The sequence below is a fragment of the Mustela erminea genome, chromosome 4 (assembly GCF_009829155.1).
Source record: "Mustela erminea isolate mMusErm1 chromosome 4, mMusErm1.Pri, whole genome shotgun sequence".
Classification (NCBI taxonomy): Eukaryota; Metazoa; Chordata; class Mammalia; order Carnivora; family Mustelidae; genus Mustela; species Mustela erminea.
The window spans coordinates 47,055,397-47,343,754 of NC_045617.1; the positions used below are offsets into that span (position 1 = coordinate 47,055,397).

Sequence of the window (288,358 nt, forward strand, 5' to 3'; positions counted from 1 at the left end):
TCTCACATGTGAAGGGTTTTGCCTACTGTCTGATTCATACTCAACACAAAATAAAATGCTAGTTATTATCATACTTATCCTCTACTGGGTCAGAAACAATTTTATGTCAGAAACTTCATTTTTTAGTCCAGTGCAACAATAGTACCTGGTATATAGAAAGTATTTAATAAATATCTATTGAATGAACTGAATAAATGGTTCATAGGAGTTCACTGAAACTTTAAAGCAAATTAACAGTAAGATTAGAACAATTAAATCATATACATGGAATCTAAATTAATTCTAAGTATGAACACACATCATCTTTTAAAAAGAGAATTCAGGGAAAGACATACATTTGTCTTGAAAACTGCTTGCTAACTTGTAACTAGCTAAAATTAATTTCCCAGATATTCCTCCACACCCCACACCACCTCTCCCAACCCTGTAACCTACACGTGTGCACACACACACACATGCACATACACACAGAGACACTTTTAACTGGATTATGGGTTTACCTATGCCCTAATTTTGTTATTTTAACAAAAAGTAGACATTGGTGGATTAAAAACAGTGACAAGTTAATTGGCAACTTAAGGTTTCTTTCTGTTCAAAATCCTGTTCACAGACCATTCAGCACTGCAAAAAGTTTGATGTGAGATTTAAAATATATAGTGAACTACGCTGGTCTATGTTTAATATTCCTAATTTAGACAGACATCAAAAATATTCTTAGGGGTTAGAAAAAAGATATTATACCTTCTGATGCAGTAATTCTCCTTCAAGGATCTACTTGAAGGGGAAAATAAAAGATGTAGAAACACAGGGAGGTACAACAGTGCTCATTAGAACCTTAGCTGAAATTGCAAAAAAGTCCTATATTTGTAAAATATGTGACTGCCCTTGTACTTTAAAACCCAGACATAAAATAGTTTTTAATGAAACTAGGGAAATGTTGACAACATTGTAAGTGAAAAGGCAAGATACAATGTGGTATAAACAAATGGCAGTTTATCTCAATAGTGAAGTATTTTTTTCTGTAGAAAAAGATAGCTCATGGTGTTTCTCTCCTGTATTTTTCAAATAATCTACAAGAAACATGCATGATTTCATTTTAAAATGTCCTTAAATGTTCAATACCCATGTGTTTGCCGTGATCTGTAAGAATAACCATAGAATGTCTAAGTGAAAGATAAAGTCCTCTTTGCAAACGGTTCACTAACTGTATTGTAAAGCTTCGAGAAGCTGTCTTATACAAAAAAAAGTATATTTGCAAATTGACCCACCTAATGTTTCAGTCAGTCCAATTCTCCTGTGCGCAAATAGTCACCTTGAAATGTGTATCATGGTTCTCCTTGGGAGAAGACACAGATGTAGGAATAGGACTGTGGGGGTAGAAAACTTAAGTAGGGAAATTTATAAAATTCCACTTTTTAAAAAAGCCTATCTTGATAACATCCTCAGGTTCTTTAAAACATATTATTAAATATTTACCCTTCACAGAAAGTATTATAGTGAGTCCTATGTTAAGGTTCTACTTCCTTAGAATCCTTACATTAACCACATTAAACTGTGAACCACAAATAAATCCTATTACCATGAAATGTCTGCTAAACAGAAACTGCATTTGTTTTTTATAAACATTTACATACAAGTCTGTGATAGAGTAATCGCGATCCCGAAACTTAAGCCATATTTTCATTTTAAATAGCAAAGCAAACCTAACTAATTTCCCATGTGGTACATTAAAAGTCACTCCTGATAGATAGATTTTTCTTAAAATTCACATAAATGAGAAACTTTCTGTGGTCTGTGGCATACATACCACAGTGAGGACATAGGGATTACTACGTTCAGCCCCGCGTAGGTAAAGACAGTAAACTAACACATCACCAGCACGGCTGCCAGGATTTGGCCCATCAGCCCACTGGTTTTCCCGCGTGATAGGGATTTGCACTGACGTAGATTCTCTGTTTGGTCTAGGCCCTCAAAGCATGGATGGCAGCATGCACCTGGAGGAGGCCTCGGCCGGGGGTTAGACCTGAGCATGCAAAACTGACAGTCTCCATGGCCATGAACTTGGTCTCATTTGTTTAATGTTCTCGCCAGCTGAGCTAACTCATTTTTTAAGATAGAATTACACAAGCTAGCACAGCTTCCCAGAGTTTTATTTTTCTTTTAAAAAGAAATACCACCATTAAATTTTCAAAATAGCTCCTCTCGTAGACTCAGAGGAGCTTCATGGTAATATGATTGCTATGAAAAAATTATCTCAAACATAGTGAGGGGCATATTGAGGGGTCTGAAACATAGTAATTTTGAACACAATGGAAGTGAAATTTAGATCAAACCAAAACATTGAATGAGTGCAAAGCAAGAACAATAAAACGGATATATTCACAGCAATTGCCTTTTATATTAGACATGGGAATTCCAAAGATCTGAAGGTAGGTAATTAGTAATGCCATCGTGTGGCAAAAAGAGCATGAGAAGGGGAGTTGGGAACCCTGAAATCTAGTCCTGGTTGTCACTATATAACATAATGATATGTCACAATTATCAGTTTCTTCATCCATAGCTTAGATAATTGGGCTTGACACATCTAAGAGCCCTTCCAATTTTGAAATACTAAGAGTTCTTACTCCTGTCAAAAGTATGTAAATCACGTATTAAATATTTTTTTAAATCTAGATTTTTTTTTAACCATGACCAAGTTAAAGTTAGAGCTGCTAAAACGTTTTACGATAAAACACAAATGAAGCCAGTTTGCATTTTTGAATCATTTATAACGATAAGAACAGAAAAATAATTGTACAAACATCCTCAAAGGGCTGTTTTTCTCCATCTCAAAGAAGACAGGATCACCTGAACAATACAGATTATCTTTTCTTAATTATTTCTAATGCATCATTGCACTATTACTGAAAGATTTTAAAAAGGACATTTTCAAGGTATTTTTTATGTATTTTCTAGAAACACGATTTCCTCCCTTCCCTCTCTTTTACCATGAAAAATCCTTGCACAAGTATAAAAGTGAAACCTGAATCCAGCTAATAAATGTCAGTCTTCACTTTATGGTGCTGCTCTCTGAAGGCTGGATAACTGAATGGATTTTGGAGCAGGAAGAAAGCACAGGCCAAATTGTTTTTAACCTTGCAAATCCTCATGGTTGTCTCTTGTAGTGTAGTATTTGGAGAAAAAATTTAAATGGAAAGCAGAAATGATATGAAAGACTCCCAACCTAGAGCTGCAAAGCCTGTAATGTCCTCAAGACATTACAGGTTAAGCCCTGTAATAGAACATTAGGCCAAAGGGAGAGAGTAAAACAGAATCCCTGAGGAAATAATCACAATTTATTGGGACCCTCTTTTTTATTTTTATTTTTTTTACATCTACTTTAAAGACAGAAAACAAAGATATGTTATTTCTAATTAAATACTGAGCATAATCCATCTCTGCTGCCAATCAAGATACTGTAAAAGAATTTACCAGTTATGATTTACTCATTTATTTCAACCAAGCCTTTCCCCACTTCTAAAAAAAAAAAAAATATGGTTTATTACTTACAGTATCAATCTATGTAGCTCCTTTTCCCTTAAAAAATTTTATTGACTGTGCTTCAAAGTCTCCCTATTTGTCAGAAAAATCCATCAGCCATAAGGTACAAATGTGCCTTACAGGTCACCACTGAATCACAGGAGGCAGCAAAATTGATGATATATATATATTAATGTATCAAACTGAATGGTTACATGGAAAGGGGATGGTTACAATTCAGGGTCAAATAGTGTATTATCCTGAAATCTTGCACTTTAAATAGAAATTTATTGGACATTTTAATAGCTTTTTAAATTGAGGGATTTATCAAGCGCTTACATTTTTAAGTACTTTTTTCTAACTTTCTCAAATGAAACTTGTAAAGGATAAATGAAGGGTGTTTCCGCTGAACCAGCTTTGTTTCAAACAGAGGAAACATGTTTTCCTCAAAACTTTCTTCCTCAAAAACTTATTTTGGTAGGTAATATACTTTAATTTCCTAAATAAATTTTCAAATTTATAAAATAAATTTTTAAAAATGGATTAGGATTAGTAATGCAAAATGGTACTAAAGATCAGTGTTTAAAACACTTAAAGTTATGATACTTTTATTTCATTTTTCTTATATTCCCTTATACTCATTGTATTTATATAGCACCTATCGTCTAAGGAACTCAGACTGCCTTAGGAGTTTACAGACTTAGAGCATTATGATAGCACAATAGCAATTGTTTCCAAACAGTAATATTTTTTGTCCAAGGAATGTTCTATTGCCATGTAATGGAGACTAGCAAGGAGTGATATGACAGGAAAGAGACCAAGAGCAAACTGGGAAGTTTATACAAAGGAAGGAGCAAGGGGATGAAAAAGCAAGAAGTGATAACTTCAAAAAAGCCATTCACCTAACAGGCAAAAACACCTTCACTTTATCCGGGATCCTGCTTCAGTGAGTGAATGAGAAAAACTAGACTAAGGAAATCTGCTGCTTTCCTGGATCTTAGCTAGAGCTTGGTTTTTAACTGCTAAGATTATCATGGGATGAAGAAGAAAAAATTCTTCTAAATAGACTGCAAGCATTACAATTTGTTTTCCACAGAATCAGCAGACTTACCAAAGTCTATCAGTTTATTTCTGAGATGCTATATGTGCCCTTATTTATTAGATATTTTTACTATTTTTAGCAGGTTAATATCTTTATTATTCCCAAGAAATGATGACAGTCAGCCAGTTTATGAATTCCTGGTGAACACTTAAAATGTTTAATGGAATATTAAGTACCATATATTCAACCTTTCCTTGGGTAATTAATTATAGTATCTGAAATAACTCCTGTACATAATAAATACTATATCATAAAATGAGTCTTACAAAACTTAATCTAGTTAGAACTTCATATTCTGACTACAAAGTCTAAAGAAGGAAGATTCATAAATTTTTAGTCCTATTTTCAAAACTTCTCAATTTAACTCAAAGAAGGAATAGGCAAAGATCTCTAGAACCTACCTAAAGGACTGCAATCCTATTTCATTTATAAACATATGGAAATGTTAATTTTATTTCAAATATAAAGCACTGTAGAACATAATCAATTTAAAGAGAAAAAAGGCCTTAAGACTTACTGATGCGAGTTTACCTACACTGTATGTTAAGCAATAATGGCTAATGTCACTTTATATAATAGCTTGGAGAGTAATGGAATTTACTTTTAGGCTTCCTTGGCATACAATAAACTGAAAAAAAAAAAAGAAGAAGAAGAAAATCTTGTCCATTACTGATTGTATCAACTGATTAAGAAATTGCTGTTATTTACACCTACAGTGATTTATTCTTCACACAGGTGTATATACTAATATAAAGTAGAGGTAAGGAATATTTCGATTCCCCAATTCTTAAATATGAACTGAACACAACCTATGATTCATTAAGACACTTGTTTATGGATGTAGGCCTTTGTCTCTGGTTAGTTCCTCAAATTCATATCCTGTCATGACGGTTTCTTAAACATAAAAGCAGGATCTCTGATAAACTATTGACCATGTATATTCTATTTTAAATGGTTGTGGTTTTTTTTTTTTTAAGTATTCTCAAGAAAATCTAAGTTCCAATTTACATTATGCTCAGGAAATTTTTTTAATTTACATTTTTAATCTTTTGTTTTAGAGTATTGTCTTTAAGACACTTCATTTTAAAACATTTGCATTATATTTGTTTCATACTCTGCTCTAAAAACCCATAGAACAAGTTCATATAGAAAGTTTTATGAAGTAAATAATTTTGTTCCATTCTAACAACTTAGCCTAGAAAAAGCTCCGAACTGTGAGCTGTTTATCATACAGAACTCTCCCCTCTTACCAACTTTATAATGCTCTTACAAAATTGTTTCATGAATAGCATTAACTTTCGGACTACAATAAGTCTATTACATGTATATTCACATTCTCTATTTAAATCCTGAAAGGTTCCACCATCTCAAAACTATTTCCAAATTCTATTTACTTAAAACACTACTCCACTTTCGTTTTCAGCTACAAGTAATACCTCAATTACCATCAAAACCAAGACCATTCTGACATCATTGCCCCAATCCTTTTTTTTTTTCCAAATAGCAAACTAGAACACAGCTGTAATTCTTTTAAGAATCTTTATTGAAGTTTTTCTTAACAATTTAGTCTGTTGGATCTCAATGCAGTTTATAAAAAAACTTCAGTATAGTTTCATATAAACTGCAACCAAAAAAGTAGTTTACTCTGTTAAAGAAGTTATCTGAAGTTGCAAGTTATTTTTTTGTAATATGTAGAACAGTAAAATATAAGCATGCTCTCGGATGCAGGTGCTCCTGTGGGCTATGGAGTTACTCTGAAGAGCTTGCTAAGATCTGCAGGCAGTTTATGGAATGCATTTATTTTCCCCACAATTTTGGTACATGAGAATAAAACCGATATTTATGAATAAAGTGTTTTTTTCTCAAAAAGGTTGAGGCAGCTTTTGTTGAATGCTATCTGTGTGGGTACACTGGCTACACCTTGAACTGTACTAAGAGAAACAGCCAGGAGTCCATGTTCATGCTAAAACTCGAAAAATCCCTCCACACGAGTCGAGTTCCAAGAAAAGGAAAAGGGTAAAACACTACGCACAGTTTTTCATCGTCTTACATTAACAGGGCACACCAAAAAACTTCACATAACAAGGGAGCAAATTCCCTTCACTGCTTTCAGTCAAGGTCAGCGGTGTCCACAGTGGAAGGTGGAAGTGGAGCAAGCCTAGGACAGAATAAAGCTTAAGTCTACATCTCATGCATAGCTGTCCTTGTTCTGTCCTCGAATGCTTCTCAGACATCCGAATTAGAACTGAGGTTGGTTAACCTGGGGTCCGCGTTGATTTCGTATCTGTAGTGATACCCTTCCATGTGATCCCTGCAGGCATCTCTGATGTTATGCATCCACTTTTTTATCCCCTTGCGGTTCAAATACAAAACCAATAGGAAAATGGCGCCTATCAGGGCTAAAACAATACCTAGGAAGACATAAGAAGTCTGCAGGGATGGAGGGAGGATAGGGTCACAGTCCAGGTGGGAGCTGTTGAGTTCCAAGAGGGCCCGATTCCTCATTTTTTCCGGGAATGCACAGGTGAGCCTGGCTTTACCCTGCACTACCTCTGTCTCCTTGAGCCAGGCCACCATGTCTGCCATGTGACAGTCGCAGACCCACGGGTTGTTGTCCAGGAAGACCCTGACATGGGGCAGGCTTTGCAACTCGGCCAGGGTGCCATTGTGAAGGACTTTGAGGGCGTTGTCCTCCAGGTGGAGGCTTTCTAGGTGTGTCAGGTTGCGGAAGGACACGTAGGTTAGGCTCACCAGAGAGTTGTTGTGCAGATCCAGGTGCCTGAGGTCGGGTAGTTGGGCTAGAACGTCCCGAGGCAAGTAGAGGAAGTGGTTGCTGGCCAGTTCCAGGCGCTGGAGCCCGCGAAGCGCTTGGCCGGCTCGTAGGGCCGCTGCCACCATACCCTCGAAGCTCCGGTTCTGCCGCCTGTCGTCAGGGGGCACGATGTGGTTCAGCATCAGTTCCACCAGGGGGCTGGGGGCCGAGAAGCTGGCGTTGCTACCCGAGAAGGCGAAGGCGCTGAGGTTGACCAGCGGGTTGTGGCTGAGGTCGAGCTGGCGCAAGCTGGGCAGATGCTCGAAGGCGCCCGCGCACACCTCCTCCAGGCTGCTGCCGCTGAGGTTGAGCGCGGCCAGCTCAGCCAGCGGCGGGCGGCGGGCAAAGGCGCCGGCGGGGAGCACCGCCAGCTGATTGCCGGTAAGGAAGAGGTTGCGCACGTAGGGGGGAAGGTCCGCGGGCACCTCCGTCAGGTTGCGGTTAACGCACTTGACAGTGCGCGCAGCCTCGGAGCACTCGCAGGGCTGGGGGCATTGGCCTGGCAGCGCCGGCTGGGCGGACACCGCCGAGGCCAGGAACGACGCGGACGAGGTGGAGGGCGCCGAGGAGGTGAGAGAGGAAGAGGAGACCCAGCCCAGGAGGAACAGCGCCAGCCGCGCCAGCCATAGCCGCCCGTCCCCTGCGGCGGGGCCCCGGGAACACCCCCCAGGCATCGCGGCGCGGCTTTCCCCGGAGCTGGGCTGGGACGGCGCCCGCCCCGAAGGCTCGGGGACTGGGTCCGGAGGGTGCGGGCCGGCCGGAAGCGTCTGGAGAAAACTTTCCTCTCGTGGGAGCGGAGGAGGGACGCCGCGGCCGGAACTTGGCTAAACCCCTCGCCACCGGGCGTTCCCCTCCCGGGGTCGACTCCCCCGCCCCTTCCCTCCAGAAAGTACGCACGGCGGGTCGGGACTCTCAGCTCCGCGCTCCTCCTCCCGCTCTTCTTCTGCCGCCGCCCCCGGGTGGCACCTCCTTGCCTCTTTTGTTGGCGCCTCACGCTTGATCCGCTCCGGGACCTGGGACAGGCGGGAGAGAAGCGTGAGGAGCGGCGGCGGCTGCAGCTCCCGGAGTTCGGGAACCGGACTCTCCAAGCCCAGTCGTCCCTACTTGGTCCCCGAGACTCCCTCCGAAAGCCCGTCCAGGTTTCGCCTCCCCAGTCCCACGCACATCCTTACCCGCGAGAGGGACGCGTGTCCCGAGACACCCAGCATAAAGTCTTCCTTCTGCCCAGGCCCACACTATATATACCCTTCCAGGCTCCCGACCTCCTCCTTTCCAGATCAGATTCGTCCCCCGCCTCTAACTTCTCGCTTAATCCCCTGCGCCTCCCCGACCAAACTTCTCACTCTCCCAGCTCCTTCCCCCGCCGCCTCCGCGGCGACCTGCCTTCCGGGGTCTCCGCGCCTGCCCGGACCTTTCCCGGGCCAGGTTTGGATGGGAGGGAAGTTTCAGGTTACAGGAGTCTTTTGATCTCTTTTGGTACCTTCCCGGATTAGCAGGAAGTGGAGGACCTTACAGCTGTCGCCCCCCACTCCTCGACCCCAGGCCCGCGCCCCAGCGATCCCCTCGGATCCCAGAAGGGGGTCATTCATCTCCAAAGAGGAGGGGAGAGGCCGCGAACAAAGCGGCTGGGGGACCCTGGGACCTACGCTACTCTCTCTCCAGAGGATGGGAAGGGGCCCGGCGCCGCCTCCGGGTTTTCGCCTTCGCCGCTTGCTCCCCACAGCTCACCTCCGCGCCCGTCACCTCCGGAGACAACTCAGTCCTACCAGAGTCTCCGCGACTTCTCGGCTCCGCGCTGCGGGCGCGCCGACTCTCCTCGCACCCCAGCCCCTGGCCCAACCTCCGCAGCTGGGAAAAACCAACCCGGGGGGCGGGGGGAGAGCCAGGCCTGCCGGAGGGATCTCTCCCTCCGTGCGGCCAACCTTGGCAGCCCTTAGTAGGGGGATTTAAGAAAGGAGACTGGGGGGATCTGGGCCGCGCGCCTCCTTCTGGTAGAAATTAACAAGGATGTGCCCGAAAAGGTGAGGGAATCCCTTTCTCTCCCCCCTTCCCTTGTATCCTTTGGTGGTTTCTCATTTTGCCTAGTGTATTTACCTTGGACAGCAAGAAAACCGCTGGTAAGTCTCGTGGAATTCACCCTGATTTAGGCACCTAGGGCCGTAACAAAATAGATTTCGGCGTGACAGAGCAACGAGAAGCAGCAGCATCAAGAAATGAGCAGAAAATGCACAGCGGCAGCAGCAAAAACGCTCACCAAGCTGCAGGGGAGCTTCAGAAAAGTCTTCCCAGAAAAGTGATACCTTACAAGCCAACTTGAGGTTTCGGTGTAATTCTGCGTCCCCACCTGTTCCGCCCCCGCACTTCTTGGGTAGTTACGGAACTTGAGAACAGAGGGAGCCAACTTTGGGGGGTAGGGAGCGGTTGAAAGGGATTACTGGAGAGGAGATTCATTCTTGATTCATTAGCTTTTCTCCTCCCCAAATTAAAAGCAGAGGGAAAGCACAGCAGCCAAAGCATCCTAGAAAGAAAAGGCAAATAGCAATGACTTGAGTCACCCAGAAAAGTGGATGTAGCAACGGTGTGTCAGTGCAAATTGCCTAAACAGAGCCCACGAGGTGGAGTGGGGGATGGGAGGTGGCCGCTCTTGGAGCACAGAAGTTTGGTCCAGAAGTCTGTTCTCCCAGGGGGTGCGGGGTAGCCTGGGGAGATGGAGAGGATGCCGCTGGGGAAGGGATAGCTTAATTTTTTTTTTTTTTTTTTTTTTTTTTTTGCCTGGAGGAGCTGTTATATTGGAGAGGTTTAGGGTCCTGAAGTCTCCACCCTTGCTCTCTCAGTAACTCTGTATCCCCAATAATTTTCCTGAAAGGGTGAGAAGGTGCTGGTGTTCCAGACCTTCACTTGACAGTTCTCTTCATTTGTGAACGCAAATGGCAAGTAGAGGAAATAGTTGGGAAAATTAAGTTCAGGAAGGTCATATAAAAAAGGAACAAATAAGGAATGCTGAAGTCTGTGCCTGTGCCTTGGGCCTTTAGCTTGAAGAAATGTCCCAACTCTCAAGCCCATGACTGATGAATTTTGTGGAAAGACATTCTGCAGGACCAACAGCAAAAATGGCCCAGGCAAGACCTAGAGGGGTGGGAGGCTGCATAGATTTGTACAAAAAGCCATTTTTGTTAATTTGTATCTTCATGGCTATCTAAATTTTTTTTTACGAGTTTTGCAACAAGAATATGAAACACTTTGAAAAAAATCTCAAAAACTATAGTCATGTTCTGTATCTGTACTGGGCTAGAGGTTACATAAATCTATATGGGCTAAAATTCACAAAACTTTATACACCAAAGAGTGGATTTTACTGTATGATAATTTTTAAAACAAAATGAATTACCCGGGAAAAATTGTAGTACTGCTTTGGCGTGGTATTAATTCAGTTCTGTCTAAAGGGCAAGTACTCAAGGAAAATGGGAAGCACTTTAGAATTTAGAAAGATAATATATCTCTCATCTGATCCTCAAATCAGCTTGGCAATATGGATATCACTGTCTTGTTATTGATGTTACTCTGTTTTACAAATGAAAAAACTGGGGTTCTGGGCCAATAATAACTAGCTTTGACTGAGTATTCTTTCACTGGCTAAACCTTGTGCTGATCACTTTATAGAAATTATCTGCTGTACTTATCATGGCAGTGGTCAGGTAGGTCCTCTTAATCCAGACAAGAAAATTGAAGCCAAAATAAATTATGTAACTTGTTTGCATGAGTGGTGGAGTGGTGGATACAGGGCCAGGCCCAGATTTGTCTGTTTCTCCTACATATACCACATTCCACTTCTGGCAAGGTTGGGTTTGTGCAGTCCTGCTGAGCTACTAAGGGTGAGGAGGAACCAAAGCCTCACCCTTGGTTCTCTTTCCCCTTTTCTCCCTTTTCCTCCTGGCAGCTGGCAGTTGGTTATGGCTATTAAATCGGGACCCAGAAACTTGGCGTCATTTCTAACTTCCTCATTAACTGTGTGTGACTTTTGTATACCTCTGTTTCTTACTCTGTAAAATAGGGCCAGTAATAAAACATCAAGGCATTTCCATTAGGATTGAGATATATACATAATAGACTTAGCAAAACAGCCTGTTATTGTACTCTCCTCAATTCCTCTCCCTCTCAGGATTTATTATGCAACCACTATATGTCTTTAAGTATGCTAATGATAAGAGTACAAGGATGAAGAGTTTATAGTTCTTAAAATAGAATTGCCAGAATTAGCAAATAAAAAAGTGCGGGGCATCCAGTTAAATTTGAATTTCAGATAAGGAATAGTTTTTTAGTATAATTATGTCCTGTGTAATATTTGGGATGTACTTATAACTAAAATAATAATAATAATAATCATCATCATCATCATCCATTGTTTACTTGAAATTCTAATTTAATTGGGCATCCCCTTATTTGATCTGGCAGCCAAGGAACTCATAACCTGGTGGAAGAAATAGAAACTAAAGTTTTCAGTGTACAGCATTGACTGCAATTTGATGTGTGCCTTTCCAATCTCTTCTCTCTTATATATATTTTACTTCTGTTTCTACTATTTTTATATGAATGGGATCATAGTATATGTATTATTCATAATTTTTCTTATTTTAGGACAACTATATATCATTCTATGTCCATACATATAGATTTGCTTTCTTCTTTTTTAAAGACTGCAAAATATTCTGTGCTTTGAATTGTTATACCACATTTTTTTAAAATTACTTATTGAAAGACATTTAGATCAGTAGCTACTTTTTAAAGAAGTTTCCTCCAAGTGAGAAAAGCTTACTAGGATCCATTTTATTTTGATTGTCTTAAGCATTTAATGATCTTAAATTATCATACTTGCCTTACTCCTGACAGCTTGAAAAATTTTTGTGTGAGATGCTATTTCCATGCTCTAGAGCAGGACAGAGGATTTCAGAGCACATTTGTTTCCCACTTATTCTTTCACTCCAAAATGAAATAAAAGGAGAATATGAATGTCCTACTGGAGAAGAATCAATTAGTGTATTTCAATAGGTACTTTGTAGCCTCTAGGAAAATGTCTCTGTACTATCATTTATTTCTATTGTTTCTATAGGACCCACTTTTATTCTAATGACCCAAAAGAAAGTCATTAGTAACTCATTGAAATATTGCTGTTAAGTCCTAGGAAGGCAAGGAATAATGTGTATTTAAAAAAAAAAAAAAAAAAAAGGATGATTGATTATGGCCACCCTCATGAGGCAGAAGAAAGCCCAGTAGTACAGCATGGACAACCATCAACATTTTTTAAAACTACTTCATTTTAGTCTCTGCCTTAAATTAGCAAAATAATTGATAAAGGTAAGTACTCTCAAATCTGAAAAATATCTAAAACAAAATCAAGTATTGGTGACTAACATCAAGCACATATGTTATAAAACCATGAACCAACACTTAAAACCAAACAATCAACATGAGGTTATATATATCCACTCAAGGAAAAAAAAATATTTTTTAAATTGTTAATGAAAAGGTGCCTTGTTAGCACAGTAGGTAGCGCATCAGTCTCATAAATTGTTAATGAAAGAAAACAAAACTCTTTTCATGAGCTGATTCCAAATCACTTTAGGAAGAAATGGGCTTCTTGTCTAAGAGGGTAAATTTAGTAAAAAACTAAATAAAGCTAAATTAAATAAATTAGGTAAAGTTAAATAGAAGTAAAATCTAAGAAAAAAATAAAATACTAAAGATAAATAAAGATAAATACTAAAATAAGATAAATACTAAAATACTAAAGAAAATACCAAAGAAAGAACAAGATAAAATGCTGTAATAGATGGAGACTTAAACTGGATGGAAATACGTGATTCTTCAAGAAAAAATATTGAAAGGTAAATAAATTACATGGCGATCTGCAGAACATAAATAGCTAACATTACAGTAACATTACAGGATCATTCAATTTTAAAAGTGTTTAACTTTTTTTTTTTCTTAAAGATTTTATTTATTTATTTGACAGAGAGAGACACAGGGAGAGCAGGAACACAAGCAGTGGGAGTGGGAGAGGGAAAAACAGGCTTCCCACCAAGCAGGGAGCCCAGTGTGGGGCTCAGTGTGGGGCTCGATCCCAGGACCCTGGTATCCCAGACCCTTCATCTGAGCTGAAGGCAGACACTTAACAACTTAACCACCCAGGAACCCCAAAAGTGTTTAACTTTTTAAGAGCTTACCATATGGCCTCTACCTAGTTGATGCTCTTGGGGTACAAAGTGGATAACAAAAATCCCTATTGTCAGATTAAACTCACTGTGTAGTGGCAGAGGCAGACTATCTAAGAGTTATAAAACATGGTGTGCACCAGAGTCAGGGGCACCGTGGGGAGATTGTCTGAAGAAGGCTTCACTGGGGAAGCAATGCTTAAATAACACTTTGAGTTATTAATAACTCATCAGATCAATGATGGGCAAGTTGGTGGAAAGACTCAGAGAACTTGTTCAGTTAAAGAGAGTACAAGGAGAAGAGCACAGCACACATTGGAAGGAGTAGTACAAGGTCAGATTTGAAATACAAGGTCAGATTGCTTCTCTCCATTCTAAAACGTCAGAGTTCATCCTATAGTGCCTGGGAGCTTCTGACAATACTCAAGATGGGAAATGACAGGACCAGATTTTAGGTGAATTTTTAGATGCATTCTAAAATGTGTCCTTTAGGAAGATCACTTTTGCTATCTGTTTGAAGGATGAAATATGAGCAGAAAAGACTGAGACCAGGACGCCTGGGTGGCTCAGTGGGTTAAAGCCTCTGCTTTTGGCTCAGGTCATGATCCCAGGGTCCTGGGATGGAGCCCCACATCGGGTTCTCTGCTCAGCAGGGAGCCTGCTTACCTTCTTCTCTTTCTGTCTTCCTCTCTGCCTACCTGTGATCTCTGTCAAATAAATAAATAAAATCTTAAAAAAAAAAAGAAATAAATAAAAAAGAAAAAGAAAAGAAAAGACGAGGACAGGGAGAGAATTTGGGAGGTCCAAGTGCTAGTTGTTAACAAAACCCAACTAAAGTAGTGGTAAAAGATTGGCAAGGCAGGAACAGATGACATAGACCAGTAGTTCTTAACAGAGTGACACTGCCTCTGGTGGACATTTTGGATATTTGCAGAGGCATTTTCTGGCTGTCCCTGATTGACATTTCGTGTGTAGAAGCCGGAGATATTAGACATCCTGTAATCAGAGGGATAGTAATATGCAATGAAAAGTTCTGCTTCCCACACGACATTCAAATATCCATCTAGACATTCTTATAGGTGAAAAGCCAGATTTTAATCATCTCAGCCTAGAAACAACTCCATTTTACATAGAAGCTGTAAATACTTATAGTATGATTTTTAATATACACTGAATTTTACAGGAATGAGGCTGCCATGTTCATTGAAGGAAGAACATATATTGCTTTGTTTGGAACGTTACAACATTTTATTTCTGACAGCTTGGCCACTCATGCTATTTGAATCACCAATACAACCCAACTGTATCAGTTTGCATTTGTAGTTATTGCATCCACGGTGAATCTTACTTCAAAATCTCTAATATAAAGAAAAATTGTCACTGTTTATTTGAATATTGGTCTACTTTCTCTTAAATATTAGCCTATTTGTAAAGAGATGGAAGTATATTACCACCACATTAGGTGTTCTAATATAGTTATGCCCAAACATTTATAGGTTATTAATATTATTTAATATTTAAGTATTCTCCTTTAATTTACTCCTTTATATTATTGTTAATATAGTATATACTTAAAATTTATGTGTGAACATAAATTTTTTGTAAAGGGGGGGTTTCATAAAATACTTGTTTTAAAAAGAAAACATTAGTGTTTTTTTTTTTAATTTTATTTATTTATTTGACAGACAGAGATCACAAGTAGGCAGAGAGGCAGGCAGAGAGAGAGAGAGGAGGAAGCAGGCTCCCTGCTGAGCAGAGAGCCCGATGCGGGGCTCTATCCCAGGACCCTGGGATCACGACCTGAGCCCAAGGCAGAGGCTTTAACCCACTGAGCCACCCAGGTGCCCCAAAACATTAGTTTTAAAAGGGATGAAAACAACCTACACAGGTATTTAAGAGATAGACTCTATAAGATGTGGTGACTTATTCAGTATGGAGGTGGGAATACAGACATTTATCATTCTAAAAATTAAAACATTGTAATTTCTGTATTTTCAGTGATGTCCAGGAGAAATTCTAGTATTTCTAAAATGAAGAGTCAAATTTGGCTGTAAGAAGGTGAAAAATACCTAGAGTAAAGGATAAAATAGTGAATTTTGTTTAAAGGAAAATCTACCTGATTTTGTTGAAATTATTTTTTTTCAAAGGAAATTATGATTAAATATTTAAATCAGTGATATTACCTAATACTCTTTTTTCTAATATAAGGTAATTCAACTTTGAAGGTGACATTGAAGTTTTTCCATTTCTGTAGACCTTGCGCAAACTGGGTTCTAAACCAAAACTGGAATACAGTCAAGAAATGGGAACAGTTGCAACTGTAGCCATCATCCAAATTCAATTAATTTCAATTAAATTTAATACAGTTCAATAAATGTTTATTAATCTGCCTTTTTTTGTGGTACTTACTTTGTCTTCCAAACAGAGCCACCTCCAAAGCCAGAAATTCTCCTTTAAAAAATTTCAAATCCTGGCAAATTGACAGACAATCTATTGCGTGTCCATGGCAGAGGTTCAGCAGACAGACTTGGGCCAAATCTTGGATACGAGACCCAAGCTTCTCTAATGTATTTTATAAGTCTCATTCAGTGAGCTAAAGTACATAGGTTAATAAGTTGCCTACTAGAACTGCTTGAAATATTTGAAGCCAGTAAGTGAATGTTTTTCAGATTTACTTTAGATCCCCATATAAAAGCCCAAGAAGAGAGGACTAAATATATTATGTATTTTGAAATAGAGATATATCACATCACCTTGTCAGTGGAAAAAAAAAAAAAAATTGAAGTTGAGTTCAACTAGGGAAACAAAATCAAACCAGTGTCAAATCATACGGCCTGAGTGGTATGGATGATGGTAGAATAAAGGAGTTAGGTGCATAGGTCATGCCAAAGTATGCCTATACTGAACTTGAACTAAAACCTTCTGGAGTGTTGTGTAGCATCAAGAAATACTTGAATTCAAGAATATTGATGTGATGACATTTGTGAAGGGATGATATTCAAAATAGTTTACAATCAGTATGGTGAATGCAAACATGGACTAATAAGTGTTCAATAATCAGACAGGGTGCCACCTAAAAGCAACCAATAGAACTTCATTGGTACAAGTTGCCTGAATGCAAACGTATATAGGATGGATGGATGGATAGGTAGATAGAGTTATCTTATAATCTTAGCAACTACATACCACAGTATGGGCAATCACTTTAAAATTTCCATAATTTCCAAGCTTTACCATAAAGAACTGGAAGCTTCTTTAAAATAAGAAAAGACCCAGTAGTTATGAATAAGCTGATTTAATCATGATTTATTAGATGAATAATTTTGAAGTGTATGATGAGTACTTCTAGGTACTGTACTGAGAACTGAGAATGCAATGGTGAATAAAAGAGGCAAGGGCCCCGTTTTCCTGAAAACTTGTTTCCACTAGTTTATTCAATCAATTTGCAGAAGATGGGAAATCTAGTTTTTTTAATTAAATGTAAACAGTCATTTCAATGTAAATTCAATGTAAATATTTTGTTATTAAATATAGAAAACACATAGTTTAACAAAAGCCTGCTCAGTTTACAAATCTGAACATTTGGCTTCTTTTTCAATTTTCTTTTGCATATAATTAAAGTGTAACTTGGTAAGTGTTGACTTATGTATATACCCTTGAGTAAGGAAAATGAACATATTTATCACCCTCAAAAGTTTCCTCATGACCTTTAATAATCCCTCCATCTCATGTTACCTCCACCCAAACCCACCCCCATGCAACCATACACTATGAGCTCTCTTTTATCTGGCTTCTTTCACTTGCATACTTAATTTAGATTCATCCATGTTATTATGAGTATCAATATTTCATTCCCTCCTTTTTTTTAACTGAGTAGTATTTCCTGGTATGGGTATAGGATATTTTGTTTATTCCTTTACCTATTGATGAATATTCAGTCTGTTTCCAGTTTGGGGCTATTTTATATAAAGTTCTGATAAAAACTCACGTTCAAGTCTTTGTGTGGACATATGCTTTCCTTTCTCTTGGGTAAATAACAAGAGATGGAATGGTTAAGTCATATGGTAGATTCATTTTTAACTTTTTCAGGAACTGCCAAACTGGTTTCCAAAGTTGTTTCACTATTTTACATTACCACCAGTGGCGAAAATTTCCAGTTGGCCCACATATTTCTAATACTTGACATGATTAGACTTTTTAATTCTAGATATTCTGAAAGATGTGTAATAGTATCTCATTTTGCTTTTCATTGGTCAGTGATATTAAGTACCTTTTAATGTTTTTATTTGCCACCTTTGTATCTTCTTTCATGAAGCATCTGATCAGTTCACTTGCCCATTTTCTGAATTGGGCCATTTGTTTTCATGAGACTGAGTTTCATTTTTTTTTTTAAGATTTATTTATTTATTTGAGAGAGAGATTGTGTGCAGGGAGGGACAGAGAGACAGGGAAAGAGAATCTCAAGCAGACTTCACACTCAGTGTGGAGCTGGATACAAGGCTCTATCCCATGACCCTGAGATCATAACCTGAGCTGAAATCAAGATTCCAACGTTTAACTGACTGAGAAACCCAGGCACCCTATGTGATTGAGTTTTAATTAAGAGTTCCTTACATATACTAGTTAACAAGAAATAATAATACACTAGAGCTGTGCAGCTAGACAGATACTGCTGAAACTCCCGATTTTAGGGAACAGTAAAAAAGAAAAATCCCACAATCACTTATGTTTAAAAAAAAAATGACATTTTTAAAGGAAGAAAAATCTAATGATGCCAGAATTTTTTTCTGCTCTATTAGTTGCTAGAAGAATTTGGAGCACCCGGAATAGCCTGAGTTTTTAAAAATACTTTAATTTATTTTTTAACACTCATAATCCCTTTAAACAGTTGAAAATTAAGAAGTAACAAAAGGTATACAAGGAAAAGTCTTTTCACTCCTCCTGCCCCTCAGCTATCTGGATAACCTTTCCACAGGCATCAAAGTAATAGCAGCTTTTCTCGTGTATCCTTCTAGTCATAGGTTATGCACATGTATGCAAATTTATTTTTACAAATGATTTTGAATACTTCACATTGTTCTGGACTTAATTTAACTGAACCGTAAATGTCAGAGACTATTCCTATTACTATACTAAAGAACTCTTTTATGGGTAGATAGTATCCATTGCACAGTGTATGAGCTATCTATTACTGTGTAATAAACCATCTCAAAACTCAGTGGCTTGAAACAATTCTTTGTTTCAAAGAATTGAAACAAATTCTGAAACAATTTGTTGCAGGTACAGTGTATGCACCTGCAGGATTGGATAATCTGAGTTGGACTTGGTTGGTTAACTCTGCAAATCTGGGCTTGCTTGTGTTTATAGAAATTGACTGGCGTGCTCTACTCTAGGCTGAGCCTGACTGAGACAGCTTATTTGAAGACAGTTCCTCTCCAAGTGGCTATTACCTTCCTCCAAAAGATGAGTGGAACAGCCTAGGCATGTTCCATGTTCTTCTCCTGACAAGTGTAGAAGAACAAGAGAAGGCAAGCCCAATCCAGGTAAGTCCTTTTCAAAATACTGTTGGCATTACATCTGTCAGTATGCTATCAGCCAAAGCAAATCATGTGCTAAGGCCAAAGAGCTGGGAATTATATCCCATCCATGGTGGGAGAGCAGTACAGAATGACACAGTGAAGGACTCATATAGAGGAAAATCTGACGAAATGGGGCTATTGTGCAATCTACCACAAACTGATGTGACATAATTTATTTAAACAACCCCATATTAGAAGGGTTTCTGCTCTTTGCTATTACAAACAGTGCAGCAGTGACTAATGAGTGTATATGTCATCTTCACATTTGCCAGTATATCTCCAGGGTAAGTCTTAGAAGTGGTTTAAGGATATGGGCTTTTGTGATTTTGATAGGTATTGTCAAAGCACTACTCAGAGATTATTGTAACAATTTATATTCTCACCAGCAGTGTTGGGACTGTGTTATCATTTTTTCATCCTTGCCAATCTTGCACATAAAAATATAATCTTTGTATAGCTCTAATTTGTATTTTTGTCTCATTAATAGTGAGATTGATAATTTCCTTATATGTTTTAAAAACACAAATATTTCCTTTTAACTCCATATGTTCATATCTTTTGCCCATTTTGTTCCAATGGATTTTTTTTTCTTTTTCTAATTGATTTGTATATATTGAAGAAATTAGCACTTTATTTTTTAAATTAAGGGCACTCAAAAACAATAGCTCCTCAGAATCATAGGCCGGCTAGTTCACTATAGAGAGTTAGAGAGCTAAGAACCCCCTAAGGTCAAAACACATTTCAGAGACTGACCTCAAAAACTACCCCTGCAGCCAGGGCTCCAGACTCATTAAAGGGATATCATTTTTTTTTTTAAAGATTTTATTTATTTACTTGAGAGAGAGACAGTGAGAGAGAGCATGAGCGAGGAGAAGGTCAGAGAGAGAAGCAGACTCCCCATGGAGCTGGGAGTCCGATGCGGGACTTGATCCCGGGACTCCAGGATCATGACCTGAGCCGAAGGCAGTCGTCCAACCAACTGAGCCACCCAGGCGTCCCTAAAGGGATATCATTAATGACTTTTTCTATTAACTGACTTGCTAACTCCATCAGGAAGCCTACCCCCAAGCCGCTGGGAACATCTTCCCTATAGACCCCCACAACTGACCCATAGATAACCCCATCTCACCCACACCTTCTTACCATCCCAACCCCCAGGGCCAGCTACCAGCACATGATTCCTCAGACAGTAAAAAAGAGCCTTTGCAAACAACTAAATGCAGAAAGCCAGCCTGACTCTGTGAGATTGGAACAATGCTCACAAATATGAACATTTCCAGGTGCTACTCTAGGGAAAACATAAATAGGAGACTCTCAGCACCCAATACAGTTTTGCAGGATCAAGAGAGAACAGAGAATCTTAAAACTTCCCCCAAGAGAGAATAATATGTTTGGAGTAGACACATTCATAGAAGACCTCTGAGAAAAAACCTTCAGACTTCCAAACTGGACTGTGACCAATGTAGGTTATGTATGTCTTGAAGCCAGTCAGTAAAGACTAGAAGAGGTGACTCCTTCTTCAAATGAGAAGATAGCAATTCAAGACTTCAAGAACCACACAAAAAAGCAAAAAAAATTACACTACCAAAAGAACATAATTGTTTTCCTGTAAGTGACCACAAATGGAAATCTATGAACTCTCTGGCCAAAAAAATAATTCTCAAAATAATTGTTTTAAGGAAACTCACCAAGCTATAACAGAAAACAGACTACTTACTGAAATCAGGAAAACAATACATGAACAAAATAGGAAAGCCCACAGAAAGATAGAAATCATAAAAAAAGAACAAAGCAGAAAGAACAAATTCTGGAGATGGAGAATATAATGAATGAAATGAAAATGCAATGGTAAGCATCAACAGAAGACTTGAGTAAGCAGAAGAAAGAATCTGTGAACTCAAAGACAAGGTATTTAAAATTATCCAGTCTGCTGAGAGTAAAGAAGAAGAATGAAAAAAAGTGGTGAAAACCTGAATGAATTATGGGACACCATCAGAAAAAACAATATTCATAATACAGGAGTCCCAGAAGCAGAAGAGAGAGAAAAGGAGGCAAAAAGCTCATTTAAAGAAATAAAACTTCCCAAATCTGGGCAGAGATAAGACATCCAGGTACCTGAAGTTCATAGGTCCCCATACAGATAAAACCCAAAGAGGAATTCACTGAGACCCATGATAATAAAACTGTCAAAAATCAAAGACAAAGAGAATTTCGAAAGCTGCAAAAGTAAGGAAACTCCTCTCATACAAGGAACACCCAGCAGACTATGATAGGATTTCTCAGCAGAAACCTTGCATGGGCACCTGGGTGGCTCTTTGGTTAAGCTTTAAAAAAAAAAAGAGACACCTTGAAGGCCAAGGGAGAGTAGGATGTTATATGCAAAGTGCCAACATGAATATTTGAATACTTTGCAAAGTTGTCCTTCAGAAATGAATTTTTTTGAATGTTTTATTTATTTGAGCAAGAGAGAGAGAGCACAAGGAGGGGGAGAGGGAGAAGCAGACTTCCCGCAGGGAGCCCAACATGGGGCTCGATCCCAGGACCCTGGAATCATGACCTGAGCCAAAGGCAGACACTTAACTGACTGAGCCACCCAGGCACCCCTAGAAGTGAAGAATTAAAGACTTTGCCAGATAAGCTAAAGCTGAGAGAGTTTATCACCAGGAGCTCTGTCTTATAAGAAATGACAAAGGGATTTCTTAAGCTGAAATAAAAGGACACTAATTAGTAACATAAAAGCATGAAAATGTAAAACTCACTAGTAAAAGTAAATATATAGTCAAGTTCAGAATGCTCTAATACTATATTGGTGGTGTGCAAATTGCTTAACTCCAGTATAAAAGAAAACAAAGGTATTAAAAACAACTGTAAGTACAATAATTTTTAGTGGACATACAATATAAAAAGATACAAATTGTGGCATCAAAAATATAAAATGAGAGGAATAGAAGGGTAGAGTTTTTGTATGCGATCAAAGTTATGTTGTTAGCTGCTTAAAGTAGACTATTATAAGTTTAAGACGTTTTATGTAAGCCGCATAGTAGCCACAAAGTGAAAGCCTGTAATGGATTCAGAAAAGAAAAAGGAATCAAAGTATACCAGTGCAGAGAATCATCAAATCACAAGAAAGATAGCAAAAGAAGAAGAAAAGAGCAAAGGAACCACAAAACACCCCCCACCCAAAACATTAACAAGATGGCAATAGTAAGTCCCTAGCTGTCGATAATTAACTATAAATGAATTAAATTTCCCAAAGGACAGTGTCACTGAATGGATAAAATAAAAATGAGGTCCAACTATGTGATGTCTACAAGAGACTTATTTCAGCTTTAGAAACACACATAGGCTGAGGCTGGAAGGTGAAAAAAGACTTACCATACAAATGAAAATGAAAAAATAAGATAAACTTCTATAAAAAAAATTAGACTTTAAGTTAAAAAAAAACTCTAACAAGAGACAAAGAACATCATTATATAATAATAAAGAGGTCAGTTCATCAGTAGTATACAACATATATGCACCCTCAATGGAGCACCTAACTAGATTAAGCAAATTTTAACAGATTTGAAGACAGAAATGGACAGTGCAATAACAGTTGAGGACTTCAGTGCCCCACTTTCAACAATATATAGACCATCCAGACAGAAAATATAATAAGGAAATATTGGACTTGGACTACACTTTTGATCCAGTGTACCTAACAGATATACAAAATATCCCAGCAGCAACAGAATACATTTTCTTTTCAAACACATATGGAACATTCTCTGGAGCAGCTTGTATATTAGGCCACAAAACTAGTCTTAACAAATTTAAGACTGAAATCATACCAGGTATTTTTTCCAAACACAATGATATGAAATGAGAAATCAGTAACAGGAAGGAAGATGGAAATTTTACAAATACATGTGGAAATTAAACAATGCACTTCTGAGCAACAAATGGATCAAAGAAGAAATAAAAAGGAAAAACAAAAAATATATTCAAACAAATGAAAATGGAAACACAACATACCAAACTGCAACATAAGCAATTCTTTTTTTTTTTTTTTTTTTTTTTTGGATGATACCCGGATGTTTTTACAAAATTGCTGCTGCAGGAAAACACAATTAGCAGCTACTGTCCTCTGGCTCACTGTGCTAAGCAAGCAGTTCCAGCACCAACTTCTCAGAGAACCTTACAGTTGAGGAGTGTAGCAGAGGTCTTTCCTTGCTAAATGGTAACACCTTGGTAAAGACTTGTTTAGGGAAAATTTCTTTGGTTACCTCTGCAGGGATAGTTGGAAGGACCATCACACTGTCTTCATTTCTCCAGTTAACCAGGGTGTCAACTCTCTTTTCCAATGTGAGCTTGAATGAAATAACTACTTTGAGAATCTCATCAAAGTTCCTGGCAGCGGTAGCTAGATAGAGGATGACAGTTTCAATTTCTTATCAGGACCAAAAACAAACATCACACAAGCTGCCACAGGCATTCCCTGTTCATTCTTCTCTGCTGGGTCCAGCATGCCCAACAGGATAGTAAACTCCTGATTCTTATCATCAGTGATCAGAAAAGGTAACATTTCTGTGGACTTCTCACCATTGTAAGCATTGATACTCTTGCTCCAAGCAAGGTGATCTTCAACATCATCTATTAAAAGAGCTATCAGCTTTAGCATTACTCTTGGTAAATTTTGATGCCAGATTTGCTGCTCTGCCAAGCTTTGTAGTTCACAGTGGGGTAAAGTCTCAAGCATAGGACAAAGAATGCCCTATGTGAGTGACCTCTCAGGGAGGCATGGAAATGGATGTGGCCACAGATAGTATTGGCCTCAAAGCTGGGAGACTTATCCCCAATAAGGAGTCATCCAGCCATAGCAGGAGCAGTGATGTGGGAGGATGAGGCAGTACAACGGCAGGAGCTGCCAGGCAGCTGGTTCTTTTGATGGAAGTCAAAGCAGTTCTAAGAGGGCAATTCTAAGCAAGGCAATAAATGCCTATTTAAGAAAAAAGAAATATTTCAAATTGACAACCTAAATTTATATCTCAAGGAACTAAAAAAGAACTAAGCCCAAAGCTAGCAAAAAGAAGGAAATAACAAAGATCAGAGCAAAAATAGGTAAACTAGGAACTAGCAAGCCAATAGAAAAGATCAATGAAATGAAGAGTTGTTTTTTTTTCCAAAACATAAACAAAATGGACAAGCCTTTAGATAGACTAAGAAAAAAAGAAAAAACAAACAAACAAAAAAAAAAGCCATCAGAAATGAAAGAGGAGATATCCAGCAAGAGGATATAAAAATTGTAAGTATTTATGTACCTAACATTGGAGCACCTAAATACATAAAGCAAATATTAGTGAACATAGAGAAATTGATGGAAATACAATAATAGTAAAGGAGTTTTACCCCACTTACATAACTGAATAGATAACCCAGTTATCTATAAGAAAATCAATAAGGGAATAATGTCTTTGAATGACACATTAGACCAGCTGAACCTAACAGATATGTACAATTCCATTCAAAAAGAGCAGAATAAACACTCTTTTCAACTGCACAAGGAACATTCTCTGGAATAGGCCACAAAACCAGCCTCAGTAAATTTAACAAGACTGAAATTATGCCATACATCTTTTCTGACCACAACAGTATAAAATTAGAAATCAATCACAAGGAAAAAAAAAACTGGAAAAAACACAAACAAATGGAAGCTAAAAACATGGTACTAAACAACAATGGGTCAATGAAGTAACCAAAGAAGATATTACAAAATATATGGAGACAAATGAAAATGAAAACACAATAGACCAAAATTTTTTGAGATACACAAAAGCAGTTCTAAGAGGGAAGTACATAGTGATATAGGCCTACCTCAAGAAACAAAAAAAAAAGCTCAGATAAAAAAACTAAAGTTAAAGGAGCTACAAAAAGAACAAATAAAATTCAGTGTCAATAGATACAAGGAAATAGTAAAGACCAGAGCAGAATTAAGTGACTAAAAGAAAAAAAGCTAAAAAAAGAAAAAGAAAAAAAATCATTGAAACCAAGAGCTGGTTCTTTGAAAAGATAAACCAAATTGATAAATGTTTAGCCAGACTCATCAAGAAAAAAAGAACCCAAATAAATAAAGTTAGAATCAAAAGAGAAATGACAACTGACACCACAGAAATATAAAGGATTGCAAGAAAATGCCCCTAAAATATTATATAAGCCAACTAATTGGACCACCTAGAAGTTGACAAATTCCTACAAACATATAATCTAACAGGGCTGAATCATGAAGAAATACAAAGTCTCATTAGATCTCTAGTAAGGAGATTGAATCAATAGTAAAAAATCTCCCCAAAAAGGAACAGATGATTTTACTGGTGAATTCTACAACACACTTTTTTAAAGATTTTATTATTATTATTATTTTTTTTTTTTTTTTTTTTTTGGCAGAGACAGAGATCACAAGTAGACAAGACAGAGAGGCAGGCAGAGAGAGAGGAGGAAGCAGGCTCCCTGCTGAGCAGAGAGCCCAATGCAGGGCTCGATCCCAGGACCCTGGGATCATGACCTGAGCTGAAGGCAGAGGCTTTAACCCACTGAGCCACCCAGGCACCCCGTCTACAAAATATTTAAAAAATAATAGTAATACTAATCCTCCTCAAAACTCTTTAAAAACTGAAGAGAGGTGAACATTTCGAATCATTTTATGAGGCAGCATAGCACTGATACCAAAGCCAGAGAAAGACACTACAAAGAAAGAGAATTCCACGTCAGTATCAGTGAGGAACATAGATGAAAAAATACTAACAAACTGAATTTATCTGGACATTAAAAATCATACATCATGATCAAGTTAGATTTATCCCTGGGATGCAAGGATGGTTCAATATACACAAATTAGTAGATTAACAAAGTGAAGGATGAAAACTATGTGATCCTCTCAGTAGATGCAGAAAAAGCAGTTGATAAAATTCAGTATCCTTTCATGATAAAAACTCTCAAAAATATTAGGTAGAGAAAGGGCATACCTCAACATAATAAAAACCAGATATGACAATTCCATAGCTAACATACTCAACGGTGAAAAATCCAAAGGCTTTCCTCTAAGATCTATAACAAGACAGGGATGCTCTTCTTTATTCACCTTATTCTGTTCACTGTATTACCGGAAATCCTGGCCAGAGCAACTAGGCAAGAAAAGAAAGGCATCCAAATCAGGAAGGAAGAAATAAAAATGTCCCTATGTAGATGATATGATCTTAAATGTAGAAAACCTTAAGACTCCAACAAAAAATTGTTAGAGCTACTAAATTTAGTATAGTTGCAGGATACAAAATCAACATATGAAAATCAGTTGTGTTTCTGCATACTAACAAGGAGCTATCCAAAAAAGATGTTAAGAAAACAATCCCGTTTACAGTAACATCAAAGGAAAAAGAATAAAAATCTTAACCAAGTATTAACAAATTGAACCAAGTATTAACAAATGTAACCAAGGAGGTAAAAAACCTGGACAATGAAAACTATAAACATTGAAGAAAAAAATTGAGGAAGTCATAAATAAATGGATTGGAAGAATTAATACTGTTAAAATGTCCATACTACCTAAAGTGATTTACTGCTTCAGTGCAATCTCTGTCAAAATTCCATTGGCATTTTTCATAAAAATAGAATAAATAATCCTAAGATTCAAAAGAAATCATCCAAAGATCCTTTGGGAGCTATAACTGTGTTGGATGTGCCCTAATAAAATTAAAAAATAGCCAATAAAATAGCTGAATATTTTTTGAGTTCTTTCTATGTATCAAGCATTTTTAACAAGTTTTCTTTTATTATTAATTCTTCATAATCCTATCCTGAGGGATAAGGAGGCACTATCATTATTGTTGTATTATAGATAAGGAAAATGGGTTGCAGGAAGGTAAATTGTCTAACATCACATAGTAAACGGTGGAGTACTTATAGTCCTCCAGACTGATACAAGAAGCCATGCATTTTAATTGCTATGTAAAGAGTCATCTAATCATGGTAGACTTGAATTCATTAAAAAATAAATGGAAGACCAGAAATCTTCAAATATATGGCCATAGAACCTTTGACAAGGATATCAAGAAAACTCAATAAAGGAAAAGATAGTCTCTTCAACAAATGATGCTGAGAAAAATGGATATCCACATGAAAATGATCCTAGATCCCTAGTTTACAACACTCACAAGAAATACTTGAAAGAGATTAAATACTTAAAAGTAAGATCTAAAACTATAAAATAAATACTTAAATATAAGACCTAAAGCTATAAAATTATTAGAAGAAAAAGAGAAAATCTCCTTGACATTAGTCTTGGCAATGATATTTTTTTGCATATGATACCAAATGTGTAGGCAAGAAAAAAAAAATAGACAAATGGGACAAAATCAAACTAAAAGATTTGCACAACAAAAGAAACCATCAACAAAATGGAAAGGCAACCTATGGAATGGGAGAAAATGTTGGCAAACTATATATGAGAAATGGGGTTAAAATCCAAAATATATAAGGAACTCATACAACTCAATAGCCAAAGGAAGTGATTAAACAATTGACAAGGGATCTGAATAGACATTTCTGTAAAGAAGACATAGAAGAAGGAGAAGAAGGATGAGGAGGATGAGGGGTGGGAGGAGGAGGAGGAAGAGGAGGTGGTGGAGGAGGAGAAAGAGATGAGAAGGAATAATACAAATGACCAACAGATACGTGGAAGGGTTCTAAACATCACTAATCATGTAAATCAGAACCACAGTGAGGTATCACCTCACACCAGTTAGAATAGCTTTTATTAAAAAACAAACAAACAAACAAGTAGTAACAAGTACTGGCAAGGATCTGTAGAAAAAGGAACCCTTGTGTACTGTTGGTAGGAATGTAAATTGATGTATCCGCTATGGAAAACAATTTGGAAGTTCCTAAAAAAATTAAAAATGGAACTGCCATATGATCCTTCAATCCTACTTCTGGTTATATATTCAAAGGAAACACTCCCATGTTCATTGCAACATTATACATGGTAGTCAACATATGGATATAGCCTAACTGTCCATTGGTGGATAGATGGATAAAGAAAACGTGTTACATATATATATATATATTATTCAGTCATAGAAAAGAAGGAAATCTTGCCATTTATGACAACATGGATGAACTTGGAAGGTATTATGTTAAGTGAAATAAGCCAAACAGAGGAAGATGGATAATGTATGTATCACTTATATGTTGAATAAAAAAAAAAGTTAAACTCATTGACACAGAGTAGAGTTGTGGTTTGTAGGGGCAGAGGGTGGGAGAAATGGGGAGATGTTGGTTACAGAGTACAAACTTTCTATTAGAAGATGAATAAATTATGAGGATCTAATGTATAGTACGGTGACTATAGTTCATAATATGGTATTGTCTACTTAAAATTTTCTAGGTGAGTAGATCTTACACATTCTTACCACAAAAGTAAAAAATAGTAACCAAGTGAGGCAATGGATTTATCATATCACACATTTCCAATATATATACTCTTATTTTGCAATTACATCTCAAAAAGCAGGGGGAACACTTATGAAAGATGTTAAGAAGACCTAAATACATGCATAGCTATCTCTTGTCTGTGTATTACAAGACTTAATATTAAGATGGCAATATTCACAAATTGGTCTACAGAGCCAATATAAGCCATATTAAATTCTCAGTTGAGATTTTTACAGAAATTGATAAACTGATCCTATAATTTATAAAGAAATGCCCAGGACCCAGAGTAGCCAAGATGGTCTTGAAAAAGAAGAAAAAAGTTGGAGGATTCACACTTGATGACTTCAAAACATATTCCATAGCTACAGTAATCATGAGAATGTTGTGCTGGCATAAGGATAGTCTAATAGATCAGTGGAATAAAACTGAAAGTTTGGATATAAACTCTCACTTTTGCATTCACTCAGTTTTTGAGAAAAGTGCCAAGACCATTTAATAAAGAAAGATTACCTTCAACAAATGGTGCTCAGACAATAGGATAACCACATGCAAAAAAATGAACTTGGGTTCCTTCCTTCTAAAAAAAACTGAACTCTAAATGGATCATAGACCTAAATGTAATAGCTAAAACTATGAAACTTATTTTAAAAAATGAATAAATCTTCATAACCTTGGGTTAAAGAAAGTTTTTTTTTAGATATAACAAGAACACAAACAATAACAACAGATATATATGTTAATTAGATTTCATCAAATCTAAAAACTTTTTCAAAAAATATTTTATTTATTTATTTGACAGAGAGAGATCACAAGTAGGCAAAGAGAGAGAGAGAGAGAGGAGGAAGCAGGCTCCCCGCCGAGCAGAGAGCCTGATGCGGGACTCGATACCAGGACCCTGAGATCATGACCCGAGCTGAAGGCAGAGGCTCAACCCACTGAGCCACCCAGGTGCCCCCCCCCTTTTTAAGATTTTATTTACTTATTTGACAGAGAGAGATCACAAGTCAGCAGAGACGCAGGCAGAGAGAGAGAGAGGAGGAAGCACAAAGCTAAAAACTTTTATGCTTCAAAGGATACCATCAAGAAAATGAAAGATAACCCACAGACTGGGAGAAAACATTTATAAATCATATATCTGATAATGGATTTGTACCTAGAATATAAAAAGAATTGTTATAACTCAGTAATAAAAAACAAACCAATTTTTTAAGAGCACAGAGGACCTAAATTGACATTTTTGTTGGCAAGGATGTGGAGAAAGGGGAACCCTCTTGCACTGTTGGTGGGAATGAAACTGGTGCAGTCACTCTGGAGAACAATATGGAAGTTCCTCAAAAAACTAAAAATAGAATTATCCTATGATCCAGTAATTGTACTCCTGGGTATTTACCTAAAGAATACAAAAATACAGATTTGAAGAAGTATATGCAACCCAGCGTTAATAGCAGCATTATCAACAATAGCTAAACTGTGGAAAGAGCCCAAATGTCCATTGACTACTGAATGGATAATGAAGACATGGTGTGTTTATATATAAACAATGGAATACTGCTTAGCCATCAAAAAGAATAAAATCTTGATATTTGCAATGATGTTAATGGAGCTATAATGTATTATGTTAAGTGAAATAAATCAATCAGAGAAAGACAAATGCCATATGATTTCACTAGTATGTTGAATTTAAGAAACAAAACAGATGGACATATGGGAAAGGGAAAAATAAGAGAGGGAAACAAAATATAGATACTCCTAATGCTAGAGAACAAACTGAGAGTCAAGGGAGACAGGTGGGTGGTTATTAAACAGGGCACTTGTGATGAGCCCTGGGTGTTTGTATATAAGTGATGAATCACTGAATTCTAGTCCTAAAACCAATACTGCACTGTATGTTAACTAACTACAGTTTAAATAAAATTACATTGTTTAAATATCCCCCTATTGAATCTACATCATAAAAATTGTATTTTTTTAATCTTCTATTTTTTTTTTTTCAGACAGGGTGACTCATGTTTTTTCTTTAGGAAAGAGAGTAAAGAACAGTGAGTTCCCATCAAAAGTGCTATTATATAATCTCTAAACTCTTTTTCCTGGAAGTTAAAAATTATTTTAAAAACCTATTAGCTATGAAAGTATTGGATTAATTATTTAAGTATTTCAAATTATATTAGGATTAAACTAGATGATTGGGACTCTGGTTTGTAATCCATCCATCTATCCATCCATCCATCATCCACCCATCCATGTAGTCCTTCAATAAGTGCTTTCCTTGGTAGTAATAACACAAAGAAGAAAGTATTATAGTCTGATGTAGAAGTCAACCATGTAAACAAGTAACTACCATAAATGAGGTATCATACTTTGCATGGGTAGTGCATAAAATGGAGCAAACCATATTGTCTGAGGCCAAAACATTTCAAGAAGAAGGTGATGTTAAGGTGAGTACTAGAGAATGAATGAGTTTACCAGGTAGGTAAAGATAATATCTGGGTGGAAAGGCCTCTGAGTAGTGTTGAATGTTCAAAACCAAGAAAAAGTATGGCACATTTAGGGAACCACAGACTTATAGGTATTGTAGCAGAATGGGATACAAGGAGTAGTTTGAGGCAAGGGTTGTGAAGGGCTGTGAATGTTACACTAAAAGGTCTGGACCTTATTCTGCAAGTGACGCGATATCATTAAGGTTTTGAGCAGAGTGAACTGCTCAGAATTTTGCCTTTAAAAAGATCTCTTCAGTAACAGTATGAGGGATGAATTAGAAAAAGGAGGAGCTGGAGGTACTGGTACTCTCCTTCCTAGAGAAAAAGATGAGTCATTGAGTCTAAAACAACAACAACAAAAAAAGATAAAAAATAATACACTTTTCATGATGTAGATTCAATCATGGGATATTTACAGCATCAAACAACAGAATTTAGGTTGGTACTTCACCAGCCTGATGTTATGAGAAGTTTTGAAATTACAACAAAGCTTATCAGAGCTCCCATAAAGAAAATATATATAAATACTAATTTAGAGGTTGTGGCTGAAGTGTTTTTAAAGAGTGATCTAAATAGCCAAAACAATGTTGAGAAAGAAGAACAAAGCTAGAAGTATCACAACACAAGATTTCAAGATATACTACAAAGCTATAGTAATCAAAACAAATAGTACTGGCACAAAAATAGATACATAGATTGGTGGCACAGGATGGCAATAAATCCATGCGTATATGGTCAATTAATCTATGACAGAGGAGTCAAGAGTATACAATAGGGAAAAGACAGTCCCTTCAATAAATGGTGTTGCAAAAACAGGACCACTTGTTTACACCATACACAAAAATAAACTCAAAATGGATTAAAGATCTTAAATGTGACCTCAAACCATAAAATTCCCAAGAGGAAATAGGCAGTAATGTCTTGTACATAGGCCTTAGCAACATATCTATGCATCTGTCTCCTCAAGCAAGGGAAACAAAAGCAAAATTAAGCTATTGGGATTACACCAAAATTAAAAATTTTCCACAGCAAAGGAAGCCATCAACAAAACAAAAAGGCAACTTGCTGAAGAAGGTATTTGTAAATCAAATATCTGATAAAAGGTTAATCCCCAAATATGTAAAGAAATGATACAAATCAATAAACACGCATATATACAATCTGAATTAAAAATAGGGAGAGGACTTGAATAAACATTTTTCCAAAGAATACATACAGATGGGCAACAGACACAGGAAAAGATGCTCAATATTACTAATCATTAGGGAAATGCAAAACAAAACTAAAATGAGATATCAATCTCTCACCAGTCAAAATGGCTAATATCAAAAAGAAATAACAAGTGTTGGTGAGGATGTGGAAAAATGGGAAACTTCATACAGTGTTAATGGAAATGTAAATGGGTGTAATTACTGTGGAAAACAGTATGGAGGGTATTCAAAAAATTGAAAGTAGAAATACCATATGATTCAGTGATTCCACTACGGGGTATTTACTCAAAGAAAACAAAACCACAAATTCAAAAAGATATGCACCCCTGTGTTTATTGCAGCATTATTTACAACAGCCAAAATTGGGAAGCAACCCAAGTGATAATAGGTGAATGGATAAAGAGGCAATGTGTATGTATATATATACATACATAAAGAGTTATCTGAGTACCTGAGTAATATATATATATTATATATATATAATGGTATGCTACTCAGTCATAAAGAACAATGAGACCATTTGCAATAACAAGGATGGATGCAGAGAGTGTTATGCTAAGTGAAATAAGTTAGATGGAGAAAGACAAATACTGTATGATTTCACTTACACATGAAATCTAAAAAAAAGCAGAACAAAGGCACAAACGAAGACAGAGACAGAATAAGAAATACAGAGTACAAACTGGTGGTTGCTGGAAGGCTAGGTGGATGGGTGAAATAGGTAAAGGAGATTAAGAGATACAAACTTCTAGTTATAAAATAAATAATAAGTCACAAGTATGTAAATTACAGCATAGAGAATATAGTCAATAATATTGTAATAATATTTTATGGTGATGACATTTTTCCTGGTGAGCACTGAATAATGTACAGAATAGTCAAATCACTATGTTGTATACCTGAAACTAATATAACATTGTGTTTCAGCTATATTTCAGTAAGTTTAAATACTAATGATAAATAAACAAAAGCTGTCAAATATATGTTGAATATAGCTAATGTGACAAATACATTTTATTGTAGGCAATTCATTTTAACTTTTTTTAGTCTTTGGACAGAATAGAAAAATGTACCTTTTAGATCTCAAGTTGTACCTAATACCTAATATGACAAGTATAGAATTCCTACTTATTTGAGCATGAAATATTATTTATTATAATTCCAAATAGCTTGACTAAACTTGATTTTCTATTAAAATATCAGTTATAAATTCTTTCATGTGTTATAATTTCATTATAAATTGATTTCTGGCTAAGAAAGGAGACACCTAACAAATTAGTTTCCATTTTATGATAAAACCTTTATTGAGAAAATATTTTCATCCTCAAGAAAGCTGCAACAATATACTGTCATTGCAAATATTGCATCATTTTTTCCATTGTTTCCTTTGTATTCTTAAAAGTGTGTGCCTTAAAAACAGACCACAAAATATTAGTTTTGTTTTTTTGGTTTTTTTTTAAATGATAAAGAGTTAGGGAAGTATTCTACTTTGTCTCTCGAGGGCATCTTTAGAGCCCAGTGTAGTTATCACTGATTAAAGGCCCACCTCAGAATTCTCTATCTTTTCTAAGACAAAGGCTGCTTACTACTAAACTTCAGCTGGTGGCTTACAAGTGACCCATGTTCAAAGACATTTCTAAGGCATGGAATTTGGGCTAGGCTTAGCTCTGATCATAAGAAATAATAAATTTCTTGGTGTAGAAATAATTTTTTTATCTTAGAATATTTACATCCCTTGGTATTTTTCTTATGGATCTTACCTCCTTTCACTTTGCTTTATGGTTGCTTATATGCAATGCTCATTCCCCCTACAATATGGTAAAGAACAGACTGAGTTTTACTGATCTTTTTATAACTCACGCCACTTTTTACAGGGATTTAGCATATAGGAGTTACCTAATCAATGGCATTTAGATATCAAAATTGTTCAATTAATTTGTTTAACGTCATGTATAGAATTGTGATAATAGCAAAGAGACAATGTTGGCTCCACCACGATTATAAACATCAATGATACAATAATTAAACTTCCTCTATAGATCAGCTTACAATCAGACAGATGTCATTTTCTTCCTCCTTGTAGTTCGTTTCCTTGAATAGGCAGCCTTTATGCCTCTAATTGCCAAAATATGGAACTCGATATATCCTGAGGAAAGAGAGGTAGATACCAGTGCTATCCTTTCTTTCTTTGCTTCAGTTTGTCAGAGTTCACTAATCTTACACTTACTCCTGATTCTTACCATCACCATCTGTAGCAGACATTGTAGATACCATGTGCCATTCTCCCAGAGCCTAGGTGAATTCACCTTAGGTGCAGTAAATAGCAGCAGCACGCTAAAGCCTTCCACCTCTAGGACCAGCACCTCTCTTCTCTGCCTGCTTCTCCAGCACCATGGGAGTTTGGAGTTCGTTCTGCCAGAGACAGGCGTTACCCAGAAGTAAAGGAGAGTTAGAGCCACTGGCAATGACCGTCAACCAATGGCGGAATGAAAGTTGGTGGATAAATGCCCCAGTCATCCAGGAAAGGGTGATTCTGAGGTATGTCCAATATGGCTTCTGAGACGTCACTATTGGGATCGGGCCCACAGCAGCAACATGCTCCTTAACACACCCTGTGTATCACTCTCTGCCTTTTGTGCTTCTGAACATCACCTCCCAAGACAATGGCCTGCATTTGGTCCTTCCCTCAGGAGCAACTAGTGAGGGATCCAAAAACTTAGGTGAGATGGACTTGAGATCTAGAATTCTAGCCTAGAATTTGACTTCTTTGTAATTAGTTAACAGAATGAATGGTTACATAATGGAAACATGTTCTTACAAGGTTCTTTCAAAGAAACTTCAGATAATACTGATGTGTAAGAGTGAGCTGAATAAGAAACTGACATTGCTGACACTTCTCTAAATCCAAGAAAGAACTTGTCATCAGCCAAACTGCAATATAAAAGTAACAAAATCTAATCAGATCTAACAAGAAGTGGGCAAAACAAATCAAAATTGCCTAGGACTATTTTAAATAGGCACTTACATCCATGGTAATGATAAGCCTCACCCTATCTAAATACTGTGCCTTGAGATCCTAGTTAATGACTATATGATACATCACAATTGATAAGGCAATTAACTGTATTGCTTTATCTTTATCTTATGTTTCTATTTCTGTGTTTCATAACATACTTTATGTATCAGTAAAGTGGTGTTTGTACAAATTAACACATTTATAAATAATTGATAAACTTGTCCATCCATGCTCCTAAATGGGGGTACTTGCTCAGGTTTTTTTGCTATTAAGAGTCCACAATCACAAATCATTAAGACCATTGTGTAAATGATACTAGACTTCATAACTATATAATTATCAGAGATTACCACGTTAAAATTTTATTTTACAGGGGTGCCTGGGTTAAGTGCCAGTTGGTTAAGTGTCCCACTCTTGATTTTGGGCCAGGTCAAGATCTCAGGATCATGAGATTATGCCCTGCATCCAGCTCTGTGCTCCGCACAGAGTCTGCTTGAGAGCCTTTCCCTCTGTTCCTCCCCCCACTCATATATACTCCCTCTCTCAAATAAATACAATAAATATTTTAAAAATTGATTTTACAGATGAGAAAGGTAAGTTCCAGTTCGTTTAAGTATTACAAGCAAGTCTGATGTTCAGTTCAAAAATCTACCAGAGTGTAAGACATCTGAAGTGGGTGGGGTTATGGACATTGGGGAGGGTATGTGCTATGGTGAGTGCTGTGAAGTGTGTAAACCTGGCGATTCACAGACCTGTATCCCTGGGGCTAATAATACATTATATGTTTATAAAAAAATTTTAAAAAGTCATCTGAAGTGACTTTACCTTCATTTTGAAGGTGTGCCTCTGGCACACATCTTTTCTGCTGCCTGCTCTCTGCCCCTCTCTCACCCATGACCCATCTTGGCTGTCAGTTTCTTTGTATTCTTGCCACCCACTCACTGTCAAATTTGCTGAGCAACATACTAACACCTTCTAAGCCCTTGTTCTCATCATGTAAGTAAGACTACTACTGGTACCTACACTTCAGTGAATCCTTGGAAGATATGAATGAGATAATACATCTAAGCTGCACAGTGCCTGGCACACATTATTCACTCAACAAATATTAGCTATTAATAATAATAATGATATCATAATTAATGAGCAAATGGGAGGTTAGGGCCTGGAGACTTCTCAAGAGGTCTGTGAGAAAGAAGAGAGACATGAAGCATTCAGTCAAGTAGTAAACTCTGTCCAAGAAGGGATTTTAAAAATTCTAGGATGGGGAAAACCTTGAGTGTGTTTTTAGGCAGAGGAGAAAGAGCAATAGAATAGAATAGGCAGAGGAGAAAGAGCAATAGAATAAAAATACTATAAGAAGTGGAGAGTTATTTAGAGAAAATTTTCTCGTAAGTGGTAAATTTCATAAAGATAATATGACATATTCAATGAATCAATAACTGAGAACAATATTTGATTTGAAACATCTATGGATGAATCTAATTTATGAAATCACCACAATTTGTTGGCTGTTCTCAAGCAAAAAAGTGTTCCCTCTATGGAGCACATTCAATTTATAATTCTTTACTGCTTCTGAAATGAATACGAATTCTTAAAAGATGTGGTTAAAAGTCTGGACAGCTTTTTGAGATGAGATATGACCTCTTTCCAATATTTTTTCTAGTTAGGTGAGGTTGGAAAATGCTGGAGAGTGAGAGACCAAACAAGCGAGTGAGCCTAACCAGGCATTCAATCCCTCAAACAGATCTCATGGGGTAGGGATTAGCTTTAGTGCATAGGACACATGAAGAATATATTTAGTAGTCTTTTTCTAGCCATAAATATTCCACAAAGAAGTCAAAGTTTTTTCCGAAATAGATGATCAGTGGTCCCACAGTAGTCAGAGAAATGGGAAAAGGGAAAAAGGAGAGGAATACAGAATAATTTCATCTTAGTAAGTAGCTTGATTCAAAAAATAAGAGTTAAACATTATGTGCTAAGGAAGTGTGAAAAACCATTTTGACTGCCAGATACCATTTTGAGCTTTTCCAGAATCATACTTATACTTGCCATACTTAAAGACTTAACAGCTACTTCTTCACAATTTTGTCCAGAGTTGACCCTGCAGGCAAGTGATGAAGATCCTTTTTCCTCAGTTCTCTAGATGATTCCAATCCCAGTACAACCTCCATTCAAATGAGCTCTGTCTTTCTGGTAGCGAAAAGAGTGATGGGAGATAATAAGTACCTCTGCAGATTTTTCTCTCAGGGAGGCAGCAGCAGCAAACAACTCACTTCAGTGAAAGCTTCCTGTTGAATTCTCACTTTCTTCTTGGCCATCTATTGTGAGCAGGAAAAAAAAATCTCATAGACCAATTCACGCTGAGTTGCTGATGACTGATAATGGTTTATTATGATATCCCTTCAGGCTATTTACATTTGAGCAAAAGAAAGCATTAACTCTGAAGGTAGGAATTTTAAGTACTTTGGAATGCTCTAGGGGAGATGTGTGAAGACTTAGGGCTCTTCCTAGCACTTCACCAATTATATCATATAAACAACAGCCTGCTTTTAGCCCTAACTATTCTTGGCAGGCCACAAGGCTGAGGATACTAAGAATAATAACCAGCGCGACCAGGGTCACAATCCTAAACCCTGCCTAGAAAGAAAAGTCTTTGTGATTTAGTTAGAAAGGTGAAATTACCTCCTTCCTTTGTATATGGATTAGCTGTAACAATTAAATGTATCTTGTACTGATTGTTTTCACTCCATTGGTTACAAAATATATCCCCAGCAGTTTTCCTAATCTGAAAAAAGAAGAAAGGGAAAGAATGCAGTTTGTAGAAACTGTTATTCTAGAAAAAGGAAATCCTCAAGCTACCTTCAGGAAGTAAAGAATTTTCATTGATGAAAAATTTAGCATGCAAAAGCACTGAACATATATTTATTAGTCAGGTAGTAATATTTGTTGAAAAGACAATATGCCAACTGTTATGGGAAAATGTAAAGGAGACAGTATGAAATTACTAAATATCTGAAAACAAATGTGAGAAACAGATCTATAACCCAGAGCAATTGTGTGTGTGAGTGTGTATGTGTGTGTGTGTGTGTGTGTATAGAAAGCATAATAAAGTTATCAACCATTGCTTTAAGGCAAAGATAACAGCAATCCCTGTCCTTATGTAGGGCAATTACTTTCACAATTTTTTTTCATTTGATCCTTACAACCACTCTCAGAACTCAAGTATTAAGACACTAAAAACTCAGGTACAGCAGAGATCCAGAGAAAAGAAGAAAGGTTTGTTGAAAAGGTCAGCAGTTGGACAGTTAGGAGGAGGGTTGAAAAAGGAGTCGAGATAAAGTCATGCCATTTGGCATTATTATTGGCTTGAGGATAATTTTATTATATATTTCTTCTGTTCATAGAAACTGAAGGTTACTCGAGTTATAATAATTTCTCATCTTATTTCAATTTAAGTATTCCCCATGTCTGTATATTCAGCCCAAGGTGATCTGACACAGGTACGAAATGACATATATGAGGCTATTCATTTTACATTGTTTTTCATGGGAAATGTTTGAAAAACAACTTAAATGTCCATCAGTAGAAGACCAAGTAAATAAATTATGCTTCAGCCACACAATAGAATATTGTGCATCTGTCAAATAGAATAAAGCAGCTGTCTATTAATATGGACAGTTCTCTGTGCTCATTTCCTAGAATTGCCCCAAAAGGTGCCATAAACTAAAAAAAATTGATTGTATCGCAGTTCTGGAGACTAGAAGTCCAAATTCAAGGTGTTGGCGTAGTCAGGTTCCCTCTGAGACTTGTAAGGGACAGTCCTTTCCTGCCTCTTTCTAGCTTCTGGGGATTTGCCAGCAAGCCTTGGCATTCTGTGGCTTGCAGCTGTATCATGCCAATCTCTGCCTCTGTTGTCTGCTGTGACATGGCAGTCTCACTGTTCGTCTGTGTCTGCTTATAAGGACACCAGACTCACTGGATGAAGGGCCCTCCCTATTCTAGTATTATCTCATTTCAACTAATCACATCTACAATGACCTTAGTTTCAAATAATGCTACCTTCCGAGATACTAGAGGTTAAGACTTCAACATATTTTGGTGAAAGACACAATTCAATCTATAACGATCTCCCAGGTAAACTAGGTGAAAAAAGCAGGGAGTGGAAGAGGGTATATGGCATGTGTTTCTGTGTAAAAGAAATAATGCACATATATATATTACATAAATGTTTATAAATGTTTAGCATATCTCTTAGAAGCATTCATATAATACAAGTGGCTTTCAAACAACTACACAGCTGGTAGAAGTAGTATAGAAAAACCATACTTTTTAGCTTTTGCATTTTTTGTACTTTTTGAATTCTGTGTTAATTAATTTCTTAATCTTCTTGCACAACTATTCTTCAGTTAACTTGAATCTATTTAACATTTAATTTCCTCAAATAGTAGGAGAAGTTATTCAGATCTTTTGAGCTGCTCTGGCAAGATTAATCCTAGAGAGAATTCACTCCATTTAATGCCTGTCCAAAATATTCAGTAGAGGGAGACAAAGAAATCAGAACCAGGATGAGAGACTGAGCTCAGTCTCTCAATTGTGTCTGTGTCTCTCAACACAATTAGAATCTGAAGCAAAGCAGATGCATATGGCAAGAAGTGAGCTTGGAGTCTCTAACAGGAACATTATCAGTGTGAGAGCAATTTGGATGTTATGGTCAGGAGTGGCCAGGTAAGCCCCATAGTGGTGCAGTGTATAGTGTTTCCTAAACCTGCCAGCCCTAAGAATCATCTTTTCTTACATGCAGATTTCCAGGTCTCTCCCCTGGAGAGTCTGGTTCAGTCAGTCAGTTTGAGGCTCTGGACATAAAATATATGAAGAAATTAAGTTTGGGAAATAGTAAAGAGCAGAGCAGAGAGAACACTTGGGTTCTCTCTTTCTCTGCTTGACTCTGCTAAACACTGACCCTGATCCCAAGGCATAAGCGTGATGCCCCATGCAGGAAGACGTGGATGGCCCATCTTGTGCCAGAGCATCCTGCTGTTACCCTTTATTCATTTCCCTTTTCCCCAGTAACTCAAATCTATAAAGTCCCCTGACACAGGTTTTTATTTCACCTGCATCGTTTGGGCCCCATGGGAACACAGTCGGTCTGATACTCCAGAGAGTTTCAAGATAGAGCAATCCTGAGGGATCAGATTTAGCGTGGAATTGGATCAAGATCTAAAATGGAAACTTCTTAGGATGAAAGTGACATCTTGTACAGGTACAGAATTAAGAAATCTACTGCTGATAAGAAATTTCCAAACCATATTTTGAAGTAACTTGCTTTGTCAGGAATAAGTAGTATGCTACCTAAAACAAGATTGGTATTAAGTTAATTTGAGAACTACTAATAATTATTCCCTTCTTAAAGATTCACAATGCATGTTATTGTAGTGAAGGCTCTAAGGATTCCTTGATGTAAAGAAATTTGTTTAACTTTGTTGAACTCAGAGTTATAAGATATACTTGACTACAGATCATTTTCTTAGATTTTACTTAGTATTCTTGCAGAGCTGAGGTTCCAAAGAGCACAGTTTGGGAAACATTACTATAAATGCTTTTATACCTCATTTGCCAAGAGTTTGGAGAGTAGTTTGGGAAAGAAAATGTTTTCATAGAAATGATGTCAGCTGAGTGGATGAGATAGAACTAGTTATAAGAGCATTTAGTTATTTAATAAACATGTATTGAGCACCATTTCAATAAACTAGATAAAACATTTTTCCATAGTATTTTTTCCATAAGCATATGAGCAAAGGGAATTTTTTCTATGAATTCCTCTATTAACAAGCATTATTTTGTCATTTTGTTTTGAAATACTGTAGACATTTTCTGGCACATTCTCCTTCACAGAATATTCAGAACTTGATTAATAGGAGAGCACACGAGCTTGCTGGGCCAACAAGTATTGATTTATTGGCTCAAAAAAATGCCAGACTATAAGAACATTAAAGTATTTATTTTTCAAATATGGAGTACAACAAATGTTTTAGTTTATAATGAAATTATTTAAATGGCAATAAAATATTAGAGTTAATGGCAGATATAAAAATTAATGATAGAATGAGGCTTCCAACTAAACGTGGCCATTGAACCTGGTTACTTATTTTTATATTCTCCTTAAGCCCCATATAAATGGCAGCAAAGCCATTGTTAAAAGGAATAAACCCATTGTAACAAAGAGAACAGGATGAGTAATGACATAACAGTAACTAAGAGATATCTTCAAGATTTTAGAAAATGGGGAGTACATAAATGAGCGGTAAAAGACTGCTCAGAAGAACAACTGAAGACTAAATATCTGTGATGAGAGCTACTCCAACAACAAGTGTACCCAATTAACTATTAATGCCAGAAAGGCCCAGGATTTGAAGATACTGGTTATTCCTGAAGAACCAGGCTATAGAGTAGGATGAAAAAGATGAGAATTAACCAAAAGACTATAAACAACAGTTAGACCTCTCAGGTGCCCTCTTCAGCCAATGAAGTCAGGTGCATCATTTTAGCCCCTGGTAGGGGTCAGGGTGAAGAGCCAGATTTACCATAAAGCTAATGGAACCAAGGCCTTAGGCTCCCCATTTGCATAGGTCCCTCCCAAGACCATATATTGAAGTTTCCTTCATAATTTTATATATATATTTTTTGTTGGAAGAGGGTCCCCAAGTTGTTTAAGCTTTAGGTGCCACCAAACCTAGATCTACCATAGACAAGGTGGAGAGGTTGGACCGGGAAACACCATACTAAAAATAAGGGGATTGTGTGATGCTGTGTGAAAAATAGTTCTTCTAACCCTTCTAAAGCTCAGCTTCCCATGTTCTGTTGGCCAGACTTATATTCCCAGGCAAGAGATTAGAAAATAATGGCCAGCTCAAAATAAGAAGTCTACAGAAACTGACATTTATGGGAGCCCATCTATCTCTTCCGGGGATCCCTACTCCAACTCAATCTCTCTTCAGCAAAACTCACCAGTTAAGAGCCTCACTTTTATGTATAAATAGCCAAGAATCACCAGACAAAAGCCTTTAATAGAACAGAAAAAAGCAGAGGAAGGCCTGAACAACAAGAACAAATCTTAAAGCAAATATCATCTGAAAGGAAAAAGGGGTGCCTGAGTGGCTCAGTCAGTTAAGTGTCTGACTTTGGTTCAGGTTCTGATCCCAGGGTCCTGGACTGAGCATTAGGCTTCCTGCTCAGCAGGGAGTCTCCTTCTCCCTCTCTCTGCTGCTCCCCTTTATTGTACTCTCTTGTGTTCTCCCTCTGCATATATCAAATAAATAAATAAAATCTTAAAAAAAAAAGGAAAAAGAAAATTCTGCATCTATTTAAAAAAGTTTATATACACACATATAAATACATAAATATACATACACACACATCTACAAATTCAAAAAATAAGTAAAAAATATTGGATATTTAAAATATGGTAGCAGATGGATTGAAATACAACCCTGAGAGAATTGAATTAATAACAAAGATTCCAGAAATAAAGTACAGAAATAATGAAGGGGAAGAAATTATCAAAGAAATAACAGAAGCAGATACCCTAGGTATGAAAATCTGAGTTTCTAAATTGAGTCAACTAATACATAATAGTAATAATAGTAATAGCCAACATTTACATAAGTCTTGCCATGAACCCAGCACTGTTCCAAGTGTTGAAGTGTTACTTCTATGCTCCCCAAGATCCTATGAGGTGGGCACTGGTATTATCCTCATTTTTCAGCCAACAGACACACAAAGAAGTTGAGTAAACTGCCCAAAGTTATGGAGCTAGTTAAATAAGAGCCAGCAGTCTGGCACCAGAATCACTACACTATCTGCCTTTCCAGAAAAAAAAAAAATCATATCTTGTGAAAATTAAATTTTTGAAATTTTAGAAACCCAAGTCTTCCAAGTGGAAAAAAATAGGTCACATACCAAGAACTGGCAACAAGAATGACATCAGAATTCTCAGTAGCTCTACTGAAAACTAGAGGGCAATGGAGCAATGCCTCCACATTTCTGAGGAAAAATAATTTTCAACCTAGAATTCTATACCCAGGCTCTCCATCAAGAGTGAGAGAGGAATAAAAACAGTCTTGATCATTTGTGGTTGCAAAAGTTTACTTCTGTATCCTCTTCTCAAGAAGCTACTGGAGAATTAAATTAAGAAAAGAAGATGAGGTGTCCACAAAAGGACCTCCACCAAGGAGAGAGTCAGAGAGAGATCCTGAAAGATGATAAAGGGACACCAGGGTGTCAGCTGTGTCACAGGCTCAGAAAGCTACCATACAAGACTGGAGAAAGAAGGCAGAGGTCCCTGGAAGGAATGATGAATGAGGAAAAAAGAGGAGAGGAGGAAGAAAAGGATTAACTGTGGTGCTTGACAATATTGAGAGAAGTTGTATAGTCTGGCAACATGTTTAGGAATGAATTTGTTCTCAATAAATGCAAAACTAAAAATGCAAAAACAAGGCAATTGCAGATTCAGAGAAAACAAGAGGTTGTACAATAAATGAAAGGTAATCATAGTACAAGTTATACCCCAGTGTTGCATAATATTTGTCTAGTTATACCAATGAAAACATCAAAATTGTTGGTATAACTATATTGGGTGGATGGAGAAAGGGAGCATGTATTCTATTCTTTTGTTCTTTTTTTTTTTTTATATATATATCATTGGTCACTTCCGGAATTATTTGATTATTTGGCTACTTGTCTATTATTTACCATTTTATACCAAATGTGAGTTCATAAATATGGGACTTCATCTTATTTACTAGTATATTCCCTATTATTTTCAGGAAGGCAGAGGGCAATGAGTGTATAATTGAAGTAGAAAACTCTGCAGAGTATCCTTTAGAGTAGAAAATCAGTAGGCAACATTCAATATTGAAAAATCTGGGGGGCAGAAACTGGGAGTGTAAAGGGATAAAGCAGAAGAGAACAGTATCCCATTATAAGCCTTGCAATATTTTCTAATTCTTAAATCATTTACATGTACTACTTTGATAAATAATAATTAAACTTCAAAAGGAGAATACATATAAATGGAGAGTGTAAGTTTATATATAATAAAATGAAGTTTCTCTGTATGTTTAAAATAATTAGTATTTTAGATTTACTAATTCCACAACAATATGTAGAATCAATTGAATGACGTAAGAGATTAGAAGAAAGAATACCAGAAAGGAGACTTTGAGATGATTAAGCTGATACCTGCTGAGACCCTGAACTACATGGGTATCCCTGAAATTAGAATAGTGACATATTGGAATATATTTGGGAAGTTATAAGTATTTAAAAAGATATCCAGGAATGACTACATCTTTCGTAGCCATCATTCATAATACTTCTCAAGTAATTTTTCAGAACTTTAGAAATAATGCAATCCTATAATTTAAACACTTAAGCTAAAAGAAATTAAAAGCTACCCTTATTTATAGCATTCTTCCTTTCAGGACAGTTGTATAGTTCTGTCCATGATGAACAGAAGTCTTCACAATTCTTTGGCACGCAGGGTAACTCAAAGTATGAGATGGAATTGCAGAATCCATGTCACATTATTATCTACAGCTCCACAGGTTCAGAACTCACTAGCTTTTAGAAGTCAAAATCCTCTGATTTTTAGGAATTTTCTGCCATGTTCCTTTTAAAGAATTTATTTCTCAGCCCTTTGAAATGCCCAAGCACGTTGTTTTTCCTGTCCTATAGCATTTACCTTACTTTGCCTTATATAATTCTGAGTTATTTTTAACCCTCTTATGAGTTGATAAGGCCACTTGGACCAAGCTTTGAACCATAAAGGTGCTCAGTAAAGTTTTTTTGAGTTGAATCGAGTGTTCATATTTGTAGATGCTTGGAGTAATTTAATAATTTACTCCTTTCAAGAGGAGAAGAGTTCAGTGTGCTCATTGAATAAGGAACTAAGCTAGATCAATTGTTCTTAACCCCGAATGCACATTAGAAATGTCAGGGGGACTTTTTAAATATCCTGATGTTCGGCTCAATAAAATATCTGGGTAATTTAAAAAATTCTCCAGTTGATTCTAATAGAGACTGAGAACTGCTGAATTAGATGATCTACAGCTTTGATTCCCAAACTTGCTTAAGTATCAGCACCACCTAAGAAGCTTCCTAAAAATGCATCCCTTCCAGCTCCAAGCTCGGTAATTATGATAAAGTGACACTCAGGCCACTGATGTTGATTTTTCTAATTTCGTGAATTTGATATGATGAGTTACAGAGGAACCAACCTACTGGCGGTGGTCCACTTAGAAACAATCTTAAATTTGGACTTGTGTACAAGGAATTGTTGAACGAACATGGAGAGTGTAACTTCTATTCCCCTTCCCTGCAGATGTCTCTCTCTTCCTTCTAATTGGCTTAATTCCTGCCTAGAATGGAATTTGGGGGTTGGAGCTAGTCAGCACCTACAAGCTAGCTCCAAGACCCTAGGGAGCCTGACTGACATTACTGAAATGCTTTATGTAATGCTATGCTTGCAAAAAAGACTGTGTTGCTCTTTTACCAGAAATAGGTATTATCTAATAATATATATTGTCACCATTTCCTCCTAATACCGCATGAGGTAATATTCTTAACACCATTTTCACTCCAAATAAACATGTCAATTACTAAATTACAATATTTATTTGATCACTTCACAGGTATAAGCTCATAGAAGCCTCATGACAGTCTGTCAGATAGGTTGAGATATCCTCATTTTGCACATGAGCAAACTGAAATTAAAACTTGTTATAATAGTCAAGCCAGGTCTCTGTCACCTGGTTTCAATTCTAGTGCTCTTTCTATTCTAGTATGTTCACTCTCTCTTTGTGGAGAGAGTGGAAAGTTTTCTTTTTTTAAAGAATGTCAAATTTCAAGTTTCAAATGTACAGTTTACTTTTTGATGCTTTCTTCTTTGAAGAAGAGAATGTCTGGGGTGGTAGACATTCCAAGCAATCAGACAATAATTTTATACAGTAATTTTATACATCACTCATATTTGTCATTTTTCTACCTGGAAAGCACTGGCCATATTAAAAGCTATAAATTTCCTGCAAAACTGCTAGCAGTACAACTTTGAAATTGATTTTAATCCTATAATTATGGAGAAGAGTTTGACATGTAAGTGTCAAAGGATTGGCTTTCTGTGTTGGTGTAGTGGGTCCTTAATACCTGGTTCTTGAAAATAATGACCCACGTGTTAGCCTTCATGATACATGCAACTTGCTCATAGTGCATGCACCTGCAAGACACAATTTGACCTTGCTGTGCAGAAAAAAAGACAGAATGTATGTTGAAAAGCCAAAAGGAGACTGGAGTGTTTATATAGAGGGGTCTAATTACAAGTATTTAAAACATAAAATCATGGTTTAGAATCTCTTCACACAGAAAAGCTTTTCTCTACCAGCTGTATTTTTCCATGTTCTTTTCTGCTTTTGTGGCAATCAACTCCTTTGTTACCCTTCCAAAATGTTTAAATAGAAAGGAGCTATATTTTGAGAGACAATTAGAAATTCTAGAGCCCTACAAAAGGTTAAAAAAACAAAGAGAACTTTCCTAATTAATCCTCCTAGTTTTAACTTCATTTTAGAAGGTTAGATGGGGGATGAAAACCCGAATGGGGGGGCGCCTGGGTGGCGCCTGGGTTAAGCCACTGCCTCCGGCTCAGGTCATGATCTCAGGGTCCTGGGATCGAGTCCCTCATTAGGTGCTCTGCTCAGCAGGGAGCCTGCTTCCCTCTCTCTCTCTCTCTGCTTGCCTCTCTGTCTACTTGTGATCTCTGTCAAATAAACAAATAAAATCTTTAAAAAAAAGAAAGGAAAAGAAAAGAAAACCTGAATGGGGCACTGAGACCTTATTTCTAGCCCTGGTTCTGCTATAAACTTATTATAACCCATGGTCATATCACCTAACTACTCAGAACCTGTTTTTCCTCATCTGTGAAATGAAGGCACTAGCCTAGAATGATCTTTTTTCCCAGCCAGAACATTCTATAATGCTACATTTTTACAGTTCTTAAATTTAATCCTCATTCTACATTGAACATATCTGAAATTTAAATGTTTAGTAGATCCTCCTTAAGAAATTATTTTGCTGTCACTAACACTATTTTTCAAATTGTGGTCTTCAAACTTCCATATAACAGAATCACTTGGACTGTTTATTTTCAATGCAGACTCTTTTGTGGTTCCATACAAATTTTAGGATTGTTTGTTCTACTTCTGTGAAAAATGTCGTTTTGTATTTTGAAAGAGATTACATTAAATCTGTAGATTGCTTTGGATAGTATAGACATTTTAACAATATTTGTTATTCAAACCCATGAGCATGAAATGTCTTTCCATTTCTTTGTGTTGTCTTGAATTTCTTTCTTTAGTGTTTTTTAGTTTTCAGAGTATAGATTTTCACCTCTTTGATTAATTTTATTCCTAGAAATTTTATTGCTTTTGGTGTAATTGTAAGTGGGATTGCTTTCTTAATTTCACATTCTGCTGTTTCATTATTAACAGATAGGAATGCAGCAAATTTCTGTACATTGATTTTGTATCTTGTGACTTTACTGAATTCATTTATCAGTTCTAGTAGCTTTTGGTGGCGCCTATAGGGTTTTTTTATATATAGTATCATGTCATCTCCAAATAGAGAGAGTTTACTTGTTCCTTACAAATTCTGTGCCTTTTCTTTCTTTCTATTGTCTAATTGTTCTGACTAGAACATCTAGTACTGTGTTGAATAAAACTGGTGAGAGTGGACATCCTTCTCTTTTTTCCTGACCTTAGGGGAAAAGCACTCAGTTTCTCACCACTGGGTATGATGTTGGCTGCAGGTTTTACATATAAGGCCTTTTATGTTGAGATTTGTTCCCTCTAGACTTACTTTGCAAAGAGTTTTTTATTATGAATGGATGTTGTACTTTCTCAAATGCTTTTTCTGCATCTATTGAAATGATCATATGGTTTTTATCCTTTCTCTTATTGATGTGACATATCACATTGATTATTTTCCAAAAACTGAGCTAAACTTGCATCCCAGGAATAGCCAAAGCAATCATGAAAAATAAAAACAAAACTGGAGGTATCACAATTTCAGATATCAACTTATATTACAAAGCAGTAATCATGAAAACAGTATGGTATTGGCATAAAAATAGACACACAGATCAATGGAATAGAACAGGAAACCCAGAAATAAACCTGCAATTATATGATCAATTAATCTTCAACAAAAGAGGAAAAAATATGAAACAGGAAACAGTCTCTTCAACAAATGGTGTTGAGGAAACTGGACAGCAACATGCAAAAGAATGAAACTGTACTATTTTCTATTACCATAGACAAAAATAAATTCAAACTGAGTTAAAGATTTAAATTTGAGAGTCCATAGTCTCTCATGGTTCACCTGACCCAAAACCATAAAGATCCTTAAAAAGAGCACAAGTAGTAATCTCTCTGACACTGGCCATAGCAATGTTTGTCTATACATGTCTCCTGAGGCAAGGGAAATAAAAGCAGAAATAAACTATTGATACTACATCAAAATAAAAATCTTCTGCACAGCGAAGGAAATAATCAACAAAACTAAAAGGCAACCTACTGAATGGGAGAAGATATTTGCCAATGACATATCCAATAAAGTGTTACTATCCAAAATATATAAAGAACTTATAAAACTCAACACCCAAAAAACAAATAATCTAATTCAAAAATGAGCAGAAGACATAAACAGACATTTCCCCAAAGACATACAGGTGGCCAACAGACATGTGAAAAGATGATCCACCTCATTCATCATTAGGGAAATGCAAGTCAAAACTACAATGAGATACTACCTCTCACCTATCAGAATGGCTAAAATCAAAAACATAAGAAACAACAAGTGTTGGTGAGGATGTGGAGAAATGGGAACCCTCCTGCCCTGTTGGTGGGAGTGCAAATTGGTACAGTCACTGTGGAAAACAGTATGGAGCTTCCTCCAAGAGTTAAAAATAGAACTATCCTGCAGTCCAGTAATCACACTACTGGGTATTTACCCACAAAATACAAAAACACTATTTTTAGAGCGGCATTATTAACAATAGTCAAAATATGGAGGCAGCCCAAGTGTCCATCAATTGATGAATGGGTGAAGAAGAAGTGATGTATATATAAAATGGAATATTATTCAGCCATAAAAAGGAATGAAATCTTGGCTTTGTAAAAACATGATAGAGCTAGAGAGTAGAACATTTAGTGAAATAAGTCACTTAAAGAAAAACAAATACTTTATGATCTCACTCATTTAAGGAAAAAAAAAAAAGAAAAGAAAAAAGAGATGGAGAAACCAAGAAATAGATTCTTAACTCTAGAGGACAAACAGGTTACTGGGGGGAGGGGGGAATTGGTAAAATAGGTGATGAGGATTAGAATACACATCATGAAAACAAACATACAAACAAATAAATAATAAAATGCAGGCTCTTGGACCCTGATCCAAGCCTACTAAATAGAAAATTTTAGGATGGGATCTAATGTCTAACAGGGTGACTATAATTAGCGATACTGTATTGTATACTTTTTTTTTTAAGATTTTATTTATTTATTTAAGAGAGAGACCGTGAGAGAGAGCATGAGTGAGGAGAAGGGCAGAGAGAGAAGCAGACTCCCCGTGGAGCTGGGAGCCCGATGCGGGACTCGATCCCGGGACTCTGAGATCATGACCTGAGCCGAAGGCAGTTGTTCAACCAACTGAGCCACCCAGGCGTCCTCTGTATTGTATACTTGAAACTTCTATGAAAGTAGATCCTTAAAGTTCTGAGCACACACACACACACACACACACACACACACACACACACAAAATGGTAATGCTATGTGATGAAAGATGTGTTAACTAACCTTATTGTGGCATTTTACAATATATACACAAATTATCACGTTATACACCTTAAACTTACATAATGTTATATGTCAGTTATATCTCAGTAAAGCCAGTGGAAGCATTTAAAAAATAAAACCACATTCCTTAAGAAAAAAAAATTGTAGTATGGGAGTAGGGATTCAAGTCTATATGTGTGACTTATAAACTCTGGACTAATCTGTATTTCCTCTTAAGTTAGAGAACAACTGAGAACCCAGGAATAAACAGGAGAAAGGAGGGAAGGGAGACAGGAATAGTGGTAATTGCTACCTAACTTTGGATGAGGAAGAAACAGGTGTAGAGGAAAAGAGGGAGTGATCTGGGTGGCAGGGGTGCCCCTGGAGAGTGCATTTCTTTGTTGCTCACATTGTCTTCATGTCTGAATAGACTGAAATCAAGCACCAACTATGAGAACTGGTTGTGTAGAAATGCCCCACAGGCAGAGCATCAACTGATACAATGGTTGTCTAGCTTTTGTCTTCTGTGATATTTGAAACCAGAGAAGGAGGTCCTGGTTATGTTTTATGAAAGAGAAAATGACCTTTCTCAAGGAACAGAGAGAAAACTGAAGTAAATGATGACCATTTAGGATTTCTGAAGATTTTTTAAAGAGTGGAAATAAAACCTTTGATGAATTAGAATATATTCTTTTCATGCTTGGGGATTTTGTTCAAATTTTATTTATCTTCTTTTGGGGACCCTCTGTTATTCTGGATTTTTTTTTCCTGTTTGTTTGTTTGTTTCATTTTTTTTAAGTAGGTTCCACACTAGGCATGGAGCCTAATGTGAGGCTTGACCTCACAACCCTGAGATCAAGACCTGAGCTGAGATCCAAAGTCACATGTTTAACCAACTGAGCCACCCAGGTGCCCCTGTTCTGGAGTATTTAGGCTAGGTAATTTATGGGAATTCATGAAAAAAGACATACTTTATCAGCATGATTTCATACCATGACTGTATACTTCTATAGTGATTGTCTCTGTAGGTTCTGTAACAATATTGCCTTTTAGCACAAACACACACATACAAAATAGGAATAGAAGGGAAAATCTCATCCAATGTCTTAACTTCAGACAAGTTCAAGATCAAGCCTCAGGGAATCCAACTCCTATTTGACAAGTTAGATGTCCCATGTGAAAGGACGCTGAACCGCCGAAGGCCATTTGGTGAAGTTCAAATAAATCTTGACTTTAATGGAGAGATGATCAGGTGTAGGAACTGCTCTGGTTTAGAAGGCTCTTTCAAGAACCACAGGCATGTGGGTACACCCCAGCATAAGAAAGGAAGTCCCTGCAACTTTAAAAGGATTTCAGAGAGTAATAGCAATACTTCTGATTTTGGATTACTGGAAGAGTGGATTTCTAAAATTATGGTAAGCAGGTTTTTGTGGCTGTTTAGCTCACATTCATGTTTCATCTTAGTGAAGAGGAGAATAGAAATAAAGGGGGAAAGGTAAGCGCAATATTTCATTTCCCTTCTCCAAGGCTTCCTAAACAAATGAACAACTTCCTTGTGGAGGCTTTCTTTAACTATTCCTTCTTTTCCACTTTGTTTTATTTTTTCATAATATTTATGTCTTATTTTGTTTATTGCCTGTATCCACTTCACTGGAATCTATGGTCTGTGAAGGCATGGATTTCTGTCCACACTGTTCATAGCTATAGCCCCCATGCCTAGAGAGTTTCTGGCACTTAGTAGGTGCTCACTAAGTACTTACTGAAAGAATGAATAAATTCTTATTACATTATTGCCTTCCCACAGTCAATGATAGTTAGTATATTTTATGCAGTTTTGGAATTATGTGTCCCCTAAATATGTTGATAAAATATTTAGGGAGTTGGATCAAAGTGCAATGTTTCCCAGGCTGCTTATTTCCAGCTTTAAGATGAGACTGTGTAGACACTGAGAGCTGCAGCTCCAGAGTTAAACTATGTAGGTTTGAATCCTGACTCTGCTGCTAACTAGCTGCAAAATCTCCATGAAGTTAATTCTCTGTCCCTCAATTTCCTCTTCTGTGAAATAAGATGGTAATAAGGTAGCTCTGAGTATCAAATGTATCTAAATAGAGTCTTGCACATAGTACTGAAGAGTAACATTTATTGTGGTTGCTTTCCTGTGAGTATCCTGAGTTATATTTCTTCCATTGATGATGCTTTCCATAGACCATGAACACACACTTACATTTATGTTCATGACTTAAATCTGAATTTCTTGGAATATGTAGCTCCATGAATGTTATGAACGTCAGAAGATGCCATTTGAGTCCAGGAAAAAAGGAAGGGCACTCTTTGGACAATGAACCCCCCGTCACAACAATGACAATTACATAATAACTATATTTATAATCTATCTATTCACCTTGCTACCTATTTATCAATCCATCTATCTATCTACCTATCCTACTGTAATTGTATGACCTTATCTCTTAAGAAGTTATTTGCTTATGGATGTTTTCCCTTTGAAAGACTAAACCACCAAACACACATATAGCAATTACTTTATACCAGGTGCCATTCTATGCACTTAGAGAAAATTTCCCATTTGCCAGTGTAAACACCCATGTATTTGCTCACTACTTGAGAAATTCTTTTTAAAAATTTCAAACTCAGGGGGCACCTGGGTGGCTCATGGTTAAGTGTCTGCCTTTGACTCAGGTTGTGATCTCCAGGTCTTGGGATCTAGCCCCACAACAGGCTCCCAGCTTAGTGGGGAGTCTGTTTCTCCCTCTGCCTCTCCCTCTGCCCGTCTTTTGCTCTCTCCCTTTCAAAATGAATAAATAAAATCTTTTAAAATAAATAAATAAATAAATAAAAATAAAAATTTCAAACTCAGAACACACTTTCATGTATAGCTAATGTTATTCTTGTTTGTTCTGATTGAGTCATATGGTTTTACATGAACATATTTCTGCCTTCTGGAGTTAATAGTGGAGGTCTATCACCTTGGTTCTCAGTATTAATTAAATAATAATAACATGTAAATACAACCCAACATCTCTGAGGATTTTTAAGGGACTTAACAATTTTCCATAAGGTTTCTAGCTGCCTGCTTCTCCACACGTTCCTCCTCCTAACATCCCTTTTAGTGTGAACGAGCCCCATCCTCTCTAAAGGGCTCCACATGGGACCTTCTTTCATGCCCCCTGGAGCACTAATTTTATAAAGCTGTTACTTGTAACTGACTTTTACTGATTTTTTGAGGAAAGAATGCCATGGTGGAGAAGATGCGGTGAAAGGAGCAGGATAACAATAATTTCAACACAGAACGCAAAATAACCTTCAACAATTCCAGGCATAACTAATCCTGGCATTTATGACCATTTCCCACCACTGACAGTTTCTCTCTGTCTGTTTCCTGCCATATCTTGAGGTTCCTCTCTTCCATGACCACTTTTGCTTTCCTTTCTGTCTGTTTTCCAGACCTTTATTCATCTACTCACTCTTATCTTCAAGGTTTCCCCCAAAATATAAATATGTTCTTACTCCCCACCTCTCCCCAATGACAAGGGGGGTCTTTCTTAACCCCTCTTAATCATCTCATTATGATCTTTTCCTAACAGAAACATGTACCCCAGGATTGAATTATGATATTCCTTATGGCAGTTCCAGAATTTCTAAGTGGAAGGGGCTTTGTTGGGAGAGTCTAATCGAAAGGGAATTAAGAAAACTTATCTTCAAATTATACTTGCATAGCAAACAAACTATTTTTAACTTAATCATGTAGCAAAGTCCTGGCAGAAATCAAAATTCCATTTAATGGATTTAAGTAAAGAGACTTTAATTAAAGGAGTGTCTCCAAAAATGTGGACAGGTTAGAGAAACCAAAAATGAACACCGAGGCACCTAAGGACAGCAACAGTGGGAAGACATTACACCCCTAGGCCTGAAGGAGCAGGGGAAGGAAATGGTCTCTCTGAGCCTGGTGATGGCTGGAGCTGTGGAAGAGCCAGGAGGCACTGTTATCATAAGGGTTATATCAATAGGGGTTACAGGGAGGGAGTGGGGGAGGAAATACACTGATTTCCCCTTCCTCTTGCTCTCCAGATGCTTCTCATGGGCTGAACCCAACTAGAAGCCAGATTGCAGGGGATCCCTGCTGAGGTCATTTGCCAGATTCTCTATCCATGGACCAGAACAAATGGGGTGAGTTTGGGTGATGAAGAAGAACAAGAACAGATTCTGTATTTATTTGGGAGTAACTTTGAAAGCAGAAACTGAGGAAGATTAAGGATGGCTCAACTGCTCCTGGCCACTTCCTATAAAAGAGAGAGAGAGAGAGAGAGAGAGAGAGAGAGAAGCAAACTATGAGACTCCTAACTATAGGGAACAAACTGAGGGTTGCTGGAGGCATGGTGGGTGGAGGCTTGGGCTAAGTGGGTGATGAGCATTAAGGAGGGCGCTTGTGATGAGCACTGGTGTTATATGTAAGTGAAGAACCACTAAATTCTATACCTGAAACCAATTTTACCATATATGTTAACTAAATAGAATTTAAATTAAAACTTGAAATAATAAGTAAACAAACAAATAAATAAAAGGCAGAAGCAAATGCAGGTAAGCTTTGTTGCACATAGAAATTTTCCCCGCCTAATATACTGGAAGGCTGTTGGGGAGATAGGTTAGGCCTCTCCTCCTTCCTACTTTTGGGGAAGCTCTGAATTACAGGCAGAACAAGGGGCAAGGGAAGCATTCAAGCAGTGTTCACCTTGTCTTATCACCAAGATTCCTACATCCTTTCTACCACACATTAGGTTGAAACACTCTGTATTGTAAGAAATAGGAAAGCAATATTTGAAGCATAAAACTAACTTGCAACAACCAATCCAGGAGTCAAGCCAAGCACCTGGAGAAGCCAACACAGTTGAGGATGTACACTTTTTTAAAAAATTTAATTTTTTTTCAGTGTTCCAAAATTCAGTGTTTATGCAGGATGTACACTTTTGAACTCTAAATTTTTTTTATTGCTTCTAAACTCAGGCTCTCAACCAACCATAAGAAGAGTTTGCATTAATCTTTGAAATCAGTGAGGCAAAAGCAAATTACTAAAATAGGTAGTGAATGGATATAGGATTGATTCTTTTCTCAGGGCTGAATATTAATATGAAGGACGTCTTTTTTCTTCGCAGAGAAGAGATGCTGCACCCCTAGGTGCTTCCAGCCAACATGGTTGCCTGCCTGGCCCTCCTTCATCTGGTTGTGTCTGCAATCACTAAGGGAGTGGTGGAAGAATTCCTGGAAGACACATAGGTTCAACCAAACTCCTTAGATGGGTCAGTGACTACCTTAACTCCTGGAAGCAATCATAGCATGCAGATATGGCTCTAACCTGCACATATGTGGGGTATACTATGGTGTCAAAGGGAGGATGTTAAGAAATTTCTAACAGGAAAATACTGTCTTCTGTAAAGGTAGCCCTGACATGACTTGAGGAATGAAAGAAATATCCTTGGACATACACGTTGCCTGAGCCTCTCCTTCAAGATTTTGGTGTCCAGGATGGCCTGTAGAAGAGGTGCTGAGCTGAGTGCTTTACTTTAATCACCTCAAAATAAATCTGGGAGGTGCATGTTAAAATATCCCTATTTTACAGAGAAAGCGTGTTTACGGAAATCACTGGTTTGCTCAAAGACACAGAACTTGTGCATGGTAGAGCCTATATTAAACTCCAGTTCTGTCTGTGTTCAAAGCTTTCCTTCTAAAAACACCACCACCACATTGAATGAATATGTCAGGGAGTTTGGAAGGAGGGTATTGGTGAGATGGTATTTCATATGGATGGTTAAAACTTTTTCCAGAATTATGGATTTACAATATTTCTACTTATAAGAAATATATATTTCATCATTCAGATGACCAAAATTTATTGGTCAGATTTATTTAGTCTTCATCCACAGGTCCTGGCTCACAGCTTCCAAAACTCCTGTAATTTCCTCTAAGTATCAAAAGTGATCAAGATGTCTTTTGTTATTTTAATGAGGTGACTTTTCAAAAGCATCTAAGGATGGGACTTTTACTAGGAGAAAAAACCATGTGAATAGAGGTTTGGAACTTTCAGTTCCACCCCCTGACCTCTTGGGACAGGAATGGGGTTGAAGGTTGGATCAATCCCAGTGATTAACAGTGTAATCAGTCATGCCTATGTAATATAATCTCCATAAAAGCCAAAAGATCAGGGTTCAGAGACCATCTATTTTGGAGGTTTGAGAAGAGGGACTGATCAGAGAGAGCATGGAAGCTCCAAGCCCTTTCCCCAAACTGATAACCTAGTAAATAAAACATTTCTCTGAGTTCTATGAACTGCTCTAGCAAATTAGTCAAACTTGAGGAGGAAGTCTTGGGAACCTCTGATTATATAGCCAATCAGTCAGAAGTATAAGTTACAATCTAGACTTGTGACTAGCATCTGAAGTGGGTGAAGGATTAGAGGGGAGTCTTGTAGGACTGAATCCTTAACCTGTGGAATCTGATGCTATCTTTTGGTAGATAACCATCAAATTGAGTTGAATTCTTAGACACTCTGCTGACATACAAGAATTTCTTGGTGTTGTGTGGTAAGTTCATCTCTCCCACCTAATATACATGTTGGAATTGGGTCCAGTAACCCCCAAATTATATAAGAATAAATTTAATTAGCCAGTACTCTTGGTTGGAAGTCACAGAAACTGGTTCAAACCAGCTTAAGCAAAAAAAGAAAGGCCCATTTAACCTGAAAGTCCAAGGGATGATAACTTCCAGAATAGAACCACATACCTAATATGAAGGTATCATTCTCTACATTATTAATTTACTAATTCAGCTTTTTTTGGTATTGGTTTTAATTTATAGGCTGGCTATGTCTACAAAATGGAGATGAGTCCTGATAGCACCAGATTTACATAGTCCTTCTAGTTCATGACTTCAAATGAGTAAATAACCCTGTCTCCTTAATCATTCATTTTAATCCTTGAAAAACTTTCTGTATTCCCTTGAATCACTTGCCCATCCTTAGACGAATCACTATGTTTGAGGAGGAGTACAAAACTCTTGTTGGCCAGCCTGAGTCACCCGTTCACTCCTAGTAGGACCAGTGAGGCCATGAGTTCCATAGGTCTGTCTCTAAAAGAAACACTTACCCAAACTGGAGTCTGGGCAGACAGGGAAAGGTAAGAAAATAAATATGGACTCAAAAATTACTATCTTACTAAATCAACAGGGCAATCTCTAGCTGTGGGTGGCTGAATGAAAGATGTGAGCAACCCAAGCACATGAGAACACATTGCTTGCCACCTCATTGAGCAAGAGATACACTGTGTTAAAAATAACTCCCTTGAAGAGAGTACACTGCTTGAACAAGAAGGGATATTTTCCTTATTCTTAACATATAAACCTATGCTACTGGAATAATGATAACTTCCTTATCTGAAACATCTTTTTTTCTAGGAAGAAAATAAAGAAACTCCATAGACATTAACTCACTTCATTAATTTGAAAATAAAAATCAGTTTAGGAGTAAGAGCTATTATAATTATTTTATTGGCGGGGGGTGGAAGAGAAAATGTCTTCATCCAAAGTCAATGCCTGGTAGACTGGATACAGGCAACATTTAATTTAGAAACCCTCCTGACATAATAGGATCTGGGTACCTACCTCTGGATTTTCTCAAGCTCAGCAACCCTCCAGAGCTGTGCTTTTGGAAGACCATCTTAGCTTTCACCATTTGAATTATTCTCTCCAGCCTCCCCTTCTGACTGGTCAGTGCTCAAGGGATCTTGGACTAAGAAAGTGCTTGAGGTTAGTGCTACAGATGAACTATCCCATGGAATCCTTTCCCCTCTCTATCCGGTTCCCCTGCTTCCTCCAACCATCTGAAGGACTAACTTCTAGACTCTGATCAACCAGCATCTCTTTTGTGCATTCTTGAATCACAGAACTTTTCTTATTTTGTTGTCCTGTTTGCTTAATGTGCTCCCTTCCCCATTTTCTCCCAGTCCCCAGTATTGGCAAGCTGATAAAGCTCATGTTAATTCATCCTTGGATCTACAGCAGTTTTTACACAGCCTAACATATAGTAGATTCAAAATTATTTGTTTATTAATAGTAAAAATACTATTGAGTAAATAATATTTATTCAATAAATGTTGGTTGAGTGAATGAGAACTTGACCATTATTTGTGAAGTAGGAATTCTTGGGTTTGTTAAGAAATAGAATAGAATTCAGGGAATTTTTTTTTTTCAGAATTCAAGGTATTATAGATATCCCAAACTTAATTAAATAGCTAAATAGATAATTTTTTACTAAGTTGAGTTTCATAGTTGATTTCATTGTGGAAAAGTAGCAACAATATCAAGGAAAGCAGTAAGATGTATAGCTTAAGATGAGCATTAGAGGTCAACAAACCTAGGTTCTGTTATTGGCTGTTCTGGTTGTTATTGCTTCATAATGAATTACCCCAACACTAACATAACAACCTACCAGTTCTCACTTGAAATCTCTCATGCATTTGCAGTCATATATAGGGCTGTAGGCATCTGAAAGCATGCCTCTGCTAGAAATTTAAATGGCTTACTTAATGGCTGACAGTTGATCTGAACTGATGACCAGAGTATCTATGGCTTCTCTAGCAGGGAGCTCTCAGATGGTCAGATTTTTTACCTGCCAGTTGGCTTCCACCAGAACAAGCATCACAACAGAGCTAGGTATGACTTTTCTGGCCTAGCCTCAGAAATCACACAGTGTCACTACTGGATTCTGTTGGTTGTAAGTGAGTCACTAAGGCCTGCCTAGTTTCAGGGGAAAGAGACATAGACTCTGAATGAGAGAAATGTGTAGAAGACTTTGTGGACATGTTTACATCTACCACATTAGCTCTACGACCTAGTATTTGAGCAGTGTGGGGGAAAATTAGTCATTTTGTTTTTCTCTCTGTGTAATAGAGATCCTTGTGAAGATCAGATAAGTTGAGTGTGTAAAACACTTAGCTCACAGTAAGCTCTCACATGTTCTTTTATTATTGAGAGAAGATACATGGGGAAAACCTTTAAACCAAGAAAATATCTAATAATTGCATTACCCTGAAAATTGGGGAAAGACCATTAGTCTTTTGTATTTTTTTGTAAAAATTCCTTGTGGGATAACAGTGTCCAATTTTAAGATAATTTTAAAAGCATTAAATTCTAACAATATTTTTGTACATCTAATCTTCCAAGTTCTAATCAGCTGACCTAAAAGTGAACTTTTGAAACCCAACTCATTTGTACTTTGCAAAATGATTTCCATATGTGTGCATGTATATCCATTTATTATGCTAGTAATACATAACCTTACTATTCCACCAAAGAGATGAAAGAAAAAAGTTTACCAGAAGAAAATCTGTTAGTCTTTGACTGATACGACTTTGCATTATGCTAAAAAATACCAGAAGAGAGACAGATGGTTGATCTTCATTTAACACAAAAGCAAGAATTTTAAAGACTATCAAAGCCTTTGCTGAAATATCACATTGATTCAATAGCTAGAAACACAATTAGTGAAGAGTAGAAAAATTATGGATGAAGACAATCATCCTTGTAATCAATCTTTTATAAATTCCCTGTGGGTAATTAATTTCATATAATACTATCCAGTATTGTAATTTCCTCCCTGTTATTTCACTTTTCCAAGCCCAGAAATACTTGAAATTCAGGACAAGAACTCTTGCCACAGAATTATATTTAAAAATTTAATTAACAGGATATTCTGCATAGCATATCTATCAACCACAAGGGGATTATTCTCTATAGAGATCCCATGGATTCCAGAGGAACCTCTCCTTGTAGAGCCCATTTGCCTCAATGACAATCTCTGACACATTGTCATCCAGAAAAGCTGTGGCAAGATGTTGGTTCGCAATTACTTTCATATTCAACTTTCCAGGGCTTTCTGGAATTCTTCATGTAATGAGTCTTGAAAATGTCCAAGGATTTCCTCTTGGCTCTTGGCCTGTGGAATCATCACCTCTCCTCTCTAGAAGCCCTCATTCCATTTTTCTGGCTATTTTCTATTCATGCAACACCTTCTGGGTATTTGCTGCCTCTGGTCTCGAGGATTTTGTCTCATATTTAGTTTTTATCCACTTTGAATTTTTTTTTATGAATGGTGTAAAGAAGGTGGTTCAGTTCATTCTTCTGCATGTTGCTCTCCATTTATCACAACACCATTTGTTGAAGAGACTCTGTTTTTTCCATTAGATATTCCTTCCTGCTTTGTTGAAGATTAATTAGCCATACAGTTGTGGATCCATTTCTGGGTCCTCTATTCTGTTCCGTTGATCTATGTATCTGTTTTTGGGCTAGTACCATACTGTCTTAATGATTACAACTTTGTAATACAGCTTGAAGTCTGGAATTTTGATGCCTCCAGCTTTGGTTTCCTTTTTCAACATTACTTTAGCTATTGGGCTCTTTTCTGGTTCCATTCAAGTTTTAGAATTAGTTGTTCTAGCTCTGTGAAAACTACTGGTGGTTTTTTGATAGGGATTGCATTGAATGTGTAGAAGGCTTTGGGTAGTATAGACATTTTAACAATATTTGTTCTTCCAATCCACAACCATGGAATGTTTTTCCTTTCTTTGTGTCTAATTCAATTGCTTTCCTAAGTATTCTATAGTTTTCAGAGTATAGATCTTTTACTTCTTTGGTTAGGTTTATTACTAAGTATCTTAACTGGTTTTGGTGCAATTGTAAATGAGATTGATTCCTTGATTTCTCTTTCTGTTGCTTCATTATTGGTATATAGAAATGCAACAGGTTTCTGTATGTTGATTTTGTATCCTATGACATTGCTGAATTCATGTATCAGTTCTAGCAATTTTTTGGTGGAGCCTTTGGGTTTTCTACATAGAATATCATGTCATCTCTGAAGGGTGAAAGTTTCACTTCTTCTTTGTCAATTTGTATGCCTTTTTTGTTGTTGTTGTCTGATTCCTGAGGCTAGGACTTTCAGTACTATGCTGAACAACAGTAGTGAGAGTGGACCTCCCTGTCGTGTTCCTGACCTTAGGGGAAAAGCTCTCAATTTTTCCCCATTAAGGTTTGATATTAGCTGCAGATGATATTAGCTGAGGTATATTTTCTCTATCCCTACTTTCTTGAGGGTTTTTTATGAAGAAAGTATGCTGTATTTTGTGAAATGTTTTTTCTGCATCTATTGAGAGGATCATATGGTTCTTATCCTTTCTTTTATTAATGTGATGTATCACATTGATTGATTTGAAGATATTGAACCTCCTGCAGCTTAGAAATAAGTCCCACTTGATCCTGGTGAATAGTATTTTTTTTTTTTTTTTGTGAATAGTACTTTTAATGTACTGTTGGATTCGATTAGCTAGCATCTTTTTGAGATTTTTGCATCCATGTTCATCAGGGATATTGGTCTGTAATTTTCCTTTTTAGTGAAGTTTTGTTTGGTTTTGGAATCAAGGTAATGAATGTTTTAATGTTTTTTTAAATATTTTATTAATTTATTTGACTGAGAGAGAGAGATCACAAGTAGGCAGAGAGGCAGGCAGAGAGAGAGGGGAAGCAGACTCCCTGCTGAGCAGAGAGCCTGACACGGGGCTTGATCCGAGGACTCTGAGACCATGTCCCAAGCTGAAGGCAGAGGCTTAACCCACTGAGCTCCCCAGGCACCCCTAATGTTTTAATGTTTTAAACTCATAGAATGAGTTTAAAGGTTTTCCTTCCATTTCCTTTTCATGAAACAGTTTCCAAAAAATAGGTATTAATTCTTTAAAAGTCTGGTAGAGGGGTGCCTGGGTGGCTCAGTGGGTTAAGTCGCTGCCTTTGGCTCAGGTCATGATCTTTGGGTCCTGGGATCAAGCCCTGCATTGGGCTCCCTGCTCAGCGGGGGGCCTGTTTCCCCCTCTCCCTATGCCTGCCTCTCTGCCTACTTGTGACCTCTCTCTCTCTTTCAAATAAATAAATAAATAAATAAATAAATAAATAAATAAATAAAATCTTTAAAAAAATAAAATAAAAGTTTGGTAGAATTCCTCTGGGAAGCTATCCAGCCCTGGGCTCTTGTTTGTTGGAAGATTTTTGATTACTGATTCAATTTCTTTGCTGGTTATGGGTATGTTAAAATTTCTGTTTCTTCTTGTTTCAGTTTTGGTACTTTATACATTTCTAGAAATTTGTCCATTTCTTCCAGATTGCCCAATTTATTGGCATATAATTACTCATAATATTCTCCTATAATTGTTTATATTTCTTCAGTGTTGGGTTTGATCTCTACTCTTTCATTCATGATTTTATTTATTTGGGTCCTCTTTCTTTTCTTTTTGATAAGTATTGCCAGGGGTTTATCAGTGTTGCTAATTCATTCAAAGAACAAGTTCCTAGTTCTGTTCTTCTTCTTTTTTTAAAACATATGATTTATTTCTGTTCTAATCCAAACTATTTCTCTTCTTCTGCTGGTTTTAGGCTTTATTTGCTGTTCCTTTTCCAGCTCCTTTAGGTGTAAGGTTAAGTTGTATATTTGAGACTTTTCTTGCTTCTTGAGGAAGGCCTGTATTCCTATATACTTCCCTCTTATGGCCACCTTTATAGCGTCCCAAAGGTTTTGGACTGTCATGTTTTCATTTTCATTTGCTTCCATGTATCTTTTAATTTCTTCTTTAATTTCTTGTTTTTGGTTTTTTTTTTTAAGTTTTTTTTTTAAGATTTTATTTATTTATTTATTTGACAGAGAGAAATCACAAGTAGATGGAGAGGCAGGCAGAGAGAGACAGAGGGAAGCAGGCTCCCCGCTGAGCAGAGAGCCCGATGCGGGACTCCATCCCAGCACCCTGAGATCATGACCTGGGCCGAAGGCAGCGGCTTAACCCACTGAGCCACCCAGGCGCCCCTTTTTTTTAAGATTTTACTTATTTATTTGACAGAGAGAGGTGAAGTGCAAGCAGGAGGAGCAACAGAGGGAGAGAGAGAGAAGCAGGCTCCCCATTGAGTAGGGAGCCCAAAGTAGGGCTTGATCCCTACTTGGGATCATGACCTGAGTGGAAAGGAGATGCTTAACCAACTAAACCATCCAGGTGCCCCTCTTCTTTAATTTCCTGATTAACCCATTCATTTTTTAGTCAGAAGTTCTTTAGCCTTCATGTATTTGTGGACTTCCTAAATGTTTTCCTGTGGTTTACTTCAGGTTTCATAGCATTGTGGGCTGAAAATATTCATAGCATATCAACTTCTTGTGCTAGTTGAGGCCTGATTTGTGACCCAGTGTGTGATCTATTTTGGAGAGTATTCCCGTGTAGAAAAGAATGTGTATTTTGCTGCTTTAGGATGAAAAGCTCTGAATGTATCTGGGTTAAATCCATCTGGTCCAGTGTGTCATTCAAAGACGTTGTTTCCTTGTTGATCTTCTACTTAGATAATCTGTCCAATGCTATGAGTGAGGTGTTAAAAGTCCCCTACTAATACTGTATTATTATCAGTGAGTTTCTTTCTTTAGGTTTGTTATTAATTGGTTTATATATTTATCTGCTCCCAAGTTGAGGGCATAAATATTTATAATTGTTAGATCAACTTGTTGGATAGACTTCTTTATTATGACATGGTGCCCTTCTATATCTCATCACATTCTTTGGTTTAAAATTTAGTTTGTCTGATATGAGTCTGGCTATCCCAGCTTTCTTTTGATGTCCACTAACATAATAGATGGCTCTTCGCCCCCTCACTTTCAATCTGGAAGTACTTGGGGGTCTAAAATGAGTCTTTTGTAAGCAACATATCAATGGGTCTTTTTTTTTTTTAATCCATTCTGATACCCCATGTCTTTTGATTGGAGCATTGAGTCCATTTACACTCAGAGTAATTATTGAAAGATATGAATTTAGGGGCACCTGGATGGCCCAGTCGGTTAAACATCTGCCTTTAGCTAAGTCATGATCCTGGGGTCTGGGATCTAGCAGCACATCAGGCTCCTTGCTCAATGGGGAGACTGCTTCTCCCTCTCCCTACCCCCTTTTGTGTTCTCTCTCAGTATCTCTCCCTTTCTCAAATAAATAAATAAAATCTTAAAAAATAAAAAAGGTATGAATTTAATGCCATTGTATTACGTATAAAGTCATTATTCCTGTAGGTTATCTGTTCCTTTCTAGTGTTTGTTGCTTTTGGTCTCTTTCTCACTCAAAGGATCCCCTTTAATATTTCTTGCAGAGCTGGTTTACTGGTCATGAACTCCTTTAATTTTTGCTTGTTTTGAAAATTCTTTGTCTCTCTCCTCCTATTCTGAATGACAGCCTTGTTCTTGGCTGCATATTTTTCCCATTTAGCACATTAAATATATCATACTACTTTTTTCTGGTTTGCCAAGTTTCTGTGGCTAGATCTGCTGCTAACCTTATGTGCGTACGCTTATAAGTTAAGGATCTTTCATCCCTAGCTGCTTTCTGAATTCTCTCTTTGTATTTTACATGTTTCGCTATAACATGTCTTGGTGTCAACCTGTTTTTATTAATTTTGGGGGGAATCTTCTGTGCCTCTTATTTTTGAATGCCTGTTTCCTTCCCCAGATTAGGGAAGTTCTCAGATATAATTTGTTCAAATAGACCTTCTACCCTCCTCTTCCTACTCTTCTTCTGGGACTCCTATGATACAGATTTTAATTTACTTTGTGGAATCACTGGGTTCCCTAAGTCCATATTTGTGACTTAGTAGTTTTCATCCCATCTTCTTTCCAGTTTCATTATTTTCTATAATTTTATCTTCTTTATCATCTAGTTGTTCCTCTGCTTCTTCCATCCTCATTGTGATTACATCCAGTCAGTTTTGCATCTGTTATAGCATTTTTTATTTCAGCCTGATTAGTTTTTAGGTCTTTTGTCTCTACATCAAGGGTTTCTCTGATGTCTTGTCTGCTTCCTTCAAGCTCAATTAGTGTTCTCATGACTGTTGTCATAAATTTTGGTTCAGATACATTGCTTATATCTCTTTTGAACAAATCCCTGGCTGTGATTTCTTTTTGATCTTTCTTTTGGAGAGAATTCCTCTGTCTTATCATTATATCTAGATTTCTGTCTTTTGTGTATTATGAAAGCTTGTATATTTCCTGCTTGTGAGAGTAATACTATAGTAAGAAGGGGTCATACATTGTCCAGAGCCTGGCACTTCAGGAAGCGTTTCTGGTGTATGCTGGCAGTTACACCATCTTAAAATATCACCAACAGTGCACAATGTTCCAATCTCCTTAGCCTCACCAACACTGATTGTTTTCTGTTTTTTCAGTAATTGGCATCTGAATAAGTCTGAGGGGATACCTCATTGGGGTTCCGATTTGCATTTCTCTAATGATTAGTCATGTTGAACATCTTTTCATGTGCTGTTCACAATTTTTATGATATCTTTGTAGAAAGGCCCATTCAACTCTTTGGCTGTTTTTAAATTAAAGCTGTTGTTTGTTGTTGTTGTTCTTTATAGTTGTAGGAGTTCTCTATATATTCTAGTTATTATTCTCTTATCAGATATCTGATTTGCAAAGATTTTCTCCCATTCTATAGCTTGCCTTTTCACTTTGCTGTTTTTGTCCTTTAATACATAGATTTAAAGTCCCATTTGCTTATTTTTGCTTTTGCTCCCTGTGCTTTTGGTATATCTAAGAAATTATTGCCAAATTCATTGTTGTGAAGCTTTTCTCTTATGTTTTCTTCTAAGAGTGTTATGGTCTTAGGTCTTACATTTAGACCTTTAATCCATTTTGAGAATTTTTTGTATATGATATAAGATAAGGGTCCAGTTTCATTATTTTTCATATGGATATCCAGTTCTCTAATCACCATTCGTTGAAGAGACTGTTTCCCATTAAGTGTCCTTGACAGTTTTGTCGAAAATCATTTGACTCTATGTGTGAGAGTTTATTTCTGTACTCTAGTTTATTTCTGAATGAACTTAAGTCTACCACAGTTAGGTAATTCTTTGTATATAGTTAAAATGCACAGCTTCTTGTATCAGTCTGGATGATTATAAGTACTGAGCATTTACTAATTGTGTAATGTTAGATAATTTACCTTTCTGTGCCTCACTTTATTTATTTGTAAAACAGGAATAATGATACTACCTCCTACAGAATGAGACTGTGAAGACTAAATACATAAAACTTGCTAGAAAAACTTAGCTGTTATTATTGCATAATTTGCCTTTCTTATCATTTTACTAGGGCACATCCAATACAATTATAGCTTCCTGAAGATCTTCAAATCGTAGCAATCCTCAATTCTAGATACCAACACATTCATGCCTACTGTCCATTCTCCCCTGGTATTCCAACACCAGGGATTTTTTTTTTTTTAATTTTATCTTAACCTCATAAAATCACTTTGCTTGTGCCCTTCTATGCATCCCACACTTTCCCTGAATATAGGAAATAAAGAAAGATCAATATTGGGGAAATATAAAAGAAGGTAAAGGTCTCTGTAGTTCCTCAAAGTTGGTATTCAGTATATATTGATCCATGAACCTGAAATAGGTCTAAGAAAGATCAGAGACTTCCTGCACTTTTTTGTAGTCTATTGTGAAGTGACTAAGGTCAAATGGAGAATGTGGGGGAGGAGGGGCTAGAGGAAAACTAAAGTTCTGTAGGACAATGTAATTTATAATTGACAGGTGGCTACCATAAAAATGTTCCTGATTTTTAGAAAGTTTCTCTGCCTAATTCCTTACCTGACTGATACTACTGCTTGAATAAGACTAGATCAAGCTTACATTAAATTAAAAGGAATATATCCAACAATGATCTTGCACACCTAAAACTAATGTAACGTCATGGGTCAACTATGCTAAAAAAACACTCAAAATATGAGTGTATGAACTATACTAGCAGCAGAACAAGTCAGAGCAAGTAAAATCATAGTAAATTTCAGGAAAATTGTATAAATCTAAGCAAAAGTAAGCATTAACGTTTTTGCCATTCAGTGTGGCTTGGTACAGCTGGGGTTAGCCATATCTCTATACTTACAGTCCTTTTCAGATGAATTCTTTCTGTTAGAACTTATGTTCTTTTCATTACCTTTTGATCTCGTACCCTTTCCATAATAAAAGACCTCTGGAAAATCAGAAGTATAAATGTTGTTTATAAAGGTTTTTCTTGTTCCAATATTAATGCAAATTAACTGTGCCTGAGATATCAATGTCCAATTGATCTCAATATAAAAAAAACTCAACCATATTACAGTTTTAATTAAATTGATAGCTATCATTAGTTCACATTATTTTATCCCAGAAAAGACAAAAATGTTTAAAGTGGATATTAAATATTAAGAAAGCTTTTATTCCTAATATGCTTAATATAGTATTTATCAGCATGTAATTATGAAACATGGAAGGTTAATAATTTTTTAAAACCTTGGAACATAATGACTTCACTGTCAGGGAAAACTTTCATGGAAATTTTTAAAAGCAAAGACTCTAAATATAATTGAATATTGTTTTTGAAATGAGAAAAAGTTCCAGATTTATTCAAGAGACTAGCAAGATATTTCCTTCATCTTTCAAAAGTTTCTCTTACAGAAATAAAGAACATGTATTCTGTGGTTTTACTCAAAACCTGTAGACTCATTTATAGGCTTCTATTGTTTCTCTAACAAAAACAAACTCAAAAGTAGGAGAATTGCATGTTATTTCAAATCAAATGCTGTGTGTATATCTGCATGCATGTGTGGAATCATAACTCACTTTTGGCACCTCCCCCTTTTCCAAATCTAATCCTTGTTTATATAGCCAGCCAGATGCATGGCAAGCACATCTAAAGGACACATTAAATATTTAAATAAGTGAATTGTTTTCTTTCCATTTGTTTTCCAAAAGAAAAAAAAAAATGGTTTTCTACTTTTTTCTATTTGGATTTTGATGGGATCGAGAAGAGATGTCATATAGTCATTGATCCAAGCTTGTCAATTTTAAAGTTTTATTATATATGTAAAAAGAATGATAGTGTGGTGCTCTTTGGTCCTCAGTAATTCTTGTTTCCAAATTATGACAGGGCTCCACATTAAAGTTATATGTACTTGGCAGACTCAAATCAAGTGTTCCCAGGGGTGGAGAGAACAATTCATCTGCATTTCAGGCTGTGCCGCTGGGCTCAGTGCTGTGGGAAAAAATATGATGTAGAGCTCTCTTCCAGGGAAGAAATAAAAGGCAAAAATTCTCTCCCCTTCCAGAGGAAGATAGAGCTTGGAGTGGAGCTTTGAGGGAAGACGCAGGTGGGAATAATGAGGGTGGCACCATGGGCACAGTTACACTTCACTACATGTGAGTCAGAGACCACTTCAGACTAGCCACTGGGGATGAAGACCAACAGACAATAATTAATAAATGCCAAGCAGCCACACTGCTAAGAGTACGTCCCCCTGTGGTCGTTATCTTGAGTTTTTCTACTCAAGGAACATCCCTGGTAGGGAGCTGATCTTTGAACAAAATATTTACCCGAACAAAATATTTACAACTATTTCATCTGGAAATTCTTTTAATTGGCAGGTTTAAGCGTTCCTTGTTCTGACACTCTACACTTAAAAAATGGTTACGTGTGTTTTACCACAATTTCCAAAAATTAAAAGTTAAATGTTTTTATTTATTTATTTTTAAGGATTTTATTTATTTGAGAGAGAGGATGAGAGAGAGACAGTACAAGAGGTGGGAGGGCCAGAGGGAAAAGTAGACTCCCTGCTGAGCAGGCAGCCCTATGCGGGACTTGATCCTGGGACTCCAGGATCATAACCTGAGCTGAAGGCAGTCGTTTAACCAACTGAGCCACTCAATCGCCCAAAAGTTAAGTTTTTTGAAGTGTCTATTGTTCTTTCACCTACTTCCCACCCTAGTCATAGGAAGTAAAGGAGTTATCCTTCTTTGCATTTCTAATAAAATAACTATAATTTAAACTTGACCCCTCCACTCACGCGCACACACACAGATATACACACATACATTCTATTAAAATTCATTAGGCTTTCTACCCTAGGACCCTTCTCAAACTACCTTTCTTTTAAGGGTTTTTGTCAGTAAAATTCCTCCAAAGTTTGGGGTCACACCTGAAATGTGATCTGGCCCTGGATTTGTTTCTTCTGAGTCCCTCATGGTCATATAATTATATTCACTCACATCTCACTAATAAATTTAAAAGCAGAATTGGGCCCAGGCCTGTACTCAGTCTTGTCCTCCCCACAAATCCCCGAATCTAGAGTCTCTGAGGAAGTGAGAGCTTTGAGAAAGTCGTGTGTACATATCACATTCCAAAGGGAACTTTGCAGGTGATTGGTTCCACAAACTGTTTTAATAATAATGTAAACTGTTCTCAGTATTTCTCCATCCCTAATATACACTGGTAGCCAGTTCCCTAAACTCCTGCTTTTTTTGCACATGGAACTGTTACCATCCGTGTCAAAAACCTCTATCTCTATCTCTTGGGGCATCTGAAAGGCTTGGTAGGTTAAACATCTACCTTCTGCTCAGATCCTGACTTCAGGGTCTTGGGATCGAGCCCTAGGTCTGCTTTATCCCTCTAGGGAATAAACTCTAGGGATAGAACTAGGGAACTAGCTCTATCCCTAGTTCCAGGCCAGAGTGGGCTCCCCTCATGCGGCCTGGGTAGGGCGAGGGCGTGGGACTATAGTCATATTAGAATTGATGATGTCCTTCCCTCAGTTCATTCTCTCTCTCTCTCAAATAAATAAGTAAATAAAATCTTAAAGAAAAACAAAACAAAAAACCACCCTATCCCTAAATAGAAGTAAATAAAATGAACTGAATATGAAATCAGGTTGGACTGTACCATTCATGAACTATTCTTTGACTTTTAATTTTCTCCTTCATAAAATGGGGATAATGAGAAAATTCTTGAGGTTTGTCGTGAGGATGAAATAAAATAATGAATGTGGAGTGGTCAATCAATCTGTGTTGCTATTATGAGTATCTCCTTAGCCCCTCTCAGTTCTATTTCTGAATTATGAAACAATTGTAAATAAATTCCCCTGTACTTTCAATATTTTCTTTTAGTCCTTTTCAGAGCACCTACTATAGACCAGATATAATGCTAACTTCTGGTGATCCAAAAATGAGTAAGGTACTGACAGCTCAAGATGTCCTTGGAGTAGCAGAGAAAACAAACAAATGCTCCAGAAGCCCAGAATGGGGAACAATTGAGTCTGCCCAGAGAGAGAGGAGGGTGAAGGAAGACTTCTTAGGAGAAAATGCTTGAGTTGCACCAAAGGGGAGAGTGCAGGCAGCTCATGGTGTGCTCCTTGGGCCTCATCCTTACGAAGGGGGTGTCAGAGGTATCCATGAATCTCCGGGCAGCTGGTGAAACCCTGTTTTCTTCAGATGGACAGAAACCCCCCTGCCATAGGACTGAAACATAGGAAGGATGTTCCTCCTCCTCATGGGGAAATAAAATCGTTGTTGTTCCCTTATTCATGCATGTTTCTCCATTCTTTTCTTTACTCACCAAACCTTACAGAGTATCAGTTAAGTACCGAACACTGTGATAGATGCTAGGAATAGAAAGAGACAGGAAGCTCAGTGTAGTAAAAGAGACAAAAAAAGAAAACCAAAGATTATAATACACTGATGAGAGCTCTAAGAGAAATACCCTCAGGGACACTGGGGGAGCAGTGTTAGGGTGAACAACTATTCCAGTTCACCTTCTCCTGTCCCCATTACAGCAATGAAAGGAAAACCCCTCAGTCCTGTACAAACTGGGATAGTTGTTATCCCTAGTTCCAGGCCACAGTGGGCTCCCCTCATGCAACCTGGGTAGGGCGAGGACATGGGAGTATAGTCATACTAGAATTGATGTCCAGCATAAATTTAACAAAACACCAGATGAACGAGGATGTTGAAACCATTTGTTATGTGAACTAATTTAGCACATGGAACTACATTACATTGAATGCTTAGGAAAATCCCAGTGCCCACATTTCCTAGCGCGGTATGAAGATTAGGTGATTGAAATACTTTTGAGCACCTGTTATCTGAAAAGATCATTCTGACAAAGTCATTGTCTACAAGAAGCTTACAGTTCAATAAAGGATAAGGTTGTATATAAAAATCATGATAGTGTAAGGCAGAGAAGAACCTGAAACCTTACCTGGATTTCAGATAAGGAGTATCTTTGGAGGGCCCAGGGATGACTTGCCTGGAATGAGTGTAGGAGAGCAGAGAGGATGAGAAGGAAGGCTCTCAGGTGGAGAAGCAAGACCTCCGCCACAGAAACACAGCGGAAAAACTCACCTGACACCTTGAACTCCAGCACAAAAATTGAAGTGTGGGGCTGAGAAACTCTGTCTATACTCTCCTACATGCTTAACTTTGTCTCCCTCAAAATCTTTCACTCCTGCAAAAGATTTCCCAGTAACTCTGAAAATGTGATCATTTGGAGTGAGTTGGACTATGGTTATACTTTTTTTGGTAAGAAACAAAAAAAGGAGTCAGTATACTAGGGTGTTTGTTTGTTACCTGAGAGCTTTCTTTATTGTCCTAACGAGTTTAGTTGAACAGGCTGTGGACGCTTTAGTAACTATCCCCAGTGTGTCTATTAACCAGCTAATTTTTCAGGCTGATTCTGAATGATAAGTGGTAGCAAAATCCAAGTTTCCCAATTTCTTTTTCCCAGTTGCTAGTGCTCTGAACTCCCATAAATTCAACCACACCATCACTGTTGCTTCTCTCTTGGCTTCCCTTCTCCAACTCTTCCTACTACAAAACATAGTGTTCATGTCTCATTTCTCAGCAAAATTATGTGTGGAGTGAATTCACATTAATAATATTTTAGCTAACAACACTTTGAAGAGTCTACAGACCATTTACCAAGGAAACTAAATTATTTCAAATACTTGTGTTAAAGTAAATGAACCAAGGCTTTTCTGATGTAATAGCCCAACATTTTATTGTGGGTATAACCACAACTCCCTGATTTCCAAAATTCAGTAATACTTATTAGGTTCCTTCTTCATTAATGAGAGTAAAAAAATGTTCCCCTATAGATTTTTCCATAACTGTTAGTAATGGAATAGGGTATTTTTTTCCCTAAAGTAATTCAAACTGATATGAAATCCTTTTCTAATACAAAATTTTCTTCAGGACAGCTTAGAATTATTGTAAACGATAAGTAGAATTTATTAAAGTTATGAATCAAAGAGAAATGTGTGCGCTTGTTGTCATTAAAAAAAAAAAATTAGAGGCTAATCCTTTTCCCATGTTTTGGCTTAGCAATGACTCTAGCTTTTTTTTTTTTCCTCTCCTAATAGGTTCTCTTTGGTTCCAAGGTATTCCCAGCTGCTGAAAGTCACAAATTCTGTCTGAATAGGAGGGTGACCTTTTCAGACTGGAGCCAATGTTTGTAAGCTAAAATACAAAGGAAGGGAAAAATAGTTTGCTGAATGACTGTGTGCTGAAGGAAGAATGGTCATTCCAAGCAGCTCCCCTCCAGCCCTATTCTTACAGGCACCCAAGTGTCCCAACTCCATCTCTCCATTTCTCCCTGACCTGACTGGCTCTGTAGAACAGTCAGCTACAGACAGGATCGTCTGCTCAGGCTCTTTGATGTCTAAAATTCTGCCTCCGTGTCTGCTTGTCTCTTGCAGGGAGGAAGTGGCATCTGGCACCTCAGCTCTGTGAAACATCACTGACTGCTCCTGGGAAGGGGAGTCCAGAAGCAGCCGACCTGCCTCAGAAGGCAAGTGACCTGGGTTACTCCTACCTACTGCCAGTCACACAGATTATACTTTTCTGGATATGACCAGATGTCCTCAATTCCCCTAGGCCGAATACACTTAACCTTCCTTCTCCAAATGGCTTTATATTCCTTACCCACCCCTTTCTTCCCTCCATTCTTAGCTCTTAGCTCTTTAAAAAAATATCACAGACTGTGCAGTTGTCAGGCGTCCTCTGACTTTTCATCATAGCTTTTCATACCCCTTTCAAATATTCGCTTCCTTTCTCTCTCTCTCTCTTTTTTTTTAACTTCACAATTTTGCTTTCTGACAACTAACCGAAGATTTCTCTGTATGACTTAAAAGAAATATTACAAGACAAAGCCTCTCCTGGTACAAGAGCTTCAAAATTATTTGCATATGTAATCTCTTCCTGTGCCTCCTGCTAGCCTGGGACTCCTCGCCTCCAATCCTAGCAGTGTAACAAAAGAATAAATTATGGTCCCACTGATAGAACATTAAACTGACAATCTTTTGAGGCACCAGCAGTTTTCATGGAAACCAAAGAAAATTCAAGATTATACATTTTCCTGTAAATGTACTTCTTTTTCCTGTCTGCCCTTTCACAAAGTACCCGTTTCCTTGCCTTATTATTCAGTTTCCTCTCTGAAATAGGAAGCAACACATCTAAAGCTGACTGTGAGCCAATCTCTCATCAACTGAGCTATAAGAGCTGATAGGGAATTAGGTATGGCAAATTGGCTACAAGGTATTTAGGCTTATAATTTAAAGATTTAGTTAAAATTAATAAACTGTAGCAATTTTTAAAAGATTAAACAGATTACCTTACCTAATGTTTTTGCCTCCTTCCTGGCTACTTTGGGAAGATGGGAGAAATGAAAATAAAGGTGTTTATATAGTGCCATCTAGTGGCAGGTAATTTTTTTAAAAAAGCAGCTCTGGATTCTTTAAAGGAACCCAGAAAACATTTGCTACTTTAGGGTCTGGTCCAGGTTTAATTCTAGTTTTGCTTTACCTCCTCTGAGGAAAATGCAATCCTGGGGGCTCTTTTTGGTGTCTGAGAGTGTTAAGTTTTAATCTGGTTTGTGGAAAGCCAAAAAAGATGAAAAAACCTGAAAATCCATAGCAATTACTACCTTAGTATTTTAACCAAGTTTTTCCTTGCCCTCCCTTTTCCTTGCCTGTCTTGCTGAAACAAAACACTGATTCTGCTAAGAACAGGAAATGTTAGCAATCTAAGAAAACTGCAGTGATCACAATACTTAAAATAGAACTCAGCTCTCCTCTCTTACATCTGTAACTCTAAAATTTTAAATACTATGAATATGAAGAAGCAAAGTTTCCTTCAATTACATTTACTAAAGAAATGCACATCTATAAGGACAATTAACAGAGTGTTCAAAGTCGGTCCACCATTAGCAAAGTTCAAAATCAATGAGCAACCCTCCCCCTCCACTTGAAGACGGAAAACAAAAATTAGAAAAACAATAGCCCAATCAGAAACTACCGTCTAATTCATTTGTGTTTCCCAGAATCTGTCTTGTCCTTTCAAAGACCTCTCACTAACTTGTAGTTCCCCTGACTATGACATTCTTCCAGGACCAACTCTCTTTCCTGTTCCAAACTTACCAGCTGCTGTTTCCAATGCTCTTCCAGCTTCCTAGGCTGGGCTCTCCTCAAACCCGCCTGTGGCAATCATCACCTGCTTCCCAAGTGGTGGCAGAGGTGGGTTCTTAGCATGTTGACCTAAGAGGCTTTGAGTTTCTGGGGATCTCTTCCTGTTGTGCATTCTTTCATTCTGTCATGAGCATGGGGATAAACTAATAGTCGTGAATTTGAATTGAAATATAAAACATGCTGAGCAAATCTAAAATGCTCTGAATAGTAGGAGGTAGTTAAATGGATGACGCTCAGACATCATATGATGTTGGCTGAGATATTGTTGTATCTGCTGAGTCAAGGGGCTAAATCTGTAATTTCCCAATACGACCCATCATCTGGAAATTTCTCTGTGAATAAATCTGATCTTCCTCTCACGGTTCCCTGACACTTATGAAAAGGTTTCTTTGGCCTTGATTTTTTCTTCATTAAGATACTCATAGCCGGGAAAATGCACATAATTTTTCAGGATGGGAGATTAAGCTTGTTATACTACTACTGTGTTAATTACAAGGAGAGCAATTGAATGAGGTACATCTGTCGAAAGCAGTTTCAATTCAAAAAGATTCAAAACCTCGGTTCTTAATTTCAGCTAAACTATCACAGAATTTTCCTTTCAGAAACAGGATAGTGACCTCTTGATCTCTCTGGTTTCAGTATCCCCAAAGCCCTCGATTTGAAGCCTCCTGCTTTAGTGAGGGCATTAGCGGTGATTTTTTAATTGGTACTTAGAACTGACATGCAGTGAAATTTAAATGGTTGTTGAGGTCTTTGTTGATTAGAGATTTCTAAATTAAATACCAGTTTAGTATCTGGTGTTATTTGAAAGGGCCAATCTTCCACAGCAGGAATTTTAGTGGAAGAATGCCAAGCAATGCTCACTTTACGTCTCACTTCCAACCCTCTCTGGTGGTGCCAAGTTTATTATAGGTTAGAAACTGAACAGGATCTAGCAACCCACTTCTAGAATGCAATCATTTAATTTTCATATAATTTCATGAAGGCAGTTTAATTATTTTATAATTGCAAAACCAGAACATGATGTGATGCAAGGTCATGATGAATGTACTATCTTAAAACCTTAAATATGACAAAAATTAAATCGTATACAAAGATTCAATTAAAGTAATACATAATCTGTGTTGGCATCTCTTTCTCTCCTTTTGAGGTGATATAGTAAGAGAAATCTTTCTTTTCTGTTATTCTGCTTTCTCTTATTCTTGAACTTTCTAATTACCAATACAACGTTACTTTGTTAATTCTCCATTAGAAGGAGAATAATGAAACCCAATAGTAGGATAGAATAACAGCTGGAGATGAGAAGACCCTCTTCAAACCTGTCTGCTCATCTCTGCTCCACTCTTGCTGATGACATGCATCTACAATAGGCACAGATGCTGGGCAGTGGGCTTTGTGCCCTTACTCCTTTTCAAAATAAATGAAAATAAAAATAAAAGCATGTCTGTAGTGGCCAAACAATATTTCTAGAATGTACAGATTTCCATCAACATTTCATGGATTTTTATGGACATAATTAAAATGCAAAAGAACATTTCACCTTATGAAACAACCTCAGAGAACTTGAAGGTGCCCATGATCCTTTATATTACAGTTCTCCTTATTTTTAGGGGATTTAATTCTTCAGGTATAAAGAGAAAGTGACATAGGGATAAATATAAGCAGATATTTGTCTCTTTGCAGTTTAAAATCCACGGTCTATAGTTACATTGCTGAAAGAGGCAATATAACTATGTTTTTAAAAAGGATATGGTATTCTTGTGTCTTAGGGACAGAAGTGAGAGGAAGGTACATGGACAGGAACTGGGAAGGGTGGGTATTATGGGCTTCACTGGGAAAGAGATCAGAACCTGCCTGGACATTGTGTTCTGCAAGGAGAAACTTCAGTGGAAGAGGCAGTGGGAATGTTGCTGACAATCTGGATGCCAGAGCCGTGGCAACAGGATTCTACATGAGGTATCTGGCTGAACATAGGTAAGATACAGGTATGGGGAGGTACTACCAGCCAGAAGACAGATTTGCATATCTACAAACAGGAGTCATTCGCATTGCCTTTGGTTATCTGCAAAGTATAGGATGGTAAAATAGCTCAAAGACAACGAAAGTCTCAGTGACCCTATAGAATCAGCTGATTCACCTAGTTTTCCACTGAAGTCATCCAGTGATCTTTTTTGGTCCATTTCAAAGACTTCCATAATTTTTCCCTGCATTGGCAATCTTAAAAACAAGATATTGCTTTCAGATGCTCCACGAAATCCTATTCATACCTAAATTTCTTCATAGATAACTCTAGAATTTTTTTTTTCTGATCCCCTCGAATGATTGTGATCTCCCTTTGTACCTTCACAATGCCATTATCTCTCCTTCATGGCAGTATTTCTTTTTACCACAGGTGATAATATGTATCTATCTAATTCCCTTTAGTGGTTTCACTGAATTTAATGTGATTCTTATATCCATTCAGCTAGTCCTGATTGGCTCTCTTAAAGGTAAAGATGGTAGCTTCCTGCGAAGTAAGAGCTTTATATGGAATCATCTTCCACAGCATTAATATAAATTGAATAACTCGAGACCATGCTTGCTTTAGATCCAGTCTATTCCTAAATTTCTCTTACAAACTACTAAGAGTGCATAAAAACACTCCCACCATTGGATTTACTGGTGAGTTTGGTGAATTAAGACATCATCTCAAAAAGGCTATCTTGGTACTGAAAACCCCACTGGCCATTAGCTCCCACTAATAGATGAGCATAGAATAGTTTATTAATCTGATAGGCCTCAAACGAATGGTAAAGAAAAGGAAGGTATTTTCCCCCATTTCTTTTAAACAGTGAATGAAGAAATAGAGAACACCTGTGGTTGGGGATACATTGTGTCTGCAATGACTGAAGATGAACTGAAGTCCTTCACAGTCATCCTTATGAGAACTTGCTATTCTTTTCTATCATGAAATTAAAAGTTTAGAAAAAATATTTCCATGAAAAGTGTGAATGAAAAATTTTAAAAACATTTTTAGGGTGCCTCTTATTTTTTGAAGAACGGGTTAGCTCATGATCATCAGCTAATATTTATAGGTTGGTATTATATTGAAATCTTTTTTATGACATTGGGTATGTGAACAGATTGAGGGAATTTAAAATACTGCCTTCAAAACTAGAAATGAATGCATTGGGACCCAGAAACAGTTGGCATCCTTGCATAAAAGATACTTGGTACCAATTATTTATGCACTAAATGGGTCTCGAGTTCCAGATTAAATTATCCACAGTTTTGATTCAATTAGGTTTTGATTCAGTGCCTATGTCTTTAATGACAAAGTTATTCCAGGAAAAGTTGAGCCCTGGAAAAGTTTTACCTAGCTAAGATTCCCCCGAAGGGAGGATGTGAGTCACACAGTACTTACATTGGCAAATAAAACCACAGTGCATGTCTGCTCCCTGTGGATTTTAATTTGCAGCAACAATAAACTGCAAGTAATGGGCCTTGGGTTAAATAGTTAAATATAAAGTTCAAATCAGAATTAAGAGATCTTTTCTTGGAAAGGTGAGATAAATGTCATAGGCCAAATGATCTAAGAAGCCTTACAGAAATGCCTTCCCTCCACATCTAAATAGTCTGATTTTATCTCCCACCTCACATATCTTCATATGAACCTGTTCACTTTAATTCTTTCAACTCAGGTAGTACCTTGAACTCTTGGCCACAGGGGAAAGGGACAGTAATTATGACCAGGAGAAATTTTTAAGTTATCAAAGTGTGAATTTCCCAGTTAATACCTCCCCTTAGGGTACGCTTACAGTGTTCAAGCTGCTTGTCTCCCTCTTTTATTTGTTCATTAATTTATTCTTTTATTTTTACATCATTCATGTTTATTCATTCCTTCAGTAAACAAATACTGAGAATCTGTTGTGTTTCTTAATGAGGATGATATAGATATTTGGGTCAGAACAGTCCTTTGAGATAATTCTTTGTATGGGATTGTCCAATATATTGCAAAGCATTTGTTGTCTTTAGGACATATCCACAAAGCAGGTCTCAATCATGAGCAACCTAACCCTACTCTCCTCTTCCATTTCCAGACATCACAGGAAAAGAACCCTGGGTATGACCCACTACCAGAGGATATCAGGATGAATAAAATAAGACTGTGGACCCCATGAAGTTGGTTGCCTTGTGGGGAAAACAAGTAAGCACATACAGTACAGTGTGATACATGTTATGAGAGAAAAAAATACACAATAATGACATTCGGGGATATTCAAAAGGTTTCTCAGAGAAGAAAATGATTGAGCCAAGTCTTCAAGAACAAGTAAAGATTAACTAGATGAAGTAGGCTTCTAGGCATCAGAAAAGGTCCAAAGACCATGCAAGCGTTCAGAAAAATGCTTTAGGAAAACTACAAGCAAATTTATCAAGAATATTGCATGGAACTGGAGTTGGGAAGGTAATGACTAATTGGATGGGAGGGTAATTGTAAGGAGGATGTCACAGGCCAGGCTAAAATATTTAGACTTTATTCTTAGGAATATGGGGAAATGGAAGTGACATGATCCTATTTGAGTTTCAGAAAGATCACCATGGAAAGGATGCTAGAATGTTGATTAGAGGAAATAAGATGGGGGACAGAGAAAACCATTTTGAGGATGTTGAAGTAATTCAGAAGAGAAATGAAGGATGTTCCAATGGATTCTAATGGCTACATTAAGGGCTACCAACTCCCTCTAGTCAAAGACCACCAGAAACACACCTGTAGTTGACCAACTTGATTTTATTACTTAGCGCAAAATGGAGGAAACTAAAAGGTATTTCAGTATGAGGGTGTTAGAACTCTATTTATCAGATTTGAGCTTTAGTTGGGTAATTTTGAGGAGACCCTAAGAAAATGGGGATTTACTCACTATCAAAAAGGACAATTCTATGATGAGGTTTATCAATAAATCTTACCTATAGGGATGGCAGGCTAGAGGGAAGATTGGTAAAAAAAAAAAAAAAGTAGCACTCACATTGGCTGGGAGAGGAGGTGTTTGATATTTTGTGGGTTTCAGTGGCCTTGTTTTTTCTCTTTTTAAATGTTTTACATTGTGTGTAGACCTCATATAGTTGGTTGTGAGGGGAGAGAATCAAGGTAGTTAAATCTCTTTGGTTTGAGTTTTACTCTTTTTTGTGAAGAGAGATACTTGATCAAGTTAAACTGAGGAAAAGCACTTAACAAAGTAACATGAGGGTGGGAATAATTAATGTAATAATCCTGCAGATGTTGGAGAGCACAGTTTTCATGTGTGCATTCCATGTATTTGTTTGGTTTCTTCTATTAACACCTATCAGCCAAGATAAAGGAAAGTGCAGAACATGTTAGCTCTATAGAATCTATTTTTCTCTTTCCAGTAGCTACCAATTCCCATTGAGAACCCCTATGATCCCAGGAAAATTGATTCCTTTTCTAGCTCTAGAGTGATTGGTTCAAAGGTGGTACCTATCTAGCACTTTATTGTGAATACTGGGACACATACTTGCTTTTCCTTGCTAGATATGAATGAAGGAGGATTATTCTGAAATTTTAGAATCCTAAGTCTTCCAATGGGGGCGGGGGTGGGGAATAGGTCACATACCAAGAACTGGGAACAAGAATGGCATCATAATTCTCAATAGCACTACTGAAAACCAGAAGGCAGTGAAGCAATGCCTGGCCTAAGGATGAAGCCAGCTCTGAGGAAGACAGAGTGAAAAGACAAAAAGAAAGTCAGCCTTACTCACATCATTTGAGATGCAAGATCAAGCCTCATTTGAAGGCCGATTGACCTTGGACTTTTCCAAGTACCTTTATTTTCCTTTAAAGTACCTTTATTTACCCTTTATTACTTAGGGAAATATATGTTAATCATTCTATTCCTTGTAACCTTGTCTCTAGCCTCACCAAAATAAAGAGTGAAGAATGCCTATTTGTAGGGGGGTTATGACTGAGGTGAGATGTGCAACTAGGTCAAGGGAATTAAATGTCTTGGCAAAAGACTCATCTTTCACTGACTGACTCCATAGCCACGAATGTACTTTGTTGACCTCCACTAAAATTGTCCTTTTCTCTATCTTACTTTCCTAGGGCAAAGTCTATTTTTCCATGCTATTCTCTAATATAATTAAACTCAAATTAAAAAGTTATTTATAAGCATTGCATGATGCTCAATTTTGTAAGAATACAAAAATCTAGGTTCTTGTTTCTAACATTTGTACTATATAATTATGTAATATTTGTACTATATAATATTTGTACTGTATAATTTAGCACAAATATAATATTTGTACTAAATATAAAGTACTATGTAAGACACACACACACACACACACACACACACACTATTCATCCATACATTTATTCAACTCTTAAAAGGAAGACAAAGCGAAACATGAAGAAGAGCTTAAGTGAATTTTACAGATGGCAAGTGCAATGGGATTTGAGAGGAAGTAGAAGGCAATCTGTGCTTTTCAGCTAATGTGGGGTGATTAGTGGAAATTCCCCAGGGCTCTCTCTTCTCTAATTTAATCCTTAGCATTAGAAAGGGCAGCAGGCTTACTGTTTCCGATGTGAGTGATGGGATCTTTTTATGAGCTCTGTGACCTTGAGAAAGTCACTTAACCCCTCTGAGCATCATCTTTTTCATTTTAAACCTATTGAGTTTAGTTTAAGTTCCTACTTCTTTCTCAGGATTGTTATAGAGAAGCAAAGTCATAATGGGAATCAAAGGATGTCAAAATACCTTCTAAACTGGGAAGAACCAAAGAAATATACGCAATAATAATGATTAATGGTGGAATGGTGGCCCTTGGCAGACTCAGAGCTACCAACTTTCCAGTTCTTTGGTTTTTTGTTTTGTTTTGTTTTCGTTAAAAATTTAAATAATGAATGGTAGAAATTTTAGAAGATGTAAAAGAACAGTGACAGAGCTATAAAGAGGAAACTGTTATACACATCATAGCATGTATACCTCTGATGATCCTATTGTCTCCATTTGGAGGAGTCCCATTGGGCAATTACATTTAATTTTAGAAAGTGCTTATTTGGCTACACTTTACCTACAAATGTAAAACTGAGATCAAAAGACAGATGTAAAATAAAACTGGCTGTTACTATTTGGGACCTGATAAAAATCCCATTCCAGTGCAGTTGTCTGTGTGGTTCTGCTCTTGTAAACTTTACAAATAAACTTCTTCACATCATATACTAAGTAAATGACGTACAAAGTCACAACACAAGCAAAGATCCTAACCTATAAACACACTTGATACAAAGCAATAAAAAGGGGAAATTGTAACCATGAGATCCTTAAAGAGCCTGCCCCTGCTCTCTTCCTCATTCTTCTTTCACTTAAACCAGGATCTTTTCTGTCAGTCTTTTTCCTTTTTTTCAGAACTCCATTTCTCATTCTCTTCTCTTGCTCTCTTCTTTGGTCCTTTATCCTCTTGTCCATTCCTAACCTGCTTACAGTAGAGGGCTACTGTAAAGCCCTCAACATCGCCTTTGCAGAGCTCTCATTTATGGTGTGCTTAAAGCAGGAGGGTTTTCTAGGCAGAATTCCTTCCATCTAAGAACCAGTATGGGCCACTCTTAGGGGATTTATAGGGCTAGTGCTGTGTATCATAAGTGAGGTATAGAAGAAAAATCCATGTTCTGGACACAGAGTATACACAAGAGTTCTGGTTTTTTTAGGGATTTCAGAACAACAACAACAACAACAAAAAACTCAGAAAGAGAGGGTCATTAATAATTGCAAGGCAACATAAGCTCCAGTTCTCTCTACTTCTAGAGGTAACCAAGCATCTATAATCAGGGTCATAACAAATAAATTCCTGGAGAGAATTGTATATCCATTTATTCATATGTAGCCTGGTAGAGATTTCTCAGTGGGCTCAGCATAGAGATACATTTTAGCTTTATTTATCACTCCTTAAAATGTCTTAGAAAATTTAGATGCAGTTAAAGTAATTAGAATAAAAATCAGCCAGTGCTCAAAGCCATAGACAACAGAGCCCATATTGTCTAGTTTAAGTGGGAGAGGAATGTATTAAGATGTTGGATACCTTACCAGTCTGAAAGAGGGCCTTCTCATCAGGCTTACAGGCTACATGGCCTGCAATAATTAGGCTACTGTGCTTTCCAGTGAAGGTTCTACATCTCCTGCTTTCTGGTTGAAGAAAGGAATCTTGGACTTTTTGCATTGTCAACATTGGATATGGGACTCAACTGCTAGTGCTTTCATCCTAGCTGCCTTTGAAACCTGGATGCAAGGGGTGCCTGGCTGACTCAGTTGGTAGACCATCTGACCCTTAATCTGGAGGTTGTGAGTTTGAGCCTCACACTGGATGTAGATATTACCTTAAAAAAAAAATCCACATGACTTTTTCTAAAACTTTATTTTCATTTCTTTACTTTTTAGAAAAAGTTTATAATTTGTGATAGAGATTCCCAGAAAGTTGCAAAAATAGCTCAGAAAGGTCCCTTGTACCTTTCACCCAGTTTCCCATAATAGTTACATTTTATGTAATAGCACAAATTCAAAACAAGGAAATCGATATTGGTATAATTCATAGAACTTACCTAGATTTTTCCAGTTTTACATAAACTTAATTGTTTATATGTGCCTGTATGCCAATGTGTACAGGTCTATGCAAATATATGGATTCAAGTAACCACCACCACCATCCAGATATGAAATTGGTCCATTGTCTCCTTTCTGCTACCCTTTTATAGTTAATACCTACTTCCTCCTGTCCCTGACCACTGGCAATCTTTAATCTATCGCCATCTCTATACTTTAGTCATTTCAAGAATGTTATATAAATGGAGTCACATCTGATCTTCTGAGATTTGCATTTTTCACTTACCATATTGCCTTTCAGGTCCATTCAGGTTATTAAGTGATATCAACAGTTAGTTCCTTTTCATTGTCAAATAATATTCCCCCAAGGTACAGATAAATCATAGCTTATTTAACTTATTTAACTGTTAACTGTTAACTTATTTAACTTATAACTTACTTAACTTATAACTTATTTAACTGTTAACCTATTGAAAAACATTCAGGTTGCTCTAGTTTGAGGATATTATAAATAAGGTGAGTATGAATATTCTAATATAGATTCTCTGACCAACTTTTAAATCGATATCTTCCTCAGGTGAGTTGGCTTGGTAAGCCCAGGCCAGAGTTTGTGCTCCAGCTTCTCCATAGATCTTATCATCAGTAGCCCCTACAGGTCATTTTCAGTACAACTTCTAAAATTTGCAAAGTAGACAGAAGTATATAATAAACATAGATGTCCATCACTAAGCTTCAATGGTTATCAGGAGTCTGTCATTATTTCCGTCCCTACCTATGTCTACTCTTCCTACCAACACTTGATTATTTTGAAACAAATCCCAGATAATGTCATTTTATCTGTGAATATTCTTTCATTGTGTTACGTTAGTCATCATATAATACATCATTAGTTTTTGATGTCGTGTTCCATGATTCATTATTTGCATATAACACCCAGTGTTCCATGCAATCTGTGCCCTCCTTAAAGCACATCACCTAACTCACCTATCCCCCCATCCCCTCCCCTCTAAAACTCTCTGTTTGTTTTCTGGAATCCATAGTCTCTCATGGCTCATCTTCTACTTCGATTTCTCCCCCTTCATTGTTCCCTTCTCCTAATGTCCTCCATTCTATTCCTTATGTTCCACAAATACGTGAAACCATATGATAATTGACTTTCTCTGACTTATCTCATTTAGCATAATCTCCGCTAGTCCCATCCAAGTTGATGTAAAGGTTGAGTATTCATCATTTTTGATAGCTAAGTAATATTCCATTGTGTATATGGACCACATCTTCTTTATCCATTCATCTGTTGAAGGGTGTCTTGGCTCTTTCCACATTTTGGCTATTGTGGACATTGCTGCTGTGAACATTGGGATGCATATGGCCCTTCTTTTCACTACATCTGTATCTTTGGGGTAAATCCCCAGTGGTGCAATTGCTGGGTCATGGGGTAGCTCTACTTTTAATGTCTTAAGGAACCTCAACACTGTTTTCCAAAGTGGCTGCACCAATTTGCATTCCTACCAACAGTGTAAAAGGGTTCCCCTTTCTCCACAACTTCTCTAACATTTGTGGTTTCTTGCCTTGTTGATTTTTGCCACTCTATATCTCAGTGTGGTTTTGATTTGAATTTCCCTGATGACTAATCATGATGAATATTTTTTCAAGTGTCTGTTAGCCTTTTGTATGTCTTCTTTGGAAAAGTGTCTCTTCATGTCTTCTATGCATTTTTTGACTTGATTATCTGTTTTTTTGGATGTTGAGTTTGAGAAGTTTTTTATAGATCTTGGATACCAGCCAAATGAAATTCTATAGTGTCATTTGCAAATATCTTCTCTCATTCTGTGGGTTGTCTCTTTGTTTTGTTGACTGTTTACTTTGCTGTGCAGAAGCTTTTGATCTTGATGAAGTCTCAAAAGCTCATTTTCGCTTTTGTTTCCCTTGCCTTTGGAGACGTGTCGTGAAAGAAGTTGTTGTGGCTGAAGAGGTTATTGCCTATGTTTTCTTTAGGATTTTGATGGATTCCTGTTTCACATTGAGGTCATTCATCCATTTTGAGTTTATCTTTGTGTATGGTGTAAGAGAATGGTCCAGTTTCATTCTTCTGTTTATAGCTGTCCAATTTCCCCAGCACCATTTATTGAAGAGACTTTTTTTCATTGGATATTTTTCCCTGCTTTGTCAAAGATTATTTGACCATAAAGTTGACAGTCCATATCTGGGCTCTCTACTGTGTTCCATTGGTCTATGTGTCTGTTTGTGTGCCAGTACTATGCTGTCTTGGTGATCACAGCTTTGTAGTAAAGCTTGAAATCAGGCAATGAGATGCCCCCAGCTTTGTTTTTTTCTTTTTCAACATTTCCTTGGCAATTCAGGGTGTTCTCTTGCTCCATACAAATTTTAGTATTCTTTATTCCAGCACTTGGAAAAATGCCTATAGAATCTTGATTGGGATGGAATTGAACGTATAGATTGTTCAGGACAGTATAGCATTTTTAACGTTTATTCTTCAACCCAGGAGCATGGATCTTTTTGTGTCTTCTTCCATTTCTTTCATGAATGTTTTGTAGTTCTTAGAGTATAGATTCTTTAACTCTTTTGTTAGGTTTATTCCAAGGTATCTTATGGGTTTTAGTGCTATTGTAAATGGAATTGATTCTGTAATTTCTTTTTCTACAGTTTCATTGTTAGTGTATAAGAAAGCAACTGATTTCTGTGCATTGATTCTCCTGCCACATTACTGAATTGCTGTACAAGTTCTAGAAATTTGGGGGTGGAGAGTTTTGGGTTTTCCACTTAGAATATCAGGTCATCTGTGAAGAGAGAGAGTCTGACTCCTTTTTTTTTTTTTTTTTTGCCAATTTGAATACCTTTTATTTCTTTTTGTTGTCTGATTGCTGTTGCTAGGACTTCTAGTACTATGTTGAACAAGAGTGGCGAGAGTGGGCATCCTTGTCATGTTCCTGATCTCAATGGGGAGACTTTCAGCTTTTCCCCTTTGGGAATGATATTCACTGTGGGTTTTTCATAGATGGATTTTATGAAGTTGAGGAATGTTCTCTCTATCCCTAAACTCTGAAGAGTTTTAATCAGGAAAGGATGATGTGTTTTGTCAAATGCTTTTTCTGCATCAATTGAGAAGACCGTAAGGTTCTTATCTCTTCTCTTATCTATGTGGTCTATCACATCAGTTGATTTGTGAATGTTGAACCACCCTTGTATCCCAGGGATAAATCCCACCTGGTCATGATGGATAATTCTTTTAATGTATCTGTGAATATTTTAATACATGCTTCCAAAAATCAAAAGAAAATAACAGAAATGCCATTATCCCAATGTCTTACTGTGGGTTCCTCCAAATACTGAAACAAAGGCTTGGAGGGAAACAGTCTATTTCAGAGGGAAGACAGAAACAGGAAAGTGAGAGAGAGAGGGAAGTTTGTAAGTTAGATGTGGGCAGAAGGCTGCTGGAAAGCATGAACTCCTCAGCAATCGCAGGCAGCCACATCAGCCACATTTAGCAGACAGAGAACGTACTCAGGCAAAGACATGTAGCTGCTGCTGGCTGAATTCTGTGTAGCATACACTGAGGTTGTAGGGGTGAGGGACTATAGAGTCTGAGAACTGACAGCATATCCTAAAAACAATGAACAAGTAACAAGTCAGTGCCTACATTTTCCCTAGTGTCTCATAATATTTTACAGTTTATGTGTCCAAATCATGATCCAAATAAAGTCTGAAGAGCGAAATTCTTTTATATGTGTTTAAGTCTCTTTCCTTCAACTTTTTTTTTTTTAAGATTTTATTTATTTATTTGCCAGAGAGAGAGCGAGCGAGCACAGGCAGGCCGAGTGACAGCAGAGGCAGAGGGAGAAGCAGGCTCCCCGCCGAGCAAGGAGCCCGATGTGGGACTCAATCCCAGGACGCTGGGATCATGACCTGAGCCGAAGGCAGCTGCCTAACGAACTGAGCCACCCAGGCGTCCCTCTTTCCTCCAACTTTTAATTTGAAATCATTAAATGTGTAACAAATTTGGAAGAATTTTACTGTGAACAACTATATATCCATCAAGATTATAGCATCCACATTTTTAATATACTTTCTTTATCACTTATCTACCATCTATTCTCCTTTTTTCCCAAATAATATTTTTTGACGTATTTTGTAGTAAATTGTAGGCATCAATTAACATTTAAACACTTCAGCATAAAAATTATTGCTTAATTTCATACTGTTTATTGGGACCTGAGTAAATTTTACAAATGCACAAGTGTTGTTTACAATGTTCTCTTGCTTCTAACGTCTGTAGGATTTATAGTGATTACTTAAAACATTCTTTTAATTTTAAGTTTTAATTTTAATTACAGGTATTTAACATGCAATGTTATATCAGTTTCAGATGTACAATAGAGTAATTCCACACTTCTGTACATTACCCGGTGCTCATCACAAGCTCTCCTTAATCCCCATCACCTATTTCATCCTCTCCCATTTCTCTTCCCTCTGGTAACCATCAGTTTGTTTTCTATAGTTAAAAGTATCTTTCTTGATTTGTCTCTCTTGTTCTCTCTCCCCATGTCCTCCATGTTATTTCTTATGCTCCACAAATAAGTGAAACCATATGATAATTGATTCTCTCTGCTTGACTTATTTCACTCAGCATAATCTCTTCCAGTCCCATCCATGTTGATACAAAAGATGGAGGCATAATACTCCATAGTGTATATGGACCACATCTTCCTTATCCATTCATTCGTTGAAGGGTATTTTGGTTCTTTCCACAGTTTGGTGACCATGGCTATTGCTGCTATGAACATTGGGGTACAGATGGCCCTTCTTTTCACTACATCTGTATCTTTGGGTTAAATACCCAGTAGTGCAATTGTAGGGTCATAGGGAAGCTCTATTTTTAATTTCTTAAGGAATCTCCACACCGTTCTCCAAATTGGCTGCACCAACTTGCATTCCCATCAACAGTGTAAGAGGGTTCCCCTTTCTCCACATCCTCTCCAACACACGTTGTTTCCTGTCTTGCTAATTTTGGTCATTCTAACTGGTATCTCAATGTGGTTTTAATTTGAATTTCCCTGATGGCTAGTGAGAGCTCACAGCCTTCCCGCTGAGATCAGGAACATGACAAGGATGTCCACTCTCACCACTCTTGTTCAACATAGTATTAGAAGTCCTAGCAATAGCAATCAGAAAACAAAGAGAAATAAAAGGTATCCAAATTGGCAATGAAGAAGTCAAACTCTCTCTCTTCGCAGATGACATGATTCTTTATATGGAAAACCCAAAAGACTCCACCCCCAAACTACTAGAACTCATACAGCAATTCAGTAATGTGGCAGGATACAAAATCAGTGCACAGAAATCAGTTGCTTTCTTATACACTAACAATGAAAATACAGAAAGGGAAATTAGAGAATCAATTCCATTTATTATAGCACCAAGAACCACAAGATACCTGGGAACCATAAGATACTTAATCAAAGAGGTAAAGGATCTGTACTCGAGGAACTACAGAACACTCATGAAAGAAATCAAAGAAGACACAAAAAGATGGAAGACCATTCCATGCCCTCAGATCAGAAGAATAAACATTGTTAAAATACTGCCTAGAGCAATCTATACTTTTAATGCCATTCCGATCAAAATCCCACTGGTATTTTTCAAAGAGCTGGAGCAAATAATCCTAAAATTTGTATGGAATCAGAAGAGACCCCGAATTGCTAAGGAAATGTTGAAAAAGAAAAACAAAACTGGCGGCATCATGTTGCCTGATTTCAAGCTTTACTACAAAGCTGTGATCACCAAGACAGCATGGGACTGGCATGAAAACAGACACATAGACCAGTGGAACAGAGTAGAGAGCCCAGATATGGACCCTCAACTCTATGGTCAAATAATCTTTGACAAAGCAGGAAAAAATATACAGTGGAAAAAAGTCTCTTAAATAAATGGTGCTGGGAAAATTGGACAGCTATATGTAGAAGAATGAAACTCGACCATTCTCTTAAACCATACACAAAGATAAACTCAAAATGGATAAAAGACCTCAATGTGAGACAGGAATCCATCAGAATCATAGAGGAGAACATAGGCAGTAACCTCTTTGATATCAGCCACAGCAACTTCTTTCAAGATATGTCTCCAAAGGCAAAGGAAACAAAAGCAAAAATTAACTTTTGGGACTTCATCAAGATCAAAAGCTTCTGCACAGCAAAGGAAGGAGTCAACAAAAAAGAGGCAACCCACAGAATGGGAGAAGATATTTGCAAATGACAAAAGGCTCATATCCAGAATCTATAAAGAACTTCTCAAACTCAACACACACAAAACAGATAATCATGTCAAAAAATGGGCAGAAGACATGAACAGACACTTCTCCAATGAAGACATACAAATGGCTAACAGACACATGAAAAAATGTTCATCATCACCACCTATTTTTTTTAAATTGGATTATTTGTTCTTTAGGCTTTGAGTTGCACCAGCTCTTTATATATTTTGCATACCAACCCTTCATCAGATATATCCTTTACAGACATCTTTTCCCATTCGATAGGTTGCCTTTTAGTTTGTTGGGGTTTTTTTGCTGTGCAGAAGTGTGTTATTTTGATGTTGTGGCAATAGTATATTTTTGCTTTTATTTCCCTTGCCTCAGGAGACATATCTAAAAGAAGCTGCTACAGCTGATGTCAAAAAAATTACTGCCTGTGTCCTCTTCTAAGATTTTTATGGTTTCAGGTCTTCTTTTGTGTGTTGCTGTTCAGTTTGCCAACAACCTTCATTGAAGAGACTTTTTCCTATTTTATATTCATTTCTCTTTTGCCGAAGATTAATTAACCTTATAATTGTGGGTTTATTTGTGGATTTTCTATTCTGTTCCATTGATCTATGTGTCTATTTTTGTGCCAATACCATACTGTTTTGCCATATACCATATGCCAAATGCCATATATTTGCCATATACCATTACTATAGCTTTGTATTATAACTTGAATTCTGGAATTGTGATGCCTCCATCTTTGCTTTTCTTTTTCAATGTGATCACTTTTTTTTTTTTTAATTCCTGATACTAGTAATTGAAGTTCTTTTTGAGAGACAACGACCTATGGGTCTCTTCACATTTCTGCACATTTTGTGAGCTCAATCACTGACAACTTTGTCCTCAACTGTCTCCTCAAGGACATTGTTCCAGCAGAGAGCCTTGGTATATCGTGATAGTGCCTCCCTTCAGAGCAGAGGATAGGTTTGTTTATTGTACAGTGTAATAAAGATAATTTTTACCTCAGAGGTAAAAGACAGGCAGGATTGTTTGCAGTCTATTTTAAAATGTTAAGTTTCCATGTTTGGAGTTCCTTTGTTGGTGTGCCAACTCACTACATTTGCAACATCTACCCAGGCCACTGAGTGTCATTCTTGAGGGCCTTCGGGGCCAAAAGAAAGTGATGCAAATATAAGCTTATGCTGCTTGTTCCACCATGAGTAATAAAGTCCTATCTCTGACCCAGGAATCTCTGTTGGTTGACCAGCATCCATGAAACTTGTTAGCTTTGCAAATAGGGTACAATCTCAAACGCTCAAAATTCTTGACAGTTCCCAATTTTCATTTTTTTCTTGACAACTAACTCTAGCAAGGAGTTTATGAATCTTGTTGATCTTTCCAAAGAACAACTTTCAGCTTTGTTGATCTTTCCAAAGAACAACTTCAGCTTTCTTTCCAAAGAACAACTTTCAGCTTTGTTGATCTTTCCAAAGAACAACTTCAGCTTTCTTTCCAAAGAACAACTAAGCTGATTTTCTCTATTGTTTTTTTATATTCAATTTGATTGCTTTTTGCTTTTTATTTTTTTCCTCCTTCTGCCCACTTTGAATTTACTTTGCTCTTTTTCTAGATGCTTAGTGTGGAAGCTTAGGTCATTGAGTTTTTTTTCTCTCTCTCCTTCTTTACTAATGTAAGTATTTAAAGCCATAAATTTCTGTATATAAGTGCTGCTTTAGCTTCATCATAAAAATGTTGATATGTTAAATTTTTATTTTCATTCAGCATGAAATGCTATCTAACTACCTTTGTGACTCCAGGCCTTTTAAATTTACCAAGGCTTGTTTTAAGATCTACTATATAGCCTATCTTGTTGAATGGACCACATACACTTGGAAAGAATGTGTGTTCTCCAGTCATTGGATATAGGGACCTATAAACATCAGTGAGGTATTTGTCAGGTTCTGTAGAGAAACGGAGCCAATAGGACAGAAATACACACACACACACACACACGTATGTATTTATATAAAATACACACATATATGTGTGTTTATATATAGTTTATATATAACTTATATTTATTATATTTTATATGTAAATATATATACATAATATTGTATTATGTATATAATACAATATATATTATTTATATATTATTATTGTATATATGTACTTATTATTATGAGAAATTAGCTAGCATGATTACTGAGGATGATAACTCCCAACATCTACAACTGGCAAGATAGAAACCCAGGAAAGTGAATGGTGATCAATATAAACCTTGTTTTATGTGTGCTTCTGTTTGAAGACACTTTCTTTACGTATATTGATGATTCATTAACATTGAACTTGTGGCTAATAACATAACTCATGCTTGAACAAAGCTTATTTAACAGATGCATTGTCTCCATAAAGTATATTACAGCATTGGGGTTAGGAACACTAGACTAAGTTTGAGGGCCATTTCCAAGAGTGAAATCATCAATAAAACCATACAAATGCAAAAAACATGGCACTAAATAGACCAGGAAAAGGTACCTTTTCTCATGACAGCTGAAACAAGGAGGCTGTGCATTGTCTTATATGAACTCAGCTGGAGACATACTGGGAGTTTGTGCAACTAGGCAACTAGAGTTTTTTATTGTTCTGCATATGTCCCTGAATGACTGTGAAAGCACCATGATTACTGACTTTGGGGTTACAAATGAACTTTAGGAAGGGGAAAATTCACAAATATGGAATCTGTGAATATATGTGTATATTATTTTATTGAATATTTATTGCATTTTGCAGACACTGTTTTTTACAAACTGAAGGTTTGTGGCAACCATGCTGGTCTATCGGCACCATTTTTTTCCCCCAACAGCATTTGCTCACTTTGTGTCTCAGTGTCACATTTTGGTAGTTCTTGCAATATTGCAAACTTTATTATTATTGTTATTATTATTATTATTATGCTTGTTATGGTGATATGTAATCAGTGATATTTAATGTCTCATTATTTAAGAAATATATGGTTTCACTTATTTGTGGAGCATAACAAATAACATGGAGGACATGGGGAGATGGAGAGGAGAAGGGAGTTGCGGGAAATTGGAAGGGGAAGTGAACCATGAGAGACTATGGACCCTGAAAAACAACCTGAGGGTTTTGAAATGGGGGGCTGGGAGGTTGGGGGAGCCAGGTGGTGGGTATTAAGGAGGGCACATATTACATGGAGCACTGGGTGTGGTGCAAAAACAATGAATACTGTTATACCGAAAAGAAATTTTAAAAAATGGAAAAAAAGAAATACATATCAAATGGCTATAGCTGCCATAGATAGTGATTCCACCTGTGGATATGGGCAAAATAAATTGAAAATCTTCTGGAAAAATTCACCATTTCAGATGCCATGAACATTTATGATTCATGGAAAGAGGTTAAAATAGCAACATTAACAGGAATTTAGAAGTTAATCCTATCCCTCACGGATGACTATGAGGGGTTTAAGAGTTCACTGGGGAAAGTACATGCAGATGTGGTGGAAATAGCACGTCAACTAGAATTAGAAGTGGAGCCTGAAGATGGGACTGATTTGCTACCATCTCATGGTCAAACTTGATGGGCTGAGGAGCTGCTTTTCATGGATGAGCAAAGAGTGGTGTCTTGAGATGGAATATACTCCTGGTGAAGATACTATGGAGACTGTTCAGATTTAAAATATTTTATAAACTTAGTGATAAAGCAGTGGCAGGGTTTGAAAGGATTGACTTCAGTTTCTAAAGAGGTTCTACTGTGGGTAAAATGCTTTCAAATAGCACTGCCTGCTACAAAGAAATCATTCAAGAAAAGATGAGTAAATAGATTTGGCAAACTTCACTGTTGACTTGTTTTAAGAAATTGCCATAGATAGGGGCGCCTGGGTGGCTCAGTGGGTTAAGGCCTCTGCGTTCGGCTCAGGTCATGATCCCAGGGTCATGGGATCAAGCCCCACATTGGGCTCTCTCCTCAGCAGGGAGCCTGCTTCCCTCCCTCTCTCTCTGCCTGCCTCTCTGCTTACTTGGAAAGAAATTGCCATAGATATCCTCACTTTCAGTGACCACCACCCTGATCAGTCAGCAGCCATCAAGACTGAGGCAAGACCATTAACCAGCAAAAAGATTGTGACTTGTTGAAAGATCAGATGAAGCTTAGTATTTTTTAGCAATAACATATTTAAATTTTCTATTTCATTTTATTTTTATTTTTTAAAGAGCTATTTATTTATTTATTTGACAGAGAGAGCGAGCACAAGCAGGCAGAGTAGCAGGCAGAAGGAGAGGGAGAAGCAGGTTCCCCATTGAACAAGGATCCAGATGTGAGGCTCAATCCCAGGACACTGGGATCATGACCTGAACTGAAGGCAGTCACCCAACCTACTGAGCCACCCAGGCATTTTTTTTTTTTTTTTAAAGGAATTTCTATGCCCAGCAAGGGGCTCAAACTCATGACCTTGAGATCGAGAATTGTATGCTTTGGGTACCTGGGGTAGCTCAGTGAGTTAAAGCCTCTGCCTTCAGCTCAGGTCATGATCTCAGGGTTCTGGGATCGAGCCTGCTTCCCCCCCCCCCCCCCCCCCCCGCCTGCCTTTCTGCCTACTTGTGATCTCTCTCTCTGTCAGATAAATAAATAAAAATCTTAAAAAAAAAAAAAAAAAGAATTGTATGCTTTACCACCTGAGCTACCCAGGCACTCCAATAAAGTATTTTTTAAATTAAGGTATGTTCATAGTTTCGTTTTTTTGGACATAATTTCATACTTAATAGACTGCCATATAGTGTAAAAATAGCTTTTATATGGTCTTGGAAACCAAAAAAAATTTTCGACTCACTTTATTGTGATATTTGCTTTACGATAATAGTCTAGAAGTGTAGTATCTCTGAGGTATGCATGTAATGGAGATTGACTTTATTTCATCAAGTGTTGTCCATTTCTCATGTTCTTCCTTCTGCCTTTAAATTGTGAGTTTCTGTCTGCAACATGCCCCTCAGGCTAAAGAACTTTCTTTAGAATTTCTGATGGGGGCAATTCTTATGGCTACTATTTCTTTTAATATTTGTGTCTCTGAAAATATCTTCATTTGCCTTCAATATTGTGGAAGATTTTCTGGGTTGACAGTTTATTTCTTTTGCTCTTTAAAGGTATTGATCTATGGTCATCTTCACAGTTCCTCTGTGAACTCCATAATGTTTTAAATCATTCTTGTTTTATGTAGTATACCATTTTTCTCTAAACACTTTAAGATTTCTCTTTATCTTTGGTTTTCAACAATTTGATTATGATGTTTCTAGGCAGTTATTTTTGTATTTATTCTTCCTGGGGTTTGCTGAGCTTCTTGGATTTGTAAATTCATGTCTCTCAGGATGTTGGCCTTCCTCAAATGTTTGTTGATTTTTGCTTTTGTGCTCATCTGTGTATTTGAGATTCTTTTCTTTTCTTTCTTCTTTCTTTCTTTCCTTTGTCCTTTTTTTTCTTCTTCTTATTTTTGGGAGGAGGCTTGTTGCACACAATCTCTGGGGGAAGGATTAAGACACATGACTACTACCTGAATACCTGTCTTTTCTTTAGATGTATGAGGAAGGAGTGGGGCATGCAGCTGAACAGGAAGCTTTAGAAGCTGATGTTCTGGGTTTAAGAGCTTCCTGATTTCTTCCAGGCTTCACCAGCTACCAAGATGCTGGCCTATCTATTAAACTGAAGGTCCTGTATATTCTACTTATGGATAGATACCCCTATTACCATCATGGGATGGGGCATGGGTAACTTCATTGGCTCCTCTGCTTCTGCTGTGAGACTCTAATTACTTTGTGGTTTAGTGTGGACTCCTTCCTGCTTCTTATGGTCACCTCTAGATGTGCAACACTTTTGGTACTGCAATTACCTTTTGTAACATTTCTCTCTTGTTTGGGGGCTATTACTCCTTTCTTCAGTCCAGTGGAGCTTCCTATCCATTTTTCAGTGAATTCTCATAAGTTCTGTCCCACTGACAGTTAACCTTTTTGTTTTGCAATGCATTTATGAATTTGATTTTTAAAAATATGTGTTTTTTGCCAGGTCGAGGGGTCTGTGGCATCAAGAGATGGTTGTATTATGTACCCATTCTGCCATTTAAAATCAAACTTGCTTTTCTTCTCCTTTTTAAAAAAGGAAACAGTAGTGTTAACAGCTTGATTTAATTTTATAGTTAGGTAAAAAAGGAATACAAGCAATTCCAAGAAAGGAACACTACAAATTCTTAGTCATTGGAGAGGGGAGAGAGAGTTTAGGGAGTTCACATTGTCCTGGTTATGAAATGATGCTAAGCTTGCCAAATTCATAGGTTTACTTTCTCATGGATTTGCTTGTTACATGTAGGTTTTGAATTTGCCTTGAATTGCCTTAAAGTTTTACATTCTTTGGTGGATTCTTTCAAGCTTATACAGTTCTAAAGTTATATTCAAACACTGCCATCTTGTGGGTCATTCCTTTTGTCTCCCCATCCCACACCTCAAATGCGCCCTCCCACAAATACAACCAGAATGGTTGAGGTATGCCAACTTTTGTTAGTGCCACGAGCTCTCCTGAGAGCTTGAGAGCTATCTCATTTAAACTTCATTAAAACTTTATGCATCAACTATTAATAATTACATGGTAGAGATGAGGAAAACTGAGGCCTATGTGGGTTATGTAACTTGCCTAAGGTCTCATATAAGAAAAGGAGTAAAATTTTATATCCAGGTGGTATGCCTCTGGAGTCCCTGCTTTTACTGCATCCACATGTAAAATAATAAATTTAAGAATAATATAGTGTGACATGATAATATTAATAAGTTACAGAAGTTAAAGATGAGGGGATAACTGTTAGGAAGGGGCATCAGGGAAGTCTTCACAGATTTTTAAGGAAGTAGCTTCCTCTATATGAGGAGTTGAAGGATAATCACTGCACAGGAAGAATGTAGCTAGGAACATATCCCCTGGATCTAATAGTAGAGAAATACCCAATTATCCATTATTTTGCCTGCCTTGTATCCTGCCTTCTTGGGGGAACTACTCATTACTGTGCTTCAAGCATGACTCTCCTAGAAGCTGTCAAACATTATACCCTTGACTCCCCACCTAATCTGAGCCCATATGAACCCATCAGGGGCTCTGGAATTTTTGTGCTTAAGGCAAAGGGCACAGCGCTGTGTTTCCTAATGGAAAAGCTGTGGTGTGTGTCAGAAAGCTGCAGCCAGCCAAGTGTCCTCACATGGAAAATGGTCTGGAGCAGGAGAGAATAGGGCTAAACCATGAGGTTCCAGTCATCTTTAGGCCAGCTGCACTGCTGACCTTCTTATAGTAAAAACCATTCTTGCAGAATGTCGTCGGGCTTGTGTTTAGATCCATTGCAACCATACAAGTTCTAACATTTTTATTTTAGCAGCTGAAGTAGAGACAGCACTGTCTATATACAACTTGAATGACAGCACAATATGTCTTGATTATGAAGGACAGCACTGTTAATTTATTTCAGTAAAATGGCATATAGGGAGTATTACAAATGCTGCGTTGCTTTAAAACATTTCTGCAGTTCTGTATTCTGGCTTCATCTCAAACTCCATTCCTGATGCCTGGACTATTCTCCTACTTCTCCACATTTCCAGCACTGCAGTCTTCTAAAGCCATCTCTGGATCTATTTCTTGCTTTAAGTCTACTTCAGAAATTCTAGTCAATTTGGGGGGTAATTTTTGATTTTTTAAATCAACATTTAATTATTGCAAAGAAAAATAAATCATAAAATCCAAAGAGGTCGAAATTTAGAAACACCCCTAAATCTACCACACCAAGATAATCATTGGTATATGGCTATCTCTTCTTCTATGTGTAAACACAAAAATGTTTAAAAAGTCTCACAAAATGGTTAATATTTCATTTGCATTCATTGTTAATCATTTCAATAATTTTTACAAATAACCGATATATTTGCAGGCATTCTGTTTTCTAGGGAAATGAGGGGCAATTCCATATCACTTGACTGGAATGTTCTTTCTTCCGTGCTTCATCTAGTTATTGCCTACTCATTCCTAGGATCATAGGTCAAGGGTCACTTCTTTGGGAAGTCAGATTACATTGATATTCTTTGTAGTACTTGTAAAGGTTGCAATTTATTCTTATGTTGGGATTATCTGGGCTTGGCAACTGTTAAAATGAATGAATGACTGCTTGGAATAATTCCGCTGCTATGAAAATACTTTTTTTTTTTTCTTTAAGATTTATTTTTAAGTAATCTCCATGCCCAGCAAGGGGCTTGAACTCCTAACCCCTGGATCAAGAGTCACACACTTTTCTGACTCTGCCAGCCAGGTGTCCCTGTAAATACCTTTTGATATATAAAAGTCAGATTTATTATTCATGAAGTGCTAGGCACTCTATGAACTGTACATCTGTATCTACGTAATTACATTTTTCATAAATATAAATGCATTTTCGCTTCTAAAATACATTATTGTTCCTATTTTACAAACAAGGAAAGTAAGTTTTCAGAAAACCTACTTAACTTGCCAAATGAAAGCGATCAATAAAAGATTTGAACTTAGGCTTATGCATTTATTTACATTATTTTCTTTATTTGCCATTACTGGTTTCTTTATTCCTTATTATAAGTCATCATATATAGTTTATTTTCAAAATCACTTAATTTTTACAGTAAAAACTGGTTTTTGTTACATCAAAGTAGGAAATAGGGCACCTTGAATAAGGGGCAAAGGAACAGACCATTGTATTGGGAAGGGCAGCAGAGGGGCTCTTCTCACCTTTCCCTTTCACCAACCAGCTGTCTGGTTTTGTGCTTGCACAAGGAAGGCTGCAAAAAGACGGTAAAGCTGAACTGGTGGATCTCAAAAAGACACGTAGTCCAACGCCTTCGTGCTATACATGAGAGAGACTAAGAGGCTCGAGCTGTACTGCCAACTCCTAACTGCTAGTGTTTGTTGTGAATCAAACTATCCCTCCTTGAACAAACATTTACTGAATTCCTACGGTATGAGGCATTTTGTTGTAGTGTTTCCCATTCGGTAAACTAGTACTAATTTCCTCTTCCTCCTCTTAATACTGCTACTTTCTTTCCTAGTCGTCCCCACTCTACCCCCCCCCCCCCTTTTTTTTTCTTTTCCTTCACTCCAGCACTTTTTTTTTTTTTAAGATTTTATTTATTTATTTGACAGAGAGAGATCACAAGTAGGCAGAGAGGCAGGCAGAGAGAGGAGGAAGCAGGCTCCCTGCTGAGCAGAGAGCCCGATGCGGGGCTCGATTCCAGGACCCTGAGATCATGACCTGAGCCGAAGGCAGCGGCTTAACCCACTGAGCCACCCAGGCGCCCCACTCCCGCACTTTTAAAACCGGCCTTTGATGTGGAGTTAAATGGGGGAAAAGCGGTAGTGCAAGCCTGGTGTCAGGCACTGACTGACGTGACCCTGGTGCGCAGCAGGTCCCAGTAACAATCTAGGAAGGCAGTGACGCCTTCGGACCAAGGGAGTGACCCTCAGACAATCTGGGTGCTTGAGCGGGAAGGCAAGTGTGATGCTGCTTATCTGCGCTTTGGCTTTCCAGTGACCCCACTGGTAGGGCAACGCGAGAACTCTTCTGAGCAAGATGCCTACGCATTTGGCTTCTACTGCGTGGTGACTGGCTGCACAAGTCATCTGGCCAGGTCTCCAGGACTCTCTCTCCACCCGGGTTTATCCGGAACTCCCAAGTCCGCAGCTGACGTTTCTACCTAGGCCGCATTGACCCCAAAAGTCACATTTCCACCACCGCTGTTGGCTGAGAATCCTCAGCTGCCGCGTTTCCCCGCCCCTGGCTTGCGCCGATAGTCCGAAGGCCGGCAGGGTCAAGTTCTCTCAGGGCTCCCGGGAAAGGCCATAGCTTAGGTGTTGCCACGCGAGGCCTTCTGGGCAGACACCAGCCAATCCTCATGAGGCATACACGAGCCTCGGCCAATCAATGCCTGTCTTATTCCTGGGTTCCGCCCGCACCGGCCTTTTCTCCCAGCCCCCTTCCCGGTGCCTGTAGTCGCGGCTGAACCTGCAGCCGCCTCCACAGCTGCCGGGCCTGGGGACCAGCCTCCCCCCTGGCACTGTTCGGTTTCTCCAGTTGTCTTCACTGAGGATGAGTCCCCGCGCAGCTGTGTGCCCGTCTCGCGGAGTACACCGGCGCACTTTCATCTAGCGACTGGTGAGGGAGTGCTCTGCGCGGCCTCACTGTGCGGAGTAGGCTGAGGCGACCGTGTCGCTTAAGCCGGTGGCGAGGGGGTGCGGGGGGCGGGCAGTGGGACAGTATTCAGTTTCCGGAGGGTGCGGGTGACCGGGGACGCCGGTGGCACAGATGCCTCGCGGGGAGGGAGCCCAGTGGCTCCGAGGCTGCCGCGCTTCGAGCGAGACGGCGGGGAGCGGGCCCAGACCTCGCTCAGCTTATGAATGGGCTGTTCTGCTACGCGCTACGTAGCTGTCCTGCCTGACACGCCCTCCAGCGTTGCTGCTTTGCTAGTTTCGGTAGTTGTGTCACTTCCCTTCGAGCCTTAAATTTGAAGCCATTCCTTGAAGCGTTATAGTTTTACTCCACTGTGGGGATACTGACTCTGGAATTCTGTGTGAATTGACCATTGTGTGAAAAGGAATCGGTTCTTGGGATTGAGGAAGACAGGATAGAGGCTTTTTATTGTAACACATTGTGTGGTTTTAAAAAAGTTTTAGGTCAGTAGCGAAATTGGTAAGCCCGGACATCCTTGACTGCTGTTCTCCAACATACTTAATAAAGCTTAAAGATATTTTTTTCAGGAAGCAGAAATTGATGTAGCACTCCCCCTGCTCCCCTTCCCTCCATGCTTCGAAGTATGGCGTTTGAAATTCGAAATCTATCAGAATTACTGAAAGACTGGGACTTTTTTTTTTTTTTTTTAATGAGTAATAGTGTTTCTCCACTCATAATGTACCAATTCACATCCTTGCGTAGCTACTTCTTGATTTTTGTGTGTTTGTTTGTTTTGAATTCCTTGATTTGTATTGGTTTTAGAAACAGACATAGATGAGGGCAAAAAGGTGTTTTCTAAAAAGAATTTGTTACAGGTATTTGCAGAAGCTTTAGTTAGAGCATAGTTTATCTCAAGAAATTTTTTAAAATGGATGTTTCATTATTTAAATTAAAAAAAAGAACTTGTATTGAGGGTTCTTAGGACGCTAAATTCTGTGAAGGAGCTTACTACATTCTTTTACTCTCATTATATTTTAGGACCGTATGTAGTTCAATAGACCATAAATGAATTCACCTATTACATAAAGGAGCTCATTATTACTCGGTTTATTATTATAAATGGTATCAAAATCAGTTTACCGTTATTAATAGATCAGTAATTTTTTTTGCTACATGTAGAGATGTGTTTGACCCCTAAGATTTGCGGAATTTGTCTGTTGTGAAACTGGATATTGCATCGGTAAGGTATTGAAGTCTCTATCTTTAGTACCAAGAGAGTATTTGAGATAACGTTTACTAAAATACAATATTGATGAAGGGAAATTACTAATCTCTTAAAGAAGCAAGTTCTTGTGTTTTAAAATTGTTATGTGAACTATTTTCAGGGCTTACAGAAGGAATTAAAAATTTTTTAAATTCAATTTTGAGTTATAATTTGTAGCTTTGTAACAATTTAATATAGATGCAAGTTTAAAAGGAAGATATTTTGGTATTAGTGCTTTATAAATAAGTCTGTTTATTGAATATATATGTATTTATATATATATAAATGTGAAGAAATAATGACAACCCTGTCCCCAGTTCCCCCTTCCCTGAGAACTTAAAATCTTCGTGTAGTCAAGGTCCATCCTAACAGGACAAGTTATTATCACCAACTTTGCAGATGGTGAAATAGGATTAGGGATATTAAGTTATTTGGCCAAGGTTTTATCTGGCTAAGGGTAGTAGGATCCCAATTCTTCTGACTACAAATAAGGGTAATTTTTTTGTAGTACACTGTTCTACTTCTCATTAAAAAAGATTACCTAACTGCATTTCGAGAGAGTAATTTGGGTAGAGTAGAATAGATAGAATCTAGATATACTTATCTGTATTTGTAATTTAAACTTTTCTGTATTTGTAATTTAAACTTTCATGTAAATTTCCTCATTGTAAAATGAAGGTGCTCATATATAAAAAGGCAATATGAGGTTGAAATTTATGTAGGTTGTCCATATCAAAATTTAAAAGATGGTAGATGCTCTGTAACTAACACATGGACACATTGGCAGTCTTGTAAGGGTTTGGGTGAAAAGCATTCCAAGCAGAAAGGACTCTAAAAAAGTTATGCCGTTTTCTGACCTGTATATCAATATAAGCCCCCCCTTTCTTTTTTTAAAAAAATGTGTTGGGTGATTACATATGAATTAACTGTTTCATTTGTTTTTCAGAACAATCCAAGTTATAAATATTTGTTGCCACTTTTTCTAAGTGAGAGAATTGAAATTTAGGAAATTGTGATGTGCCTAGGATCATTTAGTTAGTGGTCTACCTGGGTTCCTACCTCTGGTGTTCTGAATTTAGAGTCTGAATTTTATGGGCTATGTTTTAATTGACAGGCTTAATTGATGTTCTCTTCCTGACGTCCCAAGGCTAACCGTCACACATAGAATGTAGATATTAGGCTTGGACTTGTCAGAATGGCATGATCAGATTTGTGTTTTAGGAAGATACCTAAACTCCTAACCAAGGATAAGTGGAACAATTATGAGTCACTGTTGAGGGCTCAACCTCTACTGGCTAACGCCTTTGTGGTGGGCTAGTTCCCAAGGTTGAACAATTGCCTGTAGCTAGCTGTACTGTTACAATTCAGTTTCCCATCAACATTTTGTATTCGTCACATATAAACAACTTTTCCCCGTTAATTTTTATTTGTTGCATTTTCAAAAGTTTTTTCTTTTCTTTTTCTGATTTCCAAAGTATTTACCCCCTACTCTACTTCTTGGCTGCCATTATATATAATCTGGCTAGAAATTTTGGAATTATCACCACATCTTATATATTCAAGATCTTAAATATCTAAATGTGTCTCTGAATTGCTTGCTTTCTTTATCCCTAAAGAAAGGCACAGAAAGCTGTCCATAATCTGTCCCACCCTGGTGTATATATTAAGCCTCGCTGTTTTCTGTCTTCTGAATTACTTGGAATTTTCAGAATAGACTAAAATGATTCCAGTGCTTTAATTTATATTTTTTCTCCCTGCCTTGAATGCTACTCACCCTGAATTTATCAGGCAAACATGTACTCATCCTAATGTAGGAAATCTTCCCTGTCTCTCTCTTCTCAACTCCCTATTCCTATGAGTCACTTGTTTTATCTTTACCATAGGTTTATGTTTTAATCATTTGCTTAAATATAATCAGTCTTCTCTATCAAACTGTGACCCTTTGATGGTAGAGACAATAGTAGATAATAGATTTTGTTCATTGAATACAGATGTTAAATGAGCTATACTTTCACTTAAGTATTATCCATGAACCTATATTTTTATTATGTTATCTAAAATATTTATACCATATTTATTTTGTATTCCCAGTACCTGTGACCTACTGTGGATGCACTGGAGAGGCAGTGTAGTATAGAAGAAATAGCTTGTACTTTGCTGTTAAACAGATCTGTGCTTGAATTCCAACTTCTCTTTTATTAGTGCTATGATTTGGGTGGCTTATTTAACCTCTCTGTGATGTAAAATATCCAATATGTAGTAGGTGCTTAGTAAATATTTATTTCCCTTGCTTTCTTTGCCTTCAGTAAGCATTTGTTAAATGCATAAATAACATTTACACTGGTAATTGGAAATATGGGCCTGGAATTTAGGAAAGATGTGAGGGTAGAAGACATATTTGGGGGTTATGAGCATATAGGTTACAGTTAAAAGGTAGAAAGAGATTGAAATTATTCAGGGAGAATATGAAGTAGAGAGGAAGAGAAGGCTGACGATGGAACATTGAGAGCTCCAAAATTTGAAGGTAAGGGGAAGAAGTAATGTCTTTGGAAGAAGGGGTGAGAGAGAGCCCATGCTTAAATGCTTCAGTAGTTCCCTATGCTTTCAGTATCCCTTCCTAGATACTTGGGAGAATGTGGTGTTAATGACTAAAAGCAGCGAAGTAAATTAAAAGTGTTCTTAGGAGAACCCTCTCATTCCATCCAGATACTTAGGAGAATGTGGTGTTAATGACTAAAAGCAGCGAAGTAAATTAAGAACAGAACTGAAAGTATCTAAAAGTATTTGTAGGTTTGGAGATCATTTTGGTAGCCTTAGTGTATATGTTTTAATTGGAGAAATATGCATGGAAACCAGGTAGCAGAGGCAATGAAACTCAAACATGAATTTTGAGATTAAATTTGTTACCCTTTTGTTACTGAAGAAATAATAGTAATAAAAGCTACCGTTTGTTGCATGCCTATTTTGTGCAGGTACCAGGCTAAGCAATTTCATTTGTCATTACAGTAATGCTGTGAGGTTGGTGACATTGTTTCCGTTTTCAGATGAAGAAATAAGAGATTTACGTAATTTTTAGAGTTACATAACTAGTAACAGCTGGCATTGCTGTATTTGAATCCAAAGATGTAAGGCTCTAAGAAACACTAGCTCTTAGTCACTTCCATATTTATGTTCATAGTATTCTGTATGTTTCTCCATATATTATAGTATACTACCATTTTTACATTTAGTATTCCCCTTTTTGTTCATTGTAATTGCTTATGTATAGTAACAATTAGAGAATTTTCTTTGGTTGTACTCTGATTTTTTTCATGTAGTGTTTGAGTTATTTGCCAGGAAGTAGTTCTTTTCAGGTATTATGAATACACTGAAAGTACAAAGGTGGAAATATTTTAGATCCTCAAAAAAATGAAGTTAACTCTAATTGACTATTTTGCTATGTATATTTTTTTCCAGTTTTCTGGAAAAGTAGTTTTAAAGTAGGTTTAAACTAGTTTAGTTTAAGTTAAGTAGTTTAGTTAAGTTTTAGTTTAGTTAGTTTAGTTAAGTTTAGTTAAGTAGTTTTCAACTACTTAAGGCTTTGTTACTTTTTTCTTCATGTCAACTAAGAAACACTTTGTTTTTTATACCTATCAACAATTTAAGGTGGGGATAATGTTATAAGCCTTATATCAAATTATAAAACATACAGACTTGCAGAAACAACTGGAGCTAGAAAAGATTGGGAATCCTAATTCTATGCTGTCACCTCTGGATGGGGAAGTCAGAATAGCGAAGAACTAGTTAGATTTAGGACTTCTGACTCTTAGTGTGGTTTGAAATGGGAGTTGAAAGTGCACATTTGCAATGTTTCATATCTATCTATGGTGCACAGAAGTTTCCCCTACACTTATAGTAAACTCATATATGTCCCTCCAAATAGTTGCCTCATAACTGTTTTTTCTTTTGTCATTCAAAATATGTATTTAAAAACTGAAATGAGAAAAGTGTTTTGGGGAATTTAAGTTTTATTTTAAGTTTTTATTTATTTATTTATTTTATTTAAGTTTTATTTTAAGTTTATTTTAAGTTTTTAAAATTTATTCAGTTTATTTAGAACAAAAACAAACCAGTTCATCCAGTTCTGCCCTCCCACCCCTAATCTGATATAAGAGAGTCATATGCCATTTGCTTCCCTCTTACTCATTTCACTTAGCATAATGCCGTTGAGGTCCATCCATGTTGTTGCAAATGGCAAGAGCTCATCCTTTTTAATGGCTCGGTAATATTCCATTGTATGTATATAACTTTTTTAAAAAAATTATTTTTATTAACATATAGTGTATTATTTGCCCCAGGGGTACAGGTCTGTGAATCGTTAGGCTTACACACTTCACAGCACTCACCAGATCACATACCCTCCCCAGTGTCCATCCCCCCACTCCCCCCAGCAACCCTCAATTTGTTCTGTGAGATTAAGAGTCTCTTATGGTTTGTCTCCCTCCCCATCCCATCTTGTTTTATTTTTTACTTCCCTACCCCCCAAACCCCACTCTGCCTCTCATATTCCTCATATCAGGGAGATCATAGGATAATTGTCTTTCTCTGATTCACTTATTTTGCTCAGTGTAATACCCTCTAGTTACATCCATATCATCGCAAATGGCAAGATTTCAGTTCTTTTGATGGCTGCATAGTATTCCATTATATATAGCTACGACATCTTTTTTATCCATTCATCTGTTGATGGACATCTAGGTTCTTTCCAAAGCTTGGCTATTGTGGACATTGCTACTGTAAACATTCAGGTGCATTTGCCCCTTCGGGTCACTACACTTGTATCTTTAGGGTAAATACCCAATAGTGTGATTGCTTGGTTGTAGGGTAGCTCTATTTTCAACTTTTGGAGGAATCTCCATACTGCTTTTCAGGGTGGCTGCACCAGCTTGCATTCCCACCAACGATGTAGGAGGGTTTCCCTTTCTCCGCATCCCCTCCAACATCTGTCGTTCCCTGACTTGTTAATTTTAGCCATTCTGAATGGTGTGAGGTGGTATCTCATTGTGGTTTTGATTTGAATTTCCCTGATGCCAAGTGATGTGGAGCACTTTTTCATGTGTCTGTTGACCATCTGGATGTCTTCTTTGCAGAAATGTCTGTTCATGTCCTCTGCCCATTTCTTGATTGGATTATTTGTTCTTTGGGTGTTGAGTTTTATATTCTTTAAAGATTTTGGATAGTAGCCCTTTATCTGGTATTTGCAAATATCTTCTCTCATTCTGTTAGTTGTTTTTTGGTTTTGTTGACTTTATTTTGCTGTGCAAAAACTTTTGAACTTGATGAAGTTCCGATAGTTCATTTTTGCCCTTGCTTCCCTTGCTTTGGCGATGTTTCTAGGAAGAAGTTGCTGCAGCTGAGGTTGAAGAGGTTGCTGCATGTGTTCTCCTTAAGGATTTTCATGGATTCCTGTCTCACATTGAGGTCTTTCATCCATTTTGAGTCTATTTTTGTGTGTGGTGTAAGGAAATGGTTCAGTTTTGTTCTGCGTGTGGCTGTCCAATTTTCCCAACACCATTTGTTGAAGAGACTGTTTTTTTTCCATTGGACAGTCTTTCCTGCTTTGTTGAAGGTTAGTTGACCATAGAGTTGAGGGTCCATTTCTGAGCTCTCTGTTCTGTTCCACTGATCTCTGTGTCTGTTTTTGTGCCAGTACCATACTGTCTTGTTGATTACAGCTTTGTAATAGAGCTTAAAGTCTGGAATTGTGATGCCATCAACTTTGGTTTCTTTTTAACATTCCTCTGGCTATTTGGGGTCTTTTCTGGTTCCATATTTATTTTATTATTTGTTCCATTTCTTTGAAAAAAGTTGATGGTATTTTGATAGGGATTGCATGAAATGTGTAGATTGCTTTAGATAGCGTAGACATCTTCACAGTATTTGTTCTTCCAATCCATGAGCGTGGAATGTTTTTCCATTTCTTTATGTCTTCTTCAATATCTTTCACGAGTACTTTATAGTTTTATACTTTAGTAGTTTTCTGAGTACAGATTCTTTGCCTCTTTGGTTAGGTTTATTCCTAGGTATCTTATAATTTTTGGTGCAATTATAAATGGGATTGACTCCTTAATTTCTCTTTCTTCTGTCTTGCTGTTAGTGTATAGAAATGCAACTGATTTCTATGCATTGATTTTATATCCTGACACTTTATTAAATTCCTGCATGAGTTCTAGCAGTTTTGGAGTGGAGCCTTTTGGATTTTCCACATAAAGTATCATATCACCTGTGAAAAGTGAGAGTTTGACTTCTTTGCTGATTTGTTTCTTTGTGTTGTCTGCTGACGCTAGGACTTCTGAAAGGATGTTGAATGGCAGTGGTGATAGTGGGTATACCTGCTGTGTTCCTGACCTTAGCGGAAAAGCTCTCAGTTTTTCCCCATTGAGAATGATATTTGCTGTGGGTTTTTCATAGATGGCTTTGATGATGTCCCCTCTATCCCTATACTTTGAAGTTTTGATCAGGAAGGGATGCTGTACTTTGTCAACTGCTTTTTCAGCATCTATTGAGAGGATCATATGGTTCTTGTTCTTTCTTTTATTAATGTATTGCATCACATTATTGATTTGCAGATGTTGAACCAACCTTGCAGCCCAGGAATAAATCCCACTTGGTCGTGGTGAATAATCATTTTAATGTACTGTTGGATCCTGTTGGCTAGTATTTTGGTGAGAATTTTTGCATCTGTGTTCATCAAGGATAGTGGTCTGTAATTCTCCTTTTTGGTGGGGTCTTTGTCTGGTTTTGGGATCAAGGTAATAAAATGAGTCTGGAAGTTTTTTTTCCATTTCTGTTTTTGGAACAATATCAGTAGAATAAGTATTCTTCTTTAACTGTTTGGTAGAATTTCCCTGGGGAGCCCTCTGGCCCTGGGCTCTTGTTTGTTGGGTTGATTTTTGATGACTGCTTCATCTCTTTACTGGTCATGGGTCTGTTCAGGTTTTCTATTTCTTCCTGGTTCAGTTTTGGTAGTTTATAAATCTCGAGGAGTGCATCCATTTCTTCTAGATTGTCAAATTTGCTGGCATATAGTTGCTCATAATATGTTCTTATAATTGTTTGTATTTCTTTGGTGTTTGTTGTAATCTATCCTCTTTCATCCATGATTTTATTAATTTGGGTCCTTTCTCTTTTCTTTTGGATAAGTCTGGCCAGGGGTTTATCAATGTTACTAATTTTTTTCATAGAACCAGCTCCTAGTTTCATTGATTTCTTCTTCTGTTCTTTTAGTTTCATTTTCATTGATTTCTGCTCTGATCTTTATAATTTCTCTTCTTCTGATGGGTTTAGGCTTTCTTTGCTGTTCTTTCTCCAGCTCCTTTAGGTGTAGGGTTAGGTTGTATACTTGAGACCTTTCTTGTTTTTTGAGAAAGGCTTGTATACTTTCTTCTCAGGACCGCATTTACTTTCTTCTCAGGACTGCATTTGCTCTGTCCCACTGATTTTGAATGGTTGTGTTTTCATTTTCATTTGTTTCCATGAATTTTTTCAATTCTTCTTTAGTTTCCTGGTTGACCCATTCACTCTTGTAGGATGCTCTTTAGCCTCCATGTATTTGAGTTCTTTCCAACTTTTCTCTTGTGATTGAGTTCTAGCTTCAAAGCATTTTGGTCTGAAAATATGCAGGGAGTGATCCCAGTCTTTTGATACCCATTGAGACCTGATTTGTGACCCAGGATTTGATCTATTCTGGAGAATGTTTTATGTGCACTAGAGAAGAATGTGTATTCTCTTGTTTTGGGATGGAATGTGGTAAATATATTTGTAATGTCCATCTGATCCAGTGTGTCATTTAAGGCCTTTCTTTTCTTGTTGATCTTTTGCTTGGATGGCCTGTCCATTTCAGTGAGAGGGGTGTTAAAGTCCCCCTACTATTATTTTATTATTGTCAATGTGTTTCTTTGATATTGTTATTAATTGGTTTATATAGTGTGCTGCTCCCATGTTAAAGGCATACATATTTAAAATTGTTAGATCTTCTTGTTGGACAGACCCTTTGAGTATGATATAGTGTCTTTCCTCATGTCTTATTATAGTCTTTGGCCTGAAATCTAATTTATCTGATAAAAGGATTGCCGCCCCAGCTTTCTTTTGATGTCCATTAGCATGGTAAATTGTTTTCCACCCCCTCACTTTAAATCTGGAGGTGTCTTTGGGTCTAAAATGAGTTTCTTATAGACAGCATATTGATTTTTTTTTTTTAATCCATTCTGATACCCTGTGTCTTTTGATTGGGGCATTTAGCCTGTTTACACTTACATTCAGGGTATCTATTTTTTTTTAAATTTTATTTATTTATTTGACACACAGAGAGAGATCATAAGTAGGCAGAGAGGCAGGCAGAGAGAGAGGGGGAAGCAGGCTCCCTGTTGAGCAGAGAGCCTGATGTGGGCCTCGATCCCAGTATCCTGACATCATTACCTGAGCTATAGGCAGAGGGTTAACCCACTGAGCCACCCATGTGCCCCATATATTCAGGGTAACTATTGAGAGATGTGAATTTAGTGCCATTGTATTGCCTGTAAGGTGACTGTTACTGTATATTGTCTCTGTTCCTTTCTGGTCTACTACATTTAGGCTCTCTCTTTGCTTAGAGGACCCCTTTCAATATTTCCTGTAGGACTGGCTTGGTGTTTGCAAATTCTTTTAATTTTTGTTTGTCCTGGAAGCTTTTTATCTCTCTTGTTTTCAATGATAGCCTACCTGGATATAGTATTCTTAGCTGCATATTTTTTTCATTGAGTGCTCTGAATATATCATGCTAGTTCTTTCTGGCCTGCCAGGTCTCTGTGGATAAGTCTGCTGCCAGTCTAATATTTCTACCATTGTATATAGTCATGTACAAGACAGACTTCTTGTCTTGAGCTGCTTTCAGGATTTTTCTCTTTGTCACTGAGACTTGTAAGTTTTACTTTTAGATGACGGAGCATGGACCTGTTTTTATTCATTCTGAGGGGGTTCTCTGTGCTTCCTGGATTTTGATGCTTCTTCCCTTTGCCATATTATGGAAATTCTCTAGTATAATTTGCTCTGATATACCTTCTGCCACTTTCTCTCTTTCTTCTTCTTCTGGAATCCCAATTATTCTAATATTATTTCATCTTATGGTATCACTTATCTCTTGAATTTTCCCCTTGTGGTCCAGTAGTTCTTTGTCTCTCTTTTGCTCAGCTTCTTTATTCTCCGTCATTTGGTCTTCTCTGTCACTGATTCTCTCTTCTGCCTCATTTATCCTAGCAGTAAGAGCCTCCATTTTTTGATTGCACCTCATTATAGCTTTTTTTTATTCCAAGTTGATTAGATTTTAGTTCTCTTATTTCTCCAGAAAGTGATTTTATTTCTCCAGGAAGGGTTTCTTTAATATCTTCCATGCCTTTTTCAAACCCAGCTAGCACCTTGATAATCGTCATTCTGAACTGTAGTTCTGACGTATTACCAATGTGTGTATTGATGAAGTCCCTAGCCATTGGTACGGCCTCTTTTTTTTTTGTGGTGAGTTTTTTTGCCTTGTCATTTTATCCAGATAAGAATATGTGAATGAGAGAATAAAATGCTAAAAGGGTGACAGAGAGCCCAGAAAAATGTAAACTAACCAAATCACAAGAGACCCAAAACTGGGGGGAGAAACAAGAGGAGAAAAAAAATGTACATATATATATTAGAATGGTGGATAGAACAGATTTTGGGTGTATTTTGGTCTCTTAGAAGAAACTACCTCCCAAAATTTTAAAGAAAGAAGAACATATATATGTACAAAAATGAAGGTAAATACAATGAAGGGATGGAATATGACTGTAAAGTTGAAAATTTTTAAGAAAATTCTAAAAAAGGAATTGGTAAGATAAGCCAAACTCCTGGCACCTGATGTCATATCAATTTGCTACTCCTCCACCATCTTGCTTCTCTCTCCTTGTATATAACTGTTTAATCCATTTATCCATTGATATCCATTTATCCATATCTTGGCTATTGTAAATAATGTAAATAATGCTGCAGTGAACATGGAGTTAGTGTTTTGTTTTCGTTGGATAAATACCTAGAAGTGGACTTGCTGGGTATTAGGTTAGTTCTATTTTTAATTTTTGGGGAAACCTCCACAGTACTTTCTATAGTGGGTATATTAATTTACATTCCCACCAGTAGTGTATAGGGTTCCTTTTTCTTTATGTCCTTGGCAACACTAATTATTTCTTATTTTTTTGATAATAGGCATTCTAAAGGAGAAAGGTGTTATCTCCTTTTGGTTTTAATTTACATTTCCCTGATGATTAGTGATGGTCAGCATTTTTTATGTACCTGTTGGGTATCTCCATGTCTTTTTTGGAAAATCTATTTAAATCTTTTGGCCATTTTTAAAATTAGATGGTTTAGTTTTTTGCTCTTGAATTGTATGAATTCTTTGGATACTTTATATCAATTAGCCCTTTATCAGAGGTATGATTTGCAAAAATTTTTCTCCCATTCAGTAGGTTACTTTTTCATTTTGTTGATGGTTTCCTTTGCTGTGCAGAAACTTTTTAATTTGGTGTGGTGCTACTTGTTTATTTTTGCTTTTGTTGCTTTTGCTGTTGCCCTCAGATTAAAAAAAACATCTTCAAGACCTATGTCAGGAAGGTTACTGCCTGTGTTTTTTTCTAGGAGTTTTATGATTTCAGATCTTAAATTTGAGTCTTTAAATCATTTGAGTTCATTTTTGGGTATGGTGTAGGATAGGGGTCCAGTTTCATGCTTTTGCATGTGGCTGTCCAATTTTCCCAACACCCTTTATTGAGGAGATTGTCCCCTTGCTATTGTATATTCTTGGTTCCTTTGTTGTAAATCATATATACATGGGTTTATGTCTGGGCTCTCTATTCTGTTCCATTGATCTATGTGTTTCTTTGTATGCCAATATCATACTGTTTTAATTACTACAGTTTTGTAGCATAGTTTGAAATTGGGGTGTGATGCTTTCACCTTCTACTTTCTCAAGATAGCTTTGGCTGTTTGGGTTTTTTTGTGGTTTTAGAACAGTTCTATTAAGTATTTATGATCAATACCTTGGAGAAGAGAATTAACATAGAGTTTCTATTGTATCTAACCATTATGAAGTGGATTCACTAATTTAAAATCCAGAGGACTAAAATAAAATAGAATGAAGTTGAGAGTACAAAAATATTGAAATAAAAATATTTAGGAGATGATAAATAAAAAGATGAAGAAATGTTGAATGTAAAGTCATCCACTCTAGTTATAAAATTTCTGGTATGTAGGTGGTTAGTTTTCTTTAAGGTAGTTAAAAACTTGAGGGATAGTAGTTTATCAAATAGTCGACAAATTGTATTTCATTTCTCCAGATCCAAACAGGGCAAAGCAGACAGGGTAGCATATTGGAAAAAAACTAGAAGCTCTTTATTTGGTGGCTGAGTTTTCTGTATTTTCCTACAGCCTCTCTAATCAATATATTAACATTTCTTTATGTTTTTTAGGTATTTAGTTCTGAATAGGTATTCATGCTTATGGTGAAGCATTCAGAAGTGGTTTGTAGTAAAATACAAGTAAGATTGCCTTCCATTTCTGTCTCCAGCTATTGGTGCTCTTCTCCAGAGGAACCACTCTTAACCATTTTGTTGTGTCTTCTTCTAGACATCTTTCATGCATGTTCAAGCATAAATATGTAAATGCAAATACAATTTTTCCATAAATGGTATTGATACACATCTCATTTTCAAGGACATTGTACAGTGTATCTTGTAGATTATTTCATATCCGAAAATATATAGCTGCTTCATTTGATACATGAGTAATACTCTGTTTTATGGACATAATTACTTCTAATTTCCATGCTTTACTATTTCAAACAATGACTCAGTGAATATTCTTATACTAACACCATTTCACACATAGATACAGTTTTCCAAGATAAATTCCTAGAAGTAAAATTGCTTGGGTCAGAAAAAAGGTATAGTTTACATTTTCATAACTATATTAAATTGCCCTCCAGACTGTATGAGTTTATATGCTTACTGGCAATGGAGTAGGGTATGTATTTTCTTACAGTCTTGTCAGTACATAGTAATATCAAACTTTTTGATCTTTCCTATTTTGATGGATAAAAATAGTATCTCATTATAGTTTTTAAAAAGTTTTTATTTTAATTCCAGTTAGTTAACATACAGTGTTATATTAATTTCACATGTACAGTGTAGTGATTCAGTAATTTCATGAATCACCCTTTGTTCATCACTAACAAGTATACTCCTTAATCCCTATTTTACCCATCCCTCCCACCTCCTCTCTGGTAACTGTCAGTTTTTTCTCTATAATTAAGAGTCTGTTTCTTGATTTGTCTCTCTCTCTCTTTTTTCCCTTTGCTCATTTGTTTTTTTCTTAAATTCCACATATGAGTGAAATCATATAGTATGTCTTTCTCGGACTGACTGGCTTCACTTAGCATTATACTCTCTTGCTCCATTCATGTTGTCACATGGTATCTCATTATAGTTTTAATTTATATTTCTTTTGAGTGAGGTGAGTCTCTTTTTAAAAATCTGTTTAAATTTCCTCTTCTTTTTTTTTTTTTTGAGAAATGTCTTATTCTTTGAGTTTTATTTATTTGGTCTCTTATTTGTAGAGACTATATGTTAAAGAAGCTTTTTCTCCTTTTTTGTCTTAAAATTTTTTAATGTAGGCTTTAAACTGATTAAATGTATTAATCTTTTATTCATACTCTTGAATTTCAGACCATACTTATTAGAAAGGCCTTTTGTACTTTGAAATTATAAAAAAGAGTCTTAAATGCTCTCTTCTGGTGCTTTTATGGTATTATTTGTATGTTTGTCATTGATCCATCTGGAATTTATATTGGTGTAAGGTATAAAGTAAGTATCTAAAGTTCTTTTTTTTTCAGGTTGATACCTGGTTGTTTTGCTACCTGATATTTAATTATCATCTCCTCCTATGGTCCTATGGTGAAGGACTTTCCAGGCACAGAGAACATTATCACAGCGCCTGGCCCTTAGTAAAAAGTGAATGATGAGAGTGTTGGTTATTGTGATGGTGATGGGCGGTGGGTGCAATGAGACAATTTTGGGGGTAAATTATAGTTTGAGATGTGATTGTTATTGTTATAACAATTGTTATAAAGATGGTTGTTGTTATAATTGTTATAATATATATAATTGTTATAAAGTTATAAAGATGGTGGATTTAAGTGTGCTTATATCTTGTGGGGACATGGCTAGTAGAGTGTAAAAATACAAGGGAGAAGAAACGAAGCTTTTGAAAAGAAAGAGGTGAACTCCAGAGATACAGAGGTTAATCTTAAGCAGAATAGAAAAAAAGGATGTGAAGATGATTAATGTAGTTCTAAAATACTGTGGATGTGAAGCTGAAAAGTTGGTACACTTTTATTTTTTTGAAATAGGAATTAGGGACACTTACTTATTTATTTTTAGGGGCACTTATATATAGAGGTGGTTGTAAAGTATCTGAGAGCAAGAGGCTGATTTTGTACTTTTTTTTTAACTTTCTCTCTCTTTCCTTTTATAGGTCACTCTTGCAATTATGGATATTTAAAAGGATCAGACAGTGTGGAGGGGGAGTTCCCCTCCTCACTCCCCCTTGGTGCTTGACTCCAGGAATAATTCATAAACTGTGGAAAGTGCTTTTTTTTTTTTTTTAAATAAAGGACTTGTATTTGATATAAACTTTATAGAACTATTTATAATTTTTTGATTTAAGTGCCAAAGTAAATTGTACAAAGATATATAGTTTTATACTGTTGCCATTGAGGATTTAAATTATAATCCTAAACAGGTCATTTATTCTCTATAAATCTTTCTGAATAGTACCTTTTTGTCCTGGCTTTTTAATTTAAAAAAAAATTAGTCTTAACTGACTATTTTAAAGAACTAAACTAAGGAGTCTAAAAACAATTAGGATGAATTCTTCCATCCCTGACTGCACATCAAAGTGTCGATCCCTGAAACATGCTTTGGATGTCCTTTCTGTGGTAACAAAGGGGAATGAAAATCAGATTAAGGCCTTTCTCTCCAGTTATTGTTACAATGCTGCAACTATCAAAGATGCTTTTGGCAGAAATGCCCTCCACCTTGTTTCTTCTTGTGGAAAGAAAGGAGTGTTAGATTGGCTTATTGAGAAAGGAGTGGATCTTTCGGTGAAAGACAAGGAATCAGGATGGACAGCTTTGCACAGAAGCATTTTTTATGGACATATTGATTGTGTTTGGTCTCTATTGAAGGTAAGTGTCATTTGTTTATTTAAAACTATTTGGTCTGGCATATGTTTTTCTTAGTGTTTTTCAAACACTTCATTTATTTTCCAGAGGTTTGAGTTTGTTCTTTTTAGTCGTTTGATGTTGTAACTGACTAATCTTTAGAATTCAAATCCCATATATATTTTTATTTAGATTTTTTATGATACAAAATTTTAAACATATACCAAAGTTTGTAATACATAATGCACTGTTGGCTGATTGTGTCTTATATATGTCTCTACCATCTTTGTTTATCTCACATTATTTTGAAGTGAATCCCATACCTTTTATCATTTAACCCATATTATGTATCTTTTAGTATTCTTAAGAAAAATGCTTTACTTTTCTACTTTTATTAACTACTTTAAAAGGGCACTCGTTATTGAAATACAACATTTGGGACTATTTTTTTGGATAGTATGCTTATTTCTTGTTTGGCTAGGATAAAGTGTTTATAGTTGTAAAAGCCAATAATTAGAATCAGTTTAATTTATTTGATATTTCCCATCAAGTAGATTCAATCTAGGTTTGTTGTACTGTATAGTCAAATAATGAAGTGTTTTGAGATGTACTCCAACGTCATTTCACTAATGAGTGCACATTAAAAACTCAGAAGTCATGAGTTTTAAATTGAAAATTTTTGTTTGTTTTTTTGGGGGGTATAGGCATTTTATTATGCTTGTAGAGGACACAGAGAAGAACAAAACACTTCTGTCCTCAAGGAACTTATGGTCACATTAGGGAGCTTATCTTCAGTGTCTTCATCTATTTTTGATTTTAAAAAGTTTACCAGTTAATTCATTCCTCTTACATCTAAAACATTTGATTTAGATGCTTTAATTCTCTTACCTTAATCTGTTTTATTTAGAAAGCTAGGTTGGTAAGAGTTAAAATTATCTTATCAGCCCTGCTCTTACCCTTTGCCACTTCTATAGTCTCAGCTTTTTTCCAGTTTCTGCTAGAACTTTGGATGATTGCCAGTCCTGTCAAGCTTGAGAGCATCCTTGGATTTTCTCTTGTCATAGGTGTTGCCAATTCAGGTGTCAGGATTTGGGGCTTCAATTTGAAAAAGGGTCTGGTCTGAATTTTGGATCTTTCTTCTCTTTGGGGTTTCATATCCCTTTAGAAATCCTCAATCATTCTTTCCTCCTTGGCTAAGAGAAGCCAGGAAATTTTTGCTTCGGCCTCCTTGCGCTTATCTTGACTGCCTTTTATTATCATCATAGGCCTACTGCTCAGTTATAGATACCTAATAGTGGATACATTGCACTGATAAAATTTTCCCACACAGAAACCTTTTCCTATCCATTTAGTAGTCAAGTCTCAACATAGCATATCCTTTTTCCCTTTGACCTTTCAACATCATTAAATTGGAAGAGCTGCAGCGATTGGAGTGTGCATGTCAGTTCCACTTCTCGACACCTGTAGCATATAAGGTATTATGACAACTGTAGCCCTTAAGGTATTATGGTTGGCAGAGAGAGATCATACACAAATACATTTTAAATATATTGAATTTGATAACAACGTTATAGCTACAAGACTTTTTAATTGCCAAAACAAATTGTACAATAAATATACTCCCACACTGTCAGCTCCAGATTGCCAAAGTTAAAAAAACCCCAAAAACCAAAAAACTCAGCAGAAACTATTTGTCTACCAAAAGCTGGAGAAAAGAGAGCCTATTTTATGCATATCTTCTTTGACTCTGATTCCATGACAAGATGAGTGGCTGGCAAAGAGTGTTTATGCTTGTAGGGTTCTGCTGTATCTGTTTTGCTATACTATTGTTTTTTCATAGTGGTGGTTTACTTACTATTCTGGAAAAACTTGCTTTAATTTTCTTCATTTGGAAATAGAACCATCTTATTCATAAGGTTGTGTGGATTAAATGCTATACTTTTTGTACAGTGTTTGGAACAAATGTTTTTTTGAGTACGTGATGTATGCCAGGCAATAATCTAGGTCCTAGGGATATGTAATGAACATGACAGACAGAATTCTTTTTTTTGTTTGTTTGAGTAGAAGGAGATAGACCAAAACCAAGTAATTAAATAAATAGAGTTCTTATTTTATAGAAGCAGAAGCTAACTAAGGTTCCCTAAGCAAAAGCTATTTTATTAGAGGGATATCAGATACCTCACAAAACAGAACAGGTCATGAGCCAGAGCAATACAATTAATTGTCAAATTATAAACAAGATAAATCTCCTCAAACTAAAATAGAAGAGTTATAAACTAAGTAGAACTGCTCTGAAGGGCCCTCCCACCTCCCTGCCCTAGGATAATTAGACAGCAAGGGCCAGTTTATTAAAGTTATTCCTAGTTTATGGTTTTAAAACTGTCATTTGAATATAAGAGAATGATTATTTTTCTGTTTTCTTTAGTATGAGGGCATCTAGCCAGTGTATCCAAAAGTACTATCAAAGCTTTAAAGAATAGGCTTGAAAGAAGGAGAGTAGAATACATCCCACCTTTGCCCACTGGAAGTTATAGTCTCAAGGTAGTCTTTTGATTCTAACATTTTTGGCAGTATATGGGCAGCAATAGTGAGAGAGCCATATTAAACTCATTCAGTTTAGCTCATAACCAGTTTGGAAAAATTAGTGTGTATCAAGTACTTTTCCTGAACACTTCATCTAATTTTGGCTTCATCTCTTACTCTAGCCAGTTGTGCACAGGCATCTAGCATTTTGTATAGGTATAAATCTGTACCTTGTTTCTAGTATCTAATGCCTCTTACTTTATGTGCCAGAGATTGGCATTCATGCATGACCATCCAAAAGTACAGGAGAGTTAAAACCCTTTTAGAGCAACTCTTTGCTAATGAAGAATGGGAACTGGAGGTAAATCCTTACCCCTTTTATTCCTCAACTGGAGAATTATTCTGTCATATTATCGCCCTCGACGCGCAAGGACGACAAGAAGCCCCAGTTCGGATGCATCTTCTCTCTCCTTATTTCCGCAAGTCTATACACTTATATATGCTTATATGACCAATCAGCGAGCAGGGTATAGGAGGGAGCGAATCAGGCTGTGCACCTAAACGAACAACTTCGCTAGCAACCAATGCTGTTTACTTCCTCTTTGGGCGTTCCGCTTAGTCTCACGAGGCAATCCTAACCTGGCAACTAGCCAGGCGCCATCTTTTAATGGCGGAGGTCGCCCTGGCCAGGGGCCTGCCTCCGACATGATATATTGTATAAGGTTCCCATAATTTCCTGGCAGGATCATGCACAAACAAGCCTTAATAGTGACCTACTTGATAACACATCCTTGTATTGGTTTTTCCACCTTTTATTTACTCTTCTGGTCCTCATTTTCTAGGATCTCTTCCCAGGAAAATTACTTGTATGCCATCTTTATCTTATACTTTGCTTTTGAGGAAGACAGTCAAAGTAAACAAAAACAGTTCTCTGTATTTGCAGAGAGACCTATTCAGTAATGTTACTCCTGGTTCATAGTGGAATAGCTGTTTCTAAAGTGCATCTGCTCCTTGTAGAGCGTTCCCATGAAGTGCTCAGGCTTGTAAGCCTGGTATATACTAAGATGCTATTTAACAAAGTAATGGATTTACTTAACTGTTTTGGGGATATGTAAAGAGTTGATCTTTAAATAAATAGGATAGACTACACACTAGTCCTTCAACCTTTAAAGTTTAAGATGAGTATATTAGAAAATGTCAAAATCTACTATATCTAAGGAGCTCTAATGGCCAAACAAAGGTAGTCTTATACATTTGGGGCTCCTTAGGGTGATGCAAATATATGTAGTCTTACTAGTGTCCAGCTGATTGTATGAAGTTTAGGAAAATTTATAAAACTGGCAAAATAAACTCTAGGGATCTAAGTTTCTGGGATCCCGTTTGTCACCTTTATAGCTTGGAGCACTTTGTCGGAATTTGCCTTCTTTTCTCTTAAAAGATTAAAGAAACTCATGGCTTCTCACGTGATTTATTATATCTAATTTTTTTTAAGATAATAGGTAACACATGATTTTAAATTCATTAAAATCTTAGATCACTTCTTTTTTCGTTTTTTACTGGTTAGCTCATTTTAGTATGTTTTGCTGATTGACAATCCTTGTGACATCAAGTATTATAACCATCTAGAACATAATGAATTTTGAATTGGTTTTAGTTTATTAGGAATCCACTGTTACAAGATAAGAGGAGATTCTTCTTTCCTAAGTAACCTAAAACAGAGGATTCCAACGCGTCACAGAGTTTAATAACTTTATAGTTCTCTGTCTGTAACTACCCAAACGAGCTGTGTACAGACAGGCAGTGATATCTTGCACAGGTTAAAATAGAGAGAAGTCTAATTATTGGATATCTTACTAAACTATCAGCAAATACCAAAAATTATTCTTGAACATTTTATATTTAAAAACTAGTCAGATAACAACAATAGGAATTGAACATTGCTCTCTGTCCCTCCTGCCTCCCCCCCATTATATTTTAAAAGATAGAAAAGTATGATGAATAGGGATAGGGTGTGCTAACTGCCTTAAATAAGTGGGATAGAAAATGTTCTATTTCATGTTTGATTTTGAACTGTGAAGACACAAAGATTACTTTAAATTCATCCTTAAAACACATACACACATACAGTCTCAGATTTTTTAAGGATACTGTTATATATGATTTATAAGAAGTCACAATTAAAGAATGCTATAAAAAATTTAAATACAAAGATGAAAACCTGTATCACACAAATAGAAATAAAGGAATATAATTGTCTTAAATGTAAATACTGGATATAATAAAGTTTAAGCAAGAAGAGAGGTGGCCTGTGTGATCACATTATATTTATAAACAGTAAATTCTAATATTAGTGTTGTGTTTACCTTGATGTCTTTATAGCCCTTAACTGAACTAGACATGGAGCATGGCTCTTTACGTAAAATGTAGTACATGCACAGGCACAGAGAAACCCAGAGCTAAGGCCTTCTAGGCAGCCGGACTTGCCTCATCATAGAAAATTTTCATATCTAGTTCATTTTGATTTTAAATGTTACTTATTTTATTTCTTCAGGTTTTCTAGTTCTTGAAAATTAGATATTTGATTTTTCTTAGTTCTCTTCTGTGTGTGAAAAAATGTGGGTGAGCATTGGAAGTAACATGTATTTTTTTTTCCTCTTTTTTTTTTTTTTTTTTTTTTTAATTTTAGCATGGTGTTAGTTTGTATATTCAAGACAAAGAAGGCTTATCAGCTTTGGATCTTGTAATGAAGGATAGACCAACTCATGTAGTATTCAAACCTACTGGTAAGAAAATTCCACAGATATATTCCATTACGGTACAACTTAGAAAAAAAATTTTTTTTAAAGATTTTATTTATTTACGTGACAGATCACAAGTAGGCAGAGAGGCAGGCAAAGAGAGAGAGAGAGAGCAGGAAGCAGTCTCCCTGCTGAGCAGAGACTCCCCCCCACCCCCTGACTTGGGGCTCAATCCCAGGCCCCTGGGATCATGACGTGAGCCGAAGGCAGAGGCTTTAACCCACTGAGCCACCCAGGTGCCCCCAACTTAGAAAATTTTAATGAAACTTTGTTCTTATTAAAATACCTGAGAAAATTTATTTGTGTATGGATATCTGCAAAGAACTTATACCTTAATGTATGTTAGTTGGTAATTTTGGGCTTTTATTCAGAACATTGATTTATTTTGCATTTTTATTTTCAATCTATATAATGTCAGTTTCAACCTATATTATGTCCGTAAGAGTAAAAGCACACCCTAAGTGGGAAGACAGAATTGTAACTACATCCAGAAAGTGCATCCAGAAAGTGCATCCATCCAGAAAGTAACATCAGTACTTACGGTAGAGGGAAAAAAGAAGTGATTCTTTTGCCCTCACATCCTTCTGATTTTTCTGATTTTACTTATTTCTCTAATTTGTTTGCCTTTGAATTTTGGAAATGGAAATTGTTGGAAAAGGAGAAGAGTTTTAAATGGGCCACTCTATACAATTTGCATTTAAGTAGTGAGCAAGCTAAGTAAGGACACATTTTTCATTTTTATTCTACCTTGGGTACTATATTGCAAGTTACAGTTATAATTCTATTCAAGAAATTTATATGCCTTTCAAAGTAAAAATGAAAACTTAGATCATAAACTTAGCTGTGATTAAGTTTTATCCCACTTTAAAATAGTCATTACTCTGATTATAAGTCTGATTTTTGCATCTATCAAGAGCATACTACTAAAGTTAATGTTTCTGTAGGAACAGTAACAGATACCACATTTGCTTCATCTAGAACCCTTACATGTATGTATATAATATATAAATAATATTACTGTATATTATTTATCTGTTGGTAACATTCTATATTTAAATAACTATAATTATTATTTTCATAGAAACTAAGTGGCTACAGCAGGTGATTTTACTCCTTTGGCAGTTAAATTAGCTGCTAATAAAACAAGGAACAAATATTAGGTTCCTAACATTGAGATAGCCCTGTGATGATTTGGATTTTCTTGTTTCTATTCCTAGAATTAGATAATATGTTAATAGTTCCATAATGTAAAAAATAATCTTGGCAGTGTCTTTCTAAATATGCTGGTTGAATTAGTTCCTATAAAGAGTCTCTGTTTGAGGTAAACTGATGAATAGAGTGTATATATAATTGAACTCAACTGCTAATTGTTTTAAAATATAAAAGTATAAAAATTAATTTACTTTTTAGATCCTACAGATGTCTACACTTGGGGAGATAATACAAATTTCACCCTGGGGCATGGAAGCCAGAATAGCAAACATCATCCAGAGTTGGTGGATCTGTTCTCCAGGAGTGGGGTTTATATCAAGCAGGTATTTTGAAGTACGGTCTGAGTGCTTTCAGAGGTTAAAGAGAACTTTTGTGTTTGATAGTTTATCTTTTCATTTGGATTATGTTAACTGGGTTGAAGGGATAATAACATTTTAATGAAGAAATCCAACAGAACTTCACGAATTCTATTTTAGATTTTGTGTTAGCTTTAATCATATTTAGATTGTGTTAAATACCATAAAACTATGAGATGTTTGTGCAAGCAGTGTTAGAAATTAGAAGGCACCATAGAGATACTACTTTTAAAAGTTGAGCTTCTACTGATTCTCTAGCATTTGTTTTCATTTCACAAAAATAGAGTTCTTCATATTGTTTCTCAAGTGAATTTGTTGTTGAAACTCAGTGTTACTAGTTTTAGTTGAATGAACTTGAGTTCTTAAATATATGTAATTATAAAATTTGAGTTGATATATTGGAAAGTTTTGATCTTTGGTCTTAGTTCATTTTGCTGGATGATGTCTTCCACTTCCATGGGTTTTGCTACTGTTGACATGCTCATCTTTTTGCATAATGCAGCGTCTTTGTGTGTATGTGTGTTCATTTGAGCTTAACTAGGTCCTCAGAATCCTTAAAATGCTCTTCCACCTGTTAGCAGCCACTAACAATTGATCACAGTTGGGACACTTAAAAAATTTCCAGTTTTCCTTTTCTGACTTAATACATGATCTAGTCACCTTTCACGAGCTGAGCTTTTTCAGGAGCAAGGATTTATAAATAAGGGTGAAGGAATAAATGATAGAATTAGGAAACCAGAAACTGATTATATCCTCTGGTCCTAGGTTATATGTGCTATGGAGGAAATGAGCATATTCAGGAGAAAGCTACACTTAAGGCAAGAAAGCGAGAGTATTTTGTGAAGAGATTAAGGATATAAGGAATTTTATATCCTTATATGAGAATTGAACGAGGGTTGAAGCAAGCACTATGGATAGGTTAGGAAGGAAAACAGTATAAATAACAAAAGAGGAGGCAAGTTTTATGGAATTATTTATTGAGCACCAGTTATGTAGAGAGCCCCCATTAGTCACTGAAATGAGCTAATGCTATACTACCATGGAGCAGAGATTATTAATCTCAGCATAATATATTCCAGAGTATTAAGGTAATCACCTATCTCCTTAAAAAATTCAGAGGTTTTAAGGTTGGAACACTTAAACTCTGGTATTGGTTGCTGAATATAAATCAGAAATTATAGAATGGCATTCTAATATTAACTATAAAATGGAACAAAATGTATTATTTCTGGCTTCAAAAAATGATTTTTCTTTTACACATTCTAAGTTTATACTATAAATATGAATATAATTTGGGTTTTATTTTAAAAGTATTTGTGTTATAGTTAAATGGGATAATGACTTTTTACATTACTTATGATAAGTATGATAAGTATATGTATTTACAGAACTTACCAAGTAGTTAAAGGATATGTATAAGTAGAGCTTATAATTCAGCTTCTAATTTTCTTGTTTTCCATAAGAACTTGACTTTCTGGAAAATAATTTTAAGATTTATTTCATAATCACTTTTTGTGTCCAAAGTTAGAAATATTTATAGATGACCTAAGAAATGTATATGTACATACTTTTTAAAAGTAAGAAAAAAGGATTTTTAAATAATATTAAAGTAAAATTTAATATACTCAATATTAGATGCTTTGAAAAAAAGCAGTGTGGTGTAGAGGTTATGTGTGTATGTGTATGTACATGCAAACAGGCATACTTTGTTTTATTGCACTTCACTTTATTGGACTTTAAAGACACTGGATTTTTTACAAATTGAAGGTCTATGTGAGTCCTACATTGAGTAAGTCTTTCATTGCCATTTTTCTAATAGCATTTTCTTACTTCGTGTCTCTATAATTCTCTTAATTTTTTAAACTTTTTCATTAGTATTAGTTGACCCTTGAAGAAATTGGGGTTGGGGCACTTGACTTCCCCTTGCAGTGAAAAATCCATGCATGACTTCTTACTCTCCAAAAACTTAACTTCTCTGACTGGAAGTCTTACTGAGAACATAGTCAATTAGCACATACTTCTATGCATTATATACTGTATTCTTAGAATAAGGTAAGCTGGAGAGAAGAAAATGTTATTAAAGTCATAGAGAGAAGAGAATACATTTAATTAAGTACTGTACTCTATTTACTGGAAAAAAATCTGCATATAAGTGGATGCATACTAAAGTTTAAACACATGATGTTTAGGAGTTAACTGTATTTCTTCTGGTGATCTGTTATCAGTGATCTTTGGTATTACTATTGTAATTGTTTTTGGGTACCACAAACTGCATCCATATAAGATGGTGGACTTAATTGATAATTGTGTGTGTTCTTACTGCTCCACTGGCCATTGTTCCCCTATCTCTCTACCTCTTCTTGGGCTTCCTTAATTCCCTGAGATACATATTATTGAAATTAAGCCTGTTAAGAACTTGGCAATGGCCTCTAAGTGTTTAAGTGAAAGGAAGAGTTGAATGTCTTCTCATCTTAAATCAAAAGCTAAAACTGATTAAGCTTAGTGAGGAAAGTATCAAAAGTTGATAGGCTGAAAGGTGGGCCTTTTGAACCAACAAGTTAGCCAAGTTGTGAATTTAAAGGGAAATTTCTTGAAGGAAATGAAAAGTGCTACTCCAGTGAATACCCAAGTGGTAAGAAGGTGAAACAGCCTTATTACTGGTATGAAGTAAGTTTTAGTGATCTGGATAGAAGATCAAACCAGCCATAACATTCCTTAAAGCCAAAACCTAATCCAGAGCAAGGCCCTAACTCTCTTCAATTCCATGAAGGCTGAGAGAGGTGAGGAAGTTGAGAAGAAAAGTTTGAAACTAGTAGAGGCTGGTTGGTTCATGAAGTTTGAGGGAAGATGCTTTCTCTGTAACATCAGTGTGCAAAGTGAAGTAACAGGTGCTGATGTAGAAGCTGCAGCAAGTTATCCCAAAGATCTAGGTAAGAGCATTAATGCAAACAGCTACACTAAACAAGATTTGCAAAGTAGGCAATGAGCTATCTTTTGGAAGAAGTCAAGTGAGTGGCTTCAAAGTTTCAAAGGACAGGCTGACTGTCTTATTAGGGCCTAATGCAGTTGGTGACTTGAAGCTGAAACCAGGGTTCATTCTCTTAAGCATACTGAAAATCCTAGGGTTCTTAAGAATAATGCTAAATTTCTGCCTGTGCTCTAAAACTGGAACAAAACCTAGAAGACAGCACATCTGTTTACTGCATGGTTTACTGAATATATGTTTCAATCCCACTGTTGAGACCTAGTGCTCAGAAAAATAGATTCTTTCAAAATATTACTGCTTATTGATAATGGACTTGGTCAGCCAGGAGCTTTGATGGACATGTACCATTGTACATTCATGTTTTCATGCCTGCTAAGAAAGCATTCATTTTGTGGCCCATGGATCAAGGAGTCCTTTTGACTTTCAAGTCTTATTATTTAAGAAATACATATCAAATGGCTATAGCTGCCATAGATAGTGATTCTACCTGCGGATCTAGGCAAAATAAATTGAAAATCTTCTGGAAAGAATTCACTGTAATAATATTAAAGATGTATTTGACAAAATCAGAAATATTAAAAGGATATACTATCTAACTACCAATACCTGTATAGGTGATGTTGTTTTTTAAAAAATGTGCTTAAGCCATTGCCATTATTTTCTTTAATAACATATATCCATATTTGTTGATCTTTGTGCTTCCTGTTGCACTGCCCAGTTCTCATTGTTTGGGGTTCCATAAAGTTGGGAAACAGCTGGCTACTGCTGTTGAGCATTTGAGATTTACATTTCCTTTGTTTAGTCTCCTTTGTGGGTAATATATGCTAATTTCTTTTTTGTTCTTTTTCCTATTTGTCAGTGTTTGTAGACGTGGTTTTAAAATAGAGTGTATACATTTTTAATTTTTATTACAGGACATATTCAAAGTAGAGAGAACATATAATCCCCATGTACCCATCATTCTGCTTCACAGTTAGCTGTATTCTGTAATTTATTTTTTAATAAAATAAAGGATATTTTATTCAGAGAAATTTAATAATAATCTTTTGTTTTCTCTTAGGTGGTGCTTTGTAAATTTCACTCAGTGTTTCTATCTCAGAAAGGGCAGGTTTATACCTGTGGTCATGGTCCTGGAGGACGTTTAGGCCATGGAGATGAACAGACATGCTTGGTAATTGAAATGTCATTACACATTTTAGGTAACTTCAGTAAAATTTCCATAAAATGGAGACTTCAGTTAACTTAAAAAAATTTCTAATCTACTATAAGCAGAGAGTAATATAGCAACTGATAGTAGAATTAAAAAAAAGTAAGTTATTTGGGTCACTTTGGTGGCGCAGTCAGTTAAGCCTCTCTTGCTTTTAGCTCAGGTCCTGCTCTCCAGGTCAGGGAACAGACCGCTGATATGGACTCACTGCTCAGCAGAGAGTCTTCTTCCCCTCGCCTTCCTCCCCCCACCCCAACTTGTGCACTCTCTCTCTCTCCTAAATAAATAAAATCTTATAAAAAAATCAGTTAGCTTCTTGTTCTATCATGTTCAAATTAAAGGATTTAGATATGCCGAATTCTAAAGCATCAAGGGAAAACTATATTTTGCATTTGGCAAATACTGGGACAGGAGAGCATATAAATAAGCTTTAAAATGTTTCCACAGTTGAAATTTTAAAAGTCAGACTAATTTTTTTTAAAGATTTATTTATGGGGCACCTGGGTGGCTCAGTGGGTTAATAAGCCTCTGCCTTTGGCCCAGGTCATGATCTCAGGGTTCTGGGATCGAGCCCCACATCAGGCTCTCTGCTCAGCAGGGAGCCTGCTTCCCCCTCTCTCTCTGCCTGCTTCTCTGCCTACTTGTGATCTCTTTCTGTCAAATAAATAAATAAAATAAAATAAAAATAAAAAGATTTGTTTATTTGACAGAGAATGTGAAAGAACACGTGCATGTGCATGAGCAAGGGGAGTGGCAGATTCCCTATGTAGGGACCTTAGTACAGCTCTATCCCAGGACCCCAAGACTATGACCTGAGCTGAAGGCAGACAGATAACTGACTGAGCCACCCAGGTGCCCCCGTAAGTCAGACTAATTGCAAAACCTTGGTGTTTTAATTTTTTTTTGACTTCTTATCTAAGTATTGTGGTCTAAAAGTTGAGTCCAGGGTGCCTGGATGGCTCAGTCGGTTAAGCCTCTGAATCCTGGTTTCAGCCCAGGTCATGATCTCATGGACTGTGAGATTTATCCCTGCCTAAGGCTCTGCACTCAGGGGAGTCTACTTGAAGATTCTTTTTCTCTGCCCCCTCCCCTAACTTGCAGGCAGACACACACATGTTCTCTAAATAAATAAATCTTAAAAATGTAAAAGTTGAGCCCATATTTTCTTTGTGTAATCACAAAATTAAGTCTTATGGTACAGAAACTTAGTGCTAATTTGAAACCTAATAATTACTGCATTTAGTAATGTTGCCTCAGTAGGTTTTTTTTTTTAAGATTTTATTTATTTGGGGCCCCTGGGCGGCTCAGTGGGTTAAAGCCTCTGCCTTCGGCTTGGGTCATGATCCCAGGTCCTGGGATGGAGCACTCTGCTCAGCAGGGAGCCTGCCTCCTCCCTCCCTCTCTGTCTGCTTCTCTGCTTATTTGTGATCTCTGTCTGTCAAATAAATAAATAAAATCTTTAAAAAAAAAGATTTTATTTATTTGACAGAGACTTCTGCCTATTTGTGATCTCTGTCAAATAAATAAATAAAATCTTAAAAAAAAAGATTTTATTTATTTGACAGACAGAGATCACAAATAGCAGAGAAGCAGGCAGAGAGGGAGGGAAGAAGCAGGCTCCCCGCTGAGCAGAGAGCCCGATGCGGGGCTCAATCCCAGGACCTGGGATCATGACCCGAGCCGAAGGCAGAGGCTTGAACCCACTGAGCCACCCAGGTGCCCCTCAGTAGGTTATTTTTAAGGTAAATTTTTTTGATGGGATTACTGGTATATTTATCTATTAAAGGGTACTTTAAAAAGAGAGAGAACTATGACAACCGCTTTTATTTTTTATGGGTTTATTATGTTCTAGATATCAGTGATGCTTTTCATGCAGTATCATTACCTTGATTTAAGCCTCACATCAACACTGTGAGATTATAGGCATTATTATCTTCATTCTGTGCAATGTCAGAGACTGTTGTTTTTTATACTTACCAACTCATTTACTCCTCACACCTGTATTTGCCCATTTATTTATTTATTTATTTAAATACATCAGTGAATACTTTGGCTGAAGAGCTCTCTTTATTTATACCAACCAAATTTGCACTTGGTGTATGATAAGGGCTCAAAAATCATTTGTCAGATTGAATTATTTTACTGGAAGATCATACTGGGGTTTTGTATTTTACTCATATGTCCATATTCTCTCAATGTCAATATCCTGTTAAACTCACCTATCTTTGCTAAACTAGAGTTTACCTATAATAGATCAGCCATTTATTAGTCATATCATTTTGGATATAGAATCACCAGATTCTCTTTGTATTTTTCTATAAATGGTTAATATATTATACCAAAGTTAATTTATTTTGTAGATCCCTAGGCTTGTGGAAGGACTGAGTGGTCATAATTGTTCCCAAGTGGCAGCTGCTAAGGATCATACTGTGGTACTGACTGAAGATGGATGTGTTTACACATTTGGTCTGAACATTTTTCATCAGTTAGGAATTATTCCTCCACCCTCCAGTTGTAATGTACCGAGACAGGTAAGCTTCCTTTTTCAAAACAAGGTGACTTTTTGCTATAAAACCTGTATGACAAAAGGTGGAAGGTATTGATAGGCAATTTATTTTACTTACATTTGTGGTATATACTTTATTTTTCACAGGAGACATTAAGCATAATACAAATTAGCATTTGTTTGGAGTAAGGGAGAAAGCAATTGGGAAGTTAGGCCCCAAAGTGCTTTAGTTTCAGCTTTTAAAGTATTTATAAGAAGAAGGGGATCCACATTTTTGGGGTTTGAAACAAATAATTTTGAGGCCTTCCTTAAGAAAAAATACGAAGTTTTTAAAATGCAAAATGGCCATGTAAGTGAGTTACCCAGAAGACTAAGCTTATTGGCCTCATGGAAAATGTGCCTTTGTACTGAAAACATACAGGGCAGGTTTATGTGAGGTGTAGACATGTGTCCAAAAGCCACTCATTGTTCTGATATCCCCCTCCCATTTGCACAACCACTACCAGAACGTACCCTTTACTCAGCTTCACAGACCTAGTTAAAAAAACTAGGACTGGTACTCTAATATGTTGCTAGAATCATCACTCAATAACAAGTGAGATTTCAGATCATAAAATTTTGTATTTTCAAAGGTGAAGTTTCTTTATTGATTTAATCCTCTGGATTTAAAGTTATTATTAGGTATATTTTTAATTAATAAGCTTTTAAATCTAATGCTTTTCCATTCTGGATGACTAATGAATCAATAGGAATTACTGAGAAGTTTTTAGAGGTAGTCTCCAATCTGTGGTACTTTTTGGTTGGAAAATCCATTTTCTGTATTCATGGACTTCATGGATATTTAACCATTTTGTACATTTCTTTATAAATGGTAGATTTCTTTCCTGTTTTTATTCTTATTGTGTGGCTGTGTTGGAGCTTTAGGTTGATATGGACATATTCAGTATTCTGAGTTACTTTTGCACCCCCAGGAGCCATCTGACAACGTGCAGAGACCTTTTTAGTTTTAACAACTGGAGTTGGGGTGCTATTGACATCTAGTAGGTAGAGTCCAGGGATGCTGCTAAACCTACAGTTTAAAAGTTAGTCCCTTACAACAGAGATTCATCTGGCTGAATGTTAGTAGTGCCACTGTTGGGAGACTCTGAATATGTCCAGTATTTTTTCTCTTTTTTTTTTTTCATTTTCTTTTTTATTTTCCCGACATAGTAAGTGTACTCTTTTAACCCCCACTCACTTGGTTCATTCGTCTTTCTTTTTTTTTTCCTTTGCTCATTTTTTTCCTTAAATTCCACATATGAGTGAGATCATATGGTATTTGTCTTTCTCTAACTGACTTCTTTATTTCCCTCAGCATTGTATTCTCTAGCTGTATCCATGTTGTTGCAAATAACAAGATTTAATTCTTTTTTATGACTGAATAATATTCCTGTGTGTGTGTGTGTGTGTGTGTGTGTGTACACTTCTTTATCCATTCCTTTTTTGATGAGTACTTGGCTGTTTCCATAGTTTGGTTATTGTAAATAATACTGCAGTAAACATAGGGATGCATGTATCCCTTTAAACTAGTGTTTTTGTATTCTCTCAGTAAATATCCAATAGTACCATCCCTAGATCATAGGGTAGTTCTATTTTTTAATTTTTTGAGGAACCTCCATACAGTTTTCCACAATGGCTGCAGTAGTTTGCATTCCCACCAACAGTGCAAGAGAGCTTCCCTTTTTCCACATCTTTGTTACCACTTATTATTTATGTTTTTTATTTTAGCCATTCTGACAGGTGTGAGGTGGTATCTTACTGTAGTTTTGAATTTTGTTTCCCTGATGTTGAGCGTCTTTTTATGGATCTTTTGGCCGTCTATATGTCTTCTTTGGAGAAATGTCTGTTCATGTCTTATGCCTATTTTTTAATCGAATTATTTGCTTTTTGGGTATTGAGTTGTATGAATTCTTTATATATTTTTGGATACTACACCTTTATTGGATATGCCATTTGCAGATATCTTCTCCCATTCCATAGGTTGTCTTTTAGTTTTGTTGGTTGTTTCCTTTGCTATGTAGAAACTTCTTGTTTTGATGTGGTCTCAGTAGTTTATTTCTGCTTTTGTTTTCCTTGCCTCAGGAGACATGCCTAGAAAAAAGTTTCTTTGGTCAGTGTCAGAGACCTTATTGCCTGTGTTGTCTTCAAGGATCTTTGTGGTTTCAGGTCTCACATTTAGATCTTTCATCCATTTCGAGTTTATTTTTGTGTATAGTGAGAGAAAGTGGTCTAGTTTATTTTTTGCATGTTGCTGTTCAGTTTTTCTAATACCAAGAGACTGTCTTTTTCCCATTGTAAACATTCATTCCTCTGTCGTAGATTAATTGACCATATAATTGGTTTATTTCTGGGTTTTCAGTTCTATTCTATTGATCTATATATCTTTTTTTGTGCTAATACCATACTGTTCTCATTACTGCTGTTTTGTAATGTAACTTGGAATCTGGAATTATGATACCTCCAGTTATGGTTTTTTCTTTTGAGATTGCTTTGGCTATTCTTGGGATGCAAGGGTGGTTTAATATTCATACAAAAATCAGTGTAATACATTACATCAATAAGAGTCATCTGGCTGAAAATGTCATTAGTGCCACTGTTGAGAGACCCTGAATATGTCAAATTTAAAAATACTTTATTTTCTGATAGAATGCCTGTTTTGCATATTGCTTGGTGACAGGTTGGATGATCTGGCTTTTCTACCGTGTTACTTTTTTATATGTTAAAACTGCTGACTTGAAATGGCTACATCAGAATATCCTGTGTTCTGAGAAGAGTTGGAGTCTAAGTGTTAGTGCTAAGATCTGTTCATGAATTCTGCCATTAGAACTTAAGGGGGCACTGGTAGTTAGTGTGCCATATATTTGCTACTCTGGTCTACTAGATCTTTGAAATATTATATTCGTTCTTAATAATATAATAAATTGTTGTCTTAATTGTCTTTTTGAATAGATGCAGGCAAAATATCTAAAAGGAAGGACAATCATTGGAGTAGCAGCAGGCAGGTTTCATACAGTGCTGTGGACTAGAGAAGCTGTTTACACTATGGGGCTAAATGGTGGACAACTGGGTAAGAAATGTTGATGACATTATCTGAAAAATAAATAGAATTTTGGGATATTTTGTGATTTATTTGTGTAATTTTTTAGGTTATTTGCCAGATCCTAATGGAGAAAAGTATGTAACTGCTCCTCGTCAAGTCTCTGCCCTTCATCATAAGGATATCACTTTGTCTTTGGTTGCTGCAAGTGATGGGGCCACAGTCTGTGTTACCACAAGAGGAGATATTTACTTACTTGCAGACTATCAGTGCAAGAAGATGGCGTCTAAGTATGTGTATTTTTGTAAAGAAATATAACTTTAATAGTAATTCAGTTCTTCCAGCAAAACTCAGGATTCACTTTATGCAATGCTCTGGAGTGTCAGATGAAGAAAACTGGACAAAGAGAATTTAAAGCTGAAAGGAAAAGTTAAGAGTTTTTGCCTTTGATAAGCTTAGTCTCTGACATACGCCCAGGAAATATATGTAGAAGTTCTCTGCTAATCATAAAAAAATATTTCTGAATTATATTTACCGTGTGGTTAAATGTGACCTATAAATTTTCCTTCTTTTTTTTATGCTTCAGGTACATAGATCTAGATTAATCACAGTTCTTGGTTTGTGATGCAATCATCATTGGTTCATATGTAGCCTTTTATTGTTATGTACCTATTTATTTTGAAAAAAAAAAAAAGTTACATATCATGGATTCTCAGTCCCTGTGTTTGTAACTGACTGGTATATTTTTTATTTTTAAATTTGTGTAGCCTTTTGTTACTTGAAAGTAGGTTATAGTAGCATGCAGTAGATTAGCAGTTGAATGGCTAGTTGAAAAAGTCAGTTAATGCAGGGAACCATAAAACCTAAGTTTAAGTATGGATGGGTCTGCCAATTGGAGTTCCCTAGCTTTTGTGCATAAACCATACCTGTAATGTGTCATCTGTGATTTCATTTGAACAGTTTAGGGAGCAAGCTCTTAAAATCAATTGTGAGGTAAATTAATATGGTAAGAGTCCTTTACTTCTCATATATTTCAGTCTTATATAGTTGATTAATTTGTTTCTGATTTGACAACAGTTTTTTGCTATGCATTTTTTAAACAGATTTTATTTATTTGACACAGAAAGAGAGAGAGAGAGAGAGAGCACACGCGCACAAGTAGGCAGAGAGGCAGGCACAGAGGGAGGGGGAAGCAGACTCCCCGCTGAGCAGAGGGCCCAATGTGGGGCTCGTTCCCAGTACCCTGAGATCATGACCTGAGCGGAAGGCAGAGACTTAACCCAATGAGCCACCCAGGCGCTCTTTGCTGTGCATTTTTATTGTGTCATTCCAAAGTATTCAACTTCTTTAAAAAAAAAAAAAAAGCCCTTTAAGACTAATATTTTATTAGTTTATTTAATATTTCATTCTGTGATTACAGTAATAAATACAAGTAGAGAAATAGATCTTGGAACAAATAAAATGAAATTCAAATACCTGGGTATAGCTCAATTAGTGGAAGCAGTAGTGTGCAGGAATTCTAGAGATTTCTCGTGAATTTTTAAATAAGCAGTCAGGTTTTTAAATTGATACTGAAATGCCACAGAATCTGCTTTTGCTCTTGTAAATGAGATAGTACTTCATAGACATAACATCCATGCAATAAGCTCATAAACAGAGAATGTCAGCCATCAGTTTGTCACAGTTCAGCTTCTATGTGTAACAATATGTATATAACCTATTTCTATGTGTAACAATTGGAAGGGTATCAGTTGTAGGTCATATTTTAGTTTTAGAAACATGAAAATGTGAACATAAGTGTTTCTTAGAACTGACTGACTAGGTTTTTCTTTTGAGCATGAGGTGATTTGTGGGATGTTAGGTTTTGTTACTGATTAACATTTATAAAACTTGCCCTGATAACATTAAATTACATAAATACAAGTTATATCCAGGTTTTAAGTAAGAAAATTTTTTGTTGTAGATTGTTATTTTGGAAAGTAAAAATCTTTTAATGCAGGCAAAATATCTGCAAGGGAGCACAATGATTTAGAGTAGTAATAGACAAGTTTCACACAGTGGTATAGGAGTATCACATGTATAGGTATAATGAAATGGCTAGTAGATGAGTTATTAAATTAGCAACATTGCTGATGATTTTCCTAGTACCTATAGCTATTTAGGCTTGTCCATATTTGAAATTAAGGATTTCTATTTCATTTTCAGGTTTAAAGTTTTTCTTGTCTGTTAAAATGTAAATACTCTTAGGAGCTTTTAGTCTTAGCAGTTTTATCCAGTAGAGTAAATGTGTGCATTCTAAAGTGGGGCTTTAGGTGTCAGAAGTGTGTATAAGTATGGGTGGAGGCATTTGGGAGGGAAGTACTTGCTATGAAAAGAAACAGCCATTATATAGGGGACACATACAGAAAGGAGAGACTAAGGTTACCAAAGGCCAAATCCTCTTACTTCACCTTTCTCAGTAATCACCCTAGATTATTGTTTTATTAGTAATTTCTTTAAAATTGAGTGTGTCTATTTTAAAGAACATATTAATGAAGGATTTTCTTTTTCACCTAGACAACTAAACTTGAAAAAAGTTCTTGTTTCTGGGGGGCGTATGGAATACAAGGTTGATCCTGAAAATTTGAAAGAAAATGGAGGTCAAAAAATTTGCATTCTTGCAATGGATGGAGCTGGAAGGGTGAGTGTATATTTATGCAAAAGTGTTTTAAAGTAATTTTATTCTGAATTGATAGCTATAAGGGACCTGATAATGTGAACATGTATTACTAGATAATGATGATTCCTGTTGACTTTGTTTCTCTACCCATTTTTGACATACCCGTTTTTGACTAATTAGTATGGACTTGGTATTTCAAAGAAAGTTTGATGACATTTAACTAATGTTGCACAGTATAGCTTTGTTAAACTGTAGTTTAAAATTTCATTTACTATGCTTGAAATTGAAATCAATAGGGGATTTTGATGGTTTATCTCATATGCATATTGAGTACTAATGAAGATAGCGAATTACATAGATAGGAGATATTCTATGTAACTGCTTCTTAAATTAAAAGCTAAACAGGTGATACTAAAAATTTGTTTCATAATTAGAAAATTTTTCCCAGATTTAGTTTTCTTTTTTTTTTTAAGATTAAAAAAAATTTTTTTTATTTATTTGATAGAGATTGAGAGATCACAAGTAGGCATAGCAGGCAGAGAGAGAGGAGAAGCAGGCTCCCCGCTGAGCGGAGAGCCTGATGCGGGGCTTGATCCCAGGGCTTGATCCCAGTACCCTGAGATCATGACCTAAGCTGAAGGCAGAGGCTTAACCCACTGAGCCACCCAGGCGCCCCCCAGATTTAGTTTTAAATAAATGTACACATAATGTATATTTTTAGAGATTATAACTGTCATATATAAGATAATGCCTTCGTGGATCACTTATAGAAAGAATCGCTAATCTCCTTCTGTTTAAGTAGAGTTCAATTAGTTCCCTATGCAAATATATCAGTACATTTCTCTAATGAAATTGTTAAATTAAAATTATATTATATATTAGTAACAGAGTTTTACACTGTAGCTAGAAAAACACAGATTGCCTTATGCTTTTTGCTTATCAAATAGAAAAAACAAGAATGTTTTCTGAGGTTTATAAAGTGCTATAAAATACATTTTAGAAATTGCAGAATTAATTCCATCTACTGGTATAAATCTGTGGTCTGCCATTTTAATATAGGGAACTATATCAGAATTACAACTCTAATTTTATACTAATAGGAGGAAGCAGTGGCATGGGGTTATGTCAAATAGTGAGTGTAAAAAACATTTGACTCTAGCATGTGTTTCATTTATATTAATAGGGATCTAGTCTATACCTTTCATTGTTACTTTCTGGAAAATTAGAATCTTACTATGAAAACCAATCTCTGAAGGAATCAATCAGTATAGTCTTTTTTTTTTTTTTTTTTTTAATTTTTAACGTAACTTTTGAGTGACCTTGGCAGGTACCATTTTGTGTTTTACTTTTCTTAAATATGAGGAGAATTGAACTTTTAAAAATCAGCAGTATTAATTTTTCAAATAATATCTTTCTTGGAATGCAAATACATGAAGTAGATAAGAGTTACTGTTCTGGATAAAGCTGAATTGGGAAACTCAAGACCATACCTCTCTTTATTCTCTCCATCCCTGTGCAGCAGGTTCTCAGTCATTTTTCAGGAACACTAAGGTTTGTAGAACCATTTGGAAGCCATTGAACTCTGTTTTAATTTTTCTATCTGTAAAATTTTGTTTTAGTTATAAAATAGGGTTATTCATACCATTGCTTTTTTCCTTGAGAGTTAAAGTAAGGATTTTCAGTAGGCTGATTTTCATTCTTCTTGCAAACAGATGGTACTACATACAACAAGTGTGATATCTAAATTTTAGCTTTCATACTTTTGTTTTCCTTTATCATTTTAGTAGATTGATTTGTGAAAAACAAGTAATACTGAATGATACTTCTTAAGAGGAGTGTCTTTTAAATATTTTTAATGTTTTCATATTTGCTTAATGTACTTTTTCTGAAAGATACAGTTCTTTAAAAATAAATTGATTTTAATAGTATCTTTTTCTGTGAAAGAATGAACATGAAACATTAATCAGAGCTTTTGTTTTAGAGATATTATTTCTTGATTTCAGTTTTTGGTTGTTCAGGTGATGTATGGGAATATATATTCCAATGTAATTTGGATTTATTTTAGGTATTTTGCTGGAGATCAGTCAGCAGTTCTCTGAAGCAGTGTCGATGGGCCTATCCACGCCAGGTCTTCATTTCTGACATTGCTTTAAATAGAAAAGACATTTTATTTGTCACACAGGATGGAGAAGGATTTAGAGGGAAATGGTTTGAAGAAAAAAAAAAGAATTCTGAAAAGAAAGGTCAGTTCATATATGTGAATAATGCATAAATTATCTTTCAAGTTAACCTTTAATTTCACAAATGTTTATTACTAGGTTTGACAGTTGTTACTAGTTTTTACCTTTAAGTCTCCTCTTTCGATTTTTGATGTATGTGTGTGTGTGTGTGTGTGTGTGTGCAGATAAGCTGAATTCAGTTCACTTAAATCTGGTTTTCAACTGTTTATCTGTCTCAGTATATCCTGAGGTCTTGACTATAGGGCCAGGGAAGTGTAAAGTTTAAAGAAAAAACTTCCCAGATGCTTTTAAATCATCTTCCAAGCTCCATTTTTTCTCTTCTTCTCTAAATTGAGTATATAAGTGTATTGAGTGTATAAGCCAATTGAGTGGCTTATACATGTGTGTGTGTGTGTGTGTGTGTATTTTACCCACTTGTATATATAAAATTAAAGTTTTTAAAATGTACATTTCAGGGTCCTGGGTGGCTCAGTGGGTTAAGCCTCTGCCTTCAGCTCAGGTCTTGATCTCAGGACTCTCTGCTCAGCAGGGAGCCTGCTTCCCTCTCTCTCTGCCTGCCTCTCTGCCTATTTGTGATCTCTCTCTCTGTCAAATAAATAAATAAAATCTTTAAAAAAAAAACAAAAACAAAAACGTACATTTCATAGCTTAAAGGGAAATTATATGGGAAGAACAAAGTCTATATTAATGAGAAATAAAAGTAAATAAAATTAAATTAAATTAAATACAAATAGTATTAAACAGTTGTTGAATAGAAAATAGTTTTATTTCATTACTTGGTGAATGTAAAGGATAGCTTTAATTAAGATGCCATGACTGAAAATAGAAGTTATTCATTATGTAGTTCATTCTTTTTTTTTTTTTTAATTTTTTTTTTTTAAGATTCTGTTCATTGATGAGAGAGCGAGCACAAGCAGGGGGAGAGGCAGAGGGAGAAGCAGGCTCCCCAAGGAGCAGGCAGCCCAACGTGGGACTTGATCCTAGGACCCTGGGATCATGACCTGAGCTGAAGGCAGACGCTTAACCTTCTGAGCCACTCAGGCGCCCTATAGAGTTCATTCTTAATTTTATCTGATTATGAATTTATAAATTTTTGGATTACTTGCATTGTTCTTTTAACTTAGGTTACCAACTTTTTTCTTTCATCCATAATTATTAATCTGTTGATTTTTCTGCTGGAAAAACTAGAATTCATTTACCACTTCACAGTTCGTTGGTCCCACCCTGTCCCTACTCACATGGACTACTGTAAAAACTAGGTTTTCCTTTATCATAGTCTTATTTCTTTTTATTTATTCTTAATTATCAGAATGATCTTTTAAGATCTGATTCTAATATTCCTGTGTTCAGAACTCTTTAATGGTTTTTCCACTTTCTAAACATTATCCTGAAAGCTCCTGCTCTGACCCTTGTTTGTGTCTCTGAACTCCCTTTCATTTACCACTCTCCAGTCAGATTGACCTTCAGGTTTTCAATTTTTTTCAGTAGTACCAGGGCTTTTTCTAATTTTTCACATCTCAGGTTTATTTATACTTCATCAGAGATATTTTCACAGATCTCTGAATCTAAATTGAAGTATCCTGTGTCACTTTTCATATTACCTTTGTATTTTCAGGATACAGGTAATTTTTACTTGTTATTTATTTATCTTTGTGATTAATTTTTCTAATGCTTGCCTCCTGTCAGACTGTAAGATGGCAAAGACCTTGACTATTTCACTGTATCCTTAGCATTCAGCATATTTCCTGACACATAGTCCCTTATTAAGTCATCTGTTAAATGAACAAATTCATTATTGAATGGTAAAACATATATAAGGAACATTTAAAATTATTCAGAAAATTATAAACCTATTCTTCAAAATCGTAAAGCCACAGTGAAGTGATTACTGATTTGTTGTATTTCTTTCTTTTTCTTATAGATTATATAAGTGTACAAACTTAAAGTAGATTTACTGTGTGTCAGATATAGGGTTATGCTTTATTTATAACAAAATATATGTAAGATAGGCCCCTGTTTTCAGACATTCATAAGTTTGTAGTGACAGTAGACATATACATAACTATTTACAGTTTACAAATACTAATATGTATATGTTAGGTTTGAGAGTGTAGAAATTGCAGTAACTGAGTTTTTGGGAAAGATTAGTGAAGCCCCATAAAACTGAAATAGAGTAAATTTTGATGGAGTAACCAAAATGTTGAAACATGAAAAAGTTGAAAGTCTTGGGATTGTATCTTAGTCATATTTAATGGTCTAGAACTGAATTCATGATCTCATGCTCCCACATTTGCTTTTCAACGTTTTCTAAGTAAATGGTTATCTTTGACGCCTCACATCCCTCCACTCCAATATCTGATCAATCATCCAATTTTTGTCACTTCTGTCTCAAATATTTCTGAAATCTTTCCACTTTTCTCTGCTTGTATTGCTACTTTAGTGTATGTTATTTATTCTTTTTTGGACTCTTACAGTTTCCTAAGTGATCTTGTTGTCTTTATTTTTAATTTCTTTCAGCATTCTTCCTATTGCAGCCAGAATCATTTTTTGCATGCAAATTTCATACTTTTTTTCATAGCTTTAATCTGACTTGTAATGAAATAATCATTTGTTTAAATGTCTGTCTTCTCTGCTGGATTGTATATTCTGAGATGTAGGGATGCCTGTCTTGTTCACTACTGTATCATTAGGGACAGACTGATGATTGCTGTATCACAATAGCACAGTATGGTCACTCAGATATTTGGAAACAAATAAACATGCGAACAAATTATCAAAAGGCTAAGTTTACATATTTTTAATGCAAGCTGAGGATTTTAGAAGCCAGTATAGTACTAGATTTGCTTTTTAGAAATATAACTTTGGTTGCAGTGTGGAAGATGCTTTTGTTGAAAGAGATAAAGTTGTAGATAATTGAGAATTGACTAACCAAAATTCCCAGTATAATACCTGTTCATAGGGTACAAATTGTGTTTAAGAGAGAGAGGATATACTTCTTCAAAAAGACATATATGAAACATATTTCTATATTTAAATTGTTTTTCTATTTTCTTTACTCCTAAACCATTTTAAGAGTTTCAGTAAGGCCTCCATTAATGGAAGTTTGTTTTTTCTTTTTTTTAGCAGAGATTTTATCAAATCTCCATAATTCCTCATCAGATGCGTCTTGTGTCTCTGATATAAATAGTGTATATGAAAGAATTCGGCTTGAGAAACTTACTTTTGCCCATAGAGCTGTTAGTGTCAGCACAGACCCGAGTGGATGCAACTTTGCAATCTTGCAGTCGGATCCTAAGACAAGGTACACTCATATATATTAAATTTCATTTTTAGAAGGAATAATCACTGGATATCTCAAAGGTAGAATTTGATACAGTGGAAATGATAAGTGTTTCTCTTAGTTTGTAAACTATTACTTATTGAAATTATTAAAGATACATATGTATATGCACAAAGTTTATATTTTAGTACTTTATGATGTACTCTAGGTTCAAAGATTCTGAGACATATATAATAAGCATTAATGTCGCTCTCGCCAGCAAGAACGACCCGCAAACGTGATGAGGAGCAAACTTCTTTATTAGTGTTTCTATTAGCGTCTCTACTACTACTACTACTATTACTTCTACTTCTACTTCTACTATTACTTTAGTTTTCTTCACTTAAAATAAAAGGATAAAGGATAAAATAAGAGGATATAAAAGGTTGAGGACTGTATTCTTTTTTTAGATATTTTTAGTTTTAAAGTCATTTGTGTTTAGTTACAATCATTTAAAAAATTTCTGTGAAATGGTCATTTGAATTTATATCCTGGAATTTTCTTGTAGAAATAGAAAACACTGCTTTAGAAGGAAAACTTAAATCTTGTCGTTTTAGTGTAGCAGAAAAATATAAAAAGGAATAAAAACATTGTAATGTGTGATATGGTATATAAGACTATTCTTATATTTTAAGAAATGCCAGATTTAAAATCTTGTAAGTTTAATAATGAAAAAAGAAATTGTACTTTAAAAGGAGAATTGATTAGGGGTGCTTTTTTTTTTTCATTTCTTGAAAGTAAAAATGATTTTTGTTTCATTTCTAGCCTTTATGAAATTCCAGCTGTATCCTCATCATCCTTTTTTGAAGAGTTTGGCAAACTCCTAAGGGAAACTGATGAAACGGACAACATACATGATGTGACATTTCAAGTTGGCAATAGAATCTTCCCTGCACATAAATATATTTTGGCAGCGCATTCTGACTTTTTTCAGGAATTGTTTCTTTCAGATGGGACCTCTTTAGACTTTACAGATGTTTATCGGAAAGATGAAGATTCTGCAGGATGCCATCTCTTTGTGGTGGAGAAGGTTCATCCTGAGTTGTTTGAGTACCTTTTACAATTTATATACACAGATACTTGTGACTTTTTAATTCATGGCTTCACACCAAGAATAAACTTAAACAAAAAGCCAGAAGAATATCAGGGCACTATGAATTCTCATTCAAATAAAATGAATTGCCATGAAGATAATCAGAAGTCGGCATTTGAAGTTTACAGAAGTAATCAAGCTCATATGGTTAATGAAAAGCAGAAAAGCAAACCAAAATCTTCCAGTAAAGGGAAAAGTGTTGGGGAAGATGATCCTGTAAGAATGTTGCAAAATGTTGCAAGGAAATTCGGTTTCAGTAATTTGAGTAGTAGGTATGACTTGTCCTTAATATCTATTCTTGAACCTCTTTATGCCCTTAAAAAAATTCTCTTTTTCTTTACTACCCCTCTACCCTCCCTCAACTCCTTCTGTTTTGGATGTGTTTTTTCTCCCATTTTTTGCTAAAACTATCTCTGTAGGACTCTCTGGATTAAAACTATGGAGTCTGCTAGTGGGTTTGAACTCTCCATGGTGTTTGTGTAATGGGAATCTGGAATGGTAGGCAGTGTGGTATACTGGAAAAAGTACTGTCTTTGGAGTTAGACCTATATATGCCTCTTAGCTCTTCTATGGCTGGGGCAGATTTCTGAGTTTCTTTGAACTTCAGTTTCTCAGTATATAAAAGGGAGGGATAATAGTGATCTCAAATTGTTGGTGTAGTTCTGTCGTGTAGCAAGTGTGAAGTACCTAAGACAGATTTGTCATTTAAGCCAGATTCTTCGGAATTCTCTTTTTTTAAGGTATGTATGTTGCTTGTGGCAGTGTAACTTCTAATGTGTGGGGTAGAGGAGAGAATCATATATCAGGTTTCCTGTTTAAAAACAGTGAAGGACTTTGTGCTATGGCTTTGATATGTTTTATTGTCAGTAACTGTACTTAGTGTGCATTTGACCCTTGAGAATCATGGGTTTGACCTGTGCAGATCCACTTGTATTAAGATTTTTTATGATAAATTCAGTATGGTACTGTAAATGTATACTCTCTGATTTTCTTAACATTTTCTTCAGCTTTTATTGTAAAAACAATATGTAATGCATGTAACATAAAAAGTATAAACATACAAATCTGTTCATGTTATTGGGAAGCCTTCTAGTCAACAGTGGGGTATTAGTATTTAAGTTATGGGGGAGTCAAAATTTTTATGCAGATTTCAACTCTATAAGGGTGGGTTACATAGTGGTGACTAACTGCTGCGTTGTTCAACAATCAACTGTACTTTGGAGTAAAATTGAAGAATATATGGTACTCTTTTATCACAGAGTAGAGTTTGTTGAGATCCTTTTCTGGGTGATAAAAATTATATGATTATATATAAGGTAATTTGTTGGATTTCTGTTGTTTTGGTCCGTCAAATGTTAATTTTTATCTATTCTTGATAGGTTAGATGGAGTCAAATTTGAAAATGGAAAAATTAATGTTATTGAGAAGAAACCTGGTAATAAATTGAAGCTAAATCAGAAAAAGTGGTAAGTTAGGAAATGGAGATAAACTTTTCATCCTTAGGTTTTGAAACCCAAGTGTGAAAACAGAGCTCTTCTAACTGACATATGAAGCAAAATATATGAGTAGATACCATTTTATCTTTACTAGTCTTCATTTCTAGGAATGTTGGAGAGATGTTGAGGTAAATAGATAAAATATTAACTATTAACACCTGGTCTGTAATGCAAAAGGAAAATTAGAAGGAATTAGAAGGAAGAACTTTTTTTGAATATTTATCTGTATTCAGTTCCCTTTAAATATTATCTTTATTGTAAGGCCCTCATTATCTTTCCTCAAATGGAAGGAGATGAAGTACTTTATTTGTATGTATGTCCTCAAGTTGTTTGTTTTCTGCTGTCTTTAATGAAAAGAAAATGAACAAAAGCCAAATCCTTTAATAAATTCCCTATTTGCTAAATATGTAAAGAAATCATTCTCATTTCAATAAAAAAATTTATTTTTCAGTTCATTTCTATGTGATGTGACCATGAAATCAGTGGATGGAAAGGAATTTACTTGCCATAAGTGTGTTCTTTGTGCTAGACTTGGTAGGTATACTTTTTAATTAATTGCTGATTTATTATTATTGTTTAACTGTTCTAATGAATTGTACCTTTTCTTTCCCAGAATATTTTCATAGTATGCTGAGTAGCTCATGGATTGAGGTAAGTTTTAAGTTGAAGCCACTTGGTTGGTAATCACACTTCTTTTTGTTTTGGGGAAATTACGTACTAAAGAAATGCAGAATGGGAACTGCATATTTTAAGTCAGTTTCAGTTTTGTTTTAAACTTCATTTATGTGCTGGCGTGCTGGAAAATAGAAACATTTCGAATTAAAAATTGTTACAGAAAAACTTAATAGGTCAGAATTTCTCCTTTATTATTTGGACATTTGTTTGGAATACCAGTGTGATTGGTTTTTGTCTCAATTTTTCTTGATTTCCCTATGTTACAAGGCATTTTAAAATTAAATGTATGTCATTTTAGATTTGTGTTTTATAAATGTTCTTTTGCATTTGATGTTATCCCTATTCAGATTTTCTGTTCCAGTCAGAATGAGGTAGTTTTTTTAGTTTAAAATTAATTATTTTATTTTATTTTATTTAGGCTTCCACTTGTACAGCTTTGGAAATGCCCATACATTCTGACATACTAAAAGTTATTTTGGACTACCTCTATACTGATGAAGCTGTGGTGATAAAAGGTATTAATAAGAGGATGTTTTAGATATTTAAGATATAATCGAGTAATGGCAGAATCAACATGAATCTTAATTTCTACTCTAATTGAAATAAGCCATCAACAGAGGCTAAATTTAGAATCAGCAATAGGGATACTTACTAATATTAAAGGAGTGGAAAAAGAAAATTTTCAGTACGTGAAAATGAACTCTATAGGATTATGTATAATGGTTGAGATTAGATTTAACAGTTTCATACCCAGCTGTTTCTGTGATTGAGATCAGGAACAGACAATAGGGAATAGTTTTTGACAAATATTATACAAGTCTTTTCTTGTTTGTTTTCCTCCTTGTGATAATATCTCTGAAGTAAAAGAAACAGACTAAGAATTGAAGCAAAATTTATGGAGAGATTGCGTTTATATACTTTTTCAAGTAATACACCAATGTTTTAGTTACAGAGGGTTTTCAGTCATCTTTGGTGTACTACTGTGTTTAGTTATATGTGTATACCACATTTTTTTAATCCTTTCTTCCTTCAGTGGACAGTTAGGCTGTTCTATATCCTCACTGTTGTTAATTGTGCTTCAGTGAATATGGGAGTGCAGATATATCTTCAATATCCTGATTTCAATTCCTTTGGCTAAAAATCTCAAAGGTGGGATTGCTATATCATATGGTAGTTCTATTTTAATTCTTGGAGGATCCTCCATGCTGTTTTCCATAATGGCTGTATCATTTTACACTCCCATCAACAGTGCACACAAGTGTTCCCTTTTCTGCATATCCTTGCCAACACTCGTTATCTTCTGTTTTATTAATAATAGCCATTGACAGGTGTAAGGTGACATCTCTTGTGGTATTGATTTGCATTTCCCGGATAATTAGTGACATCGAACACCCTTTTCATGAACCTGTTGGCCAATTGTATGTAAAATGTATGTTTTTCTGGAGAAATGTCTATTTAGCTCTTTTCCCATTTTTTAGTTACTTGTTTTCTTTGTTATTGAGTTGTATGAATTTCTTATATAATTCGGATATTAATCCCTTGTCAAATGTAGTTTGCAAATATTTTCTTCCATTCCAAAGGTTGCCCTTTTTTTAAATTTAATTTTTTTATTCTATTAATTGTTTCTCTTTGCTTTGCAGAAACTTTGTAGTTTCATGTAATTCCACTTGCTTATTTTTGTTTTTGTTGCATGTGATTTTTGATGTCATATTCAAAAGATCACTGGCAAGACTAGAATCTTTTACCCTGTTTTCTTCTAAGGGTTTTACAGTTTCAGGTCTTTTGTTTAATTCTTTAATCCATTCTGAGTTAGTGTAGGTCCAGTTTCGTTTTCTTGCATGTGAATGTTCAGTGTTCCTAGCACTCTTTATTGCAAAGGTCGTCCTTTCCCTATTTTGTATTCTTTATACCCTTGTTGAAGATTAATTGACTATAAAATGAGGGTTTATTTCTGGCTCTCTTTTTTGTTCCATTGGTATATATGTCTGCTTTTTATGGCAATATCTTAAGATTTGATTACTGCAACTTTGTTACATATTTTGAAGTCAGGAAGTGTGATGTTTCTAGCCTTGTTCATTTTTCTCAAGATTACTGAGGCTCTTCAGGGTTTTTGTGGTTCTGTATAAATTTTAGGATTACTTTTTCTGTTTCTGTGTAAAATGCCTTTGGAATTTTGATAGGATTTTATTGAATCTATAGATTGTTTTGGGTAGAGTGGGTGTTTTAACAGTATTCCTTCAGTCCCTGTACATGGAATATCTTTCTATTTATTTTTGTCTTCAATTTCTTTCATCAGTGTTTTATAGTTTTTAGAGTACAGATCTTTTATCTCTTTGGTTAAATCTATTCCTAAGTGTGTTATTCTTGATATAATTGTGAAAGAAATTGTTTTTTTAGTTACTTTTTTGGATAGGTCATTGTGCATAGAAAAGCAACTGATTTTTGTGTTGATTTTGTAACCTGCAATTTTACTGTATTTGTTTATTACTTCTGATAGATTTTTGATGGTGCATTTAGGGTTTTCTAGATACAAGATCTTGTCACCTGCAGAGACTGTTTTACTTCTTCCTTTTCTGTTTGGATGGCGTTTATTTTATTCATTTATTTATTTATTTATTTTCCTCGTTACTCTTGCTAGGACTTCCAGTACTATATTGAATAGGAATGGCATGAGTGAGCATCGTTATGTTGTTCCTGGTCTTAGACAAATAGCTTTTAGGTATTTACTGTTGAATATGGTGTTAGTTTTGGAGTTGTTGTAGATGGCCTTCAGTATGTTGAGGAACATTCCTTCTCTACCTAATTTGTTGTAAGTTTTTATCATGAATGGATGTTGAGTTTTGTCTTAATGCATTTTCTGCCTGTACCGAAATGATCATGTGATATTTGTTCTTTATTTTGTTAAGATAGCATCAACATTCATTGATTTGTATGTTGATGATTAGTACTGAACTATCCTTGCATCCAGGTATAAATCCCACTTGATCATCATGTATGATCTTTTTAACATGCTATTGAATTTGGTTTCTTACTATTTTATTAAGGATTTTTACAGGTATATTCATCAGGGATATGGTACTGTGATTTTCATTTCGGGTAGTGTCCTTGACTCTTTTTGTTAACAGGATGATCTGGCCTCATAAAAGAAGTTTGGAAGTTCTCCCTCTTCCTCAGTTTTTTTGTTTGTTTGTTTGTTTTTTGTTGTTGTTTTTTTTTGTTTTTTTTTTTGACAAATTAGAGAAGGATTGGTTTTAATTCTTACTTAAATGTTTGGTAGAGTTCATCCATGAAGCCATCTGCTCTAGGGTTTTTCTTTTTTGGGAGATTTTTGATTAATATATTCAGTCTCCTTACTCTGTTATTGGTCTATTCAGATTTTCTGTTTCCTCATTCAGTCTTGGTAGATCATGTTTTTAGAAATTCACGTTTCATCTAGGTTACCTATCCCATTTGTCTGCTTACGATTGTTGAGAGTAGTCTCTCAAAATTTACATTTCTGTGATATCACTTGTAATGTCTCCTCTTTCATTTAGAATTTTATTTTTGAGGGGAATTATTTTTATAAGGGTTTGTTAATTATGTCTTTTCAAACAACCAACTCTTAGTTTTGTTGATCTTTTTTTGTTCTTGTAATGTCTAGCTCATATATTTCTGCTCAGTTTTTTTTTTATTTAAGATTTTATTTATTTGAGAGAAAGAGAGCATGAGTGGGGAGAGGAGGAGCAGAGGGAGAGGGACAAGCAGACTCCCTGCTGAGCACAGAGCACAGTGCGAACTTTAGTCCCAGGACCCTGATATCATTACCTGAGCCTATGTCAGATGCTTAACCTACTGAGCCACACAGGCACCCCTCTGCTCAATCTTTATTATTTTCTTCTCCTGCTGACTTTGGGCTTTGTTTTCTCTTTTTGTAGTTCCTTTGTTGTATAAAAACCCTCAGTTCTTTTTTTTTTTTTAGATTTTATTTATTTATTTGATAGAGACATAGCAAAAAGAGGGAACACAAGCAAGGGGAGTGGGAGAGGGAGAAGCAGGCTTCCCACTGAGCAGGGAGCCTGATGCAGAGCTCAATCCCAGGACCAGGGATCATGACCTGAGCCGAAGGCAGACGCTTAACGACTGAGCCACCCAGGCGCCCCTAATTTCTTTCAAGATCTTCCTTTTTTTGTTATGGCATTTATCAGTATTAACTTCCTTATTAGAAGTTCTTTTGCTGTATCCCATAAGTTTTGGTCATTTTATTTCCATTTGCATTTGTCTCAAGGTATTTTTTGCTTTCTCTTTGATTTCTTCTTTGAATTAACATGTTAATTTCTACATATTTACTCATTTCCCTGTTTTCATCCTGTTATTCTAGTTTTATGCCACTGTAGTTGGAGAATATACTTGGTATCATTCAGTCTTCTTAAATTGTTAAGACTTGTTCCGTGATCTATCCTGAAGAATGTTTTATGTGCGCTGAGAATGTGTATTTTGCTGTTGTGAATGGAATGTTCTGTATATATGTGTTAGGTTCTTTTGGTCTCTAGTGTTGTTCAAGTCTGATGTTTCCTGGTTGATTTTCTGTCTCCATGGTCTGTCCATATTTGAACATGAATATTGATATTCAAGCTCTCTTATTACTGTACTGATGACTATTTTGCCTTCAGCCTATATATTTTATGTATTTAGTTGCTTCACTGTTATGTTTGTTGCATGCTTCTGTACAGCTGTTAATATCCTATTGATGAATTGACCCCTTTATTATAATGACCTCTTTGTCTTTTCTGTTTCTTACTTGAAGCCTATTTGTCTCATAGAAGTATAGCCACTCCAGCTCTCCTTCAGTTACCATTTGCATGGAATATTTTTTTTTATCCTTTCACTTTCAGCCCATGTGTGTTCTTAAAGGTAAAACGAGTCCCTTGTAGGCAGTATCCAGTTGAATCTTGGTTTTTTTTTTTTTTATCCGTTCAGCCACTTTGTCTTCTGATTAGAGAATTTAATCCTTTTAAAGTAATTATTGAAAGGGATTTAATAATGTCATTTTGTGAGTTTTCTGACTTTTACAGTTCTTTCTTATTATCTTCCTTTGTGATTGAATGATGTTTTGGTAGTGATATACTTTGATTCCTTTCTCTATATCTTTTTTTTTTAATTTTTAATTTTTTTATTTTTTATAAACATATAATATATTTTTATCCCCAGGGGTACAGGTCTGTGAATCGCCAGGTTTACACACTTCACAGCACTCACCAAAGCACATACCCTCCCCAATGTCCGTCTCTATATCTTTTGTGTATCTACTGTAGGTTTTTCCTTTGTGGTTACCATTAGGCTTACATATAACAGTCTATTTTAAACGAATCATGACTGAATTTCCATTGCATATAAAACCTCTACATTGTACTTCTCCCCGCTCAGCCATTATTCCTTAAAATATTCTTTATGCCTTTTTTTTCTTTTCTCCTGCAACTCTCATATGTATCTTGATATGCTAGATAGTATTCCATAGGTCTCTTATGCCATGTTAATTTGTATTCATTGTTTTTTCTTTCTGTTCTGTTCTTCAGATTGGATAGTTTCAGTTGACCTATAATTTCTACCTCTTCATTTGAAGAGACATTACTCTCATACTTCCTTTCAATTTTTTAGACATGATTTCCTTTAATTCTTTTAATTCCTTTATTAAAGGAATTAAAATAATTAAAATAGCTGATTTTGAAATTTTATTTATTTATCTTTTTAAGATTTTATTTATTTTTGACAGAGATCACAAGTAGGCAGAAAGGCAGGCAGAGAGAGAGGAAGGGAAGCAGGCTCCCTGCTGAGCAAAGAGCCTGATGCAGGATGCGGGGCTTGATCCCAGGACCCTGGAATCATGACCTGAGCCGAAGGCGGAGGCTTTAACCCACTGAGCCACCCAGGCACCCCTAAAATAGCTGAACCCTAATAGTTCAGCATCTTGGCTTCCTCAGGGACAGTTTCTCTGTTACTTTTTTCCTATATATGAGCCATACTTACATGTTTTTTGCATCTTTCATAATTTTTAATGTATTTTAAATAATATAATGTGGTAACTCTTGAAATCAGATTCTCCTTCCTCCCCAAGGTGTATTATTTGTGCTATTTGTTTATTTTTCTGAACTGATTAATTCTGTAAAATCTCTATTCTTTGTCTTGTGTGACCACTGAGGTTTCTGCTGGGTTAGCTTAGTGGTCAGCTAATAATTAGAAATTTCCTTAAATGCCTTAAACAAATAAATTCCCAGTCTTTACCATGGATTCTTTGTGTATTTTGGGGCATGCATTCATTTCTCAGGCAGGCAATTTATGACTCTACTTTAGCTCTTACTTCCTGTTTTAGCAGAGCCTCATGTCCAGCCAAAGGTAAAACCTTAGGGCCTAAGTTTTTCCTTGGCCTGTATATAGTTGTCTATATGTGTGTGTGTGGCCTTCTAGATTCATAGCAGTGTGTTGGAACTTTTCAAAACCCCCTATGGACATCTGCATTAGTCAGCTGGAACTGCTGTAACAAAATACCATAGGTTATATGAGGTGGCTTAAAGAATAGAAATTAATTTTTTCATAATTCTGGAGGTTAGAAGTCCCAGATTATGGTTTGGCAAGGTTAGTTTCTGGTGAGAACTTTCTTCTTGGCTTGTACACGGATCCCCATATGGCCTTTCCTCTATGCGTGTGTGCGTTGCGGGGGGGCAGGAGAGAGGGAAATAGACACCTCTTTGATACCTCTTCTCTTAGAAGGACCCTAATCCTATTGGACCAGAGCTCTACCCTTACAACTTCATTTTTCCTTAATTACTTCCTGAGAGGCTCCATCTCCAAATACAGCCACATTGGAAATTAGGGCTTCAACTGTGAATTTTCAGGGAATACAGACATCCAGTCATAACAACTTCTCTTTCCCTACCTTTTTTTAATTTTTTATTTTTTAAGATTTTATTTATTTGAGAGAGAACAAGAGCACATGCAGGGGGAGGGAGAGAGAGAGAAGCAGGCAGGCACCCTGCTGAGCAGGGAGCCTGATGTGGGGCTTGATCTCAGGACCCCCAGGATCATGATCTGAGCCAGAGGCAGAGGCTTAACTGACTGAGCCACCCTCCCTTTTTTCAAAACAAACAAACAAACAAACAAACAAAAAAACATAAAACCTTTCTTGATCTGCTTCTTGTTTCTACCATCTGTTATAATTGTCTCAGTCAGCTTCAGTGTTAAACAGTTGCTACTGATTGTTTTTTGTTTTTTTTTTTTAAAGATTTTATTTATTTATTTGAGAGAGAGACAGTGAGAGAGAACATGAGCGAGGAGAAGGTCAGAGGGAGAAGCAGACTCTCCATGGAGCTGGGAGCCCGATGTGGGACTCGATCCCGGGACTCCAGGATCATGACCTGAGCCGAAGGCAGTCGTCCAACCAACTGAGCCACCCAGGCGTCCCTGCTACTGATTGTTTTTGATAAATGTGGTGAAGGAAGTGCCTCTTAACACCAGTAAAGCTTTGAGTCAGGTCAAAATAAAGACAAGCCCTGCTAGTAGGATTTCCAGGAAACTGCCAGGCATGTCAAATAATGACAGTTCTTTGATAATGTAGCTTTATAACTTTTCTGCCTCCTTTAATGGCTGTAGTTGTTTGTTTCCACTGTGATTGCAAGGTTATTGTTTGTTTCCACTGTAGTTGTTTCCACTGTGGAGGAGGGAAGAAGAGGATTTAAATAGAAAAAGCTACAGTGTCCCATCACTCCCCTTTTCTTACCAAGATTTAGCCATTTTTTTTCGAGTCAGCACTCCTTAGATTATTGTAAGCCTTTGGCTAATTTCTTGAATTTTGAAAAAGTTGATTTTGACAGTTTTATAGTATATTCATTGCTTTTGTGGAGGAATTCTAGAAGTAGTCCTTAGTTTGCCATTCAGTGACTTCACCTCTTCCTTCTTTGTTAAAAATGGTTTTTCTATGTTTTTTTTCTTTGTAATCTTTTTTTCCCCTTTCCTATTGTGGTCTTGTTTTGTTTTGTTTTTGTATTTATGTTTTTATTCTGGAAGTGTGTCAGGGTGATTGCTCAAGGCCATTCGTAGTACTCGGGACTGAGGTTATTTTAAATTAAGGAACTCCTATAGTTTAAGAAGCAAATGTACTCTTAGGCTTCTTTATTTAAAACAAAAATGGTTATCTAAGAGCATTATTCACCCCTCTCTCCATATATATGTATATATTTGTTCTTAACAAATGTAAATGTATTTAACATGTACCTACGTAATTTCGATACTGAGATTTGGATTTTCCTCTATTAGATTGAGAAATGTTTAACAACATGGGAGATTTTAAATAGGTCATGCATTCTTGTAGCCTTCTAGACTAAAAGATCAATTCAAGTTGCCCATTTTATGTCCTGGTGTGAACCAGGGCATTTAGGTGTGTTTCTTTCCAGCTTTCTGCTTAAAAGGTAGAAAATTCTCACATTATTACTATTTATCAGAGTTGCCATTGCAACATTTAGAAAATAGTCATAATCCTCTTTTTTTGTGTCTTAATTACTTGGAGAGCTTTTTTCATAGGTATAATGTTTACAAAGTAATAGTTTTGCTTGTTTTCTTTTTTTTTAGAATCTCAAAATGTGGATTTTGTTTGTAGTGTTCTTGTGGTGGCTGATCAGCTTCTTATAACTCGATTGAAGGGGATGTGTGAAGTAGCATTAACTGAGAAACGTGAGTACTTTTGACTTTGAGTATTACTATGTTTTCAGGTTGGTATAGGATTATTTATTGACGTTACAATTCCATTTGTGGTAAAATGCACCATTATTTTTTTGAATCATGAAAAATATTAAAACATTTAAGCTATTTTGTGTCATTGTAAGCACATTCTTATTTCAGATGTGTTAATAGGTGAAAATACATACATCTTATAATTGAAATATGTTAAGTTTTTTGAAATGTTGTAAAACCTTGAATTATGAAGATGTTAGGAGATTTATTTTGAAATTTCAAAGGTGAGTGTTTGAAAGAAATTTTTTCCTTTTGCCCTGGTCTTGGCTGTAAGTCTATGTTTAGCTACCTGTTACTGTTTGCTGGAATTTTTATATAATTGTCTCATTGATGTATTTGATCAAAACACATCTCTTTTCTCTTAAACTCTATTTCTTTCTCTGTTCATTATTTCATTTAATGAATACTTCATTTTAAAAAAATGCTATTTCTTTATTTGTCAGAGAGAGAGTGTGTTCATGCACAAGCAGGGGGAACAACAGGCAGAGGGAGAACCAGGCTCCCTGCTGAGCAAGGAGCCTGATCCAACACTTGATCCCAGGACCCTGAGATCATGACCTGAGTGGAAGGCAGATGCTTAATCAACTGAGCCATCCAGGCATCCCTGAATACTTCATTATTTCAGTTAATTGTATTGCTTTCTTTTTGAACATACAACTTTTGAAACCCAAAGCTGTTTTTTATGTTATTTTGTTCTTTGCATCCAAATTCTTTCAGTTGCTAGAATTGATGCATCTTTAACCATATTTATTGACCACTTTCCCCCCCCACCTTTTTATTCTGTCACTCTGCTAGTTGAGTTCACTTATATCTGTCCCTTCTGTGTAGTGTCACGGTAATCTTTTAAGTCCTCTTTCTCTCTACTTCTCTTTTTATTCAGTCTTTCTGTTGGAAGTATTATATGTCTTTTCTCTTTAGGTATTTTTAATTGCTTACTCTAGGATAAAGGTTAGGTTTTCTTAGCCTGATATAAAAGCTTCTAATTTTATCTTTGTTCATCTTCATTGTCTCATTTCCACTTTAGGAAGTATGAAGTGATTTCCTGTCAGAATTTCTAATTTGTATTTGCTGATAATTTGTTTTAGCTCTAGTGTCTTACTTAATTACTTTTCTTGAGCTTTATGGAATATCTTCTCCGTGGTTATCAAAAAGAAATGTTTGTTGCATTCTTTATTTTAATATAACAGGAATAAAGTATACATACTGGAGATATTTTCAGCTATTCAATTGACTTTCCTGGCATGCTTGGATATTCTTTTTTGGCCTATGCTGCACAACTATCCTATAAATGAATAGCTTGATCATCCTAGAACTTAGCAAGAGAAGGGTTCAACAGAAGTCTGGTCTCTTAGTATAGGGCAGTACTTGTTCCCAATTCTAAAATTTTTGTATGATCCATTTTCGTGAAATGGGAGACTTTGGGTTCATAATTAGTCGAAACTTTAGGTTTGGTTAGGAGTGGGACAAAGACCATAATTGACTGCAGTTGTACCTTTTGATGGCGTTATAAGGAAGAAAGAAAAACAAATGTGGAATATGCCAAGTATAGAAAACAGTTCTGTTCCTCTGTTAGAACTCACAGTAAATAAATAATGGAGGGGTTTGGGAAGCCAAAGTTACATGCTACGTAGGTAGAATATTGTGAGATGGTCTCTAGCAAATTAGGATACTTCATATGTAAAGTTACTGGGATTGTAATAAAATCCAGAGTCTTTTGTACAGTATGCCAGATTCTATACTGGCATAAATAATAATACAGTGATATTTAAATGCAGTTGTTTTCCAAATATATTGAGTATGTATTTATATAAATACACCCACATAAATTCTGATGGATTACTCAATATAAATATGTTTTATAGACTGATTTCATTAGTTTCTTAGTCTTTTTTTAAAATTACCCTTAACGTTACCTTGACTTTTAAAAATTTATTTATTTATTCATTTATTTTTAAAGATTTTATTTTTTTATTTGACAGAGATCACAGGTAGGCAGAGAGGCAGGCAGAGAGAGGGGGAAGCAGGCTCCCTGCCAAGCAGAGAGCACGATGCTGGGCTCAGTCCCAGGACCCTGAGATCATGACCTGAGCTGGAGGCAGAGGCTTAACCCACTGAGCCACCCAGGCGCCCTTAAATTTATTTTTTAAAGCATATTCTATTTTTTAATTTTTGAAAGTCATCTCCGTGCCCCACATAGGCTCAAATCCATCCCAAGATAATAGTTGCCGGCTCTACTGACTGAGCCAGCCTCTAGTTTATCTTAGTCTTAAGATCTTTTTAGTTTTATAGGAGAGAGAATAACAATTCTGTGTTATATAAATGAAAAGGAAAGTTATTTATCGATGGAAGTTGAAACTATTCCAAAAATGTAAGGTGGCAGTTTGTCAGTTATTATGTGTTTGCTTTCAGATGACACTGTAACACATCATCTGGATTTTCTTTTGGTGTGCTTATTTCTCCTCATAACTAGTCATTTAAAATTACTTTGGCACACTGAGATGGAAAGTAGCATTCTAAATTTGCCTTAGTATAAGTTATTTTGGCAATAAACTACTTTCAGGGGCGCCTGGGTGGCTCAGTGGGTTAAGCCTCTGCCTTGGGCTCAGGTCATGATCTCAGGGTCCTGGGATCGAGCCCCACATCGGGCTCTCTGCTCGCAGGGAGCCTGCTTCCTCTCTGTCTCTCTGCCTACTTGTGATCTCTCTGTCAAATAAATAAATAAAATCTGTTTAAAAAAAAATTTAAAAAAGAAACTACTTTCAGTTTTTCTTGCTCTTAATGTTCAGAGCTGACAACTTTAAACATAAGTATATTGTATTTGCTGTAGTAGCATGGCTTTCATCTCATTTTAAGTATCTTTTCTTTGTAGTTACCCTAAAGAATGCTGCTATGATACTGGAATTTGCAGCAATGTATAATGCTGAACAACTGAAACTGTCTTGTTTACAGTTTATAGGACTGAATATGGCTGCTTTACTTGAAGCAAGGTAGGTTGGGTGCATACATTATATGACTGTTGTAGAAGCAATTATTTATATATGATAGTAGATATATTAGTAACTTAAAAAGGTATAATGATAAATTACAGCTTTGTAGAAAATAAAATGTAAGGGATTTCAGTCATTCCATCAGTATTTGAGTGCCTAATATATGCCAGCCACTGCTAAGATACATCAGTGAGCAAAACAGACAAAATCCTTGCCCTCAATGGAGAGCTTCCATTCTTGTTGGAAATTTGTAGGAAAATATTATTAAAGGTATATTCTTTATATGTATGCATATCTCTTTGCTTGTCTAGGCTGATTTACAACTATGTTACCTAGGCTTTTGGAAATATATAATACTAACTAAGACAGCACATAACTATTTCACATGTAAACGTGAAAATTTTGTTATGGTTGATTTCCTTTTCTCTTTGCATTTTTCTCTTTGGATAGTTCTTATATTACATATTGCTTCTTTAGTCAAACTTAGGCTGCAGCAGATGGCCTGAAAACTTTAGTTGGTTTAGTTTGTTGGAAGCTGGTATGAATATTTAAATCTTTATGTTGAAATTAATGAGTAATGAAATGATTCTTTGAGAAATGATACATTTTATATAAAACAACTGGATGAATATATACACCCTATTTTATAAGCTAGTATTTCATATTACTGATGTTTACTTGGATTGAAAAGATTTGTTAATGTTAATTTAGGAGTCATAGGTATTTTAGAATTAGAGGGATCTTAGAAACTTCATCCTATTGTTCTTAATTATCTTTAGTGGAGTTGTTCAATGAAATAAATATACAGATTCTGTTTTTAATATAAGGTCAAATATTTATTACTATAAAGTCAGTGGTGAGAAAAATGAGTGTTCTGGGGAAGTTTTAGATGAGAGTTCTTCATGCACTTAGCATTTTTCAAGCTCCAGTATCATTTATTTGTGCATTTTATTTTAGCCATAAAGTGATAACTAATACTATGTGCCAGGAAGCATCCTAAAAGTGCTATGCAGATCTCAGTTGATTTTCGTGGAAACTGATGAAGTAGATTCTGTTTATAACCTCATATTACAGATGAGAAAACCCAGGAACCCTTTTTTTTCAAGGAATCAAAATCTTGATCTATATAATTTAGTATAAATGAAAACAGATTTTTTAAAAAAGAATTTATTTATTTAACAGAAAGACACAGCGAGAGAGGGAACAAAAGCTGGGGGGAGTGGGAGAGGGAGAAGCTTCCTGCTGAGCAGAGAGCCCGATGCTCAGGGAGCCCAGTGTGGGACTGGATTCCAGGATGCTGGGATCATAACCTGAGCCAAAGGCAGACGTTTAATGACTGAGCCACCCAGGTGCCCCTGGAAACAGATTTTTGATATCTCACCTTTCACAGTCAGGATAATCTTAATGAAACTGATTCTAAAATATGACTGAAATAAGAGTGTTCTGATTTTTAGAGGTGAATCACTAATAGATTCTTAATAATTGCTATATAGGGTTAAATTCAGAGGAAAGTCTTTTGGCAATGTAATGCTTTGTTATTTTGTGAAAATGCTTTTCAAATGTAAATTAATGTTATGGGATGTTAGGCAATAGGATTTTATTTTATTTCAGTTTTTAAAAGATTTTATTTATTAGAGAGTGAGTGAGAGAGCACATACAAGTGGGGGAGGAGTAGAGGGAGAGGGAGAAGCAGACTCCTGCTGAGCAGGGAGCCTGACATGGGTCTTGGTCCCAGGACCCTAAGATCCTGACCTGAGCCAGAAGCAGATGCTTAACCAACTGAGCCACCCAGGTGCCCCTTTGCAATGTGATTTAAAATGCCTCTGGTGTTTTAGTATCAGAACCTGGCTAGGTTTCAGAATAAATTTCTTTGCTGACATTACATTAATAATTGTAATCAAAACAGTTTTTTTTTTTTTTAACTTTGCCTTGCCAAATTAAGCTCATGCAGTTTCAGATAAGGAATCAACCAAAATACAAAACAAGCACCAAATCTATCTAAGATATGATATTGGAAAATGATGTGTCTCAGTACCATTGTTCAGTTGTTATGTTGTGACAAGTGTGTCAGGCGAATCATTAAGAATGGCACTTAGTAGATACCACTTGTTTAATTTTACATGAGTAGGTGTGCATAATTTGCCATAAAACAAAGATTTGTACAAATTTAACCATTCCTTATCAAATATGTGTTTCCTAGGGGTGTAAATAAATATTTACAGAGATGTTAAAAAGGAGAACTGCACCACAACAGGTTAATTATCATCAAAATGTTAGGAACTGGTATGATATAGATTTGAATAGGCAAGTTGTTTTGCATTTGTAAAGATAGTTTAAAATATATTTTAGAATGTAAGTTTTGATTTAAGTTTTCACTTAAATGCTTTAGAAGTATCTCTTTGGAACTTGGGAGTTCCTTGAAATTTACTTTGAATACAGCTGATCTAGTCCAAACATTTTATGCATCATGAACATACTAAAGCCTAAACGGGTAAATTGAATGCTCAAAGTCATGCAGTGATAGTTCTAGATAGAATTAAGGTATCATGTTAGGCCATTGTTCTGTCAGTATAGTGCTCCTACTGTAGCTAAAGATTGGAAAGTTGGAGAATGAATACACATGGTCCCGGATTTACCATGGTTTGACTTAGGATTTTTCAGCTTTACGGTGGTGTGGAAGTGAAACACGTTTAGTAGAAACTGTTCGTTGAATTTTGAATTTTGATCTTTTCTTCATGCTAGTGATAAGTAGTACAATACTCTCTGGTGATCCTGGGCAGTGGCAATGAGCCACGATTGCCAGTGACGTACAGAAACACAAGAATGTAAACAACTGACATGCTTATTTTTTACTTTCAATAGAGTAATTAATAAAATCATAGGATATTCAACACTTTATTATAAAATAGGCTCTGTAGGCTAACGTATGTGTTATGAGCATGTGTAAGGTAGCTTAGGCTAAGCTGTGATGTTCAGTAAGTGGGTATATTAAGTGTATTTTTGACTTAAGAGATTTTTAACTTTTGATGGATTTATTGGGATGTCAAGGAAGAACTGTAGTTGCTATTTTGCTACAGTATAAATGATAAATCTTTTCAGAGAGTTGAGTTTTATTGAATATGTTTGAAGATTGCTGCTTATTTGAAATATATAACTTCCAAAAAGAATTTATAGCAGCTGTCATATTAATGATTATAAAAAATAACTGTTACTTATTCAGAAATGTAAAATGTCTCTACATATTTGAAAAATCTTGATAAATATTAGGTTACTTAAGTCTTAAAATAGAATTCTGTATCGTGTGTTTTAGGTCTCTTGATGTTTTAAGTGAAGCTGTTTTGAAGGATCTTTCTGTCTTTTATAGAAAAATGGTAAGGTTTATGTTTTTTTCAATAATATGATCAAACTAAAGTAGTATTATTAGGTCAGACTTCTCAGTAGAGTAATTTCCTAATGAATTCTAACATATTAGGATCTTTTAAAAATGAGGATGTAAATTTTTTTACAGATCACATAGATTAGTATGATAGTTTTATCCTTAAATATTTTTAATTTTGATTATTTTAATTGCTCTATAAATGAAAGTTCTTGGAAGCTTTTCTTTAGTTATTAATTTACCAAATGTCAGGGCAGGACAAATACGTGGATTCACATGATCCCTAAGAAATAGATTAATTTGTATTTGATAAAAAGTAGAGCTTTTTTGAAAAGGTGACATTTTTTTAGAGTAAACATGAATGAACCTAACCAGGTTTTTCTCATTATTGTGAACGTAGGAAGTCATTAAGCATTCTCGACTTTTCCTTGTTAATGTTACCACATATCAGTATGAACAAGTGGGATACACCTATTTTTTTTTTAAAAAGTCTTTATACATTTTATATTTAACAAGGGACACCTTTTTTTTTTTTTTTTAATAGATTCCAGCAATGGATAGAAGAGTCATTACACCATATCAAGATGGACCAGATATTAGTTATTTGGAAGTAGAAGATGGAGATATCTTTTTGAAAGAAGAAATAAATTTGGAACAGAATTATTCGTAAGCTTTGTTGCTCTTTTTTTCTTTTCCTTTTCTTCTCTCCTCCTCCTTTGTCCACCCCCAGTCTTTTACACTAGTAACACTTACATGCTTAAAAAGAAAAATTGGAGACTCCTGACGTAAGTATGTATTTATGTTTATTCTTAGCCTTATTATAAGAGAATAAGTGCATAATTGTTTGCAGATGTAACAGAATTAACTATAAATATAAAAGGAATACAACCATCAAGTTAACAATCTGGTTGAATAAGTGCATTTATCTTAGCTACCTTCCCAAACCCTGCTGAAATTATAATAAATAAGAAAGGCATATTGCACTAAAGAGAACAGGAAAGGAGAAAATTGAAGATTTATAGTTTTTGAAGTTGGAAAGGGGTTGCTGAGAGTAATGACGTAGAACAGAAAAAAGACTAAAACAGAATTCCAGAAAGGCTTAAGAATTAGAGGTAGCAGATTTATGAAGATTAGGGTGAGTTGTTAGATTCAGAAAAAAACATTTTTAGAAATTCTAATATAGAGCATTACCTCTTTCTGAATCCCATTTACCCAAGTGATTGCCTGTCCCATCCATCTTGACAGAAAGATATGCCCTCTAGAGAGTTTGAATCTAAGAGGAGTGCACTATGGATTTTTTTCTATGAGAACTTGACTGGTTCAAGAGGTAGGGCCTATAGTGACTGACATTTGGGAATTCTCCAACAAAATATCCCAGGTTCTACATTATCTCCCTGTAGTGTGGCCAACCACTTAACAAGCCCTGTTTAGAATTTCTAGTCTTCGTCTTAGACTCACTTATCAACTGGTTACAGAATTACTTTCCTTCTACTTGATAAATGACTTGTTAAAATCTTTGGGCATTCAAGTCATTTACTATATATATATATATATATATATATACTATGTATACTATGTAGCTTACTGAGAAACTGGTCTTGGGTTCCAGAGGTTTTTTTAAATCCCTTTAGCATCTAGGTTACTTGCAGTCTCTGATACCTGATTATTTTACTATTCAAAGTATTTTCCTATATACTATCTTTTTTTTTTTTTTTTAAGATTTTATTTATTTACTTTGAGAGAGAGCCAGCAAGAGCATAAGCAGGCCGAGAGGCAAGCCGAGGAAGAGGGGGAAGTAGGCTCCCCAGTGAGCAGGCAGCCTGGTGTGGGACTTGATCCTAGGACCCTGGGATCATGACTTGAGCCAAAGGCAGATACTTAACTGACTGAGCCACTCAGGTGCCCTATACCATCTTATTTCTAACTTTCACAGAAATAGTAGAGCCAGAACAAGTAAGATTATCACACTGAATTTCACTAAAACATGTAATTTGCTCTGGGCCACATAGATAAATGCAACTAGAGCATGTATTTTTTTGTGTTCTTTGACTAATATGCTGTATGTATTCATTTGCTCAAAATACATAGTTCTGTTGTTAATCTGTAGCTTCTAAAAATGAGTTTCATATTTGCTTTTTTTCTAGGGAAAGTTTGTTCAAGAAGGCAAAAACAAAAGCAAAGAAGAAGCCACGTAAACGTTCAGATAGTTCTGGAGGTTATAACCTTTCAGATGTTATTCAGAGTCCACCATCCACAGGTTAGTGAAAGTATCTTAGGATATATTTCCTGATCTAATCTTTCATGTCTCTGTTCTCTAATTCATTTAACATGTATTAAATACTATTGTATGCCACTTGCCAGGGTTAGGGTTAGCCTATTGTAATAGAAAATAGTCTTTGTCTTAGGGAGGCTACAGAAAATGATAGTATATTGTAATAAATATTCGAACTGAAGTTTGCTTTGGGAGCACAAAAGAAGAGCCCATATTAGTCTGAGAAAATCAGGAAAGACCTCTTAGAGGAAAATAATACGTGAGTTGCATCTTCAAGAATGAGGAGTTGGCCAAGAAAAGGAGGCAGGCTAATAGACATACAAAGCAAAGGCAGCAATATGCTCCCAAGACTAGAGGCACTAGAGAGAACTGCACATTTCTTACGCTTGTAGTTCAGCTGAGTCAGCCATATAGGGTATGTGCGTATAGGTGGTAGTTGAAAACTGGTCAGATTTTAGAGGCATTTTATGCTAACCCAAGGAATTTTAATTTTATTCTGAAGGCTCTGGGTAGTTAGTTGATGGAGGTCTATCTATCTACCTACCTATTTATATATATTTTTTTGGCGGGTTGTGGGGAGGAGATGGAGAGCTGGGGGAGGGGCAGCAGGAGAGGGAGAGAGAGAATACTAGGCAGACTCCATGCCCAGCGAGAACCCCAACACTGTTTGCTGTCACACCCTGACATCATGACCTGAGCTGAAATCAAGAGTCAGACACTCCACCAGTTGAGTCTCCCAGGTACCCCTAGTTGATGGATTTTTAAGGCATCTGATGTGAATGAATAAAGTTTATGTTTTTAGAAAGACCACTCTGTCTAGTGGCATAGAGGGTTAGAGATAAACAAAACATGGCACAGATACTATTATCACATGGATTAATTTCATTTATATCAGTAATGTCATGTGCATTAGGTTATAATCTAGTAATATAATACAACACATTTCATATCTATGCATTATGTGAGCTGTTTGAAAGTAAAGGTTATATAGTTTTTCTAAAATTTTTGTTTATTTTGGAAATATTTTACTAAAAAGATGAAGAAAAATGAAAATCTCTATACCCTTCATTCAGATGTATCATTAAGCTCTTACCACATTTACTTTTTCTTACAGACTTTTATTGCTATTTTCCCTCATCCTCCAAACCTTCTATACATTTTTTATAGATCCACTTGGAATTTGTAGGCATGATATTTTAATGTGAATTAATATTAATATGACTTTCCTAAGAATAAGGATATTATTCTACATAACTACAATATCACTATCACATCTACAGAATCATCGCATCTAAGACAACTGGCATTAATTCACTAATATGTAGTAGTATAATCTCTGTCCAGATTTCTCTAATTGTCCAAGAATGTTTTTGTAGCTTTTTATGTTTTGACCTTAAAAAAGATCTAGTATTCTATGAAGATAGACATTGTCTTTGCTTATAAATGTCTTTTTAGTCTCTTTTAACTAGAGCAGCAGTTCTCACATCTTTTTGTTTTCAAAAGTTCAGGCCAGTGGTATACTAGATTCATTTGATTAGATCCAGATTAAACTATCTAAATTTTAATAGTTTCTTTAGATAAAAATACGGCAGTATGACCATAAAATACTGAGACTGCAGTACGGCTTTAAGAAATGATATGTGTGTTTATAGCAGTAACACATAAACAGGTACAGTTTCTATAAGCAGTATTTTCATAGTCAGTCAGCCTGATAAAGTAAGTTTGAAATATTCAAGTGCACAGTTTTGTCCCTGTGGGGGGAGGAGAGGAGTTGTCATTCAGAGTAAAGAAAGAATGTCTTTTTATGTTTAACATGATGTACAATTGAGGTACTTGATGTTTCGGTAATGCTCAAAGAATAAATCATGTCAAGAATAGTTGTTTTAGATAATACAAAAAGATATACAAAGGATAATATACCTAAATATAAAAAAGATCATCATATACTTAAACTGATTGATGAAGCACCAAAGATAGGTCTTTCACATTTACTACATCTCCTGATTCCTATTTTAGGACCTTTCAAAATGTAAAATTCTGTGATTTTGTGTTCTCTGTGTTACATGAGTTACCTCTAGTCCTTAGAAGGACACATGGGTGGATTGATGGAAAGATGAAATAAATGTAGAGACAGTCATGAAACTCGTGATTTTTCCAGTCACCTAAAAGACTTAGGGAAAAAGCAGATATTTGGTTTTATTTATTTATTTGTTTGTTTGTTTGTTTGTTTGCAAGACCATGAGTCGGGGGTGAGGGGAGGGTGGAGCAGAGGGAGAGAGAGAAAAACAAATAGACTCTATGCTGACCATGGAGCCTGCTATGGGGTTGGATATCAGAACTATGAGATCCTGACCTCGCTGAAACCGAGTCTTACAGCTTGATTGACTGAGCCATCCAGGCACCCCATTTGGTTTGCTTTAAGTTGTGATATTATTAGCACAGGTGTTAGAATCTTAGCAGTTCATAACTGGAAGAGACATTAATAATGACCTAGTTTATGTCCCTTTTTTTAAACCTGAGGAAACAAACTCAGAAAACTTCAGTGATTTGAGGCAGTGACAGGCAGAAATAGAATTAATTTTTTTAAATTCCAGTACTGTGTTCTTTATGCTGTACTACTCTATTTGTGGCCAAAGCAGATGATGAGTTAGAGGTCAAATTTATTTAATTTTTTAAGCTTTTATTTATTTGAGAGAGAGAATGAGTGAGTGAGAGAGAGAGCACATGCCAAGGAGAAAGGCAGAAGGAGAAGCAGGCTCCTCACTGAGCAGGGGGCCCCATGTCGGACTCAATCCCAGAGCTCTGGGATCATGACTTGAGCAGAAGGCAGATGCTCAACTGACTGAGCCACCCAGGTGCCCCTTAAAGGTAAAATTTAAACTGGGGACCAAAAAGACTTCTGTAAGTAAATTTATTTTTATTGATCCTTAACATTAGACAAAAGACATTCTGTGAAAATGTTTTATATGAAAATTAGTTGTGGGCCACTTTAAACCTCATCTTTATTCATTAGATTTATTTCTGACTGACCTTTGGGAGCATTCTGGCATTAAATATACTCTCTTTAGAGAAAAATTTGCTGCTGGGGTGCTTGGGTTGCAGAGTTGGTTAAACAACCATTCTTGGTTTCAGCTCTGGTTATTGATCTTGGGGTCATGAGATCTAGCCTTGTGTCCTGCTCCATGCTCAGTGTGGAGTCTGCTTGGGATTTTCTCTCCCTCTGCCCTCCCTGCTCATGTTCTTGCTCTCACTGAAATGAACAAATACGTCTTAAAAAAAAAATTCGGTGCTCTTAAAAACATTTAAAAGATTGTGGGGGTGCTGAATGTTGATTCCAAACTATTTTAGCAGTGACAGCAATGAAAGAGGCATTGTCAAAGTGATTTACTTTAAAGAAAACACACTTATTTGAATGTATGAGAGCTGTTTTATTTTGAAGTTATTTGTAAAACTTTTAGTTACTTGTGGTTAATAGCTCATATATGTGTGTTAATGTTTTTTTGCTACCTCATATAGATTCTACTAAAATTGAAATATGTGAAAAAAACACATGAGCTTAAACAAAAGTTTATTGTTTCCCCTATTTACATCTGAAATGACTCTGATGTATGAATGAATACGGATACCAGATATGTCAGGGAGACAGGTATTTAGGTTGCCTAGAAGAATTAAGGGTATGTACATTTCATAACAACCCTTTTGCTTTAGGTGATAAGCTAATTAAAATAGCTTTCAATCCACAGATTTATTTTTTTTCCCCAGAAGTAAAAATCCTCCAATAGGCCCCAGTTTACTTAAGCATAGACTCTGCTACTGGGCTAGTCTGTTAACTAGAATAGAAAGGCTACAGTGTTCCTCCCACACAGAATGGGGCCAGTACCTCTCTGCATGGGTACAGAGAACTTGGTACAGAGAGATGAGAAAGGGGAAGGTCTGAAGTTTATTAATTCTTTTTTTTCTTTTATGGAGAAGTTCTGAATCACTTCTTAAAGAAGTGCCTTCCTTCGGTTCATTGCATTTGTGTAATTGAAATGGCTGAAGCTATTCTTTAAAGTCTTCTCCATTTCAGTTTTTTACTTTAACTGATTTTTTCATCAGTTAGCTTGAATTGTCAAGATTTGATACAGTGAATATAATATAAATGTTATTAAATCTCTGGATAAATGGAAGTTTTTAGCTCTATTTAGTTCACTGAATGTAATATACTTGTTTAATATATATGTGTTTAAATATTTTTTAAAAATTTTACCTTTCAGGATTATTAAAGTCTGGTAAGACCAATTCTGCAGAATCTCTTCCAGAACTGTTGACATCAGACTCTGAAGGAAGCTATGCCGGAGTGGGTAGTCCTAGAGATTTACAGTCTCCTGATTTCACAGCAGGATTTCAGTCAGAAAAACTAGAGGTTTGCTTTTATTTATTAATGTACTGTTTTCTTCAAATTTTAGATCTACAGACAATTTATCTTTAGTTTTTTATTATTTTTTGCTCTATCTTTAAAATTCTCTCCTAGCTGGTTTATAAAAATAAATATAATATGTGTAGTATTAGTTTTCTCAAATTTGCATTATCTTTCTAGTTTTAAAGATTCTAATGGCAGTTTGAGCCTTTTATGACATTATATTTCTAATCCTCTTTCTGCAATTAAAGTATAATGTTGATATAGGATATAGCAACACTGTATAGACCTATGGAAGAATATATTTATAGCTAAATTACTTGTCAAAAAAACTGTCAAGGGGCACCTGGGTGGCTCAGTCAGTTAAGCTGCTGCCTTCCGCTCAGGTCATGATCCCAGAGTCTTGGGATTCGAGTCCTGCATTGGGCTCCTTGCTCGGCATGGAGCCTGCTTCTCTCTCTGCCTCTGCCTGCCACTCTGCCTGCTTGTATGCTCTCTCTCTTTCTGACAAATAAATAAAATCTTTAAAAAAAAACCCAAACAAACTGTTAAAATAATTTTGAAAGTAAGCCTAACTTCAAATTCCACATAGTCTCTTTCCTCTATCATGTTGTTAGGGGCAATACAATCTGGAATGGAGTTCTCTGATTCTAGCATAACTGACATTATGCTGCAGAATTTTAGTTTGGTTAAACTCTGGGGAGGCCATTTTTTGGATATATCTTAACCTTTTATTCCATAATCATTAATCTATGGGAAAGTAAAGTGTCTAACTTATTAGATACAGTCATTTTTCTCTAACCCCTAGACCTCCACAGAACTATTAGGACTTTGAGAAATTCATGAGACAATGGAAAATTTACCCATTCTTCTTGGTATTCTAGGCCTCACGAATTGATTTTTTTTTTTTCGTGGTTTTTTAAAATTTTATTATTTTTTTTTGTGTGTGTGTGTGTAGTATAGAAGTTTGGGGGCAATTCATATTAACCTGAAGGTGGTACAGAAGACAGATGAGGTTTAAAAGGAAGATTAAAAGCATGGTGTCAGTGTCTGGCAATAATCTTCTATCCTGGCAATGGAAATAACCATTTTAATAACTTCTTTGACCTACTGTAATGGCAATTCTTTCAGGGTTTCTTTTGAGCTGTCAATATTATTTAACTTTAATTTTAATCAGAGTGAATTATATGACATTAATATGAAACAAAATGGAAGTTTGGCGTAAAAGTCATGGACATTAATTTTAAAGTTATTGATTTATACCTTATTTGAACATCTTCATTAATGTTTTTCTTTAATACTAATATTAATAGGGATTTAATGTGCAAACTTACTCCCCAAAGATTATTCCCAAAGCTCATGATAATTGGGTTATAGTCACTGATAAGTTTTGAGAATTGGTTAAGGTACTAAACCAGAAGAATGCTGGATGACTATTGTTGTATTATGCTTTAATATAATTTAACCAACAATTTAAGTACCAACTATATGTTAGATACTATATTAGGTGCCTGCTCTTACTCATTTTTTAAATTTTTCTTTTTTTATCTCCAGGGGAAAATTAAACCATATGTTAATGGTATACCTCCTACATATTCTAGAGAAGATTTAAAACCATGGGAAAAATCACCAATACTTAATGTATCTGCTCCACAGACCATTCCAAGTAACAGAATTGATACTACAAGCTCTTTAAGTTGGGTTGCTGGGTCTTTCAGGTAGGATTTTCGTTTTGTTGTGTGCCTATTTGAGAAATATTCATTTTTAGTCCAGTGGAAATTTTAATGAAGCACATTTTACAAGTATTAATGTAAATTTCTAATACACAGAAAACTACCTATTGTGCATACAAATTAGTGGCCCGCTAAAATAAGCACTTTTCCCCCTAGAATTTAGTTCCCTTTGTACTGTCATTTGTGAAAACTGGCAAATACTATATGACACAGAGATATCTATATCTAGATGTATTGATTTAATAGCTCTTTTTTTTTGATAGTCTTCCTGAATGGGAGTTTTGACTAATATATACTATTTTGTCATTTGTTGGCTTACTTTATCTTTTTTTTTTTTTTTTTTAGCACATTAAAGGGTATTTTAGTTCTCACAAAATGTATTGTTATTCAGTTATTTTTCAGAGGACATTCATTTACTGTTACACTGTGCTTTGACTTGCCTATATTAAATCCATGTTTTCTTTTGTTTGGAAAAGTGAATTTTTTAAATTGGAGTAGATATAATTAGAATGCAGTATTTTGAAGTGTTTATTGAGTTGTGCTTCATCTTTATATTACCTACTAATTGACTCACAATTATATATTATATAATTATATATATATGACTCACAATTATTTATATTTATGTAATTATTTTGAAATGTACTGTATTTTACAAAGTTGGAAGACCAGAACTAGACTGTTTTATTAAATATATTTTAAGACTAATTCACTTGGGGTAATGTCAGCAAAATAGATTGGCTATTTCTAAAGGTTGTAAAATTTTTTTCTCATTATAGTATTAACTCCCTCAGCTGGGTTTCTAATATTATTGAGCACTCCTAAGCTTCACTGTTAAATTTTTGCTGTTAACATTAGACAATAGTAAGACTTTTGTTAAAAATAGAATATAATTTGCAAAAAAAAAAAAAAGAATATAATTTACAAGTTCTATTCATCTTAAAGGATAAGAATTTATGCATAACTTTGATTACTTCTATGTGAGTTGGATAAGAATCATTCTATCACTCGGCTTTTTTTTTTTTTAAGAGTTTCAGTTAGATTGCAGATGCATTTTAGTTGTTCTATGTATACATAAAAGTAGCTTTCATTCAGAGTATCCTTTTTGAATTTGGCCATAGCTGACAAACCTAATCGTCTCATTATCAATCTTATTTATAGTTTACAGTTTCAGTGAAGTTTGGGGGTTGTACTTTATGGATCAAGAACTGTGTTGTAAAGTACCTTTTATATGTATTTTAGTCCTATCAGCCCTCCTGTCATGGATCTCAGAACCATCATGCAGATTGAAGAAAGTAGACAAAAATGTGGAGCTACACCAAAGACAAATCTGGGGTTGGTTAAAAAAAATCATAAAAAAGGAAAGACTGTGTTGTTTCATAGTTCTGTTATAAAGAATTGGAAAGACCTACTAGACTTTTTTTGTTTTTCTATATTTGATATTTAACTCACATTATAAGCTCTTTCCTGGGCATTCTTAACATTTCTTAAATATATGCTAAAGATTGAGTTGGATTGATAGTCCAGCTCTTGTGGAATATGGTGTTGATTGTCAAAAATAGGCCTCTAAAATGATCATTGTGGATTTTTTTTTTTTTTTAAGATTTTATTTATTTATTTGACAGACAGAGATCACAAATAGGCAGAGAGGCAGGCAGAGAGAGAGGAAAGCAGATTCCCTGCTGAACAGAGAGCCCGATATGAGGCTTGATCCCAGGACCTTGGGATCATGACCTGAGCCGAAGGCAGAGGCTTTAACCCACTGAGCCACCCAGGCGCCCCCATTGTGGATATTTTTGATGCAAGTGTAATATATTAGTAGGAAGGCTCATTTGTAGCTATTATTTGATTATTGATAGTGTAAATTGTTAATGTCTCTGTTGAATCTTGTGGCCATTTTGATCCAATAATAGTAAAATCATATCAGATAAACAGAAAGCAATATAATGACCTGTAACCTTCATTAAGTAGAAATTAATGCTAATTCATTTAATTTCTAGCAAAGTGATTTCTCATGGAGTTAAACTTTCTCAGAAGCAACGAAAAATGATTGCAATGACTACCAAAGAAAACAGTTCAGGAATGAATAGCATGGAAACAGCTTCACCTGCTCCTTCAAAAACTCCAAAACCAGCGAATGCATGGTATGCTTTAAATTCTATTAAAATAAACAGAGATCTGTGCATTAGCTTGCAAGGTAGTTCTTGGCTTCTTGGTCTCCCTCCCATCTTTCCAAATATGTCATTCCTTTCTTTGCTTTTCAGTTAAAAATTAGACCTTGTGTAGTAATTTTTTTGTTTTGATATTTACATCGTGGTTTCCAAAATTTTTTGTACATAGATACAATTTCTTCTTAGTATTCTTTCTTTCTTTTTTGTATTTGAGATAGAGCAAGAGAGAGAGCAGGAGCTGGGGGAGGAGCTTAGGTAGAGGGAGAAGCAGGCTCTCCACTGAACAGGGAGCCTGATGTGTGGCACATTCATACCAGAGCCAAAGGTAGATACTTAATCTACTGAACCACCCAGGCGCTCCACTTCTTAGTATTCTAATTAGTGTGTATAGCTAAAGTAATTTAAGGAAGCAGTCTTATTTTTTTTGTTTTTTTAAGAAACAATATATATAATAGAAAAATTAGATAAACACAATTTCTTTTTATCACCTTAATTTCTTTGTCCTTCTGGATACATCATGAATATCTTTATGTTGTTATAATTATGGCTTTCATCATCACTTTTTTTTTGTTTCTTTTTTTCTATTTTTTAAATTAATTAATTAATTAATTTATTTATTTATTTATTTTCAGCATAACAGTATTCATTTTTCATCATCAGCTTTAAGCAGGGGTATTTACTTGCTCTACGTTTACTCCATTAGAGTTTACCTGAAATGGCAGGATTAATAGGAATAATCTCCAAAAAGGTCAGCTAGGAATTTGAGGTATATGAAATAGGTTGTACCTCCTGCTTCCCTTCCAGCCTCCCTTTTCTTTGTAGTTTATATCATTAAAAACTAAAAAGGAATTCTAGAGGAAAAGTATATGGATAGTGTGAAGGGCAAGAGATCCATTGAACTCCCATTTCCTCATAAGGACTGAAGAGGGTCTTGGAGTCTACCCTTTGTTGGAGGGAATCCTTTCTTTGCTTCTTTTATTATTATTACTATCTTTTTTTTTTTTTTTGAGAAAGAGAGAGAAAGAGAGAAAGTGAATGGGGTGGGGAAGCGGGGAAGGGCAGAAGGAGAAAGAGACTCAGTGCAGAGCTGTACATGGGGCTCAGTCTCATGACCGTGAAATCATGACCTAAGCCGAAATCAAAAGTTGTGTGCGTAACCCACTGAGCCACCCAGGTGCTCCCGCCCCTTCATTGCTTCTAATGCCACATTTTCCTACTTGTAAGAGAATAGTTTTCCTAATTAAAATGTAAGTTACTTTGAAGAGAGTGGCAGCTCATTTTGAGTGCTACCAAATGGACTCAATCAATGTCTTTCAGAGCTACTTCTAGATCTAAAGCATGATCACAGAAAAGAAGCTAAAGAAAGAGGTGGGAAAACCCAAGTAAAAAGGAGTAAAATTTGAGAGAATTAGTTTAGTAGAATGTTTTAATTCATCAGTATTTGTGGCATACTTCTATCTATGAGACAATATATGGTAGAATGATTTGGTCATTGCCTCTGTAGGGTTTGTGGGAACACTGAGTTGTGTTTTCCCTAAAGTAGGTAAGAGTTCCCAAAAGTTCTTGGATCAGTTCTCAGAACACTAACTATACTGCAGTTTGAGAGAATGAACTATGTACATGAGGAGGCTTTGGGCTCAGTAATATAGTTTTAACCATGCTATTAATCAGTTTCATTATTTAAAAACTAAAAGTAGAAGAAATCCTAGGGAAGATGGTTGATTAGGAGGACTAGAAGAAAAACCAGCTGGTAAGCTCTTGGATATTGGTCTGAGCAATATTTTTTGAAGATTTATTTGAGAAAGAATGTGTGTGCACAAGTCAGGGGAGGTGCAAAGGGATGGGGAGAGAATCTTAAGCAGACTCTGCTGAGCAGAGAGCCTGACATGGGGATCAATCTTATGACCCTGAGATCATGACCTGAGCTGAAACCAAGAGTCGATGCTCAACCAACTGAGCTACCCAGGCACCCCTGAGTAACATATTTTTTTGAATTGTCTCCTCCGACAAGGGCATCAAAAGCAAAAATAAGCAAATGAGACTACATTAAACCAATAAGCCTTTGCAGAATAAAGAAAACCAACAAAACAAAAAGGCACCCTACTAACTGGGAAAAGATATTTGCAAATGATGTGATTGATAAGGATTTAATATCCAAATTATATAAAGAACTCCTATAACTCAATATCAAAACAAAAAACGCAACCAAATTTTAAAAAATGGTCTGAGGACCTGAATATACATTTTTCCAAAGAAGACCTAGAGATAGCCAACAGACACCTGAAGAGATGTTCGACATTACTAGTCATCTAAGAAGTGCAAATCAGAACCACAATGAGCTATCACCATACACCTGTCAGAATAGCTGTTGTCAAAAAGACAATAATAACAAGTGCTGGTGAGGCTATAGAAGAAAAGGAACTTGTTGCTGGAATGAAAATTGTGCAGCCATTATGAAAAATCGGTATGGAGGCTTCTCACAAAATTAGAAAAAGAGCTACCATATGATCCTGCAATTCCACTTCTGGTATTTATATGAAGAAAATGAAACACTAATTTGGAAAGATAAATATAGAATCCTATGTTCATTGCAGCATTATTTATAATAGCCAGGTTTTGGATACAACTAAGTACCACTGATGGATGAAAGGATAAAGATGTGGTATGTATACATAAAGTGGAGTTGGAGCCATTAAAGAGAATGAAATCTTTAAAAAAAAAAAAAATTAGAAGAATGAAAATTTGCTGTTTGTGTAAGATTAATGGCTCTAGAAGGTATTATGCTAGGTTAAATAAGGAAGAGAAAGACAGAGACTATATGATTTCCCTTATATGTAGAATCTAAAAAACAAATGAACAAAACAGAAACAGACTCATTCATACAAAGAACAATCTGGTGGTTACCAGCTGGGAGAAGGGGAAGAGGATTAAACAGTCAAAATAACACACTTCTGGTCATAAAATAAGTAAGACACGTAGATACAATGCGTAGCATAGGGAATATAGTTAATAATGTGTAACTACTTTGGTGGTGGTGGATTTATGGTGGGTGATCACAATGTGTATAAATGTGAAACACTGTGTTGACTACCTGAAACTAATAAATATATGTCAGCTATACTTTAATAAAATTAAAAAAATACAAACCAATCAATAGCAGTTTTATGTATCTTAGGATACCAAATAAATTTAATTATAATTTTATTCTGAATTATCAAGGTGAGTTATAAAATTAATCACTTATGTCCTTATGACTTCTTAAGACTATTTTTGGTATCTGAAGTATCTTTTAAAGTTCATTTCTGCTAAATTCTTCTGAATATATATACTTCTTTGATTTGTACTCATTAAACAATAGGCTGAGGTAACTTGATAAAATATATGTGTGTAAGTTATATGTACATAAGTATGTACATAAAAATAATTATATACGGGTGTCTGGGTGGCTGAGTCAGTTGAGTGTCTGCCCAGGTCATGATCTTGGAGTCTTGAGATTTGAGCCCTGTGTTGGGCTCCCTGCTCAGTGGAGAGCCTGCTTCTCCCTCTGACTGCTGCTCCCCCAGCTTGTGCTCTCTGTCTCTCATGTTCCATCTCAAATAAATAAAACTTTTAAAAAAATAATTGTATATATATAAAATAAGGATATTTTATATATATATATTATATATTTTGGTTATGGACATTTTATAAGTTAATGGCACAAATCAAGGTATTTTTTAGCAATCTTAAAAATGTTTAAATAAAATGGTTGATGTTTAGAATTCATGAATTTATATCCATATTTAGTCTGAATGGAAAAAATCATTTGATTCTTGAATACTTTTTACACATAGGGCATAAATACATGTAATATATGCTTGAAGAAATTAAAAAATAAAATAGGATTGCTTTCCTGGAAATATCCCATGTAAATGTTAGTCTAAAGAAAGTTGGTAGAATTTAAACTTTACTATACTGTGAATAAATTATAAAATTAAAATTAGCATTTTAATGTGATTTTCAAATGGTGTATATATAGAGTATATTCAATACTGCAGTGATATAAGTTTTTAAAGATATTTCTCAAAGGTGCATTTTCATCATTCTGAAGAATCCTCTAAGACAATTTTATTTTTGTTGAACATGTTTTTATGCTGTATTTATATCAATATTAAGGTTAAGTTACAGTTCATTAGCAAATCACAAATTAGTCCTGTAAATCTGCTTCTGATTGTGGGAGGGATTTTCACTAGTTTGTTCACAGATTCACTCACCTAGTTTATATGTCTCATAATATATAGTTGTACTCCTGCTGTCTACAGTTAGGTGTGGTAATATGTATTAAAGATAACTGGTTCTTGCATTAGAATGAAGTTCTGATCAGCTGAACTTAAATCTAATGTGAAAACACCAAGTGTATATATGAGAGTTGGCCACTTTTCCTTATCACCCCTTTTGCTTAGAGAAAGAATACATTTCTTACCAGTTATCCTGAGTGAACGAATGCATAATCTTTGTGGCCTGGCTTGATGTATGAATATAAATTCTTCCAAATTCCATGTAGAGGTAACCTATATATTATAAACTAATTCAATTATTTAACTTTTAGAGCTAAAAATTTTATTTATTAAAGCTAAAATTTCAGGGCTGCTTCAGCTGAGAAATAAAATCTCAATTTTTTATGTGGTTACAAATGTCTACAAATGCTTCTTCATAAAGCTACTGTGGTTGCTAAGATGGAAAATAGCCAGAGCCTGTGTTAAGAAAGCAAAATCATGGGAAATCAGATACTATTTCAAATTATGGCATGATCAGTAGAAAGAATAGTAGAACTCATTTATAGAAATCTGGTAAGTTTTTCTATAGATAACGACTGCATGATTAATGAACATTTGAGTTTAAGGTATTTTATAAGGACTGTTACTTACATGTATTCCTAAGGAGATACTACCAGTAGCTTTTTAAAAAAGTTTTGAAAGTTTTTTTTAAAAGTATGTATCATTTACCACATATAGGAGTCCCTAAATTACCCCTAGGATGAATCTGACAACTTCTGTTTTATAGATCATTGTGAAATTTCTGTATTTAGAAATATGAATACTTAGAGACATTGAATGGATTCTTAGTCAAGAACATTGGCCAGCAGTGTTCCCAAATTGCTAATGTTACACTGTACACATAGTTACCTTGTTTGCTAATAGAAACCTTTAGGTATGTGTGCTTTGGGAGGAAGGAGGAGTTGTTAAGGAAATGGGGAATGATTCTTTTGTATATGTGTTCAACTTTTTATGTTTTATGTATGTATGTGTTTAGGGAAAAATTTCATGGTCAAGTCAGGTAAGTTCCTTTTGAAGAAATATTTTTAGCATGAATACCTAGGTAGGTCGTGTTTCTCTGATGTGATTTAAGGTTTTACTTAGAGCAAATGACTTTTATATGTGGACACAGTATATACTGTGATTAACCTAGGATTCTGGAGTGAGCCTTGTTTGAGTTTAAATATGGATCTGTTATTTGGTAGCAAAATAAACTTAGATCAGTTATTTAATCTTTCTTTATCTTACTTACCTTGTACATAAATAGAGCTAAAAATAGTACCGATTTCACAGGCTATTAAGAAGCTGAAACTGAGGAGCACCTGGGTGGCTCAGTGGGTTAAGCCTCTGCTTTCAGCTCAGGTCATGATCTCAGGGTTCTGGGATCGAGTCCCACATCCGGCTCTCTACTCAGCAGGGAGCCTGCTTCCCCCTCTCTCTCTGCCTGCCTCTCTGCCTACTTGTGATCTCTCTCTCTCTGTGTCAAATAAGTAAAATCTTAAAAAAAAAAAAAAAGCTGAAACTGAGTTAAAGCAGGAAACATAAAGCTTAGCACCTTCAACATTGTCTACACTTGATCTTCAAATATATAAATGTTAGCCATTTATACTTCAATAAATTATAACTTGATTTGTCATGTGGCCACACAATTAATTTATTTCCTTAACATGTATTAAGTTTTTGGCGAACTTTTTTTTCTTAGAAAAATCTTACCTGAGATGTTTTGTATTGATCTAATCTTTACTGAGCAATTTGGTAAAAGTTTACTGAGAAGTTTGGTAAAAAGTTACTGTTCTGTTACACAGGATGCTTAGCTCATACGATAACAAAACAAAGTGTGAATCATCAGTATCTTCTTACTATTTGTGTTATCTTTGGCACTTCATAAGAAGTGTTGCCTTGATTTCTTACTGAAGGCAGTGGTAGACTAGATAAAGGAGGAGTTCTCTGATCATTAAGAAGTGGATTTGGATCCCAATTCTGCCTTCTCTCTGGTGATCCCTGAACTTTAGTTTCACTCCTCTTTGAAAAATAGGATATGATAAAAATACTAGTCTTTTAGGATTGTTACTGGAAGAATTAAATTACATGATGCATGTTAAAGTGTTTTGCAGATATGGTTTGGTAATTAGATCAGAGTTAGGTACAAATGAGCTATTCAGACAAAATACAGGATTTTAGAAGGAATTGGTCTTTTATGGGCTATCTCAAATAGTTTATGAACTTAATCTAGGTATGGGACTTTATGATTTCTTGTCAGTATGAATTTAACTTTTTTGGGAATTAATCCAGTGATCATTTGTGTCCACTTAGTAACATGACCACTTTGTTCTCTGAGTAAAGAAAATAGAAAAAAAAATTTAAAGTTAGGCATGGAAATTATTTACATTATTATTGCTTATAATTTTGACTCTAATGTTAAGGATTCTGAAAATGATGCTAAGGATATGATGTAGTTCTAGTGTATAGCTAAAGGCTATCTTTTAAAAGTTATTTTTCTGAGACTTTAGAAGGAAAGAGATACTAAGCCTGTCATAACTGATTATATGTCTTCATGTCAGAACTTCTTTGTTCTCATTGTCTCCTTTTTCTTTTAGATCACAGTTTTGTTAAATGCTCTGAAAATCATGGATAGTAAGACTTAACATTGCATTTCTCTGTATCAGCTATTGGTTTAAGTATTTTTTTTATGAATTAACAATTTGATCCTCATAACAGCCATTATGATGATGGAGATGGTATTAGTAACCTCATGTTATTGATGAGGAAACACAGAAGTTAACTTCTCAAGGTCAGAGCTAAAATTTGAACCCAGTCAGCCTAGCAACAGAGCTGATAAACCTAACTCTATTATCCTGCAAATTGTTTTTGCATTGATTGTAAAATACAACACTGATTGTTGAATTAAGAGATTGATATTATAAAAATCTGAGTAGCAACTCTTTGAAAGCTAAATTAGTCTGTATAGATTTTTTAATTTTTTGCCTGTTTTTTGGTATTATTCTAAAATACATTTCACTTTCAACTAATTATCAAAGTATTACATCTGTATGGGTGTGATTCATTTTGTGTATTTAGATCAACCTAATTTTTATTTCCTCTATTTTTTCAATGTAAAATTAGGTTTGCATTTTAAGTAACAATATATCCTTAGAAGTACAGTTCTAATAAGTTTATAGGTTGAATTTTCACAAACTGAACACATCCTGTGCAACCAGCACTCAGACCAAGAAGTAACATTACCAGCATCTTCTGAGTCCCCTCCTGCCACACCTTTCTACGTCTCCTCCCCCTGCACAAACCCACTCCATAGATTTTTCTTTTAATGTATACCAATAGAATTAGGTCTGGCTTCCTTTTGTTCAGCATATTTATGAAACTCATTCATATTTTGATGAGTACTAATTTCTACAGTGTAATATACCGCAACCTACTCATTCAGCTTTTGTTTGCATTTGAATATCTTTGTTATTTTACTATTAGGATTAGTGTTGCTATAGATGTTCTAGTTCATGTCTTTGTTGAAGTACTTTTGTATTTCTGTTGGGTATATAACTAGGAATAACTGGATCATAAGATATGCATATATTCATTTTTAGTGGCTGTCACAGAACAGTCTCATCAATGGTATATGAGTTGTGCTTTCTCCACCTCTTTACCAAAACTTGGCATTTTTTAGCTTTATTTTAGTCATTTGGGAAGGAGTTCCGAATTCTTTTTCTATTATATATATATATTTTTTAAAGATTTTATTTATTTATTTGACAGGCAGAGATCACAAGTAGGCAGAGAGGCAGGCAGAGAGAGAGGAAGAAGCAGGCTCCCTGCTGAGCAGAGAGCCCGATGTGGGGCTCGATTCCAGGACCCTGGGATCATGACCTGAGCCGAAGGCAGCAGCTTTAACCCACTGAGCCACCCAGGCGCCCCTCTATTATATTTTTTTAAAGTAACTTTATCAAGGAATAATTTACATGTGCTAAATGCACTAATTTTGTGTATAGGAGTTTTGACAGATGTATGATCTGTGTATTTACCACCCCAATGAAAATAAAAAGAAATATTTCCATCATTCTAGTACCTTTTCTCAGTCTCCACCTATGCCATCATTGATGAAATTTGTCACTATAACTTAGTTTTTGCCTGCTCTCAAACTTTATATAAATGGCATATAAGTACAGTTGTGTTCTGTATTATGTCTGGCTTTCTGTCATTCAATTTAAAGTTTTGGAGCTTCATCCATGTTGTTGCATTTATCTGTAATTTCTTCCTCTTTTGTTGAAAAATACTAGGTTTCCAGTATATTTTTATGAAAAATTATTATTTATGTGTAACTCATAATAGACATGTTTTTATTTCTCTTGAGTAAATACTTAGGAGTGGAATTGCTGGATCGTATGTTTAAGTGAATGTTAGACTTTATAAGAAAAGCACTAAACAGTGTTCCAAAACGGTCATGTTTTATATTCTGCCAGCAGTGAGTGAGAATTCTTCTTGTTACATATCCTTTCCAATACTTGGTACCCTTAATCTTTTTCATTTTAGCTACTAATAGGTGTGGGTTATTTCACATTTCTTGAGGGCTTATTGGCCATTTTCATATCTTTGGGATACATATTCAGATCTTTGCCTTTTGTTGGTCATATTTTGGATCATAGGTCTTTTCTATAAGATTTTTCTACTTTATCCTGTTAATGTATGTTTTATATTGATTTTTTTTAACTGTTACACCTACCTTGCATTCCTTGGAAAAAACCTCATTTAGTCATTGTTTATTATCTTTTTAATAAATTGCTGAGCATTACCCTTATCCCAGAATAAGTTTTCTTCAGAAAGTTCTCTTTTATCCTGGCCGCCTCCTCCATACCAGTGTCAACCACTCTCATGATTTTTCTTCTTTGACCACAGATTAGTTTCAAATCTTTTAGAACTTTATATAATGAGAGTCAAACATTGTACTTTTTTCTGTCTGGCTTCTTTCATTCAGCATGTTTTTCAGTTTCATCTAGCTTGTGTATACCAATGATTTATTCCTTTTTATTATTCAGTAGTCGTCCAAGGTATGAGTATACAATTTGTGTTTATTCCTGTTGATAGTTTTTGGCAATTATGAATAAAGCTGCTGTTAACATTCTTGTTTGGGCCTTTTTACGGGCATATATTTTAATTTCTCTTGGATGAATCCTAGAGATAATTGTTGGATTATACAGAAGATGTATGTTTACTTATTAAGAAATTGCCAGACCTTTTCCCATAGGATTACTACCATTTTATCTTCCCACCAGCAAGAGCATTGGTTATTTTATATTCTTACCAACATGTGGTATTGTCAGTTAATTTTACCCATACTGGTGGGTGTGCAGCAGCCTCTCATTGTGGTTTTGTGTTTCCCTGATGAATAATGAGGACTGTTTGATGTGCTTATTGGTCATTAGCATATCCTTATTTGTGAAGTGCCTAGTCAAATTGTTTTTGCTTGCTTTTTGAAATTGCCTTGTCTTTTACTACTTGTTTTTTAGTTTTGAGTTCTAGGAGTACTTAAAAAAAAAAAAAAAAGATTTTATTTATTTATTTGAGAGAGAGAGAATAAGCAGTGGGGAGAGGGATAAGCAGGCTCCCCACTGATCTGGGAGTCCCATGCAGGGCTCAATCCCAGGTTCCTGGGACCATGACCTGACCCAAAGGCAGATGCTTAACTGACTGAGCCACCCAGGCACCCCTCTAGGAGTTCTTTCTTTTTACAGTATGGATACAAGCCATTTGTCAACTATGTGTTTTGCATTTTTTTTTCTTTTTTCTTTCCCTTTTTTTAAAAAAGAATCATTTTATTTTCTATTTTCTTAATGTCTTGTGATCAGAAATTTTAATTTTGGTTAAGTCTGATTCACCATTTCTTTATCTGGTGTTTATTCCTGTATAGATCCTAGAAACCTTTGCCTACCACCAAGTTATGAAGATAGTGTTTTGTTTTCTTCTAGGATATTTAGCTTTTACATTAGGTCTGTGATCCACCTTGAATTAATTTTGGGATATGGTATGAGATAAAGGTAAAGGTTTTTTCTTCTATCAACCATTTATTATAGATAAAATACTTTTACCACTGAATTGTTTTGGGAATTAAGAAATTGAAATGACTGTGTATATGAGGATCTGTATTTGAGCTCACTATTCTTTTCCACTGATCTGTTTGTTAATCCATATGTCCGTACCCCTCTGTCTTGATTACTCTGACTTGTTCTGTCTTCTTCCAACTTTGTATTTCTTTAAGAATACTTTGGCTAATTTAGGTTTTTTATATTCCCATATAAAAAATAGAATTAACTTGTTAATTTCTATAGTTAAAAAAGCTGGTGGATTAATTCAGTTTTTAAAATAGAGATAGGTCTATATATATTTTTATTTCATATTTTTGTTACCTTTGATAAATATTTTTTTAAAAGATTTACTTATTTCAGAGAGAAAGTGCCTGAGTGGGAGGGGCAGAGAGAGAGGGGAAGCAGACTATACTAAGCACAGGGCTTGATCCCATTACTGCAGAGATCATGCCCTGAGCTGAAATCGGATGCTTAACCAACTGAGCCACCCAGGCACCCTAATAAATTGATTTTTATCAAATGTATTTACATAAAGTAAATATAAATACTTATAATCTTTATTTTTTTAATTCCAGTGGTATCTTATATTCGTTAGATAGCCCTAACTTATTTATTATTTAGATAATCCTTAGATTATCCCTAAACAGTGGCTTAAAACAATCAGTTTATTGTCTCATAGTTCCTTTAGGTCAGGCTTCACTGAGTAATTGCTTATGGGTGTCCCTGGCTCAAGTATCCCACACACTGCTGTAATCAAGGTTTAGCCAGGACTATCGTCATTTCTTTTTTTTTTTTTTTTTTTTAAAGATTTTATTTATTTAACAGAGAGAGATCACAAATAGGCAGAGAGGCAGGCAGAGAGAGAGGAAGGGAAGCAGGCTCCCTGCTGAGCAGAGAGCCCGATGCGGGACTCGATCCCAGGACCCTGAGATCATGACCTGAGCTGAAGGCAGCAGCTTAACCCACTGAGCCACCCAGGTGCCCTCGTCATTTCTGATCCTGACTTGGAGAGGATCCTTGTCCAGGTTCACTCAGATGGATATAGAATACTGGATTGATAGCATTTTTTCCTAGCTTTCATAAAATTAAAGATGTTGTTCCATTGTCTTTTGGCTTTCCTTGTTTCTAATAAGAGTATCATACTGTGTTATATTTCTTTCAAGATTTTCTTTTGATCTTTGGTATTTAGCAGCTTGTTTATTACATGTCTAAGTATGGTTTTCTTTAGATTGATTTTCTCTGGAGTTTGCTAAAATTCTTGAATCTTTTTATCTTCCACCAAATTTGGGAAATCCTTGGCTATTGTTTCATTAAATATTTTTGTCTGCCGTATTTCTAACCTCTTCTTCTGGTGCTCCCAGTTACGCTTATGGTAGACCTATTGATATTATCTGATAAGTCCCCATGGCATAATTTTTCTTCAGTCTTTTCTTCCCTTTGTTTAGTTTTAAAAATTTCTGTTGATTTATCTTCAGTTTTACTGATTCTTTTCGAATTGGCTATTCCATCCATCCAGTATACTTTGTTTTTTAAATACTGTATTAAAAGTTCTTGAATTTCTATTTTGTTCTTTTTCATAGTTTCTTTTCCCTGAGCTTATTCTTCAATTTATTCTGAGCATTTTTTATTGCTGCCTGAGGCTTAGTTATAACACTTGTTTTTAATATCATTGCTAATTTCAACATCTGGGTTATCGTCAGTGTTGGTCTCCATTGTTTTTTATCACATCATTTTGATTAGTTCACAACTGACAGCAAGAATCTAACATCACATTAAAAACCAATTTATAGATCATCACTGTAAAATTTTTAAATACATTCTCTTCCTTTCCCCCTGGTAATTTCTAACAATGACCATTTAAAAAAATGGATGTTGTAACTGATTTTTGTTCTTTTTTGTAGGGCATCTTCTCTGCATTCAGTTTCATCCAAGTCATTCCGGGATTTCTTAGAAGAAAAAAAATCTGTTACTGGCCATAGTTCAGGAAATCATGTCAGAAAAGTTTGTTTTAAAGGAATAGAAAATTCCCAGGCTCCAAAAGTTGAAAGGTAATAAGTTAAAAATTTTTTACCTTAAAAATTCTGTGGTGGTTTTACATTCTGAAATAATCTTTAAAAATTTATCAGGCAGAGTTTTACACATTCTTTTACATTCAAAATTAACATGTCTGCTTTTTTGAGGCTTTATTTTGGTATAATTTTCTTACAGTAAACTGTATATACCTTAAGTGTACAGTTTGATGTTTTGGCATATGTATGCATTTGTGAAACCATTACCACCTATATTCAAGACAATGACTATATAACCGTCATTCTCAGAACTTTCCTCATGCCCCTTGGTGATCTCTTTCTCTCTTCCTCATTTTGCTCTCTATGCAGCTGCTAATCCTCTTGTGTCAATAGAGACTATGTTGTATATTCTAGTTTTATACCTGTAGGATCATGTAATCTCTACTTTTAAAAATTCTCTTTTACTCAGTATATAGTTTTTTGATTCATCCAAGTTGCTATGTGTATCATTAGTTCATTCCATTTTACTACTGGGTAGTATTTCATTGTCATAAAGCAACCTATATATCTGCATCTGTTGATGGATGTTTGGGTGTTTCCAGTTCTTTCTCTAGTTATTTTTGATACTAGTTTTTAAAGTTCAGTGTTTTTTTTTTTTTTTTTTTTAATTATTTATTTGACAGAGACACAACGAGAGAGGGAACACAAGCAGGGGGAGAAGGAGGGAGAAGCAGGCTTCCCGCCAAGCAGAGAGCCCAATGTGAGGCTCGATCCCAGAACCCTGGGACCATGACCCGAGCCGAAGGCAGACGCTTAACAACTGAGCCACCCAGGCAACCCAGTTCAGTGTATCTTAAAAGATGTTTCATATTTATTTATTCTTTTAAAAAAGATTTTATTTATTTACTTGACAGAGAGAGATTACAAGTAGGCAGAGAGGCAGGCAGAGAGAGAGGGGGAAGCAGGTTCCCTGCTGAGCAGAGAGTCCAGTGTGGGGCTCGATCCCATTATCCTGAGATCATGACCTGAGCTGAAGGCAGAGGCTTAACCCTCTGAGCCACCCAGGCACCTCTAAAAGATGTTTCATATTTTAAATGACTACATGGAACATGAAAATCTAATCATAATTTAAAAAGCAATTTTCTAATGAAAATAGTTTTTCTGCCATGGTATATAAATTCTCTTAATCATTGTTCAAAAAAGAACATTTTTGGAGCATTAGATAATCCAGTGTTGGAAGAAAGAACCGTGTTTCAAGTTGGTTGACTAAATGGGATTTTTTTTTTCTTCTTTCTGCTAATATGACGTCTCCCAAAGATATTAATCCTTAAAGTATTTTAGACAAAATAAAAATGTAATTAAGAATGTTGTACTGTGACCAGATTAATATTTTACGTAATGATAAAGCTTTTTAAACACTATTTGTTAGGCCTTTTTCCTCTAAGCCATTTTTAATGTGAAATCTTATGTCTAATTCCAGTAATAAGTTAATAAGTTAATATAAATTTCTCTAATCTAATCTAATTTTCTAATCTAATCTAATCTAAATTTCTCTGATTGAATTAAGATGAGGGGTCTGGGAACAATACTATAGTTCAACCTTATCATATCGGCCTTTTAAGCAACTCTGGAGGAACTAGCAAAGTCTTCTAAAATTGGAAATTACTGGTTTAGATGAACTCTTTAAACATTTTCGTTGTTGATATTGTGACCTCCTGCCTTATTATCATGTATATTATCATGTACATTTGGGACCAGAGATCTTGAGCCATTTACTTAAATGATACAGAAAATCAGATCAGAAAGAATCTGACGAAATCATTTTGTCTATCTCCCTGTGTTTATGAAAACTTTTATTAGTGGAACACTACAAAAATCTTAAATGTAATTCTAACATATAAAATAGATCAACCTTTTATATGTTTACTTATGAAAAAGTGAGAATATTAAGGCTGGTTTGTTAGGGTCATAAATACAGAATTGGTTGTGATTTAAGACATTGGTAGTTTTAAAATTGACAAGTATTTAGAGTTACAGTGATAAAATGAATTTAGCCCCTGCCTGTAGAGAGCACACAGTCCAAAAGAGAAACCTTACACTTGTAATTAAGTGTATAAAATATAATGAAAAATTGTATCAACCTCAACTTTTACTTCAGCATTTAATTGTCTAATATTAAGAAAATTCTGACTGAAATTTATAAATGGTTTAAGATTCTCTCAGAGCATACTTCATTTAAACAGAGATGGCGGAAGAAATTTTCTTCTTGAATTGGTATAGAAATGAATTAACCTGGCAACAGAAGTTAACATGTCAGTGATCTTTAATGTATTAAAAGTATTTGGAAAAAAAAGTATTTGAGTGCATATTTTTTTATTAGTCTCAAAATGTATTTCAGAAAAGTACTAACAAAGTTTGGTGAACATTTTATGATACACTGAAAATGACTGAACTAAACAATGTAGAGCTATTCAGTATTTTGTAAGTTGTATTCTTAAAAGATGTTGAGTGAGGGGCATTTTATTCCATTCCTAAATGACAGGTAGGCTTTTAAATGTTATTAAATTCTCAGAGTAAAAATGTTTATTTTCAACTACATTTGAGTGCCACTGTACCCATATACTTGGATTTATGTTTATATATTTATTTCATAAATGTGTCTATTAGGTACATAATTCTAAACAAATGTTTTAAAAAGTCATTATTTGTATATCTCATTACATATTTTGATTCCAAAATTTCTTAGAAATTGTTTTAAAAAATTGGTTGTCACACTCTGTAATGATCCTGCATCTATCACAATATTTTTAAAAATTGAATACAGTATAGTCTTTTTATTGATATAAGAGAAACATAAGATTACTACTGGTTTTTGTAAGTTGTGTGACGAGTGGTATAGACCAGGCATTTAAATAGAAGACATGTAACTTCCTGTTTTCTTACTGTGAAACACATTAAGTCTGTCTCTATTTTTATTCATTTTTTTTTCCTTTTTTATTTTACACTCAAAGAATTATTTTTCCTATCTATGGTTAATATTTATACCTGTGCTGGTATCTTAACTCCTTTCTACTTTAAACCCTTAAGCTGTGAATTACCCCTCTCTTTTCTTGTGGATATTCAGCTTTGTACTTTTAGATAGATACCTCCCATCTGGTTGTATACATGCTTATTAGATCTCTCTCATGTGGGCTGGATGAGATAATGAATCCCTCAGTCATCCCCCACACTTTCTTCTAACAGTTTTCCTATCATTACCAATCCCCTAATCCCTTCACAGCCAGATTTCTCAAAAGAGTTGTCAGCTCCCAATCACTTCTTAATCCAGTCTGGCTTCCAGTCCCATTACTAAACTGAAACAGTTCAGAGTAAGTTCAGCAATGACCTCCATATTGCCAAAAACATGAACTTTTTATATGACTCATTCTATTTAAAGTTCAATTACAGGTCATATTCTCATTTCATTCTCATTCTTTCTCCACCATTTCATGAGCTTCTATTTTCAGTTATCAGCTATACACTAAAGACTCAAAAACCATATTGCCTGCTCACAACTGTCATCTGAGCTTCAGACTTACTCAGCTTTCTTCTTCATAACTCCATCCTACTTGGATGTTCAGAAATATTTTAACTTTGTCTAAAACCAAACAATGTTTTCCTCAAACTCCTTTCATAAAATCAAACAAAATTACAAAGCAGCCCATTCTTCCTGATTCTTCCAAAATTCTTCCTGATTTACCCAAAGAAAACAAAAACATGAATTCAAAAAGTTACATGGCTCCCCTGTATTTATTGCATTTTTTTTTTACAATAGTCAAGATATGGAAGCAACCTAAGTGTCCATCAATTGATAAATGGATAGAGAAGATTGTGTGTGTGTGTGTGTGTGTGTGTGTTTGTGATGGAATATTACTTAGTCATAAAGAAGAATTAGATCTTGTCATTTGTGAGAGCGTGGATGGACCTAGAGGATACTATGCTAAGTGAAATAAGTCAGACAATATAATTTCACTTCTAAGTGGAGTCTAACAAAACAAAAGAAATAAGCAAAACATTCATGTCTATAAATGGGTATGTTGGTGCCAGAAGGGAGGGGGTTGGGAGCATGGGCAAAATAGGTGAAAGGGATTAAGAGATACAAACTTCCAGTTATAAATAAGTCATGGGGATGAAAAGTACACAATAGGGAATATAGTCAATAATATGTAATAATGTTGTATGGTGATAGATGGTGACTACATTTGTGGTTAAGCATAGCATAATATACAGAATTGTTAATCACTCTTGTATACCTAAAACAAATACATTATATGTTAATTCTACTTCAATTAAAAAAAATGCATATATGAAGTCCAGTTCTTCATGAGAGGAATGGAATATTTTATGGTTAACCGGAAATAAAAAAGTGTATCATAATGCTTAGTTTAAAATAAAGATAAAAGTTCTCTTTAAAAAAATCCATTCTTCCTGAATTTTCTTCCTTGTTAAATGGCAAGGCTTTACTATTCCACCTTCCTTACTAATATTCAGTCTATCATCAGGACACTCCAGTTTTAATCCTTAAATATTCCTTAAATCATATATTAAATTGTATCCCCACTGTTTTTACCTTCATTCAGATTACTATGATCTTTCACCTGGGCCACCCTGAGTAGCCTCCTAACTGGTCTAGCCATAACCTATCTTCCTCTCCTCCAGTATATTGAAGCAGTTATATTCTTTTTCGAAATGGCAGATGTTATTGCTCTTAGGGTAAAAGCTAGAATTCTTATCTGGGCTTTAAGGCCTTCATAGTCTGTTTTCTTCCAACCTCTTAACTTTCTCTTTTAACATCTCTGGATTTTCTCTATCTTGTTCTTCTCTCAGTTTCTCAAATACCATTTACTTCTTGCCACTACCCTTTAACTAGATGACTCTGATTCTTTGTCTCTATTCAGTTATATTCTTTGGTGAAGTCAGACTTCCCTTACTGGGTCAGTATTTTATGATATGTTCCCACAGCACTTCTCACTCATCACACTTTCACAGTTATTAGTGTGATTCTTTGTTTAATGTTTTCAACTGTAAGTATTTTAATGTCTGTATATCTAACTATATGTTCAATGAAAGCATAGGAGAGTCATCTCAATGAGAGACTGATCTGTGCTCCTCACTGAATTACCAATGCTTAGAATATTTTCTAGCATGTAATAGAGTTCAGTGAGAACAAGATGATAAGTTGAGGTAAAATTGTAGCTGTTTCAGGTAACATTTGTTTCTAATGAGTAAGTTATACTGTATGCCTTTGGTGTGTAAATTGTAAGTTATGAGCATTAAGTTCATTTTAATATTTTTACATTTTAAATATTAACACTATAGATTGAAATTTTCTTATTTTCTTTGGATAAGTCTATCTTAAAATACTGACGATCTGTGGTTTCATAGTTGATCACTAGAGTGTGCTATAACATCAAGGCTCTTAATTGTGAAAAGTGGCTTCTGCTATTATATGGGTTTGGAAATTGTAAAGGAGTGTATAATAGTATACAGTATTCTACAGGAGTATTTTATCAGTATATACTATAATACAAGAGTATTATATAGGAGTGTATAATGGTGTCATGCCATCCATAGCTTGTCTGTTTGGTAAGTGGAAGTTAATGTTTTAAATAGCTGTATATTATCACTGATCACTGTATAATATCATATGATCACTGAGAAGGGAAATTGCTTGACTTTCATTTTTTAATTTCATTATAGAAAACGTGAAATCATAAGTGAGCTTTTTAAAAAAGAAATAATGAAACAAAGTAAAATATTAATTCACCAAATTATATATGAACAGCATTCTGCTTGCCTCTATCAGGTATATACATAGGAAGTGTTAAATATAGGCCTAGTCCCTTAAATATGTTTGAAATATCTAGTTGGTAAGTCTAAGTGTGCATACCTGAAAGGTAAATGAAAGGTCAAGAATGAAATTGGAATACAATATAACAGTATTAAGTCACAAGCAGTATATGATTTAAGTGCCAGGTGAGTGGAGAGAGGGAAAAAATGACTATGGGTTGGAATTATCAAGAAAAACCCAACTGAAGAAGGGCTTGAGTAATAGTTCATAAACACTTTTCTTATTCAGTGCCAAATATTTGATCATTATATGTATGGCCGTAATGAATGATGTCAAAAAAATATTGATCTATTGCCACAAGCTTTTGAACACAGAATGGGATTTTTAAGAGAGCAGAAGTGTAATAGAGATGGTGTAAATAGAGGTAATAGTGAGAATTATAGCTGGAAGACAAATGGTATGTTCCTTTAGGGAATTTGTGTGGCAAGTGTAATGGAGTTCATCTTAGGAAATTCCTCAAATCATGTATTCTTGTTTAAATGTAGAAAATACGATTACTTCCACCCCTCACCCCCTCCCACCACCCCCACCAAGGCTAGGGAAATCCAGGAATGGCAATGTTATTTGGGGATGTTAAAATGCAGAAAGGAGGGATTTGTGGAATTTATGTGTTTATTGTTACTTATATGTTCTTTTTCATTTTCATGTGTTTTTTTTCATTTTCCTTACACTTAAGCATCCCTTTATGTAATTCTGGGCAGAAAATGATCTTGTGTTTCTTATTGGCAAGGAAAGCTACTTGCAAGGCAAAAATTATTCTGTCAGCTCTAAACATAATTAATGTAATTGTAAATAATTGTAATTAATTATAATTTATAATTTATAATTTGTAAATTGTAATTTGTAATTAAGCTAATACAGAATTCCTTAAAAAAATTAAGTCAGTGGTATGAGTAAGAAGTAATTTAGTTATTCTTAAAGTCTAAATTTGGTAAGATTAATGTTCAGTTTGAACAAAAATCCCTAAAAATAGATTTTATTATAGCCAGACTTTTAATGTTGCTTTTATTTTCAGAAGGCTAAATTTTATACAGATTGTCTATTGAGAAGTCTGTTTCTGTGTTGCACATACCTACAGCTTAACAATGCTGTATTTATTATCTGAAAGCTTATCATGTTTTTGATATTTGTTTAATCAAAGCTCTAATAGTTTTGCTTCATTCTAAGATGAAATTTTCATGAACTTTCAGTTGTTTGGGTAAATTTATAGCTAATGAGATTATCCACTGAAAAAATCAGTAAGGGAAAGGCTTTTGGGATTACAATGTTAGAAAACAGATTTGAGTTTCAGTCTAACACAGTAGCCCTCTGTGAACCTTTCTGAACAAGATTAAGCACATCTAAAATAATAATAATATCATACAGGTTTATTATAAGGCTTAATATCTGATAATGCATATGGAAGTACTTTATAAATGATAAAATGTTATACAGGCCAGTTGTTATACTTAAGCTCTGATTGCTTAAGTTTGATTTAGCAAGGCCTAAATAGATACTTTAGTCCTGATAATCTGTTTTAGCCCATACCATATCATTTTTCACAGACAGCTTGTAGCTGCTCTTAATTAAATAATAATGGATTCTACAATATTTTTCCATTTCATTGAAAGTGTCAAACACTTAGCCAATCCCAGACACTGGAGGGATTTTTGAATAGCACTCAAGTCATTATCTGTGTTTATTCCATGTTATGCTTTAGTGCCCCAGAAGGCCTCTAATCTCTAATCTCAGACCGACTTTAGGACTTTTCTTTTTTCTTTTTTCCTTTCTTTCCTTCTTTCTGTCTCTCTCTCCTTCTTTCCTTCCTTTAAGGACTTTTCAAGGACCTTAGCCATGGAATTTGCATTTAGTCACTAAAGTAGCACTCTATTCCATCAGAAGTAGAATTTTTTTCATTCATTCTGTAGCTATTCTAGTCTAGATACTCATCATCTTGTAAAATTTATTCCAGTAGTGTTCTAATTCATTTTCTTAGCTTCATTTTTCTCCTGGCTAGACATTTTTTACTTCATCCTGGAAATTTCTCTTATTTGGGATATCATAGGTCAAGTCCTATTTTGGATATCATAGATTTCAAGTCCTAGAGCTTAAAACTAAGAACCTATAACTATACCTATTTTCAGTTCACTCAGTATCTACCATCTAGAGTTATCCGTAATTCAAAGGAATTAGGAACTTAAAAAAAAAAAAAAACCTGTTTTCATTTCATACTTAAAATCCTCTGGCTTTCTTATTCTGTTATTTATTCTTTAATTCTGTTTTTATAAACAACTGTGTTCCGCGTATTCTGTTGGACATGAGGCACAGTTCTGTACCTTGAGAGACTAGTCTAGCAGTTAAGACAGATGTGAAAACAATAGCAACACAGTGTGGGAAGCTCTGTAATAGTAGTTGAAAGTGCTGTAGGAGTAGAGAGAAGGTGGTATTTGAGCCAGTCCTTAAAGAATAAGAAGACATTTGTAGTGGAATGGATTCTAAACTAAGGGAAATTAAAGAAATAAAGGCAGGTTTATGATAATGGAAAACATACTGTACTCTGAGTGAAAAAGATCTGCTTCGTGTTCTGTTTCTGTTACTTCCCAACCTGTGACTCAGGCAATTATATATAATATTCTTTGAGTTTGAATTCCCTAATCACTGTAATGGAAATAATACATGTTTTCTTTATAGAGTATTGCAAAGATTAAGTGAGATAAAATATTTGAAAATACTCTCAGTGAATTTATTTGCCCATGCATCAGGTCTAAATGTTTTAGCTTTCAATGTATTTTGTACTCTGGCACTCATGGTTCATTTTAACTTTAGTTCTCTTTTAATCTCTTCCAAACTCTAATCCTGCCATTCTATTAATATCTTTACTTTAAGTTACCAAAGTCTTTTACCATTCCATATATTTTACAGCCAAAAACCCTATTTCAGTGCCACTGTCCTCAGCTTTAATGCCATTTCTTCAGTGAAGCCCTCATGTCCGTTTCTCCTATGAATCCATACTACTTTGTGCAAATTGGTACAAGTATCGGTTGTTTTATCTCATATTGTTTTATCATTGTTTATAGATTTTTTAAAAGATATTATTTATTTATTTGACAGATCACAAGTAGGCAGAGAGGCAGGCGGAGAGAGGGGGGGAAGCAGGCTCCCCACCCAGCAGAGAGCCCAATGCTGGACTTGATCCCAGGACCCTGAGATAATGACCTGAGCCGAAGGCAGAGGCTTTAACCCACTGAGCCATCCAGGCACCCCTATAAATAGATTTTTAAATCTTTCCTCTCAGAGTTTTTAGAGGGGAAGGGACTAAGGTTTTAGTTTTTGTTTTTGTTTGTATCTTAAGGTAGCCACTAGATAGTTTTTGACGTAGTGTTCAATGATTCATTGCTTGCATATAACACCCAGTGCTCATCACAACATGTGCCCTCCTCAGTACCCATCACCTGGTTACCCCATCCCTCCCATCCTCCTCCTCTCTGAGACCCTCAGTTTGTTTCCTGGAGTCCATAATAGTCTCTCATGATTCATCTCTCTCTCTGATTTCTCCCCCTTCAGTTTTCCCTTCTGAAGGGACCGAGTTTTTAATCAGCCTGATTTTCAGCACTATAGTGCTATACATACCTAACAACTGTACAGGTAATCCATAAATAAATCAGGAAGTCAATATTTTAGACCCTGTTTGTTCATTCTCTGACTTTGTATTAAACCTGCCTAGGCCTAAATTTGCTCATTCCTGAAAGAGGGCATTTGATTAATCCTAATAACTCTAGGTACCTTTCTAGCTATAAAATTCCATAATTAGGCCAGTCTCTGTAGTACCTTTGTTAATTTTTTTTTCCCTTACAGGAAAACTTCTACCTCCTCATCCTATACCTCTTTTATTGTCTTCTCCATGAGGCCCTCTCAAATACCAAATCTTTATTTTCATAGTCCTTGTTAGATGGAGTCTAAGTTGTTTTCTGCTATATATCATTTTATATATTGTTTACTCATTTTGTGATTTCGTAGAAAAATAAATCATATCGTATATGTTTCCATCCTGGCTTAATGCCTGGCTTATTAAAGTATTTACTCTATTAGTTGTTCATACAATTTGGCTAATTATCTGGTGTGTATGTATTTTGAAACTTAATGCTAATTTTTCATTTTTATTCATAAACTATTACTAATGTAAAACTTTATTTACAAAGTTTTCCGTATTTCCTAATGTGTGTTTGATAATAGTAAATGGCTGTATGAGTATTATTAGAAAAAATAGAACATTTCTTGCAACATCTCTCTGGTATTTTATACACAGGATTTTATAACTACCTATAGATTCTTTTTTAACGGTTTTTATTTATTTGAGAGAGGGAGCCTGGATGCTGGGCTTGATCCCAGAACACTTAGATCATGTCCCGAGCTGAGGGCAAATGCCAGGCACCCCTGTAGATTTTTTTTTACTTATAATTTTAAAGGTAAGTCTGACTTCCACTCATTAACTTGAATCCTGAGTCAGGACTTGTAATTCTTCCTCTGTATTTCTATTAGTAAACAATTTTGCTAATATTAGTAGAAGTTTTAACCTCTGGTTTTGGCATTTGTTTTGCAGTTGCTCCACTCATGGTACCCCAGGACCAGAAGGCAACCATATTTCAGATTTACCACTTCTAGACAGTCACAAGTAAGGCTAACTGATTAGCTTTGGAGCCTCCAAAGCTAAGCTATTGTTTAGTAGTGAAAGATAAAACTAAAAATTGGGAGTAGTATATTGAATAGAATGAGTTTTCTAACTACTGTCTACTCCATAGTTTGAGTTACCTTTCTGTTTGGTTATATCATTTCTGTTCCATCCAGCCTTTTGGTGTTTTCTAAAGTTTTCTCTATAGCACTGATCCAAATAAAATATTAGTTCTCCTTGCTTCTCTTTCTCATCTCACCATTCTGTAAAGAGAATGCAAAAGCTTCCAAGTCCCTTCATATTGTAGGTCACTGGGGAAAAAAATGTAACACTGTTTAATATTTCAGAGGAGAATTTATATGCAAAAATTTGTGATGATGAATGAGAACTCATTGTTACTATTCTTTTAGTCCCTGGCTGTCTTCTTCATTGACTGCTCCTTCCATGGTAGCCCCAGTCACTTTTGCATCTATTGTAGAAGAAGAACTACAGCAGGAAGCAGCTCTTATCAGAAGTCGAGAAAAACCCTTGGCTTTGATTCAGGTAGGTAATGTGCCTTTATGGATTTAATTTAGTGAAGGGCTAGATAACATTTCATCTTGAGAAAATTGTGTTTGTTTTCATCACAAAGGTACATATATTTATCATGTTAAAATGTAATATAAAACTAAGGGACTCAATAGTATTAATTGAAGGAATTCAGGATAATTTAGAACAAAGCAATTGTCACAAGGGTAACTTTTTTTTTTTTTTTTTTTTTTAGCACTGGCAATGCTTTGGACTGTTTTAGTTTTTTTAAATAGTGATCAATAGGGCACCTGGGTGGCTCAGTCTGTTAAGCATGTGACTCTTGATTTCGGCTCAAGTCATGATCTCAGGGTCATGAAATCAAACCCCCTTTCTGACTCCACACTGGGCAATGGAGCTTGCTTAAGATTCTCTCTCTCCCTCTCACCCTCCTGCCACACTCATGCGTGCTCTCTAAAAAATATAATAATAAAATTTTTATATAGATACACACACACACGCACGCACACACACGTATGAAATATATATATTTTATTACATAAATATATTTTATATATATATATGAAAGTGATCAGTAATGAACTTGGCATTATCTAGTACTTATGGATCAGTAAGTGTTCTTAGGTTGTAAGCCACAGATACCAACTTTGGCTAACTTATGGAAAAGAGAAATTATTAGAGGGATTAAAATTCCACAGATTTAGTTGAAAGACCAGGGAGCCAGGGTTGGAAACAGGTAAGACCCATAGTTGTCCTGAAGAGTTAGGAGATTTGGAAGCAGAAAGTATCTCACTGAAATTATTGGAATGAATAGATTCCAACAGCTATTTTCAGGGTTTTTTTTTCTTTCTGCTCGAGATTAAAATTCAAGGGAGGGTGGTTATCTGATTTTTCTTTTTCAGGCTTTAAGCCTTCTGCTTGCAAAGGGAATAGCAGGATACCTAATTTAGTTCTGCTGCATTGTATTCATAGAAAGTGGTACTTCCACAAAAGGAGATTTAAAAGCTAATATAATCCTGCTGAAAGATTAAAGCAAGTTTTTTTTTCACCCTTTTTTCAGATTGAAGAGCGTGCGATACAAGATTTATTGGTTTTTTATGAGGCATTTGGCAACCCTGATGAGTTTGTCATTGTGGAAAGGACACCACAGGGACCACTGGCAGTACCTATGTGGAATAAGCATGGATGCTAATTTGCTCTGGAGATGAAATGCATTTTTCATCAGTCATGATTGTTATAAAGAAGAGCTATGGAAAAAGAGTTCTTACAAATTTGGTAACATCATTCTAGAAAGAATGAGAAAGGATCTAATTTCTTTAGTACAGCTTAGGTGTGTAATGTCTGTATGATAAAAACAAATGCCACAGAATTGTGATTTTAGTAACTTTTTATGTAAAAATGTGAGAGGAAAAACTTCACTAGCTTAAAAGTTTAAGTAGAATTATTTCTTCTGAACAGTCTGAAAAGGAAAACATGAGTGATTGAAGTTTAAAATTTAAGAGTGAGGAATGAAAAATAACTTTCCATTTGAGAATTTTGGATAAATAATTTAGAAGATATTGCCAAATATCTGTTGTCACTCTTTTTTTTTTTTTAAATATATGATATTGATCAGCTTAAATTAGGAGCATCCGCCATTACTTCTGATCCATTAATAGCCAAATTTTGTGTTTGCAGTTATAGTTTGTTTTCATTCTTGTCTTTTGATCAGGCCGTCAATGTTCCAGGTTTGTTTTAAGTGTGGACTGCTCAAATGCTGTATTATTTCAATTTGTACAGCACATTTTGCATTAAATTATGAAATACAGTGCAAAGAGAATGTGAATACTATTCTGAAGCTTAGTCCAAGATAATGGTTCCTTTATTAAATTTGGAGTCATTGTGTGTTGTTTTTTGGTGGGGAGGGGAGACCGTATAAAAACCTGATTATGAATCAATTTCTCGATTAAAGTTTTCCAAAATAGATGGTTAATTATACATGCAAGAATTAATAGTTTTGAAGACTCTTTACAATATTATGTAATCAGAAGTTCTCTGAGCCTGAGTTATATGAATAGACATATGCATTGTTTTCTTTACAGTATGATGTTTGGTTTTAAGTGTTTAAATTTGTTAAAAACAAATGTTAAATCTGTGCTCCAGTATACTAGACAAATTGAGAAGGTTAATGTTCTCATTTCTGAAACATAATCCTAGGAGAACATAGGCAATTCACTGCTGTAATTCAGGTGATGGAAATATGTCCGAAACTAACTTAATACTTGAGGTTTAGCTCTACCTAAAACAGCAAATTTGTAAGCATATGTGCAATAAAAAATAATCTTGATCCATTTTAGTGTTAACATGTCTTCAATATCTGGTACTATATTGACATCTACCATAGGAGGAATTACTAGCCGGTGTTGTTTGCATTGATGCTGTGTGTTCATTCCTTCAGTGCTTGAAAAAGGCAGTTTTCCTAAGATGCGTCTATGATAAGTTTTATATTACGTTTAACTAAATTGAAAAGAAATGGATTTTGTAATGTTTTATTGAAGTTGCAGTAAAGAGGCCTTTACTAAAGTAATTGCTTTATTTCATATGAGGCTTTGATTCTTAATGCATATTGGGATCATTAACATTTAAAGATGCTATAAAGTGGTGGTTTTCACAGTGCACTCCATGTTGCCTGGAAAGCACCCTAAAAAGCCTTTGTTGGATGGGATTTGAAGGAGGGACAGGGCTAACTGAGTCTGTGGGGCATTTACAAAGCTCCACCGGAGTATTGCACTTTCTGGCCCATTTTATATAGTGAGGTGTTATATGAAATTTCATTGGGGGGCGGGGGAAGGAATTCTTTTGCTAGTAAAGTGAAAGATAAGCATGCTATACACTGTAACTTCCATAAACAATTCCATGAAGATAGAACCTAATACTTTACCACCAAAAAGCCCAGGAAAGTGATGGTCCCCCTCCCCACCAACAACAATATTATTCTGCCTGTAGTATTTAATTCATCTTTAATCTCCTTGATTTCAAGACTTAACAGAATTGAAGAAAATCTGGATATTATCAATTTAAAGGATCAGGGAGTGAAGAGGTTTTTAAGATTGACCAAAACAATCGTAGAACTCTTTAACCTGGAAAGGTGATGGTTAATGGAAGTAGAGTGGTAAAATAAGAATATTTTGAAAACTTGCAAAATTGCCAAGTCTGCCAGTCAAGTAAATTTTTTGACAAAATACTAGGATTTGGGACCTCTCTTAAAGTTCAAAAGAAGTTTTTAAAACAGTTAAGAGATTCCTACTTTATATTATATAGGAATGACAGAGAGAGTTGAGAAATACTGCTAGTCAATATCTAGGTTTGTTCTATAGCTCTTGGAGATTGGGTGTATGGGTTTGCTCATGATAAGGGTGTTAATAGCTGTTTCATAAAATTTTAGATCTGAAGAAGCCTAATACATTAACGTTGCATATTGTCTTCATTTTATTTAAAAAAAAAAAAAAAAAAAAAAAAGGCCAACTCCAGAGAAAGTGACTAAGAATGAAGCCTGTCTTTTCAGTCTGATTCCCCTAGAGCCGTGCCTCCTAGAAATTAGCAATTTAACCAAGACTGAGAACAAATTTAAAAAGCACTTAGAAAAGATAAATGTAACCAGAAGCTTTCAGAATTGTCTGTTTAAGAGAACTTCAGAAGAAACTAAAACAACCTTCTAACAAAGAATTGGGAACAAGTGATCCCAGGATTTATGGTACTGCTTATGTGTATCTTTTTTGCTTGAAGTGATGCTCAGTTATGTTCAGATACCAGAAAAACCTCATCTTTCCTATACACATAACCATCAAACTGTATCTTGGTCTTTATGGATTTTATTTTATTTTTTTAATGTCTCTCTACTTGGCTGTCTTTACTTGTCTCTCTGCTTGGCTGCCATTTCATCTGTGTCAAAACTGAATTCTTGATACCCCAAACTTCCTGATCTTTATTTTCTTATCTCTTATTTTGTCATTCTTATAAGTCATTCGGGCTGAACTTTTGGATTCTACTTTATCTTTTTCCCCATTTGCCCCCCCACATTTATTGGTTGTCCAGCTCCTATCATTTATTTAATCTTTTTCCATTTCATTCTTCATTTCACTCATTTCCATTACTACTACTGTGTTTTATGTTCTTTTTTCTTTCCAAAAATTCTTAGACCTTTTGGTCTCAGTACAAAAGGTTTATACTGATAAAATATTACTGAAAACTCTAAAGAGCTTTTGTTTATACGTGTTACATCTATTTGTATTTAATGTATTCAAAATTAGAAATGTAAAAATTCAATTCCTTTAAAAATCATAACCATATGTTAAATAACATTTTTAATAAAAATGTAACTATTTTACAAAACAAAATTAAGATTGGGATCATTTTATATTTTTATATATAAAAATAAATACAAAATAAATATAAATATAAAAACATTTGAGTCAGTATTTCAGGCTTAGGTCTAGGCTGTCTGGGTTAATAGAGGACTCCTGGATTCTAACTGCTTCTACATTCAGTCTGTTGCAGTGTCATTTGTCATACAGTGTCTGGAAACTTGAGAGACTGAGATAAGACAAGTTATGAAAATGGTTTGGATCTGACTCCTGAAAGTTTGAGAACATGGTTAAGAACCACTTTAGTCCCTTAGCTGCTAACCCTTTTTCCATCTGCTTGGTGCGGTCCTTTAAACTTGTTAATTCCCAAACTAATAGCCCCAGGAAATATGTCTTGTCTGTGCTTTGAAAGCTTAAAACTTGTTACTCCCTCTACACTTTGAGTAAGTTCACATTTCCTCAGTTGGGCCTTCAAGTGATTTTTTTCCCCCCATCTCTACACGTGGTGGTAGAGCCAAACCTGACCTGATTTTTATCCCAAATAGATTTTGCTTTGTTCATACAGATGTCTGCCTAAATTTTTCTTTCTCTTCTCCTACTGAAATTCTCTTGATCCATGATTAAGGCAACCCAAATTCTTCCTTCATAAGCTTTTTCCTGTTTTTTTTTTCTCCCTGTAGCTTCTCAAAAGAAAAAACAATATACATGGATTGACTGTGTTCCCATTTCCTTTCAGCACTTTATACCTTACAGGGTACTTGTCATATTCTTTCATTAGTTCTGTTTTCCTATTAGTCTTTATCTTTCATTAAATTACTTGTACTTTGAAGGCACAGACTAAGCATTCCTTTCTTTATGTGTTTTATTTAAAATCTTGAGCCACAACACAGTTAAGTGCAAAAGACAAAAAAGTGACTTACCAGTACATCAAGAAATGGATCATTAATAGCACCTCAAAAGAGGTACTGGATTTGATTTGCTAATACCTAATTGAGAACTTTTACTTCTGTAACTCATGAGAGATAATGTGGTTTTCTCTTCTGTGGGTTTCTCTTCTGTTTTTTTCTGGCTTTAGAACCAGTGTAATAATGGCCTCATAGAATGAGTTCAGAAGTTTTCCTCCTCTTTTCTGGAACTGTTTATAAATAATTGGTATTATTTCTTATTTAAATCTTTGCCAGCATTAACAACTGAAACCATTTGAGCTTTTCTTGGATGAAAAAATCTTTATTAATTCAGTTTCTATTTCTCTGTAGGTTGTAGGCATACTGAGATTTTTAAAAAAATACTTCTTGAGTCAGTTACAATAATTTATGTGTCTAGGACTTTATCTGAATAGTTTATTGGCAAAAAGTTTTTCACAGTATTTCTAATCCTTTTAATCTCTGTAAGATTGGTGAGGTCTCCACTTTCATTCTTGATTTTGGGTCTGTGTTTTCTCTTTTTTCCTTGATCATATTACTTTCGTCTATCCAAAGAATAAATTTTGAGGTTCATTGATTTTTTTTCCCCTTATTTTTTTCCCATTGGTTTTAACCCTAATCTTCATTATTTCCTTTTTTCTGCTTGCTTTAGCTTTTACTGTTCTTTTTCCAGATGTTTAAGAGCTTTTTTCTAAATATAGGCATTTAAAGCTATAAATTTACCAGTTAACACTGCTTTACCTGCATTCCATAAATTTTTATGTTTTGTTTCTATTTTCATTCAGTTTAAAATATTTTTAAAATTCCTTTTGATTGTTTTTTTGAACCATGGATTATTTAGAAGTATATTTAATTTCAAAATAGTTGGGAATTTCTCTACCCTTTTGTTTATTTTTGTTCTAATTTTGTTAAGTTTGGAGAATCTATTTTATATTGTTTCAGTTCTTTTAAATTTATTAAGACATATTTTGTCATCTAACATACATAGAATTTAGAGATTATTCCATGTGTTCATAAGAAAAATATGAGTTGACATCATCTTATGAAATGGCAGCTTATAGAATTTTTTCTGTGTTGAGACCAGAAATTGTTACCTAAATAAAGGATAGAAATAGAAGCTGAAGATCAAAAGGTATGGACGGAGCTGGTCATCAGTCTATTTGCACCTCAGATCCATTCTCTTTTCTTCTCTTCACTATCCTGTCTTATGAGGCTGAACTCTAGAACTTTACCAACTAGCTCATTTTCCTTCTGGCTTCGGGTTACTTTAGCCAGTTTGGAGCAACTAGTATACTGCTGGCATATTGACAGGAGGAAGGAGACTGAACTTTTTCTTTTTTGTCTTTTGTCTGGCGAGCTTTTTATTAATCAATAGCAAAAGGGGACTATTTATAAATTGCTTATAATTCCCTTTATATCTCAAATTTTTTTATGATTTTTAAAAATTTTGAATTTTCTTAGGTGCCCTAAAATCCATTAGTCCTAATTCTAACTTGATATGAAGAAAACAATAGTTTTTCCAAAGATCATCCAGAGAGGAAATCAACAACGAAATAATGTACTTAAGTGACATGTTAAACCAGAGGGACTTAACAGTTACATACTGAACATTCCATCCAGAAACAACAGAATACACATTCTTCTCAAGTGCACATGGAACATTCTCCAGGATAGATCGTAAGTTAGTCTACTAAACAAGTCTTAGTAAATTTAAGAAGACTAAGGTGATACCAAGCATCATTTCTGACCACAATGGTATAAACAAGAATCAATCATAGGAAGAAAACTGGAAAATTCAGAAATAATGTGGGGATTAAACAACATGCTACTGAGCAACCAATGGGCCAAAGAACAAATAAAAAGAAATAAAAAATACCTCGGGAAAAATGATAATAGAAATACAACATAATAAAAGAGGATGCAGCAAAGGTGTTTATAAAAGGGCAATTCATAGCAATAAATGCTTACATCAAGAGATAACAACAGGGGCACCTGGGTGGCTCAGTGGGTTAAGCCGCTGCCTTCGGCTCAGGTCATGATCTCAGGGTCCTGGGATAGAGTCCCACATCGGGCTCTCTGCTCAGCAGGGAGCCTGCTTCCTCCTCTCTCTCTGCCTGCCTCTCTGCCTACTTGTGATCTCTGTCTGTCAAATAAATAAATAAAATCTTAAAAAAAAAAAGATAAAAAAATCTCGACCTAACTTTATACTTCAAAAAAAAAAAAAAAGAACAAATGAAGTCCAAAATTAGTAGTAGGAAGGAAATAACAAAGATCACAATGTAAAGAAATGAAACAGAAACTAGAAAGATGTGTATCAATGAAACTAAGAGCTGTTTTTTTTTAAAAAGGTAAATAAAAAAACCCTGAATCACTAAGGAAAGGTTGAAAAAGAAAAACAAAGCAGGGGGCATCACTTGCCTGATTTCAAGCTTCACTACAAAGTTGTGGTCACCAAGACAGCATGGTACTGGCACAGAAACAGACACATAGACCAGTGAAACAGTTCAAAGCCCAGATATGGACCCTCAACTCTACGGTCGCAGGAAAAAATACACAGTGGAAAAAAGTCTCTTCAATAAATGGTGCTAGGAAAATTGGACAGCTAAGTATAGAAGAATGAAACTCGACCGTTCTCTTACACCATGCACAAGGGTAAAGTCCAAATGGATGAAAGACCTCAACATGAGGCAGGAATCTATAAAAATCCTAGAGGAGAACATAGGCAGTAATCTCTTCGACATTGGCCACAGCAACTTATTTCAACATATGTCTCCAAAAGCAAAAGAAACAAAAGTGAAAATGAACTTTTGGGACTTCACCAAGATCAAAAGCTTCTGCACAACAAAGGAAATAGTCAACAAAACAAAGAGGCAACCCACAGAATGGGAGAAAATACTCACAAATGACACTACGGACAAAGGGCTGATATCCAAGATCTATAAAGAACTTCTCAAACTCAACACCCCAAAAAACAGTCATGTCAGAAATTGGGCAGAACACCTGAACAGACACTTCTCCAAAGACGACATACAAATGGCTAACAGACACATGAAAAAGTGTTCATCATCTTTAGCCATCAAGAAAATCCAAACCAAAACTAATTGAGATATCACCTTACACCAGTTAGAATGGCCAAAATTAACAGGACAGGAAACAACAAGTGTTGAAGAGAAGATGGAAAGAACTCTCTTTCACAATGCAAGGGAATGCAAGTTGGTGCAGCCACTTTGGCAAACAGTGTGGAGGATCCTCAAAAAAATTAAGACTAGAGTTATATGACCCATCAATTGCACCACTAGGTATTTACCCAAAAATACAGATGTAGTGAAAAGAAGGGCTATCTGTACTCCAATGTTCATAGCAGCAATGACCACAATTGCCAAACTGTGGAAAAAGCCAAGATGCCTTTCAACAGACGAATGGATAAAGAAGATATGGTCTATATCTACAATGGAGTATTATGCCTCCATCAGAAAGGATGTTGATAATTTTGTATCAACATGGACAGGACTGAAGGAGATTATGCTAAGTGAAATAAGTCAAGCAGAGAAAATCAATTATCACATGGTTTCACTTACTTGTGGAGCATAAAGAATAACATGGAGGACGTTAGGAGAAGGAAAGGAAAAGTGTATTGGGGTAAATTGAAGGGGGAGATGAAGCATGAGAGACTGAACTCTGAGAAACAGGTTGGGGGGCGGGGGGATGGGTGAGCCTGGTGGTGGGTATTAAGGAGGGCACGTATTGCATGGAGTGCTGGGTATGGTGCATAAACAATCTTGGAACACTGAAAAAATAAAATTTACAAAAGAATAAAAATAAAAAATAAATTTTAAAAAATGATCATTAGCAAGACCCCCCTCCCCAAAGGGGAAAAAAAGAGAGGACACAAAATTAGAATGAGAGAGATGTTACAACTATGACCACAGAAATAAAAAGGATCCATAAGTTACTATGAACAATTATATACCAGTAAATTTGAAAACCTATAAAAATGGATAAATTCCTAGAAACACACAACCTACAAACACTGAATCATAAATAGAAAACTTGAACAGACTAATAATTCCTATTCAGGACATTGAATTGGCAATCAAAAACCTCCCAACAAATAAAAGTGCAGGACCAGACAGCTTTAGTGATGAATTCTACCAAATATTTAAAGGAGAATTAAGAACAATCCTTATCCAAGTCTTCCAAAAAAATAGAAGAGGGAACACTTCCAAACTCATTTTACAAGACCAGGATCACCCTAATACCAAGGTCAGAAAAGGACACACACAAAAAAACTAAAATTACAATCCTATATCCCTAATAAACACTGATGCAAAATCTTCAACAAAATATTAGCAAATCACAATCAATAATACATTAAAAGGATCACATGTTATGATCAAGTGGCATTTATTTCAGGGATGGTTCAATATCTGTAAAACAGTGTGATATACCACATTAACAAAATGAAGGACCATCTTTAATAGATGCAGAAAAAGCATTTGACAACATCCAGCACCAGTTAATGATTAAAACTCAACAAAGTCGATATAGAGGAGATGTACCTCAATACAATGAAGGTCATATACAACAAGCCCACAGCTAACATTGTATTCAGCAGTGAAAAGCTGTAAGATAAGAAGACAAGGATGCTCACTCTTGCCACTTTTATTTAACATAATATTGGAAGTCCTAGCCAGAGCATTTTGGTAGGAAAAGAAGTAAAAGGCATCGAGATCAGAAAGAAAGAAGTAAAAAAAAAAAGAAGAAAGAAGTAAAACCTTCACTACTTGCAGATAATATGATACTGTGTTTACCACTATAAACCCTGAAGACTTCACCCAAAAACTGTTAGAATAAACGAATTCAGTAAAAGTTTCAGGAATCAAACACACAAAAATCTTTTGTTTTTATATACTAATAATGAACTATCAGAGAATTTAAAATGATCCCACATACAGTTGCAGCAAAAAGAATAAAATAGGAATAAATTCAACCAAGGAGGTGAAAGATCTGTAACACTGAGAACTATAAAATATTGATGAAAGAAGCTGAAGAAGACATAAATAGATGTTCTGTACACATGGACTGGAAGAATTAATGTTAAAATGACCATACTACCCAAAGGAATCCCTATCAAAATTCCAGTGTCATTTTTATTTCTCAGAATAGAACAGTTCTGAAACTGTATGACTATGTCTGAATAGCAAAGCAGTTTTGAGGGGAAAACAAAAAAGCTGGAGGCATCACATTTCCTGATTTCAAACTGTAGTACAAAGCTATAGTAATCAAAACAGCATGGTATTGCCATAAATAAAGACACATAGATCAATGGAACAGAATAGAGAGCCCCAAAATAAACCCATACATTTATGGTCAGTTAATTTACAACAAAGGCATCAAGAACATACAGTGGGGAAAGGAGAGTCTCTTCAACAAATGCTGTTGGAAAAACTATCATACATCATGTATAAAATTTAATTCAAACTGGATTAAAGACAGAATAAAGACCGGAAACCATAAAATTACTAAAAGAAAAATAAGTGATAAACGCTGACATCAGTCTTCGCAAGGATTTTTTGAATTTGACAACAAAAGCAAAGGCAACAAAAGAAACAAATGGGATTACTTCAAACCTAATAAACTTCTGCACAGTTTAGGAAGTCAATAAAATGAAAAGGCAACCTACCAAATGGGAGAAAATATTTGCAAGTGAGGGGCTAATATTCAAAATATATAAAGAACTCCTAAAACTAAACAAACGTGAAAAGATGCCCAAGTTACTAATCACCAGGGAAATGTAAATCAAAATCACAATGAAAGATCATGGCAAACCTGTCAGAATGGCTAAAATAAACAATACAAGAAATAACAAATGTTGGTGAGGAAGTGGAGAAAAAAGAATCATTGTACACTGTTGGTGGAATGCAAGCTGGTACAGCCACTGTGGAAAATAGTATGGATGTTCTTCAAATAATGAAAAATAGAATTACCATTATGATCCAGTAATTCTACTATGGGGTATTTACCCAAAGAAAATGAAAACACTCATTCAAAAAGACGTGCATATTTTCCCCTTTAGCTGGTTCTGGTTTGACCTCTTAAGGTCCAATTCATATATCCTGAGTTGCTCGGAATTTTCTTATTTCTGAGTAGATGTGATTATCCACTTTGATGAGTTTAACTGACGACTTCAGCTTTCAGTAGACTTCAGCATGGTGCTTTGCTCTTACAGCCCAAGCCAATTCAATACCAGCAGGCTGACCTCACACCAGCATCTCAACAGCTCATCAGTTCCCCTAGTCACCTCCACATTGTAGCCTACAAAGCATGGCTTCACTTTCCCCGTGGTGAATTTGTGTGGTTGTGCTCCTTCACTAGTTGGCCCCAAATGGCCAGAACGCTGTGTATAAATAAGTTCTGGAGATCTATCACACTTCAAACCACCGATAACTAACACTGCTGATTTTATACTTAAAATCTGCCAAGACAAATCCTGTGTTCTCTCTCTCTTACGCTCACACACACACACACACACACACACACACACACATTACTACTAGTAAAGGGGGAAAGAGGAAACTTTGGGAGGTGATGGATATGTCTATGACCTTGATGGTGGTGAAGGTGGTAATGGCTTCAGGGAAGTACACTTATTACCAAACTCATCAAGCTGTATACATTAAATATGGACAGCTTTTTACCTATCAGTCATACCTCAGTTAAGTGGCTTTAAGAAGTAGATGAAATAAAGAAAAAACAAGTGAAAAGAGCTGAACAGGGATTGTGTTTGATGTGGGTCAGGGAGCAGCTATTTTGGCACAAGTCTTTTTTTTTTTTTTTTTAGAAGGGCTTGAATTCTAAGCTCTTTAAATATATAATACTTTAAAAATTGAGAAATTGCTGTGAAGTGTGTAAACCTGGTGATTCACAGACCTGTACCCCTGGGGATAGAGTATTATGCCTCCATCAGAAAGGATGAATACCCAACTTTTGTAGCAACATGGACGGGACTGGAAGAGATTATGCTGAGTGAAATAAGTCAAGCAGAGAGAGTCAATTATCATATGGTTTCACTTATTTGTGGAGCATAACAAATAGCATGGAGGACATGGGGACTTAGAGTGGAGAAGGGAGTTGGGGGAAATTGGAAGGGGAGGTGAACCATGAGAGACTATGGACTCTGAAAAACAATCTGAGGGTTTTGAAGGGACGGGGGGTGGGAGGTTGGGGTACCAGGTGGTGGGTATTATAGAGGGCACGGATTGCATGGAGCACGGGGTGTGGTGCAAAAATAATGAACACTGTTATGCTGGAAATAAAAAAAAAAATTGAGAAATTAATTATAAACTCAAAAATCTATTAGATAAATGGCTTTATAGAAAAGAAAACCAGACATATATCTTGCTCAGTATAAATATTGATTTACCTGGTGTTTAATCTTAAAATTTGAGACTGTAAAGCAAGTACCCTGAACTTGGTTAACATGAAAGCTCCAATTATTCAGCTAAGTTTCCTTCATAAAATAAGCCCCAGTGTCAGAAAATGTACACTGTAAAGCATCTATCTTCATTTGCTATAGCTATCAAATATTTTAAGGCAAAAACTATGGTGGAAGCATTTAGATTATTTACATCTATTAGATCTTGTTTCAGAGTATTTTTTTTTAAAGATTTTTTTTATTTATTTATTTGACAGAGAGAGATTACAAGTAGGCAGAGAGGCAGGCAGAGAGAGAGAGAGAGAGAGAGAAGCAGGCTGCCTGCCGAGCAGGAGCCCGATGCGGGACTCGATCCCAGGACCCTGAGATCATGACCTGAGCTGAAGGCAGCGGCTTAACCCACTGAGCCACCCAGGTGCCCCCAGAGTATTTTTTTTAAACTTGTTAAAGCAAAAGACTTTTGAATCCTATTGTGATGTAAAAACAATACAAAGAGAAAAGTAAATTGTGTAATCTAATAAGTTACCAAAATATATCATAGAGCATAAGGAATAACACGGAGGACATGGGGAGATGGAGAGGAGAAGGGAGTTGGGGGAAATTGGAGGGGGAGATGAACCATGAGAGACTGTGGACTCTGAGAAACAAACTGAGGGTTTTGGAAGGGAGGGAGGTGGTGGTGGTTGGGTGAGCCTGGTGGTGGGTATTATGGAGGGCACATATTGCATGGAGCACTGGGTAAGGTGCATAAACAATGAATTCTGGAACACTAAAAAGAAAAAATAAATAAAAATTTGAAAAAATGAACCAAAGTGCTGCAAAAAATTAATAAATCCACCCAGTAATGGGGAAATATATATATATATATACCATAGAGATAGAGCAGTAGATAAGCAGATTTAAATAAACCCTTTTCTGGGACACCTGGGTGGCTCAGCTGGTTGAGCCTCTGCCTTCGGCTCAGGTCATAATGTCAGGGTCCTGGGATTGAGCCCCACCTTGGGCTTTCTGCTCAGCAGGGATCCGCTTCCTTCTCTCTACCTGCCTATCTGCCTACTTGTGATCTCTCTCTCTCTGCCAATAAACAAACAAACAAACAAACCCTTTTCTAATAAACATATTAATTGCTGGGTCTTCCTATTAGTCATTAAAGAAAGTCAGTAAAGAAAGTAACTCCAAAGCAGAAAGTTAACAAAAGCAGTTAAAGTTTATCAATATTTGGGTTTGGTTTTTATTCAAGCTAAGCATTTTTAAAATTGATCTTAATTTTGTGTTCCATTTTAGTCTTAGATTCTTCTTTGGAATCATCTGAGGTTTATATTTAAGAACATGTGTTAATAGTATTCCAAAATTAGAAATTAGAGATGTTTTACAGGTAACTATAAGTTCAAATTTTTATGTTTAATGTAATAAAAGTCTCCAAATGAGGCACTATCTTTCAGATTCATAGAAACAGATGGCATATTAATTTAGAAATTTTAGTAGTGAATTACATCAAAATCATAAGCTTAAGAATTGGAAGTGTGAGAGTTTTCTGTGTTTTGTATAAACACCCAGTTGCTACATGGATAATATTTAAAGATGGATAAATGTTTAAATAGAATTACACAAAGTACATTCATCAATTTATTTTTCTGTCTTCATTTCATTGTGAGCCAAATAAGTGAGCTTAAAGGACAGAAGGTAAAATAAATTTTTTTTAAAAAAAATCAAGTCATAAACATCAAATCAAACCAATTTTGCTCCATTACAGCTTATAGCTTACTTTAATGAATGAGTCTTAAAATTCTATGGAACAATATATTCTGGAATTTAACAAAAGTATATTTTGTATACTTTAGGATGAAGAGGAAATATTCCGCCCTTACTGAAAAGAAGTATTTTATAGGATAGAAAATAAAAGCATCATAATTAAGTTAAATTCATAACATCTTATGTCTGACACTATTAAATGGCTTAGTTTAGACTTCTGAAGTGTTCTCTTGATAGAAATTATAGATGATTCTATTAAAAATATTTAAAGTATTGTGTTGTTGTAACTCAGTTCTTCACTTCTTGTGTAATATTTAGAAGAAATAAAATTTATTATCATTTTAAGTTAACTTTTAGAGAAAATGAATTTATAACTATTTTATCTCTAAAGTTCTATTTGTTACATATGTCACTGGTTTCAATTAAGTCATTTAAAGTTTCTAAAAAAATTTAAAGTTTCTGAAAAAATTACTAATTGCACTTATCAATAAAAAGTGAAATGGAAATAACAGTAGGCTGAAATGAAAAGATGAATTTTCTATTACCTTTCAAGAATAACATAAGAGTGACCAGTCTAATAGGTAATAAAATAGTGTATTTGACTCATTTTGCCATCATGAGACATGGAAAACTTTTAGGGAAAAGAGGCATTTAGTATGATTTTATATTAGATACATGTCTATAGCCACATAACTAAAACCATCACCATCAACATCATATTCATTACCAAGCAGCCTCGGAACATTTAATTTGTGATTATGCAATGAAGACTCAAGAAGGGACTTTTTCAACATGCTTTATTTTAAAATTTACACTAAATTCATTTAGCCAATGATTTATTTATTTATTTATTTATTTAAGCAGTATCTCTGAGGGATTGGAGTTCCATGGAAAATATTCTGGAATATACTGGCATCAAAGTTAGATATATGCTGTTTTTTTCTTTTTCTTTCTTTTTTTTTTTTAAAGTAGGGTCCATGCCCAGTGTGGAGTTCAGTGTGGGGCTAAAATTCATGACCCTGAGATCAAGACCTGAGCTGAGATCAAGAGTTAGGATGCTTAACCGACTGAATTGACCAGGTACCCCAAAATTAGTTATAAAGCTCTGGAATTAGACAAACTACCAAGTCACTTTACCACTCTGAGCCCTGAGTTCTCACCTTTTCATTAAGAATAAAATTTTCTACTTAATGAGAGTATTAGAGATTGTTACTTCATATAAAGAACATAGCTTATTATAAGCATAAATAAAAAAGTGCTTGCTTATCAAAAAAGCATTAGTTGAAGCAGAGTTCACAAATGCAGATACTGTAATTCCTCATCAGAATATACAAATCCTAGGGGGAGGAAGCAAGATGATGGAGGACTAGGAAACTGAAATATCATTAGGTCCCAGGAGTTCAGCTAAATAGTTACCAAACCATTCCAAACACCTACAAACTCAACAGGAGATAGAAGAGATGAAGAGCAGCAATTCTAGGAACAGAAAATCAGCCACTTTCTGGAAGGTAGGACGTGTGGAAAAGTGAATCCAAAGTGACTGGAAGAGAGACCATGGTTGGGGCGGGGGGCAGCTCCCAGGAAGTGGTGGAGCAGTGCAGCACAAAATTGGAACTTTTAGAAATCTGCTTCACTGAGGGATGTTGCTCCACAGGCTAAGTTGGGGTGGAGCCCTTGTGGAGACATGTGGTCTCAGGACCCGTGGGTTCACAGAAAGACTGGGGGTGTCTGAGTATGGCAGAGGTCCCAGGTATCAGAGCTGGGAAGCCAGCTACAGAGACAGAGCCAAGGAGTGAGCTCTCAGCTTGGAGTTACCTTAAACCATGATCCAAGGCACAGAAGGGCCACTGCTCTTTGAGCAGGGACCTCACAAGTGTCAGATCCAGAGAGACCCCCTCTTTCCTCCTCCAGGAGGAGCAGCACGGGAGCACACAGCAGGAATCTGCTGAGTTTGGAGACTCCAAACAGGGCTGTGTGCCAGAGATAGAAACACTCATCACAGGCTGGGTGAGTACAGAGCATGCCTGGAGATGAGGGAGACGGAGGGATGGACTACTTTTTCACTGACAGTGCACTGAGGAATGGGGCCCTAAGCTCTCGGCTCCTACAGGCCAGAGATTGGGACGCCATCTTCTTCATTCTAGTCTTCCAAAGCTGTATGGAAAGTGTTCAGGGAACAAAAGCTCCCAGCAAAACTGAGTAGATTACTTAGCCTGGCCCCTGGCAATGGCAGTGCAATTTTGCCTCAGACAAAGACATTTGAGAATCACTGCAACAGGTCCCTCACCCAGAAGATTAGCAAAAACATCCAGCCAAGACTGAGTTCACCAATGAAAACTGCAGAACTTCAGAGCTAGGGGAAAGCAACACATAGAAGTCAGAGCTTTTCTTCCCATGATCCTTTACATTTCTTAATTTTATTTTTATCTTATTCTATTTTTAAACCTTTCCTCTTTTCTCTTTAAATGTTTTTAAACTATTTTACTTAACAATACCTTTTTAAAAAGTCTTTTAAAATTTTCATTGTTATATTCATATTTTATCTCTTCATTATACTTAAGCTTATTTTTTTATATACATATAGGTTTTTTTTCTTTAATATTCTGGGATACAATTCTTCTAATACATCAAAATATACCCTAAATCTAATGCATGGCTTTGTTCTAGTCTTCAGTCTGATCATATTCTTTTTTTTTTTTCTTTTTCGAACCAACTTATCAATTAGTTTCTTAGAATCTTTTAAAATTTTCATCTTTATATTCATCTTCCATTCCTTTGTTGTGTTTACTTTTTAAAAAAAATTTTTTTTATTAACATATAATGTATTATTAACCCCAGGGGTACAGGTCTGTGAAACACCAGGTTTATACACTTCATAGCACTCTCCATAGCACATAACCTCCCCAATGTCCACATACCCTTATTTGTGTGTGTGTGTGTGCGAGTGTGTGTGTGTGTATGTATGTGTATATATATATATATATATATATATATATATATAATCTATCTATGGGTTTTTTTTTTCTTTAAAATTTTGGGAGTAAGTTTCCTCTAAGAGACAAGAATAAACCCCAAATCAAGTGGGTGGCTCTGTTCTATTCAACAGTCATATATATATATATATATATATATATATAAATTTTTTTTTCACCCTTTTTTTCTCACTCCAGTTTTGGGTCTCTTCTGATTTGGTTAGTGTATATTTTTCTGGGGTCTTTGCCACCCTTTTAGTATTTTATTCTCTTGTTCATATATTCTTATCTGGATAAAATGACAAGATGGAAAAACTCACCACAGAAAAATGATCAAGAGGCAGTACTGATGCCTAAGGACCTAATCAATATGGACATTAGTAATATGTCAGAACTTGAGTTCAGAATGATGATTATCAAGGTGCTAGTTGGGCTCAAAAATGGTATGGAACATATTAGAGAATCTCTTTCTGGAGAAATAAAATCCCTTTCTGGAGAAATAAAAGAACTAAAATCTAACCAAGTTGAAATTAAAAAAAGCTATTAATGAGGTGCAATAAAAAATGGAATCTCTTACTGCTACGATAAATGAGGCAGAAGAAAGAATTAGTGATAGAGAAGACCAAATGATAGAGAATAAAGAAGCTGAGCCAAAGACAACCAACTACTGGATCACAAGGGGAGATTTGAGAGATAAGTGATACCATAAGATGAAACAATATTAAAATAATTGGGATCCCAGAAGATGAAGAAAGAGAGAGGGGGACAGAAGACATATTGGAGCAAATTATTGTAGAGAATTTCCCTAATATGGCAAAGGCAACAAGCATCAAAATCCAGGAGGGACAGAGAACGCCCCCTCAAAATCAATAAGAATAGGTCCAAACCCCATCATCTAAGAGTAAAACTTACAAGTCTTAGTGACAAAGAGAAAATCATGAAAACAGCTCAGGACAAGAGGTCTGTAAACATACAATGGTAGAAATATTAGACTGACAGCAGACTTATCCACAAAGACCTGGCAGACCAGAAAGAACTGGCACGATATATTCAGAGCACTAAATGAGAAAAATATGCAGCCAAGAATACTATATCCAGCCAGGCTATCATTGAAAATAGATGGAGAGATAAAAAGCTTCCAGGACAAAGAAAAATTAAAAGAATTTGCAAACACCAAACCAGTCCTACAGGTAATATTGAAAGGGTCCTCTAAGCAAAGACAGAGCCTAAAAGTAGTAGACCAGAAAGGAACAGAGACAAGATACAGTAACAGTCACCTTACAGGCAATACAATGGCACTAAATTCATATCTTTCAATAGTTATCCTAAGTGTAAATGGGCTGAATGCCCCAATCAAAGGACACAGGGTATCAGAATGGATTAAAAAAAAAAATAAGACCCAGCAACATGCTATCTACAGGAAACTAATTTTAGACTCAAAGACACCTCCAGATTTAAAGTGAGGGAGTGGAAAACAATTTACCATGCTAATGGTGATCAAAAGAAAGCTGGGGTAGTAAGCCTTTTATCAGATAGATTTTAAGCCAAAGACTATAATAAGACATGAGGAAGGACAGTATATCATACTTACAGGGCCTGTCCAACAAGAAGATATAACAATTTTAAATATATATGCCCCTAACATGAAGCAGCCAACTATTAAACCAATTAATAACAAAATCAAAGAAACACATTAGCAATAATAAAATAATAGTAGGGGACTTTAACACCCCCTCACTGAAATGGACAGATCATCCAAGCAAAAGATCAACAAGGAAATAAAGGCCTTAAATGACACACTGGACCAGATGGACATCACAGATATATTCAGAACATTCCACCACAAAGCAACAGAATACACATTCTTCTCTAGTGCACATGGAAAATTCTCCAGAATAGATCACATCCTGGGTCACAAATCTGATCTCAATCAGTATCAAAAGATTGGGATCATTCCCTGCATATTTTCAGACCACAAGGCTCTAAAACTAGAACTCAATCACAAGAGGAAAGTTGGAAAGAACTCAAATACATGGTGGCTAAAGAGCATCCTACCAAAAAATGAATGGGTCAACCAGGAAATTAAAGAGGAACTGAAAAAATTCATGGAAACAAATGAAGATGAAAACACAACTGTTCAAAAATCTTTGGGACACAGCAAAGGTGGTCCTGAGAAGAAAGTATATGGTGATACAAGCCTTTCTCAAGAAACAAGAAAGGTCTTAAGTACATAACTTAAGACTAATGAACTAACACACAACACCTAAAGGAGCTGGAGAAAGAACAGTGAAGAAAGCCAAACCCGGCAGGAGAAGAGAAATAATCCAGATCAGAGAAGAAATAAATGAAATAGAAACCAAAAGTGCAGTAGAACAAGTCAATGAAACGAGGAGCTGGTTCTTTGAAAGAATAAGATTGATAAACCCCTGGCCAGACTTATCCAAAAGAAAAGAGAAAGGACCCAAATTAATAAAACCATGAATGAAAGAGGAGTGATCACAGCCAACACCAAAAAATACAAAGAATTATAAGAATATATTATGAGCAAGTATACACCAGCAAATCTGACAATCTGGAAGAAATGGATACATTCCTGGAGACATATAATCTACCAAAAGTGAACCAGGAAGAAATAGAAAACCTGAACAGACCCATAACCAGCAAAGAAATTGAAGCAGTTATCAAAAATCTCCCAACAAACTAGAGCCCAGGGCTAGATGGTTTCCCAGAGGAATTCTACCAAACATTTAAAGATGAATTAATACCTGTTCTGAAACTGTTCCAAAAAATAGTAATGGAAGGAAAACTTCCAAACTCATTTTATGAGGCTGATATTACCTGATCCCAAAACCAGACAAAGACCCCATCAAAAAGGAGAGTAACAGACCAATATCCTTGATGAACACAGATGTGAAAATTCTCACCAAAATACTAGCCAACAGGATCCAACAGTATATTAAAAGGATTATTCACCATGACTAAGTGGGATTTACTCCTAGGCTGCAAGTTTGGTTCAGCATCCACAAATCAATCAATGTGATACAATACAGTAATAAAAGAAAGAACAAGAATCATATGATACTCTCAATAGAGGCTGAAAAAGCATTTGACAAAGTACAGCATCTTTCTTGATCAAAACTCTGTAGAGACAGAGGGTACATACCTCAATATCATCAAAGCCATCTCTGAAAAACCCACAGCAAATATCATTCTCAATGGGGAAAAACAGAGCTTTTCCCCTGAGGTCAGGAACATGGCAAGGATGTCCATTATCACCACTGCTATTCAACATAGCAATCAGACAACAAAAATAAATAAAAGGTATCTGGATTGGCAAAGAAGTCAAACTCTCACTCTTTGCAGATTATAGAATACTTTATTTGGAAAACCCAAAAGATTCCACTCCGAAACTGCTAGAACATCTATAGGAATTCAATAAAGTGTCAGGATATAAAGTCAATGCACAGAAATCAGTTGCATTTCTATACACCAGCAACAAGACAGAAAAAAGAGAAATTAAGGAGTAATCCCATTTACAACTGCACCCAAAACCATAAGATACCTAGGAATAAATCTAACCAAAGAGGCAAGGAATCTGTACTCAGAAAACTATAAAGTACTCATGAAAGAAATTGAGGAAGACACAAAGAAATAGAAAGATGTTCCATGCTCATAGATTGGAAGAACAAATATTGTGAAAATGTCTATGATACCTAGAGCAATCTACACATTTAATGCAATCCCTATCAAAATGCCATCAACTTTTTTCAAAGAAATGAAACAAATAATCCTAAATGTATATGGAATCAGAAAAGACCTCAAAGAGCCAGATGAATGTTGAAAAAGAAAGCCAATGTTGGTGGCATCACAATTCCAGACTTCAAGCTCTATTACAAAGCTGTAATCTTCAAGACAGTGTGGCACAAAAACAGACATATAGATCAATGGAACAGAATAGAGATCTCAGAAATAGACTGTCAACCCTATGGTCAACTAATCTTTGACAAGGAAAGATTGTCCAATGGAAAAAAAACAGTCTCTTCAACAAATGGTGCTGGGATAATTGGACAGCCATGTGCAGAAGAATGAAATTGGACCATTTCCTTACACCACACACAAAAATAGACCCAAAATGGATGAAAGACCTCAATGTGAGAAAGGAATCCATCAAAATCCTTGAGGAGAACACACGCAGCAACCTCTTCGACCTCAGCTGCAGCAATTTCTTCCTAGAAACATTGCCAAAGGCAAGGGAAGCAAGGGCAAAAATGAACTACTGGGACTTCATCAAGATCAAAAGCTTTTGCACAGCAAAGGAAACAGTCACCAAAACCAAAAGACAACTGATAGAATGAGAGAAGATATTAGCAACTGACATATCAGATAAAGGGTGTCGGAGGCAGGCCCCTGGCCAGGGCGGCCTCCGCCATTAAAAGATGGCGCCTGGCTAGTTGCCAGGTTAGGATTGCCTCGTGAGACTAAGCGGAACGCCCAAAGAGGAAGTAAACAGCATTGGTTGCTAGCGAAGTTGTTCGTTTAGGTGCACAGCCTGATTCGCTCCCTCCTGTACCCTGCTCGCTGATTGGTCATGTAAGCGTATATAAGTGTGCAGACTTGCGGAAATAAAGAGAGAGAAGAGAGAGAAGATGCATCCGAACCAGGGCATCTTGTCGTCCTTGCGGGGCGAGGGCGATAAATAGTGCCGAAACCTGGGAACTAAATAAAGGAATCTTGCAAGGTAATCCGCAGGAAAGCAGGGAGTAAAGGTCCGCAGGTAAGTGGGGACATTAGCCATGTTCAAAAGTGGAAATTCCGCGGTAAAGCGGGGAGTAAAAATAGAAAAACCTTGCAAGGGAGAAGTCCGCAGGTAAGCGGGGTAAAACCACGACAAAGGTGGTGGGAAACTTGAGACCGCAACAAGAAGCGGGGCGGCCATAGAGCCAGGATTTTCTTATCGAAACCGCAGGTAAGCGGGGAAGGGACCACGATCAAAGTGGTGGGAATCTTGTACAAGTCCGCAATAAGAAGCGGGGCGGCCTTAGAGCCGGGATTAACTTGTACAAGTCCACAATAAGAAGCGGGGCGGCCTTAGAGCCGGGATTAACTTGTACAAGTCCGCAACAAGAAGCGGGGCGGCCATAGAGCCAGGATTTTCTTATCGAAACCGCAGGTAAGCGGGGAAGGGACCACGATCAAAGTGGTGGGAATCTTGTACAAGTCCGCAATAAGAAGCGGGGCGGCCTTAGAGCCGGGATTAACGTGTACAAGTCCGCAATAAGAAGCGGGGCGGCCTTAGAGCCGGGATTTAGCGGCGAGTATATGCAGAACAGCCATTAGGTTGGGATTCTAATTATGGGATCTGGACTGTCAAAGTCGAGGTTAGAGGGTTGGTTCCCTAAAGAACCTTCTGAAAGCCAATGGAACTCCACTAAAAACAAAAACTGCTTGGGCCTTTTTGAATACAGTGGAAAAGGCGGCTCCATGGTTCCTAGATGAAGGCTTGCTAAACATACCTCAATGGGACCATTTAGGGGAGAATTTGAAGAAACAGGATGCTTTAACTCTTCGCCTCAAATTTAACATAACAAAAGCACAGGCACGGGACATAGCAGTCTCCTGCAGAAATTGCGTGATCTTACTACCTGCACCGTCCTTGGGGGTTAATCCTAAGGGTTTGTTACCTAATCATATATGGCAAATGGATGTCACACATGTTTCAGAATTTGGAAAGTTAAGATATGTTCATGTCTCTGTAGATATCTGCTCTGGAATAATTTTCACCTCAGTGCATGGGGGGGGTGGAATCCAGAGATGTTATCCCCCATTGCCTACAGTCTTTCGCGGCATGGGGAAAGCCACGCCAATTAAAGACAGATAATGGTCCAGGCTACATCTCACAACCCTTTAAAGCCTTCCTACAACAACTTGACATTCACTTGATACATGGAATACCCTATAACCCACAAGGACAGGGTGTTGTGGAGCGCGCGCATCTTACAATAAAAAATGCGCTTTATAAACAAAAAGGGGGAATAGGGGACACCTTCAAGTCCCCTAAAGATAAGCTCAACACCATTCTCTTTATTTTGAATTTTTTAACGTTGCACAAAACGGGTAAATCAGCTGCAGACAGACATGCAAGTGATGCTGCTGCTTCCCCCAAGCCTTTAGTACTTTGGAGGGACATCCTCGCAGGAAAGTGGAATGGACCAGATCCAGTGTTAGTATGGAGTAGGGGGTCTGTATGTGTTTTTCCACAGGAAAAGGAGGCTCCAATTTGTATCCCAGAGCAGCTGGTGCGTGCAGCCTTGCCTCCAAACACCAGTCATGATGCTGAAGATGATGATGATAACTCTGGGGATGTTACACCTCCTGTGGCAGACTCAAGCCAGAGAGCTGTGAGCAGTGGTTAAAGCATGGCTATATCCTTTACCAGTGACTAACTCTTCTCTCATATTCCCTCCTCTCCCTTTGATGCATGGTAGGTCTGTAACTTGCTAGGAGCATGTACTGATATCTCAGCAGTGTCCATGTTAAATGGTGGCAAATTCCTCAACTGTTCTTATAAACAAAATGACTCTAGTACCTTTGAGACAACAGTTAATATGTCTTTTCCCAATAATATTACTTATCAGCCCACTCCCATATGCATCTGGCCACCGTTCCTTTCCCTCATAACAAATGCTAGCGAGCTGAATGATACGTTGAATTGCACTAAGAATTGCTATCTTTCCCAGTGCTGGAATGTCACGGCCTTCAAGCTGGCTGTGATTATGCGTATCCCTACCCATGTTCCTATCCCAGTTTCCATTCCAGAGGACAAGTTACCGGTGGTGCTATCCAGAAAGAAGAGAGATTTTGGTATCACAGCCGCCGTTGTGACAGCATTGGCTATATCTACAGCAGCTGCCACGGCAGCAGCAGTCTCACTTGCTGCAACTATACCCACTGCAGAAGCTGTGAACACCCTTGCAGAAGGAACGGCAGCTGCCCTTCAAACATAGACTCAGATCAATGCACATCTGCAAGCAGGAATCCTGATAGTCAACCAGAGAGTGGATTTGGTTCAAGAACAAGTGGACATATGGGGGGCCCTATTGGGACTGGGATGTATAGTACCCTTCCTGGCAATTTGTGTAACTCCCATAGCCTATACTAATATGAGTGACTTACAGAATGTCTCCTGACAGCTCTCCCAATACTTACAGGGGAATTAGTCTGCAGAATTCCAAAACTATACTCAGCACCTGCTACTAGGCATAACAAGGATAAATAACACCAGAGTTGAGCTTGCAACCCTCCCAGAGATAATCAAAACATTGCAAGATGTGTTAACCTTTAGGAAACAATGGGCTAGCGTAATTGGTCTGATGATAATCCTCGTAGTGGGCTTGATTCTGCTAGTAAGGGAACTGCAAATTTGGAGGTGACAGCAACCTAGGCAACAGCAAGCCATGGTGCAGGCCTTGTTAGCCATCGAGGCTGGAACATCCCCCCAAGTGTGGCTAAGTATGCTGGATCGGTAGTCAAAGACGGGTAAGATTGGTGGGGGAAATATACCAACCTAAGACAGGACGCAGATCATTGATATCTGCCGTCTGATGACGGGTAAGGATATTCCCCACCACTGACAACCTAAGACAGGCACGATCCCTGCCATAAAAGAAAAAAGGGGGAGATGTCGGAGGCAGGCCCCTGGCCAGGGCGGCCTCCGCCATTAAAAGATGGCGCCTGGCTAGTTGCCAGGTTAGGATTGCCTCGTGAGACTAAGCGGAACGCCCAAAGAGGAAGTAAACAGCATTGGTTGCTAGCGAAGTTGTTCATTTAGGTGCACAGCCTGATTCGCTCCCTCCTGTACCCTGCTCGCTGATTGGTCATGTAAGCGTATATAAGTGTGTAGACTTGCGGAAATAAAGAGAGAGAAGAGAGAGAAGATGCATCCGAACCAGGGCGTCTTGTCGTCCTTGCGGGGCGAGGGCGATAAAAGGGCTACTATCCAAAATCTATACAGAATTTATCAAACTCAACACCCAAAGAACAAATAATCCAATCAAGAAATGGGCAGAGGACATGAACAGACATTTCTGCAAAGAAAACATCCAGACGGCCAATAGACACATGAAAAAATGCTCCGCATCACTTGGCATCAGGGAAATACAAATCAAAACCACAATGAGATACCACCTCACACCAGTCAGAATGGCTAAAATCGACAACTCAGGAAACAACAGATGTTGGAGGGGATGCAGAGAAAGGAAGGAACCCTCCTGCACTGTTGGTGGGAATGCAAGCTGGTGCAGCCACTCTGGAAAACAGCATGGAAGTTCCTCAAAAAGTTGAAAAATAGAGCTTCCCTATCACGCAGAAATTGCACTACTGGGTGTTTGTCCTAAAGATATATATATGTAGTGATCTGAAGGGGCACATGCACCTGAATGTTTATAGTAGCAATATCCACTATAGCCAAACTATAGCTGTCCATCAACAGGTGAATGGGTAAAGAAGATGTGGTATAATATAATGGATAAATGGATAAAGAAGATGTGGCAATGACATGGATGGATCTAGAGGGCATTATGCTGAATGGGTAAAGAAGATGTGGTATAATATAATGGATAAATGGATAAAGAAGATGTGGCAATGACATGGATGGATCTAGAGGGCATTATGCTGAACAAAATAAGTAAATCAGATAAAGACAATTATCATATGATCTATCTGATATGAGGAATTTGAGAGGCAGGGCCAGGGGTTGTGGGGGTTAGGGAAGGAACAAAGGAGACAAGATAGAATTGGGAGGGAAACAAACCATAAGACACTCTTAATCTCACAAAACAAACTGAGGGTTGCTGGGGGGTGGGAAGGTAGGTATAGGGTGGTTGGGTTATGGATATTGGGGAGGGTATGTGCTATGATAAGTGCTGTGAAATGTGTAAGCCTGATGATTCACAGACCTGTGCCCCTGGGGCAAATAATACAGTATATGTTAATAAAAATAATTAAAGAAATATTAAAAATAATTAAAAATATAATTTTAAAAGTAAAAAATATATACAAAGCCCAGAAAAACTGAGCAGTATGTAACCAAAGACATCTATGAAGCAATAAGAAGAAAAATGAACTATTTTGTATTAAATATACATTTTACTTTGGTTTATGATTCATAATTTAATCTCATAACTAATTATGAGATTAAACTATTAAGCTATTTTCACATAATATTATTTAATCTTCATGCAAATGACTAATACTATGCTTATTTTTACATTTAATTTTACAGATGAGAAAACTAAAGTAAAAAGTAACTTTCCAAACTCTAACAGCTAATCTGTGGAGCCTGTATTGAAACTTATCTGATTCCAAAGCTCATGCTCTATTTTTAAAATTAATTTCCTCATATAGTTAAAAACTTTAACATAAAAAGATGAAAAGTCACATCTCCTATCCATGCCTATGTCCTCCAGTACCCACTTTCAGATGCCCCACACTTTCATAAGATTAGGTGTTTTTCCAGTTCCTTTATGCAGATTCAACACATACAAATATATATTCTTGGTTTTTCCAAAAATATGTAGAGTTCTTAAGATATCAAAATCATGATTAGTCAAATCAACATATTTTAAAAATCTATGTTGTGAAAGATCCTGTTAAAAGGATGAAAGACAAAGTATAGACTCTATCTAGAATAAGGAATGACATCTGGAAAATGAATTACAAAATATGCACAAGAAATAAACAGATATTTCACCATAGAGAAGATTTGGATGGCAAATAAGCACATGAAACCACATTCAGTATCAAACATTAGAAAAATGCCAATTATAGAGACAGTGAAGTTCATCATATACCTACTAAAGTAGCTAAAATGAAAACTAGTGATAATGCCAATTGTCAGTGAGGGAAGATGTGTAGAAACTGGGTTTCATTAGCTGCTGGACATGTAAAATGGTACAGCCATTCTGGAAGATAGTTTGGCAGTTTCTCAGAAAACTAAACCTGTAGTTAGCACATGATCCACCAGTTGTCCTCTTGGGCATTTATCCTAGAGAAATGAAAACTTAAGTTCACACAAAACCTGTATGCAAATATTCATAGTAACTTTAATCATAGCAGCAAAATACTGGAAGCAACTTAAATCTTCAACCCAAATCCACATTGTGGGTGAAGAGGTTTCAGTCTTTGTGCCAGTATTTTGCTCAGTTACCTGTCAAACTGTAACTTGTCTCCAAGATGGCAACAATAATACTTCCTTATCTTGCATTCAACTAAACAAACCTGTATATATCCATCCAGTGCAATACTATAATAAGAAGGAATGAACGATGCAAGCAACAACCCAGATAGACCTTACAGGTCTTAGGCTTAGCACAAAAATCAGTCTTGAAAGATTACATGCTGTAAGATTTCATTTATGGAATAGTCTCCAAATGAGAAAAATATATAGATGGAGAAAAAATTAGTGGCAGGCAGGGGACAGAGAGTAGATGTGAGGAGGGTGTGGCTGGGAGATGGTGGGCATGGATGCAATGAGACTGCATGAAGGAGTTCTTTTGTGGTGATGGAGTAATTCTGTATCTTGACTGTGGTGGTTGTTACACAAATCAACACATGATATAAAATTGCATCAAACTATAAGCACACAAATAAAGGTTTAAAAATGATGGAAATTTCTTTTGTTAGGAATAATATACTAATGTCAATCTCCTGGTTTTGATGGTGTACAATATATTGTCCAATAATCATGATATAATACCATAGTTATACTTCTGATACCAGCATTTTATGAAGTTGGTTGAAGGGTATCTGGGACTCATTGTACCATTTTTGCAACTTTCTGTGAGTCTACCATTATTTCAAAATGCAAGTTAAAAAAAAAATGTGCCTGTGCAATGGGAGAGATCATTATCCCGATCTTGGAGACAAGGTACACTGTTCTCCAGGTAAGTACATAGTGACACAGAAACTGAGAACTTGGGCTCTAGGATCCAGCAAACAAAAGTCAGATTATGGATGATCTGTCCCTATTTGACTGAAAGGACAGGAAGCAGGAGCCACGGTTGATGAGAACCATCAGGGCTCAGTCTCCATTAATTTGGGTTCAGGATATAGCACCTGCCTTTGAGAGTAAAAGTCCACTAGACAGGGCAACTAACTGGCAACAATGAAAGAGAAACCTAGGCAGAGACCCAGTTCTGAAAAGGAGGCCAAATGGGAGAAAGGAATGGCCAACCTGGGGATTAGGCAGATTTGCAGAGTTTTGGCAAGAGGGGGCATCTGTGCCAGTGGGTCTTGTGCTGGCAATGTGACTCATCACCAAATCCGAAAGTGCTAGGTTCAAAGGCAGTTGAAGTGCACACACTGTTGAAAGACTTCTGGAACTGGGACAGGCCCAAGCTCACATAGGACATTATGGTCAAGAACTGAGAATGTGGACAGTGGAACTCAAGCAAAAGTCAAAGCATAAAGAGAAAACAGGCACTTTCCTTTTCTAAGGAATGCTATATTTTACCTCCTTTCCTTCACTATTGCATTTCTTGCATGTGTTTTTAATTAGGAAATGACTGCAAAGTATGATACTTCTTTTTATAGAACTAAAATACTGATTAGCAAGGATTGTTAAGGTTGTACTTAGACAAAATCAAACCACATATGGTGACGGGTCATTCTATTTCTTTGTGGGGGTTGGTAGGGTGGTGGTGGTAGTTCTGAACGGTAGTGTGCTTTCTGGACACTGTACTTGCTTTTTTCTTTTTCTTTTTCTTTGAATAGAAGGAAGAGCTTTTAAAATAACCTTAGTGTAATACACCTGTCCCCAAAGCTATATCAATACATTAAAGTATTTGGACTTAAAATTTTCCCTGATCAGACTATCCACCAAGATGATCTAACAATTGTAAATATCTATGCCCCCAATATGGAAGCAGCCAATTACATAAGAAAACTGTTAATCAAGATAAAGAGTCATATTGATATGAATACATTAATAGTAGGAGACCTTAACACGCCTCTCTCAGAAATAGATCATCGAAGCAGAAAATCAATAAAGAAACAAGAGCATTGAATGACACATTGGACCAGATGGACCTCATAGATATATACAGAATATTCCACCCTAAAACAACAGAATACTCATTCTTCTCAAGTACACGTGGAACCTTCTCCAGAATAGACCAAATACTGGGTCACAAATCAGGACTCAACTGATACCAAAAGACTGAGATTATTCCCTGCACATTCTCAGATCACAATGCTTTGAAACTTGAGCTCAATCACAAGGAAAAGTTCAGAAGGAACTCAAACACCTGGAAGCTAAAGACCACCTTGCTTAAGAATGCATGGATCAACCAGGGGATCAAAGAAGAACTGAAACAATTCATGGAAACCAATGAGAATGAAGACACTTTGGTCCAAAACCTATGGGATACAGCAAAGGCGTCCTAAGGGGGAAATACATAGCCATCCAAACCTCCCTCAAAAAAATTGAAAAATCTAGAACACACCAGCTGTCTCTCCACCTAAAAGAACTGGAGAATCAACAACAAATCACATCAACTCCACACATAAGAAGGGAAATAACCAAGATTAGAGCTGAGATCGATGAGGTAGAAACCAGAGATATAGTCGAATATATCAATGAAACTAGAAGCTGTTTTTTTGAAAGAATCAATAAGATCTATAAACCATTGGCCACACTAATGCAAAAGAAAAGAGAGAAAGCCCAAATTCATAAAATTATGAATAAAAAGGGAGAGATCACAACTAATACCAAGGAAGTAGAAACAATCATCAGAAGTTATTATCAACAGTTATATGCCAATAAGCTAAGCAACCGAGATGAAATGGATGCATTCCTGGAAAACTATAAGCTCCAAAAATTGAACCAGGAAAAAATTGACAACCTGAATAGACCAATATCTAGTAACAAGATTGAAGCAGTGATCAAAAACCTCCCAAAACACAAGAGCCCAGGACCTGACGGATTCCCTGGGGAATTCTACCAAACTTTCAAAGAAGAAATAACACCTATTCTCCTAAAGTTGTTTCAAAAAATTGAAGCAGAAGGAAAACTTCCAGACTCTTTTTATGAAGCCAGCATTACCCTGATCCCCAAACCAGGCAAAGACCCCACCCAAAAGGAGAATTTTAGACCAATATCACTGATGAATATGGATGCTAAGATTTTCAACAAGATCCTAGCAAACAGGATCCAACAGCACATTAAAAAGATTATCCACCATGACCAGGTGGGATTCATCCCTGGGTGATGAATCAAGGATGGTTCAACATTCGCAAATCAATGAATGTGATAGAACAAATGAATAAGAGAAGAGAGAAGAACCACATGGTCCTCTCAATTGATGCAGAAAAAGCATTTGACAAAATCCAGCAACCGCTCCTGATTAAAATGTTTCAAAGTATAGGGATAGAGGGAACATTCCTGAACTTCATAAAGTCTATCTATGAAAGACCCACAGCAAATATCATCCTCAATGGGAAAAAGCTCGCAGCCTTCCTGTTGAGATCAGGAACACGACAAGGATGCCCACTCTCACCACTCTTGTTCAACATAGTATTAGAAGTCCTAGCAACAGCAATCAGACAACAAAGAGAAATAAAAAGTATCCAAATTGGTAATGAAGAAGTCAAACTCTCTCTCTTTGCAGATGACATGATTCTTTATATGGAAAACCCAAAAGACTCCAACCCAAACAGCTAGAACTCATACAACAATTCAGCAACGTGGCAGGATACAAAGTCAATGTACAGAAATCAGTGACTTTCTTATACACTAACAATGAAAATACAGAAAGGGAAATTAGAGAATCGATTTCATTTACTATAGCACCAAGAACTATAAGATACCTGGGAATAAACCTAACCAAAGAGGTAAAGGATCTGTACTCGAGGAACTACAGAACACTCATGAAAGAAATTGAAAAAGACACAAAAAGATGGAAGACCATTCCATGCTCTTGGATCGGAAGAATAAACATTGTTAAAATGTCTATACTGCCTAGAGCAATATATACTTTTAATGCCATTCTGATCAAAATTCCACCGGTATTTTTCACAGAGCTGGAGCAAATAATCCAAAAATTTGTATGGAATCAGAAGAGACCCCGAATCCCTAAGGAAATGTTGAAAAACAAAAATACAACTGGTGGCATCACGTTACCGGATTTCAAGCTTTACTACAAAGCTGTGATCACCAAAACAGCATGGTACTGGCATAAAAAACAGACACATAGACCAGTGGAACAGAGTAGAGAGCCCAGATATGGACCCTCAACTCTATGGGCAAATAATCTTCGACAATACAGGAAAAAATATACAGTGGAAAAAAGACAGTCTCTTCAATAAATGGTGCTGGGAAAAATGGGCAGCTATATTTAGAAGAATGAAACTTGACCATTCTCTTACACTGTACACAAAAATAAACTCAAAATGAATAAAAGACCTCAATGTGAGACAGGAATCCATCAGAATCCTAGAGGAGAACATAGGCAGTAAACTTTTTGATATCAGCCACAGCAACTTCTTTCAAGATATGTCTCCAAAGGCAAAGGAAACAAAAGCGAAAATGAACTTTTGGGACTTCATCAAAATGAAAAGCTTCTGCACAGCAAAGGAAACAGTCACAAAACAAAGAGGCAATCCATGGAAAGGGAGAAGATATTTGTAAATGACAGTACAGACAAAAGGTTGATATCCAGGATCTATAAAGAACTCCTCAAACTCAACACACACAAAACGGACAATCATATCAAAAAATGGGCAGAAGATATGAACAGACACTTCTCCAATAAAGACATACAAATGGCTATCAGACACATGAAAAAATGTTCATCATCACTAGCCATTAGGGAGATTCTAATTAAAACCACATTGAGATACCACATTACACTACTTAGAATGGCCAAAATTAGCAAGACAGGAAACAACGTGTGTTGGAGAGGATGTGGAGAAAGGGGAACCCTCTTACACTGTTGGTGGGAATGCAAGTTGGTGCAGCCACTTTGGAGAACATTGTGGAGATTCCTCAAGAAATTAAAAATAGAGCTTCCCTATCACCCTGCAATTGCACTCCTGGGTATTTACCCCAAAGATACAGATGTAGTGAAAAGAAGGGCCATCTGTACCCCAATGTTTATAGCAGCAATGGCCATGGTTGCCAAACTGTGGAAAGAATCAAGATGCCCTTCAACGGACGAGTGGATAAGGAAGATGTGTCCATATACACTATGGAGTATTATGCCTCCATCAAAAAGGATGAATACCCAACTTTTGCAGCAACATGGATGAGACTGGAAGAGATTATGTTGAGTGAAATAAGTCAAGCAGAGGAGTCAATTATCATATGGTTTCACTTATTTGTGGAGCATAACAAATAGAATGGAGGACAAGGGGAGTTAGGAGAAGGGAGTTGAGGGTAATTGGAAGGGTAGGTGAACAATGAGAGACTATGGACTCTGAAAAATAATCTGAGGGTTTTGAAGGGGCAGGGGATGGGAGGTTGGGGGAACCAGGTGGTGGATATTGGAGAGGGCACGGATTGCATGGAGCACTGGATGTGGTGCAAAAACAATGAATACTGTTACGCTGAAAATAAATTTAAAAATTAAAAAAAAATTAAAAAAATTTCCCTGACCAAATAGATCTCCTTTTCTTTTTGCAAGATAGACAAAAGGCAAGTTACTTTCTCTTTTTTTCGATCCCTGCACCCAGTAAAATGGGAGTGGAGCCCAGTATAATGGGAGTGGAGTGTTACATTGAGTTCTCTTTCCCATTGTGGATGGTCATGTGAGTAAATGGTGACTGTCTTATTTGGAATCTCTCTGCCTTCCCACCCCAACCTTGAGAAGAAGAACCAACTCCATACATGCTATTTATGCCCATACACAGCTGTGACTCAATCCCCTAAATGAATGTTAGAACTATTGAGGACTGGGTACATACTTCAAGTGCTTTCTTAGGACCTAATTTGATTTCTAGGGATATTCACAATGCCTAGGATTTACAGAGTACATTTAAAAAAATCAATTTGACAGTCAATTATTTTACATTGGCTACTGAATAAACAATGCTTCAAAATCTTGGATTAGTACAGGATACTATTTAAATGCATGCTTTCAATTAAACAAAGCATACGGAATTTTAAGAAGTCTGAAGCAATTGGGAATAATAGTTTGGGTGATAAAAATCACTTGCTTAATTTCCCTTATGACTTAAATTTGGCATTTATTTCATGCATTATTTTTCTATCAGAATATAATTCCACGTGGTACCAAACATCACAGTGGCTATATTTTAACAAAGACAGTAGTGGCTCTATGGCCATGACGTCAACTACCAGAACTTTCAAACGTTAATGAGAAGATGACTCTGAATTTAGTTTCACATATTGAATAAATGTGTTTCATGAAAGCATGAAGTGATACTTCAGCAGGAAGCCAAGTGCAAAGATGTTTAATCCCAATGTTTGATTGTACTACAGTGGCTTACTGGCATACCATGCCCTTCCCTGCTCACGACTGCAATCTCCCAATAAGAATCTGGTTAACACCTGTGTCTTTTTTTTTTTTTTTAAGATTTTATTGACTTATTTGACACAGAGAGAGAGATCACAAGTAGGCAGAGAGGCAGGCAGAGAGAGGAGGGGAAAGCAGGCTCCCTGCTGTGCAGGGAGCCCGATGTGGGGCTTGATTTCAGGACCTTGGGATCATGACCTGAGCCGAAGGCAGAGGCATAACCCACTGAGCCACCCAGGAGCCCCAACACCTGTGTCTTATCTTAATGGGTTGACCTCAAAGTTAATTTTCTAAAAAACACAAAGCTCTTTGAGCTTCTCTAAAACAAGTAGGAATTATCTCTCATTTTCTGTTTATAACATAGGTTATTCTAGGAAAGCACAACATGGAATTCTGTGTCCAAGATTTAAGTAAGAAGCAGGAGTGAGGGGCGCCTGGGTGGCTCAGTGGGTTAAAGCCTCTGCCTTCAGCTCAGGTCATGATCCCAGGGTCCTGGGATGGAGCCCCAAATCAGGGTCTCTGCTTGGTGGGGAACCTGCTTCCCCCTCCCTCTCTGCCTGCCTCTCTGCCTACTTGTGATCTCCGTCTGTCAAATAAATAAATAAAATCTTAAAAAAAAAAAAGGAGTGAACTGGCCTTTGTTAACCTACCTTCATTGAGGTAGTTTTCCTTTGGGCTGACTCCACTCAGAAGTATTATAACCAGCAGTCCAAACAAAGCCAGTTTATGACGCTTTGGCTTGATAATATAGCAATATTGTCTTGTCATAGAGGTGGTTACATTCTGTAGATGACTGCAATTGATCTTGTGAGTTCACAGATCTTTCATCACATAGTAATATGGTGACACAAAACAGTTATTTGCTTTCAACAGTATGTATTGACATCCACTAGGTTGTCAATGATGGATTGACTTTTTATACTCTTGATGGCAAGCCCCACATCCAGAAATGTGTGAGGGGCTGGGTGTTTCAGCAATACTTAATATGGATGAAAAACATGGTAGGACCCCAGGAAGGCTAAAGTTCTTAGCTGTGGTAGTGAGTACTGCAAGAGGTTTTCCTTGGGTTAATTAAGGCTAGAAGCACCGATGATATGGCTTAAGAAAAGGACATTCTCCCACTTGAAGTGATATATGACGTTGGACTTAAGCACTCCCTATGAAGAACCACTTTTCCCCCAGTGGATTTATGCACATTCCTTGAAATGTCAAGTGGAGGCTTTCAGCCACATTAACTATTTGAGCAATGTAATGTCACAATGCATGATGGCCACAAGATTTTTGCTCAAATGCCTTGACAGGAAACCCTGGAAACAAGAGACCCAGCAGTGCAGGTAGTCTGGACTCTTTAAGGAAGCATTCAGAGGATCTACTGCCTTGGGCATCCTACAGTCAAAGACTTTTCCCAGTCCTTACTGAACCATTGCTGGTTCAGGGTGGCTGGTATCCTGCCTATTTGCTCAGCATGAGAGAGGGCCACAGAAACCTGCTCTTTCTGAGCCACACTGAGGGGAGGGAGAAGGTTATTGAGACAAAATAAGGCTCGCCAACCCTTTCTTACACTTACAGACATTTATGAGCACTGCTACACATTGGGCAGGCTCCTAGGCGTCTTTACTGGCCCCCATGGCATAGCGTCCAATTCCTCAACTAACTCGTTCCAGATGAGATGAAGAACTATGGTAAGCAGTAGCAGCAGCATCATGCAAAACCAAGACATGTGGGAAAAGTTAAAAGATGTGGTGTTCCTGTGACTGAGTGTTACAATCACCAGTGATGTGAGCAAGTCTCCTCTTTACCAACAGCAAAGAACATTTGTGTTTGGGCTTCAAACTGGAACTTTTCCTGAGTTCTTCTTTTTTTTTTTTTTTTTTTCCCCTGAGTTCTTCTTAAAATGGGTTCTTTCTTTTCTTTTTTTTTTTTTTTTTTTAAAGAATTTATTTATTTATTTGACAGAAAGAGAGATCACAAGTAGGCAGAGAGAGAGGAGGAATCAGGCTCGCTGCCAAGCAAAGACCCTGATGCGGGACTCGATCCCAGGACTCTGAGATCATGACCTGAGCCGAAGGCAGAGGCTTAACCCACTGAGCCACCCAGGCTCCCTTAAAATGGGTTCTTAATTTCTTTTCTTTTCTTTTTTTTTTTTTTTTAAGATTTTATTTATCCATTTGAGAGAGAGTGAGAGAGAGCATGAGAGGGGAGAAGGTCAGAGGGAGAAGCAGACTGCCCGTGGAGCTGGGAGCCTGATGTGGGACCCCATCCAGGGACTCCTGGATCATGACCTGTGCCGAAGACAATCGCCCAACCAACTGAGTGACCCAGGCGCCCAGGCGCCTTCTTAATTTCTTGAAAAAGTTTTGGAATCTATGGTTGAAAGAAGGATAGTAACATTCATATGTTGATTTTGCCTTTAAATTGCATCAAGAAATATTGGAAGGCTTAAAAACGTGCTTCAGTATTCAAGCATGGAATAGGATAGACTCAGACGCTGGAAGGTTTCCCATTAGATACTAAATCACGTGTGTGTGCTGTGTGTCTTCTGTAGGGTTTCTAGGGCAGGGTCCATCAGTTTATTTGCACGAGAGCATAGGGAGCAGCAGGGTAAGCTTGTGGTTTCCTTGGATTCAGTAAAGCTGTGATTCTGTGGGAACATTTATGATACCATGTTTTTGGTCTCTCTTCTAAAGGGCGACTGAGGGAACCGAGGATCCCTTTGAGGCTCTTCCTTGAGTCATTCGCTGCCGCTGTGAGTTATCTGCAAGCACCAACCAACCCCTCCTACTCCTTCTGCCATCCTGGGAAGCTCATCTTTATCACTTCCATGCATTCCTTCTTCTGTTCTGAAATTCTTGAGAGAGAGAGAAAGAGAGAGAAGGGGAGGGAAGTAGGGTTGTGCATGAATATGTGCGTGTGTGGGTGGGGGAGGGAGTGCACGCATGCGCGAGAGGAAGGTAGAAGAACAGCTGATTTATAAGTTTCAAATTCTCTTCCATTTTATGGGGGTGAGGGTTGCATGCTATTTCCAAGACAGACATCCTAGAGAAACAGATTTCATTAGAGAGGCTGAAATGACAGGAATGGTTTAAATTTAGCATTGGGGCGGCAATGCCGAGTCTAGGTAATGCACATTTAAAATGATTCCAGTGTTTTATCTGATGCCAGCTGTGCAGCCTTCTGGATAAATCATTTCACATCATATACTTCGCAGCCCTTAGTGCAGATGTATCGCTTAGCCACGAAGATGCTTAAATGAAGCTAGCAGCCACTACAGGGCTCACTGCCTCAAAAGGAGCTCCCCGCCACCCATCACATTCTCGGCACCAGCACCTCGTCCCACCAGTTTCGGTGACGGGGCTCAGTATGAGGCAGACCAATAAATTCTGCCCACGGAGACTGAGTTTCCCTGGGCACAGTAGCCATTCACTCCGATTTATTTTCCTTGGGACCCGGTGAATCATCTTTTGTACCGTCTCTTACGTTGTGTGACTCATTTTAAGCTATTTTCTGCTCCGCCTGGGCCGAGAGGCTCATTTCTGGAGAGGGCCCTAACTCATCTGCTAAATGTCATGAATCATAGCACTGCCCTTCATGGAAATGTCCACGCTTGCTTTACCCGAGAATAAACAAAAAGAGCCATCAAGCGAAGAAGTTGCCTTCATGTGAGTGAAGCCCAGGCCTCTCCCAGGCTTATTTTAAGACCATAATTTGCATATTGCTTTTCAGCAATGATAATGTTGGCCTTTGTAATTTTGTTGCCTTTGCTTTTATCAGGAGGCATGTATGTATCAAATGCACTGCTGCAACCAACATCTGCCATGTTTTCAGAACAAAAGTGGCTGGGGGTCGTTCCCACTTCCTAGTGGCCTCCTTCCCTGTCCCCTCTTCCGTGTTCCTTTTCTTCTTGTACATTTTGGAGGAAAAAAAAATTAAATTTCTCCTTCCATGCCCTTTTTAGTTGATGACAAAACAGTTTTTCCAGAGGAAGCATTACTAGTTTAATCAGAAAAATAAGTATCTTTTCAGTATATGTATAATTGATGAAATTTATGTTCTATGCAGATTCGAGAACCTTCCAGCATATCTCTTAATATTACAGAAGCTAAAAAAAAAAAAAAAATCAGTTTCCATCAAAGCACCAGGGAGAAGGTGCAGAATGTCTGGTGTCTGGTTCAGGTGCTTGGGGCAGGCTTGGCTGCCTTCACTCCGCTGAAATTCCTGATAACCGGTTGTGGCCCCTGGGCAAATGTTGAATTTTCTCCGCAGAACAAAGGAAATCTTTTCCCTATTGTTTTATTTAATTGCTTTCATTTTTTAGGGCAAATTTTTGGTTTATACAAGGGTAAGACTCAGCTTTTCCAGGATTAGGAAACAGATTGTAAAATATTTTGCTGGGTCGGTACACAAAATACTTCACTCTGAGCTCAGGGTCTTGCCTGAGGCTCAAATGCCTCGAAAGTTTAGGTTCTGAAGAAAATGTTCCAGGAAATGGTTGCATCCATGCCATACAGTTACCTAGTGAGCAAAGAGTTCCTGTGTAATCTATGCAAGGTCATGATGAATGGAGAGTGCCACTCCTGGCACGGGGTCCCCACCGACCCAGCACCCCGCCTCCGGCTTAGAGGCGTGCAGCCGCTCCCACAGCTGCAGCCCAGAGAGCACAAGGCACGGCATGCTTTTGCTATGTGTTTTAAATTAGCTTAGTCAAGCTATAAATATTTTTGGTAATTTCTAAAAAAAATGAAATGTTTCTGTCTAAGGCAGAAGACTGGGTTGTGCAATTCAAATTAACTTCTTATGGAGGTGGGGTCTGGAAAACAGAAGGGAAGTGTGCTTCTTACCATGGCTGTTCCACTGGGGTTGTAGATAATTGGTCAAATTTGCTCTGAGGATTTCTTAGTTACCTTGGGCATGAAATTCAAATTCCTGCCTGTGGCCTCTGCTAACATCCATTACATGCCAACACCGGCCTCCTGTATGTGTCCCCTTCTCTTGAGGCATAACCTCCTCATGAACTGCCTCTAAATGGACTGGTTTTTCCCTGACTTTCCCTAATTAGAATAATTTCTATCTTCCTATCTGTGGGGGAATCTCTGTTTCCCCTGTCAATACCAATGGAAACCCTCTTATCCGAAGAACTTGTAAGCAACACTGGTTATATAAGGCAGACTCTGTGTTCACTGGACATTCTGATGGTCCTTGGAACAGGAAAATGATCCAAATAGCGTACTGTATTAAAATGATGATAATGTTTGAGAGGGTGGAAATGAAATGACATATACACAGATTTTTCTTCTCCTCCTCTATTTCTTCCTCTTTCCCTCTCCTCCTTCTATGGTTTCATAGCTTGAAAGAAACAAGGAAATGCTAGGTAAAGCTGGAGTTCTTAAGATGGATAAACTTGGGCTGGAAACTCTGGGTTGAATAGGTTGATGCTAAGATTTTTTCAGACTTTGGAACTGTCTGGATATCTTAACTGGAGCTCTAGTCCACCAGACTGCTGCGGGAGTGCTCCAGAAAATAATGCTGGCACTAGGGTGTGTGGGAGGGATACAAAAAGGAAAGACTTAAAAGAAACATAAAGTGCACCATACTCCAGATCATCAAATCTTTATCGTCGCTTGGGTTGTGCCTTGTGCGGTGAGGGTTACCATCCAGCAATAGTTTCACACAATATTCTTTCAGTCCTGATGATTGGAGGAGACACAGAGTAGCTGGAATTGGATCATAGAGATGGCACTGGGTATGAAAGTCAGATATAATAAGATGGTGAAATGGAGACAGCTTGAGCTGATGGCTGGTGGGGAAGGGGAAGGCCTGGTCTAGGATGACATTCAGGCTTTGCCTCTGAAAGACATGGTGGATGGGGGCATCGTTCCAGTGAATGAGGAATGTTGGTCTAAGTCAGCAACAAAACTTCTGAGGTTTGCAATTCACTTGGACCACTGAAGATATTGCAGAGTTAACATGGCCAAATTACAACTCTTAATTTCCAATCCTCATCCCCAACCCTATCTCTTAACCATCTTTCTGTTGAAGTCATTGGCATCCATCATCCACTCAGTTACTCAGAAGAAAAACCTCAGGGAAATTTTTGTTTTTTTGATATTACACCAACAGTTAATCTACTTCCAAAATTTATCCCAAAGGACTTCCTTTCTTTGTACTACTTGACTACACAACATAGAAGGTTAACTCCATGAGTGTTTGAATGGCATAATCACAATTCCTTTCTCCTTTTGAAATGAAAATGGAAACTAACATCAAAGTGTGGGATTACAAGGCCTTGGGGCTCCCAGAGCATCACGATGTCTGGTACCCTCTTCTTTTCCAATTCCACACCCTTGTTCAGTCACTAGTGGCCTGTTATGTATGTGAGATCTCTCCTTGACAGGGAGAAAGAAGACACAATGATATTGTGTAATTTTGTGCTAGGTGCCATTTTTTCCTGTCTATTATGATAGGGTGTAAGGTTTTATGTCTGTATTTTATGAGTTTCTAGAGGAGTCTCTCCTGCCCGCTTTTTCTCTCTCTACTCCTGTCTCCACTGGACCCAAATTCTTCCCTTTGAGCCCTCTTGAGCCATCAATAAGGAGACCCTCCAAGCACAAATCCTGTGGTACTTCTATTTCCCATGGGAGGATATGCATCTGGGGATAGTTCTGCCAGAAAGACAAGATTGACTAACTCTCCCATCTTAGGGGAATTCAGCATAGAGACAAACACAAAGAGCCAGAGCCATATTTTTATCTTATTCCCTCCTTGAGCACAGTAAAATTTTGTTAAGATTTTTTTTATTTCCAAGTATCTATAATTTTAAAAACTCTTTTGAAAAGAACTCAACATATTTTGTCTATTTAATTATAATTCCAATTATATTATGAACATGAGGACTGTTTTTGAAGATGACTCTACCTCAGGTAAAGGAAGCCAAAATGATTTCTAGTTAGTTGTGCTATTAGCTTTTCACCAAGTAGGTTAGCAACCAAGAATTTTTAAATAATATGACTGCAAACTACTCCATTTCTGAGCAATCCAAGAGCTTTCAAATGACTGTGAAAAAATACATATTTTTAAAAAGGCATATTTTGTGAAGTAATGAAAAAATAATGTAGCTTTACAGAATTAACCTAGCTTCTGTGTAAATGCCCAGGATTCAACTTCTGCTTGCTTATTCACTCCATTAATACATTCACACTTCCATTCTTTCTGAGTTCAAGATAATGTGAAGACACTCATTCTGTATTTAAGGCTAAACTTAGTAACTATAATCTTTGATGTGTACTTTTTGAGAAAAATTATATTAAAAATCTATTCATCTCTTTATAGGCAGTGTTGTCTTTGAGTTGCTATTCATGTGTATACACAAAAAGGATTCTAATTTTAGTTATAAAACTTGTTCAGCATGAAATTCTTTGTAGGACACAAAGAAACAAAGGAACATATGTATGATAGAAGCACAAAGTTGCCTAAACCCAGTCATTCAAATCCTTTACTATAGCTAGTAACAAAAACTGGTGAAGTTAAGATCCAGAGCTATATCCAAAGGCCATCTGGACCAATCTTACCCTTGCATCTCAAACAAAATGCAACAAATTAGCATTAATCATATTTCTTTCCAAACCTCCCCAGTTGGTATATTGTTATAAAAAAATGATAAAGAATCAGCAGTCCCTTCAGGATAGTTAAAAAATGTAGAATATGAATATTTTGTATAAGAAAGTTTTAGGGCTCTATAAAGGACTAAAGATAAGGTCCCAAATATCTTGTAACTTAGTGTAATTGGTTTAAGTTCAACACAGATGGAAAGGAAATGGATTATTTAGCCTATAGAAATCTTTTGCATTGTTATTGATTTAGGAAACTTAGATTTAAGGCACCCTGTACGTGGCATTTACCCTATCCAAAGGAATCAGGTCAGAAGAAGGTCTGTGAAAAATCTAGGCAAATGGCACATGTAGGGTTTCATGTTTCCTATTTTTCTGAGACCCCTGAGAATGCTACTATAAACAATCCTGTTCCTCATTTCAGATGACATGATTTGTGGATGTAAAGTCTGGAACCACTGCAGCCATTCTGTCAATATGAGGGAGATATTGGCTTGAGGATAAAGCTAACATGGAGGGCAGGACAGAGAAATGGAAAGAGACTGGTTCCCTGGTGATATCATTAAGCCCTGAAGAATACTTGCCTCTGGACTTTTCCTTCATGTGAGCCACCCCCACGCCCCACACTTTTATTACTTTTAGGACAAGTTTGATTTTTGGTTATTTGAGGTATGTATCCTAACTGATGACCCCTGAGTCATTAGCACATAACTAGTATGCAAGACCAGGGAGAGCATGTAGAGAAGAAAGACTGAATCCTGGGACATAATAACCTTGGAGGTTGGGTCAAGAAGAGGAACATAAAAGAGAGAGAAGAAACTGGCAGGAAGTAGAAAGAGAATGAGGAATGTGTGGGGGTCACTGAGAAAAGAAAAAGAAAGAAAGAAAAGTGCTTGATGGATGAGGAAGTGGTCACTTCTTTGAGAGTTCCTGGGAATCTGGGTAACACAAGGGCAGATATGGGACTCTTGGAAATGGCCTCACACAGCTTGTCGGCAGCCCCAGGAAGATGAGTCAGTGGAGGGTAGAGCGACACCCTCAGAGGGAAAAGGGCTGAAGGCATGAAGACAGTGAATGGATTTATGTTTCCCGAGGTTTTGCCGTGAAGAGTTGCACAGCAGGGTATCAGAACAGAGGGTTCTCTGGTATTAGGACAGTTTGTCTTAGCTGCTATTGTCATTTGTTTTTTTGAGAATATTAAACACCAGCTTGTCCATGTGCTGATGGACGCACCCAGAAGAGAAGAATAAAAGAGGTTGTGGGAAATAAGAGACTGGCAGAAGTGTTTCCTTGTAAAGGGGAAGGGGCTGGGGGCCAGGGGGAAGGGGAGATGCTTCATAGGGGTGGCAACACCTGTCTCCTTGTCAAAGTTGGGGGTGCACAAGACATGAGTATGGGGAAAAGTGGATGTGTGGATTTGTGGTCAGAAGATGGAGAAGCCCCTGTTGGATTTTCCGAGTCAAGTATGAGTGAGCATCAGCTGTCAGGACATAGGGAAACAGAGTTCTTTGTTAGGATCTTGGAAAGTGAGCTTTTATATTCCTAAAGTTGCGAAACTCTTTCTAGTTAATTTCTTATCTATCAGCTTAAAAGGATGCTTTATAATTGTCTTGAAAGCTTGCTGTGCATAGTGGGATCAGAGGGGATGATGAAGGGAGGCGTTTCTTTTACTATCATTTTAAGGTTTAGGCAACTAGATTCAAATTCTCTTAAAGCTGATTTTTATAAAAAGGAAATTTAAAATATTTACAAGGCAGTGACATATATATTATTTCCTTTCCAACATGGAAGACTTATTTGCTACAGTAAAGTTAGCTCACATCTGTGGTCTTTGTTGACATAACCCTAGCCTTTTCTTTAAATTTCCTCTAGTTCTCTGGTATTGTGAAAAATTGGGAATATAATTTGTAACACTTGTCCAAAGCTATAATTAAAATGTATACCCTTAAGAGCCTAGATGAAGAAGAAAATATCATATTCCATTTCTCTAGGCAGTTTTATAATAAGATCAAGTTGAGAAACTGTCTCATGTTTCAGGATGATTAGCTATGACTTCTAGTTATAAGTTAGTGAGAGGTTCTTATTACATCTTAATTATAAGTTTAATCTAACAAAACAATTTAAGCTAATTAGACTATTAAAAAGACCATGTGGAGGAGGATTATTTATTATTGTCAGTTATTGTTTTGTGAACACTTTGCTAGTCTTGTCCTATTTCAGGCAGTGTAAAAGAACTTGTTTTGCATAAAATCTCTTAGGGACTTGAAATCTAGCATCTTCTGTGTGGAGTTTCCCTACTATGTATTTCCCAAGAGCCAGCATGCCCATCACATCCACCTGCGGATTTCTACTTCTGATGACACGTGGCTGAGAACAAGCACGAGTTTCATTCAAGCAGAGTCAAATACAGATCAGTCTCACTGCCTAAGATTCAAAGACCTTTGGGGGCAAAGTAAAAAATGCAAGCCTTAGTAGCTAAGTTGTTCAAAACACATGGCCCAGGAGAAAACAAACTCACACAGTTCACAAAACACAGTCACTGGGCCAGTTCTAGGTTTGGTGAAAGGGCATCAGTTAAAACCACCATACAGGTATTTTGTTAGATTTCAATCATGGTCTCTCTAGTTATCAATGTATAATGATTTGAATTTGAAACTATAGAAATGAGTTAAATATTGTGTGTGTGTGTGTGTGTGTGTGTGTGTGTGTGTGTGTGGTGTATTAGAAGTTCTTTAAATGAAGGTACTTTAGTGACTGGTAGTGGGTGTAACAGGTGAGGTCCAATAGCTGTGATCACATTTTTAAAGATGATTCTGGGTGCTTCTCTTATTGCACTGAATGGATCACTGAATGTCTTGAGTATAAAGGTGTTTCTGAAAGAAGCTGAGTTCACAGAGTCATCCTTCTTCCTTATATGTCAGCTACAGATTGTTGGTATGCAACTGTTATTGGGGTGATCAGTAAAAAATTCAATGTGCTGTTTGTCTGTAGCCAGAATGAAGTTTTGGATCAGTAGTTAGCCAGTCTGTAAGTGGTATCCCTATTGATTAAAGAATTTTTTTTTAACATATAATACTTAATACCTTTCTCCAAACATACTTTTTAAAAGAGCTGCCCTGGTGCCTTTTTTTCTGTTACCTGAAAGAGAGATTTATTCAAGACGCTGGTAGCCCTTGTGAACTTTTGCAAACTATTCTTTACTAGCTTCATCTTTGGTCATTCATTCATGAAACAATGAAAAAATATGTCAGGAAATAAATCAAGGAAATTGTTCCTATGCTGTTAGTGTGGGAGACACCAAGGTGTCCAACTTCTATCTTTCGGCTGTGCAAGAAATATCACTGTCATTAACTCATATAACTCCATTTAAATTCTGACCACATGTCTGAGCCTTAACATGTACCTAGTTTTGAGATGTACCTAGTTTTGAGAGTATGATTACTACTGGTCACTTCTCAGGCATCCATTGCCCAGTTCCACACGGTGGCTTCAGGACTGGGGAGCTGAGGTTTTCATACTTGTTTCATGGCCAAGCCTGGGTAGAACAAAGGTGTGAACCTTTGCAGGATTTCCTCTGATCTGTGTTCTTGGTCACCTCATCCAGCCATTCCCTTCATGGCCTTAACGGTGCTGCTGAGAAGAAAGGTTCAGTTATTTGCTCTGGGACGACAGGAGGCAGAATTCTATGATGGCCTCTAGGATTCCTGGTCCCAGAAGTACACATACCTCTTCTTAATTACTCAGAAAACCATAATCTAGGTATTGGCGTGAAAGGCTTTCGCAGATGTAGCTCAAGTCCCAAATCAGTTGACCTTAAATTAGGGAGAATATTCAGGCGGGCCTGATGTAATGACATAGGTCCTTAAGAGCAGAGTGTTTTTTCCTGCTGGTTGCAGAAGAGGAAATCTAGGATTCAAAGCATGAGAAGGATTCACACACCATCTCAGGCATGAGAGTAAAATGGAGAGCAGCCCTGACTGCCAGCCAGTGGCAAACGTGGGCCTCCACCCAAAGACCGCAAGAAACGGAGTTCTGCCAACCTGAATGAGGCTGGAAGTAATTTCTCCCAGAGTCTCCAGAAAAGACTCCACCCCACTGTCACCTCAGCTTCAGTCTGTGATATTCTGAAGGCAACCTGCACTGGACCTACACATCTGTGAGCAGTAGGAGATGGTCCCTGCTGCCCCCATGGCACCGTGAGCTAATGAATGGTGTTTCATGCTGCTAGGTTGGTAGTAATTTATGATGCAATAGGAAATGAATACAGGCCCCCAAGGCCTTGCTCATGCTCCTCTTCTCCCCCCGGGGAGTCTGTTTCCAGTTTGGAAGAAAGTTAGAAGTCCAGAGGAAAGCTTGCACAGCCCTTCTTTCTTTAAGACACTGTCTTTATAACCCCTTTCTTTCATTTCTTTCAAACCCCGCATATGTTTTCTTAAAGTTCAGATGTTGAGAAAGTGAAATCCGGAGACTTGCAGCCCTCCCCTCTCTGTCCTTCCGACACTCAGAGCCACGACCGGTTACCCAACAAGATCAACAAGATCAGAACCTACAAGATCAGCAAGATCAGAACCTACTGCCTGGCTCTAAGTGGGGAAAGGGAAGAGAATAATCCAGGGAGGGGGAAACACGCTGCCCACTGGGATCTTAGCATATTGTTCCGTCCCAGCAGCTTCCTCCCGCAGTCACATGAATTTAGACAGGGTGGAGCAGAAGCTCCAGCAGGACCATCAGACACAGCATCCCACCAAGTCCCTGAGTCCCTATAAGTGACTGTGTGGTTTGGCCCCTGCCTCTTTTCTCTAAGTGGGGAAACAGGGCACAGATCAGCCTGCGGGAAACAGAAAGAAAATTGTTCCTCAGCCCTGGCCCGTGGGCATGGCACCCCCAGGGAGCACCGCCCCAAGGGCGCCCACCTGTCCAGTCAAGGGTGTCTAGATGGTGGACCTCTGGGAGCTCTCTGGCAAAGGGAGAAACCATCTGGTGATGCCTCCTGGTATCAAGGGCTGGACAATGGGGACCAAGTCCTCATCTGTCATTGCATAAACACATATCTCCCTCCGGTCCAAAGAGGGGCAAATGGCATGTCCTGGGACATGGGCTGTGAGGTACAGAGCTTCTAAGAATCACAGGGAGCAGCCTCCTTCTTTCTTTTCCCACTGCAGCCTCTAAGGAGGAGGGGCAAAGAGAATTGGCAATTTCCATGTATTTCGTGGATGCTTTCTGCCAGGCCATGTACCCCATTTTCCAGGCATTGTACAGTTTAGCCCTTATGATGACTATGCAAGGTTGGAAAAAACATTTTAAAGATGCGAAAGTCAAGCCACAAAGAGATTAAAATCCACCACCTAGCTTGGGGGATGGAGTTGTCCAGGCTCAGGCTAGCAGACCTTGGCTCTTTTACTTTCTAACCAAATGGCCTGTGACATGGAGGGGATTCTCTAAAACAAGATCATATGTGGGATGAAGACGAGAAGGAAAACCACATGGCTTGGGGACCGTATGAACAGGCATCTGGGTGAATCTGTTTAAATTAGTTGGCAAAGAATGCAAAGTTGAAGGAGACTGTGATTATTCTGATCTTGGTGGCTGCACCTAGACATACTCCCCGGGTACCTCCAAATGTGATTATATTTGTGCTGAGTATGGCTGCCTGAGAGGCTTCAAGTCTAGCTCACCGCGGTTTTAGGTCTCTACCAGGTCGATGTGGAAAATGACTTCCTCTCGTTGGTCCAACAGCATTTGATTCCAATGGCTTCTATAGTATTTGCCTCATTGTATTAAAGTGTGTTGTCACCAAACAATCCACCTGGCCACCATTAGTATTTATTTTTGTTTCCTCAAGACCAAAGCAAGTCTAGCACATAGTGGGTCTTCAGTATTTGAGAGAAAAAAAAGAAAAAGAAAACAACAGAAGTCTTTGCATAGTTCTGGCCACAGAGACATAATGATTTGTTTCCAGGATATGCTCGTACAAATTGGCCAAGATCTAGTCAGCTCCAAAATAAGGAGCATCTCTGCCCTGCCCCTCTGGTGCTTGAACAGAAGGATAATTGCTGACATTGTTTAGGGATAGGAAGTCTCGGTCAAGGTGGAGAAGGTCAAGGCTATGGTTATCAGAGCCGGTTCTGAGGCAATATCTGCTGAACTGCAGATAAGTAAGGTTCATTTCAAGGGGCCTCCACCAGTAAAGACAACAGAAAAGTTCAATTGCTGCCATTTTTCCTCGGTTCCCACAGGAGTCCCTGCTGAAGCCATTACCCAAGAAAGTGACTGTCCTTAAACCTCTGTTCCACTAGCTGGCACTGCTTCCCTTCCCCATCTGGTTCTTTCCACCACTCCCTGCCAGAGCCTTCCTCCTGCTTCCACCAGACCCAGTGGGGGCTGTTCCGGTAGAATTCCACTGGAAGTTCTCCCTGGGGGCTTAGCCCTGTAATTCTCGCATCTTCTGGAAGCTTCTCCTCAGCCAAGCCCCAGCCTGTAGATATGCAGGACCTGAGTCCATCCCCCCTTCCCAGCCCTACTCCCACCCCCAGCTTTATAGAGCCTGCTTTGCTGCACGCTGGGAGGAGCCCCCTTGTGGCTCAGCAGGATGGGAACTGAAGAGAGGGAGAGGGCTGTGGTTCTGGTAACGCTGTTTGAAACTTGTGCTGTGTTTTCTCGGAAGCAGTGATGATTAGGTTCTAGAATGTTGTTGGTGTCACAATGTCTTGGCTCTGTGATGTGGGTCGCCAGCTATGGTGGGCTGGTCTACTGTAACTCTACAGAGAAACATATTCTGAGTTCCCAAGGATGTCTTAGAGATGAACTTGGATTCTAGAATCGGTTAGGAGCTGCCTGTTCTCAAATTTATCCCAAGGAGCTTACAATTTTTCTGTGGCATGATTTTGAGGTAGCTCTGGTTTCATGATCAGTATAAATCACAGTCAAATCTCAGGCTCTTGGAAGTGAGGATGCTGAGGAGAGAGAAAGTTTTCCTGAAAACATCTTTCCCAGAAAGCGATGCAGGAGATGGACTCCTCATTTTCAACAAAACTCAGAACATTCTGCCCTTGGGTTTGTTTCCTGTTTTGAATATTCCAGGGGAAGGAAGGAACAGAGTGAGTCAAGGGGTGCCCACCTGCGATGGCTGGGTACCCAGATCCCAGGTTCCAGGGAAGCTACTTCCTCCTCAGACAGCTGCCCTTTCTCTTTATGTTCTTCTCAGGATATTATTAGAATACATGTCTACTATGGTTTTAGGACAAAGATGCTGGAAATATCTGCTGATTGAAATTTTGGTCTTTAATTCTTCCTGCTTGGATTTAAGTTATACATGCTTTGCTTTGCTTTTCTTTCTTTCTTTCTTTCTTTCTTTCTTTCTTTCTTTCTTTCTTTCTTTCTTTCTTTCTTTCTTTCTTTTTTAAAAAGATTTTGACAGAGAGAGCGAGAGTGTACAAGTTAGCAGAGTGGCAGGCAGAGGGAGAAGCAGACTCCCCACTGAGAAAGGAGCCCTATGCACGCCTCGATCCTAGGACCCTGGGATCACGACCCAAGCTGAAGGCCACCGCTTAACCAACTGAGCCACCCAGGCGCCCCTATACATTCTTTTCTAAATGAAAGAGACAAGATCATCAGTTTTCCTTATACTGACTCCATCAACCCTAGCAAACCTGGCTGAAGAGGTCAGGCAAGTTCTTTCTCATTTTTTCTCACAAGTTGCTCCCCACTCTTGTCCACATCATCATCTCCTTGAAATGTTATTAAATGAGTGGCAAATATAATCAGGGTCTTTCTTCTCTGGTTTGTCCGTTTCCTCCAGTTTGCTGGCATCGCAAGCAGCCTGAGCAATTGCACACTGTTTGCAGCATCCTGAAGGCAGCAGGCCGCATGCTTAGCGCTCTGAACTTCAGAAGGATAGGGTTTCTGAAATGCAAAGGAGCCGGAGCAGGACTGAACTGACGTTTCATTATCAAGGCAGCCCTGTTTCTCTTGTATCTTTGAAATGAAAGGTGAGCTTTTCATCATCCAAGGAAATTCACAGGCAGAGAACATCCTTCCTCCTCATTTCACATGGTTCCTACCTGTCTTGGAGTAATGAACCTACGACATAGGGGAAATAAAACCCAAACGCAAACCCAAAAGTCAAGAAGCACTAAGAGGCTGTCTGGACTTTCTGAAAGCTCTGCCCCTTGCATACCCACCTACTGGCGGGGCTGGGGTGGGAAAACTGGCCAGTGACATTCAGAAGTTGAAGCTTGAGGTTGGTACTAAGCGGCAGGCTCGTCTCTGCCATGTTTGTTTCCCTTGAGACCTTTCACAGCCTCTCGCATTGCAAAAGCAGCTCTGAGTAAGAACCAGTAATTAGTGCAATGGGTAGTTAATTATGTTAAGCTCTTACTAACTTGTAATAGTCATTAATCATGTAAACTTACGAAAAATCCTAGGAAATTCGTGAGCAACCATTTTCTAGGTTGATATATAAAACCACAGAGACTATCAAATCTCAACAAATCCTTGAAGTGAATTTAGAAGTGAATGAAAAGCAAAACAAATTTGGTGTCTGACTGGGACTCCTGTGAAATCATAATGCAAGTTCTTTGATGCTATTTGGTAAATCATGGGAAGAAACAATTTTGGGTTTTTATTGCTAACAAACAGAGTAACTTTATGTGCTTTTAAAGCAAATTTTCATGATTCTGAAAGCTTTGCCAAGGTTCAGGGGATCATGGTCTGTGATACTGAAGTTACAAGAGCATTGTTGGCGGGTGCGAATTTTGGTTTGTTGCTGTCTGCTTACAGAGTTAGCACAGTGATGAGTTCAGAAGAGGTAGGGTAAATGCAAGCCCAAACACAAGATTTGTGGATCATACATTAGGAAATCTGAATTCACACTTTTTCTAACTTATACGCTGTTGACAAAGAAAACCCCTACCATTCTCTTTTTCACTTTCCAGTGATGGCCCCTATTCTTTTGTGCCCCATTCCAGGACGTTCAACTACAGGAAGGCTCTACAATGGACACTATATATATTTTTTCTTTTCTTGTTGAGAGAAAAGTTCCTTAACATTTTCAATTCCTGGATTTTAATCAAGTATTAGCTCTCCAGTTAGTCCATGGGTGATGATCCTGGGTCCTCATACCTAGCTCATTCTTCTGCCCACTATCTAGGAGAGAAACATAGATTCTGTTTCCTGAATGGCTATATTTTCTTTGGATACCAAGTAAGTAAATATTAGCCTCACTTGATCCAGAGATTTTTTTTTTAATTATCAGATTTTTTTTTTTAGTTCTGATTATAGAAACTATGTTAAAAATATGGAAATTTCAGAGAAGTTTAATGAAAATTTTTGAAATGAGCAGAAATTCCATCATTTGGAGAGAACTACTGCTAACATTATTTACATTAGTTATTTTACTTTTAACTGTACATTAGTTATTTTTCTTTTAACTATTTATTATCACAATAATACATGGAGGGTTGCTAGATAAAATAGAAGGCATCCAGTTAAATAATGATGTGCTTTTTAATAAGTATGGTTTCACCTATTTGTGGAGCATAACAAATAGCATGGAGGACATGGGGAGTTAGAGAGGAGAAGGGAGTTGGGGGAAATTGGAAGGGGAGGTGAATCATGAGAGACTATGGACTCTGAAAAACAATCTGAGGGGTTTGAAGTGGCGGGGGGGTGGGAGGTTGGGGTACCAGATGGTGGGTATTATAGAGGGCACGGGTTGCATGGAACCCGTGGTGAAAAAATAATGAATACTGTTATGCTGAAAATAAATAAATTTAATTAAAAAAAAGTATATCCTATGCAATCTTTGGAATATATTTACACTGAAAAAGAAAATCACTCATTGTTTATCTGAAATTCAAATTTAACTAGAAAGCCTTTATTTTTATTTGTGAAATCTGGCAACCCTACATGCATGCTCACTGCATAAATGCAAAAAGAATGAAACATAAATCACTAGGATTTGCACATTCTCACCACCCTTGATTCTTTCCCTAATCTCTTAATATCATTGGAAGTAATTTGGGTGTTTCTCATTTAACCCATCTAATTGTAAATGAAAATGGTTGAAGAATGATTTTTTTTTCAATAAATAATGTCATCATCTTTAACCTCCTTTGGTTTTTCCCTTCTTTTTCTGGAGTGCTCATTTTAAGGAAAATGAATATGGATGAAGCCCAAAGTAAAGAAAGCCAGAAATACCACCAGAAGTACAGATTTTCAGGATAAGAATCTGCTAAAAGATTGAAAGGTGACCTAGTGATACATAACATCACTCTCATCTTTGACAGCCAGGAGAATGGCAGGAGAAGCGCTGCTTGAGGGGGGGCACATGCATGTTGGTGTGGGTGTGCACCTCTGTCCTTCCATCTGCCTGAAATGTGATTGAGAGCAGAAAAGGAAAAGCACACTGAAGCTCAAACTGTTAAGCAAATTTCCCTCACTTCCTGTATTGTGGTGGACCTAAGTAGATTATCTATCCACTCTGCTAAGGGAAAATGGGAGAATGGGCATTGACTTTCCAAGGGATTTTTTTTTCTTTAAGATTTCATTTATTTAATTGACAGACAGAGATCACAAGTAGGCAGAGAGGCAGGCAGAGATAGGGGGAAGCAGGCTTCCTGCTGAGCAGAGAGCCCGATGCAGGGCTCGATCCCAGGACCCTGAGATCATGACCTAGTCGGAAGGCAGAGGCTTAACCCACTGAGCCACCCAGGCACCCCCTTTCCAAGGGATTTTTATGCTGTTTCGGATACCAGGATACTCTTGAGTGGTGGACTTGTTGACTGTGGGCGTGGGAGTGGGCGCATGGGTACATGTGTGGGACCGCACATGAAAGGGGACAGGGAACCACTTACATGGCAAAGATGGCTCCTTAGATGACAAGATCTAATGTGGAGGGAGCACTTCTTCTGGGCTTACTCTATGGTGCCTAACTATGTCAGGATATCAACACTAATCTATTCACTATTATAATGAAGAGTTCAGTTGTTTTTGAGGGAGTAGTGGTCAAATAGTTTTCTATGATTTGTAAAGTAAAGAAATTTCTAGATAAGTGTTCAAAGCTTCTTTTCTCTTCCTCTGCCACTCCCCCAGGGGTGGGTCCAGGGCAAGTTCATGATGATGGGAGGAAGTTCTCTCTTTTTGATAAGCAGAGAGACTAAGAGATGTGCCCACGTGGGAGTGGCTCTCTTTGGTCCTATAACTCCCGCGGACTCTTCATTCCTATTTGAAGTGCCAGGTGTGCTCTGGACTTTGGGAACACTCCCCACTGATCTTTCCTCTGGCCTCTAGCCTTCTCTCCTCTGGCCTGCTGTGGCTGCTCTGAAGAATAACCAGATGGTTGTAAATCTTCCTTTAAAATCCTTTGGCAAAAGACAGGGCCTATGATTAAACAATTGAACTATTTTTTCCCCCCATCTGCTGGACAACCTCAAGGTCATGTCTAATTAAAGAGAAGTTTCTCCTGTCTGGGCAGGGATTTGGAAGAAGGTTCCTTTTGGGTAAATCTACTCAGCTCTTCACACTTGGCCAGAATGAGGAGTATGCCAGGCAGGGAGCAAGCTGTTGGATAGAAAACACTAAAAGTCTCAGTACTTGCCCTCAACAAGCTCATCTGGTACAGAAAATAGAGAAAAAACAATTACAGTATAGAGATGGAAGGCTGGGTGTGTGTGTGTACGTGTGTGTGCACATGTGTTAGGAGTAGTGCAAGGCAGATATTATTAAAAGTCTGTTGGAAGAAGTTCTGTTTATCTCTTTTGAGACCTATTTGATAGAGTGTGTGCAGATGTGTTGGTGGGGGCAGAGGAAGACTATCGAGCTGACTCCCCGCTAAGTGTGGAACCTAACACAGAGCTCCACCTCACAATCCTGAGATCATGACCAGAACTGAGATCAAGAATCGGATGCTTAATTGACTGAGCCACCCAGGCACCCCCAAGAAGTGGTATTTAAAATGAGCCTTGAAAAACTGCACAAGATACAGTAAGTAGAAAAATCATTCCAGAAACAGCATTAACAATACACGGAAATGGGAAGGTGATACAACTCAAGGAACCACAGGTCAGCAAGACTGGATTCTGGAACAGGAGGAGAGAGATGTGAACAGGACTTGGGATGAGGTGGGGCCAATCATGAAGGGCCTAATGAGCTTTGCTAAAAGGCTTGGATCTATACTGAGAACCATGACAATGAAAAATTTTAAAAGACTGTTATAATGGAAATTAACCTTTAGAAAGATGTTTGCAATAGCATGGGTAGGAGACTAGAGGAGATTGGCTGGATTTATAGTTATGGGGATCATCAGTATTTAAATTACCATATTGACTCTAGGACCTATCTGTGGTGTTCAGGACTCCTTACAACAGGTAGCAACCTGTTTCAGTACATGACTGGAATATTATTTTATGCAGTGCTCTATAGATAGTTACAGACTTTTTATGAAGTTGTTTATTTTCAATATTCATAGTTGTCACAATTTTGAAAGATGAGAAAGGAACCGTTCATCTCATTTTATAGAAGGGGAAACTGAGGCTCAGATTATGACTTGCCTCAGATCATACAGCTATTAAAGTTGCACTGGTCTTTGGTCTTCAAATCCAAAACTCTCCTGCACACCAAGGGGCCTTTTCTATTACAGTGAACAACTGTACAGCTAACCACATCCTCCTTTCTGTAGCAGGCAAATGTGGATCACTTAAGAGTTTTAAAGAGCAAAGTCACAATACCCACACAGAAATTATACCACAGCATTCTTGGCATGCAGCACCATCCTAGAAGTCCTCATTTTGTTGCTAAATGTATTCACTGTACGTGCTTATTGTCTGGAATGCAGTAAAAAAAAAGTATGATCACATAAGGGACTCAAGTTTATCTGGGTCCTTGCTAATATATTCCCTTCACTGTCATGAAAAGTAGAGTCTCTGGGGTTGGTACAATGTTGAGATAAAGCTATGCTGTCTCCAGAAGAATGCCTCTTCCACACTCCGCTGGTATATTTGTGCCCAGTAGAACGGACTTTATAGGGGAAATATGGGAAAAGTATGTGAGTCAGTTCCCTGTCTTATTTCCTAGGTTGAGAAACTGTGATCATTCATACTGGTTTGAGACTTTAACTCTGCCCTCCTCATCCATGAATGAGGACACTCTCTACAAAAAGTCTTGAGGGACTCTCTTTGAGGTATACCTCCCACTCTTCCTCTGAACTCAGTTGATCTGACATCCCAAACCCCGCCCCCACACCTTTCTCTGTGCAGCTGAACTACTGGACCAATCTGATTAAAAGTATTATTCTATCGGAATGGGATTTTAAAAAATGCCTTCATGGGGTAGGTCATTTAAGCTCTTAACCTCTGCTTAGGGCTTTGTAAATTCCTGAAAAGATTTTGAAATAAGAAACCTAACTTCAGTGTTCTATGAGGATAAAGGTAGTTCATGGAATCATCTATGAACCAGAGACTGACTATAATCATATTTATTTGGGACAGCACAAATCCAGTTAAAAATGAAATGTACTCCTGGAGTCTTTCATGGGTGAGGAGCATAATGTTAGTTCATAGCCTCAAAATGTCCAGGTTCACTTCATCCTTTCCATGTTCTATGGCTCAGTTTATCATACTCAATGGGGAAAATCTGGAAGCTTTTTCTCTAAGATCAGGAAAAAGACAAGGATGTCCACGCTCACCAGTTTTTTGTTTTTTGTTTTTGTTTTTTAAACATAGTACCAGAGGTCCTAGCTGCAAGGATCCAATAAGAAATAGAAATAAAAGACACCTAAATTGGTAAGGAAGTAAAGCTGTCACTATTTACAGACAACATATATATAGAAATATATATATAGTATATATACTATATATATATAGTATATATACACTAAGTAAGTGTTTCTATATATAGAAACCCCTAAAGACTCCACCAAATAACTATTAGAATAAATGAACTCAATAAGGTTGAAGGATACTGAATTAATATACAAAACCTGTTGCATTTCTATGCACCAATAATGAACTATTAGAAAGAAAAATTAAGAAAAACTTCCCATTTACAATTGCATCAAAAAGAATTAAATACCTGGGAATAAATTTAGCTAAGTTGGTGAAAGATCTATACTCTGAAAACTATAAGACAGTTATGGAAGAAACTGAAGACAACACAAATAAATGGAAAGATATACAATGCACATGGATTGAGAGAATTCATATTATTAAAATGACCATGCTACCTAAAGCAATCTATAGCTTCAGTGCAATCCCTGTCAAAATTCCAATGGCATTTTTCACAGAACTAGAACAAATAATCTTAAAATTTGTATGGAAACATGAAAGACCATGAATGGCCAAAGCAATCTTGACAAAGAAGAACAAAGGACACAATCTGGGATCTCAAACTATAGTACAAAGTTATGGTAATCAAAACAGTCTGAGAGTGGCACAAAAATAGACACATCAATCTACAGAACAAAATAGGGAATCCAGAAGTTCATGGTTAGATGGATAATTTGTATACAACAAAGAAGGCAAGAATATACAATGGGGAAAAATGGTCTTTTCAATAAACAGTGTTGGGAAAGCTGGATAGCTACATGCAGAAGAACAAAACTGTACCAAGTTCTTACACCACACACAAACATAAATTCAAAATGGGTTAAAGACCTTCATGTAAGACCTGAAACCATAAAATTCTTGAACGAAATCACAGGCAATAATCTCTTGGATGTTGGACTTAGCAGTTTTTCTGGATCTGTCTCTTTAGGCAAGGGAAACAAAAGCAGAAATAAGTGTGACTACATCAAACTAAAAAGCTTTCGCACAGTTAAGAAAACCATCAACAGAACAAAAAGCCAACCTACTGAATGGGAGAAGATACCCATGAATGATCTAAAATGTAAAATATATAAAAGATTCATACAACTCAAGACCAAAAAAACCAAAAACCAAAAGCCAAACAACAACAAAACCAAACAAAACACTAAACAAACCAAACAAAAAAACAAAGAACAAACCCAACCCAAACAAAACCAAAAACCAAAATAAAATAATCTGATTAAAAATGGGCAGAGGACCCAAATAGGCATTTTTCCAAAGAAGATATTCAGATGGCCAAGAGACACACAGAAAGTTGCTCAATATTTCTAATCAGGGAAATGCAAATCAAAACCGCAATGAGATAATGCTTCATACCAGTCAGAATGGCTGGTATGGGAAAGACATAACAAATATTGGGAAGGATGTGGAGAAAAGGGAATCCTGGCCCATTATGGGTGGGAATTAAAATTGGTGCAGTCACTATTTAAAACAGTATGGAGGAAAACAGTATGGAGGAAAACAGTATGGAGGTTCCTCAAAGATTTAAAAATAGAAAGACCATATGATCTAGTAATTCCATGTCTGGGTATTTACTCCCTAAAAAACAAAAACACTAATTTGTAAAGATATATGCACCCCTATGTTTAATGCAGCATTATTCACAATAGCCACGATATGGAAACAATGTAAGTGTCCATCTAGATGAATGGATGAAGAAGATGTGGTACACACACACACAGACACACACACACACAATAAAAATATTAGTCTTTAAAAGGGATGAAATCTTGTCTTTTACAAAAACGGATGGATCTAGAGATTAAGTGAAATAAGTCAAAGAAAGACTACTACCAGAAGATTTCACTTACATGTGGAATCTAAAAAACAACAACCAAAAGGAAAACAGACTCATAAATACAGAGCATAAGCCACTGGTTACCAGAGGAGAGGTTGGTGGGGGATGGGTGAAACAGGTGAGACAAATTAAAGGGAACAAACTTCCACGTAATAAATTGTACTCAGCAGGGATGAAAAGTACAGCATAGAGAATATAGTCAATAATATTTAATAATGTTGTGTGGTGACACATGGTGACTATACTTATAGTGGTGACCATTTCATAATGTAGGTAATTGTCAAGTCAAAAAACATTACACAACAAACTGATGTAATGTTCTACGTCAACTGTACTTCAATTACAATTTTTTTTTTTCATCAAATACTGCCCATCACGTAGTTTGGTTCTCAACTTTTGGTGTCCATTTAATATCTCCAGTAGAGCCCGTGATCCATCCGCACTGAACAAAATTCCCAGGCTTCAGAGCACAGTGCTTCAGAACAATCTAATATGCGACTGACAGTCAATAAATCCTTTCAAACGACTCTTGGCAAACCATTGGCTTCTGTTTATTTGCAACAAGCACAATGTAACACATCACATTTTTGTTTTTGTTTCATGCTTTTGCCGCCCTCAAGTTCAGAGGTCAGTTATGCGTTCAGTTGCCGTGGGTCTCCTGAGGTTTGGTCGTCTGGTATCTGTATCTCCCACAGAGTCATTATTGAGCACTTTTTCAAACTCACTGTTGTTTGTGGTCTTATTGCATCTCCATTTTTCACTGTACACTACCTCTGAAATAATTTTGGAAACACTTAGGGCATAAGAGATTTTTTAAAATGATTTTATTTGAGAGAGACACAGTGAGAGAGGGAACACAAGCAGGGGGACTGGGAGAGGGAGAACCAGGTTACCCTGAGCAGAGAGCCCGATGTGGGGCTTGATCCCAGGACCCTGGGATCATGACCTGAGCCAAAGGCAGACGCTGAATGACTGAGCCACCCAGGCGCCCCAGCAGAAGTAATTTTTAAAAAGCCAATACAGCTACATTTATAGAACCTAATTTTATCTGCGATAGTGCAAAACAGGTCCGTGGAACATTTGTCATAATAAAGAATCTTAAAATGTGTAGCGACACAGCCACGCATCTGACTGCAACTCACTTCAGAGTGATAGGCCTGAAGATGTGCGAAGGTTTCACGGTTAATCCCTTGGTCGTGTCAATACCTTCCTTGGAAACAGGCATCACACATAGAGATGTGCCGTCTTGATCTGTCAGTGTTCACTTCCACTTCTTCTTTTGAATAGTAAATCATGTTGGAGAAGAGTCCTGTGGAGGACTGTTAAGACATACTCTGGGATGACAACGGATTGTCAGTCCATCTACAGAAGCCATTATTAGAGGAAATGGATGACTGAGTAGAAGCAGCACTAACCCCAAGTTAGAAAAATGTTTTTAAAAAGTTGGGCCAAGGGCACCTGGCAGCTCAGTTGGTTGTGGGTCTGACTCTTGGTTTCAGCTCAGGTCACGATCTCTGGGTCCTTGGATTGAGCGCCATAGTGGGCTCCTAGCGCAGTGAGGAATCTGCTTGTCTCTTTCGCTCTGCTGCTCCTACCACTTGTGCCTGCGTGCTGTCTCTCTCAAATAAATAAATAAATCTTAAAAAACAGTTGTGTCAAACCCCAGGCAACCATATTCAGTACTCATGGGGCCTCTGTGTTTGTTTGCTGCAACCGTTTGCAAAAACGTGATGGTATTTGATAGTAGCCATAAGATTTTCTTTCTTTCTTTCTTTCTTTTTTTTTTAAACATAGCAGCACAGCTGATAAGGGAACTTGTAATTAATATCTTTAAAAAAAGTATTAATAGCTGAGTTTCAACTGTCACTACTTCCTCTCAGTTAATTGTCTTGAAGTGATGTATGATCACCTGAAAAGCACTTCATGCTATTCTTGAGATATTACACTGTTCTAAAAACCTCACATCAAAGACCCATTTCCAGGATATGTTGACTCACAGCATAGTAAAAATACAAGCTGTAGAGAGTTCAACTGATAAAAAATCATGAACCAAATTAACCATGTCCACCTATTATGACTGATGAAAATAAGAAAGAACAATGAGGTGTTCAATGGGTATTTACCTCATGTTCCAGGCTGTGTAGGAACTTAATATGTAACTATCCTAATATTAGGATAGAATGAAATCTACAAATGTGTAAGACAGTACAGGGCAGAGAAACTTCGTGGTACACTGATATTCCTTTGCAACTAAGAGAGAAAATAGGGAAATGTAATCCCACCATAGCTATAGTGGCTGATATTGCCCATTTTTGTATGTAATTTTCTTTTTTTTCGGAGTGGCATTGAGCTTTTGATATCATACTAAAAGTAGACTTTCCCCTTGATGGGAAAAATCTTTCAAAATAAATAAAATGTTACCTTATTAAAAAGAAAAAAATGTTTAAAAAAGTAAATATAGCCTTCACATACTCTCTGCTCTTGCCAAACTGAAGTTGATCCTCTCCACGCTTTTGCTCAAAGGGCTCATTTTGCTTGAAATGACTTTCTTTCCATGACCTCAGTCAGTGAAATCCCTGACATCCTGCCTGGCCCAAGTCCAGTGCCCTCTTCTTTACAAAACTTGCCCTGAACTTCCTTTGGTTTTCCAAAGGACAATGGCAAAAAACCTGTGAACACATTTCTGGCATGAGAACGTTAGACAGAAGAGAAGTCTGTTATTTAACATTGTGAAGGGAATCATTTTTAGGAACATGAGCCATAGCTAAATACTATAGGTGCCAGGACTCCCTGGAGGAAGCAGAGGCAAAGAGCAAAGACAAAGATGTAGACAGAAAGGGGATTCCTGGGAAACAGATGTGGATTTGAAACATGGCGGTGCTATGTATCAGGCATGTTACTTTGGTCAGTGAAGGGGGCCTTGGGTTCCTTAACTGCTAAGATGTGTCAGGGATTGTCTTTGGCTCAAATGATCAAAATGCCAGTGGCTGAACTATATAGAGCTTTGTTTTTTTCTCATGAACAAAGACAACCAGAGAAAGCAGTCCAGGGTTTGTATAGCTCTTTCTGCCCTGTCCCATTATCTTGGCATCTCTTCCTTATGATTATTACTTGGTTCTTCTACTTCCAAACATAGTGCCTTTAAGAAAGAAGGGGAAAGGTGAAGGGTAAGAGGCATGGAATGTAGAGTTGAGGCAAAATTTCCCAGGAACATACTATCACTTACATCTCCTTGGAGAGAACCATGTCACATGGACATCTGGAGCTACAGGGAAGTTGAAAAATATTGTGTGTATGTATGTGTGTGTGTTTAGCTTGGACACAATATTTCCCCTAAACAAAATTAAGTTTCTGTTAGTAACAAAAAAGATATGGGTACCCTATAGTAGAGTTTTGCCACAGTGAGAGTAATGTGCTCCCTTCAGGATATGAACAAGATAGCATTGAGCCCAGAAGCCTCTAACTTTTGGCCTTCAACCTTATGGGTTATTCTATAACCCAGTTTTCTCCTGTAATTAACCATTTCTTTTATATCTTGGCTTTATAATTTGAATGACCAAGCAATATCACTATTTCAAATCATGCCCTTTTTCTCTTAAAGCATGGTTACTCAAATTCATGTTTGAAGTTTTGAAATTGTGATAAAGTAGCATCGAGTGTCATTATGTAGCTTTATTATTTTACAAACATTTGTTTTTCTCTTCAGTAAAATAAGCTGGTGTTAACTGATGAAAAAGCAGTTGATTTGTACGAAACACTGCTTGGTTGTAACGCTTAAGTGCCAGGGCAAGCTGGACTGAATTAGTTAAAAAATAGACAAATCCACTGTTTCTTAGATAGACCATTATGGGCCATGGTGAAGGAAAAAAAAAAAGTTTAGGCACCATTATTAAGAGAAAGTTCTATCTGACGTTCAACTCTTACTCCTTCGTCCTGGTTCCTCTTTCTGCCCTGATGTTCTATCTCTCAGTCTCAAATGAAGAAGTTGCCTGATCAGGTTTCCCAGAAAAAAAGCAAGTCTGAGGGAGCTTTAAGGGGTTGGGAAATCCAATAAAGGAAAAGAATTACATGAGGATCTATATTGGAAACCACAGTGGTTGACTTCATAGTGACCTCTGCCTGAAAAACCTGCAATAAAGGAAAGACTCTTGTCTGAACTACTGTCCACCTCCTTCAAATTGTATCATGTTATTTTTAGTTTAACCATAGTCTTTGTGGCCATGGTTTCCCAAAGTTATTTCTAGCTCTAATTGATAGTGTTTATGGTTAGAAAAATCAGGTCTACTCTATCCTCACTGATTTTCCTTCAGATATCATTATAGGATTAACCATGAATTCCTCTAAAAAGATTACACCTACAACAGAGAAGGGGAAAAAAAAGAAAGCATGAATCATATCAGATTTCTATTCTAGACACTCTCTTCCAGGAAATTTTAATTCTCTAGAATGCAATGTTCTGTCTCTTATATTTGATGAAAAAAATCGGTTATCTGATACGAAGTTAATTGTAATTTCAAAACTGAAATAGAGTCTATTTTTATACAAGGTTGACCTTGACTAGGTATTAACGTCAAATAGACCTCTGAAATTTTTTTCTGTCCATAGTTTGCAATAAAGCCTGAGCAGGAAGTGAACAACAAAATCAAAGTGAAGAATATTTCCACTTGAGTATCTTTTTTGAGCTCTTCACTTATTTATTTATTCACAATAACTTATACATGAATACTTTTTACTACTCAGCCCTTAAGGTGACAATCCCAGTTGCTGGTTCCTAGGACTCTGAGATGGAAGGTAGAGGGTTTCAGGGATGTCATGTCCATTTTCATTGCTAGAGTGGCTGAAGACCAGGGCAGTGGCATACCTGGCCTGAAGTCACAATAGCTGTTGAGCAGGTACTAGGTCTCTTGATGAATAGGCTCAGTGGGCCATTTCCTTGTAGCTTCTTTTCAATGTAAATTACACATGAAGGTGATATTGTGCCTTAGACTGCTGCCAGATTCCATGAAATTCAAAGTAAGAAAGTTATAGAAAACCACTCTTCATCACAGCTGCCAAATTTAAATCTAATTGTTGATAATGTTTTTCTTTTCCAAGTGATTTTTATATTCCCCTTCAAGAATGTTTGGCCCTCAAACAAACAAAATTTTTTTATTTCATGAAAAAATACAACATGGAGAGTGGGAATGCTTTTGTTCATGTGACTGGTTTAGCTTAATATTTCTGAGTTGGTATTCCTGATTTCCCCACCAATGACTTAAATGTAAGCATTTCTAGCTTAAACATTTTAACTTTGGAAATGCGTATCATAATGGCATATGTTTATACTAAGATTCCCAAAGCTGACTTAACTTAGGAAAGTGGTTATAGAGCAAGGGTTGGCAAACTATAGCCCATGGACAAATATCACCTGTTTTTGTATAACTTGTAAGATGTGAATGGTTTCTACAATTTTATTTTTTTAAATAAGCAGTACATGGATTCAGTATTGCTATTGGGCTGTCAAAGGGATGAATAAGAAGCAAGATGGGGAAGAGGGAGAAGTTGAGCAATAACACAGTCCCCATGAAGGCCTTTGCTGACCTCAAGGGTGGCTCTGGGGTTGGGATGGCTTTTCAGAGTTTTGTTAAGTATGGATAGGTTGTGAATGGAAGCTGTCCCTGGAAGGAGGTATAACTTTGAGCAAGGTGGATTTCTTAGTTAAGGCAATCCTTTTTCAAAAAGGGTTGATGATTGAAGATCATCTTAACCTCCTCAGCAACTAGGGGAACAAGTCCTTCTCTTCTGAAGGCTCCAGACTGTCTATGATTGTCCTTAAGAGTAAGCACAGCATACTTCTGGTCCCCTTTTTCCTATGTCTGCTCCGTAGTTCCCTGGTTTCATGACATGGGGCAGTACAGAAAGAAGGATCCAAAGAAGAAAGCACCTGCAAAGAGAAGGAAAGGACATTTCTTTCTGGGACCTAGAATTGAATCTAAGTTACTCACCCCAGACCTGCTCAGAGTAGGGATCTCTGAAGAGAGAAAGAATAAAAAGACATTATCAATCTCAAGAGTAGAAGAGTCAAAAGGAGAAGAGAACCTCAGAGGGCACAGTGGAGGGCCACATATGGTCCCTTGATCACATCAAGTATTCCACCATCTGCCGAGGGGCCCTATTGATGCCTGACCCCGTAACCTGCTGGGCAATGTAACATAATAGCAAAGAAGAAGAAAGTCTTGAGCTCTCTTTTAAAGCTGACCACCATTTTCTCCTCTTCAACAGTAAACTTGTTTGACTAATCTTCTGACTCTTATCTTAAATGTCTTCCGGGAGGACAGGGACCCTTTCTTATTTGTAGTCAACGTGTTCTCTTCCGCATAACTCACTTCAGAGTTCACTGCATCCAAAAAGTGGTCAAGATCAAGGTTATTCTCACACAAATAGTGGGCTGACTGGCATAACTTTTACCCTGTTGGAGTTTGTGGCATAAGTTTGCAAAGGCAGAAAGAAAACAAACTGCAGAACAGCTGTGTTAGCTCACCTTTAGGGATTGTGCTTTGTATGTCATGAACAGTCAGTAAATATTGAACTAGTACAACGAATCTGATACACAGAAAGATGAGTGACTCAGCTGACATTAAATGAAGGGAGAGATCTGTAAGAGTGGACCAGAGATCTTGGTCATAAACATTCTTTGAGAGCACCTACATCTGTGCTATCATTATGATTATTATTTTTGTTATTGGTATTATTATTACTGTTTTTTTTTTCATTCTTTTATTTTTTTAAAAGTCTAGAGCATCCCCTTAGTGGGACATTGATATCAACATCAGTTTTATTCAGAAAATTTGCACCATACTGCTTGTTTCTATTTATTCTTTAATATTTAAAATCTTATAGTAGTTTCTGATCAATTAAATAAGTTTTTGTATGAGGAATAATTGCATCTGCATGGATGGAAGTATAACAAAGGGCTGATTTGAAGGAATTCATATTTATAGCTCTTTAGTAAAGGAAATTAGTCCTCTTGCAATGGTGAAAAAACCTTGGTGGAAGCAAAGGGGGAATGGAGTAGATCTTCAGGGAAAATTAGCAAATTTAGCTCTTGAATTCAGATAAATTCTAATTAAAATAACAAAACTATTTCAAACACTTAACAAAATGTGATAAAAATACATAGTAAAAATAACCATTTATTTCTAATTTGAAAATAGGCAAAAAAAGTCAAAAGTTTAAAGTTAATGCCTCAAAGGACACAAAATAACATTTCTTCTAACGTTTTCCTCTACTTCTAGTAATTATTTGTTGAATAATTCATCCTCCACAACAGAGAAAAATTTCCTGAGGTAAGCAGCTATATATAGTTCTTCTGTACTGCTGTTTTTCCTCCTATAAGAATGTCCCTGGCACCCTGTGCTTATTCAATAAGTGAAAGAACTTTGTGACTATGTATTTCCATCAGAGTATATGAGTCTCAAACTAAGGTTTTTTGGAAAAATTTTGATAGATTCACTTCATGTTAAAACATGGAAGTAAATATAATGAAAGTTATTCTTCTCCCCCTTTATAAATGAGTCCATTATTTCAAATTTTATAGATCTTATGTTTCTCTTTGGTCCTCAATACTTCATCAAAATTTGTCCTGATAATTTTTTATATTAATAATTTGTATCTGTTAATCAGTTTTGCCTTCTGAGTCTAGGTAGGAGAGGCAATATTTTTAATCTAAATCTTGTTCCTAATGATAACTGATGTAAAAATCATTGACAAAAATCTTAGCAAAACAAATTCAACAATATATCAGAAGGATCATTCACCACAATTAAGTGGTATTTATTCCAGGAATGCAAGGATGGTTCAATATTTGTAAATCAATCAACATGAGACACCACATTAACAAAATGAAGGATAAAAATGATATGATCATCACAGTAGATGCAGAATAAGCATTTAACAAAACTCAACATCAATTTTGATAAAAATTCTCAACAAAGTGGGTTTAGAGGGAATGTACGTCAACTGAAAAAGTCCATATATTACAAACCCACAAGTAATATACATTCAATAGTGAAAATAGTGAAAAGCAAAGAGCTTTTCCTCTAGGATCAGGAACAAGACTAAAATGTTCACTCTCACCACTTTTATTCAAGATAGTACTAGAATTCCCAGACACAGCATTAAGACAAGAAACAAAAAGCATTCAAATTGGTAAGGTAAAACTGTCACTATTTTCAGGCAATATGGTACTATATATAGAAAAACTCTACAGACTCCACCAAATAACTATTAGAAGTAACAAATGAATTCAAAAGTTGCAGGATACTAAATTAATATATAGAAGTCTATTCCATTTCTATATAGTAGTAATGAGCCATCAGAAAAAGAAGTTAAAAAAGAAGTCCCATTACAATTGCATCAAAAAGAATAAAATACCTAGGGACAAATTTATTCAAGGAGGTGAAAGACCTATACTCTAAAAATTATAAGACATTGCAAAAGAAACCAAAGACAACACCAACAAATAGAAAGATACACTGAGTTCACTGATTAGAAGAATTAATACTGTTAAAATGTCCATAATGCTTAAAGCAAACTGTAACTTCAGGGAAATCCCTATCAAGATCCCAATGACATTTTTCACAGAACTAGAAAAATTTTTATGGAACTTCAAAAACTTCAAGTAGCCAAAGCAATCTTGAGGAAGAAGAATGTAGCTGGAGGTATCACACTCCCTGATTTCAAACTATACTACAAAGCTGTAGTAATCAAAACAGTATGTTACCAGCACACAAAAAAAGGCACATATACCACTGGAACAGAATAGAGAGCCCAGAAATAAATCCATTTTGTGTGGTCAATTAATCTTCAACAAAGGAGGCAGGAATATACAATGGGAAAAGACTCTTTAATGAATGGAGTTGGGAAAACTGGATGGCTACATGCAGAAGAATGAAACCAGACCACTTTTCCACCATATACAAAAATAAACTCAAAATGAATTAAAGACTTGAATGTAAGATCGTAAACCACAAAACTCCTAGAAGAAAACACAGGTCTGGGCAATTTTTTTTTTATTCTGTTATCTGAGGTAATGGAAAAAGAGCAAAAATTTTAAAAAAATGAGACTACATTGAACTTGAAAGCTTTTATACAGCTAAGGAAACCATTAAATAAAAAGACAAACTGCTGAATGGAAGAAGATATTTGCAAATGATATAACTGATAAGAGGTTAATTTCCATAACATATAAAGAACTCCCACACTCAATATCAAACAAAGAATCCAATTAAAAATGGACAGAGGACCTGAATAAACATTTCTACAAAGAAGACATACAGATGGCTTACAGATGCATGGAAAAATGCTCAACATCAGTAATCATCAGGGAAACGCAAATCAAAACCACAATGGGATAGCACCTTACATCAATCAGAACAGCTAGTATCAAAAAGAAAAGAAATAACAAGTGTTGGGAAGGATGTGCAGAAGGACGTTGTATGCTATTGGAAGGAATGTAAATTGGTGCAGCCACTATAGAAAATGGTAGGAAGTGCCTCAAAAAATTAAAAATAGAACTACCATATGATCCAGCAATTTGGTTTGGGGGTATACTTTTTTTTTTTTGAAGAAAATTAAAACACTAATACAAAAAGTAAAGAAGATGTAGTATAGATAAAGATAAAGATATCTAAACACACACATATACATAATGGAATATTATTACTCAACCATAAAAAGAATGAAATCCTACCATTTGTAACAACATGCATGGACCTCAAAGGTATTATGCTAGGTGAAATAAATCAAATGAAGAAAGACACATACTGTATGATTTCACTTACATGTGCAGTTAAAAAAAAAAACAAAATAAAACAAACAAAACAAAACAGAAATATACTCACAGATACAGAGAACACTCTGATGGTTGCCAGAGGAAGTGCAAGGATGGGTAAAATGGGGAAAGGGAATTAAAACTTCCAAACTTCAGTTACAAAATAAGTAAGATGTAAGGATACAAGGTATACCACAGGAAATACAGTTAGTAATATGTAACAACTTTGTGTGATGACAGATGGTAAGCTAGATTTAATGGTGGTGATCCCTTTGTAATGTATATCATTTATATTTAATGGAGACTGTATTGTATTATCCATTTTAACATATACAATTTTCTGAATCCTATCAATGACTCACTATTAATTTGTCTTATGAAGAAGAAATTGAAATTTAGAGTTGGGTGACTGTTGAATGGTCACATATACAATATGTAGAAGATTCTTTTTTAACCCAGGTCTCACTCCAAAACTCATGGTTTTAATTACTATGCAATCTTCCATTAAGAAACTTTGAGGTTAATTAAAAACTCAGCTGAAAAGTCAATTCTTACAACAGGCTGTACTTTACAGCAAATTTTTTGAATGATAGTTTCATGTAGAAATGTACGCCTATAGCCACACCTCAGCTCAAGAAGCTACCCTCGAATTAGACACCATTATTCACCCTGGCTACTTGAGTCACCTTTTGGATCCTACTAGAAGTACTCTCTTTGGTAGAGTTTTTCCTGCTTTGTATGACCTGCCTTCCAATAAAGGACGCTCTGTCTTAACCAACTTGGCTGTGGAAAAAAATAGTAGGGCTGTCCCACAAAAGCAATAGAAAATCCGAGGCTTTGACAGTAAGTTAGAAGAGAAATACTGCCCGAGTTGGGATAACACTTCTATAGAAGTAAGGACCCTGTGTTCTCATATTCCATAAAAATCTTCTTTCATACTAGATCTGTCTGGAGAAATGAAGATTTAGGTTTTGGAAAGAAAGATTCTAGTAGGTCTTTAAATTAGGAAAATTGGCCTACTTAATTTGAAGCCTGAAGACTTGGTTTTAGGTACTCATAACTACAGACCTGAAGCAAACTACTTAATTTTTCTAGGCCTTAATTTCTTTTCTTTTTTTTTTTTTTTTTGCAATATACAGGCAATAATAGTAGTCTACTACTTCAGGTGGCTCAAGACTAGGATATAATAACGTGTTTTTTACACTGTAAAGAAGTAGATATGTTACCACTACAGATAAGTTTTATTACTGTGTTATTCCCAGTGATAGTTTATAAATGTCCTCCAATGTACTATTTAGGTCTAGGAAAGGATTTAATAGATACTGTGAATTCCAACCAATTGTTTCTTAATCTGTTCAAAATTGAGCAGGATGTGGGTGTGTCCCAGAGAACACTTATTTTACCATAATTTCCATATTTGGAAAAACTGCAAAGATTTTGGAAAATGGGAGAGAATCACATGCTGAGTGTTACACTAAAATGTTTGGCAAAAATGAAATAAATATAAAACAGTTGTTGGATTGCACTGTTCAGATAGAAATTAAGATGTTCATTCTTAAAAGCAAGAGTGAAACCTGACACAGATGAAGAGAACACCTCTAAATATTTACCTTAATTTTGTTACAATGGTTGAAAAACAAATTTTCTTAAAAATTCATAATCATTACTGATATTTTTGCAGTCATATACAGTTGGTTTATTGAACACTTTAGACCAAGTAGGGGTATATATACTGAGTTATTTTATATTATTTTAAATTCCCCTACATTGTTATGTCCTTATCCATAGTAATATTTTGTCTAGAATCTATACTTTCCTGTCACTTTGTTATTTAAAACCTCAAGTTTTTCCAATCTCAAATGCAAACCTCTTATTTCAAATCCAATTTAAGCCTTATCTCCTTATTACCTCTCAGGTATCCCCTTCCCATGACAGCTAGTCTCTGAAGATGGCCCTCCACCAACCATGCCCTTTGTTGTGTCCTCCAATATTGAATTAAACCACTGGAAAGGATGCTATGCCCATTTTGAGCCTGAGTCATAAGTAGGCTTGGCATCTTCTTTTGTGTTTTTGGAAACCCTGTGCTGTCATGTAAGAAATCTGGCATGTCAACATAGTATGTAGAGATACCACATGGAGAAGGAAAGGCCCTGCCCTTGCACGGATAGAGAGGGAGGCCCAGTCATGTCACCCAGCTTCCCAGTGTCTGCCAAGGTGACAGACTTGTAAATGGGCTGTCTCTGGCATGAGAGACCAGTCAAGGCACCAGATGAGTGTAGCTCCAGCTAACTTTTCATGGAGAAGAACCACCCAGAGGAGACCCGATGGCCTTCAGAACCTTGAGAGAGTGCCATTACATTCTGTGGTGGTTTATTCTGCATCAACAGAAAACAGGAACATTTTCTACTTTCTGTGTCTGTCTGACCGAGAGAGAGGGGAACATGCCTTTTTCTTTCTTTCTTCCTCCTCCCTGTTCTTCTTTTAGCTTTTTTGTGTTGAGGACTGGTAACAGGAGCGAGAAAAAGGGGCTGTCTTTTTCTCAACTGCTCCTGTATCAGATGATATGTTGGAATTGGTCTGTACCTGCTTGTTAGAGCTGACTTACATTTTCAGGAATTTTATGGACCAATTGTTAAATATGCCATTACATCAAACTGAATTATATAAAATTACTATGGAATGAATTATATTAAAAAGAGGTAATACTCAAAACTTGTCACTTCTTCATTGTTGTATATATTTTCCTATTATCTATCCCCTTAAGGTTATTTATATGTATTACAACTGTATGGTGGAGATACTCTGTGATGGTATGTTATTGTACATTTCTTTCTGACTTCACAATCAGTGATGTCCTATTGGTGACTTAAAATTAACCATGGTGGGAGTCTTTACATCATAGAAATAAGCAAATGTTATAATTCAGTGCTTTTTTCCCCTCTGGATTGCTTGTTGGTTGTTAAATCTTTGCCAGAACACCACTGTCCGCAGTCCTCTGTGTATCATCTTTGGTCCATTCTGGCTAGTGAGTGGTGCCTTCTCTGTGGTAGACACGTGATGCTGGTCTCTTGACGGGGGTTATATTTTGAGGATATTCGGAGAGACTGTCTATTGCCACAGTTACTAAAGTGGGAAGCTCTTGCCCTGCTTCTTCATTTTAGCCTGTGGAAGAAAAGCCTTTCAGTCTTTGCTCCTATGTTCTCTGCCAGTGAAAAGCCCTCAGATGGGTATCATTAGTGAAGCAGATCAAGCCTGCCATCCTCCTTGGTGTTCCTCTGACCCATCAGATAAAGTAGGGTCTGAAGATGAAGCAGCACGATGATCTGATAAAAGAGTTCCCTGTAATCTAAGTATCAGCAACTGCTCTGAGTTGGCTTCTCCAAAACGCAGGTTCTGAGATGGAGCTTAGTGTAGAGGAAATTTATTAAAGTGGGGCCAAAGAGGAAGAAAACTTGGGCAGAAGGGTAAGCTGGGCTGATGTGTGGTCCTAATAAGGTCTCTGTGTGTGTGTATGTATGCGGAGGGATCTGAAACTGGACAGCCCCTTAGAGTTGTCCCAACTTGCACTGAGCAGCCATTACATGTGGTCTGCCTGAAGGGCTCGTGACTTGAAGCAGGCCCTTCTTCCACTGAGGTGATTCCCAAAGAGTGCTGATTGGCAACAACCTCTCCACCAAGGGGGTAAGGAGGATGCACCTACATCTTGAAGGGAGGTTAGGACTGTGACACAGTCATACGAGAGCCCTCTCCTTGTGTTGCTTGGATCTACTTATTCCCTATGAATTTGGGGACCAGCTGCTACAGGATTCTGATGGGCCTTGTCTTCTCTCAGGGAAACTCATAGGAGGATGAATAGCAAGACAAACTACTTCCCTCACTACTGCAGTTAGTCTGAAGGCCACAAGTGTTACTCATTCTCTCCTTCTTTCATTAACCTTTCAAAACTCCCTTCACCCTTGGCCAGCTTCTCCGCTGGTCTTTGGCACTTACTTGATGGGAAATCCAGGAGGGTTCTGGCCCCTTTCTCAGGTTGTGGCTGTTGGGTTCATGGTGTATGGATAATGAGTCTCGTAACTGCGCAAGGGAATTCTGAGACAAGCCCAAGTCCAACACCTGTGTGCCAAACATATTCCTCTCTGCTCTCTGGAACAACAGTTCTTCCTTCTCCTGACTGGTGGTCAGGATGGATTACCCCTGCCAAGATGGGGATTCTTCTTTTTACCTGCCAGTAGTTTGGTCGGAGTTGCCCCAGGTGGTTGGGGAGACGGTGTGCCTTAGTGTACAATGGGATTCCTGCTAGGTCTCCTGGTGGGTGTGTTCCTTCTTTAGGATCCAAAACTCTAAACTTACAGAGATCCAGTCTGTGGGGACTGGAGAAAGAATCCCCTGAGAGATTGTTAGGAAGTGTTCTTTAGCTTAATAAGAACAGTCCTTATTTATTAGTAGCTGAGCCTTTATTATACTTACTTTGTTATGTATTGCAGTGCTAGGAATTAGAAAGCAGAGAACTTTTACTCTATGTAAGGTAACCAGTAAAGTGTATAAATAAGAAGATGCAATCCCTAAGCCATTTATATGTAATAAAATGGTAAAATACAAAATAAATAAACCAAGTAACTCATGTTGATGTGAAATTTTTCAGAAATAAATTTTGGAGCAGATATAAACTGGCAACATTGGGATTCCAGTACATTGAGATTTATTTTTTCCCTTAGATTTTTTCCTGTTTGACTAAGAAGTTGGCCATACACAGGATATGAGGAGCTTCTGAAAGAATTTTCAGGAAATTAGGAGAATACAGATTGGAAAATAAACTCCATTAGGTGTGCTTCTTGACAGTTATAACACAACACAGGTTTTAATCAGCAGTGGACTCTAAATTCGTAATTCCCTGTCACCCACATTGTACAAACTGCTCTGCTTTTTCATACTTTTAGTCTATGGAAAGAGACTAACAGTGCCTGCCCATACGCATTCAACATTCTTCCCCATTCCAAAATTGACACTAACACTAACATGAATGTTTATACTGACGATGGCAAATTTTACTGAGGGATACGCTAGGTGATCTGCATGGATCTCCAGTCTTGGCTCTTAACCACAATGCTATGATGAAGACTTCATTATTATTTTTATTTTACAAGGAGGACGTGGGTGCATAGAAAGTCTAGCAGGGGTGATTCATACCAGAAGGAAGAGAGAAAAGAGGAGGAGCTTGAAGATTTCCTTTATTTCCTTGAGTTGCTTCTCATTAGCTGCTCTGAGTTCTTTTGCTCTAGTGATTACAATCTCCAAAACACAAAGAGGGACACAGGGCTTTAAAAAGTGCTTTTTATGCCTCCTGAGGGAATACAAGGCAGCCAGTGTTAGGAGCAGGAAGGACAGGGCTAAGTGCACAGGTATAGAGGCAGGCAGCTGGGTCATACCTCACTTCTGTCACTGTGCACCACTGGGTGGCTGTGGGCAAGGGACCTCTGTAAGCCCTGGTTTTCTACTGCAAATGAGGCTAAAAGAGTGGTCTGACGATGTAGCATGAGAGCCAATGCAAAAGACTGAGCCCAATGCCCCAGTTACATAGTTTCTGTGTCAAAATAGTCCTGAGTTATATTTGAGGTTTATAACCCATTGAGGCTGACATAGGAAGGAACTCTGGGAAAATGCAAGGCCCACGATGGTCTTTCTTTTAAGCAAATCTGGGTTTTGTTCCATTACTAGCTCAGAGTTCAAGCCTAACTGTCCTGGTGCTTTTCTTTTCTTTCCTATTTTTCTCTCCCAAGATCTTCTTTGCTAGGCGCCCAGAGCTTGTTCTCTCACGGTCTGTTTTTCTGGCCAGGCTGATAAGATGATGCTTTCTCGTTTGTTTGGATTTTCATGATTTGGTGGCTTCTGTGCTATTGATTAGGGCTCTCTTCATTAACTACCTTCCCCTTGGCCCATCAGCAAAGAAGCTTGGCGAGTTTTTCTACTTACAAGTTCATCCTAATGATTAGTTAGAATTTTTTGAGACTGCAACAAAGGTTTTAGATCCCTGAACTCAATTTTTATCTATTGCTAAATCCTGAATTAGGAGAGCTGCTCTTGGCAGGGATGCCTTGATTAGCATTAGGAGTCTTTGCTCGTTATTTAGGGAGACTGCTGTCACATGACCAATTTTGGGACCGGAGAGCCTACTTGTAGCAAATAGGTGCTCTGAGGGAACTTCCGGGCTAGCCAGGACCGGCTTCATGGGAATTACCAGTGTGACTGAACCAAGCTCCACTCTCGGAAGGGCTCCACACTCTGGAGTTGAATGTTCTGGGGTCAAAACTTTTATGTTTGAATTTGTGTTTTGTAAAGTCTAAGGGGACCACAGAGTATGTGACTGGGCCTGGAGGCTGCTTCACACACGGTTTCTCTTCCTGCTACATTGCTGCTTCCCAGGGTCAGATTCTTGGCTGCCTAGTCCCTGTGTTGTTCCAGTAGCTGCTATCCTCCTCTGCCTCACGGTTGGGCTGGGTGCAGCTAAAAGGACAGTTGGAGGAAACCTCACGTGCTGAGCTGGGGGAGACTAGGGAGCCCCATGGCAATGAAGGCCTATACCTGTCCAGCGAGTACCTTCCTGCCTGAGGGAATGGTACATTAAATAGCAAGAAAAAAAAAAAAAACACCCTGACAGGGTGTAACAAGGAAAAAGCTATTTTCTTACGTTGTGCATAAGCATCTAAAACTTTATATCTTTCATTGGACCCTGCAAATCATATAACTGGCCCTGTGGTATTTGAAGGAGGTACACGGTTTTATACCATCTTGCCAGGAACAGAGCATTGAGTGTATACCTACTATATCCGAACAACAGAACTTGAGAGCTGGCTTGGAGGCTGGTGTCTCTCTCTGGCTCTGTGAAGGGTCAGCTCATCCACTTCAGGCACTTAAAGGGATTTTGACCAGGCCTCTCTCCTCTACCTTCAACACCCTTATGAAACTGTTATTTGGTATAAGCAAAGTTTCTGTTACCACTCCTCAGACTGAGTGCAGGGAAAATGCAAACAAGTCTTTGCAGAGTTCCCCAGACAAGTAGAATTACAAGAGAATACCCAATATTATAATAGGAGAGAGAAAAAAAAAATCAGTGACATGTTTGGTGCCATGTTTCTAGATATATTTTATACATATTTTATATGCATTTATATAATGTGTTTATATTATATTTATTTCTAATATATTTTAATAAATATACACATTTATATTTGTATAAATACATTATATAATGTATGGACTATAACATATTTATATAAATCATAACTTAGGACTAAATCAGAACATCTAATGCTTGCTTGGCTCTTTGGAGCAGGTTAGCAATCCACACATGGAAGGAGTCTTGGGTTCCTCTTCAAGTACATCTAGGTAAATATTTGTGTTCAATTTGACGCAGGTTCCCCTAGGGAAGTTAAGCTGGGTGGTTCAGTTTGGTTCCATTAGCAGAGTGTTATCATGAACTTTGTCTTGTTTCTCCTTCTTAAGAAAACAGTTGCTTTGGATAGTTCCAATCGAGGTTGCTTCTACTGACTGCCTAAGTGAAAAGTCCCATTGTGCTCAATGTAGGAGCTTTTGATTTCACACAATCCCTCCGAAAGAAATTGAAAGCAAACTGTTCTCATTCTCAGTTTTACCACATTGGTTCCTCTTAAAAAACACATTACATAATGTCTACTAAACAGTCCTGAGAAAGATTTCCACGTAAGGTCACAAAGCCAATGGAGCACCTTCGTACGCTGTGTTGGTTCAGAAAAGCTGGGTTATAATTCCTGCCCTGCTGTTTATGAGTTGTGGGAAGGAAAAGAGATGACATAGGAGAGAGAGTGGCACAGTGTGGGTCAGAGAAGGTTTCTAATAAATATTTATTGTTAAGGGCTATTAAAGTAGCATTTATTCTGTGTGCTAAAAAAACAAAACAAAACAAAACAAAAACTTCACTTAAATACTTGCTATCTACCAGAATGGAAGAATATATCTGTTACTTTATAATTTGATTAATACCATATTCAGGATAATAATGGATTCAAGATAATTTAATTTGGATGTGTGACTGTGGGATATTAGGTTCCCATTTTGTGCTTCTCTGCACTAATTTCCCAGGCTGCAAAAGTGGAGATTAGGACTTCCCACAAGTAGGGTCCAGTCTGCTGTTGTCTGAAAGCTTCCCTCTCTAGAACCCATGTGACTGTGGGTTCTCTGGGGCTCCTAGAGGTGTTCAGCAAAGACGCTCACAAGCCTCCTCACCAGCCGTAATTTGTCTGCTATCCCTTAGCAGCAAGCAGAGGTATGTAAACTGAGAGGACAAGCTGTTCCTAAGCAGCAGGGAAATCACAAAACTGGCCCAGAAAACAAACACAACTTTGTTTTAGGGGAGATGGTAAGGGTTCAAAGTCTTAAGAAGCTTAGCTGCCAACGGGCTGGGTATAATCAAAATATCCAAGGAAAGCAAGCTTCCTATGACAGAGTAACTTAATAATAACATAGCAAACATTCCATATGGGCAGTTAGAAACCTATTAATTTATAGTAAGTGGAACAATATTCAGTTGTTCTACCTGAAAAATAGATTCTGATGACTCTAGGATTATAAAACTCACACACGCTTAGCATATAACCATTCATTTAGATAATCCTGTGTATCAGCTGAACCCTGAAAGTATTCATGACTTAAGTACAATTTTAGTACTAATTTTATCTTTGGGCAGGAAGTAGGTCATTGAGTCTTATACTGCACAAGGATACCGAGTGCTTTTTGCTCACAGGAGACATTCAAGCCCTTCTAGACATCTATGAATTGCAATGGTTTAGCATTTGAAATCCTCATACGGGATATACAGTAACTGCCTATTTATTACATGCAGAACACTCTCTGTAATTTGACTAGAACCTTCATTGCTGCACTGTGCCAATTAAGGGATGTTCAGAGAACTGCAAAGTCCCAAGTCCTGATGTTTTGAAATGTTCCCTGATTTGAAGCTACACATAACAAAACCACTTCCCCTTGATTTTGCGGCTGATTAAGGAGCCATATCAGAGAATCCCTGAACCATTAGCCAGAAAAACATCTCCTGTTTTCAGGATATTGGCCAAAAGGGGCCTTTCATTGGTGCCAGAGGCTTGGGACCCAAAGCAATCTTAGTGCTTTCTTGTCTGTTGAGTTTCCTTTTAGAGATAGTAAACCTTAATCTTCTCTTCCATGCCTAAGTACATGCCATCAGTTATCCCAAATATTGGGCTGATAATATCAGGTCTAAAGGCAAACTGACAGATGATTTAGCTACAATCGCTGCTCTGTACTAATCATCCGGTTACGTAAAGATGAATGGCCAAAATGTGCCATCTGGAACCATAAATGTTATTTGCATTGGGAGGCCCTTGATAAAAGCTTCATTATTTTACAGAAGGAACAAGAGATCCTGCCTGCCAACCCCAGGGAATAGGGGCCTTTGACTCTTTGCTTTCTCAGGTTCAATTGTTAGCAAGTGTCTGACCTTAGCTCTTTGTACGGTGAGCTTAGAATTTTTTATTTTCATTTTTAAATGACTGCATTCAAATGGTTATTTAAGTACCTACATATTACCCTCAATTTTGTCTCCTGGCCCATAAAGCCTAAAATGTTTACTATCTGGTCTTTTAGGAATAAGTTTACTGATCCCAGCAAAGAACTGCCTGATACATGGTGACTGCTTTCAAAGCATAAGCTATTCTTAGTAGTTTTATTTACCAAACTATACAGTACCATACCAAACCACCCTCTTGTGCTGTAGCCAAAGAAAAAGACCTAAATATCAGTGGAACACGTCATACACAGGTTCTGTAGGCTCATAAGTGTTCCAGTTCTTAGTTCTTTTAAAGGTGTTTAAAGGTGTTCTGATGCTCTAACATAGGGAGGCTCATTCAAGATTAATGCCCAGATTCCCGAGGCAAGATTCTGCCCCCTTACAGATCATCTGTTTCTTTAAATTTTGAGCAATCACCTTGGTCCTCTGTGACCTATCAGGAAACAGAATTCTCCAGAGGTCATATCTGGATACAGCAGTATTAAGTCTTATACCTGAGGAGAAAGAGTACAGGTCTTGTTGGGTTCATTCACCTGGTTCATTTAAGGATAGAGAATGTCTCTAAAATAATTTTAGACAATTCACATTTTCACAGTTTCATGAATGGAGACAGTTTCCAATATTTCATCATGCTAGGCAACAGATCATTATGTTCACTCATAGAAACCCATTTCTGGAGTTGCATAGGCGAACTTGCAAAGCATTGGTTGTTGAACAAGATGCAGAGATCTTTTGTACCACCATCTTTGGGTTATGGCCTTCATGGTTGGAACACCAGTGCATCGTCCAACCCCAAATTGAACATGGGTTATGGTCCAGCCTAAGTCATACACTCTAGGTCACACTGCATATGCCGAAGCATTTATAGATATTGAAAACTGCCCATTTAGAAAATATTTGCTCTGTGTGGTTTGGATCTAACCTTGCAAACTTCTCCACTTCTGCTAATTTCTATGTATAGCTCCTATGTTTATTAATTCATGGGGCTATTTATGTTTTATTTAAAAAAATGAAAGCAGGGTAGTATTGAATAGTCTTTGAGAGAGTTGGCTGATGATTCTGTATTTAAAAATCAACAATATTAAAGTGCACTGTACCAAACTTGGGACATGAAGTATATTTTAAAGAACATACTATGCTCTTTTTTGAAGAGGACCTGTTATTTCCAAGTATACTTTATCTTCCAGTGTGTGTGGAAGTGGGTTGAAGGAAGAAAGGCACGAGAGAAAGGTCTATTCAAGAACCGAGGCAGCTATGATCCAGAACAGAGCTTTGTAGGAAAAGAAGAGGGGAGGATAGCAAGCTGGGATATTTCTTTGGTGTAGAAACTGGCAAACGTTTTTTTTTTTTTTAATAAACTGGAATATTTTAGACAAGATATAGGCATACATTAGATATAAGGATATAAGATATATAGATATAAGATACTGAAGATAGTATGGTATAAGAGATAGACTTTTATTGTGGTAAGATTTTCATAGGTGTCGTTATTATGCCTCAGCCGGAGGATGAGTTCTTGAGGCCAAGAACCTTGCCTTCCCTGCAGCATCTACGGGAGTGCTCAGCTCATCTGTGAGGCTCAGCTCACACCTGTTGAAAGGTTTCACATCCACTCTATAGAAAGATGGTTTACATGAATTTACTTGCAGTTCTCAGAGCTAGTGCTCACTCACGCTCTCTCTCTCCTCAGGCAAGAAATCATCTGGTTTATTTAGAAGCTGCTGCTCATACGAGGAAAATCATATATGGTACAAAGTTTCAGCAGTTTAGTTCATTGGACAATACAAAGCATTATGTCTTTACAATTTATTGCAGAGTCTTTGGATGTTTTCTAAACTCTCATTTCATATAGAGGAGATATTCTCAGACTCTCCCAACAAATTAGTGTCAACAGCAAAAAGGGTGCCATAGGATTTCCCGAGAGAAAGATGTGAGAACAAATGAGCCAGTGTCTTGTCCTAAAATACATGGACTCCCAGTCCCCAGAGTAAGACCTGACAGACAGGTAGGTGGCCACCATCTCTGGCACTCTCCACCTGAGGAGGGTCCTGAGAGCTGACTGCACTGTGACATGTGGGCCCACAGGCAGGTCTCAGGCAAGCAGGTCACATCTTAGCCTGGAAACTAAATACCCATGAACTTGTCTGTTTCACATACCTGGAACTTTAAGCCAAGAGGAGAACATGGGGATCTAGACACACAAAGCCTTTTAAACTCTTCAGTGGTCCTGTTCTCAGCTCAGTTCTATTCCCGGTACCAAGTGCTTTCCCAGGGGTCCCGACCACACCCACTGACCATGTTTTATGGCCTCTGGCTCCCTCAGGCCAGGCCTGGGCACCCGGGACAGCCACAGAGCTTGGGCACAGAAGACAGAAGGGACCAGGTGAACAGCGTGGGAGGCGGAGGTCCTGGGGGGCCCCCGCTAGGTCTCTGACACATATGAACATCCTGCTGTGGCCCCTTCTATCCCGGACACAAGTTAACATAAGTTTGCACCAAAAAGCAAGAGGAAAAGCAATAGACCGAAGCAGGGTGATTTCCTCCAGACAGGTACTGCCCACCCCTGGGTGAGGAGGGCTCTGCTGAGCCATCCAGGAAGACAATGGACTGAAATCCAGCAACATGTGAGCGCCCTGCTGGGTAACCTGCTCCATCCACTCCCACTCTGGCCCGGAATGGAAGCCCAGCTGGTTGTAGAGCAAGAGGACAGGGGGATCAGCACCACAAACTCCTGCTCCCTTTTGCTATTCTTTGAGAGGCTGCCTCAGCTGCTCTCTTGCCTCGCAGTGAACGAAATCCCCAGTGTCACTGGGACCAGGGTTGGGTCAGGACAGCCCGGTCAATTACACTGCATTTCCCATAGCAAGGCCAAAACACAGGGCTGCCCTGGGTGGTCAGGCCAGCCTCTCCCAGCACAAGGGAGGCCTACCTACCTGTTGAGCTCCTTGCTGCAGTAACTGCTCACCAAAACACCAATGGGGCAAACACCTGGTCTCTAACTTGCTATGAGGATGGAGGTCCTAGGCACACTTCATTCTAAGAAAACCTCAGGCAAGCCGAGTGCTATGCTACTTGAGGGCCCTGACAGAGTTCCCTCGTAGAAGAAAAGACTACTTTTCCACATAATGGGTATGAATGCCTGGCCCGCTCAGGAAGAGCTGAAAGCTATGAACCATCTGTCCCGTTCCCCGCCACCTTTGGCCCTCAGTGCACAGGTCTTGGGGTAGTGAAGCAGCGCAAGGCCAAGGAAATGCCATAGACTCTGACGTACCAGTGTTTCCCTGGGAGGCAGAGACGCTAGGCAAGGTCTGAGGGGTGAGGGGTGAGGCAGGGCTAGTGGAAGAATCTCAGGAAAAGGAAATTGGGAATACTTAAAAAGCAATCCCAGAGAAGAAAGTAAAGCCATGTTGAGTTGCCTGAGGTTGGGAGAAAGAGAAGGTGGTCCTCAAACTACTTTAGATAATTAGAGTCAGCCTGAACTAAGTAATTCAAGGCTCTTCCATCGTTCCTGTGAACTCCAGCCAACAAGAACCCGTTCAAGTCAATAATTCCATTATATTCCATTCCATTTTAATTAAATCAAATGACAAAAAGTGTCTGACAGTCCTCATGTCCCAGCTGACCTTCCTAAGACTGGTCTACGGAAGGTTCTTGACACCAAGTTACAGGGCAGATGGGCTCTAACAAGCACTTCACTAACGGAATCATAATCACTCGAGCAACTTCCCGTTTCTGCAGCCTGTTCTCTCCCAAGAGTTTCGTGCAGACTCTGTGCTCCAGGACAGGTTATCTGAGGCTGTGGGAGCAAGAGCTGCTCACTCCGTGAAAAGGATGGTTCTGGTATGTACATCTTTGGACCAAACTTATGATGATGTACACAAGACAAAAATCTCTAACTGAAAACAGATTTTTAAAGAACTTTTGAGCTGGGAAGGAGGTTAAGTGGAAAAGCAGAGCATAGAACTGAAAGCGCTTTATTCAGGGACGCACACGCCCAGCAGGTCTTCCTTCAGATGCCCACTGACAACAGGAAGGAATAGAAAATAGCGGGAGCCTCCTGCTGGGTAGCCTCTGCAAAACCGCAAAACCTAAGGCTTGCCATGCCAGGCCGCGGCCACCCCCTGTGGGGAAGGAGACACGCGGTTCCCGAACAAGCTCTCTTGGAGGACACAGCACCAGTCCTAGGCCCCTCATGTTTGGCTGCTGACACAGGAAAGCAGAGAGACACCTACCTCTAGGCCATGGGTGCTGTGCGGGCAAGGGCTGGACGCTGAAGGCGCTATCTTGGTGCAAAGGCAGTGGACCGCTGCTGGGGCCGTTCCCGGAGAGAGCCACGCCGCCCCGGGCTAGCCATGCGCTGGATGCAAGGAGCAGATCCTCGTGAGAGAGCACTGGTTAAACTGGTAACGCCTGGCGGAGTCCCCCGGCCGCCGAGGGCGACGGCTTCTTGTGCGTGGTGGGGTAGCGCTGTCTGGCCGGCGCAGCTCCATGGGAACCAGCCGCTCCCATCCCGCTGTTTGGCCAGCCACGGGTCCCTCGGGCAGGGTGGGAGCCGCCGCTCGGCCCCTGGTGAACAGCTGACGTTAAGAAGCCGGACTCCAAGCAGCAGGACAGGTGATCACCGCATGCATCAACCTTCGGCTTCTTCCCGTGGGGACGTAAGCCTGCAGCAGCTGTGGACACTACGGGTGCCTACGGCGGAGCTCTGCTGACCTGGCTGGGCTGCGGGCCCCACAAAGGGCAGGGAATCTGGCAGTCCCCTGGTGGGCTTCAAATCCCTAGAGAACCAGACTTTTTTCTACAAAAGCTTCTGGATGTGTCTAACCAATGAGAAGGAAAGGAAGGGAGCAAAGAACTTGCTGTGTACAAGTTCTGACCTTGGGCTGTGTCCTGGAGTTTCAGGGGCGCCCTCTGGGCTCTTGCTTCGGGGCAGGCCTCTGAGACTCCTGCAGTGACTGGCGGCTGCCTGTTGGGCTCTCCGTCCCTTGGTGACTAACCTAAGACGGACAGAGAGACACCGTAGGCGCGCTTTCTCTTTGAAGCTTCACTCAGAGTGCTTCGTTTTGTTAAACTCAAACTAAATTATATTTTTAAAAAGAGATTTTGAAAAGAGGGTACTTGTCGTATTCACAGGAGTGGTTTTTTGTTTAACTTTTTTCCCGAGAGTTGTGTTGTGGTTTTATTATTATTATTATTATTATTTTAAGATTTTATTTATTTTTTTGATAGAGCACAAGTAGGTAGAGCAGCAGGCAGGGTTGGGGGGTGGGGCGGGAAGCAGGCTCCCCGCTGAGCAGAGAGCCGGATGCGGGGCTCCATCCCAGGACCCTGGAATCATGACCTGAGCTGAAGGCAGAGGCTTAACCTGCTGAGCCACCCAGGCGTGCTTGGTTTTGTTATTATTAAAATACACCACAGCCTCAAGAGGAATGGATGGTTGTTGCCCATAAAGTTGTATACTTCTATTTTAGAAGCAAAATTATGCCTCAAGAATAATTATCTTTTCTGGAATAGAAAGAAAACTTTTTCGTGCAAAATACTTTTGGAACAATTTTCAACAGTAAGAGCAAATGAAATACATACTAATAAACTTTGTTATCTTGGCAACTCCTGTGACCACATTTTGAATTCAGAGAGAGGGAGAAGCAGGGACAAATATTTATTTTCACTTTGATTAATTAAACAATTACTCAGTTGTAGGAAATAGTGTTATTAAAATTAAACTATTATAACAGTAATAAAAATCTCTGATATGATCTTAAACATTAGCCCCCAGCCTAATTATTCCTTAAACAAACATTAAGCTGCTTTCTTAATAATAAATCCTTAAGGCCATGGGCCTGCACTTGTATTCGTACAGATAATTAAGAAACATTCTTTTGATAAACTTGCCCATAGAACTAACAAGTTTTTCTTTTCTTCCTTTCCTTTTCTTCCATTACTTCCTTCCCTCCTTTCTCAATCTTCAAGACAGGAGGCGATCATGTTAGAACGGCAATCTATCTATCATTAATTTAAGACAATTGTTATGTTTAGATTAGAAAAGTTATAATTATATTGAAATATAGATAAATATTCCTTTAAAAATTTTGGATTGATTTTATAAGTTCTATAATGGCTGCTTGGGAGTTCTAGAGTGGGAAAGAAAGGAGTAATATATCTGAGTTATTAGTGTCCAGACATTTTCATAGTAAAATGGTATCATGATAAAATAATTAGAGGAATACATTACAAATTAAAAAGAAACACAACCTTTTTTGTATTGATCTGCTATATAGGTTTTAAAGTTAGATTTTAGATATTAGCCTTTCTATAGTTTTTGTGCTTTCAAAATTTACTCCTTAAAGGAATAGCTAATCCGTGCCTCTTAAGTCTGTCATCTGCCACCTCTAGCCAGGTGTTTCCGGGATTGAGGAGAAGTCACTGAGGAGAACCCACCATGTATGAATGCCACAAATTTAGTTATTACTGAATTCAGTAACACTCTTCAAGATGAAATTATTTTGAAGTTTCTGCTAGCCCTTGGTCATTTTTTTGATACCTTCAAACAGTTGTTTTCACTAATTTTTCCCAGTTACTTTCAGGAGGAATTGCTTAAACTGTTTATACCTTCATTACTTGAAATCTAAGTTCTTTTAAAAAAGATGTTATTTCGATTCAATTAACATCTAATCTATTAGTAGTTTCAGAGGTAGAGTTTAGTGGTTCATCAGTTGCAACTAACACTCAGTGTTCATCACCATGATGTGCCCTCCTTAATGCCCATCACTCTATTACCTCATCCCTCCAGCTACCTCACCTCCAGCAACCTTCAGTTTGGTTCCTATGGTTAAGAGTCTCTTATGGTTTGTCTCACTCTCTGGTTTCATCTTATTTTAATTTTCTCTCCCTTTCCCTATGATCCTCTGTTTTTTTTCTTAAATTCCACTTAGCAGTGAGATCATATGAGAATTGTCTTTCTCTGATTGACTTATTTTGCTTAGCATACTACCCTCCAGTTCCATTCATGTCATTGTAAATAGTAAGATTTCATTTTTTTGATGGCTAAGTAATATTCCATTGTGTGTGTGTGTGTGTGTGTGTGTATACATACCACATGTTCTATATCCATTCATCTGTTGATGGACATCTGGGCTCTTTCCACAGTTCAATTATTGTGAGTATTGCTGCTATAAACATTGAGATATAGGTGTCCTTTCAGATCACGATGTGTATATCCTTCTGATAATACCTAGAGGGCAATTTCTAGGTCATAGGGTAGCTCTGTTTTCAACTTTTTTTTCCATGCTGTTTTCCAGGGTGGCTGTATCAAGCTTGCATTCCCACCAACAGTGTATGAGGGTTCCCCTTTCTCCACATCCTTGCCAGCATTTGTTGTTTCCTGACTTGTTAATTTTAGCCATTCTGATCAGCGTGAGGTGATATCTTATTGTGGTTTTGATTTGTATTTCCCTGATGCTGAGTGATGTTGAACATTTTTTCATGTATCTGTTGGCCATTTGGATGTCTTGTTTGGAGAAATGTCTGTTCATGTCTTCTGCCAATTTCTTGACTAGATTATTTGTTTTTGACTGTTGAGTTTGATAAGGTCTTTATAGATTTTGGACACCAGTCCTTTATCCGATGAGACATTTGCAAATATCTTCACCCACTCTATAGGTTGTCTTTTGGTTTTTGTTGACTGTTTCCTTTTCTGTGCAAAAGCTTTTTATCTTGATGAAGTCCCAATAGTTCATTTTTGCCTTTGTTTCTGTTGCCTTTGGAGATGTGTTTAGCAAGAAGTTACCATGGCCAAGGTCAAAGAGGTTGCTGCCTGTGTTCTTCTCTAGGATTTTGATGGATTCCTGTCGCACATTGAGGTCTTTCATCTATTTTGAGTTTATTTTTGTGTATGGTGTAAGAAAATCATCCAGTTTCATTCTTCTGCACATGGCTGTCCAATTTTCCCAACACCATTTGTTGAAGAGACTATCTTTTTTCCATTGGATATTCTTTCTTGCTTTGTCAAAGATTAGTTGACCATAGAGTTGAGGGTGCATTTCTGGGTTTTCTACTCTGTTCCATTGATCTGTGTATCTGTTTTTGTGTCGTATCATGCTATCTTGATGATTACAGTTTTATAATATAGCTTGAAATCTGGAACTGTGATGCTACCAGCTTTGGTTTTCTTTTTCAAAAGTTCCCTGGTGATTCAGGGTATTTTCTGGTTCCATACAAATTTTAGGATTATGTGTTCCAACTCTGTGAAAAAAGTTGATGTTATTTTGATAGGAATTGTACTGAATGTGTAGCATAGACATTTTAATAATATTTGTTCTTTCAATCCATGAGCATGGAATGTTTTTCCTTTCTTTGTGCCTTCCTCAATTTCTTTCATAAGTTTTCTATAGTTTTCAGAGTTCAGATCCTTTACCTCTTGGTTAGGTTTATTCCTAGGCATCTTATGGTTTTGGGTGCATTTGGAAATGGGATCGAGTCTTTAATTTTTCTTCTGTCTCACTGTTAGTGTACAGAAATGCAACTGATTTCTGTGAATTGATTTTATATTCTGCCACCTGGCTGAATTCCTGTATGAATTTTAGCAATTTTAGGGTGGCATCTTTTGCATTATATCATGTTATTTGCGAAGAGTAAAAGTTTGACTTCTTTGCCAATTCAGATGTCTTTTATTTCTCTTTGTTACCTGATTGCTGAGGCTAGGACTTCTAGTACTATGTTGAATATCAGTGGTAAGAGTGGACATTCCTGTCATATTCCCGACTTAGGGGATAAGCTCTCAATTTTTCCCCATTAAGAATGATATTTGCTGTTGGTTTCTCATATATGGCTTTTATGATATTGAGGTATGTTTCCTCTATCCCTACACCACAGAGAGTTTTAATCAAGGAAAGATACTGTATTTTGTTAAATGTTTTTCTGTATCTATTGAGAGGATCATATGGTTCTTATCCTTTCTTTTATTAGTGTAGTGTATCACATCAATTGATTTGTGGATTTTGAACCACCTTTTAGTCCAGGAATAAATCCCATTTGGTTGTGGTGAATAATCCTTTTAATGTACCGTTGGATCCTACTGGCTGGTATCTTGGTAAGAAATTTTGCATCCATGTTCATTAGGGATATTTGTCTGTAATTTTCCTTTTTGTCTGGTTTTGGGATCAAGGTAATGCTGGCCTCATAGAATGAGTTTGGAAGTTTTCCTTCCATTTTTACTTTTGAAACAGCTTCAGAAGAATAAGTATTAATTCTTCTTTAAATGTTTGGTAGAATTCTGCTGGGATGCCATCTGGTCCTGGACTCTTGTTTGTTGGGAAATTTTTGATTACTGCTTCAATCTCTTTGCTGGTTATGGGTCTGTTCATGTTTTCTACTTCTTTTTGTTTTAGGTATGGAAGTTTATATAGGTATTCATCCATTTCTTCCAGATTGTCTGATTTGTTGTCATATAGTTGCTCATAATATGTTCTTATAATTGTTTGTATATCTTCAGTGTTGGTTGTTATCTCTTCTTTCATTTATGATTTTATTTATTTGGGTCCTTTCTCTTTTCTTTTTGATAAGTCTTGCTCTAGGGGTTTAGTGATCTTATTAATTCTTTCAAAGAATAAGCTCCTAGTTTTGTTGATCTATTCTACTGTTCTTTTGGTTTCTAGTTCATTGATTTCTGCTCTAATATTTATTATTTCTCTTGTCCTGGTGGATTTATGCTTTATTTGCTGTTCTTTTTCCAGCTTCTTTAGGTGTAAAATTAGGTTGTGTATTTGAGACTTTTCTTGTTTCTTGGGAAAGGCTTGTATTGCTATGTACTTCCATCTTTGGAATGCACATTTGCTGCATCCCAAAGGTTTTGAAGAGTTCTGTTTTCATTTTAATTTGCTTCCATGAATTTTAAAAAAGTTTCTCTTTAATTTCCTGGTTGACCTACTCACTTTTTAGTGGGATGCTCCTTAACCTTCATGTATTTGTGTGCCTTCCAAATTTTCTCTTGTGATTGAGTTCAAGTTTTAAACCATTGTGGTCTGAATATATGCAGGGAATAATTCCAACATTTTGGTACTGTTTGAGACCTGATTTGTGACCTAGTATGTGATCTATTCTGGTGAATGTTCCATGTGCACTAGAGATGAATGTTTTTTCTGTTGCTTTGGGATGAGATGCTCTTAGTGTATTTGTGAAGTCTATCTGGTCCAGTGTGTCATTCAAAGCCCTTGTTTCCTTATTGATCTTCTGCTTAGATGATCTGTCCGTTGCTGTGAGTTGGGTGTTAAAGTTCCCTACTATTATTGTATTATTATCAGTGTGTTTCTTTAATTTTGTTATTAATTGGTTTATATAATTGGCTGCCCCCAAGTTAGAGGCATAAATGTTAACAATTGTTAGACTAGACCCTTTAATTATGGACTCTTTAATTTAGTGTCCTTCCTTTTCTCTTATTACAGTCTTTGGTTTAAAATATAATTTGTCTGATGTAAGGATTGCTACCCCAGCTTTCTTTTGATGTCCATTAGCATGATAAATTGTTCTCTACCTCCTCGCTTTCAATCTGGAGTTGTCTTTGGGTTTAAAAAGAGTCTCTTGTAGATAGCAATTGATGGGTCTTTTTTAAAAAATCTAATCTGATACCCTGTGTCTTTTGGATTGAAGCATTGAGTCCGTTTATATTCAGAGTAATTATTGAAAGATGAATTTAGTGCCATTGTATTACCTGTAAAGTCACTATTCCTGTAGATTGTCTCTGTTCCTTTCTGTTCTTTGTTACTTTTGGGCCCTCTCTTTGCTTAAAGGATCCCTTTTAATATTTTTGCATGGCTGGTTTAGTGATCACAAATTCTTTTAGTTTCTGTTTGTCCTGGAAACTCTTTATCTTTCCTTCTATTCTGAATGATTGTCTTTTGGGATAAAGTATTCTTGGCTACATATTTTTCTCACTTAGCACCTTGAATATATCATCTGAGTTCTTTCTGGCTTGCTGGGTCTCTGAGGACAGGTCTGCTGCCAGACTTATGTTTCTAACCTTTTAGTTTATGGACCTCTTGTTCCAAGCTGCTTTCAGGATTTTCTCTTTATCTCTGAAATTTGCAAGCTTCACTATTTTATGTTAGGGTTTTGACCTATTTTTATTGATTTTGAGGGGGTTATCTGTGCCTTCTGGACTGAAATACCTGTTTTCCTTCCCCAGATTAGGGAAGTTCTTAGCTATAATTTGTTCAAATATACCTTGTTCCCCTCTGCCCCCGGCCTTTCCTCTTCCTCTGGGACAGCAATTATCCTAATATTGTTTCACTTTATGGTATCACTGATCTCTCAAATCCTCCCCCTGTGATCCAGTAGTTGTTTATCTCTTTTTTTTCCTCAGCTTCATTATTCTCCATCATTTTGTCTTCTATATCACTGACTCTTCTGCCTCATTTTTCCCAGCAGACAGAGCCTTCATTTTTTTTTTTTTAACTGAAGCTCAGTAATATCCTTTTGATTTTGACCTGATTAGATTTTAGTTTTTATTTTTCCACTAAGGGATGCTCTTAGTAATGCCTTAAAAATAGTTTGTTTTAGTTCCATCCATGTTGTATATGTTTATAAAAAATAAAAAATTAATTTAAAAAAATAGTTTGTTTTATAGATAAGTATTGCACTAATTATCTCACCTTGGATAATATCCTTCTATTGATTTTTAAAAATCTCCTTAAGAAATATTTGCTGAGCATCCACTAACTAAAAGTCACTAGTGTTAGTATGGGGGCTCATAGTGACTAAATAAGTGCACTTAATACCAGATGTAACAGGAAGTTCTGAGGTAGGTTAGACACAAAGTTTGGCTCAGTGTCTCAACAATTTCACCACAAACTCAGATTCTTTTTATATCTCTTTGTCATATCTATTGAAGATGTCTTCCTCTGGCTGGTTGATAGATGGCTATCACATTCCTTACATGATATCCAAGGGAAAATGGATTAAATCATTCTGTGGTTCTCTTTTAGGAGTAAGCCAGTAACCCTTCATGGTCATTCTTTACTTTCTCATTGCTGGAAATTGAGTCAGATGCCCACTCTGGAACTAAGTACTGGCAAGGGGAATGGAATTTCCATGAGTGGCTTAGATGAATTATCTGGGGTTGAATGGAAGTTGGAGCTTTAACTACATATATAGTCAACTGTACTATCCTTACATGTTCTTTTGCTCTACTAGTAGCCATACAACATATACACAATAATCATTATAAACAGTTAAGAAAACATTGCCATACATTATGGTGATAAGGATGTGAACCAGGATGTTGGTGGTAGAAATGGCAAATACATACTATATACACACTTTATATGTGCTATATGCTTTTTCATAAACATATAAAAATAACCATATAAATGTATGTATATATAATATGAGATAGATTGACAAAATAGTAGTTGGCAATTCTTAAGGTTCTACCATGTGCTAGACACTATCTTAAACAGGTAATTTGTATTATTTTATTTAATCTCTATGAAATTCTTTCTATGATTGTTCCTATTATACAAATGAGGAAACCAGGATTTAAGTAGGTCAAATAGCTTTCCAGTATTCAAATTCCTTCAAACTGACTAGATCTCTCTCTCTCTCTCTCTCTATTTTCTAAGATTTCTTTACTTATTTTAGAGTGAGAGAGTGAGAAAGCACTTATAGAGGGGGAATGGCAGAGGAAGAGATAGAGGGTCTCAAGCAAACTCTGTACTTAGCTCAGAGCCCCAGTCTGGGTTCCTGACCTGAGTTGAAACCAACTGCCTGCCCAGGTACCCCTGACTCCAGATCTCTTAATCACCATGCTACACTGACTTGTTATTGCTAAACAAATGTAGTCATGGTGGGGATAGCAGACATTGTTAATAACTACAAATCGGTTGTTGACCTTTAGAGAGTCAAAGTCTGTTTTATTTGCCAGTCTGTGATAGACATTATAGATTCCAACATTAATATTAACTTGAGACTTGGTTTAGCTGTTGTGTCAACTTTAAAGGTTACTGTGTGATTCATTTTTCTTTCAAGGAAGAGGAGCTTTTGCCAACATTGTGCCAGATTAAATTATTGGATTATAATTTTAGTTGCCATTATTCAGAATCTTGTGTCTGTGTGTGTGTGTGTGTGTGTGTGTGTGTGTGTGTGTGTGTGTTTTCAATGGACTTTAGAAACACTTCATCATGACATTTTAATGGAAATTTTTTATTTTTTGGTTATTGGTTTTATTCTCCACCACTAAATCTTCCAAACATTATTATTTTTACAGCTAATTTGTTTAGAAAAGTAAAAGAAAGATATATTTTTAAAAGATCTTACTTATTTATCTGAGAGAGAACATGAGAGAGAGAACACATGGTGGGGAGGGTCAGTGGGGAGCCCAATGTAGGACTAGATCCTGGGACCTCAGGATTATGACCTGAGCCAAAGGCAGACACTTAATCAATTGAGCCATCCAGGCACCCAATAAGAAATATTTAAAAGTCATCATTCATTCATCTATTCATTCTGCTAGAAGTTGAACTGAATAAGCAATTATTGGATTCTAATGAGATGTCTGGTTGGCTCAGTTGGTTAAGTTTTTGACTTTGACTCATTTCATGATTTGGGGGTTCTGAGATCAAGCTTGGTCAGGCTCTATGCTCAGCAGGAGTCTGCTTCTCCCTTTTCTTCCCCCTGCTTGTGTTCTCTCTCTCTGTCTCTCACATGAATAAAATAGTTTTTTAAAAAAATGTCTATTATATTACAGATGTGGTACTACATGTGTTTAGGGATATTTGCCAACATTCCTTTAAAATCTTTTCAGGTTTGGGGGTGCCTGGGTAGCTCAGTTGGTTGGGCCTCTGACTCTTGATTTCGCTGGGCTTCAGTCATGATCTCAGGGTTGTGGGATTGAGCCCCATGTTGGATTCTACACTCAGTGGGGATTCTGCTTGAGTTTCTCTTCTTCCCCCTGCTTGTACTCTCTCACTCTCTAGAAAATAAAACAAAATCTCTTAAAGTTAATATGGTATTTGCTCATATATTCCAACGTATTTTTTTTTAAGATTTTATTTATTTATTTGAGAGAGAGACAGTGAGAGAGCATGAGTGAGGAGAAGGTCAGAGGGAGAAGCAGACTCCCCATAAAGCTGGGAGCCCAATGCGGGACTCGATCCTGGGACTCCGGGATCATGACCTGAGCCGAAGGCAGTCATCCAACCAACTGAGCCACCCAGGCATCCCTACTCCAACTTATTTTGAACAATTTTCTTAAGTTCTTTATCCCTCGTGTGTATAGTGAGAATGATAATTCCTGACTTCTCTTCACTGTGAATCCCTTGTAAGTCTACCTCCTTGTGGCTTCAATGTCTTTGTTTTCTTTGAATCATGAGGAACTGTGTCAACCAACAAAGTAAGACAGCTAGGAATACTTATTTGGAAAGCCCATATATACATTTGATTAAAATTTAAAAAATCAGGTAATGTGTATTTTTTCTCAATATTTTGAATAGTGATTCATGTACCCTCTAATGCATTATGTGTTTCTCATCTATCTTTTTTAAAAAATTTTCTTACTTTTGCTCCTTCTTTGAAATAGAAGATAAGCCTTAGAAACACATGATCTATACTCATTTTTACTTCTGGGTAGGATATAGTAGATTGTGGCAGGCTACTCCCTCACTGAAACTAATAAAAATAGAGTAGGTTGCAAAAACAATACTATTAATGGCACTGAAAAGCTGAGAAAATAATGAAGATTAAATAAATGATATTCCAGAGAGCAAAAAAGCTCTTCTGACATGAACCGATGTCAGCTAGCAGTTTTGTTTCCAGGAACATCAACAATTTGCAATATGAACTAAGGATTAAGCTTTTCCTAAGTGGAGGAGTTTTACTAGGAAAAGGAGAAGCTAGCGAGGTACCATGGGACTGGTGTAACAAATAGGAAGAGGAAGGAGAGGCCAGAACACAAGCTGAGTTTTCTCTATATGCCATTTACTAAGTTTCACTGGTGGTGCTGGAGTCTGTGTTGCTGGCCATGAAGGCAAAAGGAAGTCTCCCCTCTTGTCCAAGGGTGCCGAGGAAACAAATTCCTTCTGGAGGGAAGTAGCCTGAAAAACAACATGGAAGTTCTCTCCCTAAGACACTTGGCAAATCAAGAATCTGTGTAGGATGGGAGGCCATCAAGTTAATACTAAAACCACCAAAGGAAAGCCTCAAGGTGCAATGCCTGAGGAATAAGAACAAACCAGAGTCTTCTTACTAATACTTTAACCTACCTTCAAGCTAGTACAAATTTTTATTGAAGTTATCAATTCATTAATGTATTAAACATGTCTTTTATTTTTTGTTTTCTGATGCTTTGTTATCTTGGAACCCTGCTGACTCTGGAGGGACTGCCCCCTCCCATGACTGACCAGTTCATAGAGAGAGTAAGCACTTGCCCAGGAGCACACCTTTCAAATGCAAGTCAACCAATCCAGAGCCAATACGTTTTTTTTTTTTAAAAGATTCTATTTATTTATTTATTTATTTATTTGACCGAGATCACAAGTAGGCAGAGAGACAGCCAGAGAGAGAGAGGGGAGGAAGCAGGCTTCTTGCCAAGCAGAAAGCCCGATGCGGGGCTTGATCCCAGGACCCTGGGACCATGACTCAAGCCAAAGGCAGAGGCCCTAAACCACTGAGCCACCCAGGCACCCCCAGAGTCCATAAGCTTGACCACAAACTTTAATGTACTTTCTTACTCTAGGCCACTATCCCCTTGTCCTAATCACTCCATGGCCAGGTCCTAACAAGGGCCCTTATGTCCCAGAGCCTGCACATATTCAAACGAGCCAATCCTAAGCCTGTTCACCCTGCCTTGTCATTTCCTTTCCACAGGAACCACTATAAAGGCTCTTGTTTATGGTTTCCCCCTCCCTCTGTCTCCTGACCAATCTGGAAATTTCTCATGTGACCTCCTCTGGTGTGGCATGCTCCCTTCTCTTAGGATCTGTGGGTATAACAAATTATCTTTTCAATGTCAGTCATTTCCTGATGTTTTACTTGCCATACCAAAATAATAATAAAAACCTGTATTTTAAAGCAACCTAACAGAGGAAAGAATAAATCCTCATTGGAAGAAAATATCATCTGTAGCTTCCGCAGTACTTTTATATATGATGTATTACATACAATAAAAAAAATAAGGCTAGGCTTGAAGATGTAGGAAAATGCAATTTATACAGTGTTAATTTCAGAATTAATAACTCATTGGATGGGATTAAGAGCAGATCGGGCACAGAAGAAGAAAGGATGCATGAAGTGGAAGTCCACAGGAAGTATCTTATTGAAGTACAGAAAGAAAAAGGCAAGGAAATGCTCAGAATAAAGTCTATAGACCTGTGGGACCCATTCAAAAAATTAATAAGCCCGTAATTGGAACCTCAGAACAGGGAAGGCAGGTTGGAAGAGAGGCAATGCTTAAATAATGACCAAAAACTTTCCAAAACTAATGAAAGATTCATTAGTGAGACTTAGTTATAAATGTTTATTAATAGTGGAATGGATAAATTAATTGTGGTATATTCACACACTAATAAAAATATGATACTGTTACACACAATAAAAATGAACTGCACAGACATAATAATCAGTAAAATACACCAAAATTTCCATTTATATGAAGTTCAAGAATAGGCAAAGTCTCATTTTTATGGCCTAGGAATATTCCATTGTGTGTGTATATACTACATTTTCTTTCAGTCATAAAAAAGAATGAAATCTTGCCATTTGCAATGACATGGTTGGAGCTTGAGAGTATAATGCTAAGTGAAATAAGTCAGAGAAAGACAAATATCTGATTTCACTGATATGTGCAATTTAAGAAACAAACAAATGAACAAACAAAACCAGCAGAAGGAAAAAAGAGAGAGAAAGAAAGCAACCAAGACACAGACTTAGCTATAGAGAAAAAACTGATGGTTACCAGAGGGAGGTGGGTGGGGGGATGGATGAAATAGGTGATGGGATTAAGGAGGGTACTTGTAATGAGCACTGGGTATTGTATGGAATTATCAAATCACTATATTGCATACCTGAAATAATATAACACTATGTTAACAGTACTAGAATTTAAAAAGAATAGGCAAGATGATGATAGAAGTCAAACTGATGGTTAACTCTAGGAGAGTAGTGACTAAGAAGGGTATAAAGTATTTTTCTGGGTGTTGGAAATATTCTGTACCTTGATCTGGTTGGTTCTGTACCTTGGTTGGTGATTACATTCATGGGTGTGTACATGTATATGTATATACTATAATGCATGTACATGTATATATTTATTAATCTCTTAAGACTTATGTGCTTCCTAAATTTTGTATTTCAATAAAAACAAAGCAAAACGAAAAACTAAAACATGTTGTCTGTGTTGATCTAGGGGTTTGGTGGAAAAAATGAAGAAGTGATTCTTATTGAAACAGATGGTAAACTGAATCAATGTGATGCTTCAAATAGAAGGATACTGGAAATGGATTCATTTCAATATGACTACTGGAGTTGAATTAAGCATTGCTTATTGGGCCAAGGACTTTCATTTTAAAGACAGATAAATGAGTTATGAATAATTTTGACAATCATAACTTAATTTGTTATTCTCTAGATAAGCAATAATATAAATCATTGTATAACTAGAATGTAAACCAAAGCTCACCTATAAACTTATATACCATTGTTTTTTTTTTAATTTTTTAAAAGATTTTATTTATTTTATTTGACAGAGATCACAAATAGGCAGACAGGCAGGCAGAGAGAGAGGGAGGAGGAAGCAGGCTCCCTGCTGAGCAACCCTGGGATCATGACCTGAGCGGAAGGCAGAGGCTTTACCCACTGAACCACCCAGGCGCCCCTATACCATTGTTTAAGATTCTAAGTGGAAAGTAGGCTGAGTTAGGAGGCTGAGAATTAAACACTGTATATTCTGGCAAAGGGAATGCCAAATGATTTCATGCATGCTGTTTAAAGGATTTGTTTTTATAAAGATAATCCCTGAGAATATTTAAAACTTTGTAGAGTAATGAATTGGAGGATATTTTCAAACCTGAGTGTGAGAAAGAATCAGCAGAAAAGGCTAACAATCGCAGTCATCTAACTGGCTTCCTCAGTGAACAGCTTTGGTCAGGAGCAATATTTTTAGAAATTTTCTTCCTTCTTTTGAGAATTATTGGCATTTGTGTATACTGACTGACACTTGCTAAAGACAGAGAACCACAAATAATCTAAGGACAATTTAGTTCCATCTATATTTTATTTTTCTCTAGAAATACTTCCTGTTTAAACTACTAAACATAAGGATGGCCATAGTTTGTGGAGCCCTGTGCAAAATGAAATACAGGACCTCTTCTTCAAAATTAAAAACTTCAAGATGGAGACAGTGGAGCATTAAACCAGGCATGGAGCGCTTCTACGCATGAGGCCCTCGGTAGCTGCACAGGTGCAGGCACAAAGAGCTGGTTCTGCTTCTTATCATGACGTTCAAACCCATTATGACTCTAGCCCTGGCAAACTGCCACCTCACCACCTACCTTCTCTCCTCATGCTCCAGCCATGACGCTTGGCTTGCAGTTCTTGAGACACTTCATGCTGGTTCATGTGTCCGTGTCTTCACACATGTGGTTTATTTTCTTCTGAGAATGTTCTTTACCACTTAGTCTGTCTGATATATTCTCTATAATTTTACCTACTAACTCTCCTGAGAGAAATACCCACTGCTTCTTTGAGTCATCTTATGATGAAATTGCTACTCTTTCATATATAGTATTGCTGTTTTTGTTTACTCATTTGCCTTTTGAAATATGAATTTATTCTGGTCAGGAATTGTGTTTTATTTATATTGTTGTATTGCACAAAATATATTTTAAGTAAATATTTATTTGTAAATGGACAAAGGAGTAGAATTCTAAAGATACAAAATGGAAAGAGTTCAGCTACATTTGAAATAAAAAATACAACTATTTTTTCTTATTGAAATAATGTATGACATACATTTTTTTAAATGCAAAAAAATAAGTAGAGCAACTGGACTTAATCTTTTTGGTTCCTCTTATTCCCTATTTAATTAGTGTTTCAGAATAATTCAGAACTACCAATGCAAATTAGTAATTTGACACTCTGATTTAATCTGATATGTTTTACTTTCACACTTTTTTCCTTTGGTGCTAAGATCAGTTAAGTTTACCCCACA

The 288,358-nt window shown here is 36.8% G+C and overlaps 2 protein-coding genes, 1 long non-coding RNA gene and 1 pseudogene across 7 annotated transcripts; 2 read left to right on the forward strand and 2 right to left on the reverse strand.

Annotated features, from left to right (window-relative positions):
* Positions 1-6,146: 6,146 nt before the first annotated feature.
* TPBG (trophoblast glycoprotein) lies at positions 6,147-9,257 on the reverse strand. 2 transcript variants are annotated; one of them, XM_032339184.1, is made up of 2 exons: positions 9,162-9,257; positions 6,147-8,446 (listed from the first exon to the last, which is right to left on the reverse strand). In XM_032339184.1, exon 2 carries the CDS (start codon positions 8,105-8,107, stop codon positions 6,848-6,850), a length of 1,260 nt encoding a protein of 419 aa, XP_032195075.1. In that variant the 5' UTR covers positions 8,108-8,446; positions 9,162-9,257; the 3' UTR covers positions 6,147-6,847. The 2 variants fall into 2 exon arrangements, with proteins under 2 accessions (XP_032195075.1, XP_032195076.1); XM_032339185.1 differs by lacking the exon at positions 9,162-9,257 and adding an exon at positions 8,606-8,753.
* Positions 9,258-23,398: 14,141 nt separating this feature from the next.
* Positions 23,399-24,078, reverse strand: LOC116589322 (annotated as a pseudogene).
* A 75,470-nt stretch (positions 24,079-99,548) lies between these two features.
* IBTK (inhibitor of Bruton tyrosine kinase) lies at positions 99,549-196,072 on the forward strand. Of its 2 annotated transcripts, none has more exons than XM_032339186.1 (29): positions 99,549-99,724; positions 114,570-115,281; positions 120,467-120,563; positions 121,989-122,113; positions 126,193-126,303; positions 128,700-128,870; positions 131,834-131,951; positions 132,031-132,211; positions 134,478-134,601; positions 136,646-136,823; positions 139,944-140,121; positions 140,905-141,504; positions 142,612-142,698; positions 143,180-143,262; positions 143,342-143,379; positions 143,822-143,918; positions 152,002-152,103; positions 155,033-155,150; positions 158,461-158,521; positions 159,071-159,192; positions 160,671-160,783; positions 165,055-165,203; positions 166,752-166,915; positions 168,173-168,265; positions 168,931-169,074; positions 181,390-181,536; positions 191,967-192,038; positions 192,446-192,578; positions 193,624-196,072. In XM_032339186.1, the coding sequence occupies exons 2-29, from the start codon at positions 114,961-114,963 to the stop codon at positions 193,753-193,755; spliced, it is 4,059 nt and encodes a 1,352-aa protein (XP_032195077.1). In that variant the 5' UTR covers positions 99,549-99,724; positions 114,570-114,960; the 3' UTR covers positions 193,756-196,072. The 2 variants fall into 2 exon arrangements, with proteins under 2 accessions (XP_032195077.1, XP_032195078.1); XM_032339187.1 differs by having other exon boundaries at positions 139,947-140,121.
* A 44,711-nt stretch (positions 196,073-240,783) lies between these two features.
* On the forward strand, positions 240,784-244,692 carry LOC116588292. 3 transcript variants are annotated; one of them, XR_004284874.1, is made up of 3 exons: positions 240,784-241,010; positions 241,920-242,109; positions 244,260-244,692. It is a non-coding gene; the product is annotated as an uncharacterized LOC116588292 (long non-coding RNA). The 3 variants fall into 3 exon arrangements; XR_004284876.1 differs by having other exon boundaries at positions 240,784-240,943; XR_004284875.1 differs by lacking the exon at positions 240,784-241,010 and adding an exon at positions 241,667-241,782.
* Positions 244,693-288,358: the final 43,666 nt, after the last annotated feature.

What these genes read in the sequence shown, in the direction of transcription:
- TPBG (XM_032339184.1), bottom strand. Translation starts at nt 8,107, where the DNA reads ATGCCTGGGGGGTGTTCCCGGGGCCCCGCCGCAGGGGACGGGCGGCTA.
- IBTK (XM_032339186.1), top strand. Translation starts at nt 114,961, where the DNA reads ATGAATTCTTCCATCCCTGACTGCACATCAAAGTGTCGATCCCTGAAA. An exon ending in GAGATGAACAGACATGCTTG is followed by an intron (nt 126,304 to 128,699) that starts GTAATTGAAATG and finishes TTTATTTTGTAG; the next exon opens with ATCCCTAGGCTTGTGGAAGG. An exon ending in CAATGGATGGAGCTGGAAGG is followed by an intron (nt 134,602 to 136,645) that starts GTGAGTGTATAT and finishes GATTTATTTTAG; the next exon opens with GTATTTTGCTGGAGATCAGT.